This window comes from Pan troglodytes, chromosome 3 (assembly GCF_028858775.2).
Source record: "Pan troglodytes isolate AG18354 chromosome 3, NHGRI_mPanTro3-v2.0_pri, whole genome shotgun sequence".
NCBI classification, from domain to species: domain Eukaryota; kingdom Metazoa; phylum Chordata; class Mammalia; order Primates; family Hominidae; genus Pan; species Pan troglodytes.
Genome location: NC_072401.2, coordinates 139594064 through 139882421, shown reverse-complemented (window position 1 = coordinate 139882421; position 288358 = coordinate 139594064). Strand labels below are relative to the sequence as shown.

The window sequence follows — 288358 nt, the reverse complement described above, 5'->3', positions numbered from 1 at the left end:
ACCACTTTAACCTAGTTATTTAGCTCATGAAGATATCTAGGAAAACGTGGTATGATTTGCCATATTTAAAGGAAGCTATTTTTGATTTAGTTAAAATCTTAAAAGACTATGACAATGCCACATTACTAAGGATTTGGATCTACTCATATATTGCTGGTGCCAGTGTAAAATGTTACTCTCACTTTGGAAAAATTTCTGGCAACTCTTTTTGTTTTTTTAATTAAACTTGTATTTACTTATGACCCAGCAATTTTATTCCTGGAAATTTACCCAGAAAAAAACCAAAGCAAATATCCACAAAAAGACTTATATTAGAGTGTGAAAAGAATAGTTTTGGGCTATCCCTAATAGCCCTAAACTAGCCATGGAAAGGAGACTGGATAAACAAAAGTGTTATACAAATACAATGATACAGCGGAATACTACTCAGCAATGTAACTGAATGCTCTTGTGATGCATAAAGCAACATTATGCTGAGTGAAAGAAGCCTTATGCAAAAACGAATACTGTGTAATTCCATTTACATAAAGTTAGTTAGCCAAAGCCAATGTGAGACAGTCAAAACAGCAGTTGTCCCTGTATATGGAGAGTAGAAATTGAGAAGCAGCAAGAGGAAGCTTGCTGGGGTGATGGACAGTGGTTTAGTTGCTGGGTTGCATGCATTCTCACAACTTCTCAAGTGGTACACTTCCGATTTGTGTATTTCACAGATAATAAATTGTTAATGTCACAAAAACCAAAATAAAAGTTGTATTGAAGGGTTTTAGGGTGATGGGCATTGGTATCTCTAATACAACCTACTTTTAGATGCATCCCCAATTAAGCCAGACTAATGGATAGAAAATGATAAAAACAATTCTAAAAATACAAAACCAAAATACATTCTAGGCAGTAAGTACGTAGGTGAATACTATACAATTCTTTCAACTTCTCTGTAGGTTTGAAAATTTAATAATGAAATGCTGGAGGGAAAAAAAGACTATGTAAGTGGTATAACTACTATATTGTTCATCTCCTCATTCCCTCAGCAAATTAAATGCTTTCCTGTACCACACCCTGGTCTCATGAGTACTTCTTTAAAAGCTGGAATCTTTGCTTTTAGATAGCATGAGAACAGGCATTTGTTTTCATCCCATGGATGAAGTATGGAAGAAATCTTATTCTATCTCAGTAAGTTTCACGGATGCATCAATTAAACCAGAGAGTGATAACTGTGGAAATACAAGATTATTTGAATAGGACAGAGATGCTGAGGATAAAACTCTGAAACTTGTGATCTTACTGAAGTCTTTGTTCCTAAGGATGACTTTGCTGTGCATTTATTTATGGCTTGTGTGTTGGAGGTGTAGACAAAGAGTATATTGATCCAGTTAAGCAGAATCATAAAATAAAAAGAATGACCTATTACGTATCTCTACCAGGGGAAAGGCAGACATATTTTAAATAGAGAGGATGGGGGGATTAGTTGAGAGTTATGGGCTACATTTAGAAAATGTTTTGTGTTAAAAATTACGAGTAAAGGAGAGAGTATTATGAAAAGTAGTAGAAATAGAGCAGATTTTATAATGTTTTCCAATGCATTGAATATTTCTTGATCTTAACCTCTGCCATCCTGCCCCTTGGTGGTAGATAGTAAGAAATGGCATCACTTTCATTTACAATTTTTCTCTCGTTTGAAAGTTATGAACAAATTGGGCTGAGTGAGGCTCCACATGTAGATGGATTGCATTTTTACAGTCAAAAGAAGATGAAGACATTCTAAAAAGTGAGAGCAATTTGAAAAAAGGAGAAGAGATGAGAGTCACAGGTTATGCTAATTAGAAAATAATTACACTTTTCTAGAAAAAGTTGTCATTTATATCGGAAACATTTGGGCAATGAAGTTATTTAGCTACATTGATTGCAGACTGATGAACTAAGATGATTGGGTTGAGAAGCTGACTTTTAGTATACTCAAGAACTCTGATGAGTTCCCTTATACTTATCACTATAAGCTTATAATATTATGCATATTTTACTTTATTTTTTGGATCTATTCTAAATTTTGCAGGAGTATGTGGGATGCACAGTGAGATGGACAGCCTTAAGCATGCAGAAAGCAATTATAAAAATTTATTTCTGAAAGCATGATGTTTACACTAGCATGTTGACAGTATGAATATAAAGTGAAGTTGCAGGTGAAAATTATCAAGGAAGAATGATGAGACCAGATGATGAAATAAAGAATTGAGGAAATGAAGAGTCAATGACAGCTTCCAGGTTTCGAGCATGGGGAGAGTGGGACAGTTGGGAAATATTAACTTCCTGAAGGATGTTATACTTGAACTGAGATTTGAATTATGAAAAGATATAGTTGGATGAAAGGAGGGTCAGGGTAGAGGAGCTAGGTTGGTTCATCAAATATACAAACATCATATTATGAGTTTGGAGAATTAGGCAGAAGCAAGACTATGTAGAATTTTATACACCATTGTCTATTAGTCAGGGTTTTCTAGAGGTACAGAGTAATAGAATAGATGTATGTATGAAAGGGATTTTATTAAGGAGTTATTATTGACTCACACAATCACAAGGTGAAGTCCCACAATAGGTCGTCTGCAAGCTGAGAAGCAAGAAAGCCAGTCCAAGTCCCAGAACCTCAAAAGTAGGGAAGTCAACAGTGCAGTCTTCAGTCTGTGGCTGAAGGCCCAAGAGCCCTTGGCAAACTACTGTTCTAGGTCCAAGAGTCCAAAAAGCTGAAGAATTTGGAGTCTGATGTTCAAGGGCAGGAAGCATCCAGCATGAGAGAAAGATGCAGGCTGGAAGACTCAGCCAGTCATGGTCCTTCCACGTTCATCTGCCTGCTTTTATCCTAGCTGCGCTGGCAGCTGATTAGATGGTGCCCACCCAGATTGAGGGTGAGTCTGCCTCTTTGTCTTCCACTGACTCAAATGTTAATCTCCTTTGGTAACATCCTCACAGACACAACCAGGAACAATACTTTGCATCCTTCAATCCAATCTACTTGACACTCAATATTAACCATCACAAGTGGTAACAATTTTGGTATTTATCCCAAGGTACTGGGAATCCAATGAGGGGTTTACACAGAGGGTGATCTGATTGCCATTAAGCAAGGTTATTCTAACTAACTTTATGTAAATGGTTATTTCAATGTAGCCACTGGATTTTAGAGGTTGGGTGGAAGTTGGTAATGTGGGGTGACAGGAAGGATATTCCTGGGATAGTCTTGCCTAGAGATGATGATGGCTGGAACTAAAGCAGAGAGGGGTGGAAGAGATTCACAGTGAATGATTATAGAATGAGGAAAGAAGAGAGCCTAATGATGAACCTTGAAGATCTAACACTTAAAGGCCAGGGAGATCAGAAAGAGCCTTCAGGAGTGACAGATAAATGGTCAGAGAGAGAGGAGGACAACACACTGGTATGCCCTCAAAGGAGACAAGGAAGAAACAGTCGAGTATGTTGTCGTGGAGACAATGAAGAGAGGTTAAACATGTTTCTGTACAGCCATTCATCTTGAGAGATGCTTCTAGAGAATAAATTCTGGCCCTGGTACCACCACCACGTCATGCCTCCAAGACAGCACACCATGGCTGGCCCTCTGCCATTGGATGCTAGATGCTCTTGCCATTCCTAGAATGGATTCGATCATTAACTCCAGATGCAATTCCTTGGTGGTTGTATCTTATTGACAGAGGTTAGTTCATGTTCTTTTAACTTCACCTCCTAGAGTCCGGGAAAGCAGGTAGCTGGCCTTTTTTGTTTCTGTAATTAGTGGCAGGGTACAACCTCTCACAATACTCAACTGATGGCTAACTCTCACATTTAGGAAGGAGAGGTCAGATGAAGGGTATAAAAAAAACAATTGGAAATATCCACTACATTAATCTTAAAAATCATTTTATCTCAGAAGCTTTCCTTGGTCCTGGTTTTCATCTTGGCAGTTGATCTTCAAGTTGATTGCCTCCTCTGGTTAACACTGGGTCTCATATGCATCAGTGCTACTCCATTTATCCATCAGATATTTTATGTAGATTCCCACTTGCATCATGCATTGTGTGAGGAGTTGGGTATGTGAAATAGAAAAGATGCAGTTCCTGTTCTCCAGAAGCTTAGAGTCTGAAGCAGGAGGTCCTACTGTGAATACAAAGGTTGAGTTTCAGGGTCACTCACTTGTCTTGGTCCCATTCAGGGCTCCAGAAGGGGCCCTAGGAATGGGTTCATATGGTCATACATTTAAAACTATTTTGCAAAAGTAAGCCAATTAGCCTGCATTTGGTTAAGAACTTTTGACATCTCATTCTGACTCCTCTGAAAATTCTCTTCCTCTTGGGTGGTGTTTAAATGGCTACGGGCATTTTTGCATTCAGCTAAGGAGGAGTTGAGTTGGGATACAATTTGTTTGGGTTTAGCAGGATATAGTTACTTGGTTTGTAGATACTTCCATAAATTGTTCAATTATAGCGAGCAAGGAAATCTGCTGAGAAGGGTCTGGTGAGGCTTTGGAGACTGCTCTGATCCCAGGATGACTCTTACCCTCAAAAGGCAGGAAACTGGGAGCTTTTAAGGTGAATTCTTTTAGTACTAAAAAAACTATAGCTAACTGTCTCTTCCTTTCTCAGGAACCTCCCTTTGAAAGGCCGTGTCTCCTTGAAAATCATTTTCCCAGGGTGCTATATGCAGCAAAGATCAGGGAGAAAGACCCTGTTCCTGTCTCCCAAATCTTGGTGCTAACTCTGCTCAGTGGGAGGTGCTGGCATCTGAGGCCAGAGCCATTCACTCCCCATCATCTGGTGGCTTCCCTCTCTTCCCCCCTGCACTGCCACCTCCACAGTTTTAGAGGCTGTGGACTACTTCAGTGGACAGTTTTGTCCTTTTTTGCATTTCTCATTCTTTGCTTGGATAGCGAAAACTTAGATTGTCTCTGGAGGCCGTGGGTAATGGGATGATTTGAACTTTAAAGTGGTTCATGCCTTGCAACTTGTTTTTAATGACATAAGGACACTTGAAAGAGAAAACAAAACACTACGTAGATTAAAAAAAAAAAAAACTTTGTTCAAAATAATTTATAAAGATCAAATACTCCATTGGAAATGCATTTTGGAAAAATGTTCTGTAATGATTCAATAAACTCTTCTTTCATCATCATTAGATTTAAATTTTAGGGAACTAAGAGGATATTCAGAAAAAGATGGAATATTAAAAAAAAATTGGATGGGTGCTGTGGCTCAGGTCTGTAATCCCAGCATTTTGGGAGGCCAAGGTGGGCAGATTGCCTGAGCTCAGCAGTTCGAGACCATCCTGGGCAACATGGTAAAACCCCGTCTCTACTAAAATACAAAAAAAAAAAAAAAAATTAGCCAGGCATGGTGGTGCATGCCCGGGAGGCTGAGGCATGAGAATCACTTGAGCCTGTGAGCCTGGGAGGCGGAGGTTGCAGTGAGCCAAGATCAAGCCACTGCATTCCAGCATGGGCTACAGAGTGAGACTCTATCTCAACAACAACAACAAAAAATAATAAAGTATGATATTTAATCATATCCAAAGCAGTAATTGATTTATGGGAAGAGATACATTTTGGGTAGAGATAATAAATAGGGTTTTAGATTTTTGATAATCCAGTTAATGAAGAGGAATGAAGCATATGAAAACATTGAAAAAGATTTAGATTTCTTGGCATTTTGACATAAATATTGACATAGATGGAAATAAAATCAAACTTATGCACAGCTACAGTGAGACCATCAACGTCAAACTAGTTAAAAAGAGTCAACAATCTGGAGTATTTAAGATTATTATTATTATTATGTGTTTTATTGCACAGCCAAACTCAAAAGAGCTTCACTTATATGGCATTTTGGCCCAATTTCGCAACAATCCTAAAAAGGTACATTACCAATAATGAATAGTGAAGCTGAAAGAAACTTTTCTAAGTTATTGTTGCTTATTAAAAATTTTTTTAAAATTTAATTGTGCTAAAAATACATAACATAAAATTGATGATCTTAACTATTTTTAAGTGTACAGTCCAGTAGTGTTAAGTCTATTCATATTATTGTGCAACTGATCCATATCATTGATTTTAATTATAAAATAAAATCGAGAAAATATTGATTTTAGAATTTATGTTACAAAATAATTGTCATATGAAAGACAACCAAGGCTATTTGTATTGTTATAGGAAAGTTTTACCAACTCCTAAGTGTAAGTATGTGGAAGTTCCTCCCATGTGACCCTGTGCCTAACACAGATGCCTGGCATCTTTGAAACTGTACTGGGTGTCTTGTAATGGAGGGTACAATGATCAGTTCTAAGGACTTTGCCATGCTGTCCTTAACCAATCAGAACTTGTTGTCTAGGAATTCCCCCCAATATAGAAGATATTTCTTTTGCTGTTCAGCTCTGAAAGTCCCTCGGAATTTGTTTCTTGCTTTATTAGGCTCTCCTTTGCCTTGCAAGCAAAGTAATGGTCTTATTTTATTTTCAAAGTTGATCTTTAGTTTGTCCTTCAAGAACTTTTAAACTTTGTAACTTATTTTAATAGCTTTACTTATACAAAATACATACTCATTTTTGTAGCTAATTGTTTTCATAATTTTATGCTCTTTCTAAGCCCCACTTCCTTCTGCATAAAGTCCAAGAGATTTTGATCTTCCCAGTCTGTGGAGTCATGACTGTTTTATGCTTGTCCATTAAGGGTCTGCCATGACCCCGCACTGTGTTTGGAGGTAGCTCTTTATTATTCAGGTTTTGGAATAAGAAGAACCTGTTTACTCCTAGTGACATAAAAAGGGTGCTGGGTTCTTCCAACCTCACATTTTCTTTTGTTTCTTTCTTTCCCACTTCCTTGTTTTGTAAGGTAAATAAACTATAAGTGACTTTTCAGGGTCACATATAATTAATTTCAGAGTTAGGCCTAGCACTTAGTTTGCTGTCTCTTATGCTGATATTAGTTTCAGCATTTCTATCTATTCCTCCACTAAAATATTAAAACATATGCAAATTTCTTTCTATAGAGCTTAGTACTTACCCCAAGCTCAAACTATTAAGACTGTATTAAAATCCTCAGCCTCTTTACATAAAATATACATTATTATAGAGAAACTCACCTTCAGTTTTAATAATCTCCTTACAATGAGATTCTAAAAAGGGCATGTAAGGCAAAAATCACACGAAGTTAAATTTACCAAATTACCCTTGAAAGTCCCTTAAGCAGTCCATAACAAGTGAGATGCTCAAGAGACACAGGAAAACTGAGCCCAGGTTGGGGTAAGAGCAGATTCACATTTCTCATCCCACACTCACTCTGGGGCAAATGCTCCCTGACAACGGCAACGATGCCTATGGCACTCTTCAAATAGATACCCAGCTATGATAGGTTTATATTCAAATTAACAATATTTCTTTTTCTCCACTTAGTCTCTCCTGAATCAGACCATATTAAGGATAAAATTGGCATATGGTCCCAATTGAAACCTTAGGATTTTATGTAGCATCTAATTTGACTAGAATAGAAGTCTGTGTGGAAGAATAACTTGGCCAGGTTAACAAAGTTGAATTGCAACTATTTCTCCCAAATCCAAACAAAATCTCATTTTTTTCCTTCTCAATCATTTAGATAGCTGTGATCTTAGAAACTAGTCTATGATTATTGGCATAACTGGATGTCAACTCTAGCTGTTTGCCATCTGAGCCTAGGTGTATCTCCATTAATTCTAAACTCACAATTATCAATGTGTGTTAAAGAGGCATTTGGGCATTTGGGGGTATGTGTCAGCTATGAAAATTACTTTTGTGCTGAGATAGAAGTAATCATTGTATAATAACAAAATGAATACTTTAAATGATTATTTAAAATTTTTGTGTAATGTGGAAATATTTCAGCATTTGCCATTTTTTTCTACAATGGTTGATTTGCTGCATTTATTCTTTATTTGTCTTCCCTGTGAATACATTTATTGCCAGTGTTTTTAGTTGTATTGTTAGCTTCATTGCATAATTAGTGGTATTCAGCTGCTGCTTTTTAGCCTGGAAGAACTATAATTAGTTTTCATTCACTGGTGACATTTATGCAGTATCAGGGTCATTGTCAAAAGGTATAAAGACTATAATTCTATTGCTAGACTTTAAATCCCTAAAAATGTACGAATCTATTTTATTCATCTCATGTAATAAAAGAAGATATGAGCTACAACTGATAGAATTTCATTCTGCTTGCAAGAAACGGATATTATAGGATTTGAATGAGTTATGTGTTTGGGTACAAAGTATCAAGTTGTTTTTTGTCCCAAAGCATGAAATTCTATTCCCACTATTTAGTGGGTTAATTTGGAATAACTCAAGTCATGTTTAAGAGATCTGTTGTTTTAAGCCAGGCATGGTGGTTCATGCCCATAACCCCAGCACTTTGGGAGGCTGAGGCGGGAGGATGCTTGAGCCCAGGAGTTCAAGACCATCCTGGGCAACATGTCGAAACCTCATGTCTGCAAAAATACAAAAATTAGCTGGGCCATGGTGATACGCAAGCCTGTAGTCAAAGCTACTTGGGAGGCTGAGGCAGGAGTAGAAATGTGGGCTTGTACAATCTAAGTCAGCCTGAGTTCAAAACTCACTTCATTCACTAAATAGTCCTCAAAAGGTTAATTGTGAAGATTACATTCAATAATGTTTGTAAAGCATTTAAGATAGCATTCATAACCATCAAGTCATTCACAAGTTTTTTTATGGATGGTCAAAAGTCTCTGTCCAGGAGGCTGGAGGTCAGAAGGCCTTTTTATAGGGTCAAAGAGTTCTGGAATTCTGAAGAGGGAAGACACAGATTAAAGTCAGTATCAAATGAAAGAATGTGTCTTGAAGAGTGTTTAATATTGGCTGAAGAAGTATAAATCTAAATCAGTAGAGATGTTGTTAAAATTTTGCCACAAGCCTATGTGTTCCAGTTTCAGCCTTTTCCCTTCTTATTGCTACAAAAGTTTTTGGCAGTGTGTGTATGTGGTAGTGGTGGTGTGTGTATGTGTGTGCGTGTTGCCTGGTGTATGAGGTGTGTATGTATGTGTGCATGTGTGTTTTCTGTTGTGTGTTGTATGGCATGGAATAGAGTATGAGTGTATGTCTGTGTGCTTAGGGTAAGGAGTTCTGAAATCACTGGGGACATCTTAGGAATCACCTTATCTTCAGTGGAGCAATGCTCTGCACATCGGTCCGACGAATCCAGTCATTCCAACAAATGAGGTTTCTTTCATTTAAATCATCGTCCACTTTTGGGACTCTTAAATATTGGCTATATGAACCAGTATAGTCGCTCTTCAATGTAAGTTTATGTACCTATAATGAATTCAGAGTTTGAAAACAAAAGTTCTGGCTGTGAAGCAACCTTGGAGAGAGCAAGAATTAGGAAAGAAGTATTAAAAATGCCAAATGCCGACAATCTGATAATACGAGTCCTACCTACACTTAGGTAGGTAGCCCTTGTTCAGTGTGCCAGGCAGTTACAAGGCTTTTATACACATGACTTCATTTAATCTTCACAACAACTCTGTGTGGCAAAAACTTTTATTATCCCTGTATCATAGATGATGAGGAAACAAAGGCAACATAGAGAAGCACTGGAACTAGGCACGTGATTTCTACTCTTCATTGGTACTCCACGCTAATTTATGTAGTGCTTGTAGGAAATTTTTTGCCCCCTTTCTGCTATGTTTGGATGGCCGGGGATGTTCATTTTTTAGCTTACCACTAGCCAATAAATGAGAATTAATCTGTAGGACTTCTTTATCATATATAATTTTTTTCAAATTAAAATATGATTTGTTTTTTAATCCCTAAAAATCTCTTGAGTTAGTTACACTATTGAGATATTGTTATGGATGACTTTTATACAGAAATAAAGAGAAATAGGCAGTTTAAACAATTATTTGGATTATTCAAGCAAAATAATATAAATCTGTTGTTGAGGAAAACATGTTGAGATTTTGGATTGATTTATGAAAATCAAAATCACTGAACAATTAATGTAATTCTGTGTTAGCAGATCTTGAAGTCAAGGTACTTTGCTCTGAAAACACTTCTTATATGTTTTTTTCTTTAATTTTACTGCTTTAATTATATACATTTAAAATACGTTGCCAGGAATGTAAAGGTTCTTGTTTTTCTTTCTAGATGTGGGGGCCAGAGCTGTCAGAGTTGGAAATTGTTTTAATTAGGGAAGAGGAGTTTGGAAATAAGGGGGCAAAGTAACGGAGAAAAACAGACTACAGCATAATTTTAGCTGCTATTCTTCAACTAAATGATAATTGGCTAAAAGCTAGTGAATTGATTGTTTATTAAAATGACTCATCTTTAGTAAGATAAAATGTCTATAATTAAACATTGAAGGTCTTGCCAAAGCCCTTGAAGGAATTATCATGGGCTGAATACAGGTAGTCAGTGGGCCTCAACTACACGCAACGTGAGTCGTCTTTCTTTCCCCTTTGTGTTTTTGTTTTGTTTTGTTTTGTTTTTTTGAGATGGAGTTTTGCTCTTGTTGCCCAGGCTGGAGTGCAATGGGGCCATCTCAGCTTACCACAGCCTCCGCCTCCTGGGTTCAAGCAATTCTCCTGCCTCAGCCCCCCGAGTAGCTGGGATAACAGGCATGCACCTCCACGCCTGGCTAATTTTGTATTTTTAGTAGAGATGGGGTTTCACCATGTTGGTCAGGCTGGTCTCAAACTCCTGACCTCAGGTGATGCGCTCACCTCGGCCTCCCAAAATGCTGGGATAACAGGCATGAGCCAGCGCACCCGGCCCCTCTTTGCATTTTCTTTGGATAATATCAAACTATAGTTTTGTGTGCAGACAAGGAGTGATTAAAGTCAAACATTGGGTTCCAAGCATGGAAGGCGGTGTGGTACAGCAGGAAGTGCACTAGACTTGATATAAGAATGCCTGAATCCTTATTCTTGCCCTATCACTTATTGTTTGTGCTCCCTTGGTCAAATCAAGGCTTTCAAATGGGATAATACATGTACTGCCAACTCTACAGAACTGTTACAAAGGAAGAGAAAATAAAGCTAGCTATTTCAGAAGCATTTTGAAAAACTGTTAGAAACAGAAGTAGAGGGCGTTGTGGTGGAGCAGGCATCGGGATGGGAATGGTAAAATGCAACAGAGACTGTTGCACCAAGGAGATAAGAAGTTACTCTAGGCCGGCAGTTTAGTTCTGACTGCACATCCCTGGGGGAGCATTTAAAATATACGAATACCTACTCCCACGTCTAGGGTTTTTGATTTAAATATTCTGGGGCAGGCCCAGCCATATATAAATTATTTTCTCTCCAAATTTCCTAGGTGATTCTAAACAGCAGTCAAGGATAATATCCCTGCTGTCAGGTTTCTGAAACAAATTTTACAATTTGGATTAAATGAACACTTTCACATTTTTAGTTTGAAAAATTAAATCTATCCTGTTACAAATAGGTTTAATGTAAATGAACTTCATGAAGATACAATGTTGACAAAAAAGAGGGACCTTTAATTAGAAATACTGTCAAAGATATAGAAAATATCTTTCATAGTTGGTAGTTCTAAAACAGAAGTGAAACTACATTTACTTAACTTTTAAGATAATTTTTCACATTAATGAGCCTTAGAAGCCAGTTTCATGGAGCTCCAATTACTGAAAGGGCTTTGAAAGTGTGATATCATACATCATGAGAAAATGTAATAACTCTATAAAAAAGAGGTTTGAAGTAATAAAATTATCATAAACAACTTGATTCAGTTATGCTATGGAACATCTAGTGATTAAAAACTTCCATCCCTCTAGCTTCACAGTTTAAATTCAATTCACTTATATTTTTGCACTTTTGCTAATTGTATTATTTGAAAATTCAATGATATGTAAAATATAAAGGCAGCAATTTAAAACTGAATGTATATCTGCTCTAGGATGTCTCAATTTGCTACTTAATTTGAATAAATTTGGGGACTGTTAGAAAGTTGCTAAGAAGAATTAGTTTAACACATTTGGGACTATTTTCCCTCAAACATAATGATGCTTAAAATAGAAAAGTGCTTGAAATTATGAAGTTTTATGTTCTGGCCTCCCATGGACTCCAAAATGAAACTTCTCTGTAAATGACCATGACCTTGTTAACTGAGCAGGGAAATTCTTTGGATGGGACCACAGATTATCTTGCCCAGTTTGCAGCAGAAGAAACCGAGGCCAGGAAACACTAAGTGACATTCCCAAAACCACATAGCTCATTAGTGGCAGAAGTTGGACAGATCTCTTAGCTCTCAGCCTTCTCTGTCTCATTCTAGAGAAGCTTGATAAATATTGATTTGCTATCATCTGGGATGGACATTGCACTTGGCAATGTATGGCTGGTTTTAATCTCATAAATGTACCAGAATCGTAGGAGAATCCCCTCACTGATGTGTCTATACTTCTGGCAGCTGATAAGTTGAAATTTACCTAGCTGTTATTTGGGGTCTTTTGAGTAGTCTTAAACTATCTATACAATTTATAATTTAAACATTGGGGTGTGTTTAAGATTCCAGCAGCATTCTCTGAAGAAATGACTTTAGCTATCAATAACCTAATCAACCTGAAGCCAGTAAAGGTTATGGTGAACTACAGTGCAAATGAAAGTTTGAAGCATCATATCATTAGAAAGTTTATTCATATCAAATTTGACTCACTGCACATTTGATATCACTGATGATCTGATAATTGTAATACCCATGTCAACCAGAATAAAAGTTATGTCACTATCTTCATACTTTCAGATGTATTACCCTGTTGGTTCATATTTCACCTCTATTTGGCTTCCCAAACTCCCTACTCCCAAAGGAGGCTGCATAGCACTAGCCCTGCCATAGCTATTATGATACCCAATTTACTAAATTGAGAGAATAGATTACACTGGTGGACAAAGATAGAAAAATAATAATCAAGCATAAAATATGTGCTTTCCAATTCTGTGTGTACCTGTTTTATAATTACTAGTGGCTACCTGGGACATTTTATGTCACCCAAAATGTGTCAAGAGAAATGCAAAAAGTATGAAAAAACTAGGACTACAGTATTTTAAATCTGAGTATTTGAAGATACATTGTTATTCTTTAAGAAATTGGACACGTCTTATCAGTAAGTAATGAATTTGTAGTGCCTTGATTCACAGATATGTAAGGAAAATTAATGCAATGGGTAAAAGGTGAGGCTAAGGGAAATACAAAGTCTACTCCAAATTACTTGTATCATGTGAGCCTTCAAAGGTAATCCATTTTTATTTTCTAGCATGGTTCCAATTCTTTTATTTTCAGAGATTGGCACCATAAGCACTGCAGGCTTCAGTAGAATGAGTTTCCTACTCCTCTCAGAGCTTCAGGTAGAGGAGAGTTGACAGTGGACTTTCAGGCTCGGCCTCAGGCTTGCATCTTGACAAAAGAGCTAGGTACACCAGGCTTTAAGGTTGCCATCTCCTGTGCATTTTTTTTTGCCATGACAGAACTGTGCCAATTTTAAATAAATTATTTGTAATTAGGATTTTCCTCTGACAGAGATTGGGATATGGGATGGCAGCATGGCTATGAAGGATCATTAGTAATTTTAGATAAGCTTTGTTAATCACTCTATTTGTCTTCTGGCCCAGTCTCCAAAGACTTTTCTCTGAATCCCAGGGAAAGGAGGCTAATGGAGAAGGTGAGCCAGAGAAGGCATGTACATGTGCAACCAGGATCTGTGGTCTCATGGTGGTGTTGCCTAGTAACTGAGCTCGACCACGGGAACTCAGATGAATTACAGAACCACTATGTCCTCAGCACAGAATGTATCTCTGCAGGCCAGAGTTCCTGGTTTCAGTTGGACTAACAGGCCCACCAAGAGAAGCAACAGCTGTCATGGTAATACAATCATATGTGCAGAGAGCTACTTGAGGGAACAACAGAGGAAATCGAGGATACAAATCAGGGAAGATGGTGGCCACAATCATGTGGTAAAATCAAGCGAAAGAACCTGGGAATCGCCTTGATCTAGTTGCAGAAGGTTGTATTATGAATTTCCAGCTACTTTCACTCTCTGTGCTGAGCCAGGGAATAATTTTTACTGGGTCATTTATGCTGTCCTGCTTGATGTGGCATTGGTAAATACAAGTTACAGGTTTATTTGTTTTTATTTTTTATTTTTTTGAGACAGAGTCTCACCCTGTCATCCAGGCTGGAGTGCAGTGGCATGATCTCGGCTCACTGCAACCTCCGCCTCCTAGGTTCAAACGATTCTCATGATTCAGCCTCCCGAGTAGCTGGGATTACAGGCATGCGCCACCACACCTGACTAATGTTTGTGTTTGTAGTAGACATGGAGTTTTGCCATGTTGGTCAGGCTGGTCTCGAACTCCTGGCCTCAAGTGATCCACCTGCCTCAGCCTTCCAAAGTGCTGGGATTACAGGCATGATTCACTGCACCAGGCCTATTTGTATACTAAAGGTAGTTTATTGTAGTTAGTTACAGAGTTATTAACAGGTAAAAGTTTTTGGATTTACAATTACTGTCATCATTATTATTTGTCATCTCGATTGTAATACTTTCTTGTGGCAATGATACTGATAATAAAAAATACAGTCGAATGATAGAAATCCATGAAATAAAGCTGGACAATGGAAATCAATGAAACTCTCTTTTCAAATCTCTTTTCAAATAGTCTGGGTAAATATTTTCCAGTAGACTCTACTTTGAAGTTCAGCCAGGATGTTCTTAAGTAAACCATTCTGGGATACTTTGCAGAGTTTGCTTTTAGATATTGTTTGATACCAAAACATATTCTTATCATTTGCATACCAAGAGAGTTTTATTTTATTTTCGAATAGGAAGCAGCTTCCACAATCAGAAATTCATAGCACATATTCAGTCAAGAACTCAACTAACACAAATTTCCTTAATATTTTACTTCCTTGAACAAAGATCATGACTCCTTTGTAGATTTTCAAACAGTACTGTGACCTCTTTTTAATGTTATTAGTTTCCCTTTCAAATAGCATTTTGAAGTTTGTTAACTTGTGAGTACCAGGGCCATTTGAGTGTCACGAGGCCGTTCCTCTCCTGTGGACCACAAAGTAGCTCTTAGAGAGGGAGCGGTTATGATTTGCCCTCATATCAAAGTGAGCCATGCAATTGATGTGGGAGCACTGAGGTATGGTAGTTGCCTAGCTTTTGGTTGGTGGGCTCGTTCTTATTATTTCTTCCTTCAGTGAGTAACTGATGTAGTTTGAATACACATCCCCATCAAATCTCATGTTAAATTTTAATCTCCAGTGTTGGAGGTGGGGCCTGGTGGGAGGTGTTTGGATCATGGGGGTGAATTCCTCATGAATGGCTTGGGCCATCCCCTTGGTGACAAGCCAGCTCTTGCTCTGAGTTCACAGGAGATCTGGTTGTTTAAAAGTGTGTGGCACCTCGCCACCACTCTCTCTAGCTTGCTCCTGTTTTCAACATGTGATGTGCCTGCTCCCCCTTCACCTTCCACCATGACTGAACACTCCCTGAGGTTTCACCAGAAGCCAGGCAGATGGCGTTGCCATCCTTCCTGTAAAGCCTGCAGGACTATGAGCCAATTAAACCTCTTTTCTTTATAAATTATCCAGTCTCAGGTATTTCTTTATAGCAATGCAAGAATGAACTAATACAGTGACAAAACTCAAAATTCCAAAATTACAAATTTGCATGCTTCCCTTCTTTCTTCCCAAACATCTTCAAGCCAATAGATTTTAAGATTGTAAACAGGAACCTTTATCTAACTCCTTATAGGCACATAGGATGATACCCTTGAATAATTTTAAAAAGCACTTCTTAATCCCCCTGTCCATGATTTATTGTTTAAAAATTAAAATTTTACAAATGAAAGCAAAGCTTTGTGCGGCCATTATAGACAATATCACAGAGCTCAACCATCTGCTCAACTCTGTAAAATTTCAGAAACATTTAGGTGACATGTTGTAGGAATACCCTGCTGGTGGAGTTCATGACAAAGGCTTCCACTGATGCCTCCTACTAAACCAAATGTAGTGTGTTTTATGGCCCAGAAAATGATCCTGGTCAGGGAAACTGGTTGTGTAAATGCCTTAGAAATTAAAGGAACAATTCCCAATACAAATGTTGCTCACAATGCAAACGTGCTCAGTAAAACCCAAGACCAGACCATCTTGGGAAACCTGTAAGATGTGCTTAAATAGTCACTTAGTACTCAGCTCGCAAGTGTTGGATTAGCAAGTCTGCTTGAAACCAGAGTAACAATTACAAAGTGAACAATTTTGCTAAAATGAAAAGTACTTTGAAATAATCTGGCATTCAAAACATTTTATATTATCGTTGGCCCGGCATGGTGGCTCACGCCTGTAATCCTAGCACTTTGGGAGGCCAAGGCAGGCGGACTGCCTGAACTCAGGAGTTTGAGACCAGCCTGGGCAACACAGTGAAACCCCGTCTGTACTAAAATACAAAAATTAGCCGGGTGTGGTGGCATGCGGCTGTAGTCCCAGCTACTCAGAAGGCTGAGGCAGGAGAATTGCTTGAATCCGGGAGGTGGAGGTTGCAGTGAGCCAAGATGGCGCCACTGCACTCCAGCCTGGGCGACAAAGCAAGACTCCGTCTCCAATATATATATATATATATATTTTATAGCAAACATTAAATACAACATCTGCCATTTTGTGATCTTGATAGTTTACATATTCATATTCAGATAACCCCAGGCTTGATGCTTCTGTTTAATTCAATATTTGGAAACATATTCATTAATGAGGGAAATAGTAGCAATACAGGACAACACCTACTGAGCACTTACCACACACCTGACACGGCCCTAAATGGTTCCTGTGTATTACTTTGTTTCCTCTTCAAAACAACCTTTAGAGGTAGGGGCTATTGTTACCCTCATTTTATCTATGTGGAACCTGGGGCCTAGAAAATTTCAGTGAGGTAACCTGCTAAGGGTCACATAATTATTCGAGGCAGAGTTGAGTTCTCAATCTAGCCATTCTGACTCCAGCGTCGGTGGTGTTTACCATATCGCTTCATTCATTAAGTGCCTACCTTAACCTCTGAGCTCACAGTCTAGTGGGGTGGAAACAAACACTAAACAAATACATAAATACATATCAGGGGTTTGTAACTGTGATAAAAAAAAAAATAAAATGGTGGGGCCGGGTGCGGTGGCTTATGCCTGTAATCTCAGCACTTTGGGAAGCCGAAGCGAGTGGATTGCCTGAGCTCAGGAGTTTGAGACCAGCCTGGGCAACACGGTGAAACCCTGTCTCTACTAAAATACAAAAAATTAGCCGGGCGTGGTGGCAGGCGCCTGTAATCCCAGCTACTCGAGAGGCTGAGGCAGGAGAATCGCTTGAACCCGGGAGGCAGAGGTTGCAGTGAGCCAAGATGGCGCCACTGCACTCCAGCCTGGGCGACACAGCAATACTCCATCTCAAATAAATAAATAAATAAATAAATAAATAAATAAATAAATAAATAAAATAAAAGGTAAAGGGATAGAGAGTAAGGTGTTATTTTATAATGGGTTGTCAGGGAGGTCCTCCCTGATAAGGTAAGATTTGTGCCAAGACTTGAATGAGGGAGCAAACTACATGATATTTGGCAGAAGAGTAAGGACAGAGGCAGGGGGAACTGCAAGCAGAAACACTTGAGTTGCAGGAAGCCAGAATGACTGGAGCAGTGTGGGCAAGAAGCCAGGGGCAGTGGAGGGGACAGAGAATGAGAAGGACTGGTGGCCAGGTCACCTAGTTATGGCGTATTATAACTGGTACATGCACCCTTCACACATGTTTTTAGAACATCATCACTAAGATGAGTAAGTTCAATGTCCATCATTCAAGATTATTCTGATTATTCAATTGATTCAGTTGTGAAGACTCCCTGTCACAGAAAGGGGATTGTAAATGTGAATCTCTTCAGCAGGAACTGGTTCACTTAGTTGGATTTAAGTAATGAGAGTTTGATGTTGAATAAACTTCACTCTGGAAAATTGTTCAGGGGTGACCAAACATCCTAGTTTGCCTGGAACCGTCCTAGTGTTAGCACCTAAAGTCCTATATCCTAGGGAACTCTTCAGTCCGGTACAAATGGGGATGGTTGGTCACTGTCCACGGTTTCTTAAAAGTGTTCCTTAGGAAACGAAGGAGAAAACAGTGGCATGCCATCTGGCTTTCCACATTGAACCGATTCACTTCTTGGTCATAGTTATACCTTTTATTCTGTAGATAAACAATGAAAGTGAAAACAGAGAGACTTGCAAGTGACCTTATAAGTTTAAGAAAAATAACCTTAAGCTTCTTTCCCCATTGTCAAAGCTCAAAATACCACTGAAAGTGCATATTTATAAACAAGATACTCCCAAAGACAATCTCAGATCATTCTAAAAGGTAAGACATGTTTCTGACCACATTTCCCAACTGCAGCACTTTAAAATAAAAAAGAAAAGGAGGAAAACGAAGGTAACAACTCATGTTTTAACAGGTAACAGAGAAAAATTGTTGAATATCTCAATTAGTGCTACAAAGACATTTGCTTGAATTCAAAACTATTTCTGATGTTTAAAAAAACAAATTATGAGTAGATCCAAGCTTCCATAGCAAACTAGCTAGCATTTATTATAAACCAATACAAAGCAATTGAAATTTCACTATTGTAAAATTAGGCATTATATCTGAATAATCAACTATAACTAGCATTAAACTTTGTTACAAATAATTTTTGACATGAAAATGTGAATGACATGATAGTAAGTAAAAAGTAGGATAACAAATGTATATGCAATACAAATTTGACTATTTTAAAGAACAAGAATAAACCAGCGACAAAAAAACCCCAAAATTATTTTTCTGCCTTTTAAAAATTACACTTTTTAACATATTCCACGATGTGCCCCTGTTGTTTTTAAAATTTGGAAGATAAAGTTAAGACAATTTTTTTCAGAACAATTTTAGTTTTCTGATAGGACTTCCAAAACTGTAAAATTACTGCTAAGGAAATAAGAATGATCAAATTGCAGGTGAAAAATTTACGCTTACCCAAATGATCAAGGCAAATGCTTCAAACATGGAAGTGATGAAACACAGTAGTTTTATTTTGATGCAGAATTGGAATGGAGGAAACAAAATCTCCCTTTAGTCGAGCAAGTCACAAGGAAGAGGGAGAATAAAATGTGGACATTCAAAGTTACTTGATAGTGAGCTTTCAGTCCCTCCTTTGGAGAAGTGGTCACAACAAGGCAAAAGAAGAAAGAACTTTGAAGAGCTAGAGAAACTCAATAGGTTATCCCATGTCTTGGAAAGTGGTGATTTGCTTCAGGAGGGTGGATTTGGGGTTTGTCAGAGGCCTTTGTGATTCAATATTAAATGGCCCCTTTATTTCTTTGAATTGTTATTTGTTCTTTGTAGCCCTCTATATTTACATATTAGGGTAAACAGGGCATGGAGAAATATGTGGTCCTTATTTATAGCATTATACTTTCTTTCTTTTTTCTATTACTTTCCTTGTTCTTTACTGAAATATAATTCCTCATTAAAACACTATAACAAAAAGAATAAAATAATCACCATTTTGGATTACTTTGTCTTTACAATTTTATGCTCACTGACTTGTTGGATCCTCTTGATAACTTAGGAATGGCATTGAATTAGTATTATTTGAGCTTCTTAAAGATACATAGGCCGTGTCAGAGTAAACATCTTGCACATCTGAAATGGGATGGAGCAAGACTTATACCTCTCACGAAGGCCCATGGCCCCTAGGATTGTCCTATTTCCTACAGTGTACCACTTTGGAGGTGTGATTCCCAGAGAAAGAAAATGCAATTAGAAGTTTCTATTTAAAACAAAACAGAGCAAATACCCACATTTCTTGCCCATACATAGGCAATATTAAGAAATAGATCACCTGTTTCAATGGAGTTAAATAGACATTAGATTGGGAGAACGTGCCTACTTGGTCTATTTTGAGGGATTTACATGTAATTTTGGAGTTGCAATATTATTTTAAAACTTTCAAAGCACAAATCTTTTTCTTGAATAATATTGCATCCTTCTTTTGATTTTCATTTATTCATTAAAAAAATAAATGCTACGGATTAGCCAGATGGCTTTCAAATCAACAGTGAACAGTCTCACGAAACTACAATTTTCCACCTTAGTTTCCCCAAAGGAAATTAAAGTTATAATCTTATAAAATATTCTACATAATTTAAACTCTTGGTTTAATATTGTCATTTTATGCCTTATGCTTACACCTGCATTTTAATAAATGCAACACAGTGTGCATCTCCTGGTGTGTCTCTGGGGATATGCTTTTTATCCTTTTGTTATTTTGCATTGATTTAGAACTACCTTTTCTCTGGGTCATTTGTGGTGTCATAAGTTCTGTCTTTAAGTGATGGCAATAATACAGAGAAAATTTTCTGTTAATGCCGAGCTATTATTTAAAAGAGATAATAATAATTCTTCATGAGAATCTCTACAACACCTTCCTGGGAGGCCAGGAAGAGGCATTTTAGATGATTCCTTTTTAGCAGCTTGGGGACATGAAAAGACTTGTAGTTTGATGCCTTCCTATGTCCGTAGGTGCAGATGAAACGCGATAGTGTAATCAGTAATCCTTGACAGTGATGACAAGGATGTGTGTTCTGCCTGGGATAATTTCCATGAATTCAAGGGCTGTCATTGAGTTTCACCTGGGCATGACAGCTTCCTTCTTGAGGAAGCCATCGTGTACCCTGATATCACCATTTTCTCTTCCAAGAAACAGCTGATACATTGAACAGAGATGACTTGTGGAATATAGTCAAGAAGTAGCTTAAATGTTCTCTCCCTCTATCCTTTTAAATGTAGTTTGTAAGTTTAGCCTTTTCATTTCTTTGTGAAAAGTTAGGCAGATTCCATGATGTTTCTGGTCACTGTTGAGTAATACAGTTTTCTTGTTACTTCAGGTCACAGAAAACTGCCCCAGTTTAGTAATTTAACTGTCAGAAGCATGTGTTTGTAAAAACTTTGATCTTGTGTTAAAGTTGAAGTTTTTTTTCCTTTCTGGCAGCTTGAGTCTGCTGTGAGTGGGAAGCCAGAAGTTGAAGTAGGGGTGGAAGAGATTTATTACCTAGTCTAATACTCCTTCTACTCCTTCTCCAATTCACCGGCAGAGTTTTCTGGCTCTTCAAGGATTGGTGCCAGGAAGGAAGAAGTAAGAAAGGCAGCAAAGATGTTACTTCACAGCTCCTTGTGAGGTGATCTAGCATTTTGGCAGTTGTTTACAGCTGAAAACTTGACAGATGGTCACAGCAGACTCTTTTGTGGGGGCTTTTGTGAATTTTCTGTAGTTCTCTGTAAGATCTCAAGCAGGGGTCAGCTTGCTCTTTGCAGTATGATCAGTAAATGTGTCTTCTCTGAAGCAAATGATCCCCCTTCTCACTTTGTGGCATATCCTATGAATTCTATCCAGTGCCTGATGAATGTGTGGTAATCAATTGATGACAGATAAAGAAACAGTGCCATAAACTGAGTTGGTTAATCAATATAATGGAAGAGTTTATACTGATAGGATGTATGGGACAGAAGAAAGCACAGATCAATACAATGATAAATAATATTGATATTGCAAGTAGACAGGAATAGTAATGATGGAATTGAAGTCATCTGCAAGGGGCAAAGACAAAAAGGAAAAAAAGAAGGGCATATAGATAAAATTGCATTGTCAAGTGAAAAGAGAATATGTTTAGGATTGTCTGACAATCAAAAACTGTTAAAATGTAAAAGAGGAAGTTATACCAGCATATTGCATTTGTGGTTAGGTAGACAATAATTTCACAACAACACATGACTCAATAGGCTTGAACAGCACGAAGTGTCTGCCCAAATGCTACTAAGAATTTAGGCAGTCAATAAAACAGGGAAGAAAAAAGTGAATGGACATTATTCTTTTCAAGAGAAGCTTTATATGCTTCTTTTAAAAGGATGGAAGTATGTTATAAACAGAAATTAAATGGTTGAAATAGGGTTTAATTTAAAGACAGTAAGACCATTAATATGCTCATTAAATACCAGTTGGCTATTAGAAACCTGTTTAATGAGATTTACCAACCACTAAAACCATCATGTCTATCAGTTCAGCAGCCATTAAATATCAGTAATTTTGTTTGTTATGGAAAATACAGTTAAACTATTCCAAGAGAGTCAGAAAGTTACAAATAACAATGAGTAATATAATATTTGTTGAGTGTTTACAGCAAACTAGCCACTACTCTAACATTTTCCTGAACACAGTTTCCTTTAGTACTCACAAGGTCAGTGTCACTGTGTCCTATTCATAGTTAGGGGAACTGAGGCCTGGGCACTGTAATTAACTTAGGTACCTAAGGTCACACAGCCAGGCAGTGGGTTGAAGCTTGAACTCAGGCAGTCTGACTCCAGAACCCACATTCCTAACCAATGAGTTACCCAATGGTACCTGTCATAAAAAATATCCAGCAGTCTTAGGGCAAATCTAATAGTAGCAGCCTTACCTGCTAGAGGCTGGTGATCTGATTTTCAGCCCAGACCTCCATGTGGTCTTTGTCACACTGGTGGCAGGAGTCAGATGGTCTCTTGCAGAAAGAACTGTGAGAGAGTCACCTGTCACAGGCCCTCGCTTTCACTTCTGCACAGTTTCAGCCAGATCAAGGACTGGAGACAGGAAAGCAGGGCTCCTGAAGTTTTGACCCTCCTAGCTCTTTCTTTGTCTCGGATTTTTAATTCTTTCATCACCTGCAGTCTCTCAGATCTACTTTCTCTTTGGTCACTACCCAAAGCTCTCTTTCTTACCGTCCTACATCACCTCGTTTTGTATCTTCCATTTTGTTTGTGGCCTGGGGTGCAGGTGGGCAATGGTATAGGGGAGAGCTTGTCTCAAAGATTCACTGATTCCTGAGGGCAGAGTGTGTTTGCAGAAGGCTGAAAGTGTGCACGAAGACCCCCTGGATGTTTTGCATCTGTGGTATTGTATTATGGTTAACATTTTGGGGGCAAATTGTGAATGGTGAAAGCTTAAAAAAAAAACCCAACTAATTCTGAAAGGGAATGTTGTGCTTACATAATTATTGCTTGTCAAAACTGCGCTTAATAAATACAGCCCATAGCAGGATTTTATTCTCTGCATTACAGTTAGTAATTAATCCTCTAAACTTATTGTCTACTGCTAATAAACACATACCAAGCTTATTACTCTCTCTAAATTCTTGCCCAATATGTCAACTTGTTTCCTTCTTATTTCTTTTCTCTTACCCCTAATTTTTAAAAGTTGAAATCCATATTATTTCATACTGCTCAATAATGCTTCTAAAAACTTTTCTTCCTAGAGTTTTTCTACAAATAGAAGTGTTAAATAACAAAATTATAATCATATCTTTATCTTTCACTTGGCTAGATTTTGGATTATGCCCTTAGGTTAAGAACTGTATCTTTTGCACCTCAATACAGTGCCAATCACATTGCTACACTTTACAACTAAATAACAACCTTAGTACCAACATATATGAGGTCTTATTAACCTTAACTCTGAACTTATACTTTAAGGAAATAATTATGCATACACACTAGACTATGTGGGAGTCCAAAGTCTGGAAAAAAATGTAGCAAGACCTTTATGTAAGATACTCAACCAAACATATTCAGCTAAAATAAAATACCCAATTCTAGAAATAGCATGTAGTGGATGACACCAGTAAGCTAAACCAGATGGCATGTATGACAATGTCCTGTGTTAGAGATTCTGAAGTCACCCTTTGGGAACCCATTTCATTGCCTAATATTGAAGTTGGAAAGAAACTCTTTGCATCTGATCTTTATTTTCCTTTATGTAACTAAGTCTGTTTCTTCTTGGACTGTATATCTGGGAGGAAAAAACAGTTGATTCTTAAAAGAACTCCTCCATTGGTCAGAGTACTCTCATTAAGTCAAGTTTATATTTCTTTCTTTAAGCCAAATAAAAACTCTTGTTATTCATAGTTGCTGATGGGGTAGTTTGCCACATGTATGAAGAGGGCCGCACAATGCACTACATGATGTAAGCTTCACACCTGGGATCTGTGGATAAGTGAACAAGTTCCCAATATTTTCTGTCACCTGGAATGTGCTGATTTAATTGATAAGATTTTCTACCCTGGCTTTCAATTTCCCAATTTTTAGAAATCTACAGCAGATGATATTAAAGAACCGAAACAGTGGCGGTGATAGAACTAACGTAGATGCTTCAAAGAGGAATAGTTTATTCTTTATGGTGCAGACTGACACATGTTTTTAGTAGATCTAGTTAATTATCAGCCCACAAGCTTTATGTTTGCTTTTGCAGCTGTTCTATCCAATGACAGACCCACTAGACCCATGTAGCTTTTTAAGTTTAAAATAGCTAAAATAAAATAAAAATAAAATAAAAAAGTTGTTTCTTCAGTCATGGTAGCTACATTTCATTACATGAGGGTAATGGCTGACATATTGGACAGTACAGTTACGGCGCATTTCTAACATTGCAGGAAGTTCTGATGGAGGGTGCTCCTAGTATAGAACAACCCTGGTCTTCTGCCTGCATGCTTGTAGTGACACAGAAAAGTACCTTTCAAAGATCTCTACAACCTAAGACCATATCCTTAGGTTGTTGAGTGCATGGTAAAAGAATATTAGAGATGGGGAAATAATTTCTACCCCATAAACACATTCTCAACAGTAGGACAGACTTAACACAAGAGGGACTTAAGAGAGCTTCTCTCTGGTCTCAGAAAATAGTCATCTTTTCCCACTTGACTGCTTATCCATATGGTAATTCTCTTCTTAGGAATTAGGAAAGCCATTGAGTTTTTCACTTTGTGTGCCTTATATTTTCAACATCATTTTATAATGAGTACTTTCTCAAATTCTTTTTTATTTTTATTTTTTGTGACAGGGTCTTGCTCTGTTGCCCAGGCTGGAGTGGAGTGATGCGATCTCGGCTCACTGCAGCCTCCACCTCTCAGGTTCAAGCGATTCTCCTGCCTCAGGCTCCCAAGTAGCTGGGATTACAGGCACGTGCCACCATGCCCAGCTGGTTTTTGTATTTTTAGTAGAGATGAAATTTCACCATGTTGGCCAGGCTGGTCTTGAACTCCTGGCCTCAAGTGATCTGCCCACCTCAGCCTCCCAAAGTGCTGAGATTACAGGTGTGAGCCACCATGCCTGGCCTGAAATTCTATTACAGAACATTCACAACCTCCATAATAAAGTAGTTTACTGTTATTTACAAGTCAACTGAACCAAGTTTTAATATTCATTTCTGTGATTTAAAACTCTTTCTTCATAACCCTTTAAATGTATGAAAAAGTGGGATTTTGTGGATTCTAAGGTAACATAATATTAGTAGAGAATGATTTTACTGTTTTTACTTTTGGGTTCCTGTATGATATGGTTTGGTTCTTTGTCCCCACCCAAATCTCATCTCGAATTGTAAACCCTGGATGTTGAGGGAGCGACCTGGTGGGAGGTGATTGGATCATGGCAGCAGTTTCCCCTATACTGTTCTCATGCTAGTCAGGGAGTTCTCATGAGATCTGTTGTTTGATAGATGTCTAGCAGTTTCCCTTGTATGCTCTCTCTCTCTCTCTCTCTCTCTCTCTCTCCTGCCACCTTGTGAAGAAGGTTCTTGCTTCCCCTTCACCTTCCGCCGTGATTATAAGTTTCCTGAGGCTTCCCCAGCCATGCAGAACTGTGAGTCAATTAAACCTCTTTTCTTTATAAATTACAGAGTCAAGTAGTATCTTTATGGCAGTGTGAGAGTAGACTAATACACCGTATATATGTATTAATCTCAATGCTTTATTGTAAAAGTGAGTGTTAAGATTGTTTATAGGTGCTTTTCTCCTTCCCACATTTGGTGACAAGGCCCCTCACTGGTATCATGGCAGGCTCTGTACTAAGCAAGATATTAAGATGAAAATTTCATATTGATAATTAGAATGAAAAACATAAGCAATTGTTTGCCAAGTGAGTTACATCTGAGATTACTCTCCTTAAATTTTTTTTAAATTCAATCTTGGTTTCGAATGAACAACCCTATAGAATTAGTAAATTATTTAAATAAGATTTAAGTAGACTTAAATACATTGCTGTTACTTGAAGAAAAAACAGTCTACTCAAGAATAACTTAATTTTTTCAAAGATAATATTTAAGATGGAGGAGTTATAAAGGAACATATATCTTTGATGTGACTTTAATACTCAAGAGTTGGCTGTTTAAAATCAAGATGAAAATACAGCTGTATTAATTTGGCTCCTTAGTAGCCTCCATCACTCTGCTTAGCACTTCCAGAGGTCTGTTTTCTTTCTTGTTTTCTCAGGTTGATGAACCCATTGTGACAAATGTTAGGGGGTTATTTAAATCCTTTAAAATGCTTCTCTGCAAAATGTGGTTCTTCTTCAGATCCTTAGCTACTGGTAAAACTGTTTACATCTGGCCAACACGTTGCCTCTGGGAATCCAGAGGGGTGAAAAGATGAAATGGCCAAGGGCAGCATCCTCATGCATTACATTATCACCTGTCACTATGTCTTAGGTTCTCTGTAAGAACAAGATGGCCCTCCCCACTCAGGCCAAGACCTTGAGCACTGGCCAGATGCCAAGCAGCTTGTTTGACCTCATTAAAATTGAGCGATCATGTAAATGTTTGGGTCTGAGGCCAAATCTCTTAGAGCTGTTTAAAATTTCTGAGGATATTATCATAAGACATTTGATTTGTGATCTTTTCTTAGTATTTTCTAGCTGGGCACTCTGAATGGAAATAGGCCAAGAGGGAATTAGATCTGGAAATTACTATTAAAAGCAAAACACGTACTAGAAAAAACACAGCCAATACATGGCTACTTATCTCACTCTTTTTTTCTCTAAAAACAATTCATATTGTAAAAACTTAGCAAATATAATACTTAAAAATTATAGTTAAATGAAACTTGTGAACTACAAAAATATGGCATTAGCTGGCCAGACAAGCAAGTGGTGTTTATTTTCAGGGAGTAGGGATTTGGGGTCCTGACAGCATCTATTTGATACTACACTAACTCACAGTCATGACCTCTGCTTCCATGCCTATTCTGCTGAAGGTCAAAAAAGTGAATTTAGATTATATAGAAAGTGCAGTATAGGAGAACAGTGCAATTTCTCATGGCTTCATCAAGATCACGTGGGACTGGTAACTGATTAGATTTTCTGAAGGCTGCAGATTTTCTTGAATATAAATCAAACTCCCATCTATGAAGGATAAAGTTTTTACTTCCAGTTTAATTATTTACTGCCAAAGGACATGCTTCTGCTATTGCTTTGGTTCCTGTGAACTTCCCTGCGCAGTGGTTCCGTCAAGTTGGTGCAAATGCCTCCACTAATTGGTGTCCTGCCCTGTTGTCCTCATGCTGAGTTCAGCATGAAGCCAGTCTCTCTCAAAGAACAGCCTTAGGGTGATGAAAGCTATGCAACACTACACAGCACAGACGTGCCATGCCTGAATGTGTTTGTTCAATCAGCATGGACACTTTTCAAACAAAATAAAACAGGTGACCAAATATGATTGTTATTTTTAACTTTCATAGAAATGATATTTGTGCTCTTGCAGATACCTATTGGCCATCAGTGACTCCAGTACTGTTTCCTAAAACTATCATCAGCCACAGTGGTAGCCAAAACACTGAGAAGGAATCCTCAGTCTTCACTGCCTACTGACTTCTTATGTTTATGGCAAGGTCCTTTTCAGGAATTTCATTTTATATCTGCACCTCTGTCTCCTTGTCTATAATATTATGATTTGGGACTATAAAATGACAAATGTTCTTTCTATATCTAAAAGCATAGGGTTATGTGACATAACTGGGTTACAGGATGGAAGAGAGACCTTAAGAAATAAGTTGAAAATATTGCTACCTTGATTAGTGGAGATTTTATTACCATGAATTGACTTTTTAAAGTCATTGTCTTTCATAAAGAATTAAAGTGGGAATAGAAGAATAAGAATAGCAGCTTTCACCTTACCTTAACAAAATCATAACACCTCACATTTACACAATAACTCCTAACCTTTTTCTAAGTATATTACAAATTGTGAAGCAGCATTACATACATGATGTGAGTTGAACTTCACAACCACCTGGTCTAGTGGGTGAATAGACCAGCTATTGTCCGGCATCTCAGAAAGGTCAAGTCAGAGAGATCAAGTGACTAGTGGTAAGCTTGCATGAGTCCATTTCTTTTGTTACTAACACAATGACTGTTCCATGGTATGACCCTACCTTTATGCTTTATTTACTGCTAATAACCCTTCTAATACTTTTTCTGACTTAGAAAAAAATAGAACCTTGCTATATATAAGATGTGCATTTTCTTTTAGCTTCCTGAAACCATGTTTGGTTGGCTTTTCAGTGTATTTGACTTCTAGTTATATTTTAAAAATCAGATTGTAAAGTTGTTGTGGAAGCTATTTTGCTTTTACTTTGTTTTCAAAGATATGTGGAAAATGTTAACTTCTTAGAGATATAAGGGGAAAAATCCTACATGCCTATTATTATATTGGGTGACAATCTTAAAAAAGAATCTATATATGGCTAGTGGGTAGTGGGTATGGACCTTAAATTGTCTGTCAAAACCAACCTACCTTTTTAAATTTGGGGAAACATTGTCCCCTTAAGACATAATTATAGGAAAGAATATTAAGATCAGAATTACAGACTCCAGAGGAATGCGTAGACTCTATTTTTTTAAGAAAAATTCATGAAAAACATGGTAATTAAAGATTGAACAATCTTGGAAATTTTGCTTGCTGTGTGACTGTTATTTCTAGGAAGCAAAGAGGAAGAGTCAAATGTGAACATTCATGATTCATTCAGAAATCTAGACTCTGAGTTTTAACAATTATTTATACAACTTCTCAGGAAGTTTTTCCTGTAGCTGTGAAAACAAATCACAATTGACACCTCAAAAACACTAGTTCCCAAATTAAAAAATGGCTATTACAGTGCTTTCATGTGAAGGGATGTTTGACTTTCTAACAAACAATCTTTGTGGAGCTAAAAATACTCTAAGCAAGAGACAAGCATTTACGTGAGTTTATTAGAATCAAGCAAAATTATTCCATGTAATTTTGGTTTCTTGAAACTCTGGGGCAGAACTTTTGTTCCTCTAGGTTTAGACTCCTTATAGTAACATGGCCACTGTGTAAATAAATAAACACATTGATAAATAATATTTTCTGTTTTCAACCCCCCTCCACCCAAAAGACATCTTTAGGGAATCCACTCTGGCTATTTTGAATGGCATTAACCCAATGTATTGATTCATTCTCTTGACTGAGTTGCCCTTTTTTAGTTTGGCCAAGTCAACCTTATTTTGAGATGCAAGGAAAAGACTTTTATTCTTGTTTTGAAAATCTTGCTGATTTGCTGAACAAACCTCCAGCCTGATCTTTTTCTTTTGTAAGTTACATAAGTCATGCTGTGTGAACTAACATCTTGTCACTCATTGTCCTAAAGCAAGAGCCAAACTGGTGAGAAACCACCTACTGCTGAATATCAAGCCAGTGCCAAAAAGGCAACAGCTACATGCTGTTCTGTTGTTCCCTGAGTGATCAAACAATACTGAGAGCAAACAGGAACTTCAGCAGCAGGAATCAAAGGAGTTCCCTAGCCCTGTAGAGTGGAGAGGAGCAGAGGAGGGATTTTCTTTAGGTGAGGTGACACTATGCAAATAAAGGCACCTGTACTTTGTTTTCTGTTTAGGACCTTTGAGTACCATTAGAGGAGAAAACTTCAGGCTGATGCAATTTTTATTTAATGGATACAGAAACAACAGAGGACCGCTGTTAGAATGTTTTTGCTTTGTGTTTGGTGTTTACTTGTATGTATTTATGTTTAAACTTCTTATTTTTAAACATTTAAACATTTTTTTCTGAAAAGAATTTGAAGTATCTCATGTTTCAGTCTCTTATACACACACAAACATGTGCATACACACATACACATGTTACACATTTTAATTTAAGACCTTCCATATTATCTTTTATAGATAAAACTGGACAGAATATTTTAGGGTACTCATCTTAACAATGCAGTTAATAAAAAACAATTGTTTTAATGTCCCTTAATCCCTTCAGAAGTTGTTTCTATTGGACAAAACTTGGCAGAATTGATCTTTTTTTTTTTTTTTTAATTGAGATGGAGTCTCGCTCTGTTGCCCAGGCTGGAGTGCAGTGGCATGGTCTCGGCTCACTGCAACTGCAGCCTCCCAGGTTCAAGCAATTCTCTGCCTCAGCCTCCTGAGTAGCTGGGACTACAGGGGCCTGCCACCATGCCTGGTCAATTTTTTGTATTTTTATTAGAGATGGGGTTTCACCATCTTGGCCAGGCTGGTCTTGAACTCCTGACCTCACGTTCTACCCGCCTTGGCCTCCCAAAGTGCTGGGATTACAGGCGTGCGCCACCGTGCCCAACCTGATCTTTTTTTATAAGATAGTTAACAATTAATAACTTTAAAACTATGTCCACTCACATTTTTAAGAATGATTGTTTGATGATGTAGAAAATAAAATTTCTATAACTGTATACCTCTTCAAAACTTTCACAGTAACACTATGGTTTAGAAGACACTAAAATGAATAGACAGGCAGAAGGGATGGTTTGTTGCTTCCAGTTAGTATTATTCATACTATTTCCATCATTTAGCCATTATTCACCTGCTGACTCTCAGTAACTTGTATATTCCTTACAGAATGAAAGCCTCACCAACATTTGGTCACAGGCCTCAGAGTATTAAAACTCTGATTAGATTTGGTATAAGGAATAGGTTCTTCATATTGCGGTCATAATGTCTAAAATATACAGAATTTCTGGCTTCTTCTTTTCAGTATGTCATAGTTTGGGATGCTATAATAAAGTATTATAGACTAGGCTTTTAAAATAACAGATATTTATTTCTCCCAGTCCAGAAGCTGAAAGTTTGAGATCAGGGTGCCAGCATGGTCAGGTTCTGGTGAGGGCTCTCTTCTGGATTGCAAACTGCTGAGTTTTCACTGTATCCTTACATGGTGAAGAGACAGCAAGCTCTTTGGGGACTCTATAGGGACATTAATCACATTTATGAAGGCTCTAATCTCACAACCTCATGTAATCCTAATTACTTACCAAGAACCCTACCTCCTAATACCATCACATTAGGAGATGAGGTTTCAACATATGAATTTTGAGGAGATACCAGCATTCAGCCCATAACATAATGCTTTATGAGATGACCTCTAACAGCCTCATCGTCAGCTACATCTGTTTATATGTACTTTATTTCAGCCATATCAACTTATTTAAGGCTTCTCTCCCATGTCATGCCACACTCTTTCATGTCTGTGCATTTGCGCAATGTTAGGGAATATTTCTTTCTCTAGTCTGATGTTTCTATGATGAGGGAGGAAGTTCCACTAGAATAACATTCCTAACTTTATTTCCCTTTTCATATCCTCACACTCTTCACTCCAGAGCAGGTAGATTGTGGCTTCTCTAATCGGAGGGTTTGGAAAGAGAAAGTGATCATGAGTATGCCAGCTCCTTCTCTTTCTTTTTATCGGGAGCCGGTCCATTCTCCTTGGCTCCTCATGTTCTCCTGGTCCAGCATTGCCTGCAACTGGCTGTCTGACCAAATCACTATTAGAGTCTGCTTGCCCACAGATGCCACCAGTATCCTCCACCTGAGCCTCCTTTTAAGGTTTCCTTCGTGGCTCCTGTCTTAATCAGTTGGGGGTGTTGTAACAAACCACCATAGACATAGACTGAGTGGACTATAAACAACATAGATTTGTTTCCCACAGTTCTGGAGGCTGGAAGCCCAAGATCAGGGTGCCAGCACAGTCAGGCTTTCATGAGGGCCCTCCTCCAGTTTGCCAATTTCTTTCCGTACCATTACATAGAAGAAAGGGATGAAGAAATTCTCAGGGTCCCTTTTACAAAGACATCCCATTTATGACTCCTCCACTCATGACCTAATCACCTCCCAAAGGCCCCACCTCCTAATACCTCCGAATACCATCCCACTGGGGGTTAAGATTTCAACATGTGAATTTTGAGGGGAAACACTCAGTTTATAACAGTCCCCCTCTACTGTCTTCTTTGGATTATATCTCAATTGATTCTTATTTTGAGAAAAGGGGTGTTATTTTTGGGCTCCCATGAACCTACAACACATGTGTTGTCTTTTCTTGCTGTGTCTTTTCCTTTCTTTTTATCTTTTAAATATTCATCTCAGGCATCATTCCGTCTTGGTTTTCCTCCTTTCTTCTTCTGTGGAATCACATGCATACTTCTCCGTAGCTTATTTTCTTGTCTCTCCCCCACTAAACTGCAAGCTTCTTGGGTGCAGAGACTGATTGGTTCATCTTTGTCTTCCCAGTGCCTGTCACACACAGAACCTGGCATACAGTAGGTATTGGATAAAGGTATTTGGAATGGAGTAATGAATTATGAGAAGATCTAATAGCTAAGGTCAATTTTTAATCCACCAATATTGAATTATAACAGTTAAGTCTTATAGTCACAAACAAAATCCATGAGTGTGTTTTCTTTTTCAGAAACTGTTCATTTTCCATGCTGCTATCTTATACCACTTTATATACATCATAATTATGAAGATACACCCCCAAGGGTTTTGTTCTGAAATTATTCAACCCCCAACTCCAAATGCCCTAGCAGTATGTAAGTATTGGCACCAATGTTTCCTTCCTAATGTTATTATTTTGATTGATATATCCAGTAAATATAGAGATGAGTGTGAATATGTGTATGCACCTTGGGAATGGAAGTTTGTAGTTGGAGCTTAGCAGCAGAACGCTGGGGATGAGGAGCTGAAAATCTGATATATATTTTGTGGCCCTGGCTGCAAATAAATCCTGAGGCCTACACTAATAAAGTGGCTCATTTGAAGTCAGTGATTTTGAGATGAGGGGCACAGTAGCAACCAGTGATTGACTCGGCAGGCAGCAGATCAGGTCTTAAATCAAAGGGCAGCTTTCATCCTTGTTTCCGATGGACACAGGCACCTGCCATTCATCAGCTGCTTTATTCCCACCTTGCACATGATTGACACCTATTTACTGTCCAGTTTAGTATCTTTTCATGTGTGTCAATCCTATCCTCCTAAATGGGTTGTAAGCCCCTCTGGAACAGTGTGACAACAGGGATACACTTCTTTGTAAATTTGTAAGTCTGTTGCACAGTGCCTTGTATATACTTGATGCTCACAGAAGGTTTTTGTGATTGATTCTTTGTAACACTAACAGCAAACATAACTTTCAACATGTAAAAAATGAAAATAGTTACAAATCTGTGTCCTTAATCTCTTAAAGGTAATGGAAACCTTTAACTGTTTGATCCTCTCATTGTCTCTCCTTTACTTCCCCTTTTATGACAAAACAAAGCAGATTTTTTTCTGCTAATTTACTTAAGTAAAGGGTTATTGTAGCTGAAGATGAAATAGTTGGAATCCTGGAATGTTTTAGTGACTCCCAGGTTCAGATCGGTAAATAATGTGGCATTGCTGAGTTCTGGGAGAAAACAAATGTTTTAGCTTCAAAAACTATCTGTTAAACAGAGACAGGTGTATCATGTTTACAAGGAATGTGACATTATAAACTCAGTCAAAACAGCCCATCCATATGTGCAGTGATCTGTATCCATGATCTCAGAGAACCCTGTCACAGGTTTTATGGGTAATTTTTGTTTGGGAGCATTTAGACACCTTAGCAGCCAACTGGAATGTGGCCAATATCAGTAACAACACACAGTTGAAGAACCATTATCTAATCAACTCCCATCAAACCAGTCAGTGGTAAAACAGTGCTTCTCTGAAACACTTTTTACAGATAACATTTTGGTTGTTAAATTTATGAAGTGTAAAGTTATATAACTTCTTTTTTTGAAAAAGTAAAGGCTGTATTTTCATACACACATCCACCCACAAACACAGTTCGGCAGTGGAAGTACTAATAAGGTCATTGACAAAAATAAATTACATAAATTGTATTTAGCAATTTTCAACATTCACTGAGAAAGTCCACGCAGGGGGCATGGCCTTGCCAATTATGAAAAATGTTATCCTGAATAATCAGCAGAGTGTGTTGACAAAAATGTCAGCATGAGCGGAGGCAGTGTACTTCATCTACTGGCCTGTAAGATACACCTTTTTGAACCCAAGGTTTTGCTAATTTAATGTGTTTTCATCTTACAGGCACATTGTATATTCTTGCTATAAATGTGGTAAAGGTAGTCCTTGTCTTAAAAGAAACTGTTTCTATTCTACTTCATGGTGTATATCGTGGGAAAATGTTACTGCATCAATCACTTGGTTGGGAGAGGGGTTGCTGTCTTTCTTCTGTGCTTCAGACATTAGGTGCCTCCCTTCAAAGAATAAAGAAATGCCCACAATTTACTTGAATCCCCTACTAGAAGAGCACTGGGATCACCTAGATTATAGATCTCTGTTCCTACCAGGATAAAACTGAATTTCCTGGGTCCTTTCCGTTCTCAGACTGGATTCAAGGTATGGGGAACCCTAGCCCTCCCGTACACACACACCTGAGCTTGCACAGATGGGCATGTTGGCCATTAGCTGCTCCACTAACCTGCAATTACTTGGGCTACTTTGAATATACACGCAGGAGAAATTACAGAAGTGAAGGTGTGAAGGCATATTGGACACTTCTTATTGGAGAGTGCCATTATTTTAGTTTCCAAATGTCAATTTTTGGTTCAATAAGTTTCAGAATCAAAAAGATTTTTGAGATACATGATTTTAATTGCTCTCTTAGTCATTCTTCTGAAAGTACTTGCTCAATGGTCACAAGCTGCCACCTAACACGCGTCCAAAACCACTTCCTAAACGGGAAGACCCCTTTTCTCACTTTGAAGCAGTTGGCCCTGACTGCTGACCTGTTCTGTCTGTCCCATGCCTCCCGTGGGCATCTCTGCTTTTTCTCTCTTTCCTTTGCTAGCTTCTCTTTTTTCCTTTATTTCTTTAAATGCAGGAGCTTCCTAAATTGTGTCTTTACTCTTTCCTTTCTTGGTGTTCACTGGTAATCTCATCCTCTCACATGGCTCCAATTATGGTTTGCGTGAAATAGCTCTCAAGTTTATATCCTCCCTCCTGAATTACTGGAGCACACTCCCACGGTGCTCGTGTGTTTTGTATGTATCAGACTTCACTCAACATTTTGAAGTTCCTTAAAATTGTCTTCTCATTCTCGTTTCCTCCTTCTTGTTAACTGCAGCATCACTATTATGGTCAGATGGAATCCAAATTTCAAACTTTGTCTTGACTCTCCTTTTGCCTCAAGATCTAAAGATTCATCAGATTATGTCATTTCCTTCTTACTGATGTGTCTTAGATCCTCTTAGATCCCCTCCTTTCTCATTGTCAACCCTCAGTTCATGTTTTTATTGTCTTCTTCTCAGGAAGTTAATACAACGTTTTAACAGGAATCTAAGTCTCTTTTTGGACTTCAATTCATCTCATAAAATACTTTCAGACTTATTTTTGTGAAAATAATTTTTTTCACTATCACTTCACTGTTTTAACAGTCATCTGTTTCACTCACTAAATATTTATTGAGTAGAACTACATAAGACCAAGGAATCTCTTTGTTGGATATGTACCTAAAGAAAATGAAATCAATAGCTCATAGAGATATCTGTGCTGCCATGTTTACAGCAGTATTATTCACAATAGCCAAGGTATGGAAACAACCTGTGTCTGTTGCTGAAGAATGGATAAAAATTGGATAAAAATGCTGTGATATACACACAGAGAAGAGTATTTTTCAGCCTTAGAAAAGGACATACTGACAACAATGATGAACCTGGAGAACATTATGCTAAGTGAAGTAAGCCAGACACAGACAAATATGGCATGATCTCACTTATATGTGGAATCTTAAAAAGAAAAAAATCAAATACATAGAAACAGTAGAATAGTGTTTGCCAGGAGTAGGGAAGGAAAGAAAATAGGGAGATATAGTTCAAAGGATAAAAACTTGTTGTTACGTAGGTTGAATAAGTTTAGAGTGCTAATGTGCTGCAGGAGGACTATAGTTAATAATATTGCATTAAAAATTTGTTAATAGAATATATTTTGCATGCTCTTGACACACACACACACACACACACACGCACACACACACACATGAATTAACTATGGAAGGTGATGTAAAATTTGCTTACTTGTAATCATTTCACTATGTATATGAAAACATCATGTTATATACCTGAAATATATACAATAAAAATATGTATTGAGTTTGTACTATGTGCTTGGGACTTGTATAAATTCTGGTGTGCAAATGTCAAACATGATCTTATCTTCAGGGAATTCCTAAACAGGTAACCAATAACTGTAATACAGAGTGATTTGTATAATGATAGAAGTATTTTCCTACCTCTAAGTAGCTGCTTAGCATTCCTTTCCTCTTTATACGATACAATTTCTTGCCATTTTAAAGACCTAGATAAAATACTATCTACATTATGGTGTTTTCCTTGTCTCTCTGATCATATTTCCTTCATTTGAAGTACTATATAATTTATTCTCTGAGTCATTTATTTGGAAATTAATCACCTGCTAGTTTGTCATTTCTTCTGATGTCAATTTTAACTGTAATTTAATGTTTAATATTTTGTCTTGTATTCTCATTTAGGTTGTCCATGTTCCAAGATTAGTGATTAGGTCTTAAGCTTCTTTATAGTCTCCCCTAACATTTATACTACATTGCTATTAGGTATTCAAATGAAAACACGTTTCAAATGATAAGAAATATTAAGTACATTTTACTGGGTAAGTTAATATCTTCTTTTCTACCCTGATTTAAGTCCAATATTGACATAAAATGGTTTGAAGTATTTTTATACACAAATTTTTAAACAATCAAGTTTATTTTTAAGTGGGCATTTTCAACCTTCTATCCCATTCAGACTTGTCCTTGCAATTTTTAAGTCCCATCTCTTCTAACAGTTCCCACAAGAATTATTGTTAAAAATGAAATTCAGTGTAGTCTCCTGAGAGATGGAATATGTCCTTCAAAATAATTTCACCACAATACATTTTCTGACTCAGGAGATTTTGATTTTTGTCAACTTGGTCTCAAGGCAAACCTTGAATATTATATAAAGAAATAAAATGCAATGCTAATGATACAGAGACTGCAAATTCCATTAGATAATATTCTCTATTTATGTGGAATAATGAACTAATTCAAGATTTTAATATACTAAATTATTAAAAATTAAATTATGACAGTGATTGCATCATTTCTGATTGCTGCTATAATAACCACAGACTTAGTGGCTTCAAAGAGCAGAAATTTATGTGTATTTACAGCTTCACAGATCAGAATTTCAACGTGAGTCTCTCAGAGCTAAAATCAAAGCATCTGAAGGCTGCTTTCTTCCTGCAGAACCTAGAGGAGATTTTATTTTCTTGCCTTTTCCAGCTTTTAGAGACCACTGGCATCCCTGGCCCCTTCCTCCAGCTTCAAAACCAGCAACGGTGGGGGCCAAGTGAATCCTCCAGTCCCAGTCCAGTTTTTGGATGACTCAGTCCTGGCTGACATCTAGATTGACATTGGCATTGTGACTCAGGACTCTGAGTTACAGTGTGGGATACTTTGTTACACAGCAATAGATAACTAATCATCATCTGATCCACCACTAAGTCTGTGGTTATTTGTTATAACAGCAACAGGAAACTGTAATCACTGCAATAACTTAATTTTTTAAATACTTTAGTATATTAAAATCTTGAATTAGTTCATTATTCCACATAAACTTAGAATACTATCCAAAGGAATTTGCCATCCCTATATCATCATCATTGCATTTTATTTCTTTACATTAACACTCATTGTTTGCCTTGAGACCAAACTGACAAAAATCAAAATCCCCTGAGTCGGAAAATGTATTGTGGTGAAATTATTTTGAAGGACATATTCCATCTCTCAGGAGACTACACTGAATTTCACTTTTGACATGTGTTCTGAGGGTCACTAATTCAATTAGATGCACTTTTAAACAGTAATTCCTTGTTCTAATAACATTAAGGAACACTATATACTCTATGCCTACTCTTGGATAATTAAAATATACATTAGTAGGAAATAAAATTTCACAATATTTAACTCAACGTGAGGTACATTAATTTGACCGTGGGTCACCCCCTGCTACTACCTCCCTTGCCACCTATTTTCAAGTAGTATCTACTAACAGCCTTTAGGATACCTTTTGCAAAATTTTGGCTTACTCTAATTTTCCTATACTTTTTAAAATAAGAAATTGAATGGTAGAGAAGTTGTAGCTTTCTCAAAGTCTCTTGATTTAGGCAGCAAAAATGAGTTTAGAGCATAACAAAACTAGAACTCAGACCTCCTGGTTCCTGTGTCCTTCACCTCTGCTGATCAAAGTTTGCTTTAGGGGAATACATGAGCAGATGCTTAATAGCATCAAGAAGCAAGGCCTGAGATATCATCTCACACCAATCAGAATAGCGATTATTAAAAAGCCATGAACAACAAATGCTGGCAAGGTTGTGGAGGAATAGAAACACTTTTACACTGTTGGTGGAATGTAAATTATTTACACTGTTGGTGAAATGTAAATTATTTCAACCAGTGCAAGACAGCGTGATGATTCCTCAAAGATTTAGAACTGGAGATACCATTTGGCCCAGCAATCCCATTACTGGGTATATACCCAAAGGAATATAAATCATTCTGTTACAAAGATACATGCATGCATATGTTCACTGGAGCAATATTCACAATAGCGATGATATGGAATTAACCCAAATGCCCATCAATGATAGACTGTATAAAGAAAATGTGGCACATATACACCATGGAATACTATGCAGCCATAAAACAAGTTCATGTCCTTTGCAAGGACATGGACGAAGCTGGAAGCCATTATCCTCAGCAAATTAATGCAGGAACAGAAAACCAAAGAGCGCATGTTCTCACTTATAAGTGGGAACAGAACAATGAGAACACATGGACACAGGGAGGGGAACAACACACACTGGGGCCTATTGGGGGAGGATGGGGGTGGGGATAGCATTAGGAAAAAGAGCTAATGCATACTTGGCTTAATACCTAGGTGATGGGTTGATAGGTGCAGCAAACCACCGTGGTACACATTTACTTATGTGATAAACCTGCACATCCTGCACATGTACCCCGGGACTCAAAAAATAAAATAAGAAACAATGCCTGTTTCCCGTTGACTCACTTCTCCTGCCCTCCCATTATAACAAGACCTGAAACTCAGCCATCAGAGTGTTGGTAATGGAAGCTTCAGTACAAGTAAAAATGTCATTAGGAGGAAAAACACTTTATTCTGTTATCAATTGCTTGCAATTTAGGATGAATTAAGTATTTACGGTTTTGATAGCCGGGTGTGGTGGCCCACGACTGTAATCCCCGCACTTTAGGAGGCCGAGGTGGGTGGATCATTTGAGGTCAGGAGTTCGAGGCCAGCCTGGCCAATATGGTGAAACCCCGTCTCTACTAAAAATAAATAAATAAATAAATAAATAAATAAATAAATAAATACAAAATTAGCCAGGTGGTAGTGGTGCATGCCTGTAATCCCAGCTACTCGGGAGGCTGAGGCAGGAGAATTGCTTGAGCCTGGGAGGAGGAGGTTGTGATGAGCTGAGATCGGGCCACTGTGCTCCAGTCTGGGCAACAGAGTAAGACCCTGTCTCAAAAAAAAGAAAAAGAAAAGTTATGGAAAAATATGTAATAACTGAGGATCCTAGGTCACTGAAGAGGAGTATAGTGCTTCCCTGGACTCTGTTTTTTTAGAGGTCCTACTTTTACTTTCTGTGGCCACACCATCCCTGTGGGGTGAGACTTGTGCAGGGGCCAATAGAACTTTTCCACCTGGAGCCCACATTTCCCCTTTAGACCATATTTCAGCTACCAGAGAGCCCAGAGTTGCCCTGCGAAAGGGCCTTGCCCCTGTTCCTCATATGCGGGCAAATATCTTCTCTGGGACCACTTTTCGAAGGCAGACCATGCCACGGCATCCATGCAGTGGACCCAAAGGGTGGCCAAGGGACGATGGCTGTTTTTGTGGGGTGTACACAAATTCCCAGGCCCCTCATAGTATAAGCTGAAGCCGAAGTTCCAAAAAGAAGGTGAATGTCTTGAAAGCGGGGAACTGGTTTTCCTAGAGCCTCAATATTTAGGCACAAAGCACTGAGTCTGCATATTCTGAATTAGAACCCCCCCCGTCAAGTTGTTATGAAACTGTATTTATCAAGGTAAGTGGATACAGCATATTTTATTTAGTAGTTTTTAGCTGGATTTATACCTTTCAACTATTTAGACATGTGGTATGTGGGCTTCCGTTTGTGTACTTGTCCCTGCTGTGCGGTTTTCCCGGTGGGCTGGCAAAGGGTATGTTTTGTGTGTATACGTATGCACACATTTGTTGAAGAGGCACGCAGTGATAACAGGAGTGGAGGGGGTGGGGATGTAAGACAAATCAATTTTCCAGCATTGCTCCTGGACCTGTCATTCTTTGTCGTCAAAATCGATTCTTAGGTACATGAGATTAATTTTAGACATTACATGTGGTAAGTATTTATTAGGTAATTTCTAGAACAATTTAAAAATATTTGCTGCCTCTACATGGTACATTCATCAGCAGTTAAATTCCTTGATTGAAATTCTCAGTTCAGCTAGATTCCGAGGAACCCAAATGTTGACATATTTCAGTTATTGACAATCTCCTTTGTCCCAATTCTTTTAGCCCAGTGTTTATAAAGGGTGATTACAGTATCAGCAGTACCAGCCACCTGAGAACTTGTTGGAAAACAAAATCTGGAAAGCCAGTCCCCTATCCCTAAGCCTAACCTAAAACCCCTAACGTGGGCAGATTCAGAAGTCCAATTAAGCAGCTCTCCATGTGATTCTGAAGCTTGGCTGCAGGTAAGGGTTGGGAACCAGCACCTTGGCCTATACTGACTTCTTGATAAAGTTGATTAGAGGCAAATATGGCTGAAAGTTTTCTTTGTTCCTGGCTATATTGGTTCAACAGACCCAAATACACACCATTGGGAAAAACAGCATAATTTTATAATTGAAATACAGAGAGCTTTCACTTTAAGTATTTTTTTTTTTAGAAGGAATGAGTGCACTATTGTATTTTAGATATTGCAGCAATTGCTAGATTTTGTCTGCTTGGTGCTTTTGCTAATGCTTGCTCTCTTTTGGATCTCCTTATTTTTATATTTACCAGTGGTTTCAAGTTGCGGTTTTGGATATTGTTGTTTTCCAGGTTCAAAACCTGAGAGGTGCTTCATTAAGTTTTGAAATGCCATACAACAGAATCAATAAATTAAGCTGAAACTGAACTTCAGAGTTGGAGAGTAGAAAAAGAAGAATTCCACTATTTCTCCACATGTAATTTAACCTCCATAAGGAAAACAAATCTGTTGCTTGTTTTTTTTTTTACAGTTTCCTTAAATTCTCTGATCACAATATTAGTGAGCAAACCCACTCTGATATTCACTGTAATTGAATAATAATAAAAAAGCAGTGTTTTTGTCTAGCAGCATAAAAAGAAGATGCAAAATAAATTGTACTGATTTCTGAACTTCCAGTGAGGGTTAATATTTATTTACTAATTGACATTTAATATAATTTTACTTTGTATTTACTTAGAAATAAAGTGAACTGATGTAAAACAGAGAGGAAAGCAAGAGAGGATTGAATATAGAAGTGCTCCAGGATCAAAGCTGATGTATCATGGGACAACTTTTATAACTTAGTCATTGGTCATCTTTCTGTCTTTATTAATCCACTGTTTTAATATGAACACTGTAGCCAGTGAGACTGCTTCAAATGAATGTGAAATAAAGCTGAACCTCATCTGCTGAAACTTGTGCAGCCTTCTTGTAGGCCTAGTCCTTGCTAACCTGTGAAACCACCTCTATTGTTAGCCATCGTTTTTTGTATGTTTGGTTTTTTTAAAGGACTCACGTATTTGATAGGTAGAATTAGAATATGATTTGCACCTATTGACTTCTTATTTATAATTATTCTTCCTCATTTCTGGGGTCTATGTTTTGTCCCTACAAATTTACATTAAGCTTTTTAAGATCCAGGGTCTTTATTTCATTTGCATTTCTACCAGTACCTAATAGTTTTCTACTCTTAGTGAAAACTAAATAAATTATATGAAAATAATTAACTTTGTAGCTCACTTGAGTAAAGTCAAATTGATAGTGCACCAATGTTACAAAGGGATATAGAACATTTATGGTGAAAAGAGAACATCTCACCTAATTACAAAGCTTTGTCTTTGCACCTTCATTTTTCCTATTTTATATAAAGGGTTTCTATAATATATATTAGAATTCTTATTATTACCATTATTTTTAAGTGACAAATAATTGTATATATTTATGGGGTACAATGTGATTTTTGATATATGTATACAATGTGGTTGATTAAATCAAGATAATTAAAATACCCATCATTTCATTCACCCATCGTTTTTATGGGGAGACATTTGAAATTTTTTCTTAGTTATTTTAAAACTCAAACATTTATATTAAAAATACAGGCTGCCTATGTTTCCATTCAGAGGAAGTAAGTAGCAAGTAAATTCTTCTTGCATTTTTTACAGAAAAGAAAGAGAAACATAAAGTTGCAGGATGAGAAAATTCTAAGAAAATATGATGGTTGAGGGAATATATATATCAAAAATTTTCTTGATTTTATACTTATAAGATAACTTTCAAGTTTCAATTTTTATTTACTTGAAGGTTTTTATGCACACTTGAATATTGATGTGTTTCTTCTCAAAATGAATATTTGAAATTAAAAAATAAGAAAGGATGATTTCTATATCTTTTGCAATCTGCAGTAATTCAAATGAGTCCATACCTTGATTCTACTCATTTTGAGAAGAGTGAATTTCTCAATATTATATATTATATGCCTGCACTATGGCATTTTATTTTATATTATTAAAATATGCATTTTAGGAAATGACCATTAAAAGAAAAGACAAGTAAATACAGCTTCATTAGATGATATCTTGGGCTTTAGATTTGCAGTTGCTTAAAGCCCATATAAATGAGAATATGATAAAATAGTTAAAACTGAGCAAAATGAATGGACAACATTCTATTCATATAACAACACAATGCACTGAAAAAGGCATGTCTTTCATTTCAGTCCAACTATTTTTCAAGCTTGCAATGAATATGTATTATTTGTGTACTATGTGCAAAATGTCTTTCTAGGAGCTATTGGTACAAACATGAATTTTAAAAAATTAATTTTCCTTCCCCAAAGTGGCTTATAGTAGAGAGAATTAAAAATATAGAGATAAATAAATATAATGTTATCTATGACCATTTTTCACGAACAGTTTGATACTATAAACAACTAACTGTCACTGGGGTGCACTCAGCAAAATTTTTTAATTTTAATACTTGAATATGAAATCTAATTAATGTGTCACAAACAATGGTAATAGAAACTGGTAAGATGAAAAAGTGTTAGTCACACTTATACTGAGATGCAGGTTTAATGAATCTGCTCTTGCTAGATACAAAATAATTAGCTAACCTACATTGGGAAGGTCAGGTATTTTGTAATGTCTAATAAATATAGAGGATATATCTATAATTATAAAATAATACTGTGATTTTGCACCTACAAGGTTAATTTTGTATTACAAAAGTAAATTGAGACCTGGTATGTCTCAACCTTGTATGATTTAATATGCAATCACTGAATCGTATTTTTAGCTTGGTCTTCAGCTCATCCTCAGGAGATTGTAAAGACGGATGTTGGAGGCATGTTGATGTAATATCTAGACAGGTGAAGGTAGACTCTTGTGTGTAAGGACCATGAATGTGTTATAAAAGCAAAGTGAAGGTACTGCAATTTGTAGATCACAACACCATTTGTGAAACTCCAGACACCCACATTTAATCCTCACCTATCCTTCTGGGGTAAGATTGTAGTGTGCAGTTTTATTGTGTTTTACAGGTGGGATAAATAACTAGCTTCATGTTGTTTTTGGAGTAGGGAATAAAACAGAGCTCTTTTTACTTCTTACCCTGTAATTTAGCTACTGCTTTCCCTTAACGGGTCATTATATTCTCTTTCACAAGTGTCTCAAATTATTTTTTATTTTGAAATCCTGTCTTCTCAATTAGATTTGGGGCTGGGCCGCTTCTTCCATGTCATATAACATTGATCATACAGTGAATGTTTATAGTTCTTGGTATATGTTTTTAAAGTTTTTAAAATTTTGTATTTTATAAGAATTGCTGATACTGAATGGAAAAATTAAACATCACAGGAGTGTTGAATCACAGGTATCCTCTGACTGCTGGCACATTGAGTACTGACTTTGGCTTTGAGGGGCCTGTGCCTTCCTAACACATTTTTTCACTTGCAACAACAAAGCTGCTGTTTTCTGACTTTTACAAATGAAAAGTGCTGTAGAATAAGCAAAAATGGGTTTTAACTCCTCTGAGAAACTTATTATGTAAATATGCATTATTATGATCATAAATAATAATAATCTATTTTCTGAAGCATAATGCCAGCGCAAAAGTCATTTGGGGAGGCAAACATTTGTTAGTTGTATGGAGGTTTCATCAAATCAAGTCTCCATTCCGTGATAATAGATACTCAAATGGATTTTTCTATTTCATGAATGCACTTCAAAGTTTAGAAGCAAACGCATTGTTAGAAAGATCAGATAATAAAAACTATAATTTTTCAAAAATCTTTATGGCCTGCCAAATTTGTTGCATGAAAAAGGCAGAAAATCACAATCCTTTGGAAAATTGAATTTGATTCTTTTTAATTTATTTGTTCATTCAAGTTACAAGTCCAGTCACAGGTTTCTCAGACTTGCTGATCTTGGGCTTTTATTAGACTTAAGATGTTTTAATTTTGAATGTAGTTTTTATAGTTTTTGCTTTTAGGGAAAAGAAAGTTGCCCACCCTTTTTTTTTGTAAGAGACTATTATAAAATTCAACTATAAGATTAAAATAGCATCAGTGGTTCTCATAGTTGGGAGATATTTGTGATGCCTTATTCATCTCTGTTAATAAAGAGTTTCTAAGTTATGTTAATGAGCTGCATCTGAAGGAACTAGGGGATTCTTGAAAAGCTGGAACTAAAGGGGGAACACAATGACTATAATATAGTTGGAAATTATAACATGGAAGAGGACATAGTCTTGTTCAGTTTTGAGCCAGAAGGTAGAAATGAAAAATTTAGGTGTAAGTTATGGGAGAGTGCATTTTAATTCAACTTAAGGAAGGGGTTCCTAGCAATGTTCCTAAATACAGAAAGTTTCATACTTCTGTGAGGAATATTATAGAAAGGATTCCTGAATCCTGCTGAGGACTTGAACCCATAGGTCCTATGAATCTCTCAACTCTAACATTTTGGCAGTTCCATTAGAATCTGTCTTTACTGCAAAATCCGAAATACAAAACTCAAGTAGTTCTCAAATGGATGCCCGCCTCCTAATTTTCCAAGTTCATTGATTAAAATACCACTCTTCCTAATTCCAAATATCAAAACGTTCATCTTTTTCATAATTATTTCTCCTAAAATCTCTCATAACTCACCAGTCACCTAAGCCTACAGGTTCTTATTTCTCAGTGTCACTCTTAATTATTATGTTATTTGTTCTCATCTGTCCAATCAAGGCCCTCATCAATTTAGACCTGTATTACCACACCTTCTTAACATGTCTTTCTAATATATGCATATATAGTCCTTAATCTGTAATTTCCTTTTGTATACTTTTATGTCACTCTCATTAAGAATATAACACTTAGCCCTTTTAATGAGTTCAGATTTTCTCAATCCAGTATTTAAAATCTTTCTTAATGTGGCCCCACCTTATCAATATTTTCTCTTACTGCTTCCAAACATCAGCCAGTTTGTTCTCTTTGACTCCCCATAACCAAACACTCAAGCTATAGGTACAAGTATAGGTAAAATCTTACACTCTTTTGTGTCCCTCCAAGAATATTTCTTAGACTTAACTTATCCCACAATGACCTTTCTTTTATTTTGAAATTAACTTAAAACCCACCATGTGATTTATGTCAAAAGAATATCCACTTTTAAAAATAGCTGTCCACTAGTTTTGTTTACATGTGTATGTCAAAGTTACAAATATCACTTTCCTATTTTAAAATCCATGAGTCTGTATTTCATTTGATAATTTTCCATAGAATCTAAAGCAGTATATACCATGAACATATATTAAACACACATCAAATTCCTATCAAATGAGGAAATAAAAAATTATAAGTAGTATATGTTAAATGGAGAAATGGACCAAAGTGGCTTCCCAGGGAAGGACCTCTAAGATACCTGGGGGTAGATGTGCTTATACTGATTCTCTTAGAGTTGGAAATAGTTGTGAGTGCCAATAGAGTCAGCCCTGATTTAACACATGTCTTTTCTCTTGGTCCATTTTGATGAGCAGTATGCCATGGGCTATTAGCCCCCAAAACATTTTGCGTTAAATAAGATAGCTCACTGCACATAATTCTCATTTTGCAGTTAGAGCTTTAGGCTTTATTACATCTGAAATACCATGGAGCACAGAATCTTGATTTTGATTTTTTACAATGTACTCAGGATGAACAGAGATTTTAGTGAATTTGATTCATATCATCAGTTCATTTATTAGAAGATATAATGACAGAACCATAAACCTGTCACCTGAGGTGGCACTAATGAACTACTTTTGTGAGCTCCCTAAGCAATAAGGGTAATATTTGAATTGAAATGGACACTGGTTCTTTATTTCTAGATGTGCAAAAATTGCACTTGTAGGTGTGAGATTCTGTCCTTGCCTGTGATTGATATGTTTTTTGAAGAAAGAATGCCATTCTGCTGAAATTCCCAGAATTTTTATTTTAGTCTTATCCTCATCTCAATCTTAATTTCCTATACTTATTGGACATTTTAGGTGTTCTCTTTCCTTTAAAGTAATGAGAGAAAGATAAATAACAAATATAAATATGATTTATCTATAGAACTTTTAATTTTTAATGTCTTAGCCTTAAAAGAATCTATCACAGAAATAGTAGTCCCAGGAATGTCTGTCTACACAACATTAAATAATTAGCAGTTCACCAACATAATACCACCACCAACATCACAAATCATATAATTGAGAGTCTGCAGTAGAAGCAGACGTCAGTAATTATAGCAAAGGTTATTTAATTATAGATGAAATAAGTGCTATGAACAAAATGAGTATATAACGCAGACCTGATCAGTCTGGGAGGGACAGGGGAGTTAGGGGAGGTGCAGGGCTAGGGAAGCTTCTCTGAAGAAGTGACATTCAAAGAGACAGGAAGTGTGAGTAGAAGAAAGGAGTGGGTTAGACGAAGATCGGGGATTGAGTGGGGATGGGGCTTTCAAGCCAAGGAAACAACTTATTTAGTGGCAAGAAGTTACTTAGCTCTTCAGAGTAATGAAGGAGTAATCGTGTGCCTTGAACATAATGCGAAAAGAAAGGAGGATATGTGATGTTGGATGAAAAAGTGAATAGAGGCCATATCACGAAAAGTGTTGTTAGTAAATATAAGGAGTTTGAATTTTATTCTAAGAGAGTGGGAAGCCCTACTCTAATGATATGATCCATTTTAAAGATTACTCTGATTTTTGAAAGGAAAAAGACTGGAAGCAAGAGATCAGCTAGGAAGTTTTAGCAATACTTCCAGAGAGAGAGATGAAGGTACTTGGGTCAGGAGAGAAGGGGATGGATTTGAGATGGATCAGGGAGGTAGAACATGGCGATTGCTGTAAAGTAGAGGATAAGAGAGAAGAGCTGTCCTTCAAGATTTATGGTAGAAACAACTTTGATGAATGGTACTGTCATTTACTGAATGGGAAATGGCAGAAAAGAAACAGGTTTTTGAGTTTACTTTAGGCCAGGTTGGGTCCTGAGTTGCCTGAAGTGGGGCTGGGAGGAATGCAGTTGGATAGTCAATGGATAGCTGAGACAGCAGCACTGAACAGGACACAGAACTTAAGCCACTTTTGTTCCTAATTTTCTCCAACTGAGAGCAGTTTCAACATACCTTTGCACACCAAAACCAAACAGACAAAAAATAAAAAGTACCCCCACACAAATTCAGTTTCAGAAATATTGATGAATAATATGCATTTCTTAGCAAGGTTTTGTGAGACAAGAAAGGATGTTCATGGCATAGCAAAGCTTCTCATTTAGTTCCCTTGAAATATTTTAGCTCTTTCCCAAGGGCTCTTTATCAACAGCAGTTGCTTCATCTCTTACCCTCTTTTTCTACAATCCTTAACTTCACCCTTACCACTGCCTCACCCCCATCTTCCACAATAAATCTTTCTTTCTGTAAGTTTAGCTTTCCCTTATTTCCTGTCATCAATAGAGCACCACTCACTTTCTCATCAAAACAAAGATCCAGTTCAGAAGCTACCTGCCAAAGAATGGTGAAGGTTGAAAGGAGAGGGAAGACTGTAAAGAGTAAACAAATGCTTTCCTGCAAAATAAACATGTTAATAACATATTCAGGATAATGTAAGCTATGAGTGGAATCTCAACATTGAAAAATTTACTACTGGAGAGAGATATTAAAGGAGCTATTGTCTAGCAACTTGAAAGGAGGAGGATATCCAAAAGACTAGAGGTTCCCTAAACAAAGGAAAAAGAGGTTTACGAAGAATGTAATGATCAATTTATCAAATCTGTCGAGAGGTAATTTGCGTATTTAAAAATACAAATGAGGCTGAGCATGGTGGCTCACGCCTATGATCCCAGCACTTTAGGAGGCTGAGGTGGGTGGATCACCTGAGGTCAGGAGTTCAAGACCAGCCAGGACAACGTGGTGCAACCCTATCTCTACTAACAATACAGAAATTAGCCAGGTATGGTGGTGGGCGCCTGTAATCCCACCTACTTGGGAGGCTAAGGCAGGAGAATCACTTGGACCCCAGAGGCAGAGGTTGCAGTGAGCTGAGATGGTGCCATTGCACTCCAGCCTGGGTGACAGAGCAACACTCTATCTCAAAAAAACAACAACAACAACAAAAGCTACAAATGATTACATTTTACTTTTTAATAAATCTGCTATATATACTTTCAGAAAATAGAAAAATTGACAGGCCCGAATTCGTGCCCCAAATTTTGCTATGAATTTCTTTTGTCTAAACATGGCAACATTATTAATTTTTTTAATTTAATTAAATGTGATTAAATTAAATGTTAATTAAATTTAAAAATGTGGGTACATAGTAGGTGTGTATATTTATGGGTTGCATGAGTTTTTTGTGTGTACATCATAGGTGTATGTATTTATGGGGTACATTAGCTATTTTGGTACACTCATACAGTATGTAATAATCACGCTAGGGTAAATGGGATAGCCATCATCTCAAGCATTTATCCTTTCTTTGTGTTATAAACAATCCAATTATATCTTTTCGTTATTTTAAAATGTACAATAATATATTGTTGACTAGTCATGCTGTTGTGCTATCAAACATGAGATCTTATTCATTCTATACAGCTATATTTTTGTACCTATTAACCATCCCTTCTGTCCCCCCACCCAACAGCCCTTCCTAGCCTCTGGTAGTCATCATTCTACTCTCTATCTCCATGAGTTCAAGTGTTTAAATTTTAGCTTCCACAAGTAAGTGGGAACATGCAAAGTTTATATTTTGGTGTGTGGCTTATTTCACTTAACATAATGTCCTCCAAGTCCATCTATGTTGTTACAAATTACGATATCTCATTTGTTTTTTATGGCTGACTCCATTGTGTATATATATCACATTTTCTTCATTCATTTATCTGTTGATCCATTCAACTTAAGTGGCTTCCAAATCTTGGCTATTGTGAATGGTGCTGCAGTAAACATGGGAGTGCAGATATCTCTTCAACATACTGATTTCCTTTCTTTTGGGTATATACCTAAGAGTGGGATTGCTAGATCATATGGTAGTAGTGCCATTTTTAGTTTTTTGAGGACCCTCCAAACTGTTTTTTCCTAGTGGTTGTACTAATTTACATTCCCATCAACAGTGTACAAGGGTTCCTTTTTTTTTTTTTTAACATCCTTGTCAGCATTTGTTATTGCCTGTCTTTAGGATTAAAACCATTTTAAATGGGGTGAGATGTTATATTATTGCAGTTTTGATTTCCATTTCTCTGATGATCAGTGATGTTGAGCCCCTTTTTATATACCTGCTTGCTATTTGTATGTCTTCTTTTGAGAAATGTCTATTCATATCTTTTGCCTATTTTTAAATCAGATTATTAGATTTTTTCCTATAGAGTTGTTTGAGCTCCTTATATATTCTAGTTATTAATCCCCTGTCAGATGAATAGTTTGCAAATATCTTCTCCCATTCTGTGGGTTGTTTCTTCACTTTGCTGATAGTTTTCTTTGCTATGCTGCAGCTTTTAAACTTGATGTGATTGCATTCGTCCATTTTTGCTTTAGTTGCCTGTGCTTGTAGAATATTACTCAAGAAATCTTTGCCCAGACCAATGTCCTGGAGAGCTTCCCCAAAGTTTTCTTTTGGTACTTTCATAGTTTGAGGCCTTAGATTTAAGTCTTTAATCCATTTTGATTTGATTTTTGTATATGGTGAGAGATAGGGATCTAGTTTCATTCTTCTGCATATGGATATCTAGTTTTTCCAGCACCATTTATTGAAAAGACTGTCTTTTCCCAATGTATACTCTTGGCAACTTTGTCAAAAGTGAGTTCACTCATTTGTATAGATATTTTTCTGGGTTTCCTGTTCTGTTCCACTGGTCTATGTGTCTGTTTTTTAATACCAGTACCATGCTGTTTTGGTTACTGTAGTTTTGTAGTATAATTTGAAGTCAAGTAATGTGATTCCTCTACTTTTGTTCTTTTTGTTCAAGATAGTGTTGACTATTCTTGGTCTTTTGTGTACTCATGTAAATGTTAAAATTGTTTTTTCTATTCTTATGAATAATGCCATTGGTATTTTAATAGAGATTGCATTGAATCTATAGATTGTTTCAGGTAGTGTGGACATTTTAACAATATTGATTCTTCCAATCCATGAACATGAAATAGCTTTCCTTTTTTCGTGTGTCCTCTTCAGTTTATTTCATCAGTGTTTTATAATTTTTATTGTAGAGATCTTTCACCTTGGTTGTTAATTTCTAGGTGTTTTATTTTATTTGTAGCTATTGTAAATGGGGTTATTTTCTTGATTTCTTTTTCAGGCTGTTTGCTATTGGCATATAGAAATGCTACTAATTTTTGTACACTGATTTTGTATCCTGCAGCTTTACTGAATTTGTTTATCCGTTCTAATAGTTTTTTAGTGAAGTCTTTAGGTTTTTCCCAGCATAAGATCATATTATTTGCAAACAAGGATAATTTGACCTCTTCCATTCTAATTTGGATGCTCTTTATTTCTTTTTTTGTCTGACTTCTCTAGCTGGAATTCCAGTACTATGTTGAATAACAGTGGTGAAAGTGGGCATCCTTGTCACGTTCCAGATCTTAGAGGAAAGACTTTAGTTTTTCCCCATTTAGTATGATACTAGCTGTGGGTCTGTCATATATTTCTTTTCTTGTGTTGAGGTATGTTCCTTCTATATCCAGTTTATCCAGGTTTTTTTCATCATGGAGGAATGTTAAATTTCATCAAAGGCATTTTCATAATCAATTAAAATGATCATATGATTTTGTCCTTCATTTTGTTGATATGGTGAATCACATTGATTGATTTGAGTATGTTGAACCATCCTTGCATCCTTGGGATAAATCCCACTTGGTCATGATGAATAATCTTTTTAATCTGTTGTTGAATTCTGTTTGCTAATATTTTTTGTTGAGGATTTTTGCATCAATGTTCATCAGTGACATTGGCCTCTAGTTTCCTTTTTTTGATGTGTCTTTGTCTGGTTTTGGTATCAGGGTAACACTGGCTTCATAGGACGAGGTTGAAGTACATCCTCCTCCTCTATTTTTTGGAGTAGTTTGAATAGGATTGGTATTAATTCTTCTTTAAATGTTTGGTAAAATTCAGCAGTAAAGCCATCTGGTCCTGGGTGTTTCTTTGCCATGAGAATTTTTATTACAACTTTGATCTTGTTACTTGTTTTTGGTCTCTTTAGGTTTTGAATTTCTTTATGGTTCAATCTTGGTAGGCTCTATGTGTCTAGGAATTAATCCCTTTTTCTTCTAGATTTTCCAATTTACTGGCATATAATTGCTCAGTGTAGCCTCCAGTGATCCTTTGAATTTCTGTGGTATCAGTTGTAATATCTTCTTTTTCATCTCTGATTTTATTTATTTGGATCTTCTCTCTTTTTTTCTTAGTCTGTCTATAGGTTTGTCAATTTTGTTTATCTTTTCAAAAAATAACTTTTTATTTTGTTGATCTTTTGTATTGTCTTCTTCATTTCAACTCTTTCTGCTCTGATCTTATTTCTTTTCTTCTACTAATTTTGGGTTTGATTTGCTCTTGCTTTTCTAGTTCTTTAAAATTCATCAAGTAGTTTATTTGAAGTTTTTCTACTTTTTTAAAAGTAGGTGCTTGATATGGTTTGGCTGTGTTCTTACCCAAATCTCATCTTGAATTGTAGCTCCTGTGATTCCCACGTGTTGTGGGAGGGACCCAGTGGGAGATAACTGAATCATGGGTGCGGTTTCACCCATACTGTTCTCACAATAGTGAATAAGTCTCACAAGATCTGATGGTTTCATAAGGCATTTTCCTTTTCACTTGGCTCTCATTCTTTCTTGTCTGCTGCCATATGATATGTACCTTCCACCATGACTGTGAGGCGTCCCCAGCCATGTGAACTGTGAGTCCATTAAACCTCTTTTCCTTTATAAATTACCCACTCTTTGGTGTGTCTTTATCAGCAGCATGAAAATGGACTAATATGGTAAATTGGTATCAGGAGTGGGATGCTGCTGAAAAGATACCCAAAAATGTGGAAGTGACTTTGGAACTGGGTAACAGGCAGAGTTTGGAGCAGTTTGGAGTACTTAGAAGAAGACAGGGAAATGTGGGAAAATCTGGAACTCCCTAGAGATTTGTTGAATAGCTTTGACCAAAATGCTGATAATGATAGGGATAATGAAATCCAGCCTGAGGTTGTCTCAGATGAAGATGAGGAACTTTTTGGGAACTGGAGCAAAGGTGATTCTTATTATATTTTAGCAAAGAGACTGGCAGCATTTTGCCCCTGCCCTAGAGATTTGTGGAACTTTGAACTTGAAAGAGATGATTTAGGGTATCTGGTGGAAGAAATTTTCAAAGCAGCAAAGCATTCAAGAGGTGACTTGGATGCTATTAAAGGCATTCAGTTTTAAAAGGGAAACAGAGCATAAAAGTTCAGAAAATTTGCAGCCTGACATTGCAATAGAAAAGAAAAACCCATTTTCTGAGGAGAAATTCAAGCTAGCTGCAGAAATTTGCATAAGTAACGAGAAGCCAAATGTTAATCACCAGGACAATGGAGAAAATGTCTCCAGGACACTTCAGAGACCTTTGCAGCAGCCTCTCTCATCACACAGTGATGAGAGGCCTAGGAGAAAAGAATGGTTTCGTGGGCTGGGCCAAGGGTCCCTCTGCTGTGTGCAGTCTAGGGACTTGGTGCCCTGTGGCCCAGCTGCTCCAGCCATGACTAAAAAGGTCGAAGGTACAGCTTGGGCCACGGCTTCAGAGAGTGCAAGCCCCAAGCCTTGGCAGCTTTCATGTGGTGTTGAGCCTGTGGGGACACAGGAGTCAAGAATTTAGGTTTGGGAACCTCCACCTAGATTTCAAGAGGATGTATGAAAACACCTGGTCCAGGCAGAAATCTGCTGCAGGGGTGGGCCCCTCGTGGAGCATCTCTACTAGAGCAGTGTGGAAGGGAAATGAGGGGTCAGAGCCCCCACACAGAGTCCCCACTGGGCACTGCCTAGCAGGGCTGTGAGAAGAGGGCCACTGTACTCCAGACCCTAGGATAGTAGATCCACTGACAGCTTGCTCTGTGCACCTGGAGAAGCTGCAGACACTCAATGCCAGCCCATGAAAGCAGCTGGGAGCGAGGTCATACCCCACAAAGCCACAGGGGTAGATCTGCCTAAGACCGTGGGAACCCACCTCTTGCATCAGCATGGCCTGGATATGAGACATGCAGTCAAAGGAGGTTATTTTGGAGCTTTAAGATTTGACTGCCCCACTAGATTTCAGACTTGCCTGTGGCCTGTGGCCCCTTCGTTTTGCTCAATTTCTCCCATTTGGAAGGGCTGTGTTTATCCAATGCCTGTACCCCCATTTTATCTAGGAAGTAACTAGCTTGCTTTTGATTTTACTGGCTCATAGGTGGAAGGGATTTGCCTTGTCTTATATGAGACTTTGGACTGTGGAATTTTGAGTTAATGCTGAAATGAGTTTAGCCTTTGGAAGGCTTTTGGGAAGGCATGATTGGTTATGAAATGTGAGGGCATGAGATTTGGGAGGGGCCAGGGATAGGATGATAGGATTTGGCTGTGTTCCCAGCCAAATCTCATCTTAAATTGTAGCTCCCATGATTCCCATGTGTTGTGGGAGGGACCCAGTGGAAGACAGTTGAATCATGGGTGCAGTTTCCCTCATATTGTTCTCGTGGTAGTGAATAAGTCTCATGAAATCTGATGGTTTTATACGTCATTTCCCTTTTCACTTGACTCTCATTCTCTCTCTCCTGCTGTTATGTAAAACGTGTCTTCCACCATGATTGTGAGGCCTCCCCAGCCACATGGAACTGAGTCAATTAAACCTCTTTTTCTTTATAAATTACGCAGTCTCAGGTATGTCTTTATCAGCAGTGTGAAAACAGAGTAATACAGTGCTTATGGGTGTAAACTTCCCTCTGAGTACTGCTTTTGGTGTATCCAATAGATTTTGGTATGTTGTGTTTCCATTATCATTTGTTTCAAAAAATTTTTCAATTTCCTTCTTTTTTCTTCATTGACCCACTGGTCATTAAGGAGCATATTGTTTAATTTTCATGTGTTTGTATAGTTTCCAAAATTCCTCTTGTTATTGATTTCTAGTTTTATTCCACTGTGGTCAGAGAAAATACTTCATATAATTTCTATTTTTTGAAAGTTTCAAGAGTTGTTTTGTGACCTAAAATATGGTCTATCCTTGAGAATGATCCACATACTGAGGAAAAGAATGTGTATTCTGTAGCCATTGCATGATATCTGTTAGGCCCATTTGGTCTGTGGTGCAGATTAAGTGTGACGTTTCTTGTTGATTTTTTGTCTGGATGATCTGTCCAAGGCTATAAGTGGAGTGTTGAGGTCTCTAGCTGTTATTTTATTGGAGTCTATCTCTCTTTTTAGCTCTAATAATATTTGCTTTATATATTAGCAAATATATAAAGCAAACTTTATATATATATCTCCAGTGTTGGCTGCACATGTATTTACAAGTGTTATATCCTCTGGCTGAACTGACCCCTTTATCATTATGTAGTGACCCCCTTTATCTCTTTTTACAGTTTTTGTCTTGAAGTCTATTTTGTCTAAGTGTAGCTACTCCTGCTCTTATTTGGTTTCCATTTGCATGGACAATTTTTTTTTATCCCTTTATTAGTCTATGTGTGTCTTTATGGAGTGAAGTGTTTGTTATAGGTGACTGATACTGGGTGTTTTTTTGTTAATCCATTCAGCCACTCCATATCTTTTGATTGGAGAACTTAGTCCATTTATATTCAATGTTATTATTGATAAGTAAGGACTTACTCCTGCCATTTTGTTATTTATTTTGTGGTCTTATCTTTTTTTTTTCCTTCCTTCTTGTCTTCCTTTTCATGAAGGTATTTTTCACTGGTGACATGTTTTAATTTCTTGCTTCTTAGGTTTTGTGTATCGGTGCATGTTTTCTGATTTAAGGTTACCATGAGGACTGCAGATAATATCTTATACTCCCATTAATTTAAACTGGTGGCAATTCAACACTGATTGCACAAACAAACAAACAAGCAAAGAAAACTAATGAAGACTCTACATTTTAACTTCATCCTCCCACTTTTTAATGTTTTGTTGTTTGTATTTATATCTTATTGTACTGTCTACGAATGTCTTGAAAAGTTGTAGTAATTTTTTCTGATTGGTTCATCTTTTAGTCTGTCTACTTAAGATATAAGTAATTTATATACCACAATTACAGTATTATAGTATTCTGGGTTTTGTTGTGTACTTACTATACCAGGGAGTTTTGCACCCTCAGATGATGTTTTTATTGCTCATTAACATTGTTTTCTTTCAGATTGAAATATTTCCTTTAGCATTGTTTGTAGGACAGGTCTGGTGTTGATGAAATCTCTCAACTTTTGTTTATCTGGGAAAGCATTTTTCCTTCATGCAACATTATTTTTACTTTTAAATTTTTTTCTCTGCATAGAAGGGGTTGGCAATATGAATAATTTTAGTTCTGCATTTCCTAGTAATTCTGAGATAAAGGGACATAGTTGAACTTTAAATATTTTAAATTAAAAAGTGGTCCAATAACAAGACTGAATTACTAAATAGAATGCTATGTTGGTCTTCTGTGAATGGCAAGAGTCCAGGTCTTGGTAGGGAATGTATGATTCTAAAAAGAGGTAATGATTTTGAGCAGAAAGGCAAAGGAAGTTTGATACAACTCTTTCAAATGATTTCAGGTTCTGGAAAAGGAAAAATGGGCAATTAGTTATGCTTTGTGTTAAAGTTAGTATTCACCATGCTGTTTTGTTTTGCTTTTATAAAGTTTCCTTGAATCACCAACCTGGCTTTCCAAACTTTTTTTTTTTTTTTAACTTTCTGCCCTCAGTTATCCAAGAGGAAAACATTGATGGATAAAGTATATTCTTTATCTTGGTATCTCTTCAAGAACACAGAAAATTATCTCTTACCTTCCTTATTCCACTTCCAAATCTTATCATTGAAATTTATGGCAGTTGTGAAGAGGAAAAAGGAAAAGCCAAATGGGCCATAATGATGACTTGGGGCAGACTTGGGAATGTGGATGTGCCCCTGGGAGTTTTATCAGGCACCACAATTTTGACTAAGTTGGATCTAGCTCCAATAGAAAACTAGAAACAATAAAATATGACCCCCACATATCTTTAAAGAGATGCAAACAATCTTTGCTCCAAGCAGTAATTCAATCTCAGGCAGGTAGCATTTGCTTTGCTACATCTTATGAGCTTGGTAGGGTGATTAGGCATTTTAATTCCTTTTCTGCTGGACGTTTAAATTCATTGCCTGTTCACTAACATTTCCTTTTAGCTTACTGCTGGCCTGCTTGGGGTTCAAGATCAGAATTGTAATTTGAGGATTATGAGAATAATGCTGATCAATGTTACTTTTCAGATGCTTTTCTGGTTATCTTTCTTGAGCTTTTCTCAGACAGGGCCAAGGAAGGGAGTGAGATATTTTGCTGGTTAGGTGAAACAAAGAAAGGAGGGAAAGTGAGATGAATGGAAGAATACGTCTAGATGTAGTCTGTCCCTTTCACTGCTACTGTTTTCCCTTTCAAAGAAAGATTGTGTAAATCAAGCTTCCTTTTGCCAATAAAATTATGATACTTTGCCACATGCTGCGCATCATGCTTTATCATGATAAAGAAACAGGTAGTTTTAAATGAAAGCATTTGATGATTTTTCAGGCCTTTGGCAGTTGATCAGCCCCATTGTGAAAGGACAGTAATATCGCTGCTATGCTGAGGCTGCTTAAAGAATATGAAATGTGGATCATGGCACTGAGGTAGTTGACTGTAAATCAGATTTGATTTCCCCTCTGAGAGCACAAAATGAACCTTGTCGTTATCAGGAAGAGAAATGAAATCTTAAATATTTCTGGATGTTTTGTCATCTCTGCCTGTTGGCGTGATTTAACATAAAATTTCCCCAAAGTAGGAAGTGCAGGTATTATTTCATTTCATTTCAAAGATAAACTTCAAAGTTTTCCCCTATAAATTACTTGAAAAGCCCCCAATTTGCAATTGTGGAGGTACCTTAAGATCAATTGCATTTTAAAATAAAATAGTATTAGTAAAAAAATGTGCTTTGTGTTTTGTCCCCTGCCAATAGCCTGGCAGTCCCTAAACACAGTGATATCCTAGTGTTTATGGGAAAATATCAGAAGGGCCAAGAGAAGTTGCTTATAAATGGTTTGAGTTAACTGTGCTGCCAAAACAGTTTGTTTATTGAACTTTTGACTGCGCATTTCTTATATGACCTGTGGTTATCTATTTTCAAGTTTTAAACTCCTGTTTGGTTTTTTACCTTTCCCCCTTATTCTACTTAGTTAATGGTAACAAGACTTTGCAGACAGTTGCAAAATTTCTATTACCCCAATATCTAAAATGCAATTTTAAAGAAAAAATACTTTTTTCTTTTTATTATTAGCATATGAATAATGCATGTTCACTGCAGAAAAAAATAAAGATATCAACAACAACAAATATCGCCCATGACCCAGAGAGAACCACTGTTAACATTCTTGTTTATGTTCCTATGAACTTAATGCATGAATATATTTTATTTAACATTGGATCATTCATTCTCAATTATGGGGAATTAGAGAATGAAGCCTTGCAAATTTCTGTGTTTTTTTGGTCTCAGGGTTAAAATCTGAATATTCGAATGAGTTTATTTGCAAGCTCTGTTCAGTATTTTATTGCAGGGGGGAATATCTTTTTTTTTCTTTTTCATTTCCACTAAAGAAAGAATAAGAGATATAAACTGCCAAGTGCAACCTAAGGTATTTGGGTTATGTCTGAATAAAATTTGCCTGATATTATTATTAGTTACTGGAACAAATATGTTATTGATCTTTAATACTTCAGCACTTACAGCATCAAGCCAGGCAGCAATTATCCTACTTGTTGACTGGCTGACTGACTTGACTAAATGATAAGCAGCAGAGGCTCTTCCTAAATCCCTAATTAGTGTGAGGACAGTTTAAAGCGAACAGACAAACTTCTCAATGAATTACAGCCCACAACAATGTTGTAGATAAAGAATTAAAAAATTACAGATAGCAGAATAGTAAATTCTGAGCAAGGCTAAAATTAATTAATGCTTTATTTCTGCTCCATATTTTTCTATCTTCCATATCCTCTGTTTGGAAAGAAGCAGATGTTGAAATCCTTATAGAAAGTTTGAGTTCAGGCTAACTGAGATATCCCAGAGTGTCACAGGTATTAATATTTTCCCCTCATAATAATGTAGTAAATCAGATTCTATTATTATGTCCACATGACAGGTAGAGTAACAGAGTGAGCTTTGTTCATTCAATACTTAGCATGTACTATGTTTAGGAACTGCACTGCATACTGGGATATGGCAGTGATTTCATGGAGGAAAATCCTAGCCTTCTTGGAGTTTGTATTCTAGTAGGGGAGATAGACAACCAATGGAACGAATAGATATATTGACTGTAAGAATGTAGTGAGTATTATGGTGAAAAATAAAGAGGAAAGGGCTATAGAGAGTGTTCTGATACAAGATTTGACAGGCCTCAAACCTAGGTATTCTGTCTTCAAACCCTGTGCTACTCTGGTGACAGTAAGATACAAAGAACATGAGATTTTCATCTGAAGATACTGCCTGAGATGGATTCATAGGAAAGAATAATTTCTGTGGTTCATGAATTACTCTTAAGATAAGCAATAAATCTGAATAACTGTCCCGGAAAGAAGAAGGGTTGGAGTATCATCACAACTAAGGGAGCCAGAGGAGTTGTTTTCAAATAAATAAAAGCAAGCACTGCTGTTTGGCCCCTGTTGAAAGGCCAGAGTTGGAATCAGTCAGCTTTGGATTCCTGTTTACTTCTAGCATTGTGTCAACAAGCCTGTGGAGTACTCAAAACACCAAAGATCAGCAGATGTTTTTGACATATTTATTTTGTCGAAAAGTCAACATGTATTATTTTTCATCTTGTGAATGTGTCCTCACCTTCTGCACTCTGCCCTAGTTTTTCCTCATAACAACCCTTCCTCAAATCCTCCCTTCTAATTTAGCCAAGCTTGGAAGAAATTTTCTTCTGGAGAATGTGTCTTAGGTAGAGTACACTAAACACTGAATGGATCACAGTAAAACTGCTAATTCTTTGTCTATATGAGTTACTGCAATTTTCAGAGAAAAAGCGTTTTTATTGGGGTGAAGAAGGAATGTTACTAGAATACAGAACCAGAAGATGATCTTGTCTGAAGTAGTTTGTCTCTAAGTGTTTCAGTCAGTGTTCAGCCCAAGAAGCAGAACTAGTAGAATGAATAGATAGACAGATAAATGGATGATAGATAGGTAGTAGATAGCTAGAAAGCTAGATGAGGTGGAGGAAAATGGAGGGAGAAAGAGAGATTTATTACAAGGAATAGGCTTACTGGACTGTGGGAGCTGGTTAAGTGAGTCTGAAATCCACTGGGCAGGCAATAAGGAAAGGAAGCTCGTGGGTAAGCTCCAACATATGGGCATGAGTGGGAGCTACTCTCCATAGGCAGAATTTCTTCTCTGTCAGTGCAACATCAGCCTTGCTTTTAAGTTTTTCTAGCTCATTCAGTCATGACCATTTAGATTACCCTGGATAATCTACCATACTCAAAGTCAACTGGTTAGGAATTATTGATTGATTAACTGGAAAGTGTAGCCTAGATAAGTTGACACATCAAAAACAAAACAAAAACAGTTAAGTCACCTTGTAAATCTGATTTTTGAGAATCTTAATTGGGATATGTATCGCAAAGCCCTGAAATAAGTAACTTTCCCTTTAAGGCTTCTAACTTAAAAAAAATTTTTGTTTGTTTCAATGTGAAAAGTATGCTTTTGTCTTTTCAGCTGTCAATACTTGTCAAGACCATAAGAAATGTATTTTTAAATGTGATGATTAATGAGTCAGTGCAGTGTTTCTGCTATGTCTTTCAAATTCATTTCATATTAAAAATAAAGCAAGATGAAACAGATTATCTGTTAGTCAAATGCAGAGTTTTTGCCCACTGAAGAACAAACTACATTCCTTCCCTCTTTTTTTGCAAGCAAATTCCAATTTGTTTATTTTTGGTGGCAGGGTTTAGATATTGTATCCAGCCCCAGTGGACATGATCAGTCAAAACCAGTCATGGAGATCTTTTTGCTAGTAACTGGGCCAGGAATGGTCATGTGACCCAGTTTTGGCCAAGGGAACGTAAATGGAGATCTAATGGAAGCTTTTCAGGATTTAGCATCCCTATAAGAGAGAGGCACAAAAGAAGGAAGCTCTTTTGCTCCTGCCCTCTTCCTGCTTGGGAAGACTGTGGAATGATATTGTAATGCTTGAAGTTCTGGAGACAACACGTGATCATAAAAGGATACATTATTGGCACTTTGTGGATAGCAGAGCAAAAAGAAAGAGCCATGTTCTGATGATACCATGGAGCTACTGAACTAACCTGCATATTCCACCATCAGACTTTACAAGTATGGACCACATTGTAGTGCCAGAAAATAAGGAAATGCTCAAAAAACCCTGCAACTGTAGAGGTATGTCAAAGAGACACAGAAGCCAACTGAAAAAGCTGTCGATAGCTAAAACTAAAAAAAAAAAATTGGAGCAATAAAACAAATGAGGCAATATTGGGTTATAATCCTAAATATTCATAAATATCCATGAGCCCATACTGATCTAAATGACTAAATAACTAAACAAAGGGGGGAAGACAAACAAATTTCTTCTGCAGAAGAATTTCAAAGAGTTTATGTAGCTGCTCCAGCCCCAAGGGAGCAGAGGATAACTCCTACTTCTTAAGTATGGACGGTGCACAAGTAGCCTCTCTCCAAAGAGTAGAGTGTGGAAAGAGGTTGAAGAGCGTAACTTCTCAGTGGAAAAGCCCAATGTATTAGTTTTCTTTTGGTGCTGTAACAAGTGATCACAAAGTTAGTGATGTAAAACAATAAAACTTTATTACCTTACAGTTTTGGGGTTAGAAGTCTAACACTGGACTAACATCAAGGTCTTAGCAGGGATGTGGACAGGGCTGCATTCTTTTTGGGGGGCTTCAGGAAAGAATCAGTTTCCTTGCCTTCTCCAGCTTCTAGAGGCTGCCCACATTCCTTGGCTCATGGTCCCCTTTCTTTATCTTTAAAGCCATAAAACAACAGGTCCAGTTCTTCTCACATCACATCACTTAGACCTACTTCCTTCATCTGCTTTCTTCTTTTCCTCTGACTCTCTCTTCTTCCTTTTGATTGCATTGGGCCTACCCAGGTAATTTGGGATAACCTTCCTATCAGAAGGTCCATTGATTGGAATGCTTAATTCCATTAGTAATCTTAATTTCCTTTTGTCATGTAACCTGACATATTCACAGATTCCAGGGATTAGGGCATAGAGACATTTGCCGGGGGCAGGGGCTAGTATTCTCTCTAGTACATCTGGCTAATGTTGCCTTAGCCAGGTGGTCAGGTCTCACAGCAACAGTGGTAAGTCATGCTGATAAATCATGTACACTTGTTTGGTGATGAGAGTGTTACATTACCTCTGTGATGCTCCCCCCTCCAACCCAACCATACCCAAGTCTAATCATGAGAAAAATATTAATACCAGGCACATCCCCATTGAGAGACATTCAATAAAATACTTGAACAATACTACTCCAAACTATCAAGGGTCATTATGGTAGGAATGTGAATGGCCCCTAGGTGCTGGAAAAGACAAGGAAATAGACTCTTCCCTAGAGCCTCCAGAAAGGATAAAGCCTTCCTGACACATTGATTTCAGCCCAGTTAGACCTATATTAGGCTTATGGCCTACAGAACTGGGAGATAATAAATTTAGATTATTTTAAGCCACTAAGTTTGTGGTAATATTTTACTGCAGCAAAAGAAAAGTAATACTGTCATCAAAAACAAGAAAAGTCTGAGAAACTGTCACAGCCAAGAGAAGTCTAAGAAGACTTGACAACTAAATGAAATGTGGTATCTTGGATGGCATCCAGGAAAAGAAAAAAGAACATTAAGTAAAAATTAAGGAAATCCATACAAATTATGGATACTAATTAATAATAATGTATAAAAATTAATTGTGCCAAAGGTGCAGTGTTAATAATAGGGAAAGCTGCGTATGAGGTACATGGGAGCTTTCTGTACTATCTTTGCAATTTTTCTGTAAATCTAAAACTATTCTATAATGAAACATTTAACAAAGAATAAAAAGTAAATGTCTTAGTATATAAGCACTATTAAAATGGTATTCCAATGTTGTAGGTAAAACTATCCAAATGCCAAATGGATGATCCAGGTAATACTTTATTAAGTATCTACCATGTGCAGGGGAACCGTAGGGCATATAAAAATGTATCTTTCAGGGACACCCTTCTCAAGGAACCCAAGTTCTAGTTGGGATGATAACACATTTGTGAGTTGCTGTAATAGTGAGAAAATGCATAAAAGCCATGAGGCTAAAGTTCAAAGGACATTTGGAATAGAAAAATGAACTTCCACCTGGGGACTTTGTTAAGGAAGTAGCATTTGTATTCTGCCTTGAGGTACAACCAGAGCTTGTACACGCATACTTGAAGACGAAGTAGAAGACTGACAAGTCAAAAGTTTAGAACAAAGGCCTAGGAAAAGAGGATGTTAGCAGAAGTATGTTGAATTTAAGTGCCTTGAACACCTGAATTATATCTGCCTTGTTCATCATTATATCCTCTTTGCTTCCAACAGAACATACAGCAATTGCTCCACAAATATCTGTTGATTAATGGTACATGTGCACAATGTGCAGGTTTGTTGATCATTATATCCTCTTTGCTTGTTCATCATTATATCCTCTTTGCTTCCAACAGAACATATAGCAATTGCTCCACAAATATCTGTTGATTAATAGAAGGAAAAATAGATGGAAAATAAGTTGTGAAGATCTCCAATGCTAAATTAATGAGTTTAGCCACTTAAAGTTTTTAAGCAAAACAACATGATTTGAGCTGCTCTGTGGAAAGATTAATCTGGCAAAAAAAGCAGTTCAGATGGAAAGGGAGATGAAGGAAAATATTAAACTTGTACAAGTGAGAAATTATAATTATAGTAATCTTATTTGTTTGCTAAAATAATCACTAGGCTCTTTTTATTAAAAATTTGATTTTTGTTTATATCTAACACCTTATAAAAATCAGTGATTTATAATGAAAAATACCAGTCTCCTGTTCAAGCAGAACAACCCCAGTATCTCCGTAACAAAGATAGCACCTTTCAACTCTTTTAACCATTTATTCTAACATTTACCTTCTTATTTTTAAGTTTCAAACATATATGACTAGTTCTTGATTTTGAAATTTTATGTACTAGTTTTTGACTCTCTACTCTGAAAAATGAGCATTTCACTTTCTCACACTAACTCATAATCCCTTATACTCACTCCCATAATTCCTTTTCCCCATTTGACTAGAATAGATATAGTGATCATTTTTGCTAATCAATATTTGATGTTTACAAATTTATTATAGATAATGGCTAGACCAATGGCTAAGCCATATGATTTACTATGATTATCACAATTTCTTTCTTATATAACTTTTCGTTTTTGTTGAAGGTAATAATTGCTTTGTTTTTTGTTTACTTACTTTTCTATAGCTCTTTCAATGTGGTTAAGCACACTGTGAAGTCTAAGGCACCAATCTGGAGCAAATATTTTCTAAGATTGTTCTTAGGATAATATATTACTATAAGACATATTATCTTTGAAATTCTAACTGCCTTTTAAAGAAATGGACACTCCTGTTTCTTTGATTTCACGTTTTCCTCTTTACTCTTTGGTTTTCTTGAAGTGTGTTCTCCAAGGAACTTACTCTGATATTTGGAAGGTAATAGTCTTAAAAGATTGTATGTCTATATACTATTTTTCAAATTAATATATTAGATGGATATAGAAGTCTAGTTCGAAATTAGTTTTTCCTGAGAATTTTGAAGACTTGCCAGTTATCTTCTAGTGCCTAGTGGTATGCCTTTTCGATTTCTGATTTTTTTCCATGCAGCATGTTTGTTATCCTTGGGAGTTTTTGAGGTTTAAAAACAATCCATGATGTTCTGAAACTTCACTAATGTATGCCTTGGTGCAGGTACTTGATATGGTTTGGGTCTGTGTCTCCACCACATCCCACGTTCAATCGCAGTCCCCAGTGTTGGAGGTGAGGCCTGTTGGGAGGCAATTTTATCATGGGGGTGCATTCTTCTTGAATGGTTTAACACCATCCCTTTGGTGCTGTTCTTGTGGTAGTGAGTAAGTTATTGTGAGATCTGGTTGTTTAAGAGTGTGTAGCTTCTCCCCTGCCCTCTTTTGCTCTTGTCTCAGCCATATAAGACGTGCCTGCTTCTGCTTCACCTTTGGCCATGGTTGTAAGTTTCCTGAGACCTCCCCAAGAAGCAGATCCAGCAATGCTTCCTGTACCCCCTGCAGAACCATGAGCCAATTAAATGTCTTTTCTTTATAAGTTACCCAGTCTCAGCAGTTTCTGTATAGAAGTATGAGAACAGACTAATATGGTACTTCTTCCTTATTTTCCATGTAGTTACCTTTTTGTTCTGTTTTTCTGACAGTTGTTTCCTCCAGGTTTAATTTCCAGTACTTCAAATGAATACAAGTATTATATACTCTTAATCCTCTTATGTTATTTATTTTCTGAAGATTTTTAAAAATAAAATTTCTGTTCTCATTTCACGGATGTAATTGTTCCTTTCTGAGAATATTAATTACAGCTTTGGGGAAATTTTTTACTCAGAGTTCTTCATCTCATTTATTTTATTTAGTCTTTCACGTTCTCAAAGGTCTAATGATCCTTGACTTCTATTCAGTGTGACTTAAGGTTGATTCATTCTGATTTATGCTTGGCTGAGACATCTCTATAGGGCGAATAGACAGCATTCCCAGTGTTTTGCACAGGAACCCTCAAATGTCAACTGTATATGTCTTTTATTTTAGGCCAACTCAGGGAAAATTCCTCTAATCTGCAATATTCTGCCCAGAGAGCATAAATCCAGCTGCTCTTTTCTATGAACCAAATATGAACCAGAGATTATGATGTCTCAGATTCAATTCCACCAAGAATAAGCCTCACCCCCTGTTGGGATGGTGAACAGTAGAGGAGAAATCTTGGACTAGAAGTTGCTTATTGCATAGTTCCATAATCTCTTATCTGAAACACTTTGAGCCAGACATGTTTGAAGATTCAGATTTTTTTAGATTTTAGAAAGTAATATGGTGCATAATTGATATAAAGTTGGTCTTTGAACAATACATGAGTTAGGGGTGCTGAAACGTAAGCACTAGAAAATCCACCACATAACTCTGACTCCCCCAAAACCCTATTGTTGACCAGAAGCCTTACTGATAACATAGTCAATTAATGCATATTTTGCACTTTATTATAGTATTCTTATAAGAAAGTAAGCTACAGAAGAGAAAATGTTAAGAAAATCATAAGGAAGAGAAAATATATTTATAGTACTTTACTGGATTTATCGAGACTATAAGTTTACATTGCCTGTTTAGAAGATTAATCATCTGTCTGAAATGGGGGGGCGGGGAAGACAACTGAAGCTGCAAACCTCAATCCATGGTACATATCAAGCAATTCAACTTTTTCTTGTAATATCATGCCTATCTCTGCTTCTTGGGAGCACCTCCAGCATCACTAGAGGCACTTTGAATGGGTCTCATGGTGTAATTCAAGGTTTATGGTATTGCACTAAACACAATAAGAAATACTCAAGAACCATGAGAGATTACCTTTTACTGTGATAAGCAATTTATTGGAGAGATGAACTGCTCATGCAGAGATGATTAGCATCACATGGCATTTTAAGCAGATACTTGCAACACTTGAGCTCACTGCAATAGCAACAGGAGGTGACTATGAAATTATTACAGCAGTACAGCATTACTACAGTTAATTTTATTCAGTTATGTTTTAATACTGCAACTTTATGTTTGTTTACATTTCACCTGACTACAAATGGAACCCCGTACAGTCTGTAAGCATGTGTGCAAGTTTTGATAAATTTTAACTCTGTATAATAGATTTGTGTATACTTTATGGTAGTAAATCACAAAATAGACTCATATCTACATATGTTTTATGCATTCATGAGATGTATAACATTTTATTAATTTTTTATATTCTAGGTTATGGGGGTTCATCTGTGAGTATTTTCAGATTGTCACATCTACAATCACATCTCAGTTAATTAAGAGGAGCGAGTTGCAGGGAAAAGGTAAAGGACAATGATTTCTTTCTTTTTTTATTATACTTTAAGTTCTAGGGTACATGTGCACAATGTGCAGGTTTGTTACATATGTATACATGTGCCATGTTGGTGTGCTGCACCCATTAACTCATCATTTACATTAGTTATATCTCCTAATGCTATCTCTCCCCCATCCCCCCACCCCACAACAGGCCCCAGTGTGTGATGTTCCCCACCCTGTGTCCAAGTGTTCTCATTGTTCAGTTCCCACCTATGAGTGAGAACATGTGGTGTTTGGTTTTCTGTCCTTGCGACAGTTTGCTCAGAATGATGGTTTCCAGCTTCATCCATGTCCCTACAAAGGACATGAACTCATCCTTTTCTTATTGCGGCATAGTATTCCATGGTGTATATGTGCCACATTTTCTTAATCCACTCTATCATTGATGGACATTTGGATTGGTTCCAAGTCTTTGCTATTGTGAATAGTGCCGCAATAAACATACATGTGCATGTGTCTTTGTAGCAGCATGATTTATAATCCTTTGGGTATATGCCCAGTAATGGGATGGCTGGGTCAAATGGTATTTCTAGTTCTAGATCCTTGAGGAATCGCCAAACTGTCTTCCACAATGGTTGAACTAGTTTATAGTCCCACCAACAGTGTAAAACTGTTCCTATTTCTCCACATCCTGTCCAGCACCTGTTGTTTCCTGACTTTTTAATGATCGCCATTCTAACTGGTGTGAGATGGTATCTCGTTGTGGTTTTGATTTGCATTTCTCTGATGGCCAGTGATGATGAGCATGTTTTCATGTGTCTTTTGGCTGCATAAATGTCTTCTTTTGAGAAGCGTCTGTTCATATCCATCACCCACTTTTTGATGGGGTTGTTTGATTTTTTCTTGTAAATTTGTTTCAGTTTTTTGTAGATTGTGGATATTAGCCCTTTGTCAGATGGGTAGATTGCAAAATTTTTCTCCCATTCTGTAGGTTGCCTGTTCACTCTGATGGTAGTTTCTTCTGCTGTGCAGAAGCTCTTTAGTTTAAGTAGATACCATTTGTCAATTTTGGCTTTTGTTGCCATTGCTTTTGGTGTTTTAGACATGAAGTCCTTGCCCATGCCTATGTCCTGAATGGTATTTGCCTCGGTTTTCTTCTAGGGTTTTTATGGTTTTACGTCTAACATTTAAATCTTTAATCCATCTTGAATTAATTTTTGTATAAGGTGTAAGGAAGGGATCCAGTTTCAGCTTTCTATATATGGCTAGCCAGTTTTCCCAGCACCATTTATTAAATAGGAAATCCTTTCCCCATTGCTTGTTTTTGTCAGGTTTGTCAAAGATCAGATGGTCGTAGATGTGTGGTATCATTTCTGAGGGCTCTGTTCTGTTCCATTGGTCTATATCTCTGTTTTGGTACCAGTACCATGCTGTTTTGGTTACTGTAGCCTTGTAGTATAGTTTGAAGTCAGGTAGCATGATGCCTCCAGCTTTGTTCTTTTGGCTTAGGATTGGCTTGGCAATGTGGACTCTTTTTGGTTCCATATGAACTTTAAAGTAGTTTTTTCCAATTCTGTGAAGAAAGTCATTGGTAACTTGATGGGGATGGCATTGAATCTATAAATTATCTTGGACAGTATGGCCACTTTCACGATGTTGATTCTTCCTATCCATGAGCATGGAATGTTCTTCCATTTGTTTGTGTCTTCTTTTATTTCATTGAGCAGTGGTTTGTAGCTCTCCTTGAAGAGGTCCTTCACATCCCTTGTAAGTTGGATTCCTAGGTATTTTTTTTCTCTTTGAAGCACTTGTGAATGGGATTTCACTCATGATTTGGCTCTCTGTTTGTCTGTTATTGGTGTATAAGAATGCTTGTGATTTTTGTACATTGATTTTGTATCCTGAGACTTTGCTGAAGTTGCTTGTCAGCTTAAGGAGATTTTGGGCTGAGATGATAGGGTTTTCTAAATATACAATCATGTCATCTGCAAACAGGGACAATTTGACATCCTCTTTTCCTAATTGAATACCCTTTATTTCTTTCTCCTGCCTGATTGCCTTGGCCAGAACTTCTAACACTATGTTGAATAGGAGTGGTGAGAGAAGGCATCCTTGTCTTGTGCCAGTTTTCAAAGGGAATGCTTCCAGTTTTTGCCCATTCAGTATGATATTGGCTGTGGGTTTGTCATAAATAGCTCTTATTATTTTGAGGTACGTCCCATCAACACCTAGTTTACTGAGAGTTTTTAGCATGAAGGGGTGTTGAATTTTGTCAAAGACTTTTCTGCATCTATTGAAATAATCCTATGGTTTTTGTCTTTGGTTCTGTTTATATGATGGACTACGTTTATTGATTTGTGTATGTTGAACCAGCCTTGCATCCCAGGGATGAAGCCAACTTGATTGTGGTGGATAAGCTTTTTGATGTACTGCTGGATTCGGTTTGCCAGTATTTTATTGAGGATTTTTGCATCGATGTTCATCAGGGATGTTAGTCTAAAATTCTCTTTTTTTGTTGTGTCTCTGCCAGGCTTTGGTATGAGGATGATGCTGGCCTCAAAAATGAGTTAGGCAGATTCCCCGTTTTTCTGTTGATCGGAATAATTTCAGAAGGAATGGTACCAGCTCCTCTTTGTACCTCTGGTAGAATTCGGCTGTGAATCCGTCTGTCCTTGGACTTTTTTTGGTTGGCAGGCTATTAATTATTGCCTCAATTTCAGAGCCTGTTATTAGTCTATTCAGGCATTCAACTTCTTCCTGGTTTACTCGTGGGAGGGTGTATGTGTTCAGGAATTTATCCATTTTTTCTAGATTTTCTAGTTTATTTGCATAGAGGTGTTTATAGTATTCTCTGATGGTAGTTTCTGGTGGATCGGTGGTGATATCCCCTTTACCATTTTTTATTGCGTCTATTTGATTCTTCTCTTTTCTTCTTTATTAGTCTTGCTAGCGGTCTATCAATTTTGTTGATCTTTTCAAAAACCAGCTCCTGGATTCATTGATTTTTTTGAAGGGTTTTTTGTGTCTCTATCTCCTTCAGTTCTGCTTCGATCTTAGTTATTTCTTGCCTTCTGCTAGCTTTCAAATATGTTTGCTCTTTCTTCTCTAGTTCTTTTAATGGTGATGTTAGGGTGTCAATTTTAGATCTTTCCTGCTTTCTTTTGTGGGCATTTTTTTGCTATGAATTTCCCTCTACACACTGCTATAAATGTGTCCCAGAAATTCTGGTATGTTGTGTCTTTGTTCTCACTGGTTTCAAAGAACATCTTTATTTCTGCCTTCATTTCTTTATGTACCCAGTAGTCATTCAGGAGCAGGTTGTTCAGTTTCCATGTAGTTGAGCAGTTTTGAGTGAGTTTCTTAATCCTGAGTTCTAGTTTGATTGCACTGTGGTCTGAGAGACAGTTTGTTGTAATTTCTATTCTTTCACATTTGCTGAGGAGTGCTTTACTTCCAACTATGTGGTCAATTTTGGAATAAGTGTGATGTGGTGCTGAGAAGAATGTACATTCTGTTGACTTGGGGTGGAGAGTTCTGTAGATGTCTATTAGGTCCGCTTGGGTCAGAGCTGAGTTTAATTCCTGGTGATTCTTGTTAACTTTCTGTCTCATTGATCTGTCTAATGTTAACAGTAGGGTGTTAAAGTCTCCCATTATTATTGTATGGGAGTCTAAGTCTCTTTGTAGGTCTCTAAGGACTTGCTTCATGAATCCGGGTGCTCCTGTATTGGGTGTATATATATTTAGGATAGTTAGCTCTTCTTGTTGAATTGATCCCTTTACCATTATGTAATGGCCTTCTTTGTCTCTTTTGATCTTTGTTGGTTTAAACTCTGTTTTTTCAGAGACTAGGATTGCAACCCCTGCCTTTTTTTGTTTTCCATTTGCTTGGTAGATCTTCCTCCATTCCTTTATTTTGAGCCTATGTGTGTCTCTGCATATGAGATGGGTCTCCTGAATACAGCACACTGATGGGTCTTGACTCTTTATCCAATTTGCCAGTCTGTGTCTTTTAATTGGAGCATTTAGCCTATTTACATTTAAGGTTAATATTTTTATGTATGAATTTGATCCTGTCATTATGATGATAGCTGGTTATTTTGCTCATTAGTTGATGCAGTTTCTTCCTAGCATCGATGGTCTTTACAATTTGGCATGTTTTTGCAGTGGCTGGTACCGGTTGTTCCTTTCCATGTTTAGTGCTTCCTTCAGGAGCTCTTTTAGGGCAGGCCTGGTGGTGACAAAATCTCTCAGCATTTACTTGTCTGTAACGGATTTTATTTCTCCTTCACTTATGAAGCTTAGTTTGGCTGGATATGAAATTCTGGGTTGAAAATTCTTTTCTTTAAGAATGTTGAATATTGGCCCCCACTCTCTTCTGGCTTGTAGAGTTTCTGCCAAGAGATCAGCTGTTAGTCTGATGGGCTTCCTTTTTTGGATAACCTGACCTTTCTCTCTGGCTGCTCTTTACATTTTTTCCTTCATTTCAACTTTGGTGAATCTGACAATTATGTGTCCTGGAGTTGCTCTTCTCGAGGAGTATCTTTGTGGCATTCTCTGTATTTCCTGAATTTGAATGTTGGCCTGCCTTGCTAGGTTGGGGGAGTTCTCCTGGATAATATCCTACAGAGTGTTTTCCAACTTGGTCCCAATTTCCCCATTGCTTTCAGGTACAACAATCAGATGTGGATTTGGTCTTTTCACATAGTCCCATATTTCTTGGAGTCTTTGTTTGTTTCTTTTTACTCTTTTTTCTCTAAACTTCTCTTCTCGCTTCATTTCATTCATTTGATCTTCAATCACTGATACCATTTCTTCCACTTGATCAAGCTAGCTACTGAAGCTTGTACATGCATCATGTAGTTCTCGTGCCATGGTTTTCAGCTCCATCAGGTCATTTAAGGTCTTCTCTGCACTGTTTGTTCTAGTTAGCCATTTGTCTAATCTTTTTTCAAGGTTTTTAGCTTCTTTGTGATGGGTTCAAACATCCTTCTTTAGCTCGGAGAAGTTTGTTATTACCGATTGTCTGAAGCCTTCTTCTCTCAACTTGTCAAAGTCATTCTCCATCCAGCTTTGTTCCGTTGCTGGTGAGGAGCTGTGTTCCTTTGGAGGAGAAGAGGCGCTCTGATTTTTAGAATTTTCAGCTTTTCTTCTCTGGTTTCTCCCCATCTTTGTGGTTTTATCTACCTTTGGTCTTTGATGATGGTGATGTACAGATGGGGTTTTTGTGTGGATGTCCTTTCTGTTTGTTAGTTTTCTTTCTAACAGTCGGGACCCTCAGCTGCAGGTCTGCTGGAGTTTGCTGGAGGTCCACTCCAGACCCTGTTTTCCTGGGTATCACCAGTGGAGGCTGCAGAACAGCAAATATTGCAGAATGGCAAATGTTGCTGCCTGATCCTTCCTCTGGAAGCTTCGTCTCAGAGGGGCACCCGGCCGTATGAGGTGTCACTTGGTCCCTACTGGGAGGTGCCTCCCAGATAGGCTACTCGGGGGTAGGGACCCACTTGAGGAGGCAGTCTGTCCGTTCTCATTTCTCAAACTCCGTGGTGGGAGAACCATTACTCGCTTCAAAGTTGTCAGGGACATTTAAGTCTGCAGAAGTTTCTGCTGCCTTTTGTTCAGCTACGCCCTGCCTCCAGAGATGGAGTGTACAGAGGCAGACAGGTCTCATTGAGCTGCAGTGGGCTCCACCCAGTTCGAGCTTCCTGGCCACTTTGTTTACCTACTCAAGCCTCAGCAATGGTGGATGCCCCTCCCCAGCCTCGCTGCTGCCTTGCAGTTCGATCTCAGACTGCTGTGCTAGCAGCGAGCAAGGCTCCGTGGGCATGGGACCCTCCGAGCCAGGCACAGGATATAATCTCCTGGTGTGCCGTTTGCTAAGACCATTGGAAAAGTGCAGTATTAGGGTGGGAGTGTCCCGATTTTCCAGGTCCTGTCTGTCATGGCTTCCCTTAGCTAGGAAGGGGAATTCCCCAACCCCTTGTGCTTCCTAGGTGAGGCAATGCCCCGCCCTGCTTCGGCTCACACTCCGCGGGCTGCATCCACTATCCGACAAGCCCCAGTGAGATGAACCCAGTACCTCAGTTGGAAATGCAGAAATCACCTGTCTTTTGCGTCACTCATGCTGGGAGCTGTAGACTGGAGCTGTTCCTATTTGGCCATCTTGGAAATGATCGCCTCATAGAGACAAATATGATTTCTTAAGCTTTTTACCATCTGAAGCCTTAAGAAATAGAATATCCATTTTGGAGGTACCTGTAGACTTATTAACATAGCCTGGCTGTGGTGGGATGACTGTTGCTCTTCAAAAGCCCCCCAAGCCCCATATGTTCACCTCATATGGCTGGGTGTCCCTCTGAGATGAAGCTTCCAGAGGAAGGATCAGGCAGCAACATTTGCCATTCTGCAATATTTGCTATTCTGCAGCCTCCGCTGGTGACACCCAGGCAAACAGGGTCTGGAGTGGACCTCCAGCATCCTAATACCCAAACTATATGGCAAAATATGTAATGATTTTAAAGGTTTTGTTTTGTTTTTTCGAGATGGAGTCTTGCTCTGTTGCCCAGACTGGAGTACAGTAGTGTGATCTTGGCTCACTGCAGCCTCCGCCTCCAGGGTTCAAGCAATTATCCTGCCTCAGCCTCCTGAGTAGCTAGGATTACAGGTGCCCACCACCAGGCCCTGCTAATTTTTGTATATTTTTTAGTAGAGAGAGAGTTTCATTTTGTTGGCCAGCCTGGACTTGAACTCCTGACCTCAAGTGATCTGCCAAACTTGGTCTCCCAAAGTGCTGGGATTATAGGCTTGAGCCACTGCACCCAGCCAAGTTAAGGGTCTTGAGAGGAGGATTTACCATGGATTATCCTATGTGGCCTGTATACGAGGAAGTTTGGAGTTAGACTGCAGAGAGAAGGTGGTGTGAAGACAGAGTGGAGAGATGAGACAACACACCAAGGAATTGCCTACAGTCACCAGAAGCTGAAAAGGCAAGAAATGCATGATTCCCTAGAGCCTCTAGAAGGAGTGCAGCCCTGCCCACACCTTGATTCTAGACTTCTGGCCTACCGAACCAGAAGAGAATAAATTTCTCTTGTTTTAAGCCACTCAATTTGTGGTAATGTCTTAAAGCAGTCCCAGGAAACAAATACTTGAGCCATGCAATGTTGTTTTGTCTTCCATGAGTGAACACAAACTCTCTTTGTGTGAGACAAACCTGTGAATTATTACTATTTTTAAAATGTATTTATTTATTTATTTATTTTTGAGATGGAGTCTCGCTTTGTCGCCCAGGCTGGGGTGCAGTGGCACGATCTCGGCTCACTGCAACCTCTGCCTTCAGGATTCTCCTGCTTCAGCCTCCAGAGTAGCTGAGACTACAGGTGCACGCCACCATGCCCAACTAATTTTTGTATTTTTAGTACAGATGGGGTTTCACCATGTTGGCCAGAATGATCTTGATCTCCTGACCTCGTGATCCACCTGCCTTGGCCTCCCAAAGTGCTGGGATTACAGGTGTCAGCCACCGCACCTAGTCATTTATTTTTATTTATTTTACTTTAAGTTCTGGGATACATGTGCAGAATGTGCGGGTTTGTTACATAGATATATATGTGCCATAATGGTTTGCTGCACCTATCAACCCATCATCTAGGTTTTAAGCCCCTCATGCATTAGGTATTTGTCCTAATGCTCTCCCTCCCCTTGGCCCCCAGCCTCCAACAGGCCCCGACGTGTGATGTTCCCCTCCCTGTGTCCATGTGTTCTCATTGTTCAGCTCCGACTTATGAGTGAGAACATGCAGTGTTTGGTTTTCTGTTCCTGTGCTAGTTTGCTGAGAATGATGGTTTCCAGCTTCATCTATGTCCCTGCAAAGGCCACAAACTCATTCTTTTTTATAGCTGCACAGTATTCCATGGTGTATATGTGCCACATTTTCTTTATCCAGTCTATCATCGATGAGCATTTGGGTTGGTTCCAAATCTTTGCTATTGTAAATAGTGCTGCAATAAACATACATGTGCACGTGTCTTTATAGTAGAATGATTTATAATCCTTTGGGTATATAGCCAGTAATGGGATTGCTGGTCAAATGGTAGTTCTGGTTCTAGATCCTTGAGGAATCGCTACACTGTCTTCCACAATGGTTGAACTAATCTACACTCCCACCAACAGTGTAAAAGTGTTCCTGTTTCTCCACAGCCTTGCCAGCATCTGTTGTTTCCTGACTTTTTAATAATCGCCATTCTAACTGGCGTGTGATGGTATCTCACTGTGGTTTTGCTTTACATTTATCTAATGACCAGTGATGATAAGCTTTTTTCATATGTTTCTTACCACATAAATGTCTTCTTATGAAAAGTGTCTGTTCATATCCTTTGCCTACTTTTTGATGGGGTTGGTTTTTTTTTCTTATAATTTGTTTAAGTTTCTTATAGATTCTGGATATTAAATCTTTGTTAGATGGATAGATTGCAAAAAATTTCTCCCATTCTGTAGGTTGCCTGTTTACTCTGATGATAGTTTCACAATTCCTACAAAGACAATAAAATTCTTAGAAATACAACTTACAAGGGGTGTGAAGGACCTCTTCAAGGAGAACTACAAATCACTGCTCAAGGAAATAAGAGAGGACACAAACAAATGGAAAAACACCCCATGCTTATGGATAGGAAGAGTCAATATCATGAAAATAGCCATACTGCCCAAAGTAATTTATAGATTCCATGCTATTCCCATCAAGTTACTTTTGACTTTCTTTGCAAAATTAGAAAAAACAACTTTAAATTTCATATGGAACTAAAAAAGAGCCTGTATAGTCAAGACAATCCTTATCAAAAACAACAAAGCTGGAGGCATCATGCTACCTGACTTCAGACTATACTACAAGCCTACAGTAACCAAAACAGCATGGTACTAGTACCAAAACAGATATATAGACCAATGGAACAGAACAGAGGCCTCAGAAATAATGTCACACATCTACAACCATCTGATCTTTGACAAACCTGACAAAAACAAGCAATGGGGAAAGGATTCCCTATTTAATACATGGTGCTGGGAAAACTGGCTAGCCATATGCAGAAAACTGATACTGGACCCCTTCCTTACACCTTATACAAAAATTAACTCAAGATGGATTAAAGACTTAAATGTAAAACCTAAAACCATAAGAACCCTAGAAGAAAACCTAGGCAGTACCATTCAGGACATAGGCATGGGCAAAGACTTCACGACTAAAACACCAAAAGTAATTGCAACAAAACCAAAATTGACAAATGGGATCTAATTAAACTAAAGAGCTTCCACACAGCAAAAGAAACTATCATCAGACTGTGAATTAGTTTATATATAATTTAGAGAAATTAGTTATTCTTTGTGGGCCTTAATTTTAAATCTTGAAAATTGGGGATGGTGTTCAATGGTTTCAAATGCATTTAAAACGTCATAACACTTTATGCAAATATTAATATAGTGGTCAGGAAACTGATCTCTCTCTACATATGTATATATCTATACATCATTCATATAATGAATATGTGAATAAATCCCAAGTGGAACTAGTAACATTATTGCTACCTTGGGGTGCGTTTAAAAAGAAAGCATTTTTCTTGCTTTTTCTTTTGTAATAGGTATTTAGATGTGTTTACATATGAAAGCAAAAATATATTTTCTATGGGCAACTTGCTTGATTTGTTAGGAATACTTAATCTAAGTTTAATTTTTTGTACAGAAGTTTTGGTATACCTACATTAGTCTACTTTGCAGACATTTATATTAATATTATAAAAAGATTACATAAAAATCATATTAATACTTCTTTTAATCTTCATTTTTGTTGCCTAGATGGTTGTGTATATTCTCTATAAGTCTTTCTTAATTTAAAATTTAATGGTTGGCTGATTCAATCACAGAAATTTTTAAATGTTCATGAAAAACACATTTATCCTTATTGCCATAGTTCAAGGACCTTTCTTCTTCTTGAATAATATGTTATCACAACACTCTTGGGCCTTATTTCTTTTTATGCTCCCAAGGATTTTTTATTTTCTTCTTCTTTTTAAAAATCATTTAAACAATACTTTCTCATCCTAAGACAACAGAGCCTACCCACTATTTTCTCCAACTTTCTTTCTAATGTAGTATTCAAATGCCAATTTAGGTATGACTAATGCTTGTAAAGCACTCACTGTGTTACATATACTTTTCCAAGTTCATCACTTTTATTAAATACTTGTGAGGGAGGTACATTATCATCATCTCCTCTCCACTTCATAGATAAGAATGAAGCTCCAAGGGGTTAAATAATGTACATAGAGTCACATAATATTGAATAGGCAAGCTAGGATTCCAAGCCCAGCAGTGCACCTCCAAAACCATGCTCTGAACCACTAACCCACAGTGGTTCTTACTGTCTGAGGGACTGTCTACACTTAATGGATATTGACCTGCTATGCTAATGGAACTGAACATCAAGACCTGAAAATCTGGGCAGGGCTCTCCTGCATAAGAGGTTTTTTGGAAGTTTTCTCTTTGGTCATTGAGTAACTGTGCTTTATGTGTGTGTGTGTACTAAAAATAGAGAAATGTTAATCCTGTGAGCTCTGCTTAGTTTTCTCACATTATAGAAATCTGCAAATAAATCAAGCACCAACAGATCTGAGTTTTCCAAGATATTAAGTCATAAGAATAATCACATTTTTATCTTGCCTCTTTCCACTCATCCTTCACTTAGGCTTTGGAGTACCTTATTGAATGCTCCCAAGCGTTCATGGAAGTTCAGGTTAAGAACAGGCCAGTTTTTTCATCTTTCCAGTTTTCACCTCAACTACAGGAGGTGCCATTCCCATGACAGAGGTGAGCTACCCTGCATGTGACGTTTCCAGGGAGAAAGGTTTTCAAGAAAAGCAAATGTTCAGCTAATGCCAGTAAGTGTTCTGCAAATAGGGATTGTCAAGCTTCAGATCAAGATTGTTTTGTTCTGGACTATTGAGCCTTTGCAGTCTGTGTCCTGAGTGAAGCTGGAAGCATGGTAGCTCTTCTCTTCAATGACCTCCCCCCATGTGCTTCCCAGCGCTGCTTACCTGGACATGAAGTGATCAAAATCAGAAGCTGCCTCTGCCTTCCAAGAGAGGAGAAATTGCGCAAAGGACAGGGAATTAATGCAGGCAAAGTGAGATCCTACATCTTTGTGGGACTTTTTTTTTTTTTACTAGGGCTGAAAGAAAGGAAGATGAAGAAAATTGTGCTCTGAAAATCATATCACAGAATCTTTTGCACATTTGTTCTGCTTTTGAATCAGCTAGTGGAATGGAAGAAATGGTATCCTGGGTACAATTATAGTTATCCAGGATTTAATAGTACAGGTATTTTTCCCATGTTGGTCAGAAATTTATTCTCATCATTAATTCAGCTTTTATTTTTGACAAGTGCCCAAAGCCCCCATTATTGCTTTAGCAGTCAGTCACTTAACATCTATTGAGTACCTACTATGAACACACCCTTGAAGGAGACTAATGAAGTTTTCTAGTGTTTATGTTGCTCCCAAACTATAGGCTAATGTGCATGTTCACGTTCTTAAATATGTCTAAAGCCCTAACACCTGTCTTTCCTTGGGGTGTTCACTCACATCTATGTAATAAGTGAAATAAAAGGTACATAAAAGTGAAGCTATGTTAGGATCAATCTTGTGACACTGTGTATGATGTTACCATAAGTATGTGCTTTATACCTCATTATTCACAGTTTGTAGGGACTAGGAAATACCTATGCTAAGGAAGACAGACATTAAACAATTAAGGGACATTTAAAAATCCAAATTAATAAACACTTCTCTGGCACCCCCTGTCTGCCAAATATCATGCTAGATTCTGGGCATGCAAAAGTGAATATGTCCCTCCGTCACAGAGTTCATCATCTACAAAAGAAGCTCACATGCTAGTTTTGTATGAACTAATTCTAGTATCTTCGTAATGGTGTCTTTATTATTTTTTATTTCAATAGCTTTTGGGGTACATGTGGTTTTTTGTAACATGGATGAATTATATAGTGGTGAATTCTGAGATTTTAGTGTTCCCATCACCTGAGTAGTATACATTGTACTTAATGTGTAGTTTTTTTATCCCTAGCCCCCCTCCCACCCTCCTCCTTCTGTGTCTCTAAAATCCATTATATCACTCTGTATGTCTTTGTGTACTCATAGCTTAGCTCCCACTTATGAGTGAGAACATACGATTTTTGGTTTTCCACTCCTGTGTTACTTCATTTAGAATAATGGTCTCCAGCTCCATCCAAGTTGCTGCAAAAGACATTATGTTGTTCCTTTTAATGGCTGAGTGAGTGTTCCATGGTGTGTATATACCACATTTTCTGTGTCCACTCATTATAACTGTCTTTATTAAAGCAATTGTGCCACACGCAGGGTTAGGGATATTACTATATAACAATAAGGGGTAAAAATTAAAATACTGGGATCCAAAAGGCACCAAGGGCACTCTACCTCCCTGTGACACCTGCCATCCTGCTAACTTGCACTGATGTGCATGTGGCTGGCTTGTGAGTCATTTTCTCTTACTTCCTCACAGATTTCCTTTCAAGCCATGTTCTTAGAGAGGCTGCTCTTCCAGCCATATCCTGACCTTGAATGAAGTCTTTGTAATGAGCTGAGTTCCCTCCTTTTACCTGTAAAACAATCTCAAGGTCCATCCATGAAGAACAGAGTCCTCATTGTTCCAAGTCCCACAAATGATATGATGTTTTTCAAATGGCCAATGAAAAGCTGGAAACTTCTTAGAAGCCCTTGGTAGCCCTGTGGCCTTTCCTTTAGCTAGATTGTCATGAGGTAGAGAGGATCTGGGTTGTATCTACTAACTGAACTTATGCTAAGGTTACTTCAGAGGTATACCTGGGTGTGGTCCACAGTTAACTACTTGGAATTGCAACTCTTATTCATTAAGGCAAGAACCAGAAATCAAACTCTCTTGATGACACTTGGTGGAAAGTCAATTCACCCAGGAAAACTCAGGGACAAACCAACTACTCTCAGATTAAGGAAGTGGAGAAGAAACTACAAAGCTTCCATACAGCATAGGCTATGGAAGTTTACAAGTATCTCATATTGCACTAGAGTCTGTAAGATGATTGGAACAACCATCCATACATAGGCATAAAACAATATTCTTTTGAATAACAAAATACTTTGGTTTCAATATTTGATAGAGGCAGTTAATGTGAACAGGAAGATGATGTGTTTCAGGATGTTTATTTATTGCAAACACACATTTAAATCAATATTCCCACCCAGGATTCACTGTGTATATGGGTTCAGGTGCATTTTGCTTATGGTGTTGGAAAATTAATCAAAAATTACATTGTCAAAAAGTGGTGAAATTCCACACATTTGGACTATCCATTTCAAGGCCTGCTTCTAACACAGAATAAGCATTTGTGAGCTATTTTAGTGTGGTAGAAATAGAATTATAATCCAGAATTCTGCACTTTTATTCTGAAAGAAAAATATCCTAAGCTCTGCTAGTTGAAAATAACTTGTATAGTTCCATGTGTCAGATCTTCTTCAATTACACAGCTGCAGATTATACCTTAGTTCTCCAGAGATGCTATACAGGTTTTGCTGTACAAACAGACTTGCCACGGAGACTGCAATTACCCTGCCTTTTGAGATTTATAGCATATTACTCAATTTTAAGAAATACGAGCAATTTTCAAATATTTTAAATATTTACTATTTCACATGTAATTAATAACTACAGTACCTCAGCCTTAATTAAATTACAGCTTCTAGTGTCATTTTATATTGAAGGCTTTGGTATCTTTATGGATTAATGGCATAAGCTAGGGTACAAAATTCTTGAATTTTATAGTAGTAAATTATAGCTAGCTTGCTTTGTGCCCGGAGATGTGTTTCAGTTTTCTTTACTTATATAATTCATGCATTTCTTCTTGACCCACTTTATATTCTTGTCCTTTTAGGTTGCAGGGTTATAATTAAGGATTACTTGGAGGCCAGATTCTTCGTTCTTTTGCCTGTCTGTCTAGCTGTTACTTTGTTTGAAGAATACAATGTTCTCTTCATTCCTAGTCTTACAAAGTATATAATTCAGTCCTTGTCCTTGGAAGCCCCATTGCTGTTTTCTGTTAACCTCTAGGATCATTTGGCAGTGGCGCGGGGAATATAAAGCACTCTTCCAATTGCGACCCATCTTCTAGCAGGGAGACTCACAATCTAAACTCCATGACAGACTATTTGCGACCTTAAAACAGAATCAAAATAGCCTTTGTTTACCTGTATTTGGAAATATATTTTGGACTGTACATATAATATTCTCATTGCCCCAAACACACAATTTGGACAGAGTCTTGCATTCCTCTTCCAGAATTTTAAAGTTATATAAAAGTTGTAGTGGCTGCATATTCATTTTGAAATCTGCCAGTCAAAAATCATTCACATCTGCATTTCATGAGTGTTGGGCCAACCTAGGATGGAGAGATATTATCTTCATCATTTCAAGTTCTGAATTTTATATGCAGGTTACAGATAAAGTCATAAGGACAAATAATGTTAATCCATCATTATCACTTATAGTCCACAGCATTTTCTGTTGCATGGACTAAAGTTTCAGGTTATGTACTTACTATAAATAAGAAGAGGATAAGAGCTAACATTTACACAGCATTTCCCAAACATTAATTAATTCAGCAGCAAAATAAATATTATATCTTGTGACAGAAAGCTGCCCAAATTTTATAACTAAATTATTTATTACTTGGGAAATGTTTTAGTTGTACGGCGATCAGATAAGCAGAAAAAAAAGAGACTGCAACACAAGGTGTTCTTATTGTTCATGTTTGCTCTGAGATAATTTGATGGGCCTAACTGTTCATAGGGAATACACCTGGTATTTTAACTTACTCCAGTGATAGTTACACAGCAGTAGGCACACAATGACTAGCTTATAATACTGTTTAAATAAGTTGCAAATAACAAGTCAAGAAAACTATAAATAAAGCATTAGTTAGACGTAAACAAATTAGAAATGTGGATGAATCTGAGAGTAGGGATTTGCTGAGAAAGGTTAAATGATAAGTGCATTTGTTTCCCAGGGCAGCTGTACCAAATTCCCACAAACTCAGATTTATCATCCTACGGTTCTGGAGGTCAGAAGTCTGCAGTGGGTCTCACTGGGGCAAAATCAAGGTATTGGCTTGACTATATTCTTTTCTGGAGGTTCTAGGGAAAAATGTGATTTTTTTTTTTCCAGCTTTGAAGCCTGCCTATGTTCTTCCATTTCTGGCTCCCTTCCATTTTCAAATTCAGCAAAGGCTGTTCAAGTCTCACATTGTATCACCATAAGACTGACTTGAAAACCTAAACTTTTCAAGTTTAAGGGCCTTTTTATTACATTGGGCCCACCTGGATAAATCCAGGATACAACACCTATTTTAAGGTTAGCTGGTTAGCAACCTAATTTCACATGCAACCTTAATTCCCTTTGCTAGGTACCCTAACATATTTAGTTTCCAGGATTAGAACATAGACATCTTTGTGGGACCCTTATTCTGCTTATCACAGGAAGGTAATATGATACAGTGATGTGATATAGCAGAGCGCCCATCTCATAAAGTCAGGACTGGCTCTAACTTGGTAAGTATAAGGACCACCTTGATCCAAGCCACAGCTCATGCCTCTGGAGTTTCTACTATAATATAGCTAGAAAGAATTACCCAAGTCAGAAACCTGAACATCATCCTCAAAGCCTCTCTTTCCCATCACCTACATCTGATTTTGTTATCAAGATCTGTTAATTTTGCCTCTTAAATATCTCCAGAAATTCTTCCCTTTGTTGCATTTCTTACCTTATTTTCTTAGCTCAGGTTCTCGTCAACTTTCACCAGAACAATTGCATTTATCTCCCAGCAGGTGTTTCTGTTTAAAGTCTGAAGTTAGCCCATCTCTATTTCCCACATAAGTATCAGGGTGGGCTTTCTAAAACACAAGGCTGTTTACGTCATTTTCCTTTAATAATCACGTAACGGCTCCCCATCCTTCATAGGAGAGATTCTCATCTTGAGAGAATCACAATCTTTCTAAAAAGGCATTTTGAGCTACTGAAATGTCAATTTTCACTCACCTAGCCCAAGTTTCTAAGATGTTGCTTTAGGGATCATACCCCTTCCCCCTCATTGATCAACCATTTGAATACCATTGTGTAAGTATCTGGTACACAAATAAGCACAACTATTAGATACGGAGTGATTTTTTTTTCTCTCCATGGTCCCTTAATGCTTTGTTCTTTGGGGCTAGTTTTTTCTCTGCTCTTGGTGAAAACTCCACCATACCACTGACCTTTGCAATTAATCTTAGGTAATACAAAGTCATAGGATCATCAAATATATATAGCTGGGGAGAATTACACAAGGAGAAACCCAAGCATAATATTCAAAACCCTGTCTTCCTCACTACCTACATAAAATATGTTCATCAAAAGCCTTCAGTTATGCCTCTTAGACGTCTCTTGGATTTGTCTAGTTTCATATTACAGGTAAAATGTCCAACTGCACTCAGATTACAGCTATTCTTCTTTTCCTAACTAAGGCCAACTGGTGGAAAGCTTGCAGTTGGGGAAGTGGATGTGGTCAGACTTTTCATTTTGGACAAGCTCTTCTCTCAAGTTGAAAAGTGTGGTTTCTAATTGTTTTAAATGTAGTGGAGGAAGTGATATGTGGGCTGGAAATATCCTACTTGACTGGTATATTCAAAAGTTGATTTCATACTCTCAGGACATGGCTGAAGTTAAAAGCCTTCTTCTTCTTGGTTGCTGAAATTGTGGTTCTCTTTAGAAGTCTCAACACTGGGACTTCTAAAGAGTACATGTAGATGTAGAGCGCTCATCTACATTTCCCTTGATGCAGGTGATATACTTTTCTCTGACTCTAGGAATGCTGTATTTTAAGCATTGTCGTGCTGAGGCCTGTTTGCCCCTATGGGTGACCCTGTAATAAAGGAGTTCACATGTAGCCCAAATCTAGTTACAGCAAACACTCTTGCATGCTTTGTGTCAACCAAAGTTGGGAGTCAGGCAACTGAAATATGCTGCCTCCCCTTCCTTCCTCCTGCTTGGAACAGCTGGCCAGCCCCACTCTGCTTTTTGAATTTTCCCTGTGGGAATCAGACTTCAATCCACTGTGTCACTCCAATAGCAAGGACACCTACCAAGCTCTCGGTTGAAGCTCTCTCATTAGGGTTGAGGTGAGAGATGAACAGATCCTTTCCCTTGGAGCTGGTGTTTCTCACAGCAGATTAACCCATGAGTAGCTCTCTCTATGGTCCCCACTAATTCTCTCCACAACTGCTGTCTAAACTCTTATATTCTTCACATGCATGAGAGGTTTAAGTCTCTAATAAGTACTCTTTTTACTTTCACTTGGTGTGATGGTTAATTTTATGAGTTAACTTGTCTGGGCTACAGGTGCCCAGATATTTGGTCAAACATTCTAGGTGTTTCGGTGCGGGTGTTCTGGAATGAAATCAGCACTAAAAACAATAGGTGGAGGAAAGCAGACTGCCCTCCCTAATGTGGATGGGTTCATCCAGTCAGCAGAAGGTCTGAATAGAATAAAAACACCAACCCTCCCCTGTGTAAGACAGAATTCCTCCTGCCTTGCTTCCTTTGAAACTGGGACATCAGCTTTTTCTTGCCTTTAGACTCAAACTGAAACATTAGTTCTTCTTGGATGATGAGCCTGCCGGCTCTTGGACAGGCTCTCCACCTTCAGCTCTCCTGCATCTCCAGCTTGCTGGCTCTGTCTCTATCCACACACACATCCTATTGGTTCTGTTTTTCTGAAGAACCCTGACTTGGTGATCTATTTTGCAACTCATTTTGGTTTCTAATACTTGTTGCCATATATTCATAGCCAAATTTCCACTTAAACATCGTGCTACACATCTCACATGTAATGAAAAATGTATCTGATTGGAGTGTATTATGCATGTGGACAGTATAGATGAAGAAAAAAGATAAAAAACCCTTTCTAAATCTACACTGTCAAATACAGTAGTCATGAGTCATGTTGGCTGTCTACATTTAAATTTAAAACAATTTAAATAAAATTTTTAAAAAATTGGGTTACTCTGTGGCACAAGACACATTTCAAATTCTCAATAGTTGCATGTGGCTAGTGGCTACCATACTGCACAGCACAGACATGTTGTCGGTGGGCCAGTTCAGGTTCCTGATTTCATCACACAAAGGAATTTGACAGTGAGTCCAAATAAAAGTAGACAAAGGAAGTCAGGTGCAGTGACTCACACCTGTAATCCCAGCACTTTGGGAGGCCGAGGCGGGTGGATCACCTGAGGCCAGGAGTTCGAGACCAGCCTGACCAACATGGAGATAACCCATCTCTACTAAAAATATGAAAATTAGCTGGGAGTGGTTTGCATGCCTGTAATCTCAGCTACTCAGGAGGCTGAGGCAGGAGAATCACTTGAACCCAGGAGGCAGAGGTTGTGTTAAGCAGAGATCGCACCATTGCCCTCCAGCCTGGGCAAAAAGAGTAGAACTCTGTCTCAAAAAAGTAAAAAATAAAAAAAAAATAAAGGAGTTTATTGGAAAGTAAAAGTGCACTCTGACAGCTGATCAAAGTAGGCTGCTCAAAAGTAAGACAGCACCGACTGATGCTGGGGAAACTCCCTTTATGAGAGTCTTACATGATTTTCATGAAGGGATGGGAATGGGCATTGTTGCTATGCATGTTGTCTGTGGTCTTCTGGACACATATGCACTATTGCTGCCATCCTAGTACATATATTGCATGCCTCCTTAGCATCTTAATTCTCTACACAGCAGTGTTTTTAACTATTATAATGAGCATAGGTCAGCCCAAAGACACTGATCATGGGATTCTGTGCTTGCAAAAATTTGGGGACTTTCTCCCATTCTCTTTTACCAGCTTGTGGCAGGATGTTCTAACCATGAGCCCAGGATGTGGTTTGTGCACTGTTGGGTGGTTTGTTCCTCTTTAAGAGAGGCTATGACCACCTTATCTAACCCACCTCAGACGCAGAAGATTTCCCTCATTGCAGAATGTTCTATTTGGCAGCGTTACATTAGATATGTCCAAGTGCATTAGAGAGTACACCAGGCCCTTCCTTCTTCTGACCAAATCATCATTATTCTCTAGCTTACATCTTCATCTAGGCATACAGAAGAATTTGCCACTTTTTAAACTTCACCCAGGTTGCTTCCTGTCTCTGAAATGCTCTTTCTTTGTTTTTCTTCTTCTTGCTCAACTTCTTATTTCACTCAAGTGGCCTTTATACTGTGGAAATTTCCTTATTTCCAGGAAGAATGAGATAGTTACCTTTGCTCTTCTAATGCCCTGTCTATTCTTCTATGGTTGTGCTTATTTATTATTACATTAAATTTTTATTGTTCATGTCTTTTCCTGGGTGTTCACTGGGTTCTGAGCTTCTTTAAGACAGGGACTGTAGCTGACCTGTACAGCTCCTGCCACAATATCTGGCCTGAAGAAGACACTCAGCATATTCTTAAATGACTTAGCCAGTGGCAAAGACCCCCATTGGATTAAAAACCACCATGGGATGCATCTACTTCTGGATCAACCAGGAATCTGTTTCTAATATAATTTCCCCTAAAGTCCAGGATTATTCTATTATATTCTCCTATATTATTTAATTCATGATATAGTGTTAGGGGTTGAATTGTGTATTCTCAAAATTCATATGTTAAAGCTCTAACTTCCAGTACCTCAGACTGACTGTATTTGGAGAGTCTTTAAAAAGATGATTAAGTTAAAATGGGCCCATTAGGGTGGATCCCAAATCCAATCTAACTGGTGTACTTGCAAAAAAAAGGACATCTGGATACATAGAGAGATGCCAGGGATACATGTGCAGAGGAAAAAACCACGTGACAACACTGCAAGAGGTGGCCAAGGAGAGAGGCCACAGAAGAAGCCACCCTGCTGCTACCTGGTCGCAGCCCTCCAGCCTCCAGGACTGTGAGAAAATACATTTCTGCTGTATAAACCACCCAGCTTTTGATATTTTGTTATGGTATTCCTACAAAACTATATGCATAGGAATATATCTAATACAGCCAAGTAATTTTTCGAAATATTAGTATGTTAAGATAACATATTTTAAAAATAGAATAATTTTATAAAATTTTAGTACTCAAGAAAATTATATAACAAAACTATTCTGGTATTTTTTGTGATCTGATGTCATATGTTACAAAGAACATCAACTCTTCCTGGGTCTTGGGCCTCCTGACTTTTGGATAGGAACTATATAACTCACATGTACACATTTCTATATTCAACACTGTAACTAGTATCTATTGCACATGTAAACAATGCATTAAGTGAATTGGTGGCATTAAGTGAATGTTGTACTGAGTATACACATTTTTCCTTCCTTTTTAACAGAGCTGGAGAAAAGTAAAAAATGCTGGGTTCCTGTGATACAATTACCTAAATAGCCCCGGTATTTGTATATACCCAATGTCCAAGCTCCCCAGATTGCCTCAAGATAAGCTAAATTTTAGAAAATTTTTTTGGTTAACTATTTCTTCTGTTTATTGGCAACGTGTATTTTATTTGTGCTAATTAACTGCCTAGTGTACTTTGTCCATCTTTCTTTTTTTAGTTTTTAATTTTATTTTACTTTAAGTTCCAGGATACATGTTTATTTAACCAAAAAAAAAAAAAAAAAGCAAATCCAAAAGATATATTTTTACTTCTGAAAACCTGTAGGTATAACTGATTTTTACCTATGCTAGTCATTCTGATGATTTCTGTAACTTCTAGTGAGAAAGTGCTGGGATCTTTTCTAAAATTGTGATCCTCATTTTCTACCACCTGATGCAGAAATAACCACTGTTAGGAAGAGTTCTTTGGCTATCTCGTTCAGTTGCATATAGAGGGGCTTCTAAAAGTCCCAGAAATCAGTCACAATAGTTTTCTATCTTGGGAAAAGCTCACATTTGCTTTATAGTAACATGCAGAGGCTATCATATTGAGACACAAACCTGAATTCTCTATTTCTCGGCTTTCGATATAAAGAGCTATATTGAGTTCATTCACCCTGTGGGCTTGCCATTCTATGAGTCTACATGATTGAATTTTCTGTTCCATTGATCTGGTGTGGAAAGATGCTGGTAGGAGTCTGGCATAATCACCGAAAGACTGTCCTAAAATTTATATTTTATTACCTTCTTTTTCTATGTCTGGTAACCACCAAATAGCCACCCTAAAGACCGCTTGCTTTCTATACATTTCTATTCACAGTGGAGGAATATATGGACTGAGCGAGGTGTATGTTTACAAACATATATATATGCTTGTGTGTGTGTGTGTGTATATGTATAATTGCATGTGTATTTATTTTTAGAGGCATATATCATAAAACACATAACTTATAATTTTTATACTACAGACTCAAACTCATGTAAAGAAGGAATTGCTTTACATTTGAGTTCATTATCTTATTCCATCCTCACAGAGACTTTATGAAGTAGATACTAGTAATATCTAAGTAATATTCTGGATCCAAGGTCACTATAAAATCAGGCTGACTGCAATTAAAACAATTCTCTATGGCTTAGCCCAACAAAGGTTAATACTCACCCGCAAATACTAATGCAGAATTTCTAGTTGAACAGCTTGGCTCCGAGGGGCTAGATCTGGGCCCTTTCCATTAAGTGACTTTACCCTTTCTAAAACTTTCACTTCCAGATGCACAGACTAAAAAGAGTGGGTTTGGAAAATTTCTTGGAGTATTTTAGGAGCATGGTGTGAAAGAGGCTTCTATCACTTCTGGCTGCATTCCAGGGCTTGCTGTCAGTCATATGGCCAACTCAGCTGCAAGGGAGCCTGGGAAATAGACACACACTGTTATATGCACACTCTAATAGTTCCTGGGCCCCTCACGCAGTCAGTAAGTAGAAAAACCCCAGAAACTATAAAACCTACATTAGAAAACATGTCTGGCAAATTACTTTGAAATACTGTAGGTGCTTTAGTACAATTCAAGAATATTTCCAAACTTCTTCCTGGAACTTTTTGTTTATCAATTTGTAGATCTTAAGGTATTTCATATAAATATAAATTATATATATATCTATATTTTTTTGAGATGGAATTTCACTCTTTTCGCCCAGGCTGGAGTGCAATGGCGTGATCTCGGCTCACTGCAACCTCCGCCTCCTGGGTTCAAGCGATTCTCCTGCCTCAGACTCCCTGGTAGCTGGGATTACAGGTGCGTGCCACCAGTCCTGGCTAATTTTTGTATTTTCAGTAGAGACGGGGTTTCACCACATTGGCCAGGCTGGTCTCAAACTCTTGACCTCAGGTGATCCACCCGCCTTGGCCTCCCAAAGTGCTGGGATTACAAGCGTGAGCCACTGTGCCCGGCCGGTATTTCATAATTTTGCTGAGACAGCAATAATCAAAAAACAAATGTAACCTTGGCTGGCAAAATCTTCAAGGGTCCCCACTCTTGAAATTGAGAACAACCTTTAATCATGAAGTCAATAGTTAATTGTGCTTTTATAAGATGAAGGTTAACTGATGAGGATAAATGAGCTATGAATGTATTTATTGGTGCTCAAAGCAATGTTGGTATCACCATGAAATTTTTTGGTAAGAAGTTCATGGAAGTTGTTTATTTGCTATACTAATGCAGGGACTAACAACTGTAATACTCCTGCTGAGTATATCACTGACTAGACCACAAATACCTGACACTAGATTTCATGCTTTATTTATTTATGTATTTTTGATAGGGTCTGTTGCCCAGGCTGGAGTGCAGTGGCACAATCATAGGTCACTGCAACCTCAAACTCTTGGGCTCAAATCGTCTTTCCTCCCCCACCTCAGCCTCCCTAGTGGCTAGGACTACAGGTGTCTGCCGCCATGCCCAACTAAGTTTTTGTTTTTTTTGTAGAGACAGGGTCTCACTATGTTGCCCAGGCTGGTCTCAAACTCCTGGCCTCAAGCAATCAACTCCCAAAGGGTTGCGATTATAAGTGTGAGCCACTGGGCCTGGTCTAGGTTTCATATTTTAAATATTGCCTTTATTTTCCTAGTGAATACCATACACTTTCAATTATTGCACTTGTTACTGGTAATTTACAGAGGACCATCACATTTCACATTACCAGTAACTTGAAAAATTATCAGATTTATAGCAAGTAAAGCATATCATATCTGTCCCAATTGGTGGTAGAAGTGACTGGGTTTTTGTTGTTGTTGTTGTTGTTTGGTTTTATTTTTGTGGGAGGTTTTCTGGTAAAAACTAGAAATCCTGCTAGACAAATTCTGAAAGAGCTGCTTTTGACTGTGGTATTAATCTTGGCATTATTGTTTTTGCTGTGTAATCTTGGGCGAATTATTCTAACTCTGCAAGCCTCAATTTCTTCATCTATAAATTGAGGATGAAAATATTGACCTTTTCTGGAAAGGTTCCTGTAAGATAATACAGTTAAAGGACTTAGTATGGTTAACTGACATATTTTTCCTCCAAATGTTAACTCTAATAGTAATAAAAACAATCGTTGTGTTATTACTATTATCTTGGTCCCAATTTATTTTTCTTTAAAATGGAGACAATAATATCTGCACTGCCATGAGAAGTAAATGAGCTATATAAAAAATGTGAGATACGCAATAGTCAACAAATTGAAATTGTTTCACTATCCCTTTCTAGCCAAAACAGAACCCAAATTTCTCTCTACATTCGGTTACAGGACCTTTGACACTGATCTGGTAAGTCCTTTAGGCTCATTAACAATTCTTTAGATTCTGAATGTTAAAGACTATTTTTGTAAATTTTCAGTGTTGAATGAGAGATACTTGGTGTTAGTATTTCTTTGATCAATTTGCACAACTTTCTCCATTTGTGAGTTATTGAGTTGGTTGTATCTGTTATAAACCACTCAAGTTGTGAATAAATGGATTATCCAGAAGGCAATATAGACTCTTCATGTGTTTACATGGAGTTAGGTTTAGCTGACCCTAAAGCTATGACTTCTCTAATTCTAGAGGTAGATTTGCTTCTTGTTTTTTATTGCTTGTACATAGAAGATCTATTGTCTGTTATGAGAGCCATATATACAAATAGGTTCTGATTTATTGAGAATTTTAGATTTTCTCTGTACTGTATTCAGATTTAGCATTCATGTTATGCTGCCCTGGGTAATAGCCGTTGCCATTGCACATGGATATAATTAATAAACATTCAATCATTTGACAACAGTATTAGACACCCAAGTCAGCAGACTATCAATTACAGCAAGTCACAGGACTACAGGCATTGACAGTTATCAATTTTAAATCTTCAAAAAGAAGATTTAACTAATGATTTGAAGTAAAGAAAATAAGTAATGCCTTGGGGAAAATGTCTTCAGACCTTCTGAATTTAAATATAGTTAATGCAATAGTAAACTGATTTTCCCTTCAGAATTGGTGGTGTTTTCTACTGAACTGTTGGTTTTGCAGCACTAGATTAAATTGAAATCCTCAACCGTACTGAAGAAAGAAGTAGAGCATCTGAGTAAGTTCAGCTGCATCTCTGCTTTATTCTTGGAGTAGAGACTGCTCTTGAAAGCAATTCCTGCTGCCTTGACAATTTCCCTTTCTCTTTTGGATTATGGAAATCACTACTACAGTAGACTTGTTATTCTTGTTCTGCATTGCAGTCTTTCTCCCCATCTGTGTTTCTTTCTTAATTAGAATTATCTGCCATCTCTCACTACTAAAAGTTAGGTAAAAGTCATGATTCTCCAGGCTTCTAAGCAGCAACATGATCAGTAAGACCAGCTTCTGGCAGGAAAATGAAATTATTTTTAATGTTAAACAAGGTAACTGCAGGATTCCACCTGCAGCCCAAGTATCACTGGGAACTGATAAAAGATGAAGTCAAGATATTTCTCTCTGATCAAATGGATTGCCTTTCAACATAGCTTTTTAAAAAGAATCTCATCCCAAAAGCCACACGGCTGTAAGCCCAAGATGTAGTAAGAAATGAGCCGCTTATAGGAATTGGAGATTAGCAGAGCCTCATTAGGGATCCAGGCAGGGTAAGCCACAGAGAGGCAGCTGTATTTTTCTGTGGATGGGCCTGAACCCTGGAACAGATGCATTTTGGGGATATGCAATTTTATTTTGGGCCACATTTGCCTAAGGAATAAAATGTTCCAAGAGACTCCAAATACCATTTCAGGGAATTTTAATGTACTAACCTAAATTAGCTAACTTATTGGGAAAGAGGCTCTGTTCATATTTACTGAGATGTCCAGCCTCAACTCTCAGAAGTGTCTGGAGGAGATGTGTATTACTGTAGTGAACTGGGAAGTTGTGGGAGGCTGGATGAATGGGGGCAATCTGGGGAAGATTACATCATGATTCATATCTCTCAGGTGAGGCTGATGCTTACTCTCCTTAAATTGCTACAGTGCAGGAATCAGCATGGTTGTGCCCTTGTAAAGTGAATGAAGACATGCAGAACTATTAATTTTCAAAGGGCTTTCATTTTCTCAACGTAAAGACTAGCTTCCTAGGCCAAAATTATGGTCTCTTAACCACATGAGGACCTGTGCTTTCCTTAGTAAAGGCAGTATTTAAGGAATGTTGACGAAGGTTCATGTCATGTGCTTGTGTGTGTTTATCTTGCAAAACATCAATTTAAATATATAGAGCAGTAATATCTGTCCTAAGCAGTATGCACATAGCCCTCATGAAAGTCATTTTGCTACCCTACAAGAACATTCCTTCTATGGATCAATAATACACTTGGAGAGATGATTTTGATTCAAGTCGTTTTCTTGCCTTTGGTTCCTCCTTTTCCAATGTGGTTCAAAGGTACTGCAGCAATGTTGTTGATTACACACACACACACACCACACACATCGACACTCACACCCACACACACTCAGAGTCAGTGAGAAAGTCTATGGGTAATCTTGACCTGCAGTGCACTTCTTTCTTGCCCTGTAAAAGTTGCCAGGTGATCATACACAGCAGGAACACATTAGAATGTGTAAATCGTAGAGAAAATCCACAGGGTAATCATTAACCTCAGGCAAGCAGCAGGCCTGTCCCTCACATTCTCACATGCAATGCTGATGGAACAGGTGGTGTAAAGCAGTTACCGCCATGGTGGAAAGTGGGGAGCACATCTTAGGAGAAACTGTGGTCTGTAATTATTTGGGGGCTAACAGTTGCTGAACAACTTCTCTAACGATACCTGACGCACGTCTTAATGCTTTACTCAGGCAGAAAGTAAACTACTTTACAACCAGAGTAGGCACCATAACTCACTGCCAGCTTCCTATTTCATAATTCCTGGTGTCAGGTATGGGTGGAACATGCCAGGACTCTGTATTTATGGTTAACTCTTTAAAAAGTATTTAAATTCTTGAAATAAGTCTTCATGTATAGGTATAATCACTACTTTTTGGATTATGGTAGTTAGGGAGGAGAAGTGACGGGGAGACTTCTAGCCTTAGAAGAATTTGGAGTCCCTCAGAAAAGTACCCTATAAATTCAAAGGATAATCATCTGGGTCATTTTTGTCATTATATCCATCTAAACAAGTTTCTAGATGTATGGTTGGACATAAAAATAATCTTGTGGAATGTAGTTCTTGGAGCCATGAGAAATATGGGCAGACCCTGGGAAGAAATAGCGTCCTATTGGTGATGTCTTCAGGGCTTGCTGACTCAGAAATTTTCGAAACGCAGAGCACAGGAAAGCTGTGCGAGATCCAAGAACCCTCTTCACTTTGCACAACTGCTTCCTCATATATTTGTGCCATCTGGTTGAAAGTGATTACTGTGACTACCGAGGAAAATAATACCCCAAATTATCCACTCAGCTTCAATTGGCAGAACAGAGAAACAAAGCATAAAGAAAATTTGCATTATTTCATTGAGATTACATGTATCAATGCAAGGTGATATGGTTTGGCTGTGTCCCCACATGTTGTGGGAGTGACCTGCTGGAAGGTAATTGAATCATGGGGGCAGGTCTTTCCCAGGCTGTTCTTGTGATAGTGAATAAGTCTTACAAGAGCTGATGGTTTTAAAAAGGGGAATTTCCCTGCACAAACTCTCTTCTCTTGTCTGCCGCCATGTAAGACATGCCTTTCACCTTCCGCCATGACTGACAGGCCTCCCCAGCCATGTGGAACTGAAAAGTCCATTACCACCTCTTTTTCTTCCCAGTCTCAGGTATGTATCAGCAGCATGAAAACTGATGATTACAGTAAATTGGTACCAGTAGAGTGGGGCACTGCTGTGTGAAGCCCTTGGTGCCCTGCATCCCAGCTGCTCTAGCTGTGACTAAAAGGGGCCAAGGTATAGCTCAAGCTGTTGCTTCAGAGGGTGGAAACCCCAAGCCTTGGCAGCTTCTATTGGTGTTGAGCCTGCGGGTGCACAGAAGTGAAGAATTAAGGTTTGGGAACCTCCGCCTAGATATCAGATGTACAGAAATGCCTGGATGCCCAGGCAGAAGTTTGCTGCAGGGGCAGGCCCTCATGGAGAGCCTCTGCTAGGGCAGCACAGAAGGGAAATGTGGGTTCAGAGTCCCCACACAGAATCCCTACCGGGGCACTGCCTAGTGGAGCTGTGAGAAGAGGGCCACCATTCTCCAGACCCCAGAATGGTAGATCCACCAACAGCTTGCACTTTGTGCCTGGAAAAGCCATAGACAATGCCAGCCTGTGAAAACAGCCAGGAGGGGGGCTATGCCCTGCAAAGCTATAGAGGTGGAGCTGCCCAAGGCCGTGGGAGCCCACCTCTTGCATTAGTGTGACCTGGATGTGAGACATGGAATCAAAGGAGATCCTTTTGGAGCTTTAAGATGTGATTACCCCACTGGATTTTGGACTTGCATGGGGCCTGTAGCCCCTTTGTTTTGGCCAATTTCTCCCATTTGGAATGGCTGTATTCACCCAATGCCTGTACCCCCATTGTATCTAGGAAGTAACTAACTTGCATTTGGTTTTACAGGCTTGTAGGCACAAGGGACTTGCCTTGTCTTGGATGAGACTTTGGACTGTAGACTTTTGAGTTAATGCTGAAATGAGTTAAGACTTTGGGGAACTGTTGGGAAGGCATGATTGGTTTTGAAATGTGAGGACATGAGATTTGGGTGGGGCCAGGGACAGGATGATATGGTTTGGCTGTGTCCCCACCAAATCTTATCTTGAATTCCCATGTGTTGTGGGAGTAATGCAGTGGGAGGTAATTGAATTATGGGGGCAGGGCTTTCCTGTGCTCTTCTTCTGATAGTAAATAAGTGCTCACGAGATCTGGTGGTTTTACAAAGGGGAGATTCCCTGCACAAGCTCTCTTCTCTTTTCTGCTGCCATGTGAGATGTGCATTTCACCTTCTGCCATGATTGTGAGGCCTCCCCATCCATGTGGAACTGTGAGCCCATTAAACCTCTTTTCCTTCCCAGTCTTGGGTATGTCTTTATCAGCAGCATGAAAACTGAGTAATACAGAAGGAGAACATCTCATTCAGAAGACTACCTTGATAAACCTTAGGGATGAGGAGGATAAACTGTGGTCAGTGTGTTTTAGTAGCCAAAGGTCTTGGATAAATTGTATTCTCAGGATGGCAGGAGCTGTTTGAGGCTCTTTTTGTTTGCTGAACATGACTGGAATGTGTTTGAATATAAAAAATGTGTAATAGGTGCTGAGGTAGTGAAATGACTCCTCATGTAGAGGAAAGAATGAGAAATTTCTGAGGAAAACCTGGGGAGAGGAGAAAAGGATCCAAAGTCAAGATATTGCAGTAAGAAAGTGAAAAGTCAAAAGAAAAAAAAAATCTTCCATGGAGGTTTAGCTGAAGAGGGGTTTTAGAGGCAAGAATATATGAGAAATTTTAAATTATTTGATTTAGGGTGCAAAATGTTAACCTTCTTCTCCATTTTCTTTATGCAAATGTTAGAAAATCTGTTAGAGGCATTTAAACCAGAGCAACTCCATCTTGAATAGGGGCTACGTAAAATAAGGCTAAGACCCCCTCGGCTGCATTCCCAGATAGATAAGGCATTCTTAGCCACAGGATGAGATAGGAGGTCAGCACAAGATACAGATCATGAAGACCTTGCTGATAAAACAGGTTGCAGTAAAGACGTTGGCCAAAACCTACTGAAACCAAGATGGCGACTTGAGTGACCTCTGGTCATCCTCACTGTTACACTTTGACCTGCGACATGACAGTTTAGAAATGCCATGACAATGTCAGGAATTTACTTACATGGTCTAAAAAGGGAGGCATGAATAATTCACCCCTTGTTTACCATATAATCAAGAAATAACCATAAAAATCAGCAACCAGCTGCCCTCGTGGCTGCTGTGCTTCTGGAGTAGCCATTATTTCATTCCTTTACTCTCTTAATAAACTTGCTTTCACTTTACTCTATGGACTCACCCCAAATTCTTTCTTGAGCAAGATCCCAGAACTCTCTCTTGGTGTCTGGATCAGGACCCCTTTCTGGTGACAAATCTAGATTTCACACTTATGGGGTATGTGTGTATTCCATAGGACCACTCAGAGAAGTAACAAGTTCTGCACCCAAGTTTTCTCAGAGAGCAAAAAATGCATTTACTGATCACCTCAGTATCAGGAAGATTAGGAAAAAGCTAACCTAATTCTTTCAGTTACTGGAGAGAAATCAAACCAAAGCAAGTTATGGGGGGCAGGGAGGATACTAACTCTGGCCTGAGAAAGAAAATGCCTAAGTGCAATTAAAATGAAAGACCCCGAAGGAAACGAAAATGATAATAAAATTATTTTAATTATCATTATTGTAATTATTTTTAAATAGAGTTGAAGATTTCCACATTGCTTAATTGTTCCAATGTTGTTACTATTTTCTTTTCTAAGCCTCTACTGATTATCTTAATACTTATTACATCTGAACTCAGAACTCTCCTTTTATCCCTCTAGAGATTTCATTTTAGAGTTGAAATAACAATCTTGGTGCTATCATGATTTGCCAACTCAAACAAAATGAGAAGAGATCAAATACATAATAGCCAAGTAGGATATGTGGAGATGTTTATTGAGTTGCATCACATTCTGGTTTTCTGTTGATGTTCTTCCTTTTGTTTGTTTTTGAAGACTAGGAGACCACTCGGCTCATCTGACAGAGGCAGCCTGTGGATCAGCAAATCCTAGGAGCGAAAAGGAACTTAGAGATTATCACCTTCTCAATCTATGCTGGAGACTTATCTGTTCTCTCACAGTCTAAAATAGAGATTTAGCCCCGACTTGAATTATCTAGGGGTTCACAAGGCTGATAAGGCTGATAGTTAGATTTTCTGAACCTCTGAATTATTGAAACATTTTTAGGTAAGCCAAAGGATGTTCACTAAAATTATTTTCTGTTGTCTCCAGAGGCCCAAAGTTGGAGAACAAAACATTCTAAATCATGGAGCTAGACTTGCAAAGGGGGTGATCCTAAATTAGACCTGCCTGCACTAGTTATCACTCATTCACAGGCGTCTATAAAAGGCCAGGGTTGAAAGCCTTCCAGAAAGACATTTCTTTGGGGAACATTTTCTGTATCACTGGGATAAGGGGAGAAGAAGGTACTTTCCACCGCACTCTAAGTGAGAAACCTTCAAGGAAGAATCAGGCTAAAACCCTGAAATAACGTTTTGGTCAAGCTCTTGATATGTGAAGATGTGATACTTGAGTTACTCTTGGTCTAATAGGAGAGGCTGTGGCTGGAGCTGTGCTTTGCTGGTGTCAAAAGGAAGAAAAATGACTTTGAGAGTGAGCTATAGAATGAGCTGCACTTGCTCCAGCTGTAGGCAAATGCATGTCCTTACTATTATCTAGATTTAAATCGCACCAAAAGGAATTGGCTGTAGGTCAGCTTGAAAAGGATTCCACCCAAAAGGATTGCCTGAAGGGACAAGGAGAGCACAGCAGAGGGACCCAGCAGAAGCCCAGATTAGTCCTAAGCAGCCGGCTGGAGGAGCAGCCTTGCCCAGGTTGACCGGCAGTGGAGGAATACCCAGTAGAAGAGTTTCTAGGAATCTGCAGAAACACTGTTGAGAAACACTGTCAGCAAAAAAGCCCTGAAAGTAACTCAACCAACCGCATACAACTGAGCCGCTTTTGCCTAATCTTCTCTCACTACCTGGGTCTGACCTGGGAGCCATCAAAGAGTAGCTAGGGAGTGAGGGGAAGAAGTGGAGCTGGGAAGAGAGAGGAGGCCAATCTCTCATGCACTTCAGATTTCCAGCCAGATACAGGGGAAGGGAGAAGCTTCAAATAGGATAAGATTCAAAGCTTTTTATATTATTGGGTGGGGCTTTGAAAAGTACTGAAATGAGACTGTTCTTGTGACTAAATGTGGGCAGAGAGGCTTGTCCTAGATGCCAATAAATGATGAGGAAAGAGAAACACCCTAGGGGTGTATATGAAAGGTCAGAGGGCAAAACCTTGCTTGCTTGCTTATTCTTTATCTCTCTTTCCCTCCCTTCCTTCCTTCCTCCCTCCCTCCTTTCTTTCCTCCCTCCCTCCCTTCATTCCTTTCCTTTCCCTTTCCCTTTTTCTTTTTCTCTTTCTTTCTTTCTTTCTCTCTCTCTTTCTTTCTCTCTCTCTCTTTCTCTTTCTCTCTTTCTTTCCCCTTCCTTCCTCTTTCTCTCTTTCTTTCTTCCTTTTTTCTTTCTCTCTCTCTCTCATTCACTCACTCTCTTGCTCTTCCTTTTTGTATCCTACTGAGTCCAACTGATTCAATAAATTAGTTATAGTTAAACTGATAGCAATTGATTTTCTTTTTCTTCAGCTTTGGTTTTATTCCTGTCTCTGAAGACACACATATCATTTATTCATTTACTAAATTCAACACCTTCAAAGATTTGAAAATAGCATTAATGGGGCCCCTGAAATTCTTGATATTCAAGGTCCAAAATCCTCTGATTCCTTAGCCATTTTTCATTTAACTGTATTTTCATCCTACATCTGGTCACCCTTTTCCCCTGTCATTCTAGGTTTATATCACTCCTCTTAAAACTGAAGCTTTTCTTATGAATGCACTCTGAGCATAGTGAGGCTGTTCCTGCCATAGATCCTGTCAGGCCACACTGCATAGTGATCATGAAATTCTATAATGCATCAGGACCAACCAGGAATAGTTAACTTAATAGTTATGAGAACGTAAAAATTAAAAGTATAATTTTCAAATAAATTGGTGCTAAAGATTCAAATTTGAATCAGACGGTGCCAATATGGTATGATTTGATTGTTAACATTATGCAAAAAGTGTTTTTTATACTGGCACCTAAAATGCTAGTGAATTATTTTGTTTCCCACTGACCAGATGTAGAATATTGCAAAAGTCCCTTAAGATTACAATGCACTTTTTTTCCAATGGGGAACTAGATGAGAACGAATTAAATTCCTCATTTATTGAGTGAGTACTATATATAAGGCACTACTGTACCATACAATCAGCTCAATTTGTTCTTGAAACTAGTCCACAAGTGAGAGGGAAGCTAGACAAATGTCCAGCTAACACTGGTACAGAACAAATTGAAATAAGATAAAAGAATTCAAGCACCATGAAGGTATATATTGGCTCTTAAAAAATATTTGTTGAAAAATTGGATGAATAAGCTACCACACACAATGAAACCCAAGGAAGAAGAATTTGCGTCACTTCCTGTTTTATAACTCAGTGATTTTTGTACTGGTCCCCCTTTTCAAGAGTTTCTTCCCTTTGTCTGGTATTATTTAGAAATTTAAATATTCCTAAGATGTAACTTATTAGACACATAACACTTTTTTTTGTAAATGAATTATCGTGGCAGTCACAGAGAGCTGAAGAATACAAAGCATCTTGCTGTCAGGGAAGAACAGACAAGAAAAGGGAGAAAATAAGGTTTAGAAAAGGTGACTGTCCCAGACAGGAGTGAAAACTCTATTCCCTTCTCAAATATCCTAAGGTTATTCATTCAGTCCCACATACCTGAACCCTGAATTGCTTGGAGTGTTTGTTCCTCAAGCACTGTATTTGTTTTGAAATTTCATTCTAAGTCATGGAAAGTTTGGGATAATGAAGCTGGAGCTGAGATCAAAGTTTGAAAATTTTTATTCATAAAATGGAAACTAAAGAGAGCCTGTTGGTAGCAGATTCTATGCGAGAATGGAAGGTCTCTAAGAGCCAGACATTTGACTGGGGTGAAATAAAGGAGAATGTCACAGCTGGGTTTTCACCAAAACCCTTTGTAATTCTAACCACATAGGTGTAACAGGAAGCCACTAATGCTGGTCTGAATTGCACAGAAATACTAAGTAGGGAATAATGTGAGCTGATATGGTGGAATAAAGCACACATTAGGGAATCAGTTTAATTCTAGCATGTAACTGGAGGGGTTGAGACTGAGGAGGAGTGCTATTGTACATGTATGTAAAATATTTTTAATAGTACGAAATAGCATTTTGACTCAATGGTTTGGACATATGCAATTATATAAGCTCAAATAAAGTTATAGTAGTATATTCGCAGGAAAAAGAAAAGGTGTTATCTGATGAAATTTAAAAAGGATAGAGTAACTATTATTCCTCTCTCTTAAGAAGAGTTCATATAGCTCTTGGCATGTGATGGATGGAAATTATGATCAATGGGGCCATGAGCTATGCAGTGGGTGGTAGTGCATGTTATAGGGATGTGATCATGAACGTTCCACATCTCAAGAATGATTGCAAATTGTTCTCATTTAATCTAGCTTTTATGTGTGCAGCTAATTATTTTCCTGTAAGAAGTAGGTGCTAAGAAAGTTAGTTGCCTCCATGAGTCATGTGCAGTAAAACCACTTTCTCCTTTTTACCTTTTATCATTTTAAATGTATTCAACATTTCTTAACACAATTATTGCATTCTTTATTGCCTCTATTCTTTAAGTTTTTTAGCCTTCCATGTTTGCTATTTTATGCTTGTTTTTGGCCATTTTATTCTCATCTGAATTCACCTGCAAACCAATTTGGTGAAGGATATCAAATTGGTCTGGTGCAGTGGCTCACACCTGTAATCCCAGCACTTTGGGAGGCTGAGGCTGGCGGATCACAAGGTCAGGAGATCGAGACCATCCTGGCTAACACGGTGAAACCCTGTCTCTACTAAAAATACAAAAAATTAGCCGTGCGTGGTGGCGGGCACCTGTAGTCCCAGCTACTCGGGAGGCTGAGGCAGGAGAATGGTGTGAACCTGGGAGGCGGAGCTTGCAGTGAGCCGAGATCGCGCCGCTGCACTCCAGACTGGGCGACAGAGCAAGACTCCGTCTCAAAAAAGAAAAGAAAGAAATCAAATAACCACTTTTATTATTTATCTCCAAAAATTATCTGGAGAGATAGCTATTTATACTACAGCCTAATTTTAGTTTTCTGAATGACTTATTGATTTCAGTTATTATGCTTTTGGGTTTATTACTCATGGTCACACTATATATTAATGAGTCAATAATAGCGTATGACTTGTAATAAAGCTCATCTGGCTTCCCTCACCAAGAAAACAACAGAGAAGATAGAAACTTCTCTGCGCAATATATGCTTCTTATTTTAACCCTTAAGAATAAAATTTCTGACTATAGATGTGGTTGGTATGCATTTGCTTTAATAGAACTATTGTTATTCTACTCTCACAATCATGTATGTAAATAAATATGGAGCTATTTCAGCTTCAGTCTTGACTGAGGCCCTAATCTAATAGATGCTAACAATACCCGTGTTCCAAAAGGAGATGCTGTTAATTGCATTTTAATAAAACTGATTAAAAATGTGATGAAAAAATACTTATTGCATTTAAAAAGCCTAATAGTTAGTCTGTAGTCACTCAAGAAGACTCCAGAAATTAACAATTGGAAACATACAATTCCAATCTTGGAAAATGATCACAAAAAGAGCCTTAAGCCAGAAAGTGAAAATCCCTCAAGTTTAATGACATTGTAGATCTTCTAGAAGTATTCTTTTCCTTTCTTGGGTGAAAGGTGATTATTTGAATTTCTAATAAAAAGTCACCGAAGTCAGAGAGGAATAATGCCTCATGTATCAGCTTGAGGGTCCAGTGGCAGTAGAGCACAGGGCTGCCATTGTGTTGGTCGGCATATGTGACAGATGAAATTGTGAGAGTCAAGTTAAGAGACAAAGACACATAGGAAGAAAATGGACACGTGATGGCAGAAGCAGAGGTTGGCATGATGCACCTGTAAGGCAAGGAATGCCGACAAGCACCAGAAGCTAGGGGAGGCAAAGATTCTCCCCTACAGGGTTCAGAGGGAGCATGGCCCTGACATCCTCTTGATTTTGGATTACCAAACTCCAGAGCCATGAGACAATAAATAACTTTCCGTTGTTTGAAGCCACCCAGTTTGTGCTACTTTGTTACAGCAGCCCTAGGAAAGTAATACAGAATGTAGTTAGGCTCCAAGTGATACAAAATGTAGGCAGTTTTCTTTGGTCAGATTGTGAGACATATGAGAGAAAGAAAGAGTGCTCAAGGGTCATTTCAGATCTCCTTCAAATGGACTACTTGGCGGTGCAAGGAAAACTCAACAAAAAGATGTTGAAAATATACAGCTAGATACCCAAGAAGAGAAGAGTTCTGACTTATGCTCTAGGGAGTGCTTCCATTGAGGGCTGCTAGTTAAAGATTTTCATGATTTTCTCAGAACTTCAAGTATGATAAAATAATTTTAAAAACCATTTTCATGATTTTCTATGATGAGGGTTTCCCAAGAACCCATGAATATTTTCATAAGAGGAAGGATCTGCTTTAAACCTCAACACAACCATATCAGGGCCTAAGTAAAAACTCTCCTGCCTTTTTATCTACTTTGCCTCCTCTTTTTAGATCCTGGAGAGATAATAAATCCACAGTAGCAAGCTGAAGGAGGAGATGCTGAAGCACAAAGAGGATAAAAGGGAAGAAGGCAATCGTTCCTTCTCTCTTCCCACACTGTAGGTGGTCAGTGTTAATCAGGAGCGAAGCTTTAACGCTGAATTATATCCAGGGTTGGTATTACATTGGGCAGAACATACTCAGTGTTCCAGAACAGCTTGGGACAATAAAGACTTCTTACTTTTTTGAGTTTGACCAGAAAAATCATGGGACCTTCCGTAGATTCCATATAAACTGGGGATGTGGGAGGCAGTGAAGGGTGGAATAATCACCTGTGAATTGATATGTAAAGGCAGATTTGATAAATGAATAAAATTATTTTCCATTCCACCTTATGAGTCTTGTTCATTCAAAATATTAGAAACACTAAACATTTTATACAAAAAGCTCCTTTTAGGCATTATTTTATTCTATTCTCATGAGAGGCCTATGAAGTGCACAGATACTGTTGATGAATAGAAAGAGGTGTGGACAGACTTGCACACACTTTGACATGGGGATATTATTCCTCTCTGATTTCAGTCATAGTGATTAGAGGTATTTTCTCCTCGCCATTAGTAAACACATTATCTTTGAAAATGTTAGATTTTTTATTAGAAATTCAAATAATCACCTTTCATCCAAGAAAGGAAAAAAACACTTCTAGAAGATCTACAATGTCATTAAACTTGAGGGATTCTCACTTTTCTGGTTTAAGGTTCTTTTTGTGATCATTTTCTAAGATTGGAATTGTATGTTTCTGATTAATTTTTGGAGTCCTCTTGAGCAAATACAAACTACCAACTACCACATGCTTTTTAAATGCAATAAGTATTTTTTCATCACAGTTTTAATCAGCATTATTGAAATGCAATTGACAGCACATATTGAAAACGTACAATTTGATAAATCTTGACATAGACAGTCATCTTTGAAACCATCATCACAATAATAAACATAGCCATTAATTTCCAAAAATTTTCTCATGCCCCTTTGTAATCTCCTCCCCACCCCCACTTAGCACTTCTCTCTGTGAGAAGGTTTTTTAAATTTCAGCTTTCATTTCTTTAGTATATATGAGGCTATATACTAAAGTATATGAGACTATGCAAGCTATTTCTTCTTCAGTAAGTGTTGTTTGTTTTTCAAGGAAATTGTCCATTTTGTCTGTCATCAAATTTATTACCATAAAGTTATTAATAATATCCCTTTATAATTCTTTTAATATCTGTACAATCTATAATGATAGCACCTCTCTCATTTCAGATATTAGTAATTTCTGTGTTTTCTCTTTTTTTCTGATCAGTATGGTTAGCAGTTTATTGATTTTATTGATCAATAATAACCGCATTTTGGTTTTCATAATTTATGTTCTTTGTTGTTTCTTTGTTTACTATTTTCTTAATTTTCACTCTGATCTTTGTTATTTCCCTTTCTATACTTAAAGACTTAATTTTCTTTCCTTTTCTTTAAGGTGAAACCTAAGACCTTTCTTCTTTTCTAATGTAGGCATATTCATGCTATAAGTTTCTCTCATACATTACTTTGGCCATATTCGACAATTTTTGATATGTGTATTTTCATTTTCATTTATTACAAAATACTTCCTAATTTTACTTTGATTTCTTCTTTGACCAATAGGTTATTTAGTAGATGGTTATTCAGTTTCTAAATATTTGGGGATTTTCTAGGGATCTTTCTGTTTTTGATTTTGAATTTAATTTTATTGTGGCCAGAAACAATACATTGTATGATTTGAACCTTTTTTAGTTCTGTCAGTCTGTTCTCTTCCTACACTATGGCCTGGAAATTCACTTTAGGAAGTGAGCTGGAGCATGGGAGGCATTGTTTCCCACATTTTAGTGATCACTGTCCTTTGTTGCCTGATGGCCAATGTCTTAAGCACTGTTGTTTTCTATATTTGGTTCAGATTTTCAGTTGTTTCAGGTAGGAAGGTAAATCTGGTCCCTGCTACTCTATCTTGTTTAGAAACACAAGTTTGTATTTAGGTTAAATATTGTTTTTATGTGCTTTCAGTGAAGCTACTATATAGGAATTCTTGATTCAGCTCTGTGTTTGTAAACAAAACAGTGGCAAAATAACAGGAAGAATCCATAGAAAGTGGGCAAAGTATATGCTTGGTTATCATCTGCCAGGAGGAGTCTGGAGTTTGGGGAAAAAAAAAAACATAGTGAGATTTACCAAGTGTACAAAATCAGACCACAAAATGGTTAATAATAATAATTAGACTTCTAAGGACACCATGAATACAAGACTGTAGTTGATTATAGAAATACAGTGATATAATAGGCAAGCTCAAATGGAGACAAAGGAAGACTAGGATTCTAGTTTTTGCATGGACACTGTGAGATATTGGCAAGTGACCTAACCCATCTAAGTATTATTAATACAAATAACATGGTGAATTGGAATTAGATTTCTGGACAGCATTCACAGGAATTCTGATCGAACAAATTTGAAGTGGGGCCTTCAAATCTCTGTTTTTGTTAAGTTTTATACAGGTTATATTGATGCAAAACTAGTTTGGGAGTCTGCTGATAAGATGAGCTCTTACATGGCTTTTCAGCCCTAGCCTTACCCATATTTAACTTTTAGTAATGATAATACTAGCTATCGTTTGTTGGACACTGCATATGTACCGTCTTGGGTGCCTTACATACATGTCCTCTAGTCCCCTAGTCTTACACAGCAGATCTTATTATCCTCATTTTCTGAAAGAAGATTGATATTTCTTTCTTAAGATGGCCTAGGAAAGTGCCCAAGGCCACATATGGAGTCTGCCTAAAAACATAAATTTTATTTGTGACCTGGCACCAAAACTGTGCTTTTTCTATTTAATCATGTTACCTATCAAAAGACTAGCCTGTATATCCTTAATGTTTTAATATTATTGGTTCATGTCAGTCCAGTTTGTCAAAGGTAAAATATTATTTTATAAGAAAGGGTCTTAAATATTCTAGAGAAGCATAAACTGTAGTGTTCTACAGATAATGGAAAAATAATTTTAAAATACTAGTACTTTATTGAACACTTATTTACACTAGGCTAAAGGCTGTATTACATTATTTATTTCAGTGATTTTTATGTGTTTCTTAGGGACAATTTGTCCATTGTCTATATATTATAAATCAAATTAATGTTTTGACTTAAGCCCTTTATAATACCTTTAAAATATGATACTTCATGTCCATAGGTAATTTATATGTGCTTACTATTTTCATGTATATCTTCCCTTTTAGCCTCTTCCACTTATCATCTCTTTATTTTTGTTTCTATTAGTTTCTTTCATTCTATTGTCATTTTTTCCCTTTTTATAATTCAAGGCAGTGCTTAAGAGAAGTCCCCTCTATGTATTTATTTCTTGTTTTCAATTTTAAAACACTTGATACTGTTATTTCATATCAGAAATGGGTAGAGACATTCATACCATCCAGGTGTGAAGAAATTGAGAGAAAGTTATATGGATCAGGCATAAAGATACTGCTGTGAACCCTGTGATTCAGGTGAAATAGAAAATATTTATATTTCAGAAGTTTTACCAAGATTCGAAGGAAGAATAAAATTAACAAAAATGAAAACTTTTTATGTCCTGGCCAGATCTTTCATAAATATATGTAATATTTATTTGTAAAGTACTTTGAGTATTTGAGGCAATGTTTGGATTGAGGTCACCGATTTAAATTCTGTCCATTCCCTCTCTTTCCTACCAATTGCCTTTGTCTCCCCTCTCCCTCTATTTCATTGGAGATTTTCCCAAACTTGAGCTGATCTGAATGGAGTTACAAAGTGAAATTAACTAATTCCCTTGAAAGAAGTAAGGGTAGCAATACTTTAGAAAGCTTATTAATTCCTCTTTTCACTCTGCCTCCCTGCTCTGCTCTCAGACCTCACTTGGAACCCCTGGAGAAGGAAAATTAACAAGCCCCCTGAAGCTGAACCACTACAACCTTCCAAGGGAATTGGCTCATTTCACTTTGCTGCTCCATTTGGAGCAGTTGGGGGTACTGGTCTTGAGGGAAATAATAGGACCTAGTGCTTGACATCCTTTACATTTTTAAATAAAATTCTACTAAGTTTTCTCATCAAACTAAAAAATGGTATTCACCATATGCCTACATCACTGGTTTATATACTGAAACAAGCTACTCGTACATCTTCCTCTATTTTCGTTTCTTAATCCCGTTAGAACCTTCCAAATTCTTTTTGATCCCTGATACTAAATAACTTCTTTCCTAAATGTCCAGTGATTGTGTTTATCAGTAAGCAACAAATAGTTAAGTCATTTCTTTTTCTAGTGGAGTTCTGACTAGAATGCCCTCTGCCCCCACTTCCTTTTCAGAATCCAAGATACTTTCCTTGGTGCTTGTTTAGGATATTCAGTCCTGGTCTTTTAAAGCAGAAGTATTCTACATCATGCCTATTTCTATGCTTCACCCAGAGAGCATCACAGAAAGAAATCAGATGGCCCCTAGTAGCTCTGGCAATCCTCTCATTCCTAAATTCTCTTAATGCTTCTGTAACATGACCACACTTTCAGATTCACAACCCATTCTTTTTCTAGGTTAACAAATTCATAGGACATTAACAGTTTCACACTGTACTCTGGGGGCATTTTAGTATTAATCTCTTTACATTCTGAGCCTTACCCATTTGAGTCTTCTCAGTTCCTCTCAAAGATATTTTAATGATGGAGCTTCATTTTTGCCCTATGGTGACTAAATTTCTTCAGTTCCCATTTGTGTAGAAGTTTCATAAAAATCCTGCTCATAGTCTGAAATGAATTGCTTTTTGTAGAATGGCCCTTCAAGTAGTTCCAGACTAATGAGAGCAAACAAGATGGACTTGCACAAGTTAACATTCAAAAATATATAATGTTTAAAGTAACTATCATATCACCCACAGGCAGTCTGGACAATCAGAGGTAGATGCTTCTTTTTTATATTAATCACATATATTTCTGTGGATCATCAATTGCTGTTGCATGCTTTTGTGTTGTGAATGTATTAAAAAGTATTCTTTTTGAAAATAATGGAAAACTCCAGTTTTGACATCAGAGCCTCTGACAAGTGAATCTGTTCTCATTATCTCAACATCTATCTTGGCTTGTAAAAATCCTGCAGGTTTATGATGCATCACGGTATCCTTCACTACCTCCTCTTGTTCTTAAACATAAAGCTGCCACTTATGCTAGAACAAGCTTGATAAGATTGTCTTATAGATCCAATCCATTTAAAGGGAACATTGCTGCCGACACTAACATCCTTTTGCCACAGCTCTTCTCTGCCTGAGTTAGAATATTATGCTCGAGAGTTAGAAGGATGAAGTGCAGATATACTATATGCACAAAATTACCACTCACTCCTAAAGGGTTAGAGCCTTAAATATCAAGATATTCATTCTAATATGGACAGAGGAAAAGTGCTGTTTTTGCACTTTCTTAAATGAGGCCATAGACTTCAACCACCTACTGTACTATCCTTAGTAAGTGGACAATAAGAAGAATAATAAACCGTGGTTCATTTTAGATGTTAACCCACATCCAAATACCTGTATGGCCTTCTCTCTAAGCTGTTTTAAATAAATGGTGTATAAAATACACACCAAGAGAGTCATAAATGGCCAAGGTGATATTTGAGGCCTTATGGGAGGTACTCATTTCAAAAATTCCATGCTCTGTCACCTCTAATGATCTTTGGCTCTTCATTTAGCTGAGAGTTGGCTTTTTAATGAACAAATGCCCTAAGCAGTCTAGATGGCATTCTTATTATGGTCATATATTTTGGAAGTGTGATGGGGAAGAAATTGATATAAGAAGAAGGTGTAAGAGAAGGAAAAGAATACCCGAGAAATGGAGGGCATACATGTCCCCATCAAAGTGATAATAAATGTGGTGGGGTTGCAATGCCTGTGGTGGTGAATGCCAGTTGATGAATGAAGCCTCATATTTTGTACCCCCAAAATTTAAGGATTCTGGATGTATCCAAGTGTTTGTTGTATATAAGTCTGATAGGCACACAATCTAGCCCATAATCAGTGTGCATGTATTTTTTTTCATATTATAGAAATTTGGATGTTCCCTGGGGTTATAAAACAATTCTGGGGTCTTCTGAGGTATTCCAGGAAGTGTGGGACCAAGTAGACTGCTCCTAAACCTCTTGGAATGTCTTGAATTCTTGTAGTTAAGAAAGGAAGAGGAAAAACTGTATAAATAATTTGCCAGATTTCCACTAGTTATCTTGGCCTGAGAACTGTCCCCTTGGAGGTAATCCTGGTGGAGTTTAGAGCACCCTTTTTTTTTTTTCCGACCTCAACAGTCTCAGAAGCTTCTGGACCATAATGGAATCCTGTTAAGAGTTAAATATAAGTATCTCAGCAGTGTCATGGGCTTCTAAATCAGGCAACAAGAGGATATTCAAGTATCATTACCTCTAACTCAATTAGCCTGGGTCATGAAGCTCAGGGACATTTGATTATCTTCAGTGATTGATTGTGGCTCCTAAATGGCTCTATTCCATATGGAAGCATCTTTTCCTTACATTTGAAACAAAATATTTGAAACTAAGGTTTATATTAGCTCCTGTAAGCACACTTGCAAAATTATATTTGATAAATCTTTGGGTTTTGAAGCCACATACCATTTTAAAGCATATTGTGTCAAATGACATGGTTCCAGTTATACCTCGAGGAATTATTGGCTTTTTGTCATCAAACAAAGATATTTGCTTTTGTACTATATAGGGACTCTGGACTAATCAAGAAGCACAAATGACATGTAATAATTGCTTTAATATAATTCTATGTGACTTACTTGTCACTCATGTATAGATTAGACTTGCATGTATATTTTCAGCATATTAAACTTGCTTCCAGTATCTTTTAGATTTTTTTTAATTGCAGAATGTTTTTATTAATTTGGATGACTGGGAGCCAAAGAAAGGTAGCTTCTGGAAATTCCTTTCCATGTATAAGTCTCCAGATTCAAATAGTTTTTATTAAGTTAATGTTATATATCAACTTCAGAACCCTGACATTTCACTTATTTACAGTGAGACATGAGTAGATAGAAATAGCCATATACTTTGTTTTTCATTCTGATATGTGTTTAAAACCTGTGATGTCAGAAAGATGAAATCAGTTTCTGACAAGGGTATTGACCAGGGTATCTGTAATTCACAAGTGATGAGAAGGGAAGAGTTAATGGGATTTTTTAATATGCTGAATAGGGCTTTTCTGCTGAATAGCACTACATTGTCTGAGAGCAACAGCTCTTGAATATTAAAAGAGAACCATTTTGTCTTGTCCTGTTGCCATGGAAGGAGAGAAAGTGATTTTAGAAAAACAAACAGGAAAAGTCTCGAAGAAATTAGATAGATTTGAAAACAATTTGCCTGGTGGTATTCCTTTTGCCCAAACTGTATATATGTGTAAGAGGAGGGCAGGGCAAATAATCCATCCTTCCATTGTTTTGAAGACAGAGTAAAGCTCTATTGCTGTCCTTGAGACAGTGCAGGATGGGGGTGCTAAGGCAGGATGAAACTAGTATGTAGCTAGTATACATATTGGGACTGTCCTTTCATTGGGCATTCGTAGCTGCACTTACTGCACCACCTTAGAGGCAGCACAAGCTACTTTTTGCTTTTACTTGGCCATATTTTTGTCATAGGAAAGAAAATTTTAAAAATTATTTTATCTCCATGGATTGAAAATCTTTATGTTATGCTCCATTAAAAAATAAAAACAAGTTCAAAGTCTCAGTGCTTTACAATAATAACAGTTTATTTCCTACTCTGTCAATGTAGATTCTAGGAGAGCTGTGGGTCTGCCTCACATATCTTCCTTATTTGGTGATTGAGACTGAAGGAAAGAGCCTTACCTTAGTTTTGTGGCAAAAGGAAAGAATAGTGACAGAGCCATGGGATGGCTCTTGAAGCATCTACCCAGAGGTAGCAGATATCACTTTTACTCACATTGCATTGGCCATAGTAATTTACATGGCCAAGTGTGATGTAAATGACCTCCTCAGACCATGGAGTATGCCTTTCCCAAAGAGAAGCATTTCAAGTCACATGGCAACAGATAGAGGCATATAATCTTCTTTTAGGAAGGAAAATGAAAATACATAATTGAGATAAATAATGCCATCCTCATCACCCTTGATCGGTTTTGAAGGCTTATGGAAATAAAATGGGATACATTGGAGGCTGTAGATCTTGCTTCTTAAGTGTATAAGGAGATAGGCTAGCAGTGATTCCCACGATTTAGAGTTCCTGAGGATCACCTAAATAAGTTGTTAAAAATGTAGGTTCTCTCAGCCCAATGCTCATCATTCATCATTCAAAGAATAGACAAAGAAAGTATTTTATACACACACACACACACACACACACACACACACACACCATGGGATTCTATTCAGTCATAAAAATGAATGAAATAATGGCATTTGAAGCAACCTGGTTGGAACTGAAGACCGTTATTCTAAGTGAAGTAACTCAGGAAAGAAAAACCAAACATCATATGTTCTCACAAGTGGGAGCTATGAGGATGCAAAGGCATAAGAATGATACAGTGGACTTTGGGGACTCGGGGGAAAGGGTGGGAGGGGATGAGAGATAAAAGACTATACATTGGGTACAGGGTACACTGCTTGGGTGATGGTTGTACCATAATCTTAGAAATCACCACTAAAGAACCTAGTCATGTAACCAAATACCACGTGTTCCCAAAACCCCATTGGGAAAAAAAAAAGAAATAAACGAAAGGAGGAACAATTAAAAACAAAACAGTCCTGTTCTAGAAAAAGGAATACAAAGCATAACTAAACTAGGCATGAACTTTTGGGTGATAAAGTTACAAACAAAATAAAGACTTGATTACCATAAAGATCAGGACTGTGATTACTTTTGAAAAGAGAGAAGGGACTGTGATTAGGATAGATGGATGGAAAAATTATATTTTTTAAACCTAGCTGTGGTTATAAGGGTATTTGGTTTATTTTATATAGTCTTCTATATCTGTTAGATTTTACAATAAAAAGTTTTTTTAAAACACTGAGAAAAAAAGAGCAGGTTCTCTGACACAAGACAAGGATGCTCTCACTCACCACTTCTATTCAACATCGTATTGGAAGTCTAAGCTAGAGCAATCAGGCAAGAGAAAGAAATAAAGCACATCCAAATAAGAAGAGAGGAAGTCAAACTATCCCTGTTAGTAGATGACATGATGCTATATCTAGAAAACTCCATAGTCTTCAGCTGATAAACAATTTCACCAAAGTTTCATGACACAAAATCAATGTAGTAAAATCACTAGCATTCTTATACACCAACAACAGCCAAACTGAGAACTAATTCAGGAAGGCAATTCCATTCACAACTGACAACTGCCATAAAAAAAATAAAATAAAATACCTAGGACTACAGATAACCATGGAGATAAAAGATCTCTACAATAAGAATTACAAAACACTGTCAAATAAATCAGAGGAGACACAAACAAATGGAAAAACATCCCATGCTCACGGATAGGAAGAATCAATATCCTTAAAATGGCCATACTGCCCAAAGCAATGTATAGATTCAATGCTATTCTTATCAAACTACCCACAACATTCTTCAGAGAACTAGAAAAAAATTTTTAATTCATATGGAACCAAAAAAGAACCCTAATAGCCAATGCAATCCTAAGCAAGAACAAAGCTGGATGCATCACACTACCTGACTTCAAACTATACTACAGGGCTACAGTAACCAGAACAGCATGATACTGATACAAAAACAGGCACATAGACCAATGGAACAGAATAGAGAGCCCCAAAACAAGGCCACAGATCTACAGCCATCTGATCTTCAACAAAGGTGGCAAAAACAAGCGATGGAGAAAAGACTCCATATTCAATAAATGGTGCTGGGATAACTGGCTAGCTGTATGCAGAAAATTGAAACTGGACCCCTTCCTTAAACCGTATACAAAAATTCACTCAAGATGGATTAAAGACTTAAATGTAAAACCCAAAACTCTAAAAACCCTAGTGTCTTCTAGGGTTTTCTTATAGTTTCTTCTAGATTTTCTTATCTAGGCAATACCAATCAGGCCACAAGCATGGGCAAAGATTTCATGACAAAGGCACCAAAAGCAATCCCAAAAAAAGCAAAAATTTAAAAATGGGATCTAATTAAATTTAAGAGCTTCTGCACAGGAAGAGAAACTGTTAACAAACAGACAACCTACAGAATGGGAAGAAAATACTTGCAAACTGTGCATCTGACAAAGTTCTAATATCCAGCATCTATAAGGAACTAAGACAAATTTACCAAAGAAAAACAACCCCATTAAAAAGTGGGCAAAGGACATGAACAGACACTTTTTTTTTTTTAAATAAAAGACATACATGTGGTCAACAAGCATTGAAAAAAGGCTCAATATCACTGACATTAGAGAAATGCAAATCAAAACCACCTCACACAAGTCAGAATGGCTGTTGATAAAAAGTCAAAAAGTAACTGTTGCTGACAAGGTTACAGAGAAAAGGAAACACTTGTACATTGTTGGTGGGAATGTAAGTTAGTTTAACCATTGTGGAAAGCAGTATGGTGATTTCTCGAAGGGTTAAAATCATTCAACCATAAAGACACATGCACACGAATGTTTTTGTTTTGTTTTTTTTTCTTTTTGAGATGGAGTCTCGCTTCATCACCAGGCTGGAGTGCAGTGGCGCGATCTTGGCTCACTGCAACCTCTGCTTCCCAGGTTCAAGCAATTCTCTTGCCTCAGCCTCCCGAGTAGCTGGGACTACAAGCACACACCACCATGCCCAGCTAACTTTTGTATTTTTAGTAGAGACGGGGTTTCACCATGTTGGCCAGGATGGTCTCAATTTCTTGACCTCGTGATCCACCCGCCTCGGCCTCCCAAAGCGCTGGGATTATAGGTGTGAGCCGCTGCGCCCGGTCACGAATGTTTATTTAAGCATGATTCACAACAGCAAAAATACAGAATCAACCTAAATGCTCGTTAGTGACAGATTGGATAAAGAAAATGTGGTAGATATACACCATGGAATATGACGCAGCTATAAAAAAAAACAACGAGATCATGCCTTTTTGTGGGAACATGGACAGAGCTGGAGGCTATTTGCCTTAGCAAACTAACAGAGGAACAGAAAACCAAATACTACATGTTCTCACTTATAAGTGAGAGATAAATGATGAGAACTCATGAACATAAAGGGAACAACAGACACTGGGGTCTGTTTGAGCATGGAGGGTTGAAGGAGGGAGAGGAGCAGAAAAAGTAACTGTTGGGTACTAGGCTTAATATATGGGTGATGAAATAATCTGTAAAACAAACCCATGTGACATGAGCTTACCTATATAACAAACCTTCACATGTACCCCTGAAACTAAAATAAAAGTTTTAAAAAATGCAGGTTCTCAATATCACCTCTCCTCCATCTCACCCCGACTCTCACTTCCAATATGGTAGTTTGCACTGAGGTCCAGGAATCTGCATTTGAAGTTTCTTGGCAACATTTTCTGAAACACTGACCCAGATGAGCTCTGTCTTCAGTCATGTGGTTGTGCTGTAAGAAAAAATAGTATCCAGAGAAATAGTTTCTATGAATTCCCAATCCTCAGCTTTCAATATTTCACAGTCCCTATATTTTGGTATCCCTTTTATTCTTCTCTCTTCTCACTCATGGTAAAAGGAGAATAGAAAAGTAACACAAGTCCAGATATGTTATAAAAGAGGATTAATATTATCAAGAGGGGAGTTTATTTGTCCTCCTGTAAGCATTCTACCCTAGAGAATTAGAAACACACTGGGGAGTAGATTCCTTCAAAAGACCATAAGATCAGTTATTTTTGCATTCGTTTTCACCATTTCAGGATGCAAAGTTATCAGAAAAGATAACTTTGTCTCAAGCCAGCTGGGACACTACCAGGATGTGACTAGAATTCTTTAAGGAGGACAGATAGGTATCAAAGGGGAAAAGAAGAAGAAGGGGAGGAAGAAGAGGAGGAGGGGGAGGAAGGAGGAGGAGGAGAAAAGGGCAGGGAAGGGAGATGGGGAGGAAAAATGTAGAACAGTTCTCTGGGTGGCCTTGGACCAGCCCTATTGTCCTCCCTTTTCTCATTTCTAGTTCTCAAGAACAGCTGTAGAATGTTCTGGGAATGCAACATTCTGAGATAAGGAGGGCTGGCTGGAACAGCCTGAGCTCTGTTCTGGGACCCCGCTTTACTGAAATAAGATAACCTTCAATGTTTTAGCCCAGCAAATCTCATTGCCCCACGGCATAAAACCAAGGGTGAGAGGCTTTCTGGGGTCCCTCAGCTGATACAAGTGGGGTATGCATGGAGGACACTCCATCTATCCTGGGCAAATTTCTTGAGCCTTGCAGACTGGCTTACAATGTGTCACGGGCTTCTGTCGTCTTGCTGCCTATCTGTAAGTAGTAAAAAGTCTCTTCACGCAGCTTGTTGTATGCACAGGTGTTTTCTCTCACTGGACTCAGACAAGTTGGTGACCAGCGCACAGTAAACTTGCTTCACAACAAGAGGAGAAGGAATTCCAGGTAGATCGACCTTCTATTCCTCTGGGTATAACTCTGATCCGCTGTGAGGAATATTATTATATTATTTCTGGCAGTGGGCCACAGTGGTACACCATTTGGGATGTGGTTGGGGGTAGGCTTAGAAATTCAGAGTGGAGCATACTATTAAACTTATGTTAAGAATCAGGATGGGTTTTGTCTACTATTTTGATTCTATTAATAGCAGGAACCTGAAGATAACAGGACCTTGCCATGCCAGTTACTATTTCTCATTGCAGTGTTTCTTCTGAGCAGTAACTCTAAGGAATTGGCCAAGCATCATCTTGTTCCTTGTGCTGGGAGGGAGAAGGGCTGGGAGGGAGAGAGCAATGACATTCCTGCTGTGAGGAAAGGGGCAGAAGCATCAACTCCCTTGCATTGTTGTCTTACATGGAAAGTATTCTGTTTCCCACTTTTTTCACTTCACATTGTGTCTTTTGCATTTTTTCTTCTTGCTACAATGTATTTAAAACTAACATTTACATTCGCTAAATTTATGCAATACTCCACCTAGTTACTATATTTTTTCTGCCATTTCCCTATTATTTTGTATTTAAAATATTCACAATACTTGATATTAAAAAAAACCTAAAATAAACATTTTCATGAAAGCTTTTGTCTCCCCAAACCTAGTTCTCTAACATAAATTCTTATTTAATTCCTATGTTTAATGGAAAAATCCTTTTAAAATATGTGATTTTTTTTATTTTTAACATTTTAATTTACATGGGGCTAGATTTCTGTTCTTTCTCACTCACACTATCTCCCCTTTTATTCTTAATTTTGTTTCTTGAGATGAAAAGAGGGAAAAGGGGTGAAGTGAGATCTAGGGGCACACCCTGAAAAGTCAAAGGTAATTTAAATTTTTCTTAGAGCCATTTCTTTACAATGAAATGAGCAAATGGAAATGAAATAAGCAAAAACAAAATAAGAAGAAATAATTAAAAGCAAAGACACAAAAATTCTAAATTAACAGCTTAATAATTTTTTTTTAAGCAGAAAAATTCAAAGCTAGAGTGACTAAACTTTCAATTATGTGGAAGGCTTTAGAGCAGTGGTTCTCAGCCTGGGTGTGTGCCACACTGACATGTTTGGAATGGTGTGGGAAAGAGGATCACGCAGAGAGTGGGGTTAGGAACTAAGCCTAATTTTGAACCTCTTACTCAAATTGCAGCTTAACCATCAAAACCTGGGGATCCTCATCACAATGGTGTGCATAAAGACGTAAGTCTTACTGATTAAAAAGAAATTAAGAACATTGAAAGGGTGAAATTAAAAATACTGGCAGCTCTCAATTTTCTAATTCATATGTATCCATTTCAGTTACCATGGTTTAGTTAAGTAACACCAGTCCCTCAATAACATGGTTCACGTTTCATTAACTATGGTATATTAACTGCAATTTCATGAAGTTCTAACCTCACTGATAGCACTTCAGTTCAGAAATCACTACATAAATATCAGATGCACATCATGATGAGTGACGGATCACCTCAGTATGGCTACTGCACATCTGTTACTCAGTTACCACCCAGCAAAGCATGTAATTGTGTTGCCTCCATTTCTTCCCATGATAAACTCACATGACATTTTACAAAACGGATGATTAAAAGAAGGAATTGTGCAACAGATGAAAGTGCAGCCAAGAAATGGAAAGCAATAATGCTGGATGTGAAATTAGATCCGATAAGAAAACAGCTGACTATGGAATATTGACATTGCTGTCATTTCAGTTTCTAGGTATGAGGCCAGAGAAATGTACTAAAAGAGAACTTAACATAAATGAGAAAGGTAGTTGTGATGAACAGAATGAAGATGTCCTAGAGGAAGTAATGCTGGCAGAAAATTTTCACATTAGAAAAAACTCTTGGAGGTGTTTCAAGACACTGAAAGAACGAAGAATACAATGCGGGAAGCCGATCCGAACTTAGAAAAGCGTATGATAATTCCCCAGTGCGTAAAGAAAGATGGTGCTCCACATTGTTAGTTACATGACAAGGAGACAAGCATGGTTTAAACTACTTTTGATAAGTTTTTATGAAAAGTAACTTTAGTTTTAAACATTTCTCATGTTTTAAGTTATATTGTACTAGGTATTAGTTTTACTATTTTTATTTGCTTGTACCTTTGTCAATGACAGCAAGAACGATTTTGATGTTTTGACAAAACTTTTTAAAGGCCAAGGCCCAATCATTAGTTTTCTCATTGATTATTAAGATTGCTTTGCACAATCATCTTTGCAGTCCCACACTATTGTGCTTGTACTGAGGATTATCTGTACCTTATTTACTGTTACATAGTAACTTCAATACTGTCTCATCTAGTCCTCACAATAACTTGCTGAATGAAGCATGCATTATTATTTGTATTTAACAGAAAAGAGAGACTTTAGAGAAATCAAGAAATATGTTTAAATTTACACTTACTCTTGGCTGAGCTGTGGTCCTGCAGTTGTCCCGTATTCTCTCTTCACTACAACGCTGCAGAGACTTATTCCCCTCAGCTGCCCTGTCTGTCAGACAAGCACACCATGCACGTTACATTCCCAGAGTTCCAGTTATATCCCCTCCCACCCAGGGGCTCCTCTGTTTTGCAGGGTTCACTGTGGTCTCAATCTGGGTCTTGCCTTTGTAGATCAATCGCTCTTTTGTTTCTCTACTATTCAGGGCATATTGTTGTTGCTGTTTTAAAAACATCTAACTCTCTCTTTTCTAATGAAACTGATTGTGTGTTTTTCCACAAGGCCAGACTCTCCTTTCCTATGATCAAATAATTAAAGGTAATGAATTAATGGAAGAAGCTTGCCGACCCCTTCCAGTGACCATTAGAATCCCAAGACTTCATCCCAGTCCTTTTTCTTCCTCAATCATCAAGCCCATCACTTTTTTCTTCTTACATCTTGTGGATTTGTCTCTGCTCTCAATCTCTGTTTCTAGATATAAATTTAAACATTCATCATCTCTGCTGTAGTATATTCGTTTATTTTATAAACGCTGATAACACTATGTTCCAGACATTCTTTTAAATGCTTTAGAGCTTTACAAATATTAGTTTATTTAAAACCTCTTAACAGCTACATGAGGCAGATACTATATTATCATTCCCATTTATAATTGAGAAACTGAGACAGAGGCTTAAAGTAACTTTCCTAAATTCACACACCTGGTAAGTGATAGAGAAAGGATTTGAAACCAGGCAGTCTAACTGCAGAATCCATGCTTTAAGCACTGTTTTAGAAGGTATCTCATTCATTCATACATTCATGCATTTATCCATTTAGCAAACATTTATTAAGTGCTTATCGTATCAAATACTGTAATAGAGAAGAAAGAAATGTATAAAAAATAAGTGGAGAAATGTTTTATAGATTACATCACAGGTCAGGGTTAAAGTAAAGACACTAAGGAGTGAGCGGTCAAGTCTAAACAAGAAAGGCAGAGAAGAAATTTAAAATAGATGAGTCTTGAAATATGTGTGGGCAGTTACCTGGGAAACAGAACACTGCATTTTAAGGGCAAAAGCATTTTAAAATAGAGGGAGGGCTGATAACAAAGGCATGGAGGCATGAATAAACTGGTATGTTTGAGCCACTTCCACGTGGTTGAAGCAAGGATTGAGGTAGGGTTTAAAGTGAGACGAAAGGTTGAAAACACAGGAAAGATCCAACGTCAGGGGCAAGGACTTGGTTCTGGCAATGAAACTTGAGTGTACATCTGACTCATGCACTTCTGCCTGGGGCAACACAATTAGACTGAAGGAAGCTAAAACAAGGGAACTTGTATTCTAAACAAATCACCAAGTTTATTTTGGGGTAAAATAGTTTGAGAGCCACTGCTGCAGGTACGCCAGGCCTCCGTGATCTGGCTTCCGGTTTGAGTACTCTGCAGAGCACTTCACAGAGAGCTTCATTCTGCACCATGGGAGATTGAGCTTTCCTCTTAACAGAACGAGTCCATTCTTATTCATTTCTCCTTTGGAAAAACCAGTACTTGTGGAGTGACTCCATGTTAAATTCCTTCTGTATAGAGAAGCATATCTTGGTTCAATTTTACATAATTTCACCATGCTAGGCACTTTGAGTTATTGCAAAGATGAGAAAAAAATAGATTTGGCTTTTAGCAGCTCAACATCTAGTCATCCCCAATCTATTTTTCATATCTCATTATAAGAGTGTGATCATTTTAAAAATTTGCATAAGAGATCTTACATAGTATATGAACACTAAAGCTGGCTAGCATTCTTAGCGTTATACAGTGCATCCTGCATTCACGGATGGGAAAGGGGCATCACTACTTAATGGCTACAGAAGGTCTCCTGACTCTGGGCTCATGCAGTTTTCCACCACATCGTGTTCCTTCTCACCCCAGGTTAATTCCTTCTTTGATGCATATTCTTTCTTGAACATTCACATATAGTTTTCTATTTTCCAGAGCACTCTTTCCTCCTCCTTTTTACCTGTGAACTCCTACTAACCATTATAGTCTAAGCTTAGCAACACTTCTTCTGCCAAGCCCTTCCTGACCATCAAAGTTGTGGCTAAGTGCCCATTTTAGTAACCTGCTGTACTAGTACATTTTTACACTGCTGTAAAGAACTACCTGAGACTGGGTAATTTATGAAGAAAAGAGGCTTAATCGACTCAGTTCCATAGGCTTAACAAGAGGCATGACTAAGAGGCCTCGGGAAACTTAAAATCATGGCAGAAGGCAAAGAGGAAGTAAGTCCGTCTTACCACGGCAGAGCAGGAGAGAGAGAGCAAATGTGGAAGTGCCACACACTTTCAAACAACCGTATTTCCCGAGAACTCACTTACTAACATGAGAATAGCAAGGGGGAAGTCCGCCCTTGTGATCCAATCACCTCCCACCAGGTCCTTCCTCCAACACATGGGGATTACAATTTGAGATGAGACTTGGGTGGGGACACAGCCAAACCGTATCACCTGCAGTAACACTTTAATAAACAAATGTCTACCCGGATGTTTTCTCCACTAAACTGAAAACTCCTGCAAGATGGCACTTTCCCTGATGTATACCGTGTTGTGTGCCCTGAGACTGCTAAGCAAATGCCTAGCAGTCTCAGGACACACAACAGGGTGTACCTTGATGACTTAGGAATTAACGAATGGATGGATGATGGATCCTCTGTATTTCCTTTTATGAGGAAGAGATTAATTTGTACTTATTCCAATAAACCCACAACAGATTTGTATTTAGGGGCATTCATTCAGTTTCAAGGAGCTGCAACAGTTGAATATTCAGTGCTGTTTTTGTGATAATATTTGACATTGAAGATTATATTAAAATTGATGTTGGTGTTTGTACAGGCATTTTTGAACATTAATCAAACAATGACAGGGGAAATATTGCTACAAGTTATGAAATTAAGTAGTTGAGGAATGATACAACCAAAGTAAGCAATAGAAACTCTAGTTTTTGTCTAGTGAGGGTGGGGGTTTGGGGAAGATATAAAACCTAGGCTACTCAATCTACTTTCAGCTTCTCATCTACTTCTAGAACCATAAAATATTAATGTATAAGTCACTTTTAAAAATCCTTTATTTGACCTCCAAACAATTTAAGAATTGCTGTAATATCTGTGAAAAGTGGCCCTCTACCCAGTATTTTAATTCTTTGAAATAGTCTCTTTACTTCAGAATAATTAGAAAACTCAAAATAGTAATAGTAATATTAATAATCTTCTCTAAGGTTGTAATCTGGGCTGAGCACAGTGCTAGATGTCAAATATACATAATCTCATATAGCTTTCACAGCAATCATATGAAAACTGTTATTACCCCCATTTTACTAAAAGGGAATAGCCAAGACTGAGAGAAGGCAAAAACGTAAGTCCTCATCTGCTAGCAATTATTGGTGATGTGATTTTATACTATTTTCTCAATGACTGCAAAATCCAAAGCCTTTCTTATGAAATATACAAGTTCTCAAATAATGTATTGTTTATATTAATGACAGTTTTTACTTCCCTAATTTTATATATTCATTTTAGTTTTGTCTTTTAGAGCAGCCCAGAAAAATCTCATCCCTCTTTTTCAGCACAGTCTTTCAGAAATTTGAAAATCGTTATTATATACCCTGTAAAACATTTCTACATGAATGGAATTAGTGCCTTTATAAAAGAGACCCCAGAGAAGTATCTTGTTTCTTCTGCCATGTGAGGACACAGTGAAAAGACAGCCATCTATGAAGAGGACCCTCGCCAGACACCAGATCTAGTGGCACTTTGGTCCTGGTCTTTTAAGACTCCAGGAGCGTGAGGAATAAAACACCCAGTCTGTGATATTTTGTTATGTTAGACTGAATGGAATAAGACAATGTTATGGACTGAATTGTTTCCCCTAAAAATTTACGTGTTGAAGACTTCACACCTGAGTACCTTAGAATGTGACCTTACTTGGTGATAGGGTGTTTACAGAGGTAATCAAGCTCAAGTAAGGTTATAAGGTGGAATTTAATCCTGCGTGACACATTTCCTTATAAAAAGGGGGAATTTCAACACAGAAACATGCATATAGGGAAGGTGATATGAAATTGCAGGGAGGACACCATCTACAAGCCTAGGAGACAGGCCTGGAACAGACAAAAGACCCTCCCCTCACAGCCTTCAGAAGGAACCAATCTTGTCAACATCTTGATTTCAGATAGCTAGCCTCCAGAACTGTGAGAAAAAACATTTCTGTTGTTTAAGCGAGCCGGTTTGTGATGGAACTTAGTTATGGCAGCCCTAGCAAATGAATACATCTACAGATTCTTCAGCTATCTTTTACAACACTTTGTTTCCCGTTGGGTTTTGACCACAGGCATTTTAATGTAGCAATACCCCATTTGAAATTTAATGTCAAGGCTAAACAGATGTAGTCTGACAAGTGAAAAGGAGAGAGAAATGGTTAGCTTAATTTCTCTTTTTTCTAGTTACTGTTCCTCAACACACTATGAGTTGTATTGAGTTCAAACAGCTGAAACTTTGGATTCAGAGTGAGCTTCTGCTTTTTGGATGCACAAACAATGCTTTGAAACCCTTGTGGAGAGGGGAATCCTTCTCCACAAAGTCAGCAGCTCATTAATCATAGACACAAAATTTGGAGAAAAAAATGAACTTTCTATTTTTCTCCATTTTCTCTCTTTGATGACGCAGAAATGGAAATACATTTTTGTAATACATCTTATCTCAGATCACTAAGCTGAAAGCAATCTACATAGCCATAAATTTGGAAATAACAAGTATAAAACATTTCAGAGTGAAGGAAAAATTTTTTAAAAAAAGAATTTACTGGCAAGTAAAAGTATCTGTCACAACTGTAACAGGACTCTAAGCAAACATATTAAAAGTAGCATTTCTAATCAAATTCATATTCACCAATATCAGAAAAAAAGTAGAATGGGTATTCTCAGATAACCACTTTCTTTGCAAACAAATGATGACTGTTGAGGAGGAATATATAAATCATGATGTTGACCCCCTTTTTGAAGGTAATGTACCTTGAGTTGTTTTCATAAGGGTGGTGATAAATTCTCCTCATCTATCCACAATCTTTATATGCCCACAAATATACATATGTTGTACAAATATGTACGTGTTTAGGTATATATACATATGTGTGTGTGTGTGTGTGTGTGTGTGTGTATATATATATATATATGTGAAACCAACCTAGAGGAGGATAAGAATTTTAGCAACAATGTTTTCTGTTGCAAAACTAGAAAACTTACATGAATATCAAGCATATGACTTTGAATTAACACCATGGTCCGAATGAGCTAATGGATTAAATTTCAAAAACATTTCACACAATGACATATATGGAATATAAGCCTTATTTTTACAAGCATTCACATAGCCACTATTTACATAGTGACAGAGACATAGAATGTGGTCATATTTTACATAAGCTTGAGATAATGTGACATAGCACGTTAGTAAAAATCTCACTTTATGGGCATGAACTAATGCTTTAAAATAAATCTAAGCTTTTTTCCCCCGAATTTTTAAGAATTGCATTATGTGAGAGCCATGGAATCAGTCTGAAGGAATTATAAAACAAGTCATTGCTCTTGTCACAGGATAATGCTGCCTTATCCTTTACACAGACCCCCTAGACCGTTAGTGACACATCTCTGAATGATTTGCTTAACTCTTGTCCTTTTTTTTTTAACATATACTGTTATCTTTAAGAGTTTTTAAACATCTTATAGCGATGTCATACAAGTATTTACTGGGAAATAAAGCATATGCTAATACTAAAAAACACTCTTGACTCTCAGGAATGTTGGAAAGGAAGTTAGGTGTAGTATACAGTATGCAGAAGTCAGCCATAGGTAGCCTTTTAAGATGGCCGCCAATGATCACCTCCGCCTTCTGGTATTTATAGCCTTGTGTAATCTCCTTCCCTTGAGTGTGAGCTGGAGCTAGCAACTCACTTCTATCAATAGACTATGGCAAATGGGATGGGATGTCGCGTCTGATATTAATTTACAAGAGACCGACTTCAGCCTTGTTGGCATATTCCATCTCTCTCTCTCTCTTCAGCACTTTTTGCTTGTGTGTTTTGATAAGATGAGTTGCTACGTTATGGGCTGCCCTATGGAAAGACCCATGTGGCAAGGAGCTGAGAGTGGCCTCAGGCCAATAGCTGGTGAGAAACTGAGGCCCAGTCTAACAGCCTATGAAGAACCGTATCCTGCCAGCAACCAAGTTCCAAGTGAGTGGGAAAGCTGACCCCCATTTGAGGTTTGAGATGATTGCAACTTCTTTAACACCTTGATTGCATCATGACTGTGCAAGACCCTGGGCCAGAGGACCCAGTTATGCCATGCCCAGATTTCTGACCAACAGATATGTGAGATAGTAAATATTATTGTTTTAAGCCACTAAGTTCTGGGGTAGTTTGTTACACAGAATAGATACTAATTCAAAGACAAATACTGACCATGTTCTATTTTATTGTTAATTTAGGACAGACTGGGGTTTTTTTGTCGATCTGGCTGGAGTGCAGTGGCATGATCTCAGCTCACTGCAACCTCCGCCTCTTGGGTTCAAGCAATTCTCCTGCCTCAGCCTCCCAAGTAGCTGGGACTACAGGTACACGCCACCACGCCTGGCTAATTTTTTTGTATTTTAGTAGAGACGGGGTTTCACCGTGTTGCCCAGGCTGGTCTCAAACTCCTGAGCTCAGTCAGTCTGCCCACCTTGGCCTCCCAAAGTGCTAGGATTACAGGCATGAGCCACCACACCCGGCCAACTCTGTGTTTCATGAGACAGATATAATGCTAAGAAAAGAAAAAGCAGCAGGAATATAAGGATACATTTTGCTGGTTTTGGAGTCAACCTTTCCAAGAATGCATTTCCTCTTTCACATTTTTTTCCTTTGGAAATATTAATCTTAATCTTCATGAATTTGGAATTATATATGATGTTCTTGAACACATTCCTCACTTATTCTAAAAGTAACTTTAATCTATACATATTTAATTGTATTGCTAAAATAACAGAATCTTACTTTTCTATATATATATATTTTGTTTTTTCAAAACAGAGTCTTGCTTTCAACCCAGGTTGGAGTGCAGTGGTGCGATCATGGCCCACTGTGGCCTCAACTTCCCAGGCTTAAGCTATCCTCCCACTTCAGCCTCCTGCGTAGCTGGGACTATAGGTGCATGTCACCACACCTGGCTAATTTTTTTTTTCAGAGACACAGTCTCATTATGTTGCCCAGGCTGGTCTCGAATTCCTGGGCTCAAGTGATCTGCCCACCTAGGCTTTTGAAAGTGCTGGGAATACAGGCACACACCACCATGCCCAGATAATTTTTGTATAAAATATCACTTTTGATAGAACTTCCAGTTATCAAAAAGTCTTGTCCTTGAACTGTTAGTGATCATAGTTTGAATCTTTCTCCAACTAAATATATCTTCAAACTATTGAAATAAACAACAGAAATATACTGATAAGGCTTACCTTGGGAGAGCAGTGCTCAGGAAATCTAACTACTGTCCCAATGCTCAGGAAGGCCAAACTCAAAAGCTGTCTTGTTACAGCAAAAGAACCAACCAGGCATGGTGGTTTGGGGTAAAATCAACATTTTGTTAATGTTTTGTTTTCAGCCTCAAGTTTTTTTCATTTATGAGTCTGATTTCCTTTTGAGGCTGCATCAACAATTTCAGACTGGTTAGATACCAGAATCAGCCACCTTTTGCTTCTTTAGCAGAAATAGTTCTTGTTAAATTGATTTGAAAGAGTTATTATATTGCAAGAATGAGATGCTTCATTTGCCTGTCATTAAGATCAGGTCTTGCAGATGTTTAATTCATATGCTAGCCTTCTGAGGTCAGGATTATTATCCCTATTTAGGGGATCTGGAAACCAAGGCAAAAAGGTTGAGTAATTTATCCTAGGTCACAGGAGGGATCAGTGTCTGAGCTAGGATTACAGTTCAGAAAGCCCCAAATTCCAAGACCTATGATCAGACTGCTCTTATTTCAAGCCGACTTGGCCTACTTAAAATAAGTCCTCCCTCCCTTACTCCTGCCCCCAGGGCACTCTGTTGAGTATTTGAACTGCTGTCAGCAAATGTGAAAGAGGTCTGGAGACACAGCCTAGAAATATACCAGAGATTGACCAGTTGCGGTTGGGCTTCATTATAGCTTGACAGGCAGTTTCTCCTCCAAAATTGGTTTTCATATAGGAATTTTCAAAAGATTTTTTTCAAATGTAGGAATATTAAAGCAATTTATTCGGCCTTCATTAGTCTTTATCTCGTTCATCAGAACTTAAACTATTTAGGAGTAGGAAATAACAGCAAAAGAGGCTGCCTAATCATGGTAAATACTACGACAGAAGTTTGCGTAACTTTGGGAATATATGCTGGTACCTGGTTTTCCATTCAGAATTTTCCCTAATAAGGGTCTCTGCATTTACCAACTACATTTATTTGTTTCCAGAGTTTTATGAGACATGTATTTGAAAAGAAGATACAAAGAAAAATATATGTGTATGTATGTGTGTATTTGTATATGAGTAAAAGTAATAAAATTCTTAAGCCAGTGTGAAAGAGAAAGAGATGTTCAGAAGAAATATTTTTAGAGTACTGGATTTGGAGGCAAAATACCTGGGTTTGCCTGCTTTTTTTTTTTTTTTTTTTTTTGGCCAGTTTTACGATCTTAAGCAAATTATTTAATCTCCTTGAAGGTACAAAGATAAAGCAAATGGCTCTTGGTCATTAAAGAAAGGGTTCAGTGTGGCAGGAAAGATAGATAGATCACCAGCCAGGATACAATGTAATCTGTGCTAAATTAGTGTTATGATCAAAATGCTGAGGGAACATAGAGGCAGCAACATTTAAGCCTAACCTTGATTTCCACTGCATACAAAACAGAAAACATTTTAACTAGAATGACCAGGGCAGGACTTGTGGTGTAAGATTACAAGGCTTAAGTGAGAAAGGTTAAGTCCTGGATGACTGGACTACTTTAATAACCAGGGCAACTTGAGAAAAGTTACAGGAGATGAAGATGAAAAGGAAGAAGGGGGCAAATCTGGGGACCAGGCTAAGGAGCCTAGACTGTGAGACAAAGGGAGATAGCTGTTCATGAATACAGGTATTCATTCATGCCTTCCTTCAAATTTTCATTCATCCATTCATTCATTCAAATTTATATTATCAGGCACCCTAATGCTTTCTAGCAGAGACACAGATGTTAAAAACATCTCTAAGTATACACTTAGAGAGAACTCTCAATGTGGGTGACAGAATGCTTTGAAAGATAGACAAGTAAACAGGCAATTACCGAGGTAGTGAGTACCATGATGGATGCACAGGACACAGAGGCAGAGAGACAGAAGAGCAAAGCTAGCCTGGGAGGTCAGCAAAGACTTTCTGCAAAAGAAGGTGTCTCAGGGGAGTCTTAACAGAGCAACAGGAGGAAGCAAAGGAACAAGAAGGGACAGGATTAAGGGACATGGAAAACAGCATGCATAGAATCAAGAGACATGGACGTGAGACTCGCCCTTTCGATTATTCATAAAGCTTTGTGGAAATGTCACTGACTTTTCCAACTTACTTCAGTGCTGTGGAAAACATTAAGCACCACAGGCCTATGAGGAACTGGAAGGGGTGCCAGTAAAGAACAGATTCAACTAGAGCAACAAGAAGCAGTGATGACTGTGAGTCACAGAGAGACACCATCAGAATTCACACAGCATGTTATTATGCCCGGGACTCATCGTTGCTTAGGGTCAACACAGTTGAACACTAATTTGTTAAATTAAGCTCTAATGATGTTTGCCTCATTCAGTTCCTTTACTGGCCAGGAAATAATTTATTATTCTCATCAAATTAATTGTAAATTGAGAAACTAAGAGATAAAGAGTTGAGGGGGGCCATAAGAGAGCTGATGCTGAAGGGTAGAGGAGACTCTTACAAAGGAAAGGGGATTGGGCTGGCAACTGAAAAGCATGCCTGTTACAACACAGTCTCTCTCTCTCTCTCTCTCTCTCTTTCTCTCTCTCTCTCTCTCTCTCTCTCTCTCTCTTCCCCACCCCTTCTCCAAGTCACTGAGTCCCAGCCTCTCAGAAGACAGAGGTGAGAGGATCACTTGAGCCCAAGAGGTCAAGCCTGCAGTGACCTATGATCTTGACACTGTACTCCAGCCTGGGTGACAGAGTGAGACCTTGTCTCTAAAGAAAGAAAATAAATAAATAAATAAACGAAGATACCCAAAGAAGAGACTCTGTCTCAAAAAAAAAAAAAAGTGTGCTAGAAAACACTGAAGAATAGTGTGAGGCAATGATGTTTAAGAACACACTAGTGTCATTGAAATCACGACTGTGGAAGGGGAAAGCAATACTCACAGGTGTATCACAGAGACTTCCTGGAAGAGGCTGGATTTAAGGATGGATTTTAATGAAATGTTACTTTTGGATTGATCAAGAGGAAAGGAAAGAGCATTTGCATATCAGGTTCAGAAATATAAATCAGAACATAAATTAAAAGGAAATAAAACACATTAAGAGAATAACAAATGATGAAACATGCTCAAAGTGAAACATACAATAACATCAGAGGATCATTTAATATTCACCCAGTAGTCAGTTTATGGGCACTTATTGAGTATAATACATGTGCCTAGCTCATTGCTAGTTGCAGTGAGGAAATATAGGAAGGAGACATTTCTGCATTCAAGAGGCTCAGCTTCTTGGGCAAGAGATGAGAATGACACATGACATTATCTGCCTTACAATGTAAAATAAGTTTGTGTTACATATTTGTTTCTGTGGTACAATCCTATATTTAACAGAGCTCAAAATGGAGAAAGGAACAGAGTAAGAACAATGGCTTCAGGAGAAAATGCAATGATAGAAGCTTTGAAAGAAAGACGACTAGAATTCAGGTAGATACCAAAGAGCAGGGAGGGCATTTCCTGAAATTAGCTGAATGTGATATTTTGCAGCTGTTATTATGAGAGACTACATATATAGGGGATCCTAATTTAATTCTGTTTGGATAGATGAATTCCTTTTGACAAGTTTAGACCAAGTTCATATTTCCCATGGCAATTTTGTTTCTCTTTCATTTTCCTTTAGGTCATAGTAGATGATGATACCTGCCTGTCTGACCTTTGAGGAAGGGGAATTTCTGAAACCTAAGGCTTCCTTGTATTGCTCAATTCAGTGAGAAAGAAGTCACTAATGATAGTAAGCATTCTGTCATTTTTCTAACACTTATTAATTATTAAAACTTGTTAAGTAATAAACTAGTTTATGACAGCAGTTGCTCTATTTTTATTATAATTATTATCATCATTATTACCTTAAAGATGTGTTTTTTAGTAAAATTTGATTGTAAAATTTAAATAATGTCAATAGAATTGAGGAGTATTTTGAACAGAATCTGAAATACAAACATAAACTCAGGCATTCAATTTTAAAAGTATGGAACAACTAACTGTTCACAGCATGCTGGAAAACACTTGGTAGAGGAAGTGAGATTGGGGTCATTGGGAGCGTAGATGGTAAAGGTGTGGCTTCATTATGACTAAAAAAACATTCCATTCTTAAGAAAATTTCATATCCTGGTAAGCAGTTGGTCTTCTAGTAGAAGAGAATTAAAAAAAAAAAAAAGGACACATTGCAGTTGGGAACTCTAAAGCATACCGAGTTACCTCTCTGATTTTATTTAGCCTAAAGTGAAGATATTTCATGATGAAGGTTAGAATTGCTCATGCTAAGCTGAAAGTGATAGAAAGAAATTAGAACTGTCTCTTTCAACCTCTCAGGAGAGCAAAGGGGTTAGTGCAGTGGGGAAGGCTGATGACGTGGCCAAGTTTATGAGCTGATGATGGTGAAAGCCTGATTCTTTCCTTTCATCACAGATTTGACTGGCCAGTAATGCAGGGCAATGGCTGGATTTTCTTTCAAATCAGTGACTTGAGAAATGCTATTATCCCTTGGTTTCCCACCTGTTGACAAACTGCTAAATAATATGGGTGATTGGTTGAAGTGTTACATAAATAAACACATCATTGCTTTGATATGATCATTTGCAAAGCAACAAGAAGACTTTCATACCCTATTTAAAGATATATTTAGGAACAGAATTGAAAAACTACAGGCTTAAGAATCAGAAAGGTCAGGAATGAAATTGTCAATCTACTACTTGTAATCTTGGAGAAAGTGATTTTGCCTCTCTTAGCCTCAAATTTCTGGTCTAAAATTGAGGTTAATAAGCTTAATTACATAGGCTTGTTTAGATACTTACATAAGGTAACCATTGCAAAATTAATCTATTTTGGTGAATGCTCAATAAATGTTAGCTCTCTTCCCTTACTCAACGAAGTATAGGTTATCAAAAATTGGGATTGTGAGTAGAAACTGGAAGTTACTGCCAGCAAGTTCCATTCTAAGAATCCCATGTCATAAAAATGAGAGATGAAAGAGGCTATATTTCAGCTACATTTGTCACTTGTTTTTATTAATCACACACATACACCAAACATTTTTATATTTAATTGAAAGATGAAAAGTTGTAATTAAATGAGAGGAGTAGTACATTTAGAGTCAAGTATGGGTAAAGTTTGTAAGAGCGCAGATAGATGAGTGTTAAGAATCCTATTTACTAAGTGGCTTCACTTCTTGAGCTTTGGGGAAATGGCTCTTTCATAATTTTAAACAGTTTGTGAATTCTCCTTCAAGTCAGGATTGTCAAGGGGAACTGAATATAACCTCTGTCTAATTCCACTCAGTATTTCATTTCTTTTTTGTTTGCAAGGTATTAATTATTAAATGTGCTTCATATTGATAATTATACTGCATCTTATTTATTAATGACTCACTATTAAGCTTAAACTTAATATCTCCAGAGGTTCTCAGGTCTCTACCTTTGCAGGTCATTGCTCTTTTTCTCTTTGCCGGACTGACAGCTGAGAGGGTTTCAAGCTTTGGGGTTTAAGGTAGATAGGTTTTAATGGTGTGATTACCCACGACACAGTTCATTACCACTAATGGAGTTACCCATGCAACCAAAGGGAGAAAAGTGATCCTGCACAATAGTGAACTAATAGGCAATAAATTATTACACCTGAGAAAGGCAATCATACGTAAGAGCAGTAAATGGCCAGTGCCCAAAAGAAAGGTACATATTTTTATTTTGCCTGAAGTGTGTGTCTCTTTTTCAGAAGGACAAAGTTTATTTTGAAAGCAAAAAGAAAAAAAAAATTCCACTTTTTCTTTTGATCAGTGTAGACATGGCAAGAGACACAAAATAATCAAGGCAAAAATTGAATTTACTCTTTATAATACTGCTTTGCATAACCCATTTCCATGTTTGGGCTTCTCTTAAATTGAGAATTATATATGAATCTTTACATTCAAGGTTTCAGGAACATAGATTGCAAATTTATATTATGATGGGATAAAAGTTCACTAGCTTGTTCCACAAAGGGAAAAACATACTCTAACTAGCAAACATTCTTCATACGTTTTTTGATATTTAATTACAACAGCAAAACCTCTTAAACCTGAGGCCTACAATGCTCATATGGCACTTTGGAGACCAGAGCCTTTGGTGCCTTGGTCTCCCCAGTCAGGAATCAATCCCTCAGATTATTCGATCACATTCCACTGAGCAGATAAGCTTTTCTGCCCCTGCACCCTAAAGGCATCTCTGGCAATTGTTTTCCTGTGGTTTACTGCTCCCATAGCTGGCCTATTTTGTAGACTACTTCCAATATCTCCAAAGTAACCCCTTCTGATTTTCACCTCCAGTAACAGAAATTCTTAATGAGCCTTTTCTCATGCACAAGAAAGAAAGCTTCCCTGACGTTCTAATGTTAAGCTGAGATTTTGAAGCTCCCATCCATCCCTGAAATTAGAAAACCCCAAATCTTTCATCCAGGTAATTATACTCTACAGTCTCTCTCTTATGCTTAGCCGGTAAAGCCATCCTCACTCATCCAAGGTAAAACACTATCCTCCATGGTGGTTCCAGTTTGAATATCTTGGGGTCCATTTTGCCTAATTTTTTTTGTTAGGAGAGTAGTAAATGTGCTTGGTCAGAAATGGGAGCACGTCCTCTTTGCATTTTTGTTTAAGAGCCTGAATGTGTGTGTGTGTGTGTCTGTGTGTGTGTGTGTAAGTATATATTTTTAAAAAGCATTTAAATAGTTTTAGATTCACAGAAAAGTTGCTAGATATTACAGAGAGTTCCTGTCTACTCCTTTCCCAGTTTCTCCTATTGTTAATATTTTATGTTACTATGGTGCATTTTTACAACTAACATACATTATTATTAACTCAACTCTATACTTTATTTAGATTTTCCTAATTATTCCCTAATGCCATTTTTCTGTTCAAGGATCTGATCCAGCATACCACACTACATTTAGCTATCAAATCTCCTTTGTTTCCTGTGTGACAGTTTCTCTGGCTTTCCTTGTTTTTGATGACCTTGGCAGTGTTGAGTACTGGACAGGTATTTTGTACACTGTCCTTCAATTTGGATTTATCTAAAGCTTTTCTCATAATTAGACCAGGGTTTTGTATTTTGAGGAGGAAGATCACAGAGGTGAGATGCCATTCTCATCTCACCAGGTCAAGCGCACTTGTTATTGGTATGACATCACTAATAATGTTGACCTTGATCACCTAGCTGAGTTAGTGTTGCCAGGTTTCTCCACTGTAAAGTTACTCTTTCTCCTCTCTTCACTTTCCACACTCTACTCCTTAGAAGCAAATCAATAAGCCAATACACTTAGTCTACAATCAATGAATAAGAGTTAAGATTCAAATCCTTAGCGAGAATATTTACATAGATAATTCAGAATTTTTCTGTAAAGGATATTTGGCACTTCTCCACCCATTTGTTTATTTATTAAATCACTTATTTGTATCAGGATCATTACCTCTTTTATTCATTGCTAAGTCCCTAAGCAATGTCTGCATGTAATGGTTTCTCAATTAATAAATCTTAAAAGAATTAATGTAACCACAAGGTCAGAAGGTACCCAAATGCCCTCTGATAACTTCAATATTAATTCAGCGCAAAAATTCTAGTAGCTCTCTCTTTTTTTTAATCTGTAAAAATGGGAAAGTAATACCTACTTTGTAGAATTGTTTTGGGACAGTGGCCAGTGCAAGCACAGCTCCTGGAACATAGAGAGTGCTCCAGTAATCGTGATTATTCTTATCTCATAGAGATGTTTATTATCCAATTCAGAAGTTCAAGTCAGTGAGAAGCAAAAATTCCCAGTGATTACTGTGGGCTACATGTATAGGTGACCTGCCTTTAAATTATGGAGTCTCAAGCTATAGATTGGTGTATAATTTTCACTTGTAAAATCATAATTTCTTTGCTAATATAAAATTAAATTTAATATTTATAACATTCTGTTGATTTAGCTATATACTTTCTCCACCTTGGTAAAGTTTTGGTCATAGAGCTTTTTGTTCTCTTACAGTTTGCATTCTTCGGGGAATAAAATTGTAAATGGCTTTCCTTTGGTGCTATAATAACCCTTTTTTCTTTATATAGAACGATACAATTATATAGATTCCATAACAGGATTGTGCAGAAATCTTGTTTACTGTATTTAAACAGAAGAATTTTTTGGTACTAATTCTGGTTATGGCTGTGATTTTGCCATTAAGTAATGCTGAAGCTATCAGAGAACATTCGAGTTCCTTCTGACCCTGTTAAGATTCATTAACTGAGCTATCACTACCTGCGGGCATCATTTTAGGTGCTCAAGATTTAGTGGTGAATAAAACAGCTAATAATCCTGCTTTTATGACAATAGAATTTTAAAAAGCATACGTATATGTCTGTATGTATAAAATTTTAAAAGTATATGTGTGTGTGTGTGTGTATGTTGGTAGTAAGTGCTGTGGAGAAATGATAAGAGAAATATGAAATGTGGATGGAGGAAACAAGCATAATTTGCTCTTTCACATTGGAAGGACTCACTAACGGTGTGATACTTAAGAAAAGGCATAGAGGAAGTGAGAGAATAAACCACCCTGATGTCAGAGAGAACATTCCAGACAGAGAAAATAGTAGATGCAAGCACCCTGAGGTGGGAGAATAATCCAAGTATTTAAGGAACAGCAAAGAAATGAATACATATTAGAGCAGACTTTCAGATATGGATATTTAGCATTCATGACCAAACTAAAATTGAGTTAAATTAAATATATTCATTGTTTAAAAGTAATTCATAGTTAAAAGGAAAACTGAAATAGAGATATATTGTCCACAATTACTTTTATCTTCAATGCCATCATTTATTTCCATAAATAAATAACAAAATGAGTGTATTGAAATATATTTGAGTTCCTGGTGAGCAGGCATTCTCATTGCTTATGCTTAGCAAAACAATTTTGCTTTAAGTTGCTACTAATATTTCGTTCAAGAGTCTTAAGCTTGGCTGGGCGCGGTGGCTCACACCTGTAATCCCAGGACTTTGGGAGGCCAAGTCGGGCGACTCATGAGGTCAGGAGTTTGAGACCAGCCTGGCCAACATAGTGAAACTCCGTCTCTACTAAAAATACAAAAAAAAAAAAAAAAATTGGCTGGGTGTGGTGGCAGTCACCTGTTATCCCAGCTACAGGAGGCTGAGGCAGGAGAATCGTTTGAACCCAGGAGGCGGAGGTTGCAGTGAGCTGAGATCGTGCCACTGCACTCCAGCCCAGGCAACAGGGCAAGACTCTGTCTCAAAAAAAGAGTCTTAAGCTTTATAAAGGCTTTTTCTCCCTATAGAACATACACTAAGTGTATATTCCATTTATCTAATATTGTTGGCTGTAGTCTTCTCCTGATACAGTGCATAGATTGACTTGACATACCAGATTAACTGAGATCAAGTTAATTATTAATATGAGAAATGATTGTATAAAAATCATTATGTTCCTAAGATATGTATTCTTTAATATTTATAAAAATTATAAACCTAAACTGTGATATTCATGACCTATTTCTTTCTATATTTGGACTCAATTCAATGCTTTAAAATATTTTTGTTTAAAAAACTTTATAATTTTGTCCCAAAACATCCACGTATAAAAAGTATAATAAACTTAAACATTTTGTCCTTTATCCTCAATTCAGTGTTCACGGAGGCCTGTGTTTTCATTGCAGCAGGCAGTCAGATTTCAACAGTGAGGCAATATTGTTTTGTACCTGTGGTATTTGTAGGAAGACATCTTCAGATGGGTTATGCCTGCTGGGAGCTCAGCTGTCTTCCCTGTAAATTTCAGACACCCCAAGGGGTGTCTTCTTTGTGGATGATAATCACTGTATTTGGATTGGAACAATGTGGCCTTCTTTAGTGCCTGCATGCACACCCGTGTGTGTGTGTGTGTGTGTGTGTGTGTGTGTGTGTGTGTAATTTAATTTTAAATTTAGGTCAATAGTTTGGTTTAGGGAAAGAACACTCTCTGTGTCCCTGGAAATACTGAAAAGCAAATATTTTCAAATGACATTGGGTTGATTGGGCTAGGTTAAAATTAGGTCAATTTATTTTTTAATCCCAAATATTACTTTAAAGATAATTAATACTTTCTCATTAATAGAGTTGCAAGTGTTTTCTAGATCATTTCTAAAAATGAAGACATAGGTTTATGAATTTTGACAAAGAGAAACAGTTGCCTAAAAGTAAACATTTTTCAACAAAATAGTTATTTTTACATCTTTCAAAAATGTAAACATTCTACCATGATATATTTTTGTTATGTGCTGGGTAAATAAATAGGCCCTCAGGGGGAGTGAAAGGCCCTGATTTGTAGCATTCTCTGCTTTCTGTTTTGTGCATACTCCCACTATGGCCAATTACAAATGACCAACAATGTAATACCTGGCTCACAAAATTCCTGAACATTTATTAATAGGCTCTAGTGAGTCCACAAGAGCAGGCTCCAGCACCCGCACCCCTAGAAAGTAGTTATCCTCTTTCTCTGGGAAAATGGCAATACGGGGCCTACTGGTAACTTTTAGAACTGTCTGAATTATCTTCTTTCAACTTATTACTTTTCTGATCTTAGTCGGTTTTCATTAATCTAGCAAGGACAGGGCAGTATCCTTTTGACTGTATGGGAACTGCAAGAAGTAATGGAACAGCTGTGACCTTCGGATTGCCTAATAACTTGCTAAATTAATGGCACCTGGTGTAAGTGCACAGTAGACATAATCTCGATCTCACTCTTTCCCCTAGTTCTTTTCTTGACTTCCACGGAACTTCCTTTCTCTCCAGATCTAAGCTTACAGCATAAACTAAAATTTGGGGGCATAAATGCAATATGTTCTCAAGTTTAATATGCCTTCATTTGCAAAATATACCTTTGATTTTATAGTGGTTTTCATGGAAAGCAAACTACAGTTACGAAATACATTCTTTTTCCAGAACCAGAAGTGTGTGTGTGTGTGTGTGTGTGTGTGTGTGTGTGTGTGTATGAAAACTAAGAGTATACAATGTGTAATAAGGAAACCAGGTGATGATATATGAACAATTTTGAAAGCTTTGGGATAGTGTCAGCACACCTATCCTAGGATTGTGCTCTTTCAACGGGAGAAGGGGGAGGGATAGATTTTTTTTCTCCCTCTTAATAGTTTCAAATAATCGGCACCCTTAAGTCACAACATTTGTAGGTAGCGAGTGGACTCCAAACTTCTATGCTGCCTACTATAAGAAAAGGAGTTTGGAACAATTTTTATGTCTTCTTAACTGTCTTTGAAAGTGTACTGTTACCAAGCAACAAGAAAAAAAATAACTGTTAAAAAGTGGGCAAAGGACATGAACAAACACTTCTCAAAAGAAGGCATACAGGTTGCCAACAAAATGAAAAACAGCTCAACATCACTAATAATTAGGGAAATGCAAGTTAAAACCACAATGAAATACCATTTCACACCAATCAGAATGGCTATTATAAAAAGTCAAAAAATAAAGACATTGACAACCATGACTAGAAAAGGGAACACTTATACACTGTTGGTAGGAATGTAAAATAGTTCAACCCCTTTGGAAAACAGTTCTTTGAGTGATTTCTCAAAGAACTAAAAACAGAACTACCATTTGACCCAGCAATCTGACTGCTAGACATCCACCTAAAAGAAAATGATTTTTTGTTATCTAAAAGACACTTACACTCATATGTTTATCAAAGCACTATTCACAATAGCAAAGTTATGGAGTCAACCTATGCTCCCATCAATGGTGGATTGGATAAAGAAAATGTGGTACATATACACCACGGAGTACTTAAAAAAGAATGAAATCATGTCCTTTGCAATAACATGGCTGGACTGGAGGCCATTATCCTAAGTGAAATAACACAGAAAATCAAATACCACATGTTCTCACTTATAAGTGGGAGCTAAATAGTGGGTACACATGGTCATAAAGATGGAAATAATAGTCAATGGGAACTCCAAAAGGGGGAGTGAATTGAAATAGGGGGATGATAGTTGAAAAACTACCTATTGTGTACTAGGTTCACTATCTGGGTGATGGCCTCACTAGAAGCCCAAACCCTACCCATATAACAAATCTGCACATGTACCCCCTGAATCTATAATACGATTTTAAAAAGGTATTGTTACACTCTCAGTTGGAACTGCTTAATACATCTGATACCTGAAATTAGGACAGATGAATGACAATACTGAAACCAACTTCATTATATAATCACATGACGATGTGACAGAAATTGACATTATTATTTTTAAGGTAAAACAGCAAATGAAAATTTTACATTGAAAGAAATCTTTATTTTCCTTTCTCTTTTGTATTTTTGTGTGGCATTTCTTAAATTCCAAGATTTCTCACTTTAAGAAAAAACTCCATCTTTATCTCCAGCCACCTCTCTATGTTTATACATCTACCTATTATTGAACTATTATCTATGTCTCATCTATGAATCTGTATGTCTATCTATCTATATCTATCTATCTATCTGTCATCCATGCATCCATCTATCATAGTATTCAAAGTAAGTGCAAGAACATGACTGTAGATTGGAAATCTGAAGCATGAAAATAATAATTTCTGTTACATGTGCTTTCAATATCATCTTGGCCATTGATAACATAATAAAAACGTGTTTATTCAGTACTCTTTTTTTCTTTTTCTTTTTCTTTTTTTTTTGCTATGTCTTTTTCCTAGCCTAGAGCCTTATTTTAGCCATTCTCTAAGTTTTCTACTTATTGAGCAGAATGAGAAGTGTATTTGATATATATAGTATCTGGTATTATGAGAATTCATTTAAAGCAAAACAAAGTGAAAAATAGGTTGCATTAAAATATTTTTATTGACAAATTTCTAATTTATGAAGGCAAGAGAGCAATTTTGCATGGTGAACACATTGTTAATTAATTCAGTAAACATGCCAGACCTCAAGTTAGAAAGACCAATAGGAGTAGGAAATTTCCTCTAGAATTTTAACAGGTTGTGGGAAATACAGTAAAAGTATAGATTTTAGTCTTTCACCCAGACCAAGGATGTCAGAATCCCATGAGGTTGAACATGAGCATATGCTTTTAATAAACCTAAAAAAAATCTGTTTTTAGTGATTTTTATTGTATTGCTATGTTTAGAAATTTCTGGCCCATATTGTGTGTGATCCACAGAATAAATCAAATTTACATTAGGGACACCTTTTTTCTCTTTACCTAACAGGCAAATATATTCTCCTCTTAAAAACATTTGTTTTCCTAGCTTGAGGTTTTGCTACAGAAAAGTCCTATCTAACTTCTCCTCTCCAACATTCGCACTTCCCAAACTTCTCCAGTCTTAACTCTAGAGTCACTATTTTAGTTGGGGACACCCAACTAGACAAAAGTAGTTTAGCCCTCAGTCAATTCTGTATTGCTTCTATGGTGAAGCTAAGATCATCTCTTCTTTCTGATTTTGAAATTCTTTTTCTGCTTAATTTAATGAGCCCCTACTCTATAATGCACTAAGCTTGGTACAGGAGGAATATAAAGATAAATATGACATGTGCTTGCATCCCACTGAAGGAGGTTGATGTGATGTAAGTAAGCATAACATAAAACAAAAATCAGGTTTATGATAATAAGCTAAAAGTTTCCAAGTCTCCAAGTCTTCTTTTATGTCCAATAAGATAATTCAAGTCTCCATCCCACACAATCTGAGGAGTCCAGTGCCATTTCTGGTGCTTATGATGATTCCTGCCTGGTGGTGCTTACAATCACCTAGTAAGCGCATTTTTCACTCCACGGTCAGTCCTGGATCCCTTATCACCACTCCCGCCTGTCTCTTCCTGGTTCTCAGGGCTTTACCCCAAGTGTGGACATGTCTCCTTTTCCGAAAGAAGCACAAATATGAGGCTATTGTGTTAGGTAGCAGGCTTTAGAGACAATGGAGGTTCATTATAGTGTAGACACCAACTACACTTGGGTACCAAGTTATTTTGAAATTCCTCACTTAGGTCAGACTGCATATGGAAATTACTCACTCATGATGTATTTCTTTTGGTTCCAGACCCCCAACATACTGCCAGAGTTCATCGTCACACTAACCAAAATCCACTTCCATTTCCATTTCCCAAGTTTTAGAAATAACTTCCCAAGTCACCAGGTAGAATCAAAAGTTAAATATACTTAGTTATGCAGAACAAATTTGCTCCTTTCAATTTCAACCTCTTTTTTCCACACCATCCTGGGAGCAATTCTGGGTACAAGCAATAGACTCTGATAAATATTTTTACAAACCAAACCACATTTTCTCAGTATCAATTGTAACAGTAGCCATTTTTATTTCTTTGCCCATTTCATTATAGAGACATAAACCAATTGCCCTAGGAATGTGTACTTTTTGGAATGCGTCCTACAACATATAACAATGGTCAGGGAGGGAGTGGGGGAGAGACATTCTTTTTGAGGTCAAGGACTATCTTTCTTTACTATATTCCTAAATACTAATATAGTTCCCAATACAAAATTGTCATTTATTATGTTTATAGAATGAATGTTAAAAATATGCGTCTGGCTTTTTTAGCCATGGCATATGAATGCCAAATCATTTGAGAAGTCTAGGAGACATGGAACACCTGTGTGGGCTGAGACAGGATATGTGGTTTTGTGTGGTTGTCCACTTAAGCAGGCAGTTAATTTTTCACATAATCAGTTATTGAATTGGCCATTCACATAATGTTAATGCATTTGAATTTGCAATTAATCTCTATTTTATTTAGAGCATTTTATATCTATCTTCCAATTCTAATGTAACAGTACATGGCCTTGACTTTTTAAGTGGATTTACCACTAAGCACACGTGTGCACACACACACACATTCACGCAAAGGACTGGGGAAATTAGAGAAGTAAAGTCAGACATTTTGGCTTTTCAGAAGACATTTTCTAATGATTAGATAGATCTAATTTCACAGAACTTTTTTTTAAAAACATGGAATATTTAAATTTTGAACTTTCTTTTCTAGATCAAGTGTTGCCAAACTTTTTCTGTAAGGGGTCAGATAGTACATATTATAGGCTTTGTGGATCATACGTTCTCTGTCTCAACTGCTCAGTATACAAATTTGTGGACATGGTTGTGTTCCAAAAAGCTTTATTTAAAAAAACAGGCAATGGGATAAATTTGCTCCATTGGCCATAGTTTGCCAACCTCTAGATCTCTTAATGTGATTTAGATTAATCTCTTGACAAATTATGGGGGCTCTTGCTTTGAACTTTGTCTTTCTTCATGAACTAGTTTTTTCTATTATTTTCCGTCCTTATATATGGTCTTTCAATCTTAAAAAAATTTTTGTGGTTAAGGAAATGCTATTCTAACTTAAGTATCATCTGCATACCTTCTTTCCTCTGTGCTCCTTCTCTTCTTCCACCACTTGTTATTCCCTAATTGCTTCAGGTCTTATTTTCCCATAATCTTCTCAAGCCAGCAACCCTGGTTTTATACTTCTCTCATACCTAGCACAATTAAAGTTCTTTTTAATGCTCATCTAAGTAGATTATATTAGAACAAATCTGGGAAATGCAGAAAAGTAGCAGAAAATATTCAAGATTGATAAATATTTTTCGAATATTTTCTAGGTGCTGGGCTATGAAGGAATGAAAAAATTGCATCCAAACCCATTATTATCAATATATTATCACTTCTTTTTTCTATGTACAGGTTTTAAAAAGGAATTGCGTTCATACCACACATGATCACTTTTTCTTGTCTTTTAAATTCAATTGTATAAATAAAGCATCGTCCCTGTTATTTCATACCTTTTATAAACATGCTTTTGATGATAGCTATTACACTGTAGATGTGTTATACTTACTTATTATTTAATTATTAACATTATCATAATTATTATGACAGCAAACAACTATTTGTGTAAAGTTAAAAAATTATTTGAAGTTATTTAGGATAGATTCTGGATATAAGATTACTGAGTCAAAATGCCATAAATGGTTTCAAGGCAAATGAAACATATTGCCAAATTGGTGTTACAGAAGATTTACCTAATTCATGTTTCTTCAAGGAGTACACACAATCAGAGGTGTGCTGGAGTCTACTCAGATTGGCTCAGGTAAGCATGGCTTCACAATCTAGTGTTTAGTGACGTGTATTTGGTAGCTTGCAATCAGCCATGGTGAGAGTATTTACACAACAGAAATCAGCAAATGCTACAAATAGGTGGTGTTATTTTACTTCCCTCCAGAGAGCAAGTCCTTAAGCATTTATCAGCACAGCTGTGCAGCATAGCTTTGTATCATACCATTGGACGACATAATTTAAAATTTTGGCCAATTTAAAAAATAGTGTATTTAAATATATTTTCCATTTGGTTGATTGCAAGTGGGGTTAAATTTTTTTATATTAACCAGCTGCTTTATTTTAATTAAGTTAATCAATTTATTTATTTATTTATTTATTTTTGAGGCAGGGTTTTGCTCTGTCGCCCAGGCCGGAGCGCAGTGGCACAAACAGAGTACATTGCTGTCTATCTTCTGGACTCAAGTGATCTTCCCTCCTCAGCCTTCTGAGTAGCTGGGACTACAGGTATGTACCACTACACCTAGATAATTTTTTTTTTTAATTGTTTTGTAGAGACGAGGTCTCCCTTTGTTGCCCAGGTGTTGGTCTTGAACTTCTGGGCTCAAGGTATCCTCCTGCCTTGGCCTTCCAAAGTGCTGGAATTACAAGCATGAGCCACTGCACTCGGCCATTTTTATTTATTTTTAAATAGGCTGTCTATGTTCATGCCTGTTTGTCATCAAGAAAGTCTTTGTGTTTTATGAGTAACTGTCCTCATCTCTTTATTGTCCTACCTTTACTATAGTTATTTCTATAAATTTATAATCTACTCTACCAAACATCTGTAACCATACACATTAGGAGGATTCAAACATACACGACTCCATAATGCCTAGCATCATGCTAAATATATAACAAATACTCAATAAATACTTTAAAATTAGGTGATAATATGTATTAAATCTTGGCTCATTCTTGCTCTTGCTTGCATTAATATTTCTTTTATTATAATATGTTTTTAAGAAAATAGCTGAACATCAAATAATTACATTTTGTTTCACAGTTTAATAGTCTGAAAAATTTGATTATTTTCACAGATGCAGAGAGAAATATTAGTTTTATGAGAAATTATTTCTTAAAGGATGAAACATTCCACAAAATATATTTTATCACAGACTATGGGTGAGTACTAAAGTTTTTTGATATTTGATTTATTAAAATCTAGTGACATTTATTCATATAAGAGTAAAAGAATAAGGATATACCTGAAGCAAACAAAACACCACTACTTTTTAAAATCAAATCAAAATGTACGGTAAATGCAATTATGTATATGCTTGTTATGAGTAGGATAGGCACAGAGCTGATGGAGAAAAGAGTGTGGGTTGGGAAGAAATTACCCAAAAGACAGATTATTGGGCATGTGTAGAATGAGAATTTCCAGTCTCACTTGACAATGGTGCTTTTAGACTCAATGCACTTTTTTAGCATCAGCTTGTATAGCCAAAACCTCACTTGGAGCTTTAACCAGGGATTGTAAGTGGAAGAACAGATTAAATTAGAGTCTACCCAGACCTACAGGATAAGTCAAATGCTCAATGCACATACTTGGAAATTGATCCTAAGAGAAGATATTCTTATGTGAGTCCAACTTTAGGTGGAAAACCATGACACTAATACTTGAAAGTAAAATAGCAGAGAGATCTGTGAATGTTGGGATAACTACAGATGGAAGAGGTGAGGATGAAAGGGGTGTAGGGCAGAAATAAGCCACTGAGCTCTCAATGGAATGTCCAAAAGGGAATTCTTTTAAGGTCTAGGAGCACCTCCTAAGGTGCCATAACCATCACTCAGCAATAGTAACTCAACATGCCTTCCCTAGATTATGCCTTGACTAAGGAAATTTTCCCTTGGTTTATTACTCTCACGAATTCTGATGACATTTCACTCTAAACTCACGATTACTCAGTCATTTTTTCTTCTCTGGTTCCTACTTCTGTAGACAGACCACTTACACTTACCTTGAAGTCCTGTTCCTCCGCTACTCCCTATTGTGGTCTCTTTCCTGTTTAGTCAATACCCACGTGTACCAAACACTACAGACAGATCCTCCTTTTTAATTCCACTTTAGTTTTTATATTTCCTTAAAATATAAAAATGTTTTTCATAGAAACTATATAATGTTTAACCTGTCTAGTAATAGTCTATGCCTGAATGTAGTAAAGATTTGTTTGTGTACATGTCCCAATAGCCTTATCTATTACCATTCTACATCTCTTCAATCTTCATTTTAAGTAAAAACACATCCAGCAGATATTGCCTCAACCTTGAGGCATTCTAGGAATAAGACTACTTTTTATGGCTCAGTTTCATTCAAGAATTGTTACTGAGCACCATATTGTATAAGGTCCTGGGGATTTAAATAAGATATTGCTCCTACATATGGAGTGCTTACATGCACTAGAAGAATAAAGAAATAAACAATTTTAACATGATGTGATAAACCCATTGACAGAGGTTCAACTGGCTGTCTAAGCACTTGCTCATTCATTGATTTATTTATATGAAAAAACTTATAGTGGTGTACATTTAAATTTTATTTTCTTGCAAGTTATCTTTCTTTAAAAGAATAAGATTACATAAAAGTTACATTTTTGGTGTATTTATCCATCATTATTTTAAAACAGATATTTTCAAATTGTCAAAACAAATATGATAATTTAGTTACCAAGCATGAACAAGAAATTTCTGTGACTCAAAGAACTGTGGAGGCTAATCAAAAATGCTAAGGATATAAGGAAAACACTATCATTCTATGAAACCAATTACAAATAAATTTGATTTTTCAAAAATAATTTGGTACATGTATAACCAGAGAAATGGTACAGAGAATAGAAACTATCCCTCCAATTCTCCCAGTAAAATGTGTAGAGAAACAATAGCATGTGGATAAACTTTTGTTTTAAACAAAGGAGTGACCTCTATAAGTCTCTTATTATTATGGGTGGTATCCTACCTATGAGTGATTTATAAAGTGGAATTTGTTTGTTTCTCCGAATTCTTTTGAGGATCGATTTGCCTCTAAAAAGTAAATTTTTAAAGAATGCAGAGATATATAGATTCTTATAACTTTTCTCTTGGCATTTTCAACATTAATTTATTATTGACGATGATAGGTATTGTTTTTCATACACTTGAAGAAATGCCTTTTCAGACCTCTCTCTGCAAGTGTCAGAGTAATTCATGTCTTACATAATCAACAGTTATTTACAGTTTCAATTATAAATGATTAAGTGTCCTGTTCCCAAGAGTTTGTTAAACAGTGAAATGACCTCTTGATTTTAGCATTCACACCCAATAATGTGAAGATAATTTTATGCATTTACTTATATTTGGCATGCTGATGTTTTCTTGTGAAAATTATCAAATAGTTTCAACTCTTTGTGACTGCACATACTTTCTTCAAGCCTCATTAAAATATGATTTAAGGTCACAGATATCATCACAAAGATTATTACACAACAATGATACTATATCAAGCAAGCAATCAGGATTCGACTTAATCAGATAGTTTAACATGAACACCTCTTGTTACTTGCTGCCTTATATCCAAACTAGAGTAAATATTGTGACTAGAAGTTTTTTCCTGCATGTATTACCATTTAAAAGAGGGTCATGATTCTGAAAAGTGAAGACGTTCACATGTAGCCTTTATTATTCACATATTCTATCTGACTATTTTGGAAATCAGAAAAAATGGAAAACAGAAGATAAATTGTATATGCACCATCATAGTTTCTTTTTTCTAAAGTAAGGTGTTTTAGACCATTTTATAAAATCATGAAAGTCCTAAATTATAGAAATTATAGAAAGACTAGAAAATTGGAAAAATCCATAGTCTTATTAATAATTAAATATTTCTCTATTTTATTTTTTGAGATGAAATTTTGCTCTTGTTGCCCAGGCTGGAGTGCAATGGTGTGATCTTGGCTCACTGCAACCTCCACCTCCCAGGTTCAAGCGATTCTCCTGCCTCAGTCTCCTAAGTAGCTGGGATTACAGGCGTGCGCCACCACGCCTGGCTAATTTTGTATTTTTAGTAGAGATGGGGTATCTGTATTTCACCATGTTAGTTAGCCAGGCTGGTTTCAAACTCCTGACCTCAGGTGATCCACCTGCCTCGGCCTCTCAAAGTGCTGGGATTACAGGTGTGAGCCGCCACGCCCAGCCAATAATCAAATATTTCAAATATGAATCTTAAAATGTAATTCTTGATTTAAGAATGAAAAAATTTTTTTGTTTCTTGAATTAATAATTTTTCTCCCACTAACACATAATAATTATTTTCATTTTGTTTTTAAACTTTTATGTAAAATATAACATATATACAATAAAGTAAACAAAAATTATGTGAATTATTACGAAGTAAATATGCCTGGGTATCCAGTGCCAAGACCAAGAAATAGATCATTATCAACACTCAGAAGACTGCCTCAAGATCCACCAAATCAGTATTCCTTCCCTCTGTCCAAGATATAACCACTGTTCTGACTTCTCAAATTGCAATATAATTTTGTCTGTGTTTGCATTTTATGTTAACATAATCATATAGTACTCTTCGTGTTTGGCTTCCTTGCCTCAATATTACATGTAGGAGATTAACCCACGTTGTTCTGATGTACCCAGAGGCCACTCATTTTCACTGTTTTATAGTATCCCAATATATGACTGAAACAATCAGTGAAAATTCTAGGCCATTATCTCTTCAAGTATTACTTCTGCCCTGTTATCTCCCTTTTCTCCAATTACACATATAATAGACCCTTTTACCTCTTTACTATATCCTGCATGTCTTCTATACTCTTTTCTATATGTTCTATTCATTTGTCCCTCCATGCTTTAGGTTGCTTATTTTCTTCTCACTTATCTTCTAGTTTACCAATTTGTTCTTTAGTCGTGTCTAATTTGCTGTTGAATCTATCCATTGAGTTTTCTTTTTTGACTAGTGTACCTTTTAGTTAGAATTCCTAAATTTTTTTGTAGTGTCTAGTTTTCTGACAAAATTCTTAATCCTGTCATTTATTTTTTTTGAGCTTAGGCAGCATATTTCTTTTGAATTCTTTTTTTCTTATCTGGATTCACTGAGGATCTGTTTCTACTATTTATTGCTTATTTTGTTAATTTATCAAAAGTGATCAAGTGAATTTATCACTTCATGTGTTTATTTCTTTGTAATTGAGTGTTGTATATTAGCTTTTAAGATTAGTACAAATAGTTTGAGTCTTAAGATACAATTATTTTTATTCAGAGAAGATTTGCCTTGGCATCTGGTAGGCAGATAAAAATTCTAGCAATCTTACATCATTTAAATACATTTATTTCATTTTTAGGTGGATTCCTCTGGGAGAAAAGAGGATCTAAATGCCAGGCTCACCCCTCACATTCTATTCAACTGCGCAGGATAGAATGATGTAAGTGCTTCAGAATGATGCGATTGCTGTGAATCCAAAATCTCTCATATAATGTTGGTCAAACGTATAACTGTCTTAGCCACTCTAGGTTTTCTCCTTATCCTCTAGATCTTTGCCCTAAAATTCATGACTGCTTTCCTAGCTCTTTGAGATCTTCAACAGATTAAAAGAAAAATTGTTTAGCCCCAAATTTTCTGGCTCTTCTTAAGAGTTAATACAAGTTACTTGATATGCTTTTACTGAAATCAGAATCTGTATTTTTGTAACAGTAATATCTATAAATGAGGCAGAATTTTATATTATAAATTTATAACACACAGATGTTTAATAACAAGGAAACACTAATAGATTGATATTAAAAACTATTAAAGTAAACATTGACAATGTTTTGGAAAAGGCTGTTTTTCCATTTATCTGTATACTTTGAGGTACTGTAGAATAACAATTGAGAAGTTGGGCTCTGGATCATATTTTCTGGATTCAAATCTTACACGTGCAACTCACTAGTTTTTGTGACCTCAAGCATGTAATTTAACCTATTTAGACTTCACTTTCTTCATCTGTGAAATGGCGATAATAAATGTTTTTACTTCAAGGTTTGCTTGGGTGATAAATCAAATAATTAATTAAAAGCACTTACACTGATTCCTGCATTTATCCAACATGATAAAGTGTTAAATATTATTATTACAGTCTATAATGTATTATTATTATACATTAAAAATTAGTAGATAATTTTGTAATGTATTGTTACATTGACTTCTTTCTATAATTATTATTTAATTAGTAAACAGATCGTGGTTATTGAACAGAGAAAATGATCATTCAATGATAATATCCAATTGAATGGGATGGGAACGTGTAATAGTTTTTGGAATTGTGGCATATTCATATCTCATATAATGCCATTCAAATTTGTAAATTACTCTCTAAGCCACTTGATTCAAGTCAGTGTACTTGGCAACTGGGTGGTTTCTATGTCTTCTGTATAGCCAAACTAATATGTGATAATCCTGAGGAACTTCTTGTCAATTTACTTGTAAATCTTACTTATTTCTAATAGCGAGGGTTTACTTGTGAGATTTATCTTCTATGCATAGAATATAATACAATTTACACTAACTTGAATTTTTCACATGTTAAATTGCAGATGATATTATCCTTGCCTGCTAATTTACTTGGGTCCTAGACTAGTAACCTATCTCAGACTCATGTCTCTGAGACCAGTGTATTGTTTATCTTCTCATCTGATCACTGGTTACTTTTGCAGCAAGATTATTGAGTTAGCTAAGGCATGGCTCCTTAGGCAACAACACAAGCATGATTTAGAGGTCATCATTTCTAAAAACGACTGTGTACGCGCAAAGAAGGAAATGTCAAGTCCCCCAAATTTCTCTCTTGCAAGAAATAAATAGATAAAAACCTTCATTCCATTCTATTTATTTAATTTAGTAATGAAAATATTGTGCTTATATACCACTTACACTCTCCAGAGTTCTTAGAAATCTTGTTTATGCTAACTTTGGGGACAAAAGAAGAACAATGGGAAGTGTACACAAAACTAGTCGATATTAAATGCATTATTGCTATTCTTAAATTAATGCATCTTTGTTTCACTTTCCTAATTTGCAAAATAGAGAGAGAATGACGTTTGCTTCAAGTTACTTTCTAGCTCCAAACTTTAATAATTTAAAAACCTCCATTCTTGAAGACTAAATTCTACTTAGCATCAAGAAATTGACAGTTATAGTTATCTAGATAGTTCTTCTCACTATTAACTATATCATATTTAATAATTATCAATGAGAGTAACCACCATTTTCTCAAAAATGAGTTTTACAAGCTATTCTTTGCTAACTAAGAAAATTATAAGTACACAGGATACCACTTAACACCTGTTTTGAGGGATGATCTTGCAATTTCATGGAAAGCAACAAGCTTTTGCACTGGAGCTTTTCTTTGCACTGGCACTTTTCAAGTGTGGGGTCATGGGGGAGGAATCTCTGCTCCATCAGTTTTCTTGGCACATCAAGAAAAGTGTGTCTTTCTTACCATTTGTTACTTCCTGGGCCTTTGGACCACAGAGCTCCATGTCCACTGACATACATGTTGTTTTCCCCCAAGATTTCAAATGCTATTCTTTCTGTAGGTCTTAGAAATTCATTTTGCTTTCTTTCCTCTATAAAATTGCCATGACTCACTGTGTACCTAGAGAATCCCTCCTTCACAACTCTGTCTAATAAGTGGAATGCAATCATTCTTCAGAGTAATCATTTATTTATTCACTCATTTATTTTCCTGTTCAACTTACAACTTACCTCTTTAAATTCTTTTGAGTGACTTGCTCTCTCACTATACTCTAGTTAAACTGACTTCTGTTTGGTACTTCAGACATGCCATGATTTTTTTCACCTTGAAATGATCGCGTGCACTGTCCCGTCAGTCTGGACTGCTCTTCTCTTCTGCCTTCCGCTGTTCAAGGCTGGCTCCTTCTCATCTTAAATGCTGCATTCTCAGAGGGGGCTTCTTTAAGCATCTTATGCAGCTGAGTTTATGTCTTTGTCTGCCACAAGTTGGGCTTTCTGTATATTTTTAACTTTCTGGTAGAATCCTATCAGTTCATGAGCAGAAGACCTACCAAGTTGGTATCGAATACTTAAGCACTCATTCAAGGAAACAGGGTCAGTCTGTCTGATTTACTCCCAAGCCTCTGAAGTCATCACGTGAACAATGTTCCAAGAAGTCATCATCTGTTCACTTAAAGCCCTGGCAGGGATCTTCGTGATTGTACATAGTTTGGTCTTTTCTCTCTTTCTCTCTTCAGTGACTTTGACCTCTCTATCCTTCTTTTCCAAAATCAACTTCATTAGCTTTAGGAGAATGGTAGATGTCTTAATCAGCTTGTGCTTCCATAACAAAATACTACAGACAGGGTGGCTTAAACAACAGACATTTATTTCTCATAGTTCTGTAGGCTAGAAAGTCCAAGATCAAGGTGCTGGCAGATTTGGTCCTTGTATAGGGCCCTCTTCCTGGCTTGCAGATGGCTGCCTTCTTACTATGTCCTCATGCAATTAAAACAGGAAACTTTAGTGTCTCTTTCTCTTCTTATGAGGACACTAATATCACAGTGCTCCATCCTCATGACCTCATCTAATTCTGATTACCTCCCAAAGGCCTCTTCTTCTAATGCCATTACATTGGGCATTAAGACTTCAACATATGAATTTTGGGGAGACACAAACTGTGTTAGTCCATTTTGTGCTGCTAGAACAGAATACCACAGACTGGGTAATTTATAATGAACAGAAATGTATTGGCTCACAGTTCCAAAGGTTGAGAAGTCCCAGATCAAGGGGCTAGAATCTTGAAAAGGCCTTCTTGCTGCATCATGTCATGGTAGATGGTGAGAAGGTAAGAAAGGATGAGAGAGAATGAGAGAGAGAGAGAAGGGGACCAAAATCCCCTTTTTATAACATATCCACTCTTGCAATAACAACATTAATTCATTCATGAGGACACCACCGTTATGGCCTAATTAACTCTCAGTAGGCCTCACCTCATTGTTGCATTGGGGATTAGGTTTCCAACACACTTTTGGAAGCTATATTCAAACCATAGCACAGACATTTAGTTTATAACAGTAGGCTTCCTTTGTTATTCCTGCAGCTTGTGCCTGCCTTCAAAGATGTTCACTATGGCCACAACAACAACTTTTGTCAATTGAACCTGGTTACCATTTCTGCTATCTTTAATCACTTTTTGGACATCGTTTTAGAGCAAAGTTTATAACCATGACATATATGTGGAGAATTTATTTTCCTTTCCTTCTGATATATCTTTAAACATTTTATTCCTACAGCTCTCTCATGATATTTCTTATATCTTTTCATGTAGAGACATTTTTGGCACATTGCAGTCCCTAGGACAGAGAGGAAAAGGTGCTTTCTTTTTCATATCAGCTATCAGTCTTCTAAGCATCTCAATGACCTATTCTAATCAAGGCTGAAAAGTGTCTCCCTGGGACAGGTCCAGAATTCCCTGTATTTTTGTGCCTCCTGAGTTTCCCCAAGTAGCTGGATAGCATACATTGTTCTGCCCATTCTATTAGATGAGCCTGCTTCTTTTATGGCATGCCCAAACACTTTAGGGAGGGATGTCAGAATGTAAGACTTCGGCCACTTTTATACATTTTTTTCTCCTTATTTCTATAGGTAGAGGCTCAATTTTTTAAAGAAAAATCAGTATCTGAGTTTGTGTTTAAATGTCACTTTCTAGACATCCCTCTCTCACAAAAGCTCCCTGGAAACTGCAGAGGAATCACCATCTTCAGCAAGCTTTATCAAGAATGCATTCATGAGATTCCCACTTTAAACATCCAGCCAAGCACTTTTATGTCTGTCACAGAGGCTTTAAAGGAGAGGCTGGAGAGTTCTCATTTTCAGCACCATCTCAGCTGTCGGTATTTCCCAAACCTGCACTGATGTCTGAGAATCCACATCAAAACTTTTGCATTTGTCCTCAAAGAATGTCACAACTATTATTCTAAAATGCTCATTGCATCTATTTCTAGGGATGGTAATGATGACTCTGTACGGACCAAGATAGGATTAATAACAATGCAGAGTTGAACTCAATTATCAAGCTCTGGATATTTAATTGTCTTATTGAGAAAACCTGAAACTGGAGGGGCATAAAAACATGAAACTCTTTTACTTTTTTTCTCCTTGTCACCCTTTAATGAGATTTATGGGAGACTTAAAACTTTCCTGTCACTTTTGTATTGAAAAAAGTCCAGTCTGGCCTAGATTAGTTTAGAATTTCAGTTTCATTTTTTATCTAAAACTCTTTTTTTTTTTTTTTTTTTTTTTTTTTTAAGATGGAGTCTTGCTCTGTCACCTAGGCTGCAGTGCAGTGGTGCAATCATGGCTCACTGCAGCCTCAACCTCCTGGGCTCAAGCAATCTTCCTGCTTCAGCCTCCCAAGTAGCTGGAACTACAGGCATTTGCCACCATAACCAGCTAATTTGTTTTTTTGTAGAGATGGTGTCTTGCTATATTCCCCATGCTTGTCTGAAACTCCTGGTCTTAAGCAGTTTTCCCACCTCAGCCTCCCAAAGTGCTGGGACTACAAGCACGAGCCACCATGCCTAGCCTCTTGTCTAAAACTCTTATCCTTCCCTCACTGATAAGCCTTGAATTGTGTGTGGAGGTAAAGATGTTCGTAGATTTATCAAAATAACAAAACAAAAACAAAAATAAAAACTGCCCAGTTAAATTTGAATTTCAGATAAACAACATTTTTTTTTAGTGTAAGTATACTCCAAATCGTGCCTGTAGCATACTTTAAATTTTTTTGTTTGTGTATCTGAAATTCGAATTTAATGGGTCACCTTGTATTTCCTTTGGTAACCTATTCTATTATTATAGCCTCTGGATCCTCTGGGGTCTTTGGTGGGTGGTGGTGAAAATAAATGAGTATCTTTTGTGTAACTGAGCACAAGATTATAAACAATTCCTTCTTCATTGTTTCTCAGGGTTCTGCTGGGTTGCCCTGAGTCACCGATTTGCTACAAATATTTGAGCCTCAGGCTTCTGTTGGCCTGGAAACTTAAATACTTGATGAATCAGAGGAAACTTCAGGATAACTGGGTCCAGGATTTCTGGGACAGTCTCTTTTCTTACGTGAAAACATTCAGAGATGTTCTTTAAAATAATATCGGCCAATATTGTTAAGAAAACTACACATTTGCATGTTAATATTAATTTTATTTTTAATCATGTGATGAATAATTAAATCTCGAAATCACTTTTGGACTACTGACAATTCTATTATCAAAACACTTGAATGAGCTGATGATGCTTGTAATTTTAAATGAAGCCAGCACCTGAAGGCCTCAGATAAAATCTGTATTTCTTCACTCTGTCAAATGATGGGTCGTATACCAAAGTCACAAAGACATTTTTCTGAGTCCAGAAATAAAATATTCTTCATCACATTGATTTCTGGTGCTGCTTATTTTGCACTTTTGAACTTGTAATTTAAATAGTTATCACATGTACAGATACATACAGAGGTATGCTATATATATAAAATGCATATAAAATATTCCTATTTTTTGAGGCATTTTAACAAACACAAACAAAGACAAAGACAATATCATCTCTCTACCAACAGTGAATGGGCTTTCCCTGTAACTGGACATACTGGTGTTCAGATATTTAAAATAGGGTTTAATGTTAGATTGTTAATACTTCAACTGGGATTTGAAATACAGATGCATATGAGATGGATTCCTTATGACCTACCTACCAAGTTGAGCTCAGATTTTTTTTGGTTATTGTTTTTGTTGCCATGGGAAGGGTACAATGGTAGGATGAAATCAGGGAGATAAATTGATATACAGATGAAGCTTGGGCCATGTAATAATAACTAAGTACCTATGATATAGAGTTGTTTCAACTAAATAAGTTTGAATATATTACAACACTTTGGAGAATGTTAACTATTATAGCCAAACATAATTATTTCATGTTTTACAATTCTGTTTCTCTCTATTTTAATATAAATATTGACCTAATAATCTGTGCATGGCAGGAATTCTTATTTTAAAAATTTGCAAAGATTTAAGGGGACTTTCTAAAAAGTTCTTGGAAGCCTTATGGTTCTAATTATGCCCACTGAATAGAACGCAATTTTCTAAAAATTTTCTTTGGAGCAATGCAGATTTTAGTGAATAATATGTTTTAGTGAAAAGTTTGAAGATTTTTTATTGAGAAACAATATTACAAATTAATTAAAACATATTCCTGGGCACCCTTAAATAAATATAGTGGAATAAAGTACAAGATAAAAATCTACTTAAACACGTAATTAGCTTGGCTAATCTTTCTTCTCCCTATTCTTTCTTCTCCCTATTCTTTCCTTCCTAATTGTTATAATATTGACGATGTTATTTTTTCATAGATTTCTATTAAAGATTTTTTTCCCATATCATAGAGATAATGGTCACAGATGTTAGTAGTTCCTGATTCCTTATCTCTCCAAACTTTACCTTGATATTGTGAATAAATTTCACAGAATTAATTTCAGAATAAAAAGGGAAAAACCATAATTTCTGGTCATGTTTATGCCTGTGTGTGGTTTGTAATCCCATAAGTTGTCAAACTTTGTGTTCAGTTTACAGATTTTGAATACAAATTAGAAAATTACACATACTGTATGATTTTTAGTTCTGTGACTTATAATTGATACACATTCAAGTGTTGGTGGATATATATAAGTATATAATAAGTAAATATATATGTGTGTGTTTATGTACATTTTAAAAACATAGAACCATAAGACTAGATTTCTATTTTACTCATGATGTCATATCTCAGTGGTAACAGTAAGATGTAGTTTATAGACAAGGTATTTTATATATAAGATCATTTGAATTGTGAAGAAATAATCCCTTTTTTGAAAAAAACTGGGGTCTCACACCTGTGAATACTTTGTAAACTATAAAAAACATAACATCCAAAGTTGGTCTGACAGCTGAAGATCAAGGGCACATATCAAACTAAAAAACAGACATAACATCTGATTTTTCATTCTAGCAAGACATAGCTCATATTTCAGTTTATGTCTTTTCTAATTGATTCAGCAGGCCTGACATTGAACTGCACATAATATAACCAGTTTGATGAGGTGCAACCTATCCTAAGGTTACCAGGTAACTTAAAAAAAATTACACATATGTTCCTAAGTCTAGGGCTTCAAAATTGGACACAGTTACTTGCAAATATATTTGAAAATAAAGTCTTCAATTGCTGTGCAATTTTAAGAGTTACTCTGCTGAAAGGGATGTTCTTTGGAATAAACAGCATACTAGAGATAGAATCAAAGTATGTTCATATTAGGAAATATCGTATTATCATAGTACAGAAATTATTTTTGCATTTCATTAATGAAACAAAAATTTGTTTACTTTAAAATAGGGAGGTGAGCTAGATAATTGTGTCATTTCCTTTCTAGCTTTAAAAGTCTGTAAGTAAATAATAAAGGTCAATATCATAAGAAAAAAACAGTAAAGCTAAATGGAGATTTTCTTCTTATACTCTACTATTTGGATCTTTGCTCTGCCTTTTCCTTTCAAATGATGTTTTCCTTAATATATCCTAACAGGAATAACCAAGCTTTTGTGAAGCAAAGAACTGAGTGATGAGATAAATAAGGACAAATCCAGAAAGGTAGCTGATGTGTTTATAGTCATGCCATCTTTGTTCATTTTACTTTGAAAATGGATTTATTTGTATGTTGCTAGCAAATTTCTTAGCAAGGCAACCTCTGAATCTACTTTAAAGTTTTTGGAAGGGAGGAGCATAAAATAATCTGATTTCTGTTCTCTCTGATATTTTCCTTTCCATTACAAAAAGCCATTTGAAAAAAAAAAAAAAAGCTTAGAAGCTGTTACTTTTGACAGCCACTGCAGAAAGTAGCTACCATTTCTGTACCTCACACAGATGTCAGGCATGAGAACCCAGGAGCATCTACTTGAAAAATCCCTAGTGTTATCTAAAATGAATTATTTCTAATAAGTCGTCATTTGCCTCTGGCATCCTCATCTTCAATGTCGAATGTCTCTCCTGTCTGAATATGTTTTCTACAACTATTGATAATCAGAGCTGATGTGGACAGAGATCACTGTAAAGAAATATACTCTTCAGAAAAACTGTGCCAATGTTCATGCTTGGAAAATGGGTGTGATTTACTAAGATGATATGTTTGTGTTTGCTTTTTGATATGTCCCCTAGTTCTCTTTGCATTTATAAGTTGAGAGTAGAAAAACAGAGGTTCAGAAGCAAAGGAGAGAGGGAGAAGCTGGCAAGAATATTCACATCCTAATAATGTAACAAACTACCCTAAAATACCACCATCCTTACCTCTCCCTCTCTGAAAATATATTTAATTTTTATAATTACTTTAATGAATTAGTTAATTTTTTTAAAAGCACCCAATTGAAAATTTATGTGCAATATTTGTATTTTATCAGTTTTTCTCTGAAAGCTTTCTTAATAGAGAAATTATTTTCCTATAATGATCAAGACAATATTCATTACAGAAACATTCTAAGTAGAATAAATTATAAAACTGCTCAGAGTAGCGCAGCTTATAATATAATTCCATCGGCGGTGTAGCACTATAGTATGGATTTTCAATAGTGAAGTATGAATGCCATAGATATTTAATATAGAATATGATGACTGAATTATTTTTATTAATAATTTCTAATCATTAAAAAATTGCATGAAATATTTAGAAATTTTTGGTAGAATTTAGAAACAAGTCAGGATTGTGTGAATCCATCCATTTTGCAGATGAGAAAATTGAGACCTAAGTAAGATAAATCATTTGTTTATTGTCCCATTAATACCTGGTACAGTATAGACATGCAGGACCATTCTTAGTTTATCAGACTCACTCCCAAGTCTAAGAATGCTTTTAGAATACAAGACTGTCATACTTAATTTATCAGACTCACTCACAAGTCTAAGAATGCTTTTAGAATACAAGACTGTCATATTAATATGTATCATGTGTAAATCTCATATCAGAAAAATTTTACATAACTTCATACTGAAAAACCTGTGTAATATTTCATAGTCACTTTGATGTAACATAAGTAAAATATCTTATGATTCTAATAAAGGTTTTGATTCATGGCACAATACTTTCTAAATACCAAGGTGATTTATTATTTGAACATTGTGGGTTCTTTGTGTAATTGTATAATCCAGTTCTTAGACATACAGCATACAATTTATTAATGGATAGAAGGTTTTGCTTTTGAACTTCAGACCTGTTAAATGGAGGAAAAGCAGTAGTTTGAATCTTTGGAATTTACATCACAATAGTGCAATATTTAGTATATTAAAAATTTGAATTTCATAATCAAATTTTTCTTATAGTTTTGTTTGATCATTGATGATGTATTATCATTCTTTGGGACATGTTGGCAAAGATGCAGTCTTCTTCATGTAGATGTCCTTAGAAGGTTACAATTTATAATACATTGGAACTTTGTATGGAACAACAACAGAGACTTCAGATAAAGTTGCTACTTCCTAAGAATTCAGAATCCAAAAGAGAGAATAACAGATGTATTCCTAAGCATACTTCTCTATACAAAGAAAAGAAATGAAGAATATTAAGAGGTCAGGGTATATACAGATAAGTTAGAAGTTGAAAAGAGATGGAGTCAACCTGAAAAAGCTTCAGAAAATAGGTATACGTGAAACATTTAGACATACGATACAATATGCTTTCCTGGAAATTGGTCCAGAAGTAAGAAGTAGAACTGGGATTTAAAGGTCACTCTGAAGCAAGGAAAGCATATTGCTAGAGAGAGTAGTGAGAAATGAGACTGATGGTGTAGAACTGTATAGGAAGAGAATTAGACATTAAAGACATGTGTATGCACATGACTTCTAACTGTATACAGTCCACACTGTATGAAACAGAGAACTGTGGGCAAGAGCATGACCCTGGAAGCTCAGCTCTATATTTAAAAGTTCTCTCTAATTGTAAAATGTGGAAAATAATTCTACTTGCCAAATGTTTAGCACTTACTAAATTCATATTTTATGCCAGGAACAAAGCACTTTACATATATAAATTCATTAGACATCAGGATAACCCATTGGAGTAAGTTTTAATCCTTTTGTTATGAGGATTAAATGGACAAATAAATGCCAAGAACTTAAGTGAACTTCAAAAGTTAGCAATTAGGATGATCATAATGAAATGCTCTTCAAATGAAAATAAACATAAGTTTAATCAAGATCTAGTTATACCATTGTTGGTAGTGATATCACCAATGTCAAGAGAGTAAATGAACCATTACAGCTGAAGCTATTTGTGAATTCAAGCTTCATTTTAGTATCTGGAGATCAGAATAAATCATCTTGTAAGTGTTCTGATGCTTCACATTTGTAGATCAACTATTTTTATTTGTTCATTGTCTTTCAGGAGGTGCCTATTTTCACTGCACATAGACATGCCTTGAAAATGGGTTTTTAATGAACACATGTTTGGTTTTGGCTGCCTGTTTCTGTTTAAAATAAACGTAATATAACAAAATCAATTGAGTGCAGCAAAATTTCAGATTCCGGTTGAATTTAGTTAAATTTCCACCCCTTGTCTACAGCAGTTTTTAATGTTTTTCTCACATGCCAAGGGTTACCCAAAATTTCAGCCTTCTTAACAGAGCTTTGTAGAAATAGTTGGGCCCAAGTTTCTTCAACATGTTGGAGCAGGCACTGCTTCTAAGAGACTAGAAGTTAATGACTTTAGCCAAAGCTGAAACTTGCCTTCATGTCTCCCTCCCTGATCTGTGACATAGAGCAATTAGAGTTAAATAAGATTGGTATATTGACACCTATAACATGCAAAACTGGTGCCTGTATCAATTGCAACTAAAGAAAAGAGCTCTTCTTCTTTTTTTTTTTTTTTTTTTTTTGAGGCAGAGTCTCGCTCTTTCTCCCAGGGTGGAGTGCAGTGGCGCGATCTCGGCTCACTGCAAGCTCCGCCTCCCGGGTTCACGCCCGTCACTATGCCCGGCTATTTTGTATTTTTAGTAGAGACGGGGTTTCACCGTGTTAGCCAGGATGGTTTCGATCTCCTGACCTCGTGTTCCACCCGCCTCAGCCTCCCAAAGTGCTGGGATTACAGGCGTGAGCCACTGCGCCCGGCCTAGGAGATCTATGCTTCTGTTGTTTCTTTTTGCAAAAATAGTCAAAGCTATTTTACTCAACTTTTCCAGTTAGGCACTGGGCTGAGTAATTTATATTCTTTACGTTATGTATTTCTCAGAGCCTTATGAAGATGTGTTAGCTCCATGTAACAGATAAGAAGACCTGGGCTGAGTGAGTGTGTGTGAGTGACTTGAGGTGGTAAAGGAGAATGTTTACGGGACCCTGGCTCCTGAGGGTGATGAAGGGTCCAGGTCTCACAAAAGAGATGCAGTCATGGTAGGGCTCTAGTCCCAGAAGAGAGAAAGTGTTGAGAAATTGAGACAGAAACTTATTAACATGGACTAGGCTAGCATGTGATGGGCTTGGAACAGTAGTAACAGGCTGGGCATGTGGGTGAGCAGGGGTATCTGAGGACCTGACCACTGGGGAAACGGTGAGAAGGCTTTCTAATCATAGCTGCTCACTGAATGAGGCTGATCATTCGCTATCTGCTCTCATCATCACCCTGGTGTAGCACTTGAGAGAAATAAACCCTCCAATGACAGTGAATCTAGAAATAGGGGGAGGAGTCAAGAAGATGCCACAAGGCTACAAACAAAAGGATAAGTTGTCAGTTTTTACCAAAGGTCCCCAACTTATTAGAAAGGCTACTGAATAGTTATGTAATTAGTCTTAAAACACACAGAATAAAAGGCTACTCTCTCAGAGTAAGCAAGGTATACTTTGAAAGTTTCCATGCCAAAACAAACAATTAACAAACCAAAACAAACAAAAAACCTTCCCACATATACCTCTAATTGATTTTAATTAGAAAATAACCTCTTTGAGGTTAAGGCTTATAGCAACCATTCACATTTTGCATGAAGTTCTCCAACAAAAATTGCTTTTTCTTTTTTGTTATCAGTAAAGAAAAATAAGTTATCAGTGAAGAAGGAATTATTTTGTGTCATGGGGCACTTTAGTGAAAATTGGATACAATTAGGGAAGTGGAATAGAGCAAGATATAACAAAAATATTCAGCTAAAAAAGGGAGGAGGGAAGGATGATCAAAGGATATTAACAACGAATTTTTCCTAATTTTCCATTTTAAGTGTGCCACTGAAAATTTTCTCTTTGGAAGACTTTGTATGACACAGATTGCCTGTATGTTATCTTTTAAAACAGGAAAAATGTTTTGGTTCTGTCAAATCCATAAAATAGTTGGCTCCAATTTCTTTCTCATATTTGAAAATGTGTCATAGAAACATGAGTTATTGTAATTGGTTGTTTTTCTCATGGCACTCTATCTTAGTCCATTTGGGCTGCTATAACAAAATATCATAGACTGAGTAGCTTATAAACAGCAGAAATTAATTTTTCACAGTTCTGGAGGCTGAGAAGTCCAAGATCAAGGTGCAGGCATTTTTGGTGTCTGGTGAGAGCGCATTTCCTCATTCATAGGTGGCACCTTCTTGCTGTGTCCTCACATGGTGGAAAAGGCAAGGCAGCTTCCTGGGGCCTCTTTTATAAGAATATGAATCCCATTGAGCACTCATGATTTATTCGCCTCTCTGAGGCCCCACCTTTTAATACTGTCACATAGTGATTAGTCTTTCAACATATGAATTTTAGGAGGATATATACTTCAGAACACAGCATACTCTCGATTAAAATGACCATAAAACACTCAGCTATGCACATCTATTTTTTTAGTGGCTCCTTTCTGTTGCTCCCTCCCTACCTATATATCTTATTTTCTCTCTTCCTTCCTTCTCTGCCTCCTGACCTTCTGATCTGGTCAGGCTTTGTGTCCTCACCCAAATCTCATCTTGAATTGTAATCCCTAGGTGTTGAGGGAGAGACCTGGTGGGGGGAGATCAGATCATGGGGCAGTTTCCCCCATGCTGTTCTGATGGTTTTATGAGTGTTTGGCAGTTCCTCTCTTGTTTGCTTCTTCTTCTCCTGCCACCCTGTGAAGAGGTACCTTCTGCCATGATTGTAAGTCTCCTGAGGACTTCCCAGTCATGTGGAACTGTGAGTCAATTAAATCTCTTTTCTTTATAAGTTACCCCCTCTCAGGCAGTTCTTTATAGCAGTGTGAGATCGGGCTAATACACCTTCCTTCTTTCCTTTTCTTAACTGGAGGCCATTACCTTAGGTGAAACAAATCAGAAACAGAAAGTCAAATACTGCATGTTCTTACATATAAGTGGGGGCTAAATAATGTGTACACATGGACATGCAGAGTGAAATAACAGACATTGGAGCTTGGAAGGGCAGGGAAGGGAGAGGGGGTGAGGGGTAAGAAGTTACTCTAAGGATGCAATGTACACTATTCAGGTGACAGTCAACACTAAAAGCCCAGACTTCAACACTATATAATATATCCATGTAACAAAACTGTACTTGTACCCCTTACATTTATAACTCTTTTAAAAATGGAAACCAGTGTTGTCTCAGTTTCCTAGGCAAAGATATGTGATACTAATAGGTACAAGATGAACCCTTATTCCATTGTTGAATATGAAGACTTCAAAGCAAAAACTGGTCCAATTTACTACTATTCTTATCAAGAAATATAAGTCACAAAAATTTGGTCAAATATCTAGCTATGATAAATGCACTGAATGTTGCAGCTGGGCATTCAACTGAAATGGCTGCACTCTGACTTGACACTAGTGGAAGGAAAAGGCCTCACTGCCAAATTCAAAACTTGCTTTTAACCTGGAGGTTTGAAAAATTAAATTATTGCCTGTCGTGCTGTATTTGAGGGTGTAATCACCAAGCATTGCATAACTACCTGCTCTACTTCAAAACTGTACCCATGTGCTCTCTGAGTCAGCTTTACATATCATCTGCCCCCTCCTTCTCAGCCTTCTCATGAACAACTGTCGTCTTTTTTTCTTTTCATTTCTTTTTCAAAAAAAAAAAGTTAGTTCCATATTCATTGACACTTTCCTACCACATGATATATGTTGTTGGCTAGCTCCAGCCTGGCTTTCCTTTTTGGTTCTTTCACAAGCTGTTGTGCATTCAATCATTGTAGGGCTGCATAGGACAGACGGCTAAGTTTCAGTTTGTTCATTTATTTGGCAGAATGATCAGTTCAAAGTTTTAGAAAAAGACAGAACAAATGCACCATATTGATGTATTTTGTCATTTGAGTGGCTGCTTTAGAGGTTCTCATCTTCACCAATCGCATTCATTTTTCCCATTTCTTTCAACTCAGCCCCACTCCTCCTCACCCTGACTCCCCGCACAGACATGCACAATTGATTTGACTTTCAGGGGTCATAATTATGCTTGCAGTTTTGAGGTTTCTGCTAATGGATTTTACCACTTAGCCAAAGTCTTAACATTCTTTTTCCTTCATCCTCACATTGCATTACACCATATATTTAGATTTTTACTACAATTTCGGAAACTGATGGATACACACACATACATGCACATACAAACTGAGTAAAAGTTGCACTGTGCTATTTGCTGGAGAGAATTCCATTATGACGGTTTCAACAAAGCACTGTTACTGGAAGTCACTAGTCAGGACTTTTAAACCATTTATTCTAGCATATTTTACCTTTCAATATTATTCCTTGTAGACTTTGTTGTTTGCGCTTTTTTTAATGTTTACTTTTCTTTTATGACTCTGCTTTCAAATTGTAAGAAAGAAGAAAAAAATAACCTGTTAATTTAAGAACTGAGAAGGAATTCCTCTTAGGTGAAATGAATATGTTTCTTGAGACCAGCACCATGGTAGACCATCCGTTTGGTTGAACAATGAATGTCTCTCAGCATAGGAATAGGCTGGGTAGGAAGTGAGGCAGAGGGAAACATATTTCTATGAATGGTCACGTGAGAAGCATTTTGAGCTTCTCTAGGCAGCCTGAGAACAAGAAAGAAGATGAAAGTAGGTGGGGAACGACAGATCTAGAAACTTAGGCAATGGTTGACATTCTATATTAAAGAAGGGTGAAGTCTCCAACGTCAGAAATGGCTAAGAGGCTTTAAAGTCAGATAACTAATTCTTAATTCCAAGTTGTTCCCTATGTCACTATAATATGGAAATGGCCCTTCTCCAATTTGCTTTGCACCAAAACTTCACACTAGTCTGCTAGTCATAGATAAATATACAACTCCGAGTGGTTGCTATTTGGGGGTGTGAAATGATTGGGGGCGGTGTACAGTGGGTGAAGAGGTGAGGAAAATCAAAGGCATAAGCAAGAAGCAAAGGCAGGGTAGTGATATAAACTTCAGCAAAAGTAACATTTCAGTGCCAATGGTGGCTGGCAGAAATTTAAGCGCCATCACTTCTCACTCTAAATCTGTAGCAAATATGAGAAGTGAGATTTGTCAGCTTTATTTAAAACGTCTCCAATACTGTGGAGTGCTTATTGCATCCAGGAGCTGATTTTTGCATTACAATATAAACTGCATTTAGAAAAGAGCTCTGAGTATATCCCATGATATCAGTTTTAAATTGTGCATTTATGTGTATTGTTAGACAAAGGAGATAAGAAGAAACAGGAGGAGGGAGGTAAAGAAGAGAAGAGGAAGAAGAAGGAAAAAGGAAGGCAGGAAAAAGATGTGCCAAAGTTCTTTTCATGTGGAGAGCATGAATTTTCTGCTACTGCCCCTCTCTCCTCCCTTCCTTCTTATCCTCTCTTCTTTTCTTTATTTTCTTTTTCCCTTCTAATATGGTTTGGATTTATGTCCCCATCCAAATCTCACGTTGAATTGGAGGAGGGGCCTGGTGAGAGGTGATTGGATCATGGGGATGGATTTTCCCCGTGCTGTTCTCACGAGAGTGAGTGATTCTCATGAGACTTGATGGTTTAAAAGTGTGTGGCACATTCCCCCTTTGCACTCTGTCTCTTCTGCTACCATGTGAAGAAGGTCCTTGCTTCCCCTTTGCCTTCTGCCATGGTTATAAGTTTCCTGAGGTCTCCCCATCATGCTTCCTGTTAAGATTGCAGAACTGTAAGTCAATGAAGCCTCTTTTCTGCATCAATTACCCAGTCTCAGGTAGTTCTATATAGCAGTGTGAAAACAGACTAATGCATCTTCTTTTATTCCTCCCTTCTTTTCTGCCCTCCTGCTCTCATTGTCTTCCTGGCGATGAAAGAGAACAGATTGCAGTAGAAATGGTATGTAACAATTTTGGAGAAAGGCAGCTTTTAATCAGCAACACCTGCATTCTCTTTGGTTTTACTAACATCATGCAGGAAATTAATTGTGAATTAGTGCTCATATGAGTCTCTGAATCTTCAGTGGGATAACGTATATTTACCTACATATGGAGGGCAAGTGTAGGTTTCTTAGTGAAGAGCTCATCAGACATGGGAGAAAAGTGGGTAAGAATGAGGAAAGGGCTTAATAAAGTTTTTAGAAATACAGCATTGGTTTTCAGAGAAAAGCTGTATGGGGCAACTGGGGCAAAATAGTAAGCAATTGGTGGAAACTGGTAGTGTTCTTGTCCTTTCTCAAGGATACCAACCCTGCCTTTCAGACCATTTCCCTGTTATTTAGACTCCTATTGGTCTTCTTGTTGGCTCTTATTACAATTGAAATCAATTTATTAGTTGTGTCTTCTCTACTTCATTGTAAATTTTATGATGGCAGGGACTGTAAATTGCTTATACAGTGATAGGCACTTACACACACTTATTAGTATTATTATTAACCTCTATATATCCCCACCTAGTATAATGCCTGGAACATGGTAAATAGTCATTAAATGTTTACCTAAAGCAGGAATAAAATGACAGATGCAGAGGGGAGACACTTAAACTGAGGAGGTCAATGAACTGACCCAGCTTGTCCAAAGTGAACATTCTCACCTAAGGGCTAATTGTCAATCAGGTATATATGACTTTGTATATCATTTATATACCTCCTAAGGATGTTCAAGTATAAGGAGAATTTGCTTAGTATAATTAATTCAAATATTTATTAACATAAACAGATTTTAAAACCAATCTAATTTTAGCAAAATTATTTTACACTTTTTAAAACTTTAAAATGTGTTTAGAGTTCTTTGTGACAACTCATGGTGAGTTAGTCATTTTAATAGACATCTTTTTAGTGAATTCTGGCCCTGAATTTCATATTGAGATTTTCATGTAACTCATAATTGAATTTAACTAGATTGGAACTAATTGCTTATTACTTGTTTTATTTAAGAGATTAAAATATATGGATTTTGTTTATGTTATGGACTAAGATTCTTGCCCACCCCCCCAACTTCAGTAATGTTTTTCTCTTATTTGTAACTATTTCCTGTGGCAAATTCCTTTAATAATCACTTTCCCCACTGCAAAGTGTGAAGTACAAGGTCTCTAACAAATTATTCAAGTGAATGTTGACGTAAATTACACTGTAGATAGGCTGTCATTAATGATGATGGGTGTGTCCTTTTCAGAGATTATGATTTCCTGCTTCTTAAAAGAACAAGGAGTGGAAATCCAAGTGGAGACTTGCTTGTGGTTACATTGTGATGACTCAGTATCATGATTGAAATCAAGGACCACATTTTTTTGATAGGTTGAATTTCTGAAATGGAAACAGCACCATAATTATGGTATTTCAGATGTTCATATGACCTAAATTTATACATGTATTCATAATTTTCTTACATTGCTTCTATATATTTTCTCTGGAGTTTACACATTTCTATAAAAGAAACATACTACAAAAAATTAAAGATTTTAATGAACTTATTTAAGGTGTTTTGAAATTGCTTATGTATGAATGATTTTAGTTTGTCTAGGTTTAATATAACCTCAACAATCTGTTACAAAACAGCACTTTCAGCATTCTCTGATAATTGATAAAAATTTATATTACAGAAGGCTAAGTACTCCTCCCAAAATCTCTTTCCTTTTTCGTGTTGGAATTTAGGCTTAGTTGAGTGAAATAATTACAGGCAAGACTGGACACATCAAACCATTCCAAGGATTCCAATGATTCTGTTGTGCTGTGGAACGGATGGTGTTCTCTGGCATTTAAGGTAGTTTGAGATGGCAGACTATTTTGTTGCATAATTCAATAGAATTTAATTCATTTTTATTGATGAAATAATTAAAACCTACAGAAAAAAAGAAAGTAACAAACACACGATGCACGATTTAGTTTTAACAGATGCTATTTTGCCATGTTCCTTGAGTTCACAGCTTATTTTTACTTTAAAGAAATAATACATTGAGGATCCTAGCAAAGCTTTATCCCTGGAACCCTCCCTTCTCTTGCCTGATAGGCAAACTACTCGCTATTCAGGAATTGGTAATAACCTAATGTTCTTTTACTAAGTATTGAATGAATTCATAAACAATATGCAAAATTGTATTATGTACTTCTAAACTTTACTTAAATAGTATCATACCCTGTGTATCCCACTGCAATTTGCTTTTCTCACTTAACTTGATGGTTTTAAGTTGTTAATACACTTTACCAGTAGGAATACACCACAGTTTGTTCATTTCTCTATGATGTTTCTGCATTTTTGCTGTGATAAACAATACTGCAATGAAGGATCCTTGTACTTGTCTCCATTGAGCACTTGTAAAGAAATTTATTTAACGTAGATATATGGAAGTGTAATTCCTAACTCATAGGGCAAGTGCGACTTTAACTTTTCTAGATATTTCTAAATTGCTGCCTAAAGTCATTGTATAAATTTACATTTGAAGGTCAATATTTAGGTTTCCTTTCCCCATTTCCTCACCAACATGTGGATGTTAATCATCCTAAATATTTGCCAACTGGAGAGAGGTGAAACCTTAACTTTTATTTCCCTGTGTAAAGTAGCTGGTTAAGATTTGTTACTATGAGACCGGAAGATATGATTACTTCTTTTTCTTTTCTGTAAGACCTCTGGCATGAGGAATGACGTTCATTATATTCCTAGGTTTATGACACAACATTATTAATCCAGGCACGGCCATATTTTTGCTTATCTGTTTGTTTATAAATAATGCCGTGGATACCCATGACCTCTTAAACCCCTCTCCCTTTGCATCCCTTAGCCCTAAAGTTTAGTTTGCCTTTTAGGAATTTGTGTGTGTGTGTGTGTGTGTGGTTTGCATTTGCTTGTTGCTAAACTTTATAAAGAGAGTATCATATTGAATTGCTTTGGGGGTTTTATTATGTTAAGATTTTCTCACGTTTTTTCAGGCAGTTGTAGTTTCGTCTTTTTCATGCTGCATTGTGTGAATAAAACACAATTCATTTAGCATTCTCCAGTTAAAGGCAATTAGGGTTGTTTGTAATTTTTTGCTTTTTGATTGTTCTTGTCAACATCTCTTGGTGAACATGGATAAAGTTTTCTCTTAGTTAAATTGCTATGAGTAGAATTGGTGGGTTTGGGGTATACAAATTTCTACTATACTGATCTTTGAAAGGTTTTCTAAGATCGCCTGTAAACCCACCCAGATCTTGTATTAATTCTGTGTGAGATTTTAGCAATACTTCAATTTCTTTACTAATGATAGTGCCATTCAGGTGTTCTATATTCTCACAAGTTAGTTTTCTTAGGTTAACTTTTAAGAAAAATATGTTCATTTCACCTAGGTTTTCAATCTAATTTGAACAAAGTTATTGATAATATTTGCTTGTTGTCTTTATAATTTCAGTTGTATCATTAGTACTGTCTCCTTTGTCATTCATAATATTATATTTGCATTTTCTGTCTCTATCTTTTTATTCATCAATATTACCAGAAGTTTGCTTTTATTTTCCTACTCTTAAAATAGCTAGAATTTGTTGAATTTTTCTACTTTATCTTCATCTATTTTGTTATCTTAATTATCTCCTTTACTTAACTTTCTTTGGCCCTATTGCTTGCTTTTAATTTTTTATGTTGGACAGTTACTCTTTAATTTTTGGTCTTTCTTCTTTTCTAATTTGAGCAGTTAAGGCTGTAAATCCCCCTCTCAATGTGGCCTAAGGTATTCCTCACACATTTAGATATACTATTATTATTATTATTCACCTCTAAGAATTGTAACATTTCTTACCATTTATTTTTCTTTTAGACCAATGAGTTTTAATGCCGATTTTAATTTTCCTGTTTCTAACTTCTAACTTAATTGTGTTGCAGTCAAAGTACGTGAATTGTATAATAGGTCTTATCTGAAATATTTTGAGATTTCTTAAATGTCATAGGATGTAGGCAACTGTGGTAACTCTTCCATATGTGTTTGAGAGGAATGTGTTTTTTCTACCAGTGTTTTCTTTGATGAGACTATATTAGCCTGGGAAAGTGGAAGGAAACAGATGAGGAGCTATGTTAATATCTAGGTATAATGCCGTATAACTTGTAATTGAATTTGTGGGTTGTACAATTTTGAGATTGATAAGGTAAACCTGACTCAGATGAGATACTGATACATGCCGGATTTGCTTACATGTAGATTGCTTTCAGATCTAGAAAGAGAATGTCATGGTAACAGAAAGCTTGGGCCACCTCACTCAGCTTTCTTGTATGTTATTGTCTGCAAGTGGTGAAAGGAAAACACCATCTGTGCTGAAGAATGTAGCTAAGATCTCTGTGGTATACCTTGACTGCATTTGCTTTCTTCTCTCTGTGCTTTAGGTAAGTAAACACTACTTGATTTTCACAAGCAGCGCCAGTCAATGTTTATTATTGACAAATGTCAACAAAGTGGTTGTGTACCTGACACACAATTTTTTCAATGCTGCTTCACCAGCCGGAATTCTCCACAGCCAGTGGCGCCTCTGCCCAGGCTTTGCTGGGGCCACTGGGCCCTGGCATCTGGATGAGAGGGAGACAGTGGCACCCCAAAACTCGGAGATGCCAGCAACTGTGGAGTTCCAAGGGGTGCTACAGCTTTTGCTCAGGGAGTCCTGAGGTCTGAGCCCCAAGGAAGTGTTACAGCTCTCTTTCATTCCTGCTGCCTGAGCTTGGTGAAGTGGGGTGTGTCACACATCTCATTTGGTCCCACTGCCTGCAGCTCAATGAATGTGGCTGTGTGGTGCCCAGCAGTTTTTTCACTTCTGTAGCTTGACGAGCAGGAGTGTATGTACACAGCACTTTTGCACCTGCTGTTCTACGGTTTCCGGGTTCTTGTCTCATGACCGAGAGGAATGAGGTATGGTGGACATCAGAGGGTGAGCAAGGCAGAGAAGAATTTTATTGAGTGACAGAAAAGCTCTCAACAACAAGAGGGGACCCAAAGTGGGTAGCCCTCTGTGAGGATGAGTCCAGGATTTTTATGGGCTCAGAATGGGGAAGTGCATGCTGGTTGGTCCACGGGCAGGCCTGGAAAAGCAGCATTCAATTGGCTAAAAGGCATGGGGGAAGTTTTCACTCCAGTTGTGGGCTCCACCCAGAACTGGCAGCTCAGGTTCTCAGGCTTCAAGCTGTCTTTGGTTTGAAGGTTAGGTTTCATCGGGGAACCTTCCCTGTCTGCCCAGGGATGCATCTGTCTCCTGTTGCTATCATACCTAAGGTCACTTTTTCATGTGTTCTGCCAATTAAGTTTTCTCTTCTTTGAATAATCTGATTAAATCCTTTGTCCTTTCTATCTTGAATTGTTTGCTTTTCTTATACATTTCCACACACACACACACACACACACACACACACACACACACACACACATATTCTGGACTTTACAACTTTCTCTTAGATGCAAAACAAATATGGTCTCTTGGATATGGACTATTTCTATATTTATAGTAATTTTAATGTACAGAACATTTTTAATTTAATGTCATACACTTACAAATACTTTCCTTTATAGTTTCACTTTCTTTTTTCATTTTCACAATTCTTTAAATATTCTATTCAGAGAATACTATGTGCCAGGTACTAGATCTAGGGGTACAGCAGCAAACACAATAGATGAAGTGCCTATTCCCTTCTCAGCACCGATAATAATTGATATAAAGAAAAGTAAGACAGGGTAATGATATAGCAAATAGTAAGCATTAAGTGTGGAGGTTCGTATTTTATATCTGATGGCCAAAAACAAGCCCTTCTGAGTAGAGCAGAGAACTTGTTAGGCAAGGGAGGGAGCAACCCATGTAGATATTTGTCTTGTTTAAAATTTTTTCACTGTTCTGATGACATAACATTTACTCCTAAACATTCTTGTAAAATACTTTAAAAATTAGCTTTTCATATTCAGGTCTTTAATCTGTTTAAAATATTTTTGTGTATACTTTGAGGTAAGAATCAAATCTGAACTTTTTCTATGCAGAAAGCCAACTATTTTAACACCATGGATTACATAGGCCACTCTGTCTCCACTGTTTTGTAATGCTGCCTGTTGTACACCTTTGACTTCATATATAATTGAGCCTTTTGAAGTGAGCTTTCTATTCTGTTCTGTTGGTCTACTTATTTGTTTCTGTACCAGGATCACTAGTTTAATTACCATGTTTTTGCAATAAGTCTTGATTTCCAGTTGACTCTTTCCTCCTCTTACTAGTTTTTATTTTTAATTTGTGCTGATTATTCTTGGCCTTTCATCCTAAAATATATATATTTGAGTATGAACTTATCTAGTTTTATACAAATTTTTAAAAATATTTTATTTTCACATATCAATTCATTTAATGAGGATTGCCATCATCAAGCTATTGAGTTTTGTCATCCAGGAGAGGGCATATATCCCTATGAATTTAAGTCTGCTTATAAATCCTTCAGTGAAGATTTTAATATTTTATAAACTTTTTATTTATTTCTAGGTCATCTACATTTTTCAACTTTTAATACTTTTTAAAGGATATTTTGTATTTTTTTGCTTTTGGAAATGTAAGTTTTTTTGGTGTAATGATCTGATATTCAGCAACCTTACAGGGCATCCTCATTATTTTAAATATATTTGTTGGTACAGTCTCTTCTCTTCAACTTTCTATTTAGACAATAATAATATCTGTGAATAACAAAAACGCTTTATATACTTTTTTTACAATACTTAGCCATTTTATTTATTTTCTTTCTTGTCTGTTTTTATTGGTTAAAATTCCTTTTTGTTTTGTTTTGTTTTTTGTTTTCTTTTGAGACAGAGTCTTGTTGGAGTGCAGTGGTGGGATCTCGGCTCACTGCAACCTCCACCTCCCATGTTCAAGCAATTCTTCTGCCTCAGCCTCCCGAGTAGCTGAGATTACAGGAGTCTGCCACCATGCCCTGCTAATTTTTGTATTTTTAGTAGAGACGGGGTTTTGCCATGTTGGCCAGGCTGGTCTTTAACTCCTGACCTCAGATGATTAGCCCACCTCAGCCTCTCAAAGAGCAGAGATTACAGGCATGAGCCACCATGCCTGGCCAATTTCTAAGAAAATGTTTAATAGCATATGTTAATATATATTTTTATATATGCATATATAATAAAATATATATGCATATATAATAATATACTATAAATAAAATATATTAAATTTATCATTTTACCATCTTTTGGTTATACAATTACACAATAAAAGGATTCTAAAAAATTGTAAATTCCATATTATGTACATTCCAGTATATGAATTGTGAATTCTATACTTATACAAGTAAATTGCATATAAATAATACACAAAGGACTATGCTTATTTTCTATTGTTCAATTATCTTTCTATTCTAAGATATCATATTAGATTATTATGAATTTTTAAATGCATTATTAAATATGATTTGCCAATATTTTAAATATTTTTATTAACACTTTAGCACGCATTTATTTACATTTTAGGTAAGGCTGTACTTTCTTTTTCCATGTTTTTACTGTCTTTTTCTATTATTTGTTATCAAAATTACAATAGCTTAATAAAAAAGAATTGGGAGTTTTTCAACTTTTACTACTTTGGCAATAGTTTGCAAAAGTTAGGAATTATGTGTCCTTTAAATGTTTGTGGACATCTCCTTTAAAATACCTGTCTTCTTTCTGTTGATTATTTTGTTAAATGTAGCTTTTTAACGTTGATTAATTTCTAACTATTTAAAAATATATTCCAATTTTCTATTTATTTTTGAGTCATTTTGGTAGTATTGGTTTTTCTAGAAAATTGCCCATTTAATCTGGCTTTTAAAATAAATTGTTCTGAATTTGGGCCCTTTATTAAGGTTTTTAAACCTGTACTTTGTTACTAGTTATTACCTGTATTTTTTTCTTAAGATTTTCTTATGACTGTCTCTTTATCTTGAGCCATCTTGCCAAAAACATGCTTAAATTTATTAGCTTTTCAGAAAAACAGTTGTCATATTTGTTATTTCTCATCATTATGTTTAAATCTATTTCTGTTATCACATTATCTACCTTTTGTCTACATTCTTGGCACTTGCCTCATTGTTTGTTACATTTTTGTGGTTATTAAAATCGGTATTCATTCACAAAGGTTAGATATCAGCATTAAAGAGAAGTATAAACTAAAAAGATTTCTCCTACTTTTACCCCTGTCTGCTCAATTTCTATGCAGAGATTTTACATAATTATCTTTATGCACACACACACACACAATTATTGCCCTTCTTTTGTTACTTAATATCAGATATGTTATATTTTAGAAATTTACCTATACCACTACATTACAAGATTAAAACAAAATTTTAAAGCTGGTTAGTATTACATTTTATATTTGATAATTATTTAACTATTCCCTTTTGATGGATATTGATGTTTTTTCCAAACTTTTGCTATCATAAACTCTGATGCAACAGTAATAGTTTACTGCATCTGACTTATCTTTACATATATTTTTGCTGAGTCATTTGGCAACAAATTACATACACTATGACACCTCACCCATATATATTTCACATGCATCTCTGAAAGATAATGACATTCTCCTGTGCAGTCACAATTTTATTGTCACATCTAAGAAAATTAATAATTCCATATATAAATTAAAATACAATTCTTATTCATATTTTTTCAATTTTCCAAAATATATTGTACATATGTAAAAATCTGGGGTTCAATCAAGTTTGACAAACTGCATTAGGTTGTTGTATCCCTTTAGTTATTTTGAATCTAGAACACTCTCTCTCCCTTTTTATTTTTTATTACACTGAGTTTTTGAAAATTCCAGGCCAGGCCGGGCACAGAGGCTCACACCTGTAATCCCAGCACTTTGGGAGGCCAAGGCAGGCGGATCACCTGAGGTCAGGAGTTCGAGACCAGCCTGAACAACATGGCAAAACTCCATCTCTACTAAAAATACAAAAATGAGTCGGGCATTGTGCCGGGCTCCTGTGATCCCAGCTACTCGGGAGATGGAGGTTGAAGTGAGCAGAGATCATGCCAGCCTGGGTGACAGCCAGCCAGTTTGAGACTCTGTCTCAAACAGAATTAAGGAAAAAAGAAAGAAAGAAAAAGAGAGAGAGGAAATTCCAGGCCAATTGTGGCATAGATTTTATCATATTCTGGATTTTTTGGATTCTTTTGTTTTCTCATCACTGGATTCAGGGTAAGCATTTTTGGCAAGAATTTTACATAAAGTATATGGCGTTATCAATATTGGTTATGTTAACTGGCAGTATTGGTGATGTTTGCTTTGGTCATTTAATTAAGGGTGACAATCAGATCTCCCTTTTACAAAGGTACACTTTCCTTTGAAATGTATAAGTGATCTTTGGATGAATAATTCAAAAGTATGTGAAATTTTCTATTTTAATAAGATTTCACTCAGAGGTTTCCACACTCATTATGATGCTTGTCTGAATCAATTATTGAATAGAATTGCAAAATCATTGATTTTCTAATTCTTTCATTCCTTTTACATTTATTAGCTGTGATTCTTTAAAGAACCTCCTTTTTCTTTTTTCCCTTCTCTCTTCTGATAAAACTATACTCATCATTTAAAAAAGTGTATAATAATTCATTGCAATCATTATCTTTCTTAGTGCTCAAATTATTCCAAGTTGGGCCAGAATATGCTGCTTCAAGAAAGCTTCTCCTTTTGATCAACTCTTATTTGTCAATGAGAACATTCTTGATTTTTGAAATTGCATTTCAATATGATTAAGATTGAGCATCTTTGCATATGTATAAAAGCCATATGTATTTTTTTCTGTGAAGAATTTATTAATATCCTTTGCCCATTTTCAGTTAGGTTGCTCATCTTTTTGTTATCAATTTGTATGAACTTTGTTAAATTTAAAAGGACTAGGACTTTGGCTGTGGTTTTAAATATATCACATTTTTGTGACATTATGATTTTATGTTTTGACTTTATGATTTTTTCTTTTTGTCAGAAAGATTTCAACAATTTATCTTGTTAAAATGATCTTTTTTTTCGTGGCTTCTAGAGTTTGTGTCAGTTAGATAAACCTTTTGCACTCTAGACTCTAAAGGAATTCTACCGTGTTTTATTATAGGACTTTCTACCATGTTTTATTATAGGACTTTTGTGACTTTATTTTTACATTTATACCTTTGATCTATTATGATTTTATTTCTGTTGTATGGTATGAACAATTAATTCAACTTTATGTTTTTCTAACAGTTTAGGTTTCCCCACTTCATTTATTAAAAAATAATTTTAGCTTTTGTTTTAGATTCAGGGGGCACATGTGCATGTTTGCTACATGGGTAAATTATGGGTATATTGTGATGCTGGTGTTTGGGGTATTAATGATCCTGTCACCCAGGTAGTAACTGTCACCGATAGTAGCCAATGGGTAGTTTTTCAGTCCCCACCTCCTCTGTCCCTCTCCTCTAAAGTAGTCCCCCGTAACTGTTGTTCCCATCTTTATGTCTATGTGTACTCAGTGTTTAGCTTCCACTTATAAGTGAGAACATGTGGTATTTACTTTTCTGTTTCTGCATTAATTTGCTTAAAATAATGGCCTCCAGCTGCATCCATGTTTCTACAAAGGACATGATTTTGTTCTTTTTTATACAGCTGCGTAGTAGTCCATGGTGTATAACCAAGCCTCACATCATTTTTAAATAGTTCATATTTTTCCCTCTGGTTTGAGATGATACTTTTATCGTTTGATAAAATTCAAAATTTATTTGGGCCAATTTCTGGTCTTTAGATTCTGTTTTTAATGTACCTGCACCACCGGGTTTTAATTACTGAAAAATCGTAGTATATTTTGATGACCTTGTATTTTCTCAATCTTTGTTTTTTAGTCACGAAAAGTTAGTATTTTCATATAATTGTAGAATTACTTTTCCTAGTTAAAAATGTTCTTGGCATGTTTATTTGTATTATGTTCCATTTATAAATTAACTTAAAAAATTGACAACTTATGTTATTAGTATTCCTATCTAAAAGCATGACATATCTTTCTATCCGGTCAAGCTGTTTTTAAAAAAATATACAATTTACAGGCCAGGCGCGGTGGTTCACGTCTGTAATCCTAGCACTTTGGGAGGCTGAGGCGGGCGGATCATGAGGTCAGGAGATCGAGACCATCCTGGCTAACATGGTGAAATCCCGTCTCTACTAAAAATGCAAAAAATTAGCCGGGCGTGGTGGCGTGCGCCTGTAGTCCCAGCTACTCAGGAGGCTGAGGCAGGAGAATGGTGTGAACCTGGGAGGCGGAGCTTGCAGTGAGCTGAGATCGTGCCACTGCACTCCAGGCTGGGCGACAGAGCAAGACTCTGTCGCAAAAAAAAAAAAAAAAAAAAAAAAAGCATGACATATCTTTCTATCTGGTCAAGCTGTTTTTAAAAAATATACAATTTACAAATGTCTTGTTAATTTTATTCTTAGCTTTTAAATTCTTTGTTGCTATTGTAAATGGTATGACGTCTTTCATTATTTCATGTAACTTGTTTGTATATACAAAGTGTACTGATTTGGAAATTTATTTATTTGTAACCATTACCTTAAAATAGTTTAATTCATTGTAGGAGAGATTGTTGTTGTTGTTGTTGTTGTTGTTGTTGAATGTTTTATTTTTTCCAGGTAATTAATCATAAAATAATGACTTTTTGTGCTCTTTTTTTCCTTCTTCATGCCTTTTCTTGTCTAATTCTAGCAGTTAATGCATAGAAAATGATAAATGATAGAGGTGACAATATATTTCTTTGTCTTATCTCTAAGATTAAGAAGAGTACTGTAATATTCCCAAATACTAGAGGTTGCACAAAGCAGTTCATCCCTATTCAACTGTACCCTATCCCAGTTCATCCCAGGTGAAAGTCTTAGTAAGTGCAATACAGCAGCCTGACAGCAGCTATCCATACTCTGCTGGTCACTTGAGTTGGGCTCGTTACTGCCATTTGGCAGGTGAGTCAGTAAACTACAGATTTTTTTGAGTCTGCACTCTAGACTACGTTCAATATCAACTGTCTTAATTCAAGTTCTCTTAAAAAAATACCACAAAATAAGGAAATGCTTCTATGAATACTGTGGAGGGAGTGCAGGAAGCAGAACACGGACGGGAAAGGCAAAGAAAGCTAACATTTCAGGTAAACGCCTAGCCTGATCCTGCAGATTGGGAAAATAACTCCAGAGGGCAAAATGTACTTTAAAGATTGTCTCAACTAAAGGCAAGTATGTTGGACTGCCATATTCTCAAATCAAGGAGTGATCGGTTAACATCTGTTAACATTCCATAAGGGATGTAAACTCCCAGGCATCCCTACTCTCTGCCCCCATGGGAAAAGTGGCTCCATTAATCTAAGCGCCGTCCTCTGAGGAGAGTCGCAGGTATGCCTTTTTAAGCAAAAACAGAAGCTAAGGAACAAATACCCAGAAATAAGAAAAGTGATATGAGAAAATCTCTATAGAACATCAACTATCACCTACAATTGATAATATTTTTTCCTATTGATTTAATATTGAGAGAAGTGTGTTGAATTTTCAACATTTGCTTATCAAATTTTCTTTGTTATTTTATTGTATGTGCTTCACATATTTTGTGCTGTGTTCTTAGATGCATAAAGATATTTTATCTGTACAATGACTCTCTTCATAATAGTTTTTGCTTCACAGTTTTTTCGTTTTAACTCCTATCTTGTAGGAATAGCAAGCACTGAATATGCGAAGAGAGTTACTAGTAAGAGAGAACATCAAAGTGGAAATAGTCAATTCCTGTATCTTCTCTTAAGCCAGAGTCAGCGAACTTTTTCTGTAAAGAGGCAAATTATAAACATTTCTTATTTGGCAGGCCATTCAGTCTCTTTTGCAGTTACTCAACTCTACTGTTGTAATATGAAAGCAGCCATAGAAAATATATAAATGAGTGGGCATGGCTATGTTCTAATAAAACTTTATTTATAAAACTTCCTGTCATTAGCCCATTGCACTGACCTTGTAATGCCTTATTTGCAGTTAAGATATTGCTAAACAAAGACTTGGCGAACTACACAGGAGCTAAGAAAAATGTTTATATTTTTAAAGGGCTGTAACACACACACACACACACACACACACACACACACACAGATACACAGAACATGGACAGAGACAATGGGTAGCCTTAAAGTCTAAAATATTTACTACTTGGCCTTTTACAGGAAGTAGGCCAATGTCTGCACTAAACTCACAAAAATGAGTCTGGCAGTTTTTCCTCCTGTTTTCACTTTCTGAAATAATTTCTCTAAGGAGGAGATTATTTATTTCATAAAAATGTGGTAGGCCTTACCTGTAACACCAGTAGAACCTAGTTTTGTTTGGTTTTATTTTTTTGAGCCAGGGATATCCTTGATTAGCACCATAAATAGTTGCCATTCCATTCAGTTTTTCTGTTTTTTCTAATGACGTAATAGAATCGATTCATTTTCCAGAAATGTGTCCATTTTATTCTGAGTTTCACATTATTTTCCATATAGTAGATCACTGTACTCCTTTATTATTTAAAAATTCTCTTTAGCTCTCTAAGATATTTTCTTTTTTTAAACTCACATTTAATATATTTCTGAATTTTTTATTGCTTACATTTGCCAAACCTGTATCTAAATTATTATTCTTTCTAAATAATTAGATTTTCCAATTGGGAATGCTTTCTATTCCCCTTTTGTTCTTAATTTTTTTATTTCTGTAATTATCTTTTTTTCTTCTTTGACTATATTCTTTTTACTTAAATTTTTCTGTTGAATATTGAGCTCATTTCCTCTTTTATTTTCTGATGAATGTATCTTGAAGCTTTAAGTTTTCCTTTAAGTTTTCTTTACTCTAACAAATTTGAACATATGGTTTTCATTGTTATTCAGTTTTAAGTATTTTGTGAATTTTTTCTCAGGGCCTATTTTCTAATTTAAAGATAAGTTGGTAGTATTTTTTTTTTTTTTTTTTTGAGACAGAGTCCCCCTGTGTCACAATCTCAGCTCACTATAACCTCTGCCTCCCAGGCTCAAGCGATTCTCCTGCCTCAGCCTCATGCTGGGATTATAGGCATGAGCTACTGCACCCAGCTGGTAGTATGATTTTTAATTTCCAGACATATAAGATTTATTTTATTAGTTTTATAACTATTAATTTCTAATTTTGTTGCATGTTTATAGTAAGAGTGTATAGTTTACACAGTGTTGATTCTTTGGAACTTACTGGGGTTTCATTTTTGCCTTCGATACGGATAGTTTTGTTAATGTTTCATATATGCTTGAAAATAATCTTTATTTTTTATTTGGTGGATGGGAAATTCTCTATAAAGTAACTGTATTGAGTTGATTAATAATGCTTTCCAAATTTTCTACAGTTTTGCTTATTTGTCTGCTTGAGCAATCTGTTTCTGAAAGAATATCACAAATTTTCAACTATTGTGCTTTTTTTTTATAATTGAGTTATGACATAAATACAGAAAGGTATAACAATATAAATGTAGGCCAGGCGCAGTGGCTCATGCCTATAATCCCAGCACTTTGGGAGGCCGTGGCAGGTGGATCAGTTTATGTCAGGAGTTCAAAACCAGCCTGACCAACATAACAAAATCTCATCTCTACTAAAAATACAAAAATTAGCTGGGCATGGTGGCACATGCCTGTAATCCCAGCTACCCGGGAGTCTGAGGCAGGAGAATCACTTGAACCCAGCAGGCAGAGGTTGCAGTGAACCGAGATTATACCACTGCACTCCAGCCTGGGCAACAGAGTGAGTGAGACTCCGTTTCAAAACAAAAATAATAAAATAAATGTAAATCTCAGTGAATTGTCAGAAAGTTAAAATATTCAGGTAATTACTACCCAGGTTATAAAATAGTACAATACCGGGACTCTAGAACTGTTTTTGTTCCCCCTCGCAATCACTAGAAATGCTTATCTCCAAAGATAACCAGAGAGTTCTCAGACTATAGAATCATTTCACTTGTTTTTAAACTTTATATAAATTGAACCATGCAGTATATGCTTTTTTCTTCTGTCTTCTAACATTATGTGAGAGTCACCCATATTGTTTTTTTATATCACTACTGTTCGTCCTTTTTTTTATTGCATTGCAGTATTTCACTGAATAAATACAATGATACATATATCCGTTGTACTGTTAATGGACATTTGGGTTATTTTCAAATGAATAAAGGTACTAGGAATGTTCTCATCCATGCTTTTTGGCATATAGATGCCCTGCATTTTTACTGGGCATATTCCCAGGAGTGGGTTTTTTTTGTTCAAATGGTATGTGTCTGTTTAACTTTAAAAGATACCACCAAACAGCTTTCCATAATGGATGCACCAATTTGTGTCCCCCCACCAGCAGTGTAAGAATTCTGGTTGCTCCATGCTGTCAGTACTCCTGGTATTGCCAGTCTGTCTCATGTGAGCCATTCTCAGTGGGAATTGATGGCTTATTGTGGTTTCGGTTTTAATTGCCCCAATAACTAATACTGTTGAGCAGTTTTTTACAAATGAATTGACTATTTTATTGAGCATCTGTTCAAATTTCTTGGCCATTTTTTATTGGGTTGTCTGTCATTTTCCTATTTATACAAACTTATTATTTATTCTGGATATGAGACCTTTGCAAATTGCAAATATTTTGTCCCATTTTAAGATTCACTTTTATAATCAAATAATATATTTCAATAAACTCAAAATCTTAATTTTAATGTATTACACTGTATTTTTCTCTTTTTTGTATTAGGGCTTTGTGTGTCCCTTTTAAGAAATCCCTGCTTACACAAAGTTTAGAAATATATTCTGCATTTTCCTCTAGATCAGCACTGTCCAGTAGAATTATAATGGAAGCCACAACTTTGAACCACGGATATGATTTTAATTTTTAGTAGCCATAATAAAAAATAAAATAGGTAAAACTAGTATGAATAATACAAATTGTTAATAACTTTTTTGTTATTTTTCTTTAAGACTTCAAGTTCTAGTCAGATTTCAAGGGCTGATAACCACAAGTAACTAATTATTATCATATCGGGTGACCCATTTCTAGAAGCGTTCATGATGCACCATTCAAATTTAGCTCCATGATCCACGTGCAATTGACTTTTGTGTGTGTTATTAGGTAGCATACCTAGCAAGGAAACTAGGTAGCTTACAGAAGCAAATGAAGGTCTTCAGGATCCCGAACCAATCTGGGTCCCTTAGGAACTAACATAGGGCATGATAGTACTAGGACTTTCTGAATATCTCTAATTTCTGCATATTCTCTCTTATTCTGTGAGGATATTTGCAACACGCCAGGGAACATGGCCACCAGTTGTTCTCAGATCACATCTTTACAATCTCCAACAACAGATGAGAACAGCTGATTCTAATTCTGTTTAGAAATATCCCAGCTCAGGTAATATTCCAATACTTTGCAGCCAGAGCACTGGATTATTTTTGGCCAGGCCTAGATGATATGCCTGTATTTATAACCATGGGACAGAAATCGTTACTAGAAAACGGTAGCTACCAGTATACATTATTTCTATTTCTATTACGAGATGCTGTGAGGAAGCTAGGACTATTTCTTGTGCACAATAAGCAGTAAATAAGTATTTGCGAATAGCACTAGGATAGTCTCATAATTTGACTGCTATACTTAAAATAAGGCCTAATACAGGATGAAAAATATGTATTCATTTGCTTTGAACACATTTTTATGATACACAAGTATTTGAGGACCGTCCAAACTCTTAGTTTACAAGCTTAGAACTGGCAATTTTAAGAGTTCAAGGCAATTCAACATTTTCTTTATAAACTGCATTTTCTACAGATTTTGGGGTGCTTAGAAGAGGTACACTGGTGCCCTTAGCAGCAATGTGCAGCTTTGCAAACATTCTGAGTGGTGGCCTCTATCTTACATGAAAGTACAATCCTTTTGGTTTTTAGTCTAACATCAGCCATTTTTCTTCATAATTAAAAAAAAAATACTGTGAGGAGGAAAATGTTATTTAATATTGAAAGAATAATCGTCCTTTATAATTCATTCATTTTCCTATCTGAGTGGGGTCTTTGGCTCAACTTATGAGTTCAGTTATTTATAACAAAATTTAAAATTAAAGTGTGACACTGTGTTAATTAGAGGAAGTTGCTGTTCCCTGAGATTCCTAGTGTCCTACTTTTACCTCATATTTCTTCAGAGCTAATATGTTTCTCTTACTGGGAAAGAAAAGCTGCTCCTTAGGTCCATTAATCAGGAAAATTGTGTGAGTGAAAGGAGATGTAGGAGGAGGAAGAGAATTGGAAAGAAAAGAATCTCTATTTAGCTTCCTTCTTTGGGAGTTTTAGCAAGATTGCATGAGGAAAATGATCCATTTTTGTTTTTTGAAAGACATAACAACTGAGAAAAAGTATTTATTTTGGTTTTATAAAAACTTTAACTTGGTGTAGCTGAAACCAATTATATAGAATTTAGATAGATAATTTAAAAAGGAGAAAATGTAGCCTCAATTATTTGGATGGCAAAGCATTGAGGTGGTGTCATTTTCTCAGGTGTCAACATAACAGAAAATGGTTCTGACCTTTTCCATGCTACTTTCCTAATGGCGATTTCTCATTTCTTTCTTTGATCATCCTCATCATACTTGACTCCCTTCTTTCCCTGCCAACCTCTCGCACACAGGCTTTTTGTTTGTGGTTTTTGTTCAAAGGTTCAGAAGCTTATTTAATGGTGCGTATAAAGGTAGCTTCAGGGTAATGACAACATTCAATTCTTCTCACTGAATCCAAAACCACATGTAACTATAGCCAAAAATGATATCTAGGATTTCTTTTCTTTTCATATTTGTTTTTTCTTGACACTTGGTTGAGAAAGTTAGAAGGGTTTAAAAATGTTTTGCCTTTTTGACTATTGCAAAGTAAATATTTTAATTTAGCTTACATTTTTAATGCATTTTAAATTTATAATAATAACAATAGTTTATATAAGGTGGAAAAAAGTCATACATAATATCATTACTTTCTATAACTACTATTCTGTTTTCCTTTACAGGCTTTTGCTATATACATATTTTTATGTAATTGTAATTGTGTAATTTTGAACTTAGAAATTTTTTTTGGTAATTCAAAGGAACAACATGACAATGAAGGATATCTATCTTTTACATAGTTCAGAAAAATCACCTAGTGCTAATGAGAATCAGAAAATGACTATTTTCTGGAGTCATGGTGAATTTTGTATTAGTCACACTCAGATGGTGATTTAAAATACTGGTTTGTTATGAGTAGTAAGAAATAATTTTATCTTTTAATGTTGAGGAAGGCTTATAGTTGTGTGTATGTGACAGCAGTATAAAGTGTAGAATCTTTTTAATTTTGTAAATATTGGATTTGACTGTATTGCCTTATAAAAAACTCAAAATAAAAAAATAAAAATAAGCATTACACAAATTATGAAATTCAAACTGTGTTGTTATAAACAATGTAGCTTTAGGATACATTCTACTCACAAAACAGTCGCATGTAAAATGTTTTTATACACGCATTAAAGAAAAAGAAACTCCTTAAAATGAAGTAACTATTTCCTGTTTCATTTTGTTTGAACAGCTTTTGTTGCTCACTACGAGTTGCTTTAAATCTCTGGGAAGGTCTGTTCCGAATTTACTACTTCTGGATTGGCTAAAATCTCTTTAAAGTGTGTGCTTTGTTCTCTAAAAAGCTTAGGTCAGTTGAGCAACAAGCTCCTCCTGTTTTTTTCTTTTAAAAAAAGAGCTGAGTAATGCTGGAGGCTTCTCATGTGGCTGATGCAAACCTGGAGAATTTGCATCATCATTTAGCAGTAGTAAGTTGGTGTGACAGGCAGGCGCTTAAATACAAGCCCATGAGGAAGCTGAGCTGGTTTGTAATGATAGGGCGGCAGCAGCAGCAGCAGCAGCAGTGGTGGAACGAGGAGGTGGAGAATTGAGAGCACGATGCATACACAGGTGTTTCTGAGTAGTAATTAGATCGCTGTGAAGGAAAAAGCACACCTTTGAGTTTTCACCTGTGAACACTATAGCGCTGAGAGAGACAGTCTGAAAGCAAAGAGGAAGACATCGATCAGTAACACCAAGAGACACCAAAGTTGAAAGTTTTGTTTTCTTTCCCTCTGTTTTATTTTTCCCCCGTGTGTCCCTACTATGGTCAGAAAGCCTGTTGTGTCCACCATCTCCAAAGGAGGTTACCTGCAGGGAAATGTTAACGGGAGGCTGCCTTCCCTGGGCAACAAGGAGCCACCTGGGCAGGAGAAAGTGCAGCTGAAGAGGAAAGTCACTTTACTGAGGGGAGTCTCCATTATCATTGGCACCATCATTGGAGCAGGAATCTTCATCTCTCCTAAGGGCGTGCTCCAGAACACGGGCAGCGTGGGCATGTCTCTGACCATTTGGACGGTGTGTGGGGTCCTGTCACTATTTGGTGAGTGCGACTTTTTCTCTCGTGGGGGCGTGGCTGTGGGGCTGGAAAGCTTGCTTTCTGGGAAAGCAAATGGTAGTTTTTGAGGAGTGAATGGATGGCAAAGGCCACACCAAATTTTTAAAATTTTTGTTCAGGTACGTGAACTACCCAGATGCAGCATCCGCTGTTGGTGTGATCTGGAACACCCTCAAATTGCTTCCTACAGGCTGTACTTTCTTTTCCTGACTAAGACAGGCTATCTTCTGACTTTTCTCTGTGGTGATGAGACCAAAGGCTAACTTTCATGACCCAGTAAAAAACATGCACACTTTCTGTGCCGGGCAGTTGTACACTTAGCTTGGGCATTCTGGCAGCTGGCATGCTGAATGAGACACCTGTGAAGTGGAACCTGGCATGGCCTATTTAGACATAGAACGGAGTGTTGAACAGAAGTCTTACTTTTTATTAGCCACACAAATGGGTGGCAGTCTTTATAAAAATATTTTTTAAGTTCATGTGCTTGTCACCTCTTAATATCCTTTCAAAAGTCCTTGACATGGGAGAGACGTATGATGGCGCATAACTCAATCCCTATCATAATGGGGTATATTGCAATGGCCTGAGCATATTTCAAATTACTTTTTAACCTTTCATCTCTTCTCAATACCCATACACTTTTGCAATATAAGTTTTAAAACTTCAGTTGGGCGTTAGTTTTCTGTGCTTGCCCAGATCTGTTTTTTTCATTATATTTTACTTGTTCTCCAGGGACACAGAGAATTTGTCCACCTGTTCACTAAATTAATCTGAAGGGAACTGGCAGAAGTATAATTATGAATTTTTCTTCAAAATTTATGTCTCTTCTATTGATTTGAGAATTAATAGTAAAGAGGTAAATAAATGCCCCCTTATGGAGTAGGCAAATTACTAGAGAGCTACCTGAGTTTGTTGTAAAGATGATAAAAACTGGTGAACTGTCAAACATTAAATTTGATTTATGCTATGAGGATTTATTTACTCTTCTTGGGAAAGATTCTGTACTTTAAAGTTGCTCTTTGTCTTAACTCTGGGACTAACACTAACTAACAAGTACTAACGCTAACTCTAGGACTAATTAACAAGTACTAACTCCTGTTCCCATGTGTACCAATCCATTCATTCTTTCTACTCAGGCCTTGTGATGTTTTAAATCATTGGTTTGACACTCACCTAGAGAACTCAAATTCCATTTTTTTTTTTTTTTTTTTTTTGAGACAGAGACTCACTCTGTTGCCCAGGCTGGAGTGCAGTGGTGTGATCTCGGCTCACTGCAACCTCCGCCTCCCAGGTTCAAGCAATTCTCCTGCCTAAGCCTCCCAAGTAGCTGGGACTACAGGTGTGTGCCACCACGTTGGGCTTATTTTTTGTATTTTTTAGTAGAGATGGGGTTTCACCATGTTAGCCAGGATAGTCTCGATCTCCTGACCTCGTGATCCACCCACCTCAGTCTCCCAAAGTGCTGGGATTACAGATATGAGCCACCGCGCCCGGTCCTCAAATTCCATTTTTAGGAAGAAGTTATTTTAAATAGAACTTGTTAAAACAAGTAGTATAGAAAGATTTATAGAGGAATTATTTGGGGTTTTTAGAGAGAGTTTGTGGTATTATTTATAACTAACTTGTGCTTTATTAAATATTCAGTAACAATTGTGTATCATTATTTCCCAGTATTACTTCCCATCTTTATAAAATAATTTGGAGTAATATCATTATGAAAAACTCTAATAGTACCCTTAGCCACTATTAATATTAAAATAGCTCTGGTATATGCACTTATAGAAAAAGAGAAACCTAATTGTTGATCATCTTAAATGATTTTATGCACCCTCAGCCTTTAAATCTTCCTACAGCACTTTATATATTCAGAATAAATCAATAGCTAATCAGAAAAACCACAACCAGTTTACTGGACTTTGCATACTTATGTGCATGCAGCTTCCACTATGTGATTCAATTTTTGCACATAATAAAAGATTATTCAGATGTAATAAAATAGATCAGTATGAGTATTGAACTAGTTAAAGTGTGTTGACTTGCACTATGAAAATATGCTTATGCATAAGTATTACATATCATCTGAAGCAAAAGCTCAAAAAAAATAAAATGAGAGAAACAGCTAAGGAGACTAGCTAACATTACACTTGAGTTGGTATTCTTTGATTAGTAATTGCAGGGAGTGTGCTCTTGTATTAATCTACTTATCTTTATTTGCATTGCATTTGTCACTTAAGTTACCAGAAGCTTTTGGACAGGAGTGCCTCTGTAACAGCAAGCAAAGCAAAATCTGAAGAAAAAATAATCCTTCTTTTTAAAAAGACTCTAGAACTTTGGGACCAACTGTAAAGAATCTGTACATTTGGTTTAATACATATATATACTTTTTTTTAAAGTGAAGGGTCAATACATGGATTTTTACATCTTGTTTTGAACTTTTTTCATCTGGGCAAAATGGTTATGAAGCTTGAGACCTTTAAATGAAAATCATTCCCCCAGAACTCAGTTTAAACCTAGGGCAACCATCCTGGAGTTTCAGTAAAGCATATAGAGGTCTAGGTATTGATTCTCTGACAATAAATTCTGAGGTACTTAAGACTCTTCCCAATAACATTTTATATTGGATCCTTTTCTGGACAGCCTACCAACATGGCGAATGTTTCCCCATGGAGAGTGAGTTGCAACTAGTTAAAATTAGTTACAGGTAGATGAAATACATCAGTGTTCCCCAAATATTAGTCTGCAGACTCGTTACTTTAGAATTATTTGTACAAATTTTAAAATGATAGAGATTCTTGAATTTCTCTTGTGGACAATCTATACTCTCTTGATTAGAGTCTGTTTTTGGTTTGAGTGTTTTCGAATTAAAAATTATTCCCAGACTGAGCATGGTGGCTCATGCCTATAATCTCAGCACATTGGGAGGCTGAGGCAGACAGACCCCTTGAGCCCAGGAGTTCCAGACCAGCCTGGGCAACATGGCAAAACCCTGTCTCTACAAAAAATACACAAAAATTTAGCTGGGCGTGGTGGTGTGTACCTGTGGTCCCAGCTACTTGGGAGGCTGACGTGGAAGGATCACTTGAGCTCAGGAGGCAGAGGCTGCAGTGAGGCAAGATTGTGCCACTGCACTCCAGCCTAGGTGCCAGAGTGATACCCTATCTCAAAAATTAAAAAAAAAAAAAAAATTATTCCTAGGTGACTTTGATGTCATGATAAGTTTAGAAATCAGATATAAAATATGTGACACTAAGATTTCACTGAATATCCAAATTATATTTATATTGGACAGTTCTGTCTAAATTATTACTAATCAGTAGTACTTTTCTACACTTTTATTCTCAGAAGTAGATTGGAACAAAATTGTGTTCTTACATTTGAGCACTTGGCAGTACAGATAGAACTTTTCACATAATGACAGGATTTTTTAAAATTTTCTTGTTAATTACTCAAATTAATAAGTATAGCTATATTTCATGTGGTGCTTGCCATGTGTCAGGCCATGTACTGTCCTAGGTACCCGCTGCCACATTTATACACACAACTCCTTTATGAGGTAGAAACTGAGATCTCCATTTCACAGAGAGTGAAACTGAGGTTTTGGGGAGTTGCATATTTGTCCAATTTTATGTGAATTGTATTGTTAAATGTTAAAAATTTAGCTTATAGTTAATTTGATCTAAAGTACACAAATATAATCATAGCACCTCATTTTAAAAAGTATATTCTGGGCCGGGCGCAGTGGCTCATGCCTGTAATCCCAACACTTTGGGAGGCCAAGGCAAGCAGATCACCTGAGGTCGGGAGTTCGAGACCAGCCCGACCAAAATTGAGAAACCCTGTCTCTACTAAAAATACAAAAAATTAGCCAGGCGTGCTGGCAGGCACCTCTAATCCCAACTACTTGGGAGGCTGAGGCAGGAGAATCACTTGAACCCTGGAGGCAGAGGTTGCAGTGAGCAGAGATCATGCCACTGCACTGCAGCCTGGGGGGACAGAGTGAGACTCCACCTCAAAAAAAAAAAAAAAAAAAAAAAAAAAAAAAATATATATATATATATATATATATATATATATATATATATATTCTGGCTAGGCGCAGTGGCTCACACTTGTAATCCCAGCACTTTGGGAGGCCGAGGTGGATGGATCTTCTGAGGTCAGGAGTTCAAGACCAGCTTGGCCAACATGGTGAAACCCTGTCTCTACTAAAAATATGAAAATTAGCCAGATGTGGTGGCAGCCACCTGTAATCCCAGCTATTCGGGACCCTGAGGCAGGAGAATTGCTTGAACCTAGGAGGCAGAGGTTGCAATGAGCTGACAGCGCCATTGCACTCCAGCCTGGGTGACCAAAAACTCCATCTCAAAAAAAAAAAAAAAAACACCCAGAGTGTACACTTCAAAAAACATCCAAGATAGCCTTTTATAGAAACAGAGTCAGAATTCATTTTGTTGACAAAATATATCCTACAAATTAAATGAAATCTTGGCCGAGCACAGTGGCTCACACCTGTAATCCCAGAACTTTGGGAGACCAAGGCGGGCAGATCATGAGGTGAGGAGATCGAGACCATCCTGGCTAACACCATGAAACCCCGTCTCTACTAAAAATGCAAAAAAAATTAGCCAGGCGTGGTGGCGGGCGCCTGTAGTCCCAGCTTCTCGGGAGGCTGAGGCAGGAGAATGGTGTGAACCCAGGAGGCAGAGCTTGCAGTGAGCCGAGATCGCGCCACTGCACTCCAGCTTGGGCGACAGAGTGAGACTCCGTCTCAAAAAAAAAAAAAAAAAAAGAAATCTTGCAAGGCAGAGAGTCCATGGTTTTCTAAAGAGTGGATACAGCTTGTTCATTTTGATTTTCCACAGAAACATAATTTATTAAAAGAGTTCTCAAAAAATAACTCAAACAACTTAAAAGCTAACTCAAACATTTGGACTAATGCCTTGTCTTGGGGTGAGGTTGTGTTCTTCTAAAAATAGGTCAATATTATTGACAGCTCTCTCCTCTTTTTCCCCTATTTCCAGGTTTTCAGCTCAAAATTCTGGAACACATGATATTGTTGCAGACATGTATCTTTGTTATTTCAAGTAAAATTACAGTGTTCAAATAGAATACACTAAATCTCAACTGTGAGGATGTTAGAAAAGGAACTTGGCGGGTCTTAGCAATTAGATGATGGTTATTTGTCTTGAGTAAGGATGCCATTCAGACCAAAGGAGGTAGTTACATCTCAGGCAACATATAAACATTATTGTATCTATTCTAATGCTGGGTGTCTTGAAAATGTATTAAATTGGTACCATTTGTGACAAATATTTCACAGGAGCTTTGTCTTATGCTGAATTGGGAACAACTATAAAGAAATCTGGAGGTCATTACACGTATATTTTGGAAGTCTTTGGTCCATTACCAGCTTTTGTACGAGTCTGGGTGGAACTCCTCATAATACGGTAAGAGCATAGTAGAAAGAATTAAGAAAAAATAAACCAATTCATTCTTATGAATCACCTTGATTATTTTTAACTGGTTAGACATATGCATGTCATGTGACTACATCATAAACATGTCTACCTCAGGATATAAAGCCTGTGATAAAGTACCTTTCTGAATTAAGATATTTTTAATGCAATTTTATCACTGACAAGCAGTTCACCAGCAATGCCAAACTTTTAGAAGTATCTACCTTTCTTTGACCCTCAGCTATTCTCTTTGACACTTCCAGGAGAAAGATGCTTACTTGAAAGAATATGAACATGAAAATTCACCTGGATACCTTTTGACAAACTAGACCAAATTAAATATTGAAGTTTTCTCTTATTGTAGATTATATCATTAAGGCATTTAACTTTACTTAGTCATTGTGACCAAGACACTTCTGTGCCTCACAACTTAGTTGGTCACCAAGTCTTATACTTCATAAAAAACAGAGTTTACATGACAGAGTCAAATGACTCATTTCCTTATATTAAACAGATCAGGAACTACAGTTCCAAAAGTCTTTTTTGATTTTATTGTTGTAACAATGTGTTTACATTCCTGCTTGTCTTGGTTTAAAATCACACTGAATAGTGCTAAGTCACTCTGAATAGCAAATTTCCTTCGACTTTGTGGGAAGCTTATGATGTCATATGAGCATTTCAGAGTATCACAGTTCCTTAAGGCTAACTACTTCGATAAAATGTGATGTGCACATTCTGATTACAGAATTTAATGGATATTACTAGGGAAACTTGCTCTTATCAAACTTGTCAAACATATGTGATTGAGAGCTCATGTGAGCTTTTATGGCTAAGTGCCAAATACAATGCTAGTAAGTATTGACAACACTAATCATGAGTTTTACAGTGTTAGAAGTCTTTTTTTAACCAAAAATAATCTTCAAAGTAGTATATGCTTCATGAGGTCTTTTTCATTTTAAACAACTCTGCATTATTTAAAATTGTTATAATGAAATACTAATAAGTATTTTTTTCCTCTCCTGAAATTCCTGTATCGGGAATGTACTTCTGTTCCTTTTGGCTATCTCAATCTTATCTGCTCTTCAAAGGTCATCTTAAATCCTTTCTTTCCCACAATTAATTTCCTGTTTATTCTAATTTACGTTATTTCTTCCATCTCTAAATTCTTCTGAAAATTCTATCTCTGCTTCACATTTGGCATTGAACATGATACCTTCTATTCTTCCTTAATATTTTAGGTGTCTATATTTTGTTTCCCTTTTAAAACTGCCAACATTTCAAGCATACAAAGATAAGATCTTTTTGTAACCCATATACTACTTAGGTCAGTGCCCTTTTTTTGGCATATATTAAATTATTTTTGAATAAGTAATTGAAAGTTTAAAGTTACAATATATTGTGTACAACATACTCAGCATTCAAATGCATGTACTACTTATTGACTGCTGGCCTGTCGGGCTGGTGGGTTTTGGAGCTTAATACAGTTGGACGTGACTCCGTCTTCAGCCATGTATTAGTTGTGTAACTTTGGCTCATTGCTTAGCATTATGATGAACATGATCATTCCATATAAATATAGCTTATATCTTACAGTAGCACAGATAAAATATTCATATATTTATTTATTTATTCCACAAACTGCTACTGAATGGTAAATGGCAATAAAAAGAGATCTAAAATGAAATCAGCCACAATTTCTGCTCCCAGGTAGCGGATAATCAAATGTTACTTTAATTTTTAAAAAAAACTACTTTTCTCTGTGTGTGTGTGTCTGTTGACAGAGGAAAGTACCTTTGTATTCTAGAAGCTTTTAAAATATGTTCATATATCTCTTCGTCATAACATACTCATATTGCTGAGTTGGCCTTTTAAATAGGCAGAATAACAAATGACATGAGGAGGGACAAAATATCTAAGTATGTAAATATTTCTCTTCTTTTACTAATACCCATAGTTCCTAAGTACTTCCCATTAAAATTATACCTTTAGATTAAGTTAGTATTGCCAGAAATAATCTGTAAAACACAGATTTCAAGGACAGAAATATTATCTATCTGTACACAGCAGGGGTCATTAAACCGAATTTGCGTGTGCACTATATATTCAATATATATTGGGTTTCCACTATATGATAGACACTGTACTAAACACTGGAGGTAAAATTGTGATTAAGATAGATATGATTTTGTAACCTTAGCGCTCAGAGTCAAGTGGGAGGAAATCATTATCAATCGAGAAATCACATAGGTAAATATAAAATTGCTACTGTGATAAGCACTGTGGAAGACAGGCCAAGGGCTTCAGTATGAATATACTCCAAGAGATCTGGCCCAATCAGAGGTTGGAGAAGTTTTCCCTGGGAAAGGAAAATTGAACCAAGATCTGAAGTATAAAACATAGTCAATGAGTTGCAGAGGCTGCAGGCAGAGAAGATTCATATCCTTCTAGTGGGAGGAAGCTAACTGAAGAAGTAGGGAGAGCTTAGACCAGATGGAGCCTTGAATGCAATGTGAAGGCTTTTTGCATATCCTGAACATATTTTGAATGCACTAAAATGACATAATCAGATTTTAAATTATACATAAAAAATTGTATAAATGATGGAGAATAGGATAAACAGTTTTGTTTGGGGAAAATGGGAGGGTGTCTAGGAAAAGAAGAAAATGAAAAACCTTATGCCGCTCTCCAGTATCAGCCGGCCAAAGTTGGGAACATGTAATGGTGGTTGGTTTTCTGATAATCTATGGATCGGGCATGAATGTTGGGTAACCACGAGAAGAAAGAGAAGCTAAAAAGGAAGTTTGGCATAAGAAATTAGATAATTGCTGCCGGGCATGGTGGCTTACGCCTGTAATCCCAGCAGTTTGGGAGGCCGAGGCCGGTGGATCATCAGGTCAGGAGTTCGAGACCAGCCTGACCAATATGGTGAGACCCTGTCTCTATTAAAAATACAAAAAATTAGCCAGGCATGGTGGCATGCGCCTGTAATCCCAGCTACTCAGGAGGCTGAGGCAGGAGAATTGCTTGAACACGGGAGGCGGAGGTTGCAGTGAGCTGAGATCGTGCCACTACACTCCAGCCTGGGGGACAGAGTGAGACTCCATTTCAAAAAAAAAAAAAAGAAATTAGATAATTGCACAGACTTGCATGTTTATGGAAAAAATATGCATTCATATATACATACATCTAAAATGAAAAGGTCTGTGTAATTTTCTTATAAAAATACTTGAAGAATTAAAATAGATGTGTTACCTATATTTCTATATACCTGAATTTATTTCATATTCTTGTCTCATTTATATTTTCTTAATTGTATCAGATTATAATAAATCTATTATTTTTAAATTTATATTTTATATCTGAATGTTACTATAGGATTAAGAATAATCACCTGACTTTGAGTTTTTGTCTGTACAGAAAAAATAAAACAATGTCAAATATTTAGGCACGTATTTGCAGGGAACACTTAATACTAATTTTTTAGGTTGAGTGTTGTGTTCATTCTTTTGACTATGCCCTGACACATTAGATCTGTACGGCATTAACTAATTCATAATATGGCTGAAGTTTACTTACTGACTTTTTGAGAAAGAAGATGGCTTCCTGTAAGCCTAACTCTGTCAAGATCTCATGTAATAAACCAGATTTTTAAGGAAAAGTCAAATATGGGAGAGCAGGGGAAAAGTTGATAGTACTTACCCTTGTTCCCAAGAATATGTGAAGTTTAAAATCTAGCCACCAATGTTACAGGAAGTACTTCATTTGGAATATCTATGGCAACCTAATCAAGTACGGAATTCTGAAAACTATGGACTTTCATATTTAACATGTTCCATATGCTAAATACACTCAAGGTAGAAAAAATTAATGAAAATGCTGTTTTTTCCCCTGTGGTTAACCTAAATATATACATTTTTTTTTAGCCCTGCAGCTACTGCTGTAATATCCCTGGCATTTGGACGCTACATTCTGGAACCATTTTTTATTCAATGTGAAATCCCTGAACTTGCGATCAAGCTCATTACAGCTGTGGGCATAAGTGAGTATTATAGCTATATATGTGAAAAAGGAAAAACAACACAAAAATGATTGAAGACAAAGTGTCTTTAGACTTTTTGCATTGCGGGATTGCCTCTCACATCATGTTCTTTTTGCTTACAGTTCCAAATTTCTACTGGAAGTATTTGGAGTGGGATCCAATATTGTGTTCCATGCCAGTTTTGTATTTGGTCAATAGATATGATGGCTAATCTTTTTAAATAGTAAAAATCACCTTACTAGTAAAATATTAAGTCTATTATACATGAACAAGACTTTAAAAGAGAAAACCCCAATTATTTTAGAGACTACTTGAATTGGAAATTAGCTATATATTGAATTATATCTCATGTGTAATCATGGAGTTACCTTTATGTAGTGGGTTTTTAAGTTGTACTTATACATTTTGTAGTGTTAGCAGCTGTCACTCCCAGTGTTATAATGTCAGCTGCCTGTTGTTGGTCATGAAAAGAATTTTCTTTCAAGATTGATTATTAGTAGTGTTTTCTAACTAGATTTCTTTATGGTCTCCAAATTAAGAAGTTGTTCATCTTTTATCAATGTGCACAAATATTCATTGATTAAAAAAAGAAACAAAAAGAAGAACATATACAAAATTGCATGAGTGATATGAAGCCATATATGACTCTAATTCCCCAAAAGATGCCAGGTACCAAATCCTTAAATATGGGAAAGGATAACTTAATTCTAGGTGCCATTTGAATCACTGTCTTAAGAATCAATATGATCACATTTAACCGAGTTTTAGCTACTCATAAAGAGAAAGCTACACAGGAATAACTGAACTGCATAATCGTGGAAGAATTTTTAGTTTGTATGGCTAAGGTGTTTCAATGGGACAATGCCTGGGGTATTGCCTGTAATTTACTTATTGCCTGTAATTCATTTATTTATTTTTAATTAAAATTTAAAAAATAGATTTAGGGGGTACAGTGCAGTTGTGTTACGTGGATATATTGCGTAGTGGTGGAGTCTGGGCTTTTAGTGTAACCATCACCCAAATAGTGTACATCGTAGATATTAAGTAATTTTCATCCCTTATCCTCCTCCTACCCTGTCATCTCTCTGAGTCTCCGATGTCTATTATTTCACACTCTACGTCTATGTGTATACATTATTTAGCTCCCACTTATAAGTGAGAACCTATGGTATTTGACTTTCTTTTTCTTTAATTCCACTTAAAAATAGTGACTTCCAGTTCCATCCATGTTACTGGCAGCAAAGACATTATTTTATTCAATTTATTAAGAACACAATAAAAAATGGTAACTATACTTTTGGAAAAACATCATTTGACGTTCCAGGAGACTAGAGACCTATTCATTGCTGTATTTCCAGCCCCTCACTTAGCTCCTAGCATGTTGTTGGTGCTCAGTAAGTATTTGTTGACTTGATTTTCTGAGAAGTCTAAGAATTTTTTCTCCAGCAGAAAAGTCTATAGTCTGTTTACTTGTTAAACTTGGAGGATTAGATATCTTCAGTATATTTCCAGGCAGTGGGAAAATGATAAAAATGAAATAGAGTTTGCTTCATATTATGTTCAGATCTAGCAGTCTAAGTTTTTGAGGGTTTGAACCATTTGAGCATAGTGGTTACAGTTTAGCCTTTGGCGGGAAACAACCTGGAATTGAAACTTGGTGTTACAATTCTTAGTTTTGTGATCTTGTGCTAATTTTTAAACCTATTTAAGCCCCAGTTTTATTTATTAGGAAAATGCCTATGAAAAGATAATCTATTAATATCTTGAATGGCTGAAGGAAGATGAAATTAAGCCAAATTTTTTGTTTGGGTCACATTCTTTTTCATTATTTTTTCTTTTTTTTTTTTTAGCTTTCATTTTGAGTTCAGGGGTACATGTGCAGTTTGTTACATAGGTAAACTCGTGTCATGGGGGTTTGGTGTACAGATTGTCTCATCACCCAGGTACTAAACCTGGTACCCAAGCTATTTTTTTCTGATTCTCTCCCTCCTTCCAAACACCCTCAAGCAGGCCCAGTGTCTGTTGTTCCCCTTTGTGTTAATGAGTTGTCATCATTTAGCTCCCACTTATACGTGAAAACATGCAGTATTTGGTTTTCTGTTCCTGTGTTAGTTTGCTAAGGATAATGGCCTCTAGCTCCATCCATGTTCCCGCAAAAGACATGATCACAGTCAGATTTTTAAGACCTTTAACAGAGTGCCTTGCCTATAGAAAGTTCTTGATAAGTCCACTGTTCCACTAAGGGACTGAACTAACAGCCATAGTTATATTCACCATTTTCTTATCCCTTGAATGACTGAGGCAGAATCATATCACAATTATTATATTTAAAAAAGAGAAGAGCAGGGGTGGCATTTTTGAGAGCTCTGTAAATTAACAATAATAGTTATTAATTAAAAGCCGTAACCAGAAGACTAAGTAGATTGCATGTAAACATTTATAAATCCACAAATTTTACTCACTTTGGAGTTAAAGTTATATGAATACTAATGCTATATTTATGTTTTTATAAGTCTAGATAACTCTCTTCTTGTTTATCCCAATTCAATTAAACATTTTAAAGGGAAAATTCGTATCTCTGAGAATTAAATGAAAACTGCTCAAACTAAACTTTAAAACAGTTCTAGGAAAGGATAACCATGTTGGGGTTTACAAAACCTCTGTAGTAGACATTGGTGACGGAATAGTTAACAAGGAGCCTGAGGAAATCTTAGATGAACCCAGACATTTCCTTCTATTTTTGCCATAAGTTATTACATTCATTTTTAAATTTTGATGTTCCTTTTGCAAGCTTGAAATTCGGAGAAAGAAATGTGTTCCCATAATCAGCAACAGTTAAAAAGCAAACTGGATATCCTTATGACTCAGTGGTAGGTAATGTAAATCAGTGCCCTAATTGGGAAAGTCAAACTGTCTGTAAGAAAAATTTAGCTTTAATGGTGCAACAGCGGGTGGAGATGGAGATAGAGAAGGAGAAATTTATCTAGGGGCAAATCTCTCACATCCTGCTTTCTTCAAAGTGAGTCTAGGTGATTTTCTACCTGTTAGGGGTGGAAGGTTACCAAGATGTAGAAAATAGAGTTGAATTGCATGAATTGCTTCCCTGTGATCCCTGGGGAAGGAAACAGTTTGTGGTCATTTGAAATCTCTAGTTAAGCATAGAAAAAGGGCAAACCTGAAGGGTCTTGCTACATCATAGAAAAAAAGAATTTCAAATTTTGTGAAATGTTAGCCAACCATTGGAGAGATGATAATGGGATAAGGGTGGGGGGTTAAGTAAATACTAATTCACCCCCATTTTTTTAAGTACTGTATTTCATTTCTGTCAAATTTAATGAAGATAAAAAAGTTTTTGCTTATACAAATTTCATCCATTCCAGTAAACATGTCAGGTGCGTGGAAGTTAAGATGGAAAATCTTATAGATTCACATTTGGCTGCTCTCTTATAGCCCAATATTTAATTACTTTCGTTTGTTCTTTTTTTGTTTTTCGAGACGGAGTCTTGCTCTGTCGCCCAGGCTGGAGTGCAGTGGCGTGATCTTGGCTCACTGCAAGCTCTGCCTCCTGGTTTCACGCCATTCTCCTGCCTCAGCCTCCAGAGTAGCTGGGACTACAGGCACCCACCATCACGCCCTGCTAATTTTTTTGTATTTTTAGTAGAGACGGAGTTTCACCATGTTAGCCAGGATGGTCTCGATCTCCTGACCTCGTGATCCGCCCGCCTCGGCCTCGCAAAGTGCTGGGATTACAGGCATGAGCCATCACACCTGACCTGTAATTACTTCCTTCATCTTCTGTAGAAGTTCATGAATTTTCACTGCTTTTATAGATTCAATAAGCATTGAAGTATGCTCAATATTTAAAATATTTATCTGTTCTGTATTCCTGAAATTGGACCCTATATAATTATGCACTTGAATGTCAGAATATTATAATAAAAATATTCTCCTTAAGATACGAGATCTAGTCCCAGATCCATCCCTAACACCATCAATTGTTGGATGTCAATTTCCTTGCTAGTTTATTTTATCTATATAAAATAAAGATGAGTTAAGAACCCCATCCTAATTCTCAAACTTTTGAAAGTAATTGGGAGGAACAAGCAAAATAACATTTGTGATTGTATTATGAAGAAAATTAGCCAGTTCTGCAAAAGTATTACTTTATATTCTTTTTGAAATCTATATTTTCCTGGCACCATTAAATTACATAAAAGAAAATCTAGGACTATTTCTGTGTTAACACTTCAAATACAGCATATGAAGTGGCTCTGTTTAAATCTTTGAAATCTGGCTATACCTACTTCTTTTCTACCATAAGTAACTTACCAACACAACCAATTCTTAGGTAAATAAACATAGTATTAAAATATACAAGTACTGCAGAACAACTGTCACATACTTTAGGAGGATGACATGCAAAATGTGGAAACAAAGGGTCCTGTAGCTAACATAAATGTGAACTTTTGCAGAGAGAAAGAGCCATCACGAGTTTAAAAGAACTAGGTACACCAAGGGGATCATGTATGTCTTTTAAACTACTTCCTCATTGTTGCCTGGGAACTAATGGTAAAACTGTGGGCTCCAGAGTTAGATTACCTGGGCTCCAGACCCATCTTCACTGTTACTACCTATGCAAACATACGCAAGTTAAACAATATCTCGAGTCTCAGCTGCTCATCTGAAAAATAAAGCCAATAAAATGACTATGTCATAGAGATATGAGGATTAAATAACATTATTCATGTAAAGTCTTTGTACAATGTCTGCCATAAAGTAAGTTTATATTTATGTATCACTTAACATTTTTATTCCCAATAATGAGATCCTAGATACAAACTGTCACTCTGCTTTTTAAAGGGTTTGTTGCTACCTGTCTTCTCTAAAATTAATGCATCCAGGAGATGAATTCTAATAAAAAGATAAAAGGAATCCAGGCAGTCATTACAAAACAGCAGTGAAACAACCCACTTTATCTCAACATGTAACATACATACACAATATCCATATATTTTATCAGTTAAGCACAAAGCACTCAGAATTCAGAAGCCAAGAAGAACCTGACCCTGGGAGAAAACCCAATATATCTAGACTCTGTAATCTCACTCTTCAAAACCCAAAGACAGACTTGAATTACATAGTGCAGAAAGAAATACTTGCCAGTCCTTAAATCACAGCTTCAGTCCTTAACATTCCCCTACACATCCTCTTCAAATATAGCTTCCTTCAAATATGTATTTCTTATCTCCAGGATTTATAGATATCACTTCCATTGCCACATTTCAGTTCTTAGGAAACTGCATCATAAATAAGTAAATAAAAACTATATGTCCCTGTATTTTTATTTTGGTAAAATTTAAGGGGAGCATACAAAAAATGCCCAAACTGATATAATTATTTCCTCATGTGTGAAATTAGCAAATTGTTATTCAAAGGAAGTAAAACTAGGACCAGAGAGCTGACCCAGATTTCTTTCATTATTGCAATGTGGGTAGGTAGTATTTTTTAAAAGTATATATTATTTGTTTCAGAAACTTAGAAAGCTCTTGCATTTAGTGAATCCCAAGTCCCTTTTCAATATTGTTGGAGAAGTAACATACGTAGACATAAATTTCACTGTAAAGACACATGATGAAACAGCAGTGATAGCCACCGGAGAAGCTTCACTGTACCTCTCACTGGCTGCCTTGTTACTTGTTAAACTGTGCCTTCAGGGTAATTCAGGTGCATCTCAGCTGGAATTTGGTGTACCAAATAATGAGTACAATGTCTGGATGCTCAGATAAAGCAGGGTTTTGAGAACCCTTTGAAAAAAATTCATCTTTTTTTTTCTTAAAAAGTTTTATTGAGGTGTAATTGACATACAATAAACCACACATGCTTTAAATGTACAGTTTGATAAAGTGTGATGTATGTATTCACTTGTGAAACTATCACCACAATCAAGTACCCAGCAATGGGATTGCTGGATCATATGATAGATTTATTTTTAGTTTTTTGAGGCACTTCCATACTGTTTTCTATAGTGGCCATACTAATTTACATTCCCACCAGCAGTGTACTAGCATCTTAATGAGAATTTTTGTTAAGCTAGCTGAGGGGAAAGCAGGGTGAGATGATCAATTCATAATATCTGTTTAATTTTGTCTTCCATTTGCCTAAGAAAACTTTACAAAGTATTTTTTAAAATCCCAAATACCCGGTTTTTTTAATATTTCAATAGGCATTAGGTACTTATACTGTTTATGAAAGTAACAAAACCTCTTTCTTATTTTCAAACATATAGTTAGTTGTTCCAAAAATAAGAATGCCTCTCTCTCTCTCCTTCCTTCCTCCCTGCCTGCCTCTTTTCGTTTTTATCCTTCTCCTTTCCTCTCCTTTCTTTTTCTCTCTTTCTCTCTATATAACAGTTCTTTTCTACTGTGGAAAGAACTTTCATAAATACAGAGTGCTTTGGGTTTTAGGAGCCCTATTTGAAAGAAAACACTGCCCTTTTGTTGCTGGTGGCCACATGAGACAATTTTTTCACTTTTACACCAATGTTGAACCTCCTTAATTAAAACAATAGTCATTATTGTGTAATGACTCATCACACAGTCATTTGCATAGAAAAGGAAAGGAATCACTGGATGATGGAGCAGGGAGCAGAGTTACACTAACTTATTTTCCATATATAAGTGCCTTATATTGGGGAGAGATAAATAATTTTATTTTTGTGATTCCTCTGATAAAATAATGCACTTTGTCATTGACAACAGACCTGTCTATCCCTTCATGTTTTCAGCTTCCAACACAGATGAAATAACCCCCCTTAGATGCCCCTGTAGCTTATTCAGGGGTTTGGCCTTTTTGATCATTCTCATAATTACTCCTTTGAAATATTTCTTCGTTAGTAACCCTGTATTTCACTGTGTATGAGATCTTCTGATCCCTTATTTTTCCCATCTTGGAGTTTTTTCCAAAAACAAAATGTATTTTATTGCTTCATTTACTTTTGAAAATTTTTTCATCTTTATTGAGGTATATACAACAAATAAAATTGTAATTTTAGGGTGTACAATGTAATGATTTTATTTATAAATATATATATATATATAGTGAAATGATTGTCTCAATCAAGTGAGTTAACACCTCTGTCACGTCATTTAGTTACCCCTCTTTTTTTTGTTTTGTTCTGTGGTGAGAACATTTAAGTATATTTCAAGTATACAATTCAGTATTTGAAACTATAGTCACCAAAATGCTATATGTTCATCATAAAATTTATTAAACTATTCCTAAAAATAAATTTAAAAAATTGAAAATTATTTAGTGTTCTATCACTTATAAACACCTGCTGTTGATGTTTTGGTAAATATGTTTCCAGATCTATTTCTCCTTCCTTCCTTCCTTCCTTCCTTCCATCCTTCCTTCCTTCCACCCTTCCTTCCTTCCTTCCTTCCTTCCATCCTTCCTTCCTTCCTTCCATCCTTCCTTCCTTCCACCCTTCCTTCCTTCCACCCTTCCTTCCTTCCTTCCTTCCTTCCATCCTTCCTTCCTTCCATCCTTCCTTCCTTCCATCCTTCCTTCCTTCCACCCTTCCTTCCTTCCACCCTTCCTTCCTTCCTTCCTTCCTTCCATCCATCCTTCCTTCCTTCCTTCCTTCCTTCCATCCTTCCTTCCTTCCTTCCATCCTTCCTTCCTTCCATCCTTCCTTCCTTTCATCCTTCCTTCCTTCTTTTCTTTCTTCCTTCCTTCCTTCCTTCTTTCCATCCATTCCTCTAACTTGCTGTATTGATCAGTAATATATCATGAATATCCTTTCTTGTAATAAATATTTAACTGCCTCATAATTTTAAGTGGCTGCATATAAACTATTAAAATGATATACCTTAATTAGCCTTCCTTTAGGAGGTTTAGGCTATTTCCATTTTTTTGCCTTTAAAGATTATGTGTTGCTAACATTTGCATTGATTGTTAAATTCTGAAGTGAGCTAGTAACTATATCAGGCAGTGAAAACTGTGAGGCAGACTCATTACTATATATAAGGAAAACTTCCAATTGCAATTTGAATAATAAGAATTCTGTAGGAGTTTTGTTTCATTCTTTGAGAAATATCTTTACATTTTAAATATTTGTTTAGGGAGAATATACCTTTATAAATATAAAGGTTATAGTTAATAACTGTAAATGTCAGGAATAAAGTAGTGTTTTGGGTTGTTCTAAGCATAAGGTTGTGGAAAGAGTATAAAGTTGAAAACCACTGTCTAGAATAACCTCAGTCATCCCAGCAGAGTAGGGGAGAAAGGTCTTAGAGCATCACCATTTCCCTTGTGCCTTAGATTTTCTAACTGAGGATCCAGTTCATTCATTCAACAAAAATGTATTAAGTTACCTGGGCCAGGCATGGAGCTGGATACCAGCGATACAGTGATGAATAACCCTTGCTCTATCCTTGAGGTTTTCATGGTCCACAAGGTGTCGAAGGTGGATAGTTATTGCTGCTTGGGAAATTGTAGACAGCATCAGTAAGAATGAAAAATTCTTCTGGCTTTGAACCCAATGTGCATTCTAGCCTGGTTAGTCTTTTGCACTCATCACTTAGAATATTGTGCTCAAGCCCTGAAACATATCTTGAAAAACTATACTTGTACGGTAGGTTGAAAGTCGCCCCTTGACATGCTAATTAGAAAGAAGACAACCAAAAGAAAAGTGCTGCCTGAGGCTAGTCCTGAGAGTGAAAAATAAGATCTGAGCCAACTTCTACACTTCTTGCTCCTTCTTGAGTGTGATCCACATTGGCAGGCATACCATCATAGAGACAGGAAAGAGTTGTCACATCAAGCTAGACAGTCAAATTCAGCCATCTGATTGGATGCTGGGTTTGGTTAGAAGACATTTTTATGTGATTGTTAGAGTACTACAATATATGTCCACTCTTACATACAAAGAACAAGAGAAGAATTCTTATTGTCCAGAGGCTTTATCCATGTTTCTCAAACTTTAATGTGCATAAAAACCAGCTGGAGAACCTGTTGAAATGTAGATTTGTATTCATTAGGCCTGGGGCAGGGCCTGAGATTCTGCATTTCTAAAACACTTCTAAGTAATGTCAACACTGCTGCCTCATAGATTGCCCTTTGAGTAACAAGGACCTAAAATGTCTTTGTGCCAGTGAGAATTCACCTTTTGTAACTTCCTCTATTTGTTTGCAGCTGTAGTGATGGTCCTAAATAGCATGAGTGTCAGCTGGAGCGCCCGGATCCAGATTTTCTTAACCTTTTGCAAGCTCACAGCAATTCTGATAATTATAGTCCCTGGAGTTATGCAGCTAATTAAAGGTATGGACTGAAAAGTAAATGCTTTTTAAAATACGTATCTGCTTTTGGTCTTTTTTAACACTAACTTTTGCTTGTACTAACAGAATCCTTAATTAGTCTCTTCTTGTGGAACTTAAACTCTATATTGTCATCTAATTGATTTGAAAGGCTGCTACATTGTGAGTGAGTTGGTTTTTACAGCTGAATGGCAGAAAGAGGATTAAGACTGGGCCAAGCAACAAAATAAGGCATCAGTGAATTTTCTAGGTTTAATGGTTTGGAGTGAAAACTCAAAGTGGAAAAAAAAAACCCTGCCATTTAGTTTTAATTAAAGATAAATATGTCTTTTTTTTACTTTAAAATTGTCCAATAATAGTAATAAAAATTAAAGAGAAAAAGGTATCTGGAAAATGATAAAAGATGATCAATAATTCTTTGACTTTCTGGTTATTATTCCTTTTAAATTGAGAGTGGTATCCTCAACAGAGGAGTCAATATGGGAACAGCATTCCTAAACACCAAAATTATATCATAATAAAATAGTTGTAAAAACTTAATTTTTATTGTTACATTATTTTTAATATAAAAGTTACATTTCTGCGATTACTTGCTTTATAGAGTTTAACATTTAATTTAAAAAAAGAAATTGAGAGGTGACATTTAGAGTTTTTGTTTTAGGAAAGAAGGCACATGCAGTTGCTTGGATTCAGTGGAAATTGTTGGAGGACAGAGATTCACATGTGGTATTTAATTAGCGACAGGAATATAGCAGGAAATAAGAAAGTGAGAAGAAATTGTAAAGGAATGACATAACTTGGGCATGTTAAGTATTTAATGTTTACATTGATATTGTCTGTTCCAAGAAAGGGAATCTAGAGAAATTTAATGACGTTGCAGAAGAATTACACAAGGCAAAAGGAAATGCCAACGTTTGGTAAAATCATCACTGTTGGTAGAAGCATTAAATAATGACAAACACTGAAAGATCAGCCACTCTGGAGCTGGGAAAGGGAGCTGCTGTTGCCCATTTAATAAGCCTAGTGGGAGATTTTAGAGCCCTGCTGGCGGAAATGCGTTTATGAAATCCAGCAACCGCAGCCAATGCAGAATAAACACAATGAAGATTTTGACCGTTAGAGCTTGCACTGAAGAGAAGACAGGAGCTTGCTCTTCTAATACACCTTGGCCTCCACAGAGCTAGCCTGCTCATTTCTATCTTATTCGTTAGGAATGTAGGCACAATAATCTGTTTTGTTAGTGCTTTATTTTTCTGAGCTCACTCTTCAGTCTTCTGTAAGGAGTTTCTTCAGTATTTGAAAAGTGCAGAATCTCTGGGTCGTTGGCTGTTCCTTAATACTACTTTAGATTCCAAAAGATTATATGCTATCCCTTGAAACTAAGATTTATTTTCTTCTTCTTTTTGGTGTAATGTAAGATACTATAGATAGCATTATAGACTTTATTCAATTTTTACCAGGTATTTATATATGTATATGAGGAAGGGTTTTGTTGCTCAAATGTTGCTCTATTGCAAATTCCTTGAGAGCAGAGGTCATGATACATCTTGAGGTTTTTTTAGTGGCTACAATACAGAGATACTTTAATCAATAATCATGATATCAATGCTTAACGTGACAGGCTTATTCAGAGATCTCACACAACAGAGAAATTCCCTGAGAATATTACCACATTTAATGTAAATTTAACATTTTAGAGACCATTATTAGCAGGTATATTTGCTCGATTGCTATAAAATTGTGATTTTCTTCATCTCTAACATGATCACACATTTTTCACATTAATCTGAAACTCTAGTAGGAGACTTTGTTAATACAGATTGTGCTTTTATTTCTATTCTAATCATATCCTGAAAGTAGTTGTATGTTATGTATTCACTTATGAGAGTTTGTTGAACTTTCCTTTGAATATTGACTCTAATCTTCATGAGACCTCTGTTATATAGCCAAAATATTCCTGAATTCTAGAAACAAAATGCCTCTCTTTTGTAATATTCTCAAAATGGCACTTTTGAAGATCTGTGCTTGTGACCCAGTCTTTATAGAATTTGGTTTTTCTTATGGATTATTTGGTGCTGCACTCTAAGAAATATTGTGCCTTTATGCCAAAGAGACCACAGATTATGATAAAAGAATATTCAACAGATGCTTTTATCTGAATTCCACTATTTATATTTTTCTCCTGGAAGGACACAATGATGTTTTAGTAAAATGTGCATTTCTGAATTTATCGTGTCATTTAAAAAGTGAGCTATGTTTGGGAATCATTTGAGGAAAAAATTGTTTAGTATATAATTCAACATTCTCCATTTTTGGTCTTCATACTCACACATATTATATTTATATATAAGTTATGCCTGGGCAATGAATGCAGGAAAAACTGAGATTTGACTTGGAAGAGAGAGTGTCTCATACACATCATCCACCCCCTGTCCCCCTTCTGTTTATTTACATGAAGTTTTATTTTAAAACAAAGTCTCACTTCCCATTTGGGTAATCTCATTTGCTATTTTCTTTGGGTAATAGAAACATTTTTTCTGCTTAAGCTTGAATATTGACTGACTAAAGTAAATCTGAATTTCTAACTTTTAAAACTATTCAAAAGATATAAAAGAAAAAGCTCCAATGTGATTCATAAAATAGAGAAAAAGGTGATGAATAAGTGTTCAGTTCACATGCTGCTGCAAAATTTGTTGAAACCTATTTATTTTAGAGTTCATTATAATATCTTTTCAATATTTCTAGGAAAAAAAACATGTCATTCTCTAGGACAGGGTCACAGAGTGAGTGGACTTTCTCTGTAAAGGACAAGAGAGTAAATATTTTCAATTTTTCAAGCTGTATGGTCTCAACTCTGCTATTATAGGTTGAAATCAGCCACAGGCAATACTTCATGAATGGGTAATACTTCATGAATGAGCATTTTTAACTTATAGGTAAAGAAAACTTTATCTATAAGAAAGGCTTGCAGCCAGACGCAGTGGCTGACACCTGTAATCCTAACACTTTGGGAGGCCGAGGCGGGCGGATCACAAGATCAGGAGTTCGAGACCAGCCTGGCCAACATGGTGAAACCCCATCTCTACTAAAAATATGAAAATTAGTTGGGCATGATGGCGCACTCCTGTAATCCCAGCTACTCAGGAGGCTGAGGCTGGAGAATCGCTTGAACCCAGGAGGTGGAGGTTGCAGTGAGCCAAGATTGTGCCACTGCACTCCAGCCTGGGCCACAAAGTGAGACTCCATCTTGAAAAAAAAAAAAAAAAGAAAGGCTTGCAGTTTGGGTTGGCACACATGGTCCTCAGGATTTTCCAACTTCTCTTCTAGGAGGTAGGCATCTAATGAACAACATGGGATAAACAGAAAGCAGAAAGGTAAATTGTGTAGGAAAGGAGTCCTGGGATTTATTTCCATCTCCTCATTAAGGGTAGAACCTTGGATACCTCTCCGCATTTTCTTGCCAAGCAAAACATTATCTTTTTAAGAATTCTATCTTTTAAGAATTCTATCATATTCATAAAGATTATAATTTACAGAAAACCCTTTAGTCTTCTTTTATGGTCACAATAGAGGCATACTCAAACAGAGGATTATTTTTCAATGCCATTTTCATCTTTGTTATAAATTTATTAAAAGAGAAATATGAAATAGTGTTAATGATCAATATACTTTTGGGACCCCTTCTATAGAATGGGTACAGTATTGATAAAGATGGTAATCAACAGAGAGTAAGAAATCTAGACTTAAAACAGTGTGGTTCTCCGCACCCCCATGTTTCTGGTTAAGAGTGAATAAGAACCAATTCTTTGAAAAATCCTAAAATCAGTCTATTCTAATTACAGGTCAAACACAGAACTTTAAAGACGCCTTTTCAGGAAGAGATTCAAGTATTACGCGGTTGCCACTGGCTTTTTATTATGGAATGTATGCATATGCTGGCTGGTAAGTTGATAGCTCCGGATCTGGTGGTTTGTGTAGTTCATTAATCCCATTATGCACTCAGATTAAGTGCCAAGCAAGGTGCCAGACAAATGTGAATAGCCATAATCCAGTGTGATAGGCTTTACTTGAAATGAGAAATAAGGTATCCCCTCCACCAGGCCAATTACTTTGCACATGACAACTAAACATAACAGGTTTCCAGTCAAGGTGACTGCTAGATTTAGCCTGATGTCATAAAAAACAAACAAATGCTGGGTCTTAAGATCCAATAAAAATTACTTATAAGTATGTACCAGTAAGGACATAATAGTGACATAAGGTACTAAAGAATAATACTTCGCTTGTCAAAAGGCCTTCCAGCTAAAGCTCCAAGGGTGTTTACAAATAGTGATTAATTGATTTTTTTTTTCCAGCTTCTCGTGAGAGAAGTAACTCAGATGTAGAAATAAGTATGACATTCCCAGAAGGTAAATGGTAATCTAAAGGCAGAGAAAGAGAAACCAAGATAATGCAGTCAACTCTTCTAGACAGTCTGTTACATTTAAAAGGACCTTACATGTTCCTTAAAATGTCCCCAACATCTGAAAATTTAAAAAAGTAAAGATGATTAAAATCATGATGCCACAGATATATTTCCTTTGATGTATGTCCACCTGTGATACCTACCTTTCTAGTTAAGGCATTAAAACTTTGTATTTGTACCTTGTTTGTTCAGATACTTGAAAAACAGTAATCATATAATCATGGATAAGAGTGAGACTTTCTCTTCAGTAAATTTTATTGACCTTGTAAGATTTAGTTGAGATGATGGTTGCAAGAAAGCCTACAAGGTATTATTTAATTATCAAAATCATTGTAGTAAGATTAAATTTCATTGTTTTGGGATAAATCATGGCAATATTTATTTTTTAATTATCTATAAATCTCATTGTTATACAGCTTTAGCTGTGAGAATGATCTATGAGCCTGGAAGTAATATTTGGAAACCGCACTAGCTAAAAAATTATATGAATGCATTTCCAACACAAATATAATTCCTTTTGTTTCTTTAGTTTTTAAGATCTTACCTTCTAGCCGATGCATGGAATATGGATATATTTCAAAATGAATGGAGCGTTTACCCTATTAATCTCATTGAATTATGAAAATATGGTATTAGAGGATAATTAGGGGGTATGGGAACTTAAAATCTTAACATGGCCTTTGAGGCAAAATATGCTTGAAGATTGTTAGAAGATTATAGCTCTAAGGAAATCAGTGTAAAATATTTGTATATTCCCAGAATATTTTTATAACCATTATATGTAAGCATTAGTTTTGAATCACTCAGTATTTTTGAAGTCTTTTTGCTTTTGTCTGAAGCACAATGTGGTGCTAGACATCAAAAGAACTGAGCGTGATCACAGGGTTAAAGCAGAATCAACTGTTCTATGGCTATTCAGCCTGGATCAGAGCTCTGTGCCCTGGGGCTGAAGCCAAGCTACTGGGAGGGTCACTGGGAGACACCAGAGCAAAGCGGGGAGGTAGAGAAAGCTTTCAGCTATAGCCAAGTGTTGGGAGCCGGGCAATATGCAATCACGAGTGTGGAATGTGAAGATAGTCACAAGGGAGGTTTGATTAATTCTGTTGAATGAAATTTCTTTTGCCTGAGAGTACGATAGATCTGTTCCCATGCCATCTTAAAATATTCTTTTACCCTCCTCACTTTTCTAATACCCAGAACTAAAAATTCAGGTCACTTGCTTTATGTAGAGCAAAATTTCTCCGCTTATGTAGGCTTTTGAGGGCTGATGAATTTCTCCATGGATGAAGACCCTTTTCATTTTGAATTATTGTATTAATATTTAACTTTATTGATGCTGACCCCAAAATGTTTCTCTGATTACAAAGTAAAAGGGGTTTACATGAATCTTTTTTAATACTTTTACCCATATAATCCTCATGTCTACTCCCTATTTGAAAGACCAAAAACCATTGATTTCTTTATATCCTTGAGGGTTCAATCACAGTATTGGAAAATAAGTCCAGGATTTAAAATGGAATGTTATCTGATACAAGTGGCTTATGTAGGGGACAGATAAGTAACCGTGTTTCTATAACAGGTTGTTGTGCTACCTGAATGCTGCTTTGTGAAGACTCAGAAATAATCTGGCTGTTAATCTATGGTCATCAGTCTTAGAAAAAGGAAGCTGTGTTTAGAAAAAATATAGTCTGTTGGTGTGGGGTTCTAGAGGAAAAGTTATTATCTGGATGTAAATGAAACAAGATGGAGGCTAAAAGAATTCCAAAGAGAGGGGCATTTATTCACGTGCCAAATGTGATCTCGCCTTTCTGACCTTTCTCTCGCTTTCAAGATATAATTACAAGACTGGGTTGTAGAATTATCAGTGGGGAAGTGTAAATGATTCTCCACTCCCTGTGCTGCTGCTATGACAATGTTTGATGCCCCCGTAATAAAAGGGCATTGAAAATGAGTAAGTCAGAAGCAAAACAGCTATTGTCATCAGAGCTTACCGCCCAGCCTGTTAGCCTGTAAGTAAAAGCTGCAAGACCATTGTTGTCCTGGAGACCTTGCTCTGCTAGCAAGGAAAAAGATACCACCAAGCCCAGGGTGGGGATATGAATAGAGGAGGTTTTTGTCTCTGAGGAATGCTGAAACTTTCTAGAATGATAAAGCTACTTCACAGAAACTTGAGTAGGGGAAAAGAAATCATTAACCCAGTCAGATCACACAGTTGGGTCAGAACAATGTTAATAACATTGCCAAGAGAAATACATCTGCCAGTCCCCCTTGTGGCCCTGGGGAACTCAGTCCCATATCCTGATCCAAAGCTAAACATTGCTCGGTAGGGTTTTCTTTTTTTTTCAGTTGTGTGATAGAAAATCGTTTTTAGTGTTTTTTTCTCTTCCTTTTAAATCCTATCCTCAATGGATTTAGTCTTTCTAAAGCACTTGCTGGGATTATTTTGTACTATTGTGTCAAATCTAATCTAAAGAATAAGCTTCTTTTAAAAATAATTCACATAGTTGGGTATTGGAATGCATTGCTAGCATTGCAGTACCTTTTATGCACAATCATGGAAAAGCTGGAACAATAGATCTTATGAGCATTCGCTAGAGTCCTTGAAGTGTTGTAAACCAAAGAGAATATCATGGACTCATTCCTGGAGACTAGAAAGTAAAGGTGGATTTCCCACAGGATGTGTGAATGTTTGGACTAAAACAAGCTTTCTCCTTCCTACTCACCATCCTGCTCCAAGCCCTTTCCTTTTCTCTACTCCCTGGAGCTGTGGCAAATATTTGAAATTGTGTTCTATTTTTCATAAATATTTTCTTTCTTGCTTTAACACTGTGGGAAAAGACTACTTTCTAAAACAACTGTTAGGAAGGAACTGGCTATTTTTGACATGAGAAGCCTAAAAATATTTCTTGGGGTGTGTGATTTTTCATTGGTGGTGGTGTTTGTTTTTTAGTGTGCATGTGTTTTTTTTTCTTTTTTCTTTCCCTACTTCCCATTGCCTCAGGCTTATAGCAAACACATCAAACCCCTCTTGGAGTGCATATTCCAGATATAAGTACCGATTGTTGCTTGCTTTCATGGTGTAACTACAATCTCTATTTATAGAAACTTATTTTCTAGTCATTAGAAAAATCTTTGGTTGCTGACTTTTTAGATCACCGTTACTGCTACTGTTCTGTCAGCTCCTCAATTATTTCTACTTAAAACAGTCCTTAAAATTGTAGACACTTTAACCTTGAACATCAACTGACTACTTGTGAATTTAGATGGTTTTATAAAGATGGAGCAAGACAGGTTTCTTCATCTTTGTTTTAGCTGGTGAGATACTTAAAGTATATTAAGAACTGACGGACTTATATTCCAGCCACTTGATTTTAGATTTTAGAGAATTTGTACCTATGAATCTGTGCTCCTGCATACCTATGTAAAAGGTTACTTTTAATAATAATAAGATAACGGAAGATTATATTGAATATATGATTTTTTTTATTTCACAAAAATTTTCTAAGCATAGAAAAGGAAAAGGTAGAAAAGTCTTTGCCTTCATGTGTTTGGCTCTTTCTATAGTAATCCCTCTGTCACACTTGTACTGCAGTGTACGGGTGCTCATTTTCTTGTGCCTAACCCCTCTGCCACACTTTTGTGCTCGTATGCTATTCTCAGTCTGGAATGGCCTCACACCACCTCACCAGGGTAAGATAAAGCAGTTCTTAAAGGTTCAAGTTGGGTGATGCCTCCTCTAGAAAACCCCCTTTGACCTACCAGGTTGGGCTAGACCTGCCCTCTGGCTCCCACGTGCTTGCTCCAGTATTGGACCTGCACTGTATCACACTATTCTGTGGGACATTCTATGAACTATGAGCTCCTTGAGACTATGGGGCTTACCACTTGTATATTTCTGACACATGATAAAAACTCCACAAATATGGCTTAATAGAAAAATGATTTATGGGAGTATTTAGTTGTTAGATATTTTCATCTTACTATAAGTATTGTTATAGTTTTCATAATTCTGGGTTCAATGTTAAATATTTAAAATTTGAGACTTTGGATAATGGTAAAATATATTAATAGTTTATAATTTATTTATCTATTTTTAGGTTTTACCTCAACTTTGTTACTGAAGAAGTAGAAAACCCTGAAAAGTAAGTAGCCAGATGTACCCTGAAATTTTTATGAAGAATAAAATTTAAGATTACATAGTTTAAAAAGCAGACTTGAAGAAGGAATTCAGTGTGGGCTAGTCAACCTTAACATCGTCATCATCATCACTATAATTCTCTTAGACAGATAAGATTTATTTGACTTTATCATAAATTATATACATAATTATATTTATAATTATATACAAATAGCTTAATTATATAGTCTACATTCAATACTAAGTTGTCTTTTAACCTGAAAATAGGAAATAATAAAGTTATATTTTAGGTAGCCTATCCCATATAAACACATACATATAACTTAATACAGACTCTAAACTACCCACAGGATAGCTTGAACTCAAAAAGTTAATTATTTCTAACAATTCATGTAATCTTTTTTCATAACTATCGAATTAAAGTGAGTAATGTAATTAATAGACGACTAGTTACAAAAGCCTAGAAATACCTGCAGAATGTTATAGGACCTTATAAATTTGGGGAGCTGGATAAGTTTTACTCTTTCTTTCTAGGTAACAACTTGATAAGTAGATGATTTGATGGTGATTTATGTAATATTTTCAAAATGAACCAACTTAGAGAAAAATGAATTATTCTTATAATTTGTTCATAAACATTGGATTTGCTACAGGAAAAAATAATTCATGGGCAAAAGAGGGAAAATGTAGGAACTATAGTATAGTATAAAATGTAGACTAAATTATAAAGTTATTTAATTCATTTTACTATATTGAACATCTGCTATGTTCCAATCATTGTGCTGGGAACAGCTTTCATGATGCATAAGACTTGTCTTGAAATATTTTATTGACTAGTCAATGAGTCAAATGTGTAAACAAATAGATGTAACAGTGTGATCGGTACCAAAATAGATTATTTATCCAGTTTGGCAAAAAGGAAAGAAGGAAATACTTGTGTATCTAGGGAGATGTTGTTTATAATAGTGTCTCAAATGATGAGTAGGTGTTCCTTAGGTAAATATAAATGAGAGAGAAGAGGGGTATGGGAGGAGAGAGAGAGAGAGGAGAAACACAAACACAAACAAACACACACTGATTTCTAGGAAAAAGAACAAGTACAAAGGTGCATCAGTATGAAATAGCCTGGACATCAAAGAATATACCTAAGGGTTGACAATTCACACTAAGATAGACTAAGAAATTCTGGCACCTGGTATCTTGGGAAATGGTAAACTGATGAGATCTGGCCAAGTACCAGGAATGTCAGAGTTTAGAACACATAAGCCAGCAATTGGTATCTGATTCAACTGCTATGCAAATCAATATGTAATTTAAACATGTGAAAGGCCATTTTATTAAGAAATATGACCAATTTATGCCAATATTGTCATATCTATAACTGGAATTGTAGGTTGAGAACACATACATTGTAGGAAAGAACCAAGAGCTAGTTCTTTCTAAGCATTACTTGGAAATGACAAGCTACCTTATGACTGTAAACCCATTGATTACAGAGACAAATAGGTTGGCCTGCCTTTTTAGTTTTTGAGAATAACTTGTATGTAAGCAGCAGCATAGAGAAAAGACAGTTATTACTGGATATAATATAAAATATGTATTGAATTTCTATTACGGGAAATAAATTACTATGGTTCGTAACTATGTGTGTTAAGTCTAAAGACATTTTAAAGACATCAATTACTAGAATTTAACATGAGAATATTTTTATAAGCAAATGGCAAATTGTAGGGTTGCAGACAAGACCTATAACATAACATTTATTATATGATTCATCAGTGGTGTAGATATAATTCATATTATCTTTAATATTATTTAACAGTTTAAGTGTGATTTTTGTTTCACACATATACAGTAATACTGTTGTGTATATTAAGCATATCTTGAAGCTACTTATGCCATTATTATCTCAACCCAAATTTCTGATGTATTCCACTAAACTGTGTTCCAATTAAGGATTGTCTCCTTCTATTCTTTAATTGAACGGCCTTAGTTGCACAACACTGATAATGTCCATGATTTAGTGCACACAGATACTAAGGAACAGTGTTGGTGATGTATTGATTCAGTGTTTTTTTTTTTTCTGTTGCAAAGAATTTCCCTTATCTCAAAAATGGAAATAATAATAACACATACTTCACTGGGTTGTGTTGATGAATTAATATGCATAAAGTGCTTTAGATTAGTGACTGTCACTTTTTAATTTCTACATAATTGTTTGGTTGTCATTACTACTATTATTGTTATATACTTTATTAGAGCAAGGTAAATGTTATTCGCAGAATAGTATTTTCTAGAATTCAATATTCCAAGCAATTATTTTTCTTCAGAGCTTTTGAAAGAAATGTGAAAAATTACACCATTTTGAAGCTTACTCTCTAAACTTTTAGTGTCAAACCTCATATGCATTTTTGATCTCTATTATGCATTCTTGATCCATAAAATATCTTTATGGGATATCTATGCTATCTTGATGCATGCATACGATGTGTAATGATCAAATCAGGATAATTGGGTACTCATCACCTCAAACATGTATCTTTTTTTGTGTTGAGAATATTCCAAATTTCTCTTTTAGCTAATTTAAAATATCTATGTTTTTGATAACTACGGTTACTTTACTATGCCACTGAACACTAGAACATGTTTTATCTAACTGCATTTTTGTTTTCAATAACCAACTTATCTTCATTACTTTCTCCTTATACTTTATAACCTAGGTAACCATCATTTTACTCTACCTCCATAGGGTCCACTTTTTTTTAGCTCACACGTGAGTGAAAACATACAATATTTGTCTTTCTGTGCATGGCTTACTTCGCTTAATATAATGTCCTCCAGGTTAATCTATGTTACTTCAAATAACTGAGGATTTCATTCTTTTATTGAATGAATAGTATTCTAGTGTGTGTTTATATATATTTTCTGTATCCACTTATCCATGGATGGACTCTTAGATTGATTCCATATTTTGGCTATTTTGAATAGTGCTGCAATAAACATGAGAATGCAGATATCTCTTCAGTATACCGATTTCCTTTCTTCTGGATATATACCCAGCAGTAGGATTGCTGGATCATATGGAAGTTCTATTTTTAGTGGTTTGAGAGCCTCCATATTGTTCTCCATATTGTCTGTACTAATTTACATTCCCACTAACAGTGAATTTTAGATTCAGGGGGTACATGTGTGGCCCCTGAATTTAAAATAAAAGTTTTTTTTATTTGTTATATGGATATATTGCATGATGCTGAGGTTTGGGGTATGAATTATCCTGTTACTATTGGGTATGGGGCATAGTACCCAGTAGGTAGTTTTTCAGCTTTTGCCCCCCTCTTGACCTCCTTACTCTAGTAGTCCCCAGTATTTATTGTTCCCGTCTATGTGTTCATGAGTACCCAATGTTTACCTCCCAATTATAAGTGAGAACATGCAGTATTTGGTTTTCTGTTTCTCTGTTAATTTGCATAGGATAATGGCCACCAGCTGCATGCATGTTGCTGTAAAGGACATGATATCATTATTTTTTATGGCTGCATAGTACATGTATATGTACCACATTTTCTTTATCCAACCCACTTTTGATGGGCACTTAAGTTGATTCCATGTCTTTGCTATTGTGAATAGTGCTGCAATAAACTTATGAGTGCATGTGTCTTTTTCATAGAATTACTTATTTTCCTTTGGATATATACCCAATAATGGAATTGCTGAGTCAAATAGTAGTTCTGCTATAAGTTCTTTGAAAAATCTCCCAACTTCTTTCTACAGAGGCTGAACTAATTTACATTCCCACCAACAGTGTATAAGCATTCCCTTTTCTCCACAGCCTTGCCAGCATCTGTTATTTTTTGACTTTCTAATAATAGCCCTTCTGACTGATGCGAGATGCTATCTCATTGTAGTTTTGATTTGCATTTTTCTGATGATTAGTGATGTTGAACATTTTTTCATATGTTTGCTGGCCATTTGTATGTCTTCTTTTGAGAAGTGTCTCTTCATGTCTTTCATCCACTTTTTAATAGGATTATTTGGTTTTTGCTTGTTGAACTGTTTAAGTTCTTTATAGATTTTGGATATTAAACTTTTGTCAGATGCATAGTTTGTGAGTAATTTCTTTAATTCTGTAGGTTGTCTGTTTACTCTGTTGATAGTTTCTTTTCCTGTGCAGAAGCTCTTTAGTTTAATGAGGTCCCACTTGTCAATTTTTGTTTTTGTTGCAATTGCTTCTGAGAACTTAGTCATAAATTCTCTCCCAAGGCCAATGTCCGTAGTGGTACTTCTTAGGTTTTCTTCTTGGGTTTTTAGAGTTTGAGGTTTTACATTGAAATATTTAATTCATCTTGTTAAGTTTTGTATGTGATCAAAGATAGGGGTCCAGTTTCATCCTTCTGCATAAGGCTGGCTGGTTATCCAAGTATACCATTTATTGAATAGGGAATCCTTTCCCTGTTGCTTATTGTTGTTGACTTGGTTGGAGATCATATGGTTGTAGGTGTGTGACTTTATTTCTGGGTTCTTTAACCTGTTCCATTAGTCTATTTGTCTGCTTTTGTACCTGTATCATTCTGTTTGGGTTACTGTAACCCTGTAGTATGGTTTGAGGTCAAGTAATGTGATGCCTCTGGCTTTGTTCTTTTTGTTTGGGGTTGCTTTGCCTATTTAGGCTCTTTTATGGTTTCATATGCGTTTTAGAATAGTTTTATCTAATTATGTGAACAATGGTGTTGGTAGTTTGATAGGAATAGCATTGAACCTGTATATTGCTTTGGGCAGTACTGCCATTTTAATGAGATTGAGTCTTTTAATCCATAAGCATGAAATATTTTTTCATTTGTTTGTGTTATCTATGTTTTCTTTCAACAATGTTTTATAGTTCTCCTTGCAGAGATCTTTCACTTCCTTGGTTAGATGTATTTCTAGGTATTTTTTGTTGTCGTTTGTGTGGCTGTTGTAAATGGGATTGCATTCTTGATTTGGCCCTCAGCTTGAATGTTATCAGTGTATAGATATGCTACTGATTTTTGTACATTGATTTTTGTATCTCGTAACTTTACTGAAGTTGTTTTAAACACAGAAGATGCTTCCAGAAATATTTATGGGTGAATATCAAACACAGATGGTAAAATTATGTGGACTTAGCCCAGATGTGTAATTTGCATTATTTTTTAGGTAGATACAGCTTCAAAATACCTTTAGTTACAAGGGAGAATAATTATGATTCCATCTTCTTTGTGATGTGCCAAGATAAATGTGTTTCCCATTCAGTCATGGATGCATGTGTCCAGGTGTGCTGCAACATGCAACTTTCTGGCAGCTGGTGAAATGAATCATCTGCTGAAGATACAACACCTTTTATGGTCTTCCTCCACCTAGACAATAAAATTTTCCTAAATTTGTGACCTAATAGAAAGATGATAATTAATTTAGATTAGTGAAAATTCCAATGTGTATTAAAATATATAGAATGCAGAGTAAGTTTCCATGACCTCAATTGACTACACTTGAGGTGTAATTTCATTTTGAGACATCTTTCAAATTATCTACCATTACTCCAAGAAATAACTTTTGAGCTGCTATTATAAGTAGGTGGTAGAGGACAGTTCCTTAAGTGTTGTATCGAATGAGAGACAAAGGTGGGTGAAATTCCTGTTTGTGTGATTACATTTATAATGTTAAGAAATTTTGCCATGATCTTTCTTACAATGTTTTCTTCTCCAAGAATAGCTTTGAATTTATGGAAGTAGAAATCTTTCAAATACAACAATTGCTATTGAACTTTTATAATAACATAAGAGTATTGCCTTTACCAATTATCTATAACATTATGGCTGACTCCACAAATTAATATATTGGAGTAAGGATTGTATTTTGAGGGACATGAATGTCCAAAGTTTGGACCATGAAGATGATAGAATCCCAAGGAATAACTGAATTTTAAAAGGCTTTCCCCCCAAAAATGGCATATATATAGTAGTAATAATTGCTACTGTGTACATTTGTTTTAAAAAATCCTAGTGCTTGTGCAAGTGTAATGAATTTTGCCTTATGACATGACTTTTGTGGTGTCTATGCAATCTGTCATTGTTCAAAAAGTTACACAGTGCAAAGAACATATCATTGAGATGTATAATGTTTGTAGTCCTGCTCTTAGATTGATAAATCATATCTTGTGTTGATGAAAGCCAAGAAATGAATTGCTTTTCTTTGACCTTGGGGGTCTGAGATTAGCCACTTTGTCTATTAGCCTTATTCCAGTGTTCTTCTCACTTCATTTATTCCTTCTGTTTTGAAGAGCTGGAAATAGTAGACTTAGAGGAAGTCAGTAAACCTTGATATCATCAGTCATTTTTGAAAAACAGGCTATCAACACGCTCTGAATAATCAACTTTAATAGAAGGTTTAAATAATCAGAGTTTCATGTTTAATTAATACTTTGCCTACTTCCAATTTATATTAATTGATGCCTCAAAGTCATCACACCTTGTACCAATGAAAACTTCGAAGAAGTGAAACTTGGTTTGGGAAAAATGCCCAAAGACCTTTAAGGCAGTGTGATCAACCAGATTGGTCTACAAATGGTCCACAATCATGTTATTTGCATTCAGTTCAGATGCTGCCATCTTAAATTCTTAGTGTATCTGTATTAATTCCTTATTGACTGTGTAATTCTTTACAATACTGTTTTATAAGGCCTATTGCTTGTAGGACAGTTTTATAACTGTTACCTGAGTAAAAAACATAAGAAAACAAAATAGGCAAAATATCTTGCCCAAATGTGTTGTAGCAAAGTTACATGACTAAAGAATAAAGGTTAATTGAAGCCTTTTATCTTGCATTTTGACAACTTAGGAATGCAGCTTGCTTTCCTTCTCTTTTTATTTTTTGAGACGGAGTCTCACTTACTCTGCTGCCCAGGCTGGAGTGCAGTGATGTGATCTTGGCTCACGGCAACTCCACCTCCCAGGTTCAAGTGATTCTCATGCCTCAGCCTCCCAAGTAGCTGGAATTACAAGCATGTGCCACTATGCCCAGCTAATTTTTGTATTTTTAGTAGAAATGGGGTTTCACCATGTTGATCAGGCTGTTCTTGAACTCCTGATCTCAAGTGATCCACCTGCCTCAGCCTCCCAAAGTGCTGGGATTACAGGTGTGAGCCACCACACCTAGCCAAGAATGCATCTTTCCATGAGAGACAAATATTCCTCTTTATATGCATTTAGTTTTCTAACTTAATAGTCGCTAGAAAATAACATATAATATTGTAACTGTATATGTGCAGATTACAGCAATATTGTATTTTGTAATCTTTTTATTACAAGTCAATGTTATCTACATTCTTAGACAACATTAAATATTATTTTAAAGAATATTTCCAAAGTTTCTACTACAAATACTCAAGTTATATGTTTTTAAGATATGTATTAATTTATTTACAAGTTTATAAACATATTCCCTGTGGCAAAATGAGGCATCTCTTTACTAATGACAATATGACAACATTAGAATTATCTTAAAATGTGACACTGCTTTTCTTCAATTGTTGAAATAATTGATACCTAAATTAGAATCCCTCTGGGTTTTTTTTTTTTTTTTTTTTTTTGCTTTTCTTTAGAAAATATACATAAAGCTTGGTGAATCCATTTTTAAATATGTTTCACAGTAGAAATAGAATTGTGCTAGTTGAGCCACTGAGGCAGACAAAAGTTCGGTATTTGGCCAGATGTCACAGAGAAGAGATGATTCTGTGTTCAAAGAACAAGGTCACCAAATTGCTCTTCCTTGCTTTTGTTCACTCTAAAAATTTCTCACTAATAGGACATGTGGTTGATGTACCTTGGGATCAAAATTCTTGCATTTCTCGGCATCACATATGCATAAAAAATACATTTTTCCCAAAGATAGTTTGTTCATATAAGGCTGAAGTGTCAAATAAGTGGTGCAGAAATTATAGGATTATATTATAATATTTTATCATGGGGTAATCAAAGAAGACAGATATTAATCCTTCAAGTGCTTTGTGGAAGCCATTTAGCTTTTCTTTCTTTCTTTTTTTAATTGTAAGGATTCCAATTCCACTATGAGGCAAAATTTGAAGGGCAATGCTTTACTTTCTTTCATAATAGTTGTTTGAAAGTTCTAATTTTAATCTCATTGAGTTTTATATTTTGAGGCAATATATATAAATCTTTTGAGGCAATATATATATATATAAATCTCATTGAGTTTTATATTTTGAGAACAATAAACTCTTGTTTTAGGAGCAACAACAGTGGCTGGTTTAATTTTATCCTATCTTTTTGTTCCCTTTAGCTGAGAGAGAGGGAGGGAGGGAGAGAGAGGGAGAGGGAGAGAGAGAGACAGAGAGAGAGAGAATACAAGTGGTGTGATGAGTAGAATGATAGAATCACAGAATTTCAAAATTAGAGGGGACCTTGAAGACCATCTAATCCTTTTTAACCAGATGCAGAGATCTTCTCTATAATACCTTTACACAGCAATAATTCATGTATGATAAATTGAGAAACTCACTGTTAATATAACTTCCTTGAACTGGGCTATCAGCCTTTTTTACTTCCTTATGCTGGTTAGCAACCTGCTAATTGCTATGACTATTTCAAGCCTAGATAAATTTTTGGTTAGCTGGCATAAAAGATGGGTCAAATATTTTGACTGCAATAGATAACAACCAAAATGAGAGTTAAATAAAATACACCAGAGATTCCAGAGTTAGAACCCTGTTATCTGAAAAGAAATACCTTCCATAATCAGAAGCATTAAGTCAGCCATTATATTGTCTCCAGCTTTTCAGTCCACACTTACATAGCGCCCCTCATTCGTATTCTTATTTATGCACATAAGCTACCTTTGTTCTTTTCTATATGTCTGGATTTGAAAGTTAGGTGATTGTGACCAAAATGAGGTTCACAAATAAAGCTTACATTCTGTGTCATACTTGGTGAAAAACTTCTTAGACAACTGAAATCTAGTCCGAGGCCTGGTGCTGTCTGGGCATTCATGCAGATGCAATGTTGTTTAAGATTCTCACTGAAATAGCATAATGTCACATGTAGTTCACTAAGGGTAGAGACAAGATGCATTCAGGTTATTATATTTACACACACCATGCACTGAAATCATTTTGATAACTTTATTCTAGTCACATTCAAACACTGACTTAGATTATTGATCTACTCAGGAAAATGAGCAACTTTTGAATTTGGATAGGCACAAGCTAAAACTGTATTACCAATGTAAACATCTAAAATGAACCAAATGAAGTTGAGACTTTCCAGTGAAAAAAATATTTTCTTTACTTCTATGAACTATAGAAACATCTACTTGCTGAGTCTTTGAAAATAGCACTAGTTCAGGAAATCAAAATTCTAATCCTGTCTCTTTTTAACTAGCTGTTTGACCTTGGACAGACCTCTAAATTGCTTCCGAATCTTTGTTTACCAGTTTTAAATGGAAGATGATAATCCCTATATTGTAGTTCTCACGGGGTTGTGAGGATAAAATATGTGAAATTCAAAAATGTTAATGAGCTCTGCAAGTAATATACAAACACCATCTGCAACCAAAACCTATATTCTTCAAAGATTAGAATATTTTATAATCTTTGAAAAAATTAGAGGATTAGCATAATTGTTTTATGAACAGGGAGTGCCTTTTCACATACATGACCTATTAATCAGCTTGAAAAGTTGTTCTGCATCATCAGCAAAGTGCCCAATTATTAGTAGTTAAAAGGTTCAGAAGATGATGAGAATCGCTATTTATTTTATAGTCTACTAACCTCCCTCAGGTGACAATATGCTCACACATCGTAATCAGAATGACTTCCTGGCAGATTTTTTTTTTCTTCTTAACCAAATATTTGTATGCTCACACCCCTATTGTCATCGTCACTGTTGGCTGGTTGTGCTGATATAATGGATGGACTGTTTGCGTTTCTACTGAAGTCACCTATTTTTAGGTTTACTATCTTACCAAGAAACTCCTTTATGAAATCTGACAAACAAGATCTTGATCTGAGTGGCTGGCATCATGTATTTTAATATTTTATTTTTACTTTTTCTAGAAAAGGAGCTATTCTGTTGATACAAAACAGAAGAATACAAATACAAGTTCACTCCCAGATAATTTTTATGCATTTTTGCTTAATTTAAAAATATAAGCCCATTATTAAAAATACAAACAGTATCTGCTTTCTGACAAGTAGATTGATTGCAGCGTAAAAGTAGCACCTCAGATTACTTTTAATAACATGATGTATATTATCTTCATTCTGCGCTGTAGAAAGCTGAAGTTCAGAGTAGTGAAGTAATTTCTCATGCCCATGTAGTTAGCCAATGAGAAGACCAGAATTGCAATCCATGTTTGCCTGGTTCTAGAGCTCATACTCTTTCTAACATGACAGCTGGTTTTTGGGAAAACAAAGCTGATCCATGAGGGTACAAGGTGAATGGCTAAAGAAGTAATTTTGCTATGGAAGAGAAAGTTGGAGGAAGAGTAGAACCTAGAAGAGTAGAACAGAGAAGTGAAGATGTCTCGGGCAGCGGATGAGCATACATACAGCCATAGAAGAATTCATGGTTTTAGGGAATAGTATGTAGACTGTTTTGACTAAAGGAAAGGATTGTGAAGAGGAGTCAAAATCAAGATAGTAGTAGGATGTGGATAAGGGGATACAGCAACTCTTAGCCTCTACTATAAGAATTTTGCATCTTATCCAGTAGCCAATGGTGGGATGGAGGGTGGGAAAACTGTTGCAAGTTTTGAATATATGGGAAGCAGTGCTTGGAGACAATTAACTTTATGACAATTTTAGTGGATTTTCCTCTTGTGACACATATGCAGTTTTTAAAAATTTATAGTCCATGAAGATATGTTTTAGTTTTATTTTGCATGTTTATTTTTAATAAAAGCAAGTAACTCTGTTAATTGCCTCATACACCTGCATCATTGCTAAAGTCAGACAATATGATAAATCATGTGGCAGAAATTATGGCAAACAGCACCATAATCTCCACACTGTCTAAGTCCAAAGATATGGATTAAACTGCTTAGAGGAAAAGGATGCATCAGCATAGTGTTTACGTACTATGCAAAAATATAGAGCTATCTTTTTTTAATGAAAAAGATACTATAATTTATTTTCCCTGACAATGGAAGAACAAATGGGATTTAATTAAATAAGAATATAGTTCATTTTAAAATTAAATTTATATTTCAAAAGCATTGAAATGAGAATTTGGTTAGGCATTGGAATTCTCAAAATAGAGATAAAAAGGATTATTGTTTAGCCACAATTTAAGGGATATTCCGGTTGAAAAAATGACACACTATTGCCTAAATGTGTTTCTAGTTCTAAAATATTATAGGTAACTTTTTAGATTACTGAATATATGAGAACAAATGTAGGGAAGCATGCCTTACACCACAGGCCTATTTTATTGGGGTGGGAAGGGAAGAAGATGTCACGTACTTTTAAGATAAAGGAAATCCTTAGTTAGATTTTCCTTTTTCTTATAAGTGTGGTAAGGTCAAATAGAAATCTTAGGTCAGAGTTTCTAAATATTTTAAATAAGGTGTATTAAAGATCTGATTTTACTCATTTCGTATTCTAAGTGAAGGGCAGGTATAAGGAAGAGAGTAAAATAGCAATGCCAGTGCAGGATATGAGTCAGCCTGGGGACAACTGGCACTTCCAGGCACAGCGAGCATCACACTGGTGTTGTGAAGGTAGCTCTGCACTTGGAGTCAGGTGGCTACAGTTTTAGCTCTTGTTTTGTAAATATTTGATTTTATGTCCTTAGCTACATCTTTTGTCCTCTCTGAGCCTCTGGGTTATCGGCTGCAAAAAAGAAATGGTAGAGTAGCAAATTCTGAGTCTCCCTTCAACTCTAGCATGTTCTATGATTCTTGTCGATGACACACGAGTACCTAGTTTGACAAGGAGAGTACCTCACTATGGGAGCATGGCTGAAGGGTGGAAATGTAAACAGAATATCTGTCTTAGGGACACTTAAGAAAAAGTGTCAAGAACATGAATCAAGAGAAAGGGATGCTATGGCCATTTTCCAGATCCCATGATGGTTAGGAGATTAGTCAGGACCAAAGTTTCCTCAGTTGTCTCAGAAAATGTTAAAAAGTTTGAATGGGTAAATGGAGGAAATGAGTCCAAATTGGCACCCCTTCAAAATGGAAACTTAGTTATTACATCTGAAGATCTAGGATCATATCCAACCTATAGAATTGAATTCTACTTAAAGGATCACCTTAAGTATAGTGTCTTGTGATATAAGGAGTGTACCAGGAAAAATATAGATTTTAAAAATGCTTGTTAAGGGCGCCATTAATGTGGTATAATGATGAATCCCTAATCCTATTTACTACTTTTATTATATATGCCCACAGAAGATATAAAATGGTCTGTAGCCTCTGTGGTCCAGAAGGTTTATGTTAGTCTTTTATTATGTGATTCATTATTTTTCTCAAAAGCATAGACATATGGGATTGCCCATAAGTATCCATAGATGCAATTATATGAGAGGAATCTTTTCTGATGGGTCTGCTACATTTCAGTATTAGACATTCCCCATAATTTAGTTAGGATTGCATTTATATATTTCTAATATGCTGCGTACATAAAGAAAGAGAGGGAGCGATCCTTGTCATGACTTTCAAAAGTCTGCATTAATTCATTCCTTTTCCCAACTAAGTGGGTATTCTAATGCTTACCTTAAGATCATTGTGAGAATTAGATATAATTTATGGCTGTGTCTGACAATGCTTTGCTCATAGTAGATACTTATTTAATGGTAGATGGTTTGCTTTTTATTGGTATTAAACATCATGTCATTAGTTCATTTGTCACCCATAGGGACTATCAGATCAGGATTTGTGGACATGGGGAAGCTGTTTCTTTTCTTCTGTACTGCTTGACTGTTGGCTTTGAGAAAACCCATTCTCACGAGGGAAAAGACACTCTTACTTGAAACACCCGGCCATGGGAAATGACAATTATCTCAGTCTCAGAGTTGAAGCATTTCTAATCTCCAATGCTGGAGGTTGTTTTTCAAGAACATACAATATTTTTATAATTGTTTTTCTAAGGAGACAGGCTCATAGTTTTTTAAATCACATGGTTTTCCTGGCTATTTAGTGCTGTACCATATTATCTTTCTTTCCCTTTCTTATATGCTTTCTCTTAAAATTATAGAAGTGGAAGAAATACATCTTGCTGTGACAAAAGCTTAAACAATAACCCGTACTGATACATATTATTGAGAATGCAGTGATCAAATACAAAGGCCACTGTTTTATATATCAAGCTGTACAATACTATATGAAAAATAGTTCATGATATCAAGTTCATGGCATAGCATTAAAATAGGCCAAAATATGTAAAAACTAGAGCTTATAATACATAGCCATATAACACAAAATGAGATATTAAAGAATAGAATGTATGATTTTATGAGCAAAGTCATTTCTAGGTCCTGGGAGACTGCCCCTTGCACAATGCTTTTCTTGGTATCCCAAGTCCCACCTCTTCCGAAGAATCTCTTCTATTGGCTTTTCATGATGCTATTTCTTCTTCCTCCCTGATATTCTATGGTCATGGCCATTCTCTAAGAGATAGATAGCAAAAGATTTATTATAGTAATGTCTCTACATTTCAAAATGGTTTCAATTATCATATTACCCGTGTGTACAAAGAGTTCTCTACTTTGTTACCTTCTTCTATTCACACATTGACTTGGCTTAGTGTATTGGACTCATTGTCATAATTAAAACCACAATTAATTTGACCTTGAGAAAATAAATTATCAAAGCCTGTGATGTTAGAGTTAGGAGGGGAGGAACCATCAAAATTCACAACCCTTTTATTGTGAAGCTAATGAAATAGAAGCCACAGAGATGGATTAATTTGTCTATATTTATAAGTTAAAATCCTGATCCTTTTCTAGTACTCTTTCCAAATGCTTAGTGTTGTTGAATAGAAATCTAAGAAAGATGGCTATGGCAAGATTTTAGCCTTGAAATTAGCTGGGGGAAATGTAATCATTAGAAGTGACCTCTATGTCATTTGAGAATAGAACAAAACTGCTTTTAAAAATGTGTAAGAGCATTAAAATTTGCCTGCGTTTGACTTTCTAAAGCTGTTAGTCAAATAGATAATGAAAGAGGGTGCTAGGCTAGTTGAAGTAAGTTAATCCATTTCAGGTCGTTTACTGAAGGTCATTTGGTTAGAAGATTAAAATAGAAAGTTTACAATTAGGAAATGCTGAAATGTTAGAATATTATAAGGAAATAGCTGCTTTTTATTGTCTTTAACATCTTTACAGATACACTGGCTCTTAAAATAGGTTAAATATCATTTGTGGAGGCAATATTTAATTTTTCTGTTATTGGTATTGTCAAACAAAGTCTCACTTTCTATATTCTGGCCTGAGGCAAGTAAAAGAGAAATTGAAATAGAAAACAAGATTAACTTTGTTTTCAGCCAGAAAATGACAAAAAGAAATGAGGGAGATAGACAGCAAGTGGAGGTCATGATTTTAAGGTACTATTCTCTAGCTGCTCTGGGTCTTGTGGAAAAAGGTTAAATGTGTTTTAAATGTATGTAAGTGTTTAGCTATTTATTCCTCACAGTGCAGTGTCCTCTTGCCAAGGAGAAGTGATCAAGTGGCAAATGTTGGGGGAAAGCCACTAGAAATTGAACTCAATGATGTCTTTCTCTGAGCTGCGGAATTGTTTGTCTTTATGCCAAGTCACAACGTGGACTCTGAACTGCAGCAAGGGAGAAATCTTCAGTTTGAATACATAGGTGCTTTTCAAACCATTGAGTTTATGATGCAAGTCTGTGACTAGGCAGGGCAGGTATTTCCTGTTCTCTAAAAGATAGTGCTAGTTCTGCTCTATTGTTGCCATTTCTATAGCAATACCTGGGTGGAATTCCCTCCCTGCTTAACCCTGCCTCCTCCACTCCCTGCCTCTGATCTATGCGCACTTAGAAACACAGGATATCCTGATTATCCTGTTTCAGTATTTCTCATAATGGACACATATTGTTTATTCTATTTTTAAATGACGGGAACACAAATCTCTACCCAGTAGTTGTGGTCGATGATCCATTTAGTCAAATGAAGAAAGGAAAATTTATATGTATTCTGTACCTTATTGGAAGTCAAAGTAAAACTTTATGATTGTGGTAAGTATTTTCAGTAACAGTATATAGCATTTCCTCCTTTCTTTTAATAATAATAGATAAACAAATTTAAAATGCCAAAAAATTATGATGAAATTAAAAATCACCTGTAATATCTTAATCACATCAAATAAAAGTACTCACTGTTATTATTTTGATATTTTGTTTCCCCCACAGTTTGTGTGTGCGTGTGCATATATGTAGTGCATTATATTGCTTGAGATAAATGTAAATGTGCATTTTTCTTCCTAACTTTGGTGTTATATAATGTATTTACTTGTTTGTTTATTGTCTGATTCCCAAGGCCAGGGCTTTGTCTGTATCATTACTGCTGTATCCCTGACAACTGGAAGGTTCTTCCAAGTGTGCCCTGCCATTTAGATTTGCTGCATCTCAAGCTCAACTCCAGCTCTTTCTACTTATGTGCTATAGATCTGTCTCACCGTCTTCATTTCATGTCATTTTATTATATTTTCCTATATCACCTAGATGTTAGTTAAGAACATTTTTAATGCTAGTATAATATTTCTTTGTGGGGATGTGCCAATATTCTTGTGCTCATTTTCTTGTTGGACATTGAAAACATTCCTAATGTTTCTTAATGTATTAGGTTGGTGCAAAAATAATAATAATTCTGGATTATACATTTCATATATAAATCCTTACATATCCAATTATTCTCTTAGAATAGATTGCTAGAAGAGAATTGCTGTGTCAAAGGCAACAAACTTTAAAACGGTCTGTCTATTACCAAGTTGCTTTCCAAAGTGGATATATTAATTTCCTCTCCCAATAGCAATAGCTAAGAATACTTATAGTGTTGGGTGTCATTATTTTAAAAAATCCTGGTTAATTGAAAGGCAAAAATTACACCTCATGGTTTGAAAATGCATTCATTTGATCACCAGTGAGGCTCAATACTTCCAGCATTTTTAGCAGCTACATGTGGTTACCATTTTGGAGCATGAATATTGGTGATTCATCAGAATTCTTTGTATATTATGGGTATTGATTCTTTATCTATTATATTATTTGTAAAAAGTTTGTCCCAGTTTTTCACATTACTCAATTTTCTTTATGATCACAGCTTACAAAACTTGTGGTTTTGTTTCTATAATTTGTAGTTAGATATAATAATCATTTTTTATTTCTGTATTGCTATTATGATCTGCAAATTTTTACATCCCTAGATCATTTTCATCTCACCCATATTTTCTGTTTGTTTGTTTTTTCTGGTTTCTTTTTTACAGCCCACTCTTTACCTTATCTGGAATGGATTTTTTTTTAAACCTGATATAATATAGGCTCTTGACTTTCCCCCAATTTTCTCAATATCCCAGTATTAGCAAATAGTCATATTACTCCTTAGTTTATGATACTTACATTATATTATATTGATGATACTTTTTATTTATTATATTTATGATACTTACAATATATTACATTGATACTTGTCATTATAATAATAAAATTAATGTATTTTTATGTTATATACTAAGTTGTATTTCAAGGCAATCTATTCCACTTGCCTTTTTATAGATATATCAACAAATTACTATATAATTTTATTAAAAGTTTGTAATAGTCTTTTTTAATCTGAAGGGAAAAGTAGCCTCAATTATTATTATTTTTCTCTGAATAAGTCAACATTGAGTATAACTTGTATTTGCATAGCGGTCGTTTTTACTCTTAGCTGTTCACGTGGATGAAGAGAATCTGTATAGTGCTTTTAAATTTAAAGCTCATGGTGTTTCAAATTATCTTGGTAGTGTTATCTCTCATAATTAAATCTGCTCTATATAAAGATATAGTCCATGTATATGGCTGAGTCTTTTATAGTCCAAAATTTATTTTTCTGTGTACTATGGTTTATTAACTTGACTTATTTTTCTTCTTTCAGATTTAAAAAATGTTAACTAATTAAAGTAACTTCCCAAGTACCTACCAATGACATTAATCTTCCTCTTTTTGTCTTTTGTTCTTTTTACCCCCTAAATCCTATTAATACAGCAACTTTTTAATATGATTTTCTACTTTTCAGAATACTTCTTAACAACATAGCAAATGCCAAAATGTTAATGGAAGTATTAATGAAAACATGCAAAAAATATTTCTTTATGATTCTGATAATTATTGAAATTGCCTTAGATTAAACATGAATAAATTTAATTATTATATATGTATTCAAATAGTTGGATATATAATCCTGAGAAAGAATCCTTCACTACATATGTTATCAAAATGGTAATGAACACATTACCTAAGAAGTCTGCACTAGAAATAATAAGATACCTTTTCATTCTTGACATCTTTCTTCTTTTTGAACCAAGTATCTGTAGAAAAATATTTGAATCAAATTTTAATGAAATTCTTATTAGAGGTTTGCTACTTTTCTTACAAAATGGCAATATTGCCAGGCACGGTGGCTCACGCCTGTAATCCTAGCACTTTGGGAGGCCAAGGTGGGCGTATCACCAGAGGTCAAGAGCTTGAGACCAGCCTGGCCAACATGGTGAAACCCTGTCTCTACTAAAAATACAAAAATTAGCTGAGTGTGGTGGCAGTTGCCTGTAATCCCAGCTACTCGGGAGGCTGAAGCAGAAGAATTGCTTGAACCCAGGAGGTGAAGGTTGCAGTGAGCCGAGATTGTGCCATTGCACTCCCGCCCGGGTGACAAGAGTGAGGCTCTGTCTAAAAAATAATAATAAAATAAAATAATAAAAATAAAATTAAATTAAATTTAAAAAAGGCAACATCAATGTAAGCCTATTTCATAACCAGTCTTTTTTTCCCCATGGTGCTTCATCCTCACTTGGTATATTCTAAATATGCATACACAAAACACAATTGTGTTGCTCTTTCAACTTCAGTAGTCACAGAGGGAGCTCAGTATTTTGACAAGGAATGTGAACTGGCTGTTGTATATTTAGAAGTGAGTCTTCCTTGTGCTCCTTTCCCTTCCAAGTGTTGACATTATTTCAGTCTGTTGCTATTTTTCATTGGCTGGTTTCTCTAGATTAGTGAGGCCTGATCCTTTCCATGGCACTCACACCCTGTTTGTACCCAACTCCCCACTGGTGGCTGCTGGCTGATCACACCATGCTGTTTTCGTGTTTTATGGAGAAATGTTCAGGTGTGGCTGCTGTGTTTGATATTAAATCTGAGATGAACTTCAGGAGATTTCCTGCTTTTTATTACAAATAATTTCGGCTAGGGGCAGTGTTATCCTGTTCATAAATCAGGTGTTCTCAGAGATTTAATAATTTAGAATTCACATGAGGATTTGGTGGAATAAACATTTCCTTTCTCTGTTAAGCTGCCTCTTAACTTTCTTTCTATCTTCCCCTTTCTCTTCACTGCTTCCATTTTTTAAAGCCTTCTTTAAGTCTTTGCCAAAAATAAAAATAATAAAAAATAAATAAAACAACAACAAAAGAGGCCAAAGAAGCCAGAAACCCTTTCTGCATGTGGTTACAAGACACATAAAAAGCAGAGTTATCCTTGAGGATAACAAACCGTCCTGACAACCCTTCTCAAAAATGTTTGCACTAGAGATTTAGAGGAAACACTTCAGGGGCCCTTAATAATGCTCATTGAATAGTCTTAATATTTGTATGGAATTGGTGAGTATGAATACATAAATAAAGATGTTTGAAGAGACTATAAGGAGTCAGAAGATGTTTTAGTTTATCTTCATATTAAAAACAGTAGGTAATGGAGAGTCCCAGGGTGGGAGACCTACTTAGAAGAAGGAGGTAAGGTTTCTCTGAGGAGGGAGACTTTGATCTGAGAAAAATGGGGGCAACCATGTGAAGATCTAGGGGGAGCAGCATGCCAGGGAGAGGGTCCTCCATGTCTTGTCCTGTTTGAATTTTAGATTCCGTGAGAGGATGAATTTTTGTGTGTAGCTGATGTCTTTATCCCTTTGCTTATTATAATGTCTAGCATATAGAAGATATTTAACAAACATTGATTAAATGAATGAACTCGATATAAAGAATGTTAATAAATGCAATGGGAAATATCCTCCTGAAATTCAGATTGTTTTAAAAACATTTCTTGCAATAAGGTTTTGATAAAAGCTAAGGTTGTAAGATACAGTGACTTATGAAGACATTACGTGAAATAATACAGTCAATGTATGTGACCTTCCAGAGGTCTGACCTGATCCCACAGACAGCCTTTTTAGAATGCAGAAGAGTGAACAGATCACTTATCCTTTAAATGATCTTCTGTAATGATCATTATTTTTCAGCCAGGCTGACACTTTGAAGTTATAATGATGGAAGGTACTTTGATGTGCTGTACTGCTGCTTGAGGACAGAATCACATCTTCAGAAGACAGGAGAAGAGATTGTAAAGTTGGCATCCTATTCTCTCCTGTGAATGACAGAGCAAAATAAATGCAGAAACTTCCTTAGGATGCTCTGTTACATGAGCAAGTGGGCTTAACTGAGTTTTCAAAGAATTCTATTAAACAATCTTTAGGGATTAGCTTTATGTGCTAAAATTATTAAATAATGAACTTTCAAGAAAACGAACTTTAGATTTCATTAATTCAACACCCTTGTCAACTCATGGGGAAGTGTAAGTCCAGGGAGATTTGGTAATCTGTGTTTCTGCTAGTGATGGGGACATGACTAGACCCAGACTTTTCCATAATTCTGTGAAATCAAGTGAATACAAATATCAGAGACAGAACTCCAGAGAAAAGATGTCACCAAAAGACAATTTACATTTGGGATGGTATATATAGACATTTTTCTTGGTTGTGGGAATTTAGAGTATAAAGCTGAGGGAAATGATGGAAGCAAAGAGAAATTAAGAGATGGACAATTGTATGAACCACTTTTGTTTCCCTTGGGCAGAGAGTCCCTGAGCCATTAGATAGTGGCACTTGACTTGAGAAAAATGTTCCTAAAGAGAGGGACATGAATCTTTGTAGTCTAAGAAAAGGCATTAGTAAATATAAAATGAATGCACAAAAGCTTATTTTTCAAAAGTTTTAACTTTTGAGCTGAAAGATAAAAGATCACAACATTTCCATTTCTGTGGGGAATATGAATCTTTATAAATGGACAGCCTGAGGAGAGGAGAGGGAGGGCTTACAGGAGGTTCTGCCATTCTGAGAGCCTTTGTGACCTTTTCAGGAAACTGTCAACTGTTCCAACCAGGAGTCTTCATCACCACTTTCTTGACAGTGACATATTATCTCTCTGAACTGGCAGGGTGCTTAGCCCATCAACTCTGTTTTTTTCTCTTTCCCACCTTTCCCTCTGCTCCATTCAGCTGCTATGTCATGTCCTCTGTGGCCTTGGCATGTGGATTTACCACTTTAACTAAAGCCAGGCCATTTCTATTGGCTTCCCTATCAATTTTATACTTTTCCTACTAACATTAGCTTCATTTGCTAAAATTATTTTTCCCTTAATTACCCTAAGAGTATGAATAGAGATTTATTGCAGTGAAAAATTATTTTCAATTTTAGGGTCAAATATGTGCATACATACCTATATAATCATTCATATTTAGGCATTTTATAAAGCCAACTCATCTATATTTTATTTATTTATTTAAGATGAAGTCTCACTCTTGTTGCCCAGGCTGGAGTGCAGTGGCACAGTCTTGGCTCACTGCAACCTCCGCCTCCCGGGTTCAAGCGATTCTCCTGCCTCAGTTTCCAAAGTAGCTGGGATTACAGGTGCCTGCCACCATGCCTGGCTAATTTTTCTATTTTTAGTAGAGATGGGGTTTCACTATACTGGCCAACCTGGTCTAAAACTCCTGACCTCAGGTCCACCCGCCTCAGCCTCCCAAAGTGCTAGGATTACAGGTGTGAGCCACTGCACCAGGCCCAATTCCTATATATTTTAAACTATAGGAAGCCAGCATTGGGTCCACAAAGTGATGTAAAGACATGACTTTGAGCATCTAGAACAGTGATTTTAAAACCTACCTCAACTACTGGAACACATCTTTCTTTGATAGAATGTCAATACATAAAACTAGTAAGAGAGGACTCATCTGGTTGAAATGAGTGAGAACAGGATAGTCTATAATCCCATTGCTTATCTTATATTCTAATTCCCAGAGCACCCTACTTGAAAGCCAGTTGTTTAGTTGATCACTAGATATCAAAGTGAAATGATCAATATTAGTTGCACTTGCCTTTGTTGGTCAGAAATGTTGGAGGCAATTTTGGGTGGTAGAAGCAGTAGTTCGTTTGGTGGGATTGAATGTCTCCATGTTTACTTGTTTCATTTCTTATTATGCAGCAGAAATGTGATGGGGCCTGGTTGTGTGTGTATAGTATAAATATTGTCAGGTCCTTCTAAGACGTGCGTTTACTGTCTAAGGGAATTTTGAACCTCATTCCCATTTACCATGCCAAAGCATATATATCTATTTTATGTTGCCTTGTTTTTAGCATAAGAGTATATTTACTTAATGTTGCTTGTCTTATTATGAGTCCTTGGGCAAAACAAGAGGCAATTGTACTTTGTTCTTTGTTGGATGGGTGGCAGTTTTCAGAAATGCAACAGATTTTTAAATTTCAAAATAGCGAACAATGGGGTCTATCTTTCCTCTGTTTTGGGGAAGTAAGAATAATAATTATTTTCTCTCCTAGCTTTTAAAGATGAAAATCAGTTTTTATTTGATATTGTAATTTAGGGCATCATTTTAATAATTTTATATCATATGCTTGTCTCATAAATAATATACAATAAAATTTAATGAGGACCCACTTTAAGTCTTGTATAGAGTAATTAAAAGCTACAAAAAAGTCTTGATATAATGAGGTCCTTCATTCTTTTATTAGTTAGAATAATGCTAGCTGTTACAACAGACAACCCACAAAATTTCAATGGCTTTAAACAATCAAAAGTTTATTTTTAAAAATTATATAACATTCCATTGTTGGTGTCCCTGGCCACCAGTAGGCTTTCACGTTTATTCTGTGACCCGTATTCCTTTCATCATGTGGCTTTGTCATGGTATAGGTCCTTTGCAACTAGCTCACTCAGGAAAAGAATGTCACAAGGTGACACACTTAACCACCTTGGTCTTCAATGACACATCTACTCACATTCTGTTTGCAAGAATGAGTCACTTGCCCCTCCTAGATAAAAGCGGGGCTGGGAAATGTGGTGTCTGTTTTGGTAGCTGCTTCTCATAAATAACTTATACTTTGGAAAGAGAAAACAGACTTTTGGTGAGTAGTTGGTTGTCTGAGCTGTAAATCTGAATCTTAGAAACACTATTATAAAAATCGTTTATCGAAATGTTGCATTATCTTAGTGTTGTGTAGACCAAATCCTGAGGAAAATAATAAATTTTTTAAAAAAATTAAAAACAACCTAAGAGATATAAGAATTGAACATCAGTGTAAAATTTAATTTATTACTATTAAAATAGTTTGTGTTCTTAGTTTTTTGTTAGTATTTTATTTAAAACCAATTTTGCTTTTGTACACTAGAACTTCCCTACAAATATGTTTGTGTTTATCCATGATAAATATGGATAACTGTAATGTATCTGGAAGACACACTCTAAGTCTTTAGAAAATGAGAAAAAATGAGATGCAGACAATGCAAATTTTTTGTGTGTATGAAATGCAAGCAAATGAAAATTTACTCTCAAGCTACATTTTGCTGAATAATTTTATTTAGTCATGAATTTATTCTAATAGTAGAATAAAAATAATGAATAGATAAAACTGCTTATATTTATGTTTCTGATTGCTTATTATTCCATATTCCTGAGTTGTGAGTTTTCATTTTAGTTCATTTTTCTGTGTGGTGGTGGCTAAGAGTGACCCTTCTGGCCATTTTTCTATGTGGCTTTGCTGCACTTTTCTCCTTCCTTTATGCATCTCTGCACATTTTTCCATGAGCTTCCTTTAACCCTGCAGTCTTTTAATCTTTGTCTGTTCATTTCTTACATCTCCCTACAGGTCTCTCTGTCTTCTCTTCTTTTATGGAGTTCTTCATCTGTGGACAATGGAGAATGGTGAGATTTAGATTAGACATCAGTGGTATTGAAATTTAAAATGTCTCAGTGAAAACACCCATAGCCTTGCCGTGGTTCAGTAAGAAGCAGAGGGCAAGTGTTTGATGCTGGAAATCAGTGAGATCACTGTGCACATTTATGTAACAATATGCTCGGCCCATCACTTTGTTCAGCCTTGGCCCAGAATCATCATTAAGCATGAACATGAACCACAGACCTTTAAAAAATGTTCATAAATAGGCTTATTGAATGTTTTCTTCCTCTTGCTATATTTTTTTCAGTGACCACCTATGCCTTCCCTGCAACTATGTGCTATGTCTCTTCAAATACATTTCATTTATAATGTTTTTAATAGCCAAATTCCCACTCAGTAGAAAACTAGAGTTACCGCCATAGCACTAAATGACAGTGAGGCAAAATCACTGAAAACACACAAAGAAATGTGTGTTCTTCTACAGATGCTCTCAGTCATCTGTAGTCCAATTTTTTTCATGTCTGGAAAACTATTTGTTTTCTTGAACGCTTACTTGTACTTCAATCCCTGCTAGAAATGTCAGAAATCAGAGAGGCAGATTGGACTGTTCCATGTCAAGGGGTCTCTGGAGAGTTTAGTGTGAGCAAGAGTCAGGGAAAGTATGTCAAAATGTATGGAAGAAAACTCATGTGAATGAAAAATACGGATAGCTTTTCTTTGAAATGTACTCATTTACTTTTTTTGTCTGCAACACATGACTGAAGTTTGAAGGGTAGAATAAAATTAACAGCTGTGGTAATAAGATAGAGTACTTCTGCAAAAAAGTAAATTGGTGGGTTGAAAAGAGAGAAGTGAGAGATGTTTGCGTCATTTCTGGGTCAGACCTACAGAAAAGCTTTCAAGGTCTTTACAGGGTCACTGTAAAGAAAATGTGAAACAAGTATGATTCAAAAATAAATGCTTTGAATCAAAAGGTACTTAATATAATTATAAGTACTTTATGTTGAGATAAATTACAGCTCCATGTCAATTGTATGTAAAGAAATAGTCCCCAGTTTCCCTTTATGTTTTAAATCTTACATTTTAAGGTATTTGCCATTTTTTGTTCTTCTTAATTTTTTCTCTTTCCCTCCTTTCTTTTTTTCAGAATGCCAAGTACATTTGTTAAAATATTTAGAATTTTTAAATAGAAATGTGAAGCATCAACCATTTCTCTCCAGAATACACAAATGTAGGTTTTGACAGAACTGCCTATCCTCATGCCTAGCCCCACAGCACAAAGACAAGCTTAGATGCCCCGGGATCCATGAGTTCTGTAGTCACCATTGTATGTGTCCAACAGAGGGGAGTGTATATGATCTATTTGGACTTGCACAAATCTCAGAAGACTGTATTCATGTTATAAAATAATCTTGAAATATCCTAAATTCAGGCGATTAGAGAATTACTCATGTAATTCAGACCACTCATGTGGGCTGAATGTCAGAAATCCTTCTAACCTTCAGGTCTCCTTGACTTCTCTGGAGAATCAAGCTAGGTTTACTCATTTCATTTTCATAGCAAGGATCACTTTTAGCGAAAATGATGCACTGGAAACAATAGTCATTTCTGATGCTCCATGATAGAGTTGCAAAGCATGCTTTAAAAAATGCACCTTATTCTGCATTATTTGCAAGTTTATTTGTGGTGTGAATGTTTTTTCTACTATTTCTACTATTAGATGTGAAGAAAAGTATACTTGGCTTAAAATGTGTCACACCATGACAATTAGTCTTCTAATATTTGCCTCATTTATATAAAATATAATACATGTTTGTCAGCATGTAAAGGTCCTGGGGGCCTTGTACCTAGAGTTAAAGCAGGCACAAAGCAGCCATGACATTGTGACAAGATATACCATGCGTGTGGAACTTAGGGCCAGAAGAGGTGGGTTCTGGTTCCAGCCCTCCTGCTTACTACTTTTGTGACCTTGGTTATGTCACTCAACCTCTCTGAGCCTTGGTTTTCTTGTTTAAAAATTGCGGGTATTACTTCCTGTTTCCATGGGTTGTTGTAAATTTTGTTTGCACATGCTCCTTCTCATTCCACAAATGATTTAAAATGACATGCATATATTTAAAGATAAAATAAGATGTATTTGCCAGTGCTTTGTAGATTATACAAACATAAGTTGCCTGCCATCATTATAGGGCCATTTTCATTTCTGGGGAAGCCTATCACTCAGAACAAAAATGCTTCTAAGCACATGTTTTAGAGATTTCCATTTAACAATTTCAGATAAAGCAAGTATGTGTGACGTAGACTGGTTATAAGTGCCAATTTAAAATAATCCCATAAGAAAAGAAGACTATCCAAGACCTTTTCGACTGAAGACCATTTACAAGTAATAAAAATAGCAGACTCTCACATACTTAATGCCTGTTAATTGAAAAGAGCATATATGACAAAAAGCTGTTAGGATTAAGTAACTCTTGTAAATGGTATTTCGTTAGTCATAACAAACATGTACTAACATTTGAGAAAGAATAGAACTTAATTTTGTTAAGAGTGAGTCATTTTTACTCAGCTTAAAAATTATGCTTTTGTTGCATTTAGGATTGGTGGATACCTCACAAGAACACAGAGGCTTTGAAATATCCGTGGCCTACTGGTTCCTTCCTCTAATTCCCTTCATTATCAAGTGCCATTTGCCTTAATCTTGGGTTACTAGTAATGCTATCTGCGCTGTGCGTCTAAAGCCTCCAGAAAGATTGCTCAGGCATGGCCTAATAGCTTTTATCAGTTCACCCAGTGGCTCTTACACTTTGATACCTGAAACCTAGAGTTAACTGTGTAGGGCCAAGCTCTTCTGAAGGAGTCAACTGCTCTCCTCTGTCAATAATGGCTGTTTATGCCAAAACAGCCAAGAGAACCTCCCCACCCCCTTCCCTCTGTCAAAGTGAAATGGAACCTAAGAATGGAAGCTAGTGGCTATTTTGCCATACCCCAACCAACTTGCTATTGCTTAATTCCATCTAATTATCAGCTGGGCGTCGTGGCTTATGCCTGTAATCCCATCACTTTGGTAGGCCGAGGCAGGAGGATCACTAGAGGTCAGGAGTTTGAGAACAGCCTGGCCAACATGGTGAAACCCTGTCTCTAATAAAGATTAAAAAATTAGCTGCGTATAGTGATGGGTGCCTATAATCCCAGCTACTGGGAGGCTGAGGCAGGAGAGTTGCTTGAACTCGGGAGGCAGCAGCTGCAGTGAGCTGAGATTGTGCCCCTGCACTCAAGTCTGGGCGACAGAGTGAGACTCTATCTTAAAAAAAAAGAAAATTTTTTTAAAAAAGAATAATTAGAGAGAAATTACTGGATATGCTGTGCATTGCAGCAAGATTAGACTCTTTCTCCTTTGTTTATATTTTAAGCTGTTATTTTTCTCACTAATATCTGTGTAGTATATTTGGCTGATAGTGAGGTTGTTAGTCTGTTTCTGTTTATCTGAGGCATGGTTACCTTCCCTCCTTCTCTATAAAAAAAAGTTTTTTTAGGGAAATTTATTGTGAGCTTCTGTTTTCTTTTAAATAATACATAATTTTAAAATTCTATTTCCCAAACAGTGAAACTATTTGAAAACATCCACTTGACATTACAATTCATGTTACACAGAAAAGTGATAAAAATCATGAAATCAGTTTGCCCCCTTCTTTATGATAGATAAAACTGTAGTGTTAAAGAATACATGAGAAATACTAGTTTGATAAAAGCTCTAATAAACTTTATATTAAACAACTATGATTTTCCTTAAAAGTAATAGAGTTGAGGGACCCACATGCTTGAAAGTGAATACACTTAGGTGGTCCAAATGCCCGAATTTCAAGGTAGGGTGTGTATGCACCTGAATTCTGGGGCTTCCACTTACCAATTGTGTATCCTTAAATAGTTATTTAAGCTCTCGAAGACTTTATTTTTCTCATATATAAAATGTGCTGATGTTCCTAACTCACAGAATTTTCTAAGGACAAAAGGAGACACGTATGTAAAGTGCCTAATAAAATGTTGGGCACATAGCAGCCCAATGGTAGCAGCTGCTCCTGTTATTTTTGTTATTAACAAACAGAATGAAGGGAAACCAACCTAGAAGGTTAGATTTTCTAGGTTCCCTTCTGCTTAGATCAATTTAGGAAACGGCCCTCAGAGAGACTGTAATGTCTAGGCAGGAAACAGGCAGGGGGCTGACTTGGAGGAGCTGGACTGGGAAGGTAAATTCTATGCTGGGAGAGCCACAATCCCAAATTTCAGACTTATTTCTTTCTGCTATTTTGCAGCATCATGTGATGTGACCGTACTCTCTGTTTTGGATAGGTTACTTCACTGCAATTAATAATGTCACTTCATTTTTTATTAATGGAAACTTTATATACCTTAAGCATATGCTTGCAAGGAACAGAGAGTCTTTTTCTCTTCTTTTCCTCTCTTCCTCTCCCCTCCACAGAAAGAATTTACTCCCCATATGGGGATCTTATAAAAGCTGAAAGGATTCAAGGTCAAAATAGTACACTGAGTGGTTGAAAAGCTGTGTATACAACTTCATGTTCTCCTTCTTACCCTTTTGCATTTACAATAGCCCTTTTTACAAAGAAACAGAATTCATCTTTAATTTGCTTTATGCCATTCATCCTTTTATATTTGATTGGCTCAGTGATTTTCTTTACTTAAATGTAGCATTTATCAATCACAACTAGCAGTGCATGTTATAGTGTTAACAGAAAATTCCACAGGACCCTCTTCACACTAGGGAAGGGGACCATCTGCTACTTTCATATTAGGATGTCAGGATTTAGAGGTCAATGTGTTTCCTCATCAAGGCTGAAGGCTTTGGGAATCCGGGGAAGTGTCAGGCTCCAAGCAGCATAATGAATGACAGTTGCTGACTGGCTAGGCTAGCATGTTTTCAACAGGGGATATCGCTGTTCGGTATAATGTGCTGGGACTTAGTGTGCTAAACACACCCAGCTTGGGTAGTGAGGCAGGCTGTGCCTTTTCCCCCCTGATTCTGAACTGCATTTTCATCTTGGAAGAAATTATATTGAGGTCTTCATTAGTGGCACCCAGCAGGGTGAAGGCTCCGTGAGGGCTGATAAGCACTATGGCTGAAAAACGATCAGCCTTTGTGCAGGCAGTTGAAGGTTTAAGTTGCCTGAACTGGAGAGAGTCTGAAGAGGCGATTATGTTAAGCAAGTAATGTGTATTGGTAACGTGGAATCAAATTATTAGGGTCAGTAACTTCCTGGCTTTCCCAGTGCATTAAATGAAGACATAATATTGCATTTGTGTCGGGTACTTCTTGATGCCACATCATGTCAGCACTGTCCGGTCGTCTGTACTTCACAGCATGTCACCTCTAATTTCATGGGATTATCTGCGCTGTTGCATTATTAGATACTCACGATCTTGAGCTTCCTTTGAACTCACAGCAGGGCAGTGCAAAGTCATTATTGTGAACACTTCTGTGCTTTCTTGTCTCATATACAAAATTATGGCCACATTTAGAAAGGTAGATATATCCCACTATCATACTTCCAAAAGTGTGCGTTTATTTGGTGGGAATGAAAGCTATTGATGGAAAAAACATTGAATGTGAAAAATGTTTTAAAGGAGTAGTGTTAGAAAGGTGTCAAGGCAGTGAATTAGTATTAGAAATGTTTATAGGACAGTGGTTCTCAAAGTGTGGCCTGATCGGCAGCCTCAGAATCACCTAGGAACATATAAGGAATGCAAATCCTACTGAATTGGAAACTGTGGGGTGGAGCTCAGCAGTCTGTGTTTTAACAAGCCCTGCAGGTGATTCTGATGCATCTCAAGTTTGAGAAACACTGCTGTAGCATTTACGGAGTACATGAATGACATAAATCCATATGTTCTGGGGTATAGCAATAGACAAGACAGACGAAGTATCTGCCCCCATGGACCTTATTAAGTTACAAAGGAATATGTGGTTTTTTGCCCTGATGAAATGTTTATACATACCCAACAGAGCCTATAATTATTGTAGATACCATTATATTCTTCATTTGAATTAGCCTGTTATTTTCTTCGGTATCAGAGAATGGCTAACAAAAGATAATGAATAAGTGATTCCTTTGTGCATTTCAGAACCATTCCCCTTGCAATATGTATATCCATGGCCATTGTCACCATTGGCTATGTGCTGACAAATGTGGCCTACTTTACGACCATTAATGCTGAGGAGCTGCTGCTTTCAAATGCAGTGGCAGTGGTAAGTCCAAGTTGGGAAAATGCCAATTGGAATTTAGGTTAATGAGTTGATGCAATTTTATAGTAGTTCCCTCTAGCAGAAAGTGTTTTGAAATTCAGTAATCTTTTCTTGACCTGAATAATAGTGAATATTTAAAAAATTTAGAGCATACCTTAGCATATTCCATTTAACTGATATATCTAAATTCCTATATGATTTCCCATTATTTCTAATTTCTTATAAAACAGTTTCACACATACATGCTTGAAAATCTGTCAAAGCTTATTCTCCCAGCATGTCTTTAAAGATAGGTGGACAGTTATTGAATCTAAATAAATGCATTTTTTTCTATGCAAATTACAATTTATTCTGTACACTTTCCTGTTTGTAAACTTTTCATATGCGAACTCAAAATCCTTTCCCCAAGTGTCACTTAAGAATTTTGATGTGGACCATATAAATTTGGTTTTCCTAGTATATCCTTTTGAATACTAGTCCTGCGATATTAATAAATTTAGGAAATACTGGGTTATTCAAAGTTAAACAGATGTTGTTATAATACTTCTCAGAATATTAAAGATACCAACGTGCATTTGAACTCCCTAAGAAGTGGATACACATAATTTTATAGCATTTTCCAAAATTTATTTGACACTAGGACCATCTTTGTCCCCAAAGATCATGTTATAAGACTGTTATTCTGTGATACACTTTTATTTTGCATAAAACTTAGCTAGTAAGAGACCATTCACTCTTGACCTCATAACAATGAATGGTGAAAAGTTAAGTTCCCATTACTTGATGTCAGTTCCTTTTAAAATAGTTAGTATTACCTCATATCAGCAGCATCTACAGGGAATAAATTATCTCATGTCATTTGAACCTGTGTATGAGTTCACTATATTGAAAAAGACTTCAACCACTGCTCTAAGTCCCACCAGACAATCAAATATACAAAGCTTATTGAAGTCAGGTCAGTCATCTCATCTTTTGAGACAAAGGGCAGCACTTATTCTTTGGGCATAATGTGGCCCGTTAATTGCATAGCACCAGCTGCATCAAGGACAACTAATGAATCCAACACATTTTCTTTTTTTGGAAAATACATCCTTCATGGAAATTTGCGATATCGCACATATCATGGCATAAAAGAACATTTTAGAAGTTGTGTTTATCTTTTAAGTTTCTGTGGCTTATCGGACTTATATTTGTGTTCTAGCCTTTTTATAGGAAACCACAAAAGAAATTGACAGATACATGAGGGGGAGGGAGGGACTTTATAAACAGAGATTTAGCTAGTGTGATTTTCTGGGAAAAAGATTTTCAGAGCTACTCATGTATATGCTATAAATTATTAAGTCATCAATTATTTTATTTACCTCCTAAGAATGGGATTGGCATATGAAACACATATCTGTAATACTTCTCAGTGTATTTCAATATAAAATTTGGTTTTCCAGGCTAAAGAGAACGTATTATACAGAAAGATTTCTATCTCCAGTAGAACTTCTGATTTGAGCTTTTATCACTTGTCAGAGTCAGAGACAATACACATCATAGTTGATAAAGATTCGATAAATGGATCATTGCTTTTTGAAAGTAGAGAGAAAGTGCTTGTTTAGATCTTTGACTATAGTTTTGCAACAAGCAATGCCATGGTCCTTGCTTTTGATTATTGTCTACGGAGTTAGTCTGACCCTAACCAAAGAGAGAAATTATAAAACATACAAGTATCACCAGGCTAATAGAAAGTCATAGAGCAAGTTTGGCCTAAATTGTTTCATTTTATTCCACTTTCTGGCAAGGCATTAATTTGCTTCGTTCTTTCTTTCACTAGACCTTTTCTGAGCGGCTACTGGGAAATTTCTCATTAGCAGTTCCGATCTTTGTTGCCCTCTCCTGCTTTGGCTCCATGAACGGTGGTGTGTTTGCTGTCTCCAGGTGAGTGAGTTCATGTATTTCCAGAAACACATTTCTGTTTTTGAGATTGGATGTGATAAGGATAACTTTAAAAAGAAAAGAAATAGTGCCTCCAAACCTGTTGTTTTTAAAGGGACATGCAAGATTGAAATGTTGGTCCAAGTATCAACAGCACGTTTTATTCTGTCCATTAGAGGGCACTGCTTGCCTATTAATAGCTTATTTGGAAGACGGACATGTGGCTTTTTTAAAAATAGTATTTCCACAGTCTAACAACGGCATTTTATTTCTGGTGATATAATTTTCTGTTTCTCTGAAGATGCCAAGAAAAAAGTAAAGTAAGAGACATCAGAAATCACCACCCCTACCATCAGTATTTCCTTTGTTTAGTTTGATGCAATAGTCTTTTTGTTTTAATATACGATTAAAAGCCAATCAGATAAATGTGAATGCTACATATAGGTGTGTGTACCTGTGGATGTGCATGTGTGTGTGTTTGTTGAATTGGATTGATAACACACATATAATACTAGGAATCTAGAACTAGATTTCCCATCAGCTATTTATATGTAGAGAGAGCTATGCTGAGTCAGATATTGCTATTCTTTCTCTTCAAAGAATAATATAATGTTGGCAGATTTTGTAAAATTCAAATTTAGATTTCCTATGATATTTCTCCACCTTATTTGAAAAGTGAACTTAGGCAATCACCTAAGGAATACCTGACCATTTGGTATGAAAAGATGCACGTTTTCTCCGGGATTTTTGGATTTTCCCTTTGAAATGATCAATCATACAGTCAACTCCACCCACATTTCTCTCCCATCAGGTTATTCTATGTTGCGTCTCGAGAGGGTCACCTTCCAGAAATCCTCTCCATGATTCATGTCCGCAAGCACACTCCTCTACCAGCTGTTATTGTTTTGGTAATGCATATTAACAAGTATATCTAGATATAACCTTGAATAATAGGTTAGCAAAAAGGAATTCCAACCAGACATTAGATAGTACTTTACTTTCTCATTCATTGCTAATGTATGTCATGGTGGAGTTTGGGAGGCAGGATATCTTCCATCTCTTCCCTTTACTCCATGTTTCTGATGCCTATTTTTTTTTTGATGCTTTGGGGCAAAAATCATCATCACCTCGCTTTCATCTTTGCAGAAATGTGTAAGGTCTAAGGAAAATGATTGGCTTGGCTCCTCTCATTGACATAGCACCTCACAGAAAATAATGTAGAGTATTAAGTCCCAATGACTTAAGGAAAGTAGAGTAAAAAGCTACAGTCCAAAAAGTACCCAGATGTATCATCTAGGCACCTTATAATGAAATGCACACAAAATTATTGAAACAATTGATAAAATCCTAGACAGTGCCATGATTCATTTGAGACATTTGAGAGCAAGTGTCTTTTATCCTGCAGGATAAAAATAAAAGCACCACGAGGTAAATTTGAGTTGTAAAATTCTTTCTGCAGAGCAAAGTGTGAAATGTGAGCTACAAAAGACTGTATGAGGTGTAAAAGTCCTCAAATACCCATTGGCAATGTTATATTCATTTTTACTGATGATTTTGTAACATTTCTCTCAACTGGAATCTGTTGTCAGGAGCACCACAGAATGCACTGAACATTTTTTTTTCATGCATTTAATTTGTTTCAGAACGTTTCCTTGAAATTTCTTTTTAAAGTATGTGTACTCTCTATGCAGAATCTGGATGTTAACGTCACTTGTGGGAACAGAATGTATTATTCCGTGAAGAGGGCTTTCATTTTAAGCCTCTGCTATCAGTCATGCTGTCCTTGGCATGTGCAGCTGCAGAGACTTGCTAAGCTAATCTCTGCGCTTCATTCTTCTCCGTGGTCTTGAGGGTCACACACGGCAGGCACACCAGGAGAGTAAATGTGGAGGAAAAAAGGTCAATGTTTTGCAATCAAGAGCCAACAGAATCACCTATGAGTGTCTGTGTTTCCTGGGTGTGGATAGCCAAGAGCTCACCGGAGAGCATTTGCAGAGCTTTCTGTAAATCTTCCAATTGGGTCTCTTTTACTGTTCATTATCGATTATTTACTAATCATCTCAATCTTTGAGTCTTTCAATTTTGAGTCATTGAGTAACCTTTCTTTTACTCTTTGAAGACATACTATCTTCTCTCAAATGCAAAAGGAACTAAAAACACAACACAACATTCATATAGAATTCCACTTGAATAAAATAATAATGGCCATATCACTCTCATACTGTTACTGGTGTGTAAATGGATTATGACAACAGAATATAGAAAAGAGATTAGTCAAATCCAAGTTTTAACTATGATGATAATTTATCGGTATAAATAATTATTTGAAAAAGGTCGTAATGCATAGTGAGGTTTTTGTTGTTAATCATCTGTGTTTTCACTGAATTCACCAAGCTTGCTTCCCTTTCCCCCCTCAGCACCCTTTGACAATGATAATGCTCTTCTCTGGAGACCTCGACAGTCTTTTGAATTTCCTCAGTTTTGCCAGGTGGCTTTTTATTGGGCTGGCAGTTGCTGGGCTGATTTATCTTCGATACAAATGCCCAGATATGCATCGTCCTTTCAAGGTAACCTCAGCAATCTTGATGGGTTTACATAAATCTCTCTCCTAATACCTAGTCCTCCCTTTGTCATAACTTGCTGATGGGGAGGTTGGGCTGGGGGCAGCATCTGTGGAATAAAAATGTTTAACTCTTGCAGGCAGTGCTTTCCTGTTGGATTTAAGTTGGAAAAAAAAACAGTTGATCCAATTTTTTATGTGATGGGCTTGAACTTTGTATGTCAAATTTTTGAAAAATGACTGTATGAATGAATGTTTGGTATGTCGATTTTTCATGAATGTGTTCAATGACCTGATATACTCAAAGTATGGGCTACTTCTGTCTGTCTTTATGCTGGAGTTGTGGACAGCCATGGAGAGGAGGAGTAAGGGAGATACTTTGTTAATGCCAATTCCAAAAAGGAATTTGCCTTTACAAAACAGGCATTTTGAGTACTTAAATGTTGTGACTTGTTACATTGCTCTTTCTCTATATTATACACTCTAAAAGGAATAGAAATGTAAAATATACAGGGAAAGAGAAGATCTACGAATTTACCACTTAATACCCATTTACCATAAGTAAGCATCTCCATTTTGGAGGACTGGAGAAAAAGCTTGTCATCTTCTTCAGACTTGACTCATGGATTGATTTGACCTCACGATTTATTTGTTTTTAAGAAATGGCATAGATAAGGTTGTCAGTCATGTTGTCAGGATTTGTTTCTAGTAATATTCATTGCCTAATGCTGGTGGCATCTTTATTAGCGGTTGAATAGGAGTTGGCTTGTTTTATTCCTGTCAGTTATTATTGTGGATCTCAACAGAAAAATCAATATGCACCGAAAGACTTTAACATGTAACAAGCAGCCAGTGCTCTTGACTCCACATTAAAGTGGGTTCTAATCATAATTATCAAAGAGCCAGTCTTTTAAAATCAAAACCATAAATCATCATGGCATTTAACTAGTAAAATAATTCCAACAGAACATCTCTAATAAAGTATCCTTTTTTGTCCTTAGAGTTTGTTCTAGCCAAAGATTTAAAAACAATTTAAATTAAGTTGAATTACATTTAAGGGAGTATGCTTAATACATTATCTGTGCACCATGAAAGAGATTTTGCTACTAAGGCACGTTGGTGCCTGTTACCTGGTCGCATGACTACAGCATATCACTAAAGTATATGTCATGACTGACACGCTCATCTCAAACCCAGCTTCTGTTGCTTGAACATGTTTGAAGTGACTTTTTTGTGTTCTGTGTTCCAGGTGCCACTGTTCATCCCCGCTTTGTTTTCCTTCACATGCCTCTTCATGGTTGCCCTTTCCCTCTATTCGGACCCATTTAGTACAGGGATTGGCTTCGTCATCACTCTGACTGGAGTCCCTGCGTATTATCTCTTTATTATATGGGACAAGAAACCCAGGTGGTTTAGAATAATGTCAGGTAAGAATTTTAAATACTTTCAGGACATTGTGCAACACCATGTAGAAAACCCATAAAGGTGTACATACATAATATACTTAACATTTAAAAATGTAAGTGGCACAATTGATTTGAGAACATTATGGCATTTTAATTGGAACTGCTTTTTGGCAGGAAGGACATTTAGGGTACAGCCGTTGAATCCTTTTGGATATTAGTTTGGGCTGCTGTAATCACTTCTTAGGAGAAACAGCTTTGTTTTAGATGAAATTTTATCAGTAGTTCTCTAATCGACCTAATCTCTCTTTGAATCCTTTACTAACCTAATTATTTTCCTTGTAGTTTGAATGCAGTTTAGTGATTTTATATCATAACATGTAACTTGATGAGTGACATGAGATTTGTTGGGGAGTTAGGCAGTGGCCTGCAAATGCCTTCAACATTATGACTGTATGCTACCTTAAAAGGAAGGGTGACTCATGAAGGATTATAATAACAAGAACAATGGAGAGAACAATAGCAGCTTCCACATGTGTGTGCACATGTATGACTTCATTTAATTTTTTTTAAATTTTACTTTAAGTTCTGGAATAAATGTGCAGAATGTGCAGGTTTGTTACATAGGTATACATGTGCTATGGTGGGAATGTAAATTAGTTCAACCATTGTGGAAAAACAGTGTGGCAATTCTTCAAGAATCTAGAACCAGAAATATCATTTGACCCAGTAATCCCATTACTGGGTATATACCTGAAGGTTTATAAATCATTCTACTATAAAGACACATGCACACGTATGTTTATTGCAGCACTATTTACAATAGCAAAAACTTAGAACCAACCCAAATGCCCATCAATGATAGAATGGATAAGGAAAATGTGGCACATAAATATGATAGAATACTATGCAGCCATAAAAAAGAATGAGTTAATATCCTTTGCAGGGACATAGATGAAGCTGGAAGCCATTATTCTCAGCAAACTAACACAGGAACAGAAAAGCAAACAGCACATGTCCTCACTCATAAGTGGGAGTAGAACAATGAGGACACATGGACACAGGGAGAGGAACAAGACTTTATTTAATTCATATAATATCCTACTGAGGTAGGAAAATTATTATCCCCAGTTAATAGGCTTTGAATTATAGCATGAGAGAATTCAGGTCACTTGTTCCAAGTCATACAGATATAAAGTAGAATAGCTGAAAGTCAAACTCAGGCAGTTTTTTTTTTTTTTTTTTTTTTTTTTTTTTTTTTTTTTTGAGACGGAGTCTCGCTCTGTCGCCCAGGCTGGAGTGCAGTGGCGCGATCTCGGCTCACTGCAGGCTCCGCCCCCCGGGTTTCACGCCATTCTCCTGCCTCAGCCTCCCGAGTAGCTGGGACTACAGGCGCCCGCTACCACGCCCGGCTAATTTTTTGTATTTTTAGTAGAGACGGGGTTTCACCGTGTTAGCCAGGATGGTCTCGATCTCCTGACCTCGTGATCCGCCCGCCTCGGCCTCCCAAAGTGCTGGGATTACAGGCGTGAGCCACCGCGCCCGGCCGGCAGTTTTATATTTTAGGAGAATCACCCTGGGGGTTGTGAGGATGGATTAAGATAGGTTGGGGCTGAAGACAGAATATTGACTTTGGTGGTTACTGCAGCAATCCTGATGAGAATTGAGGGGGATTCTGAAGACAGGCAGTATCAGCAGGGTCTGAGAGAAAGTGAAACATACTAAAAGGAAAAATCAGCAAGACTTGGTGACCAGTTAAATTGGGGGAGGAGAAAACATAGTAGATGACTAGGTAGGAAGGGTGCTTATGAACAGCCTGTGTTGAAAGCATATCTCTCTGTCAGAGGCTCTCCTGAGTCCTCTCCCCTACATGATCATCTCAAGCAATCCTCAACAAGGTTGATGTGTGAGGTGCTATTATTCCCAAGTCCAGATGAGAAAACCAGAGCTCAGGAAAATGGAGAATTTATTTTTGAGTGTATGTATTTTAAACCATAGAACTAGGAATTGAACCCACATCTGCTGGACTTCTAAGTTCATGTTCTTTCTAGACTGGATCCCTTGTGGAAGTGGGGGGGGGGGAGAGAGAGAGAGAGGGAGAGAGAGAGACAGAGAGAGAGAGGGAGAGAGAGAGAGACAGAGAGAGAGAGATAGGTAGGTAACAAATATAGCCAGAAGGGCAGATCTATTCTCGCTGGTGAATGTGGTGAGTTTAGAACATAGCTTTCATACTTTTTCTTTGTTTTACTTACTTTACCATAATTAATTTTTTAAATTCCAGTTAAAAGTTTAGGGAGATTTCTGGTTAAATTATTAATAAATAATGCCAGTGTTACTAAAAAAACAAACAGCCAAAAACCTTGATATGCATATTGAATCTCTAGTGTGCTGTGCAGACTCATTGAGAAGTCATTCCTTTAAAGCAGAGTTTTATTAATACCTTTTATTAGCATTCAATTGGAATTTTGCATCTTTAGATCTTATACTAATATTTATATCTGGATTTTGTTTCCCCAAAGAAATGTTACTATACAAATGAGGTGCTTTATGGCTGACACAGGCACACTGATTCCCTTAACTGAGTATTTAATCTCTATTTCTTCTCAGATCACACTAGCTTTCTGTGGAATATTTTTAAGTTTTCTGTGTTCTAGACACTAAATATAGAGCCTGTTCTGAGGGAAAAGGGATCTTATTAAATACCATTTACCATTAGGGTTGCTTTATTCATTGCTAACATTTAGGATAGATTAGCACTCATCGCTGTGAAATCTGTCTGTCTCCCATACTAACCAAGACAGTTAAAACCCCTGAGCAGCACAGAAAATTAAGAGAATTGAGGAAGAAAGAGCTGGTGGTCCTAGAGTTAGACTAGAAGAAAGGGAGCATGATGAAAGAGCAAAGCCATTGTTCGATCCCACTTTAGCAGGCATTTTGTTCCTCCTGTTTGGAGTCAGCCAACTCTAGTAGTTCTTTCCTCTTGCTAACAAACACGTGTGTACTTTGTATTATTTCTTTGTCAGTTCATCTCAACAAGCGGTTTTCATGTTTGATCCTTCATTGATGTCTTTTGGTGTTCATGTAATTTTAAAGTTTTTTGCTATTTTTCTATCTCTAATGATGTTTTGAACATTTCCAAGGCCTCCAAATTTAGTGTTAGCCATTTGTGAAACTAGCAGCAATGGAGTAGTCCCATAATGGTTATTTGGTTCTCAAAAATGCCATTAAGTCTTACCAGGGAGCATGGCAATTCTGCTTTTAAACTGCGATCATTGTAACTCTTTATCTTTATAGCTGCCTTGAAAGTGAGTAGCAAAAAGCAACAGTCCTCCGTAATTTTGTTTGATTTTTCTCTGAGGCAGCATTCTTGTAGTAAAATAAAGAAAATTCATAATATTTATTGCTGCAATAGGAAGTATTTTCTTAGCCTTTGGCCAAAACAAAACACTCACACACAGACGCACAAACAACAAAATCCTGAAGCAGCGCCCTGACCCTTCTCCCAACTACTCTGTGATCATTTTGTTAGAGAGAAACTCAATGTGAACTTAGAGACCAAGAGCCTTTGCTTGGAGCAGTTTGTTCAGTGATTTCATATCATGTTCTTTCATTAGGTAAAATTCCATAACCTTTATATTATCATTTATTTTTACCCTGATAATGCATGAGTAGATCAGCCCTGTGAAAATGATAGTCTATCAAAATACATTTTACCTAGGTTGTTTCCATGAAAAATGAGAGGTAACCAAATAGCACTCGGAAAATGGTGAAAGGCTGCTGAGAACTGACAGCCAGGGAATGTTCAGAATCCAAGGAGCTGAGATTTTCAGAGATTTGATAAATCTCTCCAGCCACAGGATGCCAGTATTGAACCACTTTTTGTTTGATAGCATTTCTAGGGAGAAAAGAAAACATGCTCTTAAGGGAATGGTGAGATACACGGAAAGCTTTTTTCTGCCATCTGTGACAGAGTGGTTTATTCTTCTGGTGGGTTAGTTATATTATTTATTTACTTATAGGAACACAAGCTTCTCACGCAAGGAAAAAGGGGCGGATACCCCAATGACATATGCAAATACACAAAGATAGCAAGACCTGGCAAACCTGGGCCAGGACTCACAGCAGCTGTTTTACTTGGCTGTCTCTATTTATCAGCCAAACCTTGTCACGGGGTTGAGTGAGGTGACTGGAAGTGGGTCCCTCCTGCTCAGGGAGAGAGATAGAGGACAGCCTTATTTAAACAAAATCTTTGATTATAAAAAATCAGACTGGGAAACACCAGCGGAATGACTGTAATGCATCTTTGTGGACAGTGAGTTTGCAACTCCAGAGTCCTAAAAGCATATGCTGCATACAGTGGGTCAAGATAACTTCATTTATGTTAAATCACTGACAGCTGAATAATGCATTTAACAGACTGTTCACAAAGACTGCAGTGCAATATGTAAGTTAATTAAGCTTGCCTACATTTCTTAGGGGTCCAAACTATCTTCATTGTAAGAATAAAATGAGATCATGCTTGTGAAAATATTTGTAGCCTTAAAAAAATACTATTATTCTTATGAAGACTTCCAGAAAAAAAAATGGCCTTGTGCTACATCACAAATGTGGCCATTTTTGCTGTAGTTCCCATATTGGTACCAGGTATGGTTGGGTAAATCAAATTTTGCAGGGTCAGTTGTTGTTTCAAATTATTTCAAGAATAACTACTGAACATGAAAGGTAAAGCTAAAAATACTACAACTGTTATTTGGTCCTGTACCTTACAGTTACTGAAAACACCAAATGCAGACTCATTAACACACCTTTATTTAAAGAAAGAGTACCGCGGGTTGATTATCCTTAAAGCCGAAAGACTTTTTCAACATGGATGTAGACATGACAGTTGAATGCCACATACTCTGCAGCTTTCCCCGGCAAGCAGGAAGCTTCCTTAAAGACATACTTGCCTCTCTTGAGCACTGCTGTCTGGTCCACTGCTGTAAGATAATCTAGAAGGAGAAGTTGCTGTGACTTCAACAGGTACTCATGGTCAAAATCAATTACTCTGCAGAAGCCTTCATTACGATGAAAGTCATTCAAATCCTGAGATTCCAAGAGAGATCACATAAGAAAGACACATTGGATATTGTCAACAGGGCTGATTAAACACAAAGGAAGAGGAAAGATAGCAGAAAGTGTGCAAAACCAGAAGAGAGATTCTATGGCCATGTGCTACTGAATAACGGACCCAAACCAAGCTTTTAGGAAGGAGAATGACACATTAGGGAAGCAGCAGGATCTAAGTTGCTCCTCATTTGTCTGAATGGAGGCAATGTTATGACATGGGGAAGCAAGATGTCTAAGATAGCAGACATCTGGGGGTCCCTGAATATAGAGAAACATTTTTGGAAAAGGCTTTCATGTTGGGTGTGGAGGGCAGTCATGGAGATTAGTTCAGGAGGCTATGGGCAGGAGGATCTCTTTAGGGAGACAGGGCTGTAGATGATGTCTCTTTAACATCACTGCTTTACATCTGGCCATTGCAGATGCCTGAGATCTCTTGTTTTTCTGTTTGTTTTAAACTACTGTCATGTATCCCTAGCCCCTTCTCTGTCTAAGCTACATTTTCTTTACTATTTATTAATATTTCCTTTTCCCACAAATGCCTATTGTTATAGAATAAGTTTGTCATTTCCCTTTTCTGAAAATATGGGCTTTAATTGCTCTTGAGTGCTCCCTTATGCTGCACTTACATCTCAATGTAAAGAGTCGGCTGTGTAAAATACAGTTTATTTAGGAAACACTCAGAGTTTATAATTTACCGAGACTGTGCTGGGCCCTTTACAATTAATATAGACTGTAAAATTAGTGGGCTGAGGACAGTATCTTTGACAAACACAGAAGAAAAGGATGAAAAAAATACTTTTTTTTTTTTTTTTTTGAGATGGAGTTTCATTCTTGTTGCCCACGCTGGAGTGTAATGGTGCAATCTCGGCTTACAGCAACCTCTGCCTCCTGGGTTCAAGTGATTCTCCTGCCTCAGCCTCCTGAGTAGCTGGGAGTACAGGCATGCACCATCAGACCCAGCTAATTTTGTATTTTTAGTAGAGATGGGGTTTCTCCATGTTAGTGGGGCTGGTCTCGAACTCCCAACCTCAGGTGATCCACCCACCTCAGCCTCCCAAAGTGCTGGGATTACTGACATGAGCCACTGCACCCAGCCTGAAAAAAATACCTTTTAAAATGTCATTAAATATGGCTTGAAAGGAGCTATTACAGATAACAAGCCATGAATGAGGAGAAAGACTCTATGTCCAGATGAAAGACTATCTGGGCCTGAAACCATCAAGAGGTCAGGCTCTAAACAGCTCCAGGACTAGCGGGACATTGAAAAGGTTCTGTAGGAATTCATTACAAAGATAAGAAGCAAACTGGCTGGGCATGGTGGCTCACACCTGTAATCCCAGCACTTTGGGAGGTCGAGGCAGGCAAATCACTTGAGGCCAGGAGTTCAAGACCACCCAGACGAACATGGTGAAACCCCGTCTCTACTAAAAATACAAAATTAGCCAGATGTGGTGGCACATGCCTGTAATCCCAGCTACTTGGGAGGCTGAGGCAGGAGAATCGCGTGAATCTGGGAGGTGGAGGTTTCAGTGAGCCGAGATCGCACCATTGCACTCTAACCTGGGCAATGAGTGAAACTCCGCCTCAAAAAAACAAAACAAAACAAAAAAAGAGGCAAACAAGAACTAATGTCCCCAGAAACCAAGGTCATAGAGTTCTAGAACTGCTAAGATAAAATGACCTTAGAAATCATCTAGCTCAATGGTTCTGAAGGAAAAAAGGTAGACTTCCTTCTGAACACTGGAGCCAGCCTTTCTCGGGATGCCCTCAGTTCCTACATTTTTGTGTCTATCAGAATTACAGACTTCTAGGCCCCATCTTCAGTTTCTAATTGAGTAGGTCTAGGATTGAGCTTGAAAAGATGCATTTCTAATATGGTAGTTGATGCTAATTTTGTTGGTCCAGGGACCGCACTTTGAGAATCACTGATTTAGTCTCTCATTCTACTGATTAGGCAAATTAGGCCCTAGGAGATAAGACAACATTCTCAATAACATGTTACAAGTTAGAGAATGAAAATTATATTCTGATTCTCCTCCAGATTCTTCTGAGGAACTGATTGTAATCTCATAGCTGCAAAAAGAATAAACCAATTTTAAACTGATATAAAGTGTATTTTTAAACATTTATTTATATATTGGTCCTACTGTTTCAAAATATTTTCACCCTTCTGGTCCATGAATAAAAATCCTTATTTGAATGCAAAATATTAATGTATTCTTGCTGAGAAACCATCATGGGAAGTTACAGAAGTGACAAATAAATTAATTGAGCATGATAGAATTCTAATGAAGTAAATAATTCTTGAAAGTGCACTATGAAGTAGACAGTTGTGTGTTTTTGGTATTCAACCCAAAATAATTCATATTTTGCTGTTTTTATGCATTTCTGATTTCCATGCATTTTTAATTTATTTTTATTTCTTTGTAGAGAAAATAACCAGAACATTACAAATAATACTGGAAGTTGTACCAGAAGAAGATAAGTTATGAACTAATGGACTTGAGATCTTGGCAATCTGCCCAAGGGGAGACACAAAATAGGGATTTTTACTTCATTTTCTGAAAGTCTAGAGAATTACAACTTTGGTGATAAACAAAAGGAGTCAGTTATTTTTATTCATATATTTTAGCATATTCAAACTAATTTCTAAGAAATTTAGTTATAACTCTATGTAGTTATAGAAAGCGAATATGCAGTTATTCTATGAGTCGCACAATTCTTGAGTCTCTGATACCTACCTATTGGGGTTAGGAGAAAAGACTAGACAATTACTATGTGGTCATTCTCTACAACATATGTTAGCACGGCAAAGAACCTTCAAATTGAAGACTGAGATTTTTCTGTATATATGGGTTTTGTAAAGATGGTTTTACACACTATAGATGTCTATACTGTGAAAAGTGTTTTCAATTCTGAAAAAAAGCATACATCATGATTATGGCAAAGAGGAGAGAAAGAAATTTATTTTACATTGACATTGCATTGCTTCCCCTTAGATACCAATTTAGATAACAAACAAACACTCATGCTTTAATGGATTATACCCAGAGCACTTTGAACAAAGGTCAGTGGGGATTGTTGAATACATTAAAGAAGAGTTTCTAGGGGCTACTGTTTATGAGACACATCCAGGAGTTATGTTTGAGTAAAAATCCTTGAGAATTTATTATGTCAGATGTTTTTTCATTCATTATCAGGAAGTTTTAGTTATCTGTCATTTTTTTTTTCACATCAGTTTGATCAGGAAAGTGTATAACACGTCTTAGAGCAAGAGTTAGTTTGGTATTAAATCCTCATTAGAACAACCACCTGTTTCACTAATAACTTACCCCTGATGAGTCTATCTAAACCTATGCATTTTAAGCCTTCAAATTACATTATCAACATGAGAGAAATCACCAACAAAGATGTTCAAAATAATAGTCCCATATCTGTAATCATATCTACATGCAATGTTAGTAATTCTGAAGTTTTTTAAATTTATGGCTATTTTTACACGATGATGAATTTTGACAGTTTGTGCATTTTCTTTATACATTTTATATTCTTCTGTTAAAATATCTCTTCAGATGAAACTGTCCAGATTAATTAGGAAAAGGCATATATTAACATAAAAATTGCAAAAGAAATGTCGCTGTAAATAAGATTTACAACTGATGTTTCTAGAAAATTTCCACTTCTATATCTAGGCTTTGTCAGTAATTTCCACACCTTAATTATCATTCAACTTGCAAAAGAGACAACTGATAAGAAGAAAATTGAAAGAATGAGAATCTGTGGATAAGTAAGTGTTTGTGTTCAGAAGATGTTGTTTTGCCAGTATTAGAAAATACTGTGAGCCGGGCATGGTGGCTTACATCTGTAATCCCAGCACTTTGGGAGGCTGAGGGGGTGGATCACCTGAGGTCGGGAGTTCTAGACCAGCCTGACCAACATGGAGAAACCCCATCTCTACTAAAAATACAAAATTAGCTGGGCATGGTGGCACATGCTGGTAATCTCAGCTATTGAGGAGGCTGAGGCAGGAGAATTGCTTGAACCCGGGAGGCGGAGGTTGCAGTGAGCCAAGATTGCACCACTGCACTCCAGCCTGGGTGACAAAGTCAGACTCCATCTCCAAAAAAAAAAAAAGATATATATATATATATGTGTGTGTGTGTGTGTGTGTGTGTGTATATATACACACACACTTTTTTTTATATATATATATAGTGGAACTTACAAATGAGAGTAATATAATGATGAAATTTTGAACTGTTATTTATAAACATCTAAGGTAAAATGGTTAGTCATGGCCAGAGTATGTTTCATCCTTTAATTTTTGTCCATTTGAAAATAAGGATTTTTGAAAGAATTATACCAATTAAAATTATTAAAGGCAAACATAGAATTCATAAAAAATTGTCCAAAGTAGAAATGATGACCTATAATTTGGAGCATTTCCAATTCAGTAATTTCAATTTTGCTCTTGAAAACATTTAATATATATCCAAGACTGACATTTCTTTAGCTGAACCTAACGTTTGGGTCTCTGAGTGAATTTATAATAACTCCTTCCTTCCTTAGCATAGGGTTTTCAAAATTTGATTTATAATTCCTATTTCCAGTAAATATTGTTCATTTGTCCACATCTCTCCCTATGATATGTTGCTGGAGGTAAGAATTTCTTTTATATTCCTATTATTTTTTTTTCCCCATAGACTAGGCTCATAGAATTTAAACAAGCAAATTTTCCTGAGCTTTTTCTTGCCAAATGAAAGAAGACTGGTAAATTCTCATAGAGAGGTTTGTGTAGTTCTTGGCTCTTCCTGGGGTTAATGTGCTTATATTCACAGTGGCAAATTGGTCTCAGACTTTATTTATTTTTGATTTGAATTTCTCTTTAAAAGTATCAATTTAAAAGGTAACTAGAATTATTCTTTCTCATTTTCAAAAGTGATTTTTGCATTATTAAATTTCCCTGCCATTGTAATGCCATTTCAAGCAGAAAAAAAGTCAGCCAGTAATTAAGAAAAAAAGTGATGGAGATTAAGTAGTATTTTGGCTTATTTTTAGGACTCATCATGAGAAGACACAGAGTTCCTTTAATCAGGAAATTAATATCCATAATTTTCATTCAAAATTGCAGTATGTAAAGCAGATTCTCAAAAACTCTCCTGAACACTTATTTATATATATGTTTTTATATAAGTAAAATTTTTCTCATATTTTTATACGATATGCACACACACACACACACACACATGCACATACTACTTACTACATGTTCTGTACTTGTACTTTGTACCATGCATATTCAAATGTTTATATACATAAGTTTATTATAACATAAACAGTAAAAGTAATGAATACTGTTTAAAATAACTAATATAGTATTTTTTAATTTTTGTGGGGATGGATTCTCAAATACTTGTGATTTTAAAAGATCCAGTAAAGACTTCTAAAGCTAAAACACAACTTGATTTTAAAAAGAATGATTCTCCTTACACAATTATAAATATTTGCAGTAAATAGTTTCCTTATAATACTGTTTTGACCCCATTTAAAAAGTATTAGATTATATTCCTTTGATCCAATGAAAACTGAACCTTATAAATGGTTAGCTGAAAGTAGACCTTATTCTTGTCCTTCTTTAGAAGAGTAAAGATTTGTCCTAGGGAAGATGGCTGACTTCGGTTCCAAACATGCATATGCATTTAGACTGTAGCTCCTCAGCCCTGTGGACACAAAATTTGGACAGCTTATTAGGTTACGTTAGCAATGCATGACGGTTTCTCCAACACTAAGATATTCACGTTGAAACAGATTTCCTGTTCGTCTTACGTGTCTGGTAAAATTGTTTCCCCAATTACAATTTGACATATCAATAGAGGGTTAACAAGAGTATAATTACATAACAATTCCTCATGAACTGTAATCAGTCTACAGGAAAATCATTATTTTATCTTGATTTGCAGATGAATATACTGCTAAGAAAGGGAGCAACTCTGACCTTTGTTTAAGTTGATCTTTTGTAATTGAGGTATAAGGTATGAAAAGATAAAAAACCGAAGGCCAGAGAATCAGGAAATGAAAGATAGTATGGACTGAAGGTAACAATATTTTAATGTTATGCAATATAGTCAGAGAAATATTAAAAATTAGTTGTTTGCTGTGCATAGGTGGATCTCGCAGGAAGCTAATGAAACCTAAGCTTCAGTGCCTCTCACTTAGACATGTTCCATTCGAGGTCCTGAACCTAACTTTGTATTAGGAATTCTGTACTAATTTTGTTGAAGAAGACCAGCAAAGTTGTGTATACTTCTACCCCCACAAAATCTGCATTGTCCATGTGAGTAAAGTAAAATAATTCCTGTTATTTTTTTCTGTTAGAAATAAGTATGGAGGATATGTTTTTAAAAATTTATGAGTTAATTGAAATATCCATATATAACAAGTGGCTTTCTCACAATATATATGATGTGATATATAGGGAGATAGTTTCACTTTCATCATATTTTATACGTTGATTCTGAACTATAGAAAAATAATAAATGGGATTTTAATTATAGCTCTTTTTCTTAGTTGGGAAAGAAATATAGAGAGATGTGGGATTTGAATGCCCATGAAAGACATTTTATTTTACTTGAATATATTCTTGCTTCACTTTACCCTCCATAATATGTTGTACATTAGTGCTGATCAAGTTTACAGAGTTACATTTTGCTTTCCTAACCATTCAGTCAGGAATTAAAATATGGCATTGTATAACTGGGAAGAAGCTCATAGTGGATATAAATTAGAGTAGATAATGGGTCACCTTGATAGCCTCTGTTTACATTACTTGTATATGGGCAAAATAATTATTACCTATACGTGTATTTAAGCTTAATTTTCATATAAACAGTATTTTTAATCTATGTTAAAATAGATAATATCTAAAAGTGTGATCTCTAGGTAGTCCTTAGTTTATTAGTACTGTACTTCAAAAAGATTTTTAAATAGGTCCGGCACGGTGGCTCATGCCTGTAATCCCAGCACTTTGGGAGGCTGAGGCGGGCGAATCACCTGAGGTCAGGAGTTCGAGATCAGCCTGGCCAACATGGTGAAACCCTGTCTCAACTAAAAATACAAAAATTAGCCGGGCGTGGTGGCAGGCGCCTGTAATCCCAGCTACTCGGGAGGCTGAGGCAGGAGAATCACTTGAACCCAAGGGGCAGAAGCTGCAGTGAGCCAAGATCGCATCATTGCACTCCAGCCTAGGGGACAAGAGCGAGACTTCGTCTCAAAAAAAAAAAAAAAAAAGATTTTTAAATAATAGCTAAAGGTATGCTCTCTAGGTCATCCTTAGTTTATTAGTACTGTACTTAAAAATTATTTTTTAATAGTCAATTTTGGGAGATAATTATTTCTTTCCTTATATTTTCCAATTAGTTGGTGTCTAAAAATAAATGTTTTGTCTAATTTTAGATCAGGTATACATTCACAAAAGCATAAATCATAGTCTCACAGGAAATTCACCAATTTTCCATATGTCGTGAGATAATTGTCCTTTCTACAACCTCATAACAATGAATTTATATAATTACCTAGATTTTCTTAGTGTGAATCTACCAATTAGTTTTATTTTCTTGGTAGTTATTTTTTTCCCTCCTCTCTGTTACTATTGGCCTTAAAATACACAGAGGATGGTTACAGTGTCCTAATAGCTGTTACATGTGTGTGTTTCAGCGTACTTGAATCAAGTGTACATTTATAGTACCAATAACCGCCTTTACAGCTTTACAGTTAACAATTCTCTCACAAAACTGTAGAGCATTAGGCATCTGAGAGCCATAGAGGGCCAAATTTGTTCCAAAGTGAACATGTTTTTTTCCTCAACATATACACTACTGATTTTTTTTAAAAGTATGACTTTCAAGTGAATTAATGTATTGGTTAGGAGAACTGCTTGCTAAGTCCTTATTACCTCTTGTTGAAGCCTCAGAAGGCCGTGCTGAAAGCCAGAGGGGAAAAAAAGAGTAATGCACAGGTATCTCTTTTGCAGTGGTGACTGTATTTTGAGTACCTTGTGTGACAGGGTATTATTACAGCATCTTGTGGGAAAACCTATTAGGCCTTTGCATGTTAAAGCTGTATAATTTGTTGGGTTGTGAGTGGTCTGACTTAAATGTGTATTATAAAATTTAGACATCAAATTTTCCTACTAACTTTATTAGATGCATACTTGGAAGCACAGTCATATCACACTCGGAGGCAATGCAATGTGGTTACCTGGTCCTAGGTTTGAACTGTCTTATTTCAAAAGATTTCTGAATTAATTTTTCCCTAGAATTTCTCCTTCATTCCAAAGTAGAAACATACTTTGAAGAATGAAACAGATTGTTCCCATGAATGTATGCTCATACTCGACTAGAAACGATCTATGTTAAATGACTGTGTATATGAATTATTTCAAGTACTACCCCAAATAACTTTCTTATTGCTCTGAAAGAAGAAAAGCAATGTAAATCACTATGATTATTGCACAAACAACCAGAATTCTCCAACAATTTTAAGTAATCTGATCCTCTTCTTGGAGAAAATTGTTACCTAATAGTTTTTCCTTATGAATATTATTACTACTGGTATAAATCAAATTTCTATAAATTTCCTACTTAAGTCTTAAGAACTGGGTTCTTCCTTTGATGTTATTCATGTTCAGAAAGGAAACAACACTTTACTCTTTTAGGACAATTCCTAGAATCTATAGTAGTATCAGGATATATTTTGCTTTAAAATATATTTTGGTTATTTTGAATACAGACATTGGCTCCAAATTTTCATCTTTGCACAATAGTATGACTTTTCACTAGAACTTCTCAACATTTGGGAACTTTGAAAATATAAGCATCATATGTGTTAAGACTGTATCATTTAATGCTATGAGATACATTGTTTTCTCCCTATGCCAAACAGGTGAACAAACGTAGTTGTTTTTTACTGATACTAAATGTTGGCTACCTGTGATTTTATAGTATGCACATGTCAGAAAAAGGCAAGACAAATGGCCTCTTGTACTGAATACTTTGGCAAACTTATTGGGTCTTCATTTTCTGACAGGATTTGACTCAATATTTGTAGAGCTTGCGTAGAATGGATTACATGGTAGTGATGCACTGGTAGAAATGGTTTTTAGTTATTGACTCAGAATTCATCTCAGGATGAATCTTTTATGTCTCTTTATTGTAAGCATATCTGAATTTACTTTATAAAGATGGTTTTAGAAAGCTTTGTCTAAAAATTTGGCCTAGGAATGGTAACTTCATTTTCAGTTGCCAAGGGGTAGAAAAATAATATGTGTGTTGTTATGTTTATGTTAACATATTATTAGGTACTATCTATCTATGAATGTATTTAAATATTTTTCATATTCTGTGACAAGCATTTATAATTTGCAACAAGTGGAATCCATTTAGCCCAGTGGGAAAGTCTTGGAACTCAGGTTACCCTTGAAGGATATGCTGGCAGCCATCTCTTTGATCTGTGCTTAAACTGTAATTTATAGACCAGCTAAATCCCTAACTTGGATCTGGAATGCATTAGTTATGACCTTGTACCATTCCCAGAATTTCAGGGGCATCGTGGGTTTGGTCTAGTGATTGAAAACACAAGAACAGAGAGATCCAGCTGAAAAAGAGTGATCCTCAATATCCTAACTGGTCCTCAACTCAAGCAGAGTTTCTTCACTCTGGCACTGTGATCATGAAACTTAGTAAAGGGGATTGTGTGTATTTTATACAAATTTAATACAATGTCTTACATTGATAAAATTCTTAAAGAGCAAAACTGCATTTTATTTCTGCATCCACATTCCAATCATATTAGGAGAACTAAGATATTTATCTATGAAGATATAAATGGTGCAGAGAGACTTTCATCTGTGGATTGCGTTGTTTCTTAGGGTTCCTAGCACTGATGCCTGTACAAGCATGTGATATGTGAAATAAAACGGATTCTTCTATAGCTAAATGATTTCCCTCTGGGGAGAGTTCTGGTACTGCAATCACAATGCCAGATGGTGTTTATGGGCTATTTGTGTAAGTGGTAAGATGCTATGAAGTAAGTGTGTTTTCATCTTATGGAAACTCTTGATGCATGTGCTTTTGTATGGAAGAAATTTTGGTGCAATATGATGTCATTCAACTTTGCATTGAATTGAATTTTGGTTGTATTTATATGTATTATACCTGTCATGCTTCTAGTTGCTTCAACCATTTTATAACCATTTTTGTACATATTTTACTTGAAAATATTTTAAATGGAAATTTAAATAAACATTTGATAGTTTACATAATAAATGTCATGTTTTGCTTTCTTTTTAAGCAGTGTATGTTCATTTAAATTGAAGGCCTTAGTTTTAATGATTGAATTGATCTATTACTGATTCCCCAAATTTGTTGGAGCTTCCCACTTTACACCAGTTTCCTGTACTAAAAACTGGAAGTGTTGGCAGACCCAGTCTCCTGGAAACACTCTTTTTTCTCATGGTCTACATCCATCTACCCTCTGGTCTGAAATATCTAGCTCCTCTGCTATTTCCACCTGTACAAGTTCAAAATCTTTTCATTTCATGCCTTTAACAAGAATTTTGTCTTTTATCTCTTTACACTCTCAACTGTTTCCCCAGAATGTTCTTCCTGAAACTCAAATGAGGTCAAAATTTTCAATGGTTTCACATTTATATATATATATATATATATAATATATATTTTGTGGATGGATAAAATTCAAACTCCTCCATATAACACATAGGGCTTTCCATCACCTGTCACCTTTCTTTCTCCAGCTTTCCACATTCTCGGCAGCCATATTAAACGTGTTCTCAGTGGTTCAATAGCAACAAAATATGATGCCATTATTTCTTTTTACACAATGAAGACTCTTACAGGAATTATATTTTCCTCCCCAACTACCATCTCCTTATTCCACACACAGTTAACTTACTTCTACCCAACATTTACGTTCAAAAGTAACCTCTTCCAGAAGCCTTCCCCAAGTTGCTTTAAGACCTGACACCTGAACTCATTCATCATCTGGAGCACATCTTTTTTGTAGAACTCATTGAATACTGCTGTAATTGATTTACTGGACTCACTTTTCTGCCTGAATTTGCTGATTTTGTCTTTCGCCAACTGAAGCATAGTAGGTGCTCAATTAATATTTATTAAAGGTATAAATTCAGTAAGTGCATGCATGAATAAATGACATTCATTAGGTTGCAGGGTAAGCTTTTTTATGATTAGCATAGAAGCAGGTTTTGTTACTCCTAAATTTAAGCAATCCATTAGTTTCTATGGAAATAATAGATTTTCTGTAAAAGCTACCTGCCAAACAAAAGCAAGCTGACTGGGAAGTTTGAGTCAGTCTCTCTTTTTCTCTACCACCACAGGTAGGTAGGTCCTGATGAGGGAAATACTCAGACAAATAGCCTATTATGAATTATTTAGGCCCCTACATTCTTGATACAGTATCTTTTTCATATATCTTGACAAAAAATAATGGTCTGATATGTAGAGCAGAAAAAAATCTAAATTTTTGATGACCAAATTTTACTTGGAAATAGACATGGGAGATTAAATAGCACTTTTCCCGGGGTAAAATGTTTTGGGAGAACAAGGAAAAAGGAAACCAACAACTTTGGCACCTATTAAATTTATACAGTTTTGAAAATAAATGCAATCCATGAGATATGTAGATATATTTATTTAAAAATTAATAAATATGACATGTATTGAATTAAAATATATAATGTCTAGTAATTTGTTTTTAAATTGTCATTAGGCTTTTAAACATGCTGGTTCAGGTTCAGATAGACTTTTGTAACTGGAATACATCTAAACATTTTTTCTTAAATTTTTAGGCAATGTCTAATTTATAAGGATTTGAGATGATTACACATGCTGAGACAAGCAGGCTTTAGGTGGGTAAGTGTATTGTTGCTTTTGTCTCCACATGCCCTAACAATTACATTTGCAGACTCCCTAGAGATCTGACTTTGAAAGTCAGGCCTGTTTTTTTGTTGTTGTTGTTTTTGTTTTTTTAATGTTCTTAAGCTTAAGAACACCTGGTCACCAGTGGGCAGTGGCTAAAACTATGATCTAAAAAACATTTGATGTTTGAAAGAATTCAGAAGTAAAAATATAATTAGGATTCAATTCCTTCAAAATTTTAGCTTCTAACATTTATTAATCTCTGAAAGGCATAAAACAGGATTTTGGAGGTGTTAATGCAGGCTAAACACTACAAACATTGAAATAACTCTCCAGCTACGATAAAATAACTTAGTAAGTGTAAATGAAGATAACCCTAAGAGACATATGGGAAAGTTATTTTCCACTAGTTTTCATTTTTATTGAAAATAAGATAAACTAATTTTACTTTTGTGATGTAATTAACATTATAACTGTATAACATATCATTATGATCATATGTTTTGTTTCCTAAAATCTAAGGACACCATAAAAATTTATTTCATGTTCGGAATGCTGCCTTCAGCTTACTTAATGTTCTCTTTTTAATTCTCACATTGCCATGTTCCTTTAATAATTTGTTACTCAATGATCTACAGTCAAAGTTTAGTTCTTCGTTCATTAATTCAGCAAAAATTCACTCAGCACTTCCCGTATGACAAATCAATATTGTAAATGCAACAACTAACAGTTTAGATAGTGCCTCTGCCTCATGAACCTACCGTCTAGTTGGGGGGAGAGATGCTTTTTCTTAATCAGTCAAATGTGTAGTCACAAATTAGGATTAGTCTCAGGTGCTGTAAGACAGTACAGCCAGGTGGATGTGATCTGGTCTGGGATGTTGGCAAAGGCTTTCCTGAAGATGTAGTATGAGTTGCTATTGAAGGATGAGTGCACATTAACAAGATAAGAGGAGGCAGGGTGAGGAGTGTTACAGGCCAAGTGAATGATGTGACAATAGCTCTAAGCCAGAATAAAATAAGCAAGGCTTGTTTAAGAAAACAAATGAAAGACCAGCACAACTAGAGTATAGGAGCAAAGTACAGAATTCACTCTAGGAGAAGCAAGTGTAGAGCACTTATTAGGCAATATTCTAGATTTCAGTATTTACCAATATAATGGAGATAGCACAGGCAAGTGAAATATGTACATATAATATAAACAGTGAACTTTATCAAAATTTCAAATATTTCCTTCTCACATGTACATAGAATTTTTTTAAGTAGTAAAAAAAAAAAGATTTGAGTTTTATTTATTTTTTAAAAAATCTTATATTTTACCTTTGTAAACTGCAATGGGCTTAAGGCACATATTTGGAAAGAGAAAATAATTGGAGGAATTATATAATTAAGAAATGTGGGAAATTTTATTTCTAGGAATTTTACCATCGTCTCTTCTTAGCATGTTTCCCTCCTCTCTTCCAAGTTAGATTATATCTGATCTACATTGTTAAATACTCACTGATTATCTCTAACATTTGTGATTTTTAAAAAATAAATACTCTTCTGGTGTTTTGATTTTTAATCTAATTTTAACTTCTAAAATTTATTTATTTATTGAGACACAGTCTCACTCTATTGGCCAGGCTGGAGTTAAGTGTCACAATCTCGGATCACTGCAACCTCTACCTCCCAGGTCCAAGGGATTCTCGTGCCTCAGCTTTCTAAGTAGCTGGGATTACACGTGTGTGCCACCATGCGTGGCTAATTTTTGAATTTTTAGTAGAGACAGGGTTTCACCATGTTGGTCAGGCTGGTCTCGAACTTCTGATCCCAAGTGATCCACCTGCCTTAGCCTCCCACAATGCTGGGATTACAGGCATGAGTCACCATGCCCAGCCTAAAATGTATACTTTGCCCACATGAAAACACTAAACAAAATCTAATTAACATGATATGTTATTAATAAAGTTATTGTCTCTCAAGTCAAGGCATTTATTTGATTTTAATGGTTTACTATGAAAATCTTCAATATAATAAAATTATTTAAAGCTTTTTCTGATTCTTTAGAGACTCAGAGAATGATTTTTTTTCATTTTTTTCTACTCTTCATAATTCACAATAAAAGAAAAGTGGCTCTTGTAGCAAAAGAACAGTAATTTTGCTTAAGGAATAAAAAAATAGAGAAAATATTATTTTAAATTATTTAAAGAAAGTTTCCATGGAAAACAGGGAATTCTATGATATAGTTTTCTCATACTCAAATTTCCCTTACCTGAAATGTTATTGCCAGATGTTCTTCTATGCATTTTTGTGATATATTGATTTCCTTAAAAGAATATTTTGATATCATCCAGGTGTGCCTAATGATAAGAAAAAGCTAATGTAGAAAGTCTACAATTATTAGTAAAACACTTTTTCAAATTAAAGCTCTCAGATTTCAGTGAAAGAATATTGAATCAAAGAACTGAAAGGGCAGAAGAAATTGAACAATGGTTCAATTTTGTAATAGATGTTATTTATCATTTTTATTAAACTTTGTGTTAGCTATGTGCCTTGTATTGACTAGGATACTCCTCACCTGTGAGTATGAATAAGACAGATGACAAGCCTTACTTCCATTTTTGGATTAAGAAAATGAGTACAAAGTAAGTAAAATGGCTTGCCTAGAACAACAGAGAAAATCAGAGATCAGAGTAGATTTTGATTATCAAATGACTCAAGTTTCAAACTGTTGAATCAAGCCATCTCTTAGGTGAAGGCAATTACTTTGTTTTATTTATAAGGCAATCAATTATTAAATATTTTGTATCTACTATATGATTAATAATGAATTTTATGATGTGGGAAATGTACCATGATTCTTCAGCCCTAGGAACTCACAGTAATTCAGCTTGGATAAAGATGAATCTATAAAACCACAGGAATACACAATTTAATACAGTGTATGATTAACTGGAAACTGTGTGTTATAATTGTAAATAAGTTAATGGATATGAGATGCTGGGCTTTGCTTTAGTCCTTAAATATTTGGAGGTGATTGACAGGGGGGTAGAAGTTGATTTCAGATGATGATATATGTGTGGTTTACAATTTCAGTAAAGACATATAGTAAAAGTGGACCATGCTTTTGGTTTATAAAAGAGTTAAGTCCAAGTAGACTAGAGAATAACAAATACGAAGAAGTTGGTTGTGTTATTTATATTCACTTATGACAGAGCCTTTAAAACATGAAAAAGAATTTGGTCTGAAGACAGAAGTCACTGAAGGTATTTTGGGCAGGAATAATGTGGTCAAAGTGGCAACTAAACAAGATTATGTTGTCAGCTCTGCTGGAGAGATTATAAGGAAAAAATCTAGAATCAGCAAAATATAGCTGATGAGCTTTTGCAATGAGCAGGCATGAAGAAGTCTAGATTGGGATTAGTGATGAAAGCAGATAAATAAAACATTTGTGAAGAAAAAACCAAGAGGACTCTATGCCTAACTTACTAGAATAAGAGGAGGATGAGTCATTGTGACTCTGAGGTTTCAGCTGAATGAGTTGATGATTAGGGTAGTATGTGACTGAAACAGGCATGCTTGGTGATAAACTTCTGATTTCCCTTTATGGAATGGCTGGAGATTGGCACACATTTCCATTTGTGAAGTCCTGCATTTGGGGTGGTGAAAATTCCATCGGGGGCCGGGCACAGTGGCTCATGCCTGTAATCCCAGCACTTTGGGAGGACAAGATGGGTGGATCACTTGAGGTCAGTAATTCGAGACCAGCCTGAACAACATGGTGAAACCCCAACACTACTAAAAATACAAAAAATTAGCTGGGCATTATGGTGGGTGCCTGTAATCCCAGCTACTCAGGAGGCTGAGGCAGGAGAATCGCTTGAACCCAGGAGGCAAAAGTTGCAGTGAGCCGAGATGATGCCATTGCACTCCAGCCTGGGCAACAGAGACAGACTCCATCTCAAAAAAAAAAAAAAAAAAAAATTCCATCTGGATATTTCCCCTGATTATTAGATTACAGGGCAAAAGCCAAGGTGAGAGGACAGGATTCTAGATACACATTGCTAGTGTTCTTGAGGAGGCTAGTAACACTCTTTTCCACTGGGTCTATTAATCAATTAAGACATACATCTAAATTATAAGGCAGATAGAAGAACAAAATACCACCATCATGCAGATACAGCTAACACAGGAGAATATGACTCATAGCTATGGACAAGTGGACTTTCTAATATTCAACTCTAGGGTTAAAAAAATGTGCCCATCTAACTGTAGGCAGCCTTGTACCATTCAAGCTTTTTCCCACGGATCCTTGACCCTATAAAACTTATAGTGTGAATTAATGCCCAGTAGAATTGATGTCCTCTGTGGTCAGGCTGCTTCCCAAGAAGAAAATACATATCATCAGTTGTTGTTGTTTTTTTCTTTTCCACCAAACTCACCTGTAAGATTAAGACACTACTGTTCTAGAAAGAGGCCAAGAGTATTTCCTTAATGTAGCTCTTAATGAAAACAAATAACAGGCATGCAAAAGAACCATCTCCTCTTCCCCACCTTATCACACCTAGGCATACTCTGAGAGAGATGATACTTTGGGTTTAGAAACCATGTCTATTGCACTTTGTAGCCACAACCTAACTCAAGTAGGCTGTCTGGAAAATATTAGTCTCAACATATACTTTTTGATGAAATGAAATTGCCAGTTGAAGACGATGTGAATTGATGGCTTTCCATCAGTGAGAATGGAAAAATGGAAGCACATAGCCCCATGGAATAAGTTTGCATGAGCTGGGTAGGAAATGAAATGAGGCAGGAGAACTAAAAGGGAAAAGAGCAGTGGGCATCTACTAAGAATCTTTGGATCTAAGATGAATGTCTATTTTAGATGATGAAACAATTTATTGTAGTTTCAGAATACCTTCATTGATGTCATCTTTTATTTCTCAAATTTGTTCAAGTTGGATGGATGACAGACATCCTGAGCTTTGTGTTTCAGATATGTGGTTAGTGAAAAGATGTCAAACAATGATCACTGTATTATCTTCGGATCCCAGAAGCAGTCAAGGACACAATTTTTAGCCTTACTAAGCTTGTTATGGTCTATTAGATTGTATCGTTTGATACCCTTTTAGATGCAAATAACAGAAACCAATTCAAGTAATTGAAACAAAAGAGGAGTTATGATAAGAATATAGTAATGTCTTGAAAAACCCTTTGTCAGGAATGCCATCTGGCCTCAGAAGGGCTGAAAATCTGGAAATGGAAAGCGATATGAAACCAGGCATTATTCTCTCGCCATTTCTTATCTCTATGTCTCTGGGTGACTGTATTATAGCTCTATTCTTCTATGTACTGGCTTTCTCTCTGCAATGCCTTAGGCTAAATCTTCCGCAATCAAGAGAACAACTCAAAGACTCAAATCTTTAGTCACAATAACAGATACTAAGTTCTAACCCCAAATAGAGTCTAAAAATTGTTCTAAGGTCCCTGCACAAGTAGATGGGTGAATGATTTTGAAGAATTAAAATTCCCAGAGAATATAATGCCTATAACAGGTTTCCTCTACATACACACACACCACATACACAGTTACACAAAGCGTGAATAAATCAAGAAAGTGGAAAGAATATGAAAAGTGAAATGCAGCCAATAATATCTAATGACTATCAAATGCATATTATATGACTTTAGTACATTCTAAGTGCTAACAGTATGCTAACTTGTTCAATCTTCTTGCCACTTTGTGAGGTCTACACTACTATGAAGCAAGGTGGAGTTAAGTAGTTTGTCCAAAGGCACACGGTAAGTGTCTGGCACATTTTAGACACCTTTACATAGAAGCCTCTTAAAATTATCCCCGTTTTTTGACCACCAATTGTTTTATTGTACATCTATTCATAAATATTGAAATTTTTTTGCTTATTGGACAAAAGCAGAAGAAACTGCTGTCATGGGAGAATTGATGATGAATATTACTTGGTTCTTCAGGCTATCCATTGGCCACAGGGCATACTGGCATTTGCCTCATCTAGCTGTAGGGGGATGTTAAGGGTGAATTACAATTTGGGAAGTTTTCTCACCAAGAGAAAATCCAGCAAATAGTAAAGCAATTCAAGTCAAATAATAGGCCTCGTTTCGACAATCCTGCCATGAGGTCATAGCTAGTAAAAATGATTACTAGCTACTATTTACTTCTAATTAACAATTCCCCTTTCCCCTTGGTTTCAGAAGTTTCTGTTTTGTCAGGAGAGGAGTGGCATGAGCAGTGGGCAGAACAATAGGGAGATGTGGATGCATTTCCAATTTCAGTTAGAGATTTTATCACTTCCTCAAAAATGGTTTAGATCAAACTGACAAAACATGAAAGTACAGAATTTTTTAACATGTATAGACACATTTAAAATTAAGCTCACTAATATACGTATTTATATATATTTACCTAATATATTAGTATATATATTTAATACCTAATAAGCAAATAGAGTTTTTGAATATCCATGGACCATTCACAAAAATTGAATTTCTCCTGGGACTCAGTGAAAACTAATTAAATTCCAAGAATTCAATATCTGAGAGACTGCAGCAATAATATAGCAAAATCAAATCAACAACAAAAGGACAGCTTAAAATCCTACATATCTGCCATCTTAAAAATACATTGTTGGCTGGGCACGGTGGCTCATGCCTGTAATCCCAGCACTTTGAAAGACAGAAGCTGGCAGATCACCTGAGGTCAGAAGTTTGAGACCAGCCTGGCCAACATGGCCAAACCTCATCTCTACTAAAAATACAAAAATTATTGGGAGGCCGAGGCGGGTGGATAACGAGGTCAGGAGTTCAAGACCAGTGCGGCCAAGACAGTGACACCCCATCTCTACTAAAAATATTAAAAAATTAGCCAGGCATGGTGGCTGGTGCCTGTAAACCCAGCTACTCGGGAGGCTGAGGGCAGAGAATTGCTTGAACCTGGGAGGTGGAGGTTGCAGTGAGCCGAGATCGTGCCGCTGCACTCCAGCCTGGGCGACAGAGCAAGACTCTGCCTCAAAAAAAAAAAAAAAAAAAAAAAATTAGCCGGGTGTTACATACCTGGCTAGGTAGCACACGCCTGTAATCCCAGCTACTAGGGAGGCTGAGCCAAAAGAATTGCTTGAACCCAGGGGGCAGAGGTTGCAGTGAGCCGAGATCGTACCACTGCACTCCAGCCTGGGTGACAGAGCAAGACACCGTCAAAAAAAAAAAAAAAAAAAAAGGTTAAAACTTTAGGTTAGGAAAAAACAGTTTCAAAATACTTAGAAGAGGATGATAATGAAAAAACAGCAAGCCAGCATTTTTAGCTTCTAGCTAAAGCAGTTCTTAGAGGGACATTTAGAAGGCAGGTGGAATGGAGCTGTGGTCACGGGAAGGAAAATAACAACGACAAAAACAAAGCAGCAACAAAACCAGGCAAGGGGCTGCACAGGTTCAGCAAGAGGAAGGATCATGAACTGAGGAAATGCTTAATAGTATTAAAAAATAATAATTTTGAACAAATTAAATGCAATACTGTATTCCATTAATATCAGTTTTTAGAAAGGGGAGTTATTAAATAGCAAATTACAATGATACTAAAGGGCTGTGATAGAAATGTATGTACCAATGAAAAATCATCAGTGCATGTTTTAAAATAGCACAGCTTCTTCAGTTATTTATACATCTGAGGTTTAAACAAGAGAGAGGAAAAAATGAAGAAAAAGAAGAAGGATGGTTAGTTTTCCATGTTAGCAAGAAAAATCTGTCTCGCCTATAGAGTACTGCAATTCCCTGCTTCACTGTCCAGAGAATTTACTACTATTTTTTAGGTCTGAACAAGTATAGAACAGATTCTCTCACTTCTGAGCTTTTCTAGCAGAATCTATAACCTAATAATCTGCAGTGTCCAGGCAGTGTAATTTTCAAATAAGATACTCTCCACAATTTACTTTTAACTCTTTTTTTTTTCTTTTTTTTTTGAGACACAGTCTCACTCTGTCGCCCAGACTTGAGTGGAGTGGTGTGATCTCGGCTCACTGCAACCTCCGCCTCCCAGGTTCAAGTGATTTTTCTGCCTCAGCTTCCTGAGTAGCTGAGACTACAGGCACATGCCACCACGCCCAGCTAATTTTTGTATGTTTAGTAGAGACGGGATTTCACCATGTTGGTCAGGCTGATCTCCATCTCTTGACTTCATGATCTGCCTGCCTCGGCCTCCCAAACTGCTGGGATTACAGGCGTGAGCCACTGCGCCCGGCCACCTTTATTACAGGCGTGAGCCACTGCACCTGGCCACCTTTAACCCTTTAGTAAATAGAGCTACAAGAAGAAGCCTTGAGATGAGCCTATTAGCTTTTCAGCTATATAATAAAACGAATGTGGCAATGAAAGATCCTTCCAGAGATGTTCATTGAATCTCAATATGAATATAGATTTTAAATCATTGGTTTATCCTATAAAATTGTTTTCCCTCATTTATCAAACCTGATTCTTATCTGCATTATACAAATGCAATGATAATTTGTATTTTTAAACTGGAAATTTACCATTGAAACCCTGATTTGCTTTATACAACATTTCCTGTTATAAATGGATTTTCCAGATTATCAATAACTAAATAAGTTGTGATGTTTTATAACATGCATTAACTTTTCTTTTACTGATGACATGTTTTTCTTACTGTTTCTTAACATTATTATAATTTACTGTTAAAGAATTTCCTTCTTTTTCCTAGAAACTGAACTTTTTTATAGATGTACTATATTACATACTTTAATTCAATAACTTAACTCGTTCAACAAACAAAAAACAACTACTGTGTCCCAGATTGAGTGTTGTGCATTCAAACATAAAGCAGTTTTTCTCAAGTAATTAACAGCCTGATGAAAGAGACCCGTAAACAGATATAAGACAGTGCTTTAAGGGCCTGATAGCGGCATGAATGGGGCATTGCGGCAGCATGATAGTAATACCTAATCCTACCTAGGGAGCATAGAGATGAGATTCTAGAGGGATGATTTATAAACAAGGCATTAAGAGCTAACCAGGCAAAAGGGTATAGGAGGGTTGGGACTGTGAAAAGCATCCCAGCTGTTGTATGTGCTGGGCACAACACATGCAAATTTAGAATGAAAATATCGTACAAAGTGCACAGGGATCTTAAGCAGTGTTTGAGGCAGAGGAGAGAGACACAGGCTGCAGACGTAGGCGAAGACCAGGTCAGATGGCGCCATATAGGACTTGGTGAGGAAGCTGTATATGATTCCTTTGGGTGACAAGCAAGGAAAATCTCTACGAAAACCCTGAGTATTTGAACAGAGTAGATTATAGAGAATCAACACATAAGAAGGGCGACAATAAAGAGGTTTGTGGCAATTGTTCTAGGCAAGACATTGAAACTAGCATTGCAAAATTATAACTGAGACTGTGAAAGGGAGCGGACCTAACCTACTCCATCTTGCTTCTAACATCCAAACTGTCCTTGTTCACTCCTAGGTGTAGGTTGAACTAACTTTGGGAGGAACTTAGTTTATAGTTTAAAACAAAGACAATAACAGGCCTTACCCAAAACCTCCTTCTTGCCTGCGGATTAGACTGCCTTTGTAGGACTAACAAATTAGCCACAAGATTAGAAATTATAGTTTAGAAGTCATGCAGCTAGAGGCTACAAGACTCTGACTCTCCCTAAACTGCTCCTAAAATCAGCGTTTGAGATATTTTGCAGACTCTGCACTTGATGGATAAGGTGGGACCACCCAGATTGATAAACTGGCTCATCTGATCTGTGGTCCCCACTCAGGAACTGACTCAGTGCAAGAGGACAGCTTCAATTCCCTATGATTTCATCTCCTACCCAAACAATCAGCACCCTCGACTCACTGGCCTTCCTCTACCCACCAAATTATTTTTAATAACTCTGATCCCCTAATGCTCAGAGAAACTAATTTGAGTAATAATAATGAAACTCCAGTCTCCTGTACGGCCAGCTCTGAGTGAATTACTCTTTCTGTATTGCAATTCCACTGTCTTGATACATCGGTTCTCCATAGGCAGTGGGCAAGGCGAACCCATTGGGTGGTTACAACATGATAAGCACCAAACCCAGTCTGTGGACATAGAGACTGTAATGAGGGGACATATTGGTTGCCTATAGCTACTAAAATAAATTACCACACACTTAGTGGCTTAAAACAGCATAAACTTATATTTTACAGTTCTGGAAGTCAGAAGTCTGAAATGGATCTATGGGGCTAAAATCGAGGTATCAGCAGAGCTGTGTTTCTTCTTATTACTCTGGGGGAGGGAATTGTTTCTTTGCCTTTTCCAGTGTTCCTGCATTCCTTGGCTTAAGGCCTCTTCCTTGAGTCCCTCTGGCTTCTTTCTCTGTTGTCACATCTCCTTCTCTGACTGTGATCCTTCTACCTTCCTTTTACAAAGATCCTTCTGATTATATCGGGTTTGGCTCATTGAGATAATCCAGAACAATCTTCTTATCCCAAGAGCTTCAATTTAATCACATCTGCAAAGTGTTTTTTGTCACCTAAGAAAACACTTTCACAGGCTTGAGGGATTAGGATGTGGACATCTTTGGTGGGCCATTATTGTGTCTATCACAGGGAGTAAATGCAAAAAGTATTTGGGAGAATTTATTAATTTATGAAGATGGTGTGGGATGAGTGAGGGAGACAGTAAAATATTCCCAGATATTTAATTTACTTAATTTTAAGAATAGAGGTGTTCCACAGACACAGGGAGGGGAACGTCACATGCTGGGGCCTGTCAGGGGGTAGGGGGCAAAGGGAGGGAGAGAATTAGGACAAATACCTAATGCATGCAAGGCTTAAAACCTAGATGACGGGTTGATAGGTGCAGCAAACCACCATGGCACATGTATACCTATGTAACAAACCTGCATGTTCAGCACATGTATCCCAGAACTTAAAGTAAAATAAAATAAAAATTAAAAAGTAAACAAACAAGAAAAAAAAGCGGTGTTTATCCACTAAGACAAAGCATATTAGAAAGAAACTCATTCAAGTGTGAAGACTATAACGGTGAGTCATGTAGACAACTATATGTGACAACTACAACATTTAAAATTACATATGTGGCTTGCATTTTGTGGTTCACATTAGTTTTTTACTAGCCAGTGGTAGTCTAAAAAGTCCTATTCCAAATACCTTTGGCCTATGAAAGTTCAAAGCCTCTTCATGATCTCTTCGAATTCCCAGATAGTCCATTTTCATGGGACTTCCTCCAAATATCTGCCCTATACACATTGTCTGTGTTTTGCTCTACATTAGCACAATATAAAATTTAGAAGCTTTATCAGTTATTTAAAGAAAAGGATTTGTATGTGTAGAAACATTATTGACAATGTATGAGTCACAGAATCACATCATAAGCCCTGCCTTCTCTTTCACTACCCATTTTCTCCCTTAATTCTTTATTCATTCTTCCTTTTCTTCTTTCTTCTGAGAAACAAAGCAAACTATCTCTTTTTCTCCTGCTAAGTAGTTCAGTAAGCGTCTTATTCTGTTTGAGCATGCTTTTGAGATTTGTCTCTCTTCCTGAAATCAGGCAGTTTTCTCCTTAAGATCAGGTCTAGTGAATAAAGTTTTCTTCATCTTTTTACACTTGCAATACAAAGATGAAAGTCACTGGAGAGATTTTTTGTGTATTCACAGTCTAGGGGGGATACAGGGAAGGTAAATAAAAATGAAGATAGATATGCAAAGCACCACCATATAGCAATGTATAGAGGCCATGGGACCACAGAGAACAAAAATAAGTATCATTAATTATGTGAATTGATGAACGTAATTAGTAGCTGAATCTTTTTTTTTTTTTTTTTTTTTTTGAGACAGAGTCTCACTTTGTCGCCCAGGCTGGAGTACAGTGGCGCAATCTTGGCTCACTGCAACCTCTGCCTCCCAGGTTCAAGCGATTATCCTGCCTCAGCCTCCTGAATAGCTGGGATTACAGGTGCATGCCATCATACCAGGCTAATTTTTAATATTTTTTGTAGAGATGGGGTTTCACCATTTTGGCCAGGCTGGTCCCGAACTCCTGACCTCAAGCAATCTGCTTGCCTTGGCCTCCCAAAGTGCTGAGATTACAGGCGTGAGCCACCGTGCCCAGCCTAGTAGCTGCAGCTTCTTGGCTACATTCATAGTATGCTCCTGCCAAGTGACCAGGTGACATTCATCATTCACTCTACATCCAATTTTCTACTCAAAATTTAAATGTAATTTTATCACAAAACCGCTTATTTAAATAAAATTCTATGGAAAAGTGGAAACTGATCAATAAAAGCACCCTTACTCTGATTTTGGTGAGAGATGTGGAGCCACATCTATTCACCTATTCACTCCTCTCTGCTGTTACAAAACGTAGTAACCCCCAGTGGGACTTTGGGGAGCATAGTGTAAAAAACATTGTTTTGTTTTCCTGGCCCTTGAGACACTCCTCTAACTCTCCCAATTTTTCATTTCTGATAAGTCCTCTTCAGTGAATGTAGAAGGCTTCTCAACTTCCAAATATCTCTAAAATGCTGGTTTCCTGTTGCTCTCCTCCCTCTCAATCTTCCTTGTGTGTTTTTATCCAATGTGGTTTCAACTCTGCTCCCTAAAGGCTACGTTCATCCAAATTTAAACTGCCAACAGCATTCTCATGTGGACTTCAGGTTCCAATAGCAGCATACCTGCTAGATATATCCTGTTGGCTTGAGCTTCCACAAGCACCTCAACTTCTACATGTCATATTTAAAAAGTAAAGTAGGCCGGGCGCAGTGGCTCACACCTGTAATCCCAGCACTTTGGGAGGCTGAGGCAGGCAGATCACCTGAGGTCAGGAGTTCAAGAGCTCCTGGCCAACATGGTGGAATCCCCAGCTCTACCAAAAAAAAAAAAAAAAAAAAAAGAGCCAGGAGTGGTGGTGGCATGCCTATAATCCTAGCTACTAGGGAGGCTGAGGCTGGAGAATCACTTGAACCCAGGAGGCAGAGGTTGCAGTGAGCAGAGATCGTGCTATTGCACTCTAGCCTGGGTAACAAGAGTGAAACTTGGTCTCAAAAAAAAGAAGTAAAAATAAATAGGTAAAATTATTTTGATAGTGTATTTTATTTAACACAATATATCCAAAATATTGTTTTCTTAGTAATCAACATAGAAATTATTAACAAAATATTTTACATTTCTTTTGTTGTACTGGTGTACATTTTATACTTACAGCACATCTTATTTTGGATTAGCCACATTTCGGGTGCTTAATAGACACATGTGGCTACTGGCTACCATACTGGACACCTATGAAGCAGGTTCGCTGTGTACTGGCATCAATCGTAGGGGAGGGCTCTAAACACTTTGTTAATAACATGCACTGGTATCAATCCACATGATTCCAGTGAAACACACAAGTGAAGCAATTTTATTACTCAGAGATGGGCAGCAAGGGACAATAGAAGCCTAAAATCCATGGTAAGCCAGTCTCCTAAGGCTCAGGAACACTGCCCAGGGTGGATGGAGCCTCATATGCATGGGCCCTATGTCACACCACAGCTGAGGGACCCTGTAAAGCACTCTACCCTGGGTTTTATACCCAGGGGTAACTTGACTAGCTGAGCTAAAGCATTGCAAGCATCCATCCTGTTCTAGGAGGGTGAGAACAGAGTCCAAGCTATTCTAGTCAATTCCTCCTTATTCCAAGATGTTATATTCCCAGCACATTCTATAGTTATTCTAAAGTGAGAAAGGGAGGAAGAGCTGGGTTGTAAGGCCACCAGAGGCCTTGTTCTGCAACATCAAAAATATAGATGCGCATAGTGTACATAACCTGCATTCAATATTAATATTTTATTTTTAGTATTTCTCTGGAATTGATGACCTTAGCACAAACATGGAGTTGCATTTTGAATGACACTTAACCAGGAATACATTCTCACCACAGCTGCCTAACTATTAGATGTATAACTTAGCATAAATGAACACACACTTTCTTGAGTAGGAAAAAAATGGTTAAGCAGCAGTATAATCTATTTTCTTTCTTTGCCTAGAAAATGCCCCCAAGAAAGAACAAAAGCTACCAAGTTGAGTCTTCTTATACACATTCAAATTACAGATCTATGGAGAAACATACTAACTCTATTTAGTAATGGGAAAGTCTTTATTCAGGGAATGCTTTGAGCAGATGCACCTGGTCTGTCAATGATTGCTTATGGCAAACTGTCAATTGTTAGGAATGAAATCTATGGATGTGTGGCCAAGACTTTCTAGGAAATTTATGAAAGCTATTTCAGTATAAAATGGAGATAATGCATGATAAAAGATATGTCTTCTATGTAAGTAGTGTTGTTGCATATGTTATTAGAGATTACCTCAGTTAATCAGGGCCAGGAAGTATTCTGATCTGGTGAGAAGACATGAGGACAGCTAAACTAGGGGATCTGGACTTCTCTTTGCTTTGCCTGTGCCATGGATTACTTTAAACTCAAAATTATTAGGAAAGCCTGATACTGGGTAAAATCTCTGATTCACGTGAGTTTGGTTTGATAATTCAGTTCTTTGTGGCTTTTGTTAAAAGATCGAAATATTTAATATGAAGAAAATGAGGTCTATGAAGATATGCTTGGTGACATGGTTGCAAATAAGCTCTGATTATTAAGCAAGTACTTGAAGGTCTAGTAGAAATTACTTTGTATGAAGTGGTGTTGTCCTAAATAGTAACCACTAGCCACATGTAGCTCTTTAAATTTAAATTAATTAAAATTTCAGAAAGTTAAAAAGTCAGTCCCCAGTTACACTAGCCACATTTCAAATGCTCAACAGCCACAAATGATCAGTGGACAATATGAATATAGAATGCTTCCGTTATTACAGAAAATTCTGTTGAAAAATCCTTTTCTAGCAACTGGAGATATTATTGGGTACCATGAACCAGAAAGAGGACTTAGTTTTGAGTTAGAACATTCCAATGAAATATTACACAGATGTCTAAAAGTAGGAAATAATTTGGTATAAAAGTAGGAAAACATTTGTTTTGGCTTTGAGACATGACAGAGATTGGAGAAGAGGAAAGAGGTATAAGCAGAGACCTAGAGAAATGGGAGAAGGCTATGCATTTTGCCATATAATTCTATATTTGTGAGTACTACATTTTTAATGGCATTACTGAACTTGAGAATAGGAAGGAGTATGTGTGTATGTATATGTGTGTGTGTGTGTGTGTGTGTATGTGTGTTACTATTAAAGGAACTAAACTTTCTTTATGAATAGGTCTGGAAGTAGATGGCACCAAGAAAAAGTAAGGCTATACAAGAAGGCTTTGGCTTTTCTACTATTTTAGAATTTATGATTCAAGCCATATACCTAGGTCCTTAAGACAGAGAGGGAAGGAAAATGCACTTCATATTTGGATTATAGTAGTACATGACGTGGTGTCTGACATGAAATAGATCGTCAATAAAATGGTTAAATGAATGGATTAATCCAATACCAACTGGCTTTCTTGAAGCAACTTTTGTTCACAGACAGCTATCAGTGTGTGGAAGATTAACACAGCACAATCTTTGACTTGTTTTGATTTTGCAATGACAATGTAAATTTTGGTCAATTGCATTTCAGATATAAGTATCTTTAGAAGCTAAAAGGTAGACTAGCTTGTACTGGAGGCCTCTTAACCTTTGAAGCTTCATAGTTTTTTTTTTTTAATTTTAGATTTATTGCTGTGCTCAATACTCTGCAGTGACTAAGTAGTCACTAATCTACAGCACATCTTCAACTACAGAGTAAACCTTATAATTCTACACAGATTTTGCAGGCACCACCAAGTTGAAAAAATGCAAAAATTAGATGACATGAACACATTAACCTTTTTAACTCACTCTACGACAATTCCAGAAGCGCATCTCAGTTTTGATCCTGGCAAATGAGTACTGGGGTCTGACTTAAGTGCTGAAATTTTCTTGTCTGGGTTAGATTCAGTGTTGCTGAACTGTATAAAAAAGACTTCATTAAGTTGGCTTTCATTCTATTTATGCCTTTGTCATTTCCTTCAGTGTTTAAGTGAAAATAACACATAAGAAATCATTGCTGACAGGCCTAGAATTTGTCTTCTATTATTTATTGTGATACTCCTCTCTCCACCCACCATTACAATCTAACAAGTCAAATATCAGTGAAAGAGATGTTTAAGACCCTGTAATTCACAGCATGGTATCTGTTTTGACTATATTTAATAGCCAGCACTTACTCCAAATGAGTTAAAGCATGTTATTGTGTAAGCATTTATTTTCACTACTTGACTGCCTTGATAAACATTTTCCTACTTCTCCACTGCTTTTCTCTTCTTCTGTAAGTTTATGTCACAGGATATAACTAGCTAATGAGTAGGATTAGATACTGCACCAACCAGGCTGTTAAGTGTAGCAAGTTACCACCACATTAGCAAATGGAGAAACACATATTAAAACACTCTAAATACTCTGGCCTCACATTTTTTTCACATGTCCATGTCTACAAGAGGCTTTCCTCTTGACTCAGTACCTAACTTGGTTTTCTCTGTCTGAGGGATTGGCATTACCATTTTACTTATGGCTCAAGTCAGAGATTTGGTTATCAGTTTCAACTCCCCCCATTATATCCTGTACATCCATTATATTTGATAAATTTTCTAATTGTATTGCATACAAGATAATTTGAGTGAAGCTGAGTTCTCTCTTTTCACCTCCTTTCAGAATTATCTAGATTGTGTATCATCTATGGATGACTAATTAGAAAGACTTTAGTTTTTCTTTTATTCCCAGTAATGTCCTGTTTTATAACTAAATCAGTTACAATTTTGATTTTACAAAATCCTATTGTATTTGATAGCTTTTACTTCTTCAATAAGGAAGAAAATAGGAATCTGGATATATTAAAATATTGACTTTTGCCCCTTTCCTTAAATTGTCTTCTAAACTCTGATGAGAGCCTAGCCATCTGTATCAAATGTACCATAAAACTCAGTTCGCATGCTAGAATTAGCCCTCCTCTAAATACAAAGTAAGGCTGATACAGTTAGATCACCTGTGCTGCAAGTACAGTCCAGAAATCATTCCACAATTCTTTCAGTTTTCTTTATAAGAGTTAAGTTTGCTCATAGCACACTTTGGTTAGTTGACTAGTTATAATTATTATGTATTAGCTTTGTGTAATTTACTGGAGTAAATATCAAGGGATATTAAGGGGAAATAATAAACATGATATGTGCATAAAAGGAGCTATATAGTAATGCAAAGGAGAATACAGAAAAGATTTTAAAAACATGAATAGCCAACTAAGGTTGTAAAATTTTGTACTCAAAATTCGAATATTAGAATGAAGATAATTTTTACAGTTTCATTGACAATGACAAACAGGAGAGAAGCTAACTGCCAATGATACGATAAGTAAATAAATGGGATAGCATATAGACACTAAAAATGATACTTTCCAAAAATGTTTAAAACATGAAAAATGCTCACAGTATTATGTTAAGTAAAAATAAAGAATGTATAAATCAAAATCATACATATAGTAAAAAAAATCTGAATTTATGCAGCTTTAAGAAGTTTACCTTTCACCCTTTCATAAAAACAAATCTCTTTTGTGGCTCAGTCCTTACAACTGTAGTATGCTCGCCACTACTTGCTGGTGTCATCTGTTATGTCCTCCATCAATTTGTGAAAGCTTTGGCATCTGGCTTATATCCATCAGAATAGGCTATGTCATACTACAACAATAAATGACTCAAAAATTCTATTGATTTATAATGATAACTATTTATTTCTCTCATGCTAATGTCCTCACTTATTAGCTCTGGCTCTACTCCTTGTTGCTTTCCCTGTAGAACTCAGGGTAATGGAGCCTTCTCTCTCTGGAATTGTGTCACTGAAGAGAGAAAAGAGACATGAAAGACCACACATAGGCTCTTAAAACTTTTGCCTCTCATCAAGTCACATCACTTCATGAACATATCATGGGCCCAAATAAGTAGCATACCTACTCCCAAGTTCAACAGCGTGAGGATGTGGAAACATCACTCTCAGAGGGGCATTACAAGAAGGGAAATAATAATACTTGACCTTACAGTAAATAACAACACTCATCTCTCATTCCCTCAGCTATCTCAGATTAAGTAATTTCCACCACTACTCCATTTGAACCATCTATACTCATATCATATCTTATATATCATGGTGTTAGCCCCTTAAGAGAGTTGAAATTCTGTCTCCTCACACAACCTCTTGAATCGTTACTCAAGGAGTGATGGAAATATTTCACTTAAATGAGACTGTAGGAGATGTATATTGTTCAAAGGCAAAAACGCATTGTCATCCACTTGTAAATGGGCAGGGCTTTCTCTGTGCTGAGCTAGAGTGGTCTGGTACTATTGGTGGCCTGGATCATGCTCTTTCTTAGAGATGCTAGGGCCATTTATATTTACTTTCTCTCTCCCTTTTGGATTCCCTCCCACATAGCCAGGTAGGATGGGTAAGTGAAACGAGGATAAGACCAGTTATAGCTTAATAAAATTGGAGATAACTATTCTGTTAAATCTCTTCAATCTTTTGTCTGCTCCTTTTGGAAAAGGTGGCCTTATCTTGGTTTGAATAGACAGAACATGTGACTACTATTTGGCCTTTGGTCTAGAAGTAGAAAGAGATTTCCTATTTAACTATTTAGTTCCAGAACTTTTGGACTTGAATATACAGTAGGTTCTTTCTAAAACATAAATAATGATTGTTTTTGGCTTATGAGATTACATATGAGTTTTTAAATTTTATTCTTGTACTTTTTCAGATCTTCCAAATATTTATTTCACAATAACATTATTACTTTTATAGTAATAATAATAGAATAAAATTATTTTGGAAAACAACGTAAGAAAAAGTAAAGAGTAAAGAGAAAAACTATGGGAGCATGACATCAGGGAAGACAGGGATAATTCAAAGTCCTTTGAGTGTCTATATAATACCTTGTTTACTTATATATTTAGCATAGTTCTCATGTTGAAAGATGTTAGTTCGACCTTATGGTGGTATGGTCCTAGTGATCCACAAATATCCAAAATCTACACCAGACAAATCAGCTATTTTTGTAGTTCTTGGTAAAAATGAACAGAAGAGGTAACACAAGGGAAAAGATACTACAGGAATTTCTAGGTCTTTAGGAATACTCCAATGCATAACTCTTATGAGTTATCCTGAAACACAAAGATGGAGACCATTTTAGATGGAGTCCAGAAATCTGGACTCAGCACACCTAAGAAACTGGAAGCAAAGAAGTCTGCCTATGTGTCCTATGTTGTTATTCCCTTACTGAAGTATGAATATGTTTGAGGATTTCTAATTCAGAGTACACCAACCAGTTAGGAAAGGAGAGTGCAAAACAAGACGCCTTTTCTCCAAGCCTTGGCTGCTTATTTTGAACATTTTCTTAGGCATAGAGAAGACATTTGCTTTTGGGTCTGTTTATCTAACGGAAGGAAAATGAAGAGAGATTGACTCAGCAGAGTAAAGGACTTCAAGAGGGAGATAGAGGATAGAGAAAGAGAGAGAGAGACACAGAGAGAGAGAGATTGCATGATCTTAGGAAGGAAAGGTCCAGAAAAAGTATGCATTCACTAGCAAAATGTTAATAAGATATCCTAGGATCAAAACATTTTATTGAAATAATCTCTTAGTTGGAGAAAAGTGAAACTTGTTCTGAGCATTCTATAGCCAACACTGGAGAGAAATGCAGAAGCTAGTCACTCCATGTTGAAACGAAGAGATGGATGTTAGGATAAACGAGTCTTCTAATAGTTCAAGTGGATTGGAAGGTAGATAAGGGCTTTTGTTTCTTAGAGAAATATAATCTTCAGTCTTTATTCATCACTGTGTTAAGTTTTTAAGCCAATCCAGTGGAAGATTTATCAGCAAACTTTCATGCATAAATTTTATGAGGAATTTTAATAAATTCTAATGTAACAGATCTAAGTATCATGTATCTAAATTATCAAGTTAATAGTCACAGAATGGACAAAACAAACATTTCAAACAGGCAATTCTCTGTCACACTGACAAGTTTACTAACTATTATTTGCATTATTTTACAAACAGCTTTTAGAGATGTTATGGTTTATTGGAGCAGTACATTGTATTATAATGGCTTTTCTGGCTATTAACAAACTGTTCTTTTGAAAACACTTCAGAAGATATTTCTGACTTAAAAAAGAAGATAAAATTACAAAAATTAAAACGTTTGTAAAGTCAAACCTGTAAGTCAAACCATGTAAGAAGCAAATACAATTCGGTATAAGAATAAAAGTTAAAGCAATCTCCAAGAGTTTTTTTAAAAAAGCATTTTTGTATTAAAAAAAAGAAATCTTTACCGCCTTAATCCATTATTAAAGATGACCATTCATCCTTAGTAATCAGATCAATTTGTGCTGAAAATTTAGTTCTATATGTGTGAATTGGAAGTGATCTTATTAGTGTATTACTACATCAAGTCTGATAAAATCCCCAATCCATTTCAGTTAAGTTTCTATTGATCCACTTAAGAGATCAATTTGGACTTGTTCGATTCCTTTGTCAAGGGATTTCATCTGGCTTGAGTTTAACGTTATGAAATAAATGTGATTTAGAAATGTAAGATGGAATAAAAAAGAGTCCAGATGAGTGCTGACAATTATTTGAACTCTAGATTTTGCATCTGAGCATTTGATAGGGCATTGCCATTTAGAAATGGGCTAAAAAAAACAGTAGGACACAGGGGTCAAAGAGTGCCTTTCAAAGCAGTTAACAGTCAGATCGTCCCTCACAGTTACCAGTGATTATGTCTTCTGTGTCATTCAACAATTTGAAATCTATTTTCAATCAAAAATCAAAATACAGATTTAGTTTTATTCTTAAATGTGTTTTACATATATTTGTACTGATTTTCAGTAGCAAAATATTCCCTTCATGCCTACTTTTTAGTCTTTTTTTAATTCTTTTCTGCATTTCATCTTAATTTTCCTTAGAAAAGAAAGGATCAATGTAAAAATGTGTAGAGATCTCAAGGACAATTGCTGGAGTTGCACCTCATAGCCATTTTTTTTTCTGCCTCTTTCCTCTCCTTAGGGACAGTTTTGGAAATGGTCTTAGAATGAGATCAGCCCAGAAACATTTCTATTTCTCCCCTAATTCTATTTTCTTATTTGTAGAATGGACAAAGAACTGTTTTCAGCAGGAAGCAGTTGTCAAGACTCTGTGTTCTGCCTGGTAAAGAATAGGTATATGGATCTGCAGTCATCCTGCATTTATTCTGCATTTATTCAGTATATCAAGGAAGTTCAAAGTCAAATAGCAATAAAGAGATTGAAGTTAGAGACTAAAGATAATGCAAAAAAAATTAGACTGTAATTGCTGGTTAACATGTTACCTATTGCCATTGTATCCTCTAGTTTTCAGCAAAGAGAACAGAGCCATGGAGTAAGGGATTTTTCAGAATTTATGAAAGAAATTACACTACAGATACATGTAGGAGCTTACTGGGGAAATCAAGCTCTAGAAGGAAGACGTTGGAAGATTAGAAGAAATTGTCACTAAGAACTAATGAAAGCACTGGTGCAAGCAAACACATTGGATCTTGTGAAGAAATCCAAGAAGCTAAGCACACCTGTCAGCCGAAGTGGGACCACACACAGGTGTGCACATACACACACGTTCTAACAGCATCAAAGCAGAGAAAAAAGAATAATGAAGAAAGACAAGGCCCTAGTCAAGGAGCCAAATATGATGACCCATTTCTGCCATGATTTTATTTCAATTATTATTATTAAATAATTATTAAAGGTTCATTTTAAAGACTTTTGTTATATTTCTCATATATGTTGGTTTACAAAATAAAAGGCAATAGGCTAGTAAAAAGGAAATTCACCTTGACATACATAGAAGATTTCTAGGTTCAACTTGCTTTACTTTACAGATGAGTAAATTGAGATCTAGCAAGCTTAAGAGATTTATCCAGTGTACAAACAATTACGTGACACTGTGTGACATAAGACAGAATTCTTGTTAGTCAACTCCCACTGTAGTGTTTTTTCTACTATGCTTTGTTCCCCTTTGAAGAGACAATTTCACTTAAACTGCTGGCCAGGTCTCATACTCTAAAACACTTTGATCCTGTAACTGGCCTTATTGACACTTACCTTAGCAAATCTACTTTTCAAGCCTTAATTCTGAAAGGCTGGATGGCCTCTTGCTTCCCTAGAGACTATGTTGTAAGAAGTGGGTGACAAATATAATTTACTCTTTCTGTATAACACAAGAATATTCATATTTATCCAATTTTACCATGAAATTCTGAGAACCTGTTATATTCCATGTACCGAATTAGGCAATATGAAGAAGTGTAAAAAAGATAGGAACTGACCTCTCTGCTTTAGAATGACATAAATTTTAGGTAATTCTACTGATTCATTCTGTTTTTCCATATCACATTCAGCTACCTTCACATCAGCTTTTTGATGATTGAAAATGCTTGGTAAAGTGGGTAGATTAAATATTCAGCTCAAATTTATTCTAGTAGACAGAAAAATAAAGGGTGTGAAAAGTGGTGAAATTAAGTGTTTTTTTTCAAAGTTACAATAAAAGATAGAAAAAAATTACAGCAATTGCAGGCAGGTTTCCACATAAGAAAATTCTGTCTTTTAAAACTGGAACACACAATGAACCAAACTCTATCCTAAAATGTTACAATCTGAAATTAAACTCTGCTGGTACAGGAACCATTAAAATGGGAATACCTAGATTTCTGTACTATCTAATACCTGCTTTGTCTTCCATTTTCATGAAACTTCTAAGATTACACGAGCAAATTATAACCACATGTAGTTGTGCCTGTTGATCTTTCACTATTACTCTGTTTATGACATGTAAAGTAGAGTAGTAAGTTGCTGATGCTATTGGTTAATAATCACAGCAACACTTGGGAGCTTAATCAATCTTCAATTTATTGTCTGTGCAGCTTACAGTTAATGCTGCAATTGATATTTTTTCTTTTTATACATTTAAAATCACAGAAAAATTGCCTCTCTTTCTTCTTCTAGGTGGTGGGCTGTTCCTTCTATGACTTTCTGGAAGAGACCAATAAGAATAAATTATTATCAGCCTTTCCATAAGCTACTGAAGATGGAATCTACTTTTCCTGTGGATACTAGTCATTCTACAATCCTGTTTCTTATGCCAAGAGAGGGTTGAGAACAATTAGACAAATGAAAGTATAACTAATGAAAGTGATACAGTGTCAATTTCTAGGGTGTGGTTATTGAAGAATAAGCGAGCTGAGAAGGAGAGGGTGATGAATGTTTGCTGAACATACAGAGGCAATTCTCTTCCAGATTGTCACATTTGTGCTCTCCTTGATTCCTTCTGCTTCCTGTTGCTGAAAGCTCTCCATAAACACTCATGCTTCCTTGTCTATTCTGTACCTCCACTTCTACACATCCTTGTTTCCACATGACAACTAAATTAGCCTCCTTTGTTCTACCTGAAGGGAGGACATTGGCAAGTGCATGAATGTAACTTGAATACAGGTGATGCCAAAGGTTTGGCCGCATTATAGAACAAGAAAACACAAGGGACAAATAGTGGGAGAGATGCCCAGTATTCAGAGTTCCTGCTTTTTCTTCTATTATAGTATTCCCTCAACAATCTGAAGAAACAGGGCCTACTCTTCAAGTCATTTTAGGTGGTTTTGTGAGGTCTCCTTTTGTTGATTTGTCTCATAGTTTTGTTTTTGTTTTGTTTTGTTTCTTTGAGACAGAATCTCGCTCTGTCAACCAGGCTGGAGTGCAGTGGCATGATCTCAGCTGACTGTAACCTCAGCATCCCGGGTTCAAGAGATTCTTCCACCTCAACCTCCCAAGTAGCTGAGACTACAGGCACACGCCACTATGCCTGGCTAATTTTTGTATTTTTAGTAGACACAGGGTTTCACCATATTGGCCAGGCTGGTCTCGAAATCCTGACCTTCTGATCTGCCCACCTCGGCCTCCCAAAGTGCTGGAATTACAGGCATGAGCCACCGCACCCCGCTATATATTTTTTTAATGTTATATCACAGAAGAAAAGAGAAACCAACTTTGATTTGCTCCAGGTCTGATGTCTTTGTTGTTTTGCTTTGGAGAGCACCATTTCACTGAATTTAGGGAACTTACAAATTGTCAAGGAAGGGACTAAAATATGACAACATGATAGAAAAAGAGACATATGTGAAAATATGTTTATAGAAATTGAGTCTTTTGTCACAAAGAAATGAAAGAAGAGCAGGGATGATGGATTCATGGCAACAAAAATTCTAACCAATCTGCTAGCAATGCATGGAATGGAAACATATATCAACTGAAAGTGCATGGGATGGAAGGATAAACTCTGACCCTTATTATTGTACCTTTAGTTGGTGAGACAAAGGCAGTGATTGCTAGATCTCACCTGTCAAATTCACATTATATTTTGCAATCACAATTTTTTGAAATTATATTTTAATTGACAAATGGCAATTATGTATATTTGAAAGATACAATGTGATACTTTGATGTATATAAACATTTCAGGAAGATTAAGTCAAGTTGATTAACATGTCCATCTCTTCATCAACTGTTTTTTGTTTGTGATGAAAAGATGAAAAATCTACTCTTCTAGCAATTTTGAAATATACAACACATTTTTATTAACTGTGGTCACCATAGAGTGTAATAGATCACTAAAACTTATTCCTCCAGTC

At 36.5% G+C, this 288358-nt stretch overlaps 1 protein-coding gene, 1 long non-coding RNA gene and 1 other non-coding gene across 12 annotated transcripts; 1 reads left to right on the top strand and 2 right to left on the bottom strand.

Moving 5' to 3' along the window:
* Positions 1-79702: 79702 nt before the first annotated feature.
* On the bottom strand, positions 79703-118417 carry LOC104006213 (uncharacterized). Of its 3 annotated transcripts, none has more exons than XR_001717157.3 (4): positions 118312-118417; positions 114736-114874; positions 88999-89244; positions 79703-81819 (listed from the first exon to the last, which is right to left on the bottom strand). It is a non-coding gene; the product is annotated as an uncharacterized LOC104006213 (long non-coding RNA). The 3 variants fall into 3 exon arrangements; XR_001717158.3 differs by having other exon boundaries at positions 80579-81819; positions 114752-114874; positions 118312-118400; XR_679826.4 differs by having other exon boundaries at positions 80579-81819; positions 114764-114874; positions 118312-118400.
* LOC112209088 (U7 small nuclear RNA) lies at positions 90649-90707 on the bottom strand. Its single transcript, XR_002943758.1, has one exon. It is a non-coding gene; the product is annotated as a U7 small nuclear RNA (small nuclear RNA).
* SLC7A11 (solute carrier family 7 member 11) lies at positions 115404-258944 on the top strand. 8 transcript variants are annotated; one of them, XM_063809006.1, is made up of 19 exons: positions 115404-115600; positions 115785-115867; positions 124859-124984; positions 129485-129595; positions 142307-142422; positions 142995-143079; positions 147288-147368; positions 183491-183759; positions 189095-189221; positions 193154-193269; positions 202465-202590; positions 206429-206528; positions 211149-211193; positions 240532-240655; positions 242472-242575; positions 243384-243480; positions 244990-245139; positions 246382-246559; positions 254075-255615. In XM_063809006.1, exons 7-19 carry the CDS (start codon positions 147319-147321, stop codon positions 254134-254136), a joined length of 1548 nt encoding a protein of 515 aa, XP_063665076.1. In that variant the 5' UTR covers positions 115404-115600; positions 115785-115867; positions 124859-124984; positions 129485-129595; positions 142307-142422; positions 142995-143079; positions 147288-147318; the 3' UTR covers positions 254137-255615. The 8 variants fall into 8 exon arrangements, with proteins under 8 accessions (XP_063665076.1, XP_063665077.1, XP_063665073.1 ...); XM_063809007.1 differs by lacking the exon at positions 124859-124984 and having other exon boundaries at positions 142303-142422; XM_063809004.1 differs by lacking the exons at positions 115404-115600; positions 115785-115867; positions 124859-124984 and adding exons at positions 115618-115740; positions 141902-141949.
* Positions 258945-288358: the final 29414 nt, after the last annotated feature.

Bases quoted from the DNA above. Each gene is read 5' to 3' on its own strand.
- SLC7A11 (XM_063809007.1), top strand. From the start codon at position 147,319: ATGCCAGGCTCACCCCTCACATTCTATTCAACTGCGCAGGATAGAATG. The intron at 189,222-193,153 runs GTAAGAGCATAG...ATTTTTTTTTAG, and splicing joins GTGGAACTCCTCATAATACG to CCCTGCAGCTACTGCTGTAA. The intron at 243,481-244,989 runs GTAATGCATATT...TTCCCCCCTCAG, and splicing joins TACCAGCTGTTATTGTTTTG to CACCCTTTGACAATGATAAT.